Below are 284,150 nucleotides of genomic sequence, written 5' to 3'. Positions count from 1 at the left end.
GGCGATAAAACTCAACTGATCAACTACCGACCGATCTCTCTTCTCAGCCATATTAACAAGCTGTTCACCAAAGTGATTACCCTTATTACCCTTATTACCCTTATTACCCTTCGCCTTAATTCCCGATTTGATCTTGCCCAACCTGTAGAGCAAGCTGGATTCAGATGTGGATTCTCTACGTTAGATCACGTCCATACTATGAAGCAGATAGTAGAGAAAAGCATAGAATACAATCAGCCCCTCGTAGTCGCATTCATTGACTACGAGAAAGCATTTGACACCGTAGAACACTAGGCTGTTATGCACTGTCTATAAAGAAGCTTGGTTGATACAAGGTACGTCGAGATAATTAGAGACATCTACCGCAACGCTTCCCTACGTGTTAAGCTACACGATCTATCGAGACCTGTGCCTATAGAAAGAGGGGTGAGGCAAGGTGACACAATCTCGCCGAAATTATTTACATCATGCTTGGAGGATGTCTTTAAGCTCCTTGACTGGACTGACAAGGGCATAGACATCGACGGCAAACGCCTTTCCCACCTCCGTTTTGCGGACGACATAGTAGTATTCGCAGATAACATACAAGAGTTAGAGGTAATGGTCCAGGAATTATATACAGCCTCCCTTAATATCGGTCTAAAAATGAACACCAACAAGACGAAAATTATGTGCAAAGACGTCGACATAGATCATATTACGGTAGACGGGAATACAATAGAGAAAGTTACCAGCTATATTTACCTCGGTCAAATCATAACTCTCGACAGGTCTGGTCAGGCACAGGAAATCCAGCGGCGTATCCAGTTAGGATGGGGTGCTTTCAGCAACATGTCTGGAGTATTTAAGAGCAAACTACCTATGGCTCTCAAACGTCGTGCTTTTGACCAGTGCATCCTTCCTGTCATGACATATGGAGCGGAGACATGGACTCTCACTAGCCAGCACATTGCCAAACTCCAAGTTGCGCAGCGAAAAATGGAACGTGCTATGTTAGGCATTACGTTGCGAGACCGTATCCCTAATGCAGAAATCAGAAAAAGGACAGGAGTGTCTGACATAGCGCGAACCATAGCGCACCGCAAATGGCAATGGGCGGGGCATGTCTGCCGGAGGGATGATGGCAGATGGACCCGAAAAGTCCTAAAGTGGAGACCAAGACGAGGCAAAAGAAATGTTGGGAGGCAACCCGCACGATGGACCGACGACCTGGTCAAAATAGCAGGCCGCCATTGGATAAGAATGGCAAGCGATCGAGCAACATGGAAACACCATGAGAAGACCTATACCCAGCATTGGTTGAATAATGGTTGAAGAAGAAGAAGAAGAAGCTCTCCTAACTTATGTATTGCTTTAACGACGAAGAAAACTACAAATATGTTAAGTAATTAGGAGTTTATCATCACGATCATCTGGAACGTAATATAATTATTGATAGTTGAACAGTAAACAACTAAATTTGCGTTAATTACTTAGGAAAACTAGGTCCGATTAAGCGATTAGTAGTACGAGGTCACGGTATGACTCAATTTTGCACATATTTTCTTTATGAAATAGTTAAATTAAATATTACTTAATAAAATTGTGGGTAGTTCAAATATGCTGAAAGATGGTAGAACCGGTATAGTCCGAACGAGAGAGTACCACTACCTATTTCTATGAAGCAGTTCTTGCGTTTCGGTGGAAGGACGTTGATGCGGGCTACCCTACATACTGAGACGACCACCCTGATCCTCAGGATATTAGTAATCGGCTTGAGGTGAAATATTCGATATGGAGCTATTTACATAATTATATTAACGGATGGCAGTAGCTACTAAAATAAATATAGTTCAAAAAACTAAAAAACACGCTTTTATGATAAAATTAACTAAAAAGTAGAAAATCTAAATGAATCTAGGAATCAATTAAGGAACAGTAAATAGTATAATTGTGAAATAAATCTACAAAGTTTGAACGAAATCTGGCCGTTTAAAGTGGGTCAAAATCGCGCCCAAAGAAGTCGGTTACAAACATACAAACAAACATACAAACATACAGGTGAAGCTAATAAAAAGCGTGTAATAAAGAAGACTACATACTTGTTACTTTAATCTTATAAAAATACCTTCTTATTGCTCTGAGTATTTTCTTTTATTCCTTCCTACTTTTTTTCTTTCATCAATAGTAACTTTCCGTCTACATTTGTGGATATTTAACTATATCAAAAATTGAATATATCCTGTAGTTAATTTTTAAGAGTTATTTTGACGAATGAGTAAGGTAGGCGTGACGGTGATGCCACCGTGTTCCCGTCAACTGAATTAATTGTCCATTGTCTGAAATCACGTGACGATAATGCATGCGTCTTACATGCATTCTTTTCACACGCGCCTATCTGTACATCTTGAGTTGTTATAACTTAACCTGTATATTAAATTAAACATAAATAAATAATGTAATAATGTAATGATAGCTCAGTTCGGGGTTCGAATCCCAGGCACGCTTCTATTTTTAGAAAATATCTGTGAATTATTAATTTATTGGTTTGTTGACTTCATTTTAAACAAATATGGATGGCAATGAACTGATATGAAAATCAATAGCATTATATCAGGAGTTATCGTTAAATGAAATAATATACAAAATTTGTTACGAAGGAGTAAATTTTATTAGTTAATAATAATAATAATAATAATAATAATAAACGTTTATTGCCATAATACAGAAAGAATAAATGTACATTTTACAGTAATATTAATATGACAAAAGGAATTCGGCTCAGCATTGCTGTCTCAGAATCTGGGATTCGAGTAGCGCTGTTTTTCAGCCGCTCCTATAATCCCTGTGGTGTTAGGTGGGATAAGAAGATAGTCAGCCGTCAGTGGGGCATCTCCTGGGTTTTAAAATCCAAGCGTGTACGTGTGTGTGTGTGTGTGTGTGTGTGTGTGTGTGTGTGTGTGTGTGTGTGTGTGTGTGTAATTCACATCCTTTGTTATTTTAATTATAATAACAATGCGTAACTTGATTGAATTCAGTATAATTTCAATATAGCAGTATAATAAACGCCTGACAAAATATATCAGCAAATAGTATGTCATATACCTTGACACGAGCAATCATTGTATATATATTTATATCAACGATCTCGGAAACGGTTCCAACGATTTTCTTGAAAGCTTGTATTTGGGGGGTTTCGAGGGCGATAAATCGATCTAGCTAGGATTTATTTTCAGAAAATGTCGTTAAAAAAAGACATATACGGTCGAATTGAGAAATCTCCTCCTTTTTTTGAAGTCGGTTAAAAACATCGATCAAAGCTAAGTCATCCAGGTACTTATAGAAATATGTCATATTATACGGATGAACAATTTAAAAGTGTGTGGATGGCGAAAGCAGAAACAATACGATTACCGACAACCGCTGAATGGAGTTCCGAGATCGATACAGCATTTGATTTAAAAAAAATATAGTCGTACTCAACCCTAGTCGGGAAATAGATTGTTTAACGTAATTATGTTTATTTGATTGTACATAATTATAATTTTATTTCATTGATTTATTATATAGTCATTATTTCATTAATTGTTACGTGAACTCGACAATGGCTTAAAAAATAAAACAAAAATAATATAAAGATAATAATAAGAAATAATAAATAATTATAAAGACAAACAAATGAGATACAACGTTATTTACTCTTTTGACTGAGCCTATTTATATATGCCTAATATTGATAACATTCATATAAATTCATATGCTCGAGGTTTTATAGTCTAAAATTAGAACTTTATTACTAAGTTTGCCTTTAAATGAGGCAATATTTGACAGGCAATTATGACAGGTACTTTCACAGTTCAATATTAATATAATTTATTTATTATTATTTGTACATAGTCGATGTTACGTTAGAACTCTACATTGTAAAAGAAAATCTTTGTACAAAACCTTGAAGGGACACCCAAGATAATTATGTTCTGTACACACTGCATCTGTCAAACGGTCAGTTCACCTGATTGGAAATTCTAGTACTCTTTATGCCAAGTTGTCACTCGAGAATCTTTCTTCTTTATCGGTTGTCCAGATTTTTGCGTTATATGCTTTCAAATCGAATCAAAAATAATTAAAACAAAGTATGTAGAGACTTCAAAAATATTTAAAACAAAGTATGTAGAGAGAAAAGCAGTGATAGCCTAGTGGTTAAGAAACGCGGCCTCTCGATCGAGGAGTCCGTTCAAACCTCTGATTTTCAAATTTATGTGCGTATTAGAAATCAATTATCACTTGCTTAAACGGGGAAGGAAAACATCCTGAGGAAACCTGCATACCTGAGAGATTTATAAAAAATCTTAAAGGTATGTGAAGTCTACCAATACGCACTTGGCCAGCGCGGTGGACTATGGCTATAATCCTTCTCATTCTGAGAGGAGACCCGTGCCCAGCAGTGGGACAGTAATGGGTTGATGATGATGATGTAGAGACTTCGAGAATTATTCTTTAATGTCAATAACGACGTAATAATATAAATTAAACGATCTAGTCAATTTTTGGCTACCACAAAATAGATATTTGACAATTTTAACCTTTAAAGTGCCCACACGTATTGAATTTCTAGATTATTGATTGAAGAAACTAATATAATCTAAACATTTTATTGTAATACGAATAACCGTATGAATAAGTATTATCATGGGATCAGCGTGACTTCAAAAACAAAAACAATTGATAATATTTTATACTTCGGCATACCTACTAATTCACACGTAACATCAACGTGAGCTAAGTCGCGGGCAAAAGGTAGTTAATACGCACAAATTGTAAAATTTCGATCTTCTCTAGACAAAATATTGGATTGACTCAGTAATTATAAAGAGTGTAAGATGTCTGCTAAAAGGCAAAGTTTATTGAAATCACAGAGGAAAATCCCCATATTATGCCTATCACACTGTAAATAATTTATGAAATTAAAAGCACGCTAGTATGACGCAACTTCAACTCCGCAATAATACCCAAATATTAAGTAAGGTAAAGGTAAACAGTATATTTTTAAAACGTACACATAAATTGAATTTTGGCTGCTTCTTCTACACCGTGAATTATTTTCTAAAGCAGGCGTAGCCAATTGACATTTAAAATATGAATCCGCTTACCACTGGGAAGTCAGTTAAAATTGTTCCACATCTTGCCATTGCCTTAATATTTAAACATATTTTACCCTGTTTTTATTTAAAGATTATCCAAATTATTATACTTGTTAAAACAATCTTTTACCATCTTCACGTCACAAAAAAATAATCAATCATAATTATGTGGAGATGTTGGACATCATATGATTTTTCAATTTTTTTTCAATTATAAAATATATTGGTTGGTATGAATGAAAATCTGTTGGCAAGATCGAAATAGCATGTCGAGTGAGGTAGTATTTCTCACCCCAAATATTTTTTCTCCGGATAACTCTTGCGCGGTCTGTCCGTTTTTTCTGCCCTAACAAGTTCTTAGCAATTTAAAGAGATTCGCTGTCTTTTCCATTTTACATAATTATACAGAGCTCATTTCTATCACCAGTGATCAAACCATCAAAGACCCTTTCTGTCTTGTATTGAAGTAATAATTTACATACGTAGATCGATCAGCTTTGTTTCCCTATTGTAGATTATGCGACAACCAAATTACCTTGTTTACTTTATTGACACTTTTATACTTTATTATCCTGCTGTAAATGTTTATTAACGCTCGATCAAGTTTGATCAAAGATTCGTGAATTGTCTAACACACGTTTTCTTCATAACAAATATTGTATACGACTTAGACTTCCGATCCGCCTTTATAATAACAGAAAAATAATTCTTGTAAATAATGTATTTTTTTGTACATTACACAATTAATTTCATCATTACGTTGGTTGATTATGCTTAGTCTGGGGAAACAAATATATTTGATGTATAATTATAATCGATAGACGCCGAGGTTTATGTATGCAAACATGATAAAATTATTTGATTTAGATAGTAATGTGTCATAGAACAAAAGTAATTAACTGCAGAAAGGAATCTGTTCAGACTCTAAACTTAAACACACTTAAAAACAAAAATAATAATGCAATGTATATTTTACAACTCTATAAAATCATTTTTCCTAAACTGAATTGTAGTATCAGGGCAACAAAAATAATGGTCATAAGATTTGGCTGTATTCATTGGCTTGGTTGCTCTCAGTAATAAAACTCTTTACATGAAAATCTGCTTCTTTTCTTCTAGCCTCGATCTGTGAGCTAATTCTACGTCATGATGTTCAAAGAATGTTGCATTCTAGGTTAACACTCCATCGTAAGCTGCATGTCATGAACATAGGGAATACCTTTCTGCTAATAAAAGTTATACAATCTATGAGAATTAAATGCGTACACAAATGTATAAATTTTACTTTTACGTACACGGAACGTATATTAACAAATGTAGTTCGTACATGTGAACTACATTTGTTAAAATGTTGTCAACAAGTACACGATAATATTGTTTGAATTTTTTAAATTTAATTGTATTTAAATGTAATAATAATGATAGAGACGGAATATACAAAAGTTCCTGTAAAGGAAAATGAAGTAGGTAAGTAAACTCATACATTTATTTAAAACTTTGGCGTACACAGCCCCGCGACTTATATAGAACTCAATCAACCTCCAAAGTAAGTTGGGTGACTGCTAATTACTAAATTACCAGTAGTCATAATTACAAGGCAGTAGTTAATCTTGCTGGAAACTTTATGAATGGTTTCAAAACAGCCGACACAGGTTGGCTGCTAATCAATTTCCCTTCCATTAATTCCATTGACGCAGCGGAATTGAATGTGCCCCAGACCTCCAGTTGTGAAGAGTAATCCGTACCCAAAACCAAGACAAACAGAATTACAGTTGAAATTCCAAAACATGTACATAAAATTTCACTCAAAAAGCTTGATAATGTAAAGAGGGATTCTGAAAATCGCACTATAGTAATTATAATACATAATCAATGTAACAATAACTGTGCTAAATATTAAATACTAAATCCCAAACCAATAATGGTTTGGGATTTAGTATTTACTATATATATAGTTTTATTTATCTTTTTCTCATCTTTCCGTTTGTATACAAAAATACTACACTGCTCTTTTCCTTGCTGTTAGATAGTAAAACATTTGTTCATACATTTTTTATATAATTTTCTGTTTTGTAGAGAAAATTGAAGAAATAAACGAATACGGATATGGTGTTCGTCATGTGCAGTCATTTCTATTCTTCATGTGCTTATCTTTAGGGTACATTGCCCGAGCACATTTGGGCGTTACTATAGTAGCGATGACAAATATACCAGACAAAGAGAATAGCATTAATTTAGTTAACAATGAAAAAATAGAAAACCTTAATAACACATTAGTTATTATGAATAATGAAACGCAATTTAATGATGACGTAGGCGTTTTAGGGCAAATAAGTGTTAATAAAACTTTACAACTTAATGTACTTGAAAATGGAACAAAAGAACTTATTCCAAATAATATAGCTGGACTATATTTGAAGAAATTTGAGAACCAAACAAGCATATGGAATGTTCATAGAGTAAGTAAATTGAAATTTGTATTTAAATATCAACAATAAATCATATTCTCTCTAATGTCAAGTCAGTCAACATCCCCTTAGTCAAATCGCTTGTAATGATAGTATTCATAGAAGTGACCCTAAACATTTCCTTATATCAGGTTGAAAATGATGGTTTAAAAATGTAGCTGGATTCATAGTCGTATTATACTTTACCAAAATATATGTTATTTCAGATTTATGATTGGGCGAAGCCCACTCAAGAGATGGTGTTGGGCTCGTTCTTCTTTGGTTATTTCATCATGATGTTCCCAATGGGTTTGGTTTGCCAGCGCTGGGGCGGCAAAATCCCTCTGCAGATATGCCTGTTTCTTAATGGAATTATTTCTGTCGCTGTACCGTGGTTGTTGGCATGGGTGAGGCCATTAATTGATCATATGTTCTGTATAGTATATATATTTTTTTTATAATAGAGTAGCGGACGAACATGCAGTCCACCTGATGGTAAGTGGTTACTGCCGGCCATGGACGACTGCAATCAACCCCAGATAGGAAGATTAGATAGAAGATTAGATATTCAAATATTGAAAAAAGGACACAACAGCATTATTAGGTATTACAGTAACACTGCCGTTATTAGATAAAAATAGGTGTAGCTGTGGTGCCGCCGGAGTCGAACCACAAAAGGTTCTACCACCTTCAATTATTATAATGGCAAAATATTATAATGTCAAATGTTTTTCCAGGGAGGTTTTAAAGTTTTATGCGCTTGTCGTGTAATTCAAGGACTAGCTCAAGCTGGATTATATCCGTGCGTGCACACGCTATTAGCTAAATGGGTGCCAGTGAATGAGCGTGGAAGCCTCAGCAGTTACGTATATACAGGTAGAATGGAATTTAAATTATGATTGTCAGGTGATAGATGATTTTCTGTATGTTCACTGGTATTTTTAAGTAGTAAAGTGTCATAAATATATAAATCGATACTTTAATTAGAAAATCAGCTAACTCCACTTTTTTGCCAAAAATATTTGTCTATTTCACTTTTTTTGAAACATAAGTAAACCTAAAAATTGTTTATTACAATGAAATTATTTTTGACATAATACTGAGCATAACATATAAAAAATAATTTAAAATAAATATTTTCAGTCCTAAATTGTAAAATTTCATAAATTCCACAGGTTCCGGTTTTGGCACCATCGTGGCGTTTCAGCTGGGTGGTGTTTTGGCTGACAGCCGCTGGGGCTGGCCGTCCACCTTCTGGACTACTGGGATTATGTGTCTTATTGGGTTCACACTTCTTACTATATTTGGAGCCAACAGTCCTGAGGAACATAGTACCATATCTAAGAAAGAAAAACATTACATTTTGGGACATTCAGACGACGATAATAAGAAAGTGAGCAAACTTTTCTTATAGTTTCTATTAATTTAAATATAAATGCATTCTACGTATTTAATTTAATTACAGAAACCAGAATATGGAATGTCTTGATTTTCTTTATGAAACCAGTTATATTAGCGTTATCTTATACCTATTACCGAAATCTTCTTACACTACATTTAACAAATGAAATCATATTCTGCCTAGAAGTCCAAAACGCCCTGGAAGAAGATTCTGACGTCGCGCCACGTATGGGCGTGCTTCAGCGGCCACATCGGCAGCGGCGTCAGCTACGTGTTCTTCTTCACGCAGGTCCCCACCTACATGCACGCCATCCTCCACTTTGATATCAAGAATGTAAGTGTTCAGAATTTATACTACCATGATTTTTTTGCAACTGATATGTAGAAATAATCCTCGTTACTTCCGCTACAATATTTTTTCTATTGGTTACAAACGCTAAAGGACGAATTACGATTTAGTATCTTCAAATTCTATCTTTTAATTTTTAACTCTGATATACTTAATTCGGATTTACACAATTGACTAAAACCGCAAGCTACCAAATAATATGATGAGAAGAACACGTGTTTAAATAATTAGAGATTCCATACTTCACGAATTGCTTGAAGAATCTGGAAAAAGAATGAAGAAGGATACCTCCATGCGACAGTCAAAAATCTTTTGGTAATGCATTAAGCCGCAAGCTTAACAGTGCGGCAAGAATGAAAATTTATTTTTTAATATACTTAAGTAAATTTTTTTTATAACAGACTGAATAAACAATAATTTAAACGAAAATTTTGGGGCGTATTTATTGAAAAATAGTCAGAAATGAGTAGAAAAATACCAGATAATATCTTAATAGGTTTCCACATCAGTTCTTTATTTACAGTGTATTGGAATAATTTCTTGTAATCTAATGATATTTATAGATAAAGTATAATGCATTCATTGCCTGTCTTATGCGTCGCATATTCTTCGACTAAATTATTTTCCACTTATTATTCCGTTATAATAAAGTTATATATAAAATGTAAAGGAAGAGTCCTTGATTAATTATGTTTTATTCTAACCATTTATTTGAGGTATTTCTAAAAATATCATATAATCAACGTGAAATCTCACGTAATCAACGTGAGATTTCATCAGTTAAAATAAAGGTAAAGCTACTGTAAGACTCAAGTTAAACAATGATGACGCACATAATTTCATCATTCACATGTTGGTGTCCATTTATCAGCCCTTAGAAATCACACTAGAGAAAACTATGGAGGAAGAATTTTGCCGTAATAAAAATCTACAAAAGTGTTACAATTTTTTTGGCTACCAAAAATCTAAATTTGACAATTGTTTTCTGCTAGAAATTTTATTATTATTTTCACTGACTGAAATGCAAGTTTATTATTATTTTCATTGACGCACTGATGAAACATTGCCAATTAGTACGTCGTGAAGTATCATGTGGAACTAAGAAATTTTTAAAGATAGAGTAAGATGTAATCATTGATAAAGCTTTATTTACGTTTATAAATATTTAAATTGTAGCCGTTATCAAGAAAAGGAGCTACCGTATGTTTAAACTGCGTAGCTGGCACGTTTTAGCACAGCGGATGTTTATTGCCTTAGCCTGTAATATAACGATAACGATAATAATATAGATGTGATAATATATTTTTAGCATGTTACTGTTATTAACCTATACAATGAGCTTTAGTTGTATTGCTCGGAATAACTATGTAGGTACAGTCCGCGCCAAACTGCTAGTCCGCTCTGTTTATAGAAATAAATAGCGCCGCAATAGCAAATTGTGGCTATCAGCGGAACGAACACAGCTCGGGACTACCCGGCACCCGCCCGCTTTCCGCTCTCGCCCGCGGGTATATAGCTGCGTTACTGTGCCCTACTGTTGCTACGCAGTATATATGCTTGAAGATGTGTTCGACCGCATTGGTTGTCTGACTACACCTGCGCGCAACAACTACAAAGCGGACTAGCAGTTTGGCGCGGACCATGCTACAACAAAAAATGTCCAAAAACTGTATAGTTAGCCAGTGTCGCCACCTTTCGCAATTACTGGACTAATTGCAAACGTTTCGATGTTCCAGTGTGGTCTTCTGTCATCTCTGCCATACATCACGGCATTTTTCGCAACAATTACAATCGGATATCTTTCGGACTTTTTCTGCAACCGACATATCCTCTCCATCAAACAAGCAAGGATTATTTCGAATACTATAGGTACGGTAACACAATTAACTAATTTTCTAAGTTAATAAAACCTGTGAGATAAGATTTGTGTACGTCTGCACAAGATTTGAATCCAATCCTTATCGAGAGTTCTTCAGTCATAACTATCTCTATTCATCCGATCGCCATGAAGCTATAGAAAGTAATATATACTTACTTTCACACAGGTTTCTGCCATATCACTTGCAGCTTTTTACGACAGGTCACGCGTGTGTATATACAAAGTATAACCAAATTCAAACAAAAAACCTAGATTATGAGTATGTATTATTGGTTACTGCTTCAAAGATCGGATACTTTTCATTCAACCGGAATAAATTCAGATAAATAAAATTTAATAATGATAAAATACTCTTCAATAACAACACTACTTTAAAAATATATTTTCACTAAAATGCGAGGATACTATTAACTGGATCAAATTACAAACATTTATCTCTTTGTAATAATCAAATGGAAGCTTATTTTCTCATTACTAACTTGACCATAATATATACATATATGTTTACTTTTAGGTACCTTTTTAGCAGCATTATGTATATCAGGTGTTTCGTATACTAAAAATTCGACCCTGGCTGTCATTCTGTTCATTATGACTCTGTCTTGCCACACGGCGTGCCATAGTGGCTGGATGGTGAGTATCTTATACAGTTCTTAGTAGATAAGAGAAGTTAAGGAAATACAAATACGCCTGGTATTGTAAGTTGGTATTTCTACCAACTACCTACTACCGTACGCTTCGACCGGGGAATTACTACCGCTGCACTTATTTGTAAGGGTAAGGATGTGCATGTCGACTGACTGACATATGAGGCGACTGTCTTAAGAGCCATTTAGATGGAGAGAGTTTCTCGCACATTTCGGGTCCAGAAATCGTAAGCAACTAGAACAAGCAATAATCGCCACAACATAATCGTATCAAAATGTTTACACACATGTTATATATTGGCCTTAACTACCATAGTAAGGCATTCGCTTTAAACAAAATTATGAAAAAGTCATCCGCCTGCACCGCCGCCGTGCCGTGGGAACGCTGACTTTGCACCACCGCTCTGTTTCCATCGTATAGTCCCGAACGTGGGAATTCACTCTGGGCGCTAACATTGCCCCAGCAAGTCACTTAGGATAGTTAGTTATAATTTAGGTTAGTTTTAATCCACGCATCCCGACGCAAAACGTCACTCACAGGCAAGAATAAAAACACGCCTTCGATTATGTCATACGAGACTCACATAGGACATATCGCTAGGAGATAATTGTATGTGCTTGTTTACACGACGAAATTATAGTAAGGAGATTCTTGCTTATGAGAATCTCGACTAGTATAAACACGATCTCGTATGACATATTTTGGAGTTCGTACGAGTATCGTACAAATCAGTATGAATCGTTTTATGATACGTTTACGTTACGTTACGTATACGTTTTATGATATGATTTTATCGTTTAGTGATTATCCAATTGTAATTCAAGGTACAACATGTTATATGCTCCCAAATATTTTTTTCTCGCTGTCCATTTTTCTAACACAAATCCTTTTTTTCTTTTTCCTTTTAATTACAAGAATTAATTAAACGGAAAAATAAGACATAACTAAAAATTAAAACACCCTCGTCCACTGCACTCACAGCAACTGGCATAAAATCTCGAAGTAAATATAAATTAAAAAAAAATAATAAATAAAATACGATTATTGCTTTGAAATTCTTTTTACACGGATGCAATAAAATATTCCATGCGAGGTAATTATCGCATAAGGCAACGAGCTAGAAGAGGGAATGCTTAGACGAACAAAATATTTTATATTCCTTCGGTAATCGTATCTTCGAGACGAGAAACTCTCTCCATATAAATGGGGCATTAGCCTACAAAAGTAACGACGCATCTGTGATCAACATCAGGTAGAACCACTTTTCAGTGGCAGCGAGCACTTACAATCAGATGGACTGCAGGCTCGTTTGCTACTTTAATCTTAATAGCTTTTGCCCGCGGCTTCGCTCGCGTTACGAAGTAAAATTTTCACCCCCTATTTTATCCCCTTGGGGGTAGATTTGATCAAACTCCTTTCTTAGCGGATGCCTACGTCATAACATCTACCGGCATGCCAAATTTCAGCCCGATCCGTCCAGTGGTTTGGGCTGTGGGTTGATAGATCACTATGTCAGTCAGTCACCTTGGGGTTATATATATTTAGAAAACATTCCATTTTTTTTTAGTACTTGTGATCAAAGACACATCAGGTTTTATTGCACAATCTAAACTTTATACCACTCTGTTTTCTATATTCATTGCATTTATTTATATTATGATCAACTCCGTTGTGGCAGAATCCTTCCTATAAATGTCCATCTGATCTTTCAGGTCAACTACATAGACTTGGCGCCGAACTACAGCGGTGCTCAGATGGCTTTCGGTAACACTATTTGTAACAGCATCGTGATGGTCCTTCCGATTATTGTCTCCAGCATCGTTACTGATGTAGTAAGTTTAACAAATATCTGTGGTTTTTGCATTACTTATTATAGATTTTTTTAAAAGTTGGATGAGAACGTAAGTGTATTACATCAAGTATTATAGACTGGTTAATGAGTTTGATTAACCAAATCCCGCTAAACTCCCATACAATAGATTAAATAAATGAAAATTCAATCCTTTTTACACTTTTATGAATCCTTATGTTCAGGGATAAGGGCGACACACACGTAAAGACAAACCATAAAAGTAACGTTGTACTTGTTTTTCTTAAGCTAACTATCGTATTTTAAGTTCCATTACATTATTTTTTCACGATAATTATGTATATGTTATTATTTTAAGGCGAACCCCTTCCAATGGCGTATTACATTCCTACTGATCGCTGGTCTCTTGGTGACGGCGAATGTCTTCTACGTTCTCTTCATGTCCGCAGATGTCCAGAGCTGGAATGACGAAGAAGCTAAAGGTTTCAGTATCTTTTCTTATTTGTGTACATATTATCATACCCTTACGACAGTTGTTTGTCATCATTAACTCTTTTTTAATAGATTTACCAATGCTTAAGGCATTCAATTAAATGTTATCTATAATAACTACACTGAAATGCCTACTGATAGCCACTATCATACTTTACATCAAATCATTGAAAATTTATTTTGAATGTGTCTTCTCTGTGGTGCCATTTTGATTGTAGTAGAAATCATTTTTACAATATATCAATATTCAACTAAGTGTTAATTTCAGAATTTATGTTGAAGTGAGTTCTTGTGAGAAATAGTTTTCTGTCTACATTTTTATTATTTTTTACAGAACCGGAGGAAGTCAAACTAGAAGAAAATTCGGAGAAGTGATCAAAAGACTTGTATGTTGTAAATAAACAGTTATACAAATATTTATTTTGTTGTTACGTGTTTTATATCATGATGCAAAACTTTATACTGAAAAAATACTGAAAAAGTCATCAACGTAAAATTTTACATATACACACACATAGCGTAAACCAACTGTTAACACAACCGGTATTGTCTCCTTCAAACAATAGTTAGTGGACTAATCCGTGAGATATCTTCGTTATGTAACTCCCGAGAATAGACCGGTGGAAATCAATAGCACAAACCTCTTTGACAAATTCTGCGACAAACAGAAATGCAAAGGTCTAAGTTCAGTACCTAAAAGAAGTAGAGAATTATTATAAAAACCTATTACTTAAAAATAGGTATGTTCGGAAAAACCGTCTAAAATTAGGTAAATTTCATGTGAAATTGCTTTGGAATTTGCTTGCTGCTCCTTTAGTAAAATATGAGTTTTAGCTCATATTTTAACTTTTCGCGTAATTAGGTGGAGCAAAGTTTGCCTTCAGTATCTCTGGCGACTAGGATGTTGCTTAACGTGTAGTAAAACGATAATATCTCAAAGCGATGTAGGTACCATAGAATACGTTACGTAGAAGTGTTGGAATTCAAACTACTTACATAGGTAGTATTTTATATGGGGCTGATTACAGATGTTCATGGGCAGCCGTACTTCGATTTTATTAGAAGTTGGACATCGGACCCAGATGTGTTGCTATTCCTGGTGACTAAGTTGGAACACCTCGGATAAGTAGGTCTCTTACTAAACCGGAACACAGCAGTACTGAACACTGCTGTTGTTTAGCAGATAAGGGTATGGTGATGGTGCTTCCGGACTCAAAAGCTTCTACGACCTTCAAAGCGAGCTTAAAATTGCGCAGTACACCATCCAACTTTTCAGCAAGTCCAATATTGCTTAGTTTGCAGGTGGTAGATCCCTCTGGGGTTCGACTCCTACAGCACCACCGCCACACCTATTTCTGCCTCTTGACAGCAGTGTTAAGCGCTGCTATGTCCGACCTCAGGTAGTAATATTTAATCTTATCTGAGGTCGATGACAGATCTCTATGGGCGGCAGTAGCTACTTACCACCAGGTGGACTGCACGCTCGTCTGCAACACTTATAAAAATAATGTTTTGTAGCCAATCCACGTGCATGCATAGTCATTTCTACTTAATGTTCATACTATGGTTCAAGTGTAAACTTTCTTTGACTACATCTTATATAAGTTGTGAATCACAGTAAACTAACTTGCAAACCTGAAAGTAGATAAACCTAAGTATGTAGCTAAAGTTAATATTTAGGGAGGAGAATTAGAATTTTAAGATTTTTTTAAGTATAGAAAGTAAATTACCATCCTTTGTATGTATCTACGTCTTTATTATGAATTATGTATTGAATTTACGAATAACTATAATTTCCATCCGTCCATTTGTTTTTTTTTCTCGTGCTCTATCTCTTGAACGGCGATAGAACTTTTAATCTTTACAGATTATGTATAAGGGTGGTCAATATAATACTTCATAATTTTATGAAATGAAATGAAATATATTTATTTTGTATAGGCCTACGACGGCACTTACAAATTGTCAGGTACAATATTTTTCTTAAACTACTACCGGATCGGAACGCGACCTCTACTGAGAAGATCCGGTAAGAAACTCAGCGGGATTGTCTTTTTTTTTTAAATAAAATAGTTATAAAATATAAAAAATAGTTATAAAATATAAAAAAAAAACAATTATTGTAATTAAAACACCCTTAATTAATTTTAAAGTCTTATTAAGTTTCTAGTAGCTTTTTAAAAAAGGGTAATAGAAAAGTAATATTCTTTTTATGAAAATCTTTGTAAGGGCCATAAATAATCCCTTGGGCTTAATGAAATTCCGACGGTAGAGGAAATTAATCGTGCCTTATATTTGGTTGACCTTATAACCTAGCCGCCGTTTGTCTAAGGGCTCGGGCTTATCTATTTTTGGAGACGAAAACTAGTTACAGAGATCCGTTTAATCAAGAATTATAGATGACAACGTCTTCATAGTCGTTTTAAATCATAATCCATAATATCACGCTGGATAGTAGGATATATGAAATTTACACACCTTTGATGCATGCTAAGAGTATAAAGAGCTTTGAAAAGTAAAGCGCACGATGTTTTGGTACACAATTATAGTTTAAAAATCTCTGATATACGTTTAAATTTAATAAATGGCATGAATGTGGTTCAAACTTATTACTTTCAGGAAAATTTGGTTTTCATATGTATAACATTGTACTTGTATCTTTACATTTTACTGTCAAATATATCAAACATATATTTTTTATTAAAATAAGATATCTAGTGTTAATTTATTTATTTTCTGTAATGTTACAATTTCGCTATATTAAGTATACTAATACTATTATATCCATTTGAATATTTAACTTAATCTAACTTATTAAAAAGTTATTTCTACACCACAGGTTCCGCACTTATAATCATAGAGTATTAACTATATCTAAGTACTATTTGACTATTTTCATATTTTCATTTCTAGCAAACAAGCATGCAATCTACCTGTTTGCAAAATTTTACTTCACTGCCGCTCATGGACATGTGTAATAAACTCCAAATAGAATTGTATTTCAATTTGAAATCACAAATGTTTTTCTAAATACTCCGGGTCCTAAGAATTGTAATCCAGACCACTAAATTAGAACGTCCCATGTAAGTGTCGCTACTTCACCGTGTTTTAAATACCAGAAGTTATATTTAACAGCTTTTATATGCAAAAAATATTAGGCGGTGCCTCCGTATAGCGCGTCAGTCAAGTTCTTAAAAAGAAAAATTGGTATCGCAGCACCGTGAATTATTTTTTATTACAACTATTGTTTAAGCATAGGTTTCAACGCTTCGTTCTCTTGTTTTTCCTCGATATCATCTTCCGGATCATCCCATTCCGCCTTCGTCGATGTGCCTAGGATCACATACACCAGGTTTGTGAAGAGGTACAGCCCGGCCGCCACGAAAAACACCTTCCTCCAGAGAATTTCATCTGACTAGAAACAGATAAATGTTAGTGTTAATAGTATTTAGGTTGAAATTCCGGATTTCAATTCAAGATGATATAATGGATTTAAAACTTATACAACGTTGTCCTTATTATCAAAGATATGTTTTGTATGACATTGAACTGCCAAACGAGCCTGCAGTCAAGCTGATGGTAAGTAGTTACTGTCGCCCATGGACATCTGTAATCATTCCCAGATGAGATAATTATGTTTCGTGTTTGATGTTGGCTACAGATGCATTGCTACGTCTAAAGACTAAGTGTTACACACCCTTAAAGGTGGAACACATTAAAAAGTGTTTTTTTTTTTTTTCTGGAAATAAGTACATTAAAAATATTCAATATCATATATACCTACTTACCACATCAGTCAAGATGAAGCCAGCCACCAAAGGAGCCAGAGAAGCACACGAGTTGGATGCGAAATTGCTTATACTCATCAACGTTCCTGAGTAGTTAGGCGAAATATCAATGTGGTTTATCTGTAAATGTAGTAAATGTGTTCCTCTAGTCTCGGGAATAGAATAGGGCTACGGTATCCCCTGCCTGTTGTAAGAGGCGACTAAAAGGGGGCTTCCGGGGTTGCGGGCGGCAAGAGTGGGAGCTCGAACTGTCCAGCAAGCAACCCCGGGAAGGACGACGGTATGTGTGGTCGCATACCGTCGCAAACACCAGATGGTGTGGGAGGAGCCAAAAGTGCTCCCCCAGGGCAGAGCCCGATCGGGGCATCGCGCTTGGAGGACTCCGGTTGTGTTTCCTCGGACATCCCGGAGTTCTCCAACAAGCGTTGAGGACGGCCACCGGGGGGGTGTTAGTGTGATAAAAATCCCACATAACCCGGCGTTACTCCCACGTCGTCGGGTACCTTTTGAAGGTTTCCCCCTCGTAAACAAAAAAAAGGTTAAAGTATTGCAAGTTATTTTGTCTGTAGAAAGAGGATGACAATTATCATTTCAGAAACATGAATTCAAATCTCAACACTATAGAACTATTTTCATTTCACATTTTTTTATTTAATGGAAGTCTTATATTAAATGGAAATTGGGAAATAGTATTTCATGTACTTACTTGGAAGCCAACCTGCGTAGATATCTTAAAACAACAAATTATGATTAAAATTGTTTCCACAATGTAGATTTCCTTTGGAGCATATGCTAAAGCAATGAGACCGATCGCTGCAGGTACACTTCCTGCAATAAAGTTCAAAATCAAGATCAAAGATATCAAATACGAATAACTGATTGTAAATTTTACTTATAAGGGCCTAAGAATTTGCAGATTTTTCTAAGTGTAAGATAATTATATTTTACAATAGCTTTCTTAACTTAAAACTCTACAATTGAATTAAATCGACCTGTTTTAAATACAAAAGGAAGGCCAAATTGTAATTTATGGAAGATAGTAAAAATATTTATATGAAAATTAAATTTGCCATTTTAATTAAAGCTAAAACTATACGTTACTATAGTTAAACTGACCCAAAGTATTAGCGAACTTTCTGGTATTGGTTACGCTGAGAATGTTCTTCACGATGAACATGTCAACGAGCCAGCTGAAGAAGAAATTACTGAACCACATCACCAAAAACGGAAGAGCTGTCAGCAAACCATTCTGAAAAAGAAATTAATGGTATTGTAAATTAGAAGTAAGTGATAGCCTAGTGGTTAAGAAAGTCGGCCTCTCGATCGAGGGGTCCGAGGTTCAAATCCCAGGCACACACCTCTGATTTTTCAAAGTTATGTGCGTATTAGAAATTAATTATCACTTGCTTAAACGGTGAAGGAAAACATCATGAGGAAACCTGCATACCTGAGAGACTTATATAAAAAAATCTCGAAAGTATGTGAAGTCTACCAATACGCACTTGGCCAGCGCGGTGGACTATGGCCTGATCCTTCTCACTCTGAGAGGAGACCCGTGCCCAGCAGTGGGACAGTAATGGGTTGATGATGATAATGATGATGAAATGAGAATATTAAACGGAATATGAAAGGCGTATACTTTTTCCATATTTATTATATCAATAAAATTGCGCATCAAATAAATCCATTATTAGCTTTTTGAAGTATGTAGTTCTATTCTAACTGACAGTTTCATGGCACAAACGAGGATTGTACGGATAAAAGTTTATGTATTTAATCATAAAAGCTCATATATAATTAAGAACAATTCTATTTCTGAGAACTTTACAATATGCAGTTGTTAAATATATTTTTTATAAAAAATGACGTTGTCTTGATTATTTATTTATATCATGTCAAAGGCAAAAACTACAAAACATCTTTTGTGCTTAGTTAAAGAAAGACTGTTGGTATTTTTTGTGTCCAAGACTTCGCTTGGATAACATGTACGCCAATCTTCAGTGAGTATGTAATATACTTCAGTCATAAATTGCTTTACTTCTTTTATTAGCGTAATAAAACTTACCGTCCTTATATTAACGCCCATGACCTTGTCCATAAAAGCTGGGACTTCGGAATACAAAGTGAGCTGGCCCCACGTTGTCCCAATGTGCGCCACGACGATCGCGTACACTCCACGGCAGCGTAATATCTTACCCCATGGTACTGGCCTTTGTTTCTGAAAGACACAAAGGATTTGAAAAATTATTATAATACCTTATCAAGAGCATTTTATCCTCCATTTATCAATGTGCTACAATAGTACGTAGAAGTGTCAAAAGTCAAATGTTGCTAAAACGCAGTGTGTTTTAAATCTTAAATAAATCGCTTTTACGAAATAACATAAAATGGTTTTTTTCGTAGTAGAGTTTTATTCTTAAATGATTTCAAGTACCTTTTTCAAGAGAACTTATTTCTACTCGTATCGTCGTTGACCCTTTATTGCTGGTCATGGGTCTCAAAGTAAGGTTGTTGGTCCACAAGATTGCTAGACCAAATTGAATCACATACTTCACATAAATTATCAATTACAACAAGAATTATAAAATTCCTTACTTTACCAGGTCTCTGTCCCAACTTCTCTTCAATATAACGTCTTTCAGCCTCCGAAATACTTTTATGTTCAGATGGAGTATCAGCACATAGCCACCAGACGAAAGCTCCCGTGATCCCGGAGAGGACACCGTAGAATCGGAAAATGCCGGGCCAGCCCAGGGAAGATGAAGCGATAAAACCGGTGATTGGAATGCCCAGGACTGTGCCTATCGCTTGACCTGAACAAGAAAACATTTCAAAGATTCCTTTTCTGTCTTTTAACACCATTATCTGTTGTATTTTGTTTCACATGGTGTGATACACTTCATAAAGTGGACAACTACAACGCAGGAAATGCACTGCGACTGATCTCTCTAGTAGGTAGGTACGGAGATTAATTCTAGAGATCAGTTGAAAATAATTTTATAAAAGAAGAAGTAGACAACCTTCCAGTCTACTTGATTTTAAGTGGCTACTGACGCCCGTGATATCAACCCCTGATAAGATTAGTCCTATCTCAGGTCGGCCACAGATGCGTTGCTACCCCTAAAGACTAAGTTGGAACATCTCAGATAAGTGTGTGTCCATTACCATTCAATGAAGAACAACATCATTTAGCTCCAACAGCATCCTGAAGATGATAAGCAATAGAGTAGACTGTAGATTTATTTCACATTGCAGTTTTCTACATATAAAGTTGTAATGTAACTTAATATTTTAATTGTAATTCAAAAATAAGTCTTTGTTACTTGAAATAAATAATTAAAATATTATTATTATTTAACACTGCTGTTATCAGGCAGAAAAAGGGTGTGACAGCGGTACCGCCGGAGACAACCCGAAAAGGGTTCTTCCTTCAAAATTAATATCGTACGTACATTATAACGTACTGATAGTATTCATAATAAGTACTTTAAAATATTTATTAAAACTCAAAGCATTTAAACTCATTAGGTAACAATACGTGCTCGTTTTTACGAAAACAAATATTTTGTCGCAGCTACCATTTCAATATACGTGTTGAGAAACAGCAATTTATTTGCCAACTCCGCGTAATTGCAACAAACTCTTCGTTTCGTTTTAAATGAAAAATATGTGAGAAGTTTTTTTAATATTCAACAAAATATTCCGTTATTGATGTATTCAGTGTAAAATGGCCATTTATGCATGTATTTTTTCCAATGAAATGTGATTAAATTTGGCTTTTGATATTTCTGAGATGCCAATTAGCACTATTAGTAACTTTCGCTCCGACATTGATTTTCAATATGGTTAATTCTGTGTTATAACATATCATTTTAATGTTATTTTTTAATTTTGCTAGTATAGATCGTGAAATTTATTTATTTGCTTTTTTATATAATAAGGGAGTAGCAGACGAGCATGCAGTCCACCTGATGGTAAGTGGCTACTGCCGCCCATGGTCACCTGTAATCAACCCCAGATAGGATTGGATATTCCTACCTGAAGTCAGCCACACGTGCGTTGCTACCCCTGAGACTCTAAGGTGGTACGCCTCGGAAAAGTATGTCTCCCTTACCACAACCTTCAAACCGGAACAGAGCAGTACTTAACACTGCGGTTATGACGCAGAAATAGGTGTGGCGGTGTTGCTGCCGGAGTCGAACCACAAAGGGTTCTACCACCTTCTGAATACCACCTTCTACGCTTATAAGATGTATAAGAATATATTTCACCTCCGAATATAAGTGCTGACAATCTTCCTCGTTCCTCCACAGGTGACCATTTGCCAAGGAATGTGTGTATTCCAGGGAGAATACAGGCCTGGGATAAACCTTGCGCAACCCTGCAAACTGATATTAGCGCCCAGCCGCCCTGAAAACATACAATCACTGATATTAAGAGTACAATCATTAGCAACAATCAATACCTTACGTAAAAATAAACTTCAGTGATGCTACACTAATAATATCTACATATAGTACTTGTAATATTGAAGTAACGAAGAGTCCACCATATGGTAAATGTCTCCTGCCTCCAAGGGACATGTGTAAGTAATCCCAGATAAGATATGAGTACTACCCAAGGTCGGCCAGAGAAGAGCTAGCCCTGTGAAATAAATTATAACGCGAAACGCGGAAAAGTATGTCTTCTAACCAGAACAGAGCATAAGCTAAACTTTTATATTATATATCTAAAATATTTTCTCATTTCCTTTCACTTATGAAAAGATGATTCAGAGTTCGATTGGTTTTATCACTAACCTAAAATACATTATCCTTCCCTAAGTTCAAATTTATTAATACTCACATAATAGGCAGCCCAAGGTAACAATATGGACAGCACGCAGTTAAAAAGAAGAGCGCCGGATAGAAGATAGCGAGATCCGAAACGGTGGACCAATTGACCTGCGGGTATCTGCAGGGCCATGTAACCCCAGAAGAAAGATGATTGGATCGTGTCTTGGGTCTTCTTATCCCATTTAAACTTTGGAAACTGGAAATGTAGAGTAACATACGTAGCTTCAACAATGTTCTTAGGACAATCAAAAGCTTAAGATAAGTCCAATGCCAGTCTTTAAAATGTTCTACTTAATTGTTTATTTTATGAAAAATCGATTACAATCGTATTTATATTAATGGCTAAAAGTAATAAAAATAATTATCTTTGGTCTTTATAATAATAGAATATGGAAGGTTATTGAGAAATAATGCCTGAATGTAAATAAATAACCCGCAATGGAAGATTTATTTCACGGAAGGTGAATATTTGTGAAAAATTGTCCTTAATATTAGTTTTGATAACAGTATGTTCGCAAATATTATCAGACAATCCTTTTATTTGTTTTAAAGTAAATGATAACAGTATTTAAATTTTAATATCATGTTTGTTAATGAAATCAGTATCTATCAACGCAACGTTAATTTAAGTTAATATTTGTTGTGGTTGATTTTTTACTACATCACTGATACTTTATCTTGATTATATGATATTATAATAAAACAAAAAAGGTATTTCCGGAGTAAAGATCATTCTCTGTGTTAAAATGAACAAAAATGTACACGACGAACTTTCTCATGAGTTTGATGTCAGAACATATGAGCTTTCAAAATGACAGTTATTTGGACAATTATTCAAATGAAACGTTATTATGAAGCAATGTACTTACCGGAGGAGCTAAAAGCCATCCACCAGTGCCATCATCGTCATTAAAATCTGCATTAGTATCATTAACAGTGCCATTAAGAGTTTCATAATTCGATGCATTCACGCTACTAAAGTTTGATTTGATGTCAATTACTTTTCCATCGGTCGGGGTATCGTGACCGCTACCTGTCATGGCCACAAGCGACACGCCCATGTAGGCGCGCATACTGTACGCTGTTGTTAGACATAAGAATAGCAGAAAACATTGTTGGTGTCTATATCCCAATCCTGAAATAAATTATTACACCATACATTATACAAATAAATCAATTCAAATCAGTTTTTTGGAGTTTACTCCTTAAGAAACGATTTGAGTTATAAGGCCCGGTACGGAAATTTTATGAGGAGTAAAATCAAGTGTAACACGAAAAGTTGAGGCGTAACGTAGAAAGAGACAAACATATATATCTGTAGGATTGAACGTGTAAAAGAATGAGATGGAATACATTACACAGCGTATCTCATTCTCGGGGTCTCCTCTTTGCGCGATACTTCGTAGTCTCACTGTATAGTTCACTACCTCCAGTCTGAGAGTTAAATGTGTGCGTATGTTTGTACGTGTGTGTTGCGCGCCTGCGTATTATTTTCTATTCGATATATATCATAATTATCGTTCGTAAGGAGTAAACTCCAATCGTGCGTCGTAGCTGACACACACACACTTTTTTTTTAATCCAAAATAGGTTCATCTCACAGCACTTTTTGAATGTCAATACATCTACCGCCACTTCACAAGGTGTATTGTTATGGAGAAGAAGACATACCTATATTACTTTTAAACATATTATTAACAGCATTTTTTAAAGTATTGCTAATCATTATTATTTTGTGTAATGTAGTCAAGGTTAGAGAGCTTAACTCTTCCCTTTTTTCTGTTTAACCTTGGTCAGGTAACGCAATGCCAAAATTTAATGATAAATATTCAATAAAAATATCGTATATCAAAATAAATAAAACAAAATCATGTTGTAAGTTATTGAATAATAATGTGCATGATATTGTATTATGTTGCAATGCTAACACTGCTTATGCATATGGCTATTAATTGACCTTGACAAATTTTTGCGTACCAAAGTTCTAAATATAATAATTTGTCGAAATTTGACAATTTATTACTAACTTTTTATTATTGAGAATTAATTATTATGAATCTATCAAATGTTTACAAATTTCTTACTTTTATGGTTAAATTTAATAAATTGAATATTAAAAACGGGCGTTGGCTAAAATATGAAGTTAATATTTTAGTATTTTGTATCTGATGTCTAAACGCCCATAAACATCAGTAATCAATTTCATTTCAGAACACAAGTTCTACCAGAAATACCGATGACAGTTTTCACAGATTTTCTACCTCACAAGTAGCTTTATTACGTTATATAAGATTGCGAGATTTATTTCTTAATAAAATCGCTGCCTACTACTCTTATTTATTAAAATTGATATAATAGAATTTTACTACCGATATAACACGAAATTATTACGTAAGTATAGTGTATCCGACGGCAGATGCAGATTTTACTTATGAACCAATTGAAACAGTCAGTAAAATACATAATTATTAATCAATCTATCTAAAATGTTGCCTACCAAATCTCGAAATTTGACAATTTCTGCCTATTAGAAATGTTCAAATTCCGAAATTTGATAGTCAAATTAGATGGATAGATTATTAAGTTACCGAGAAATATCTTTGCATTTTACACAACATTACCTTTGTATTCGGTCTCTTCCGAAACATGAAGTGTTTCAACTTTAGGAGCTTTCTCATCATTTTCTGCTGTCATCTTGTCTGTCGCAATGAAATAATTCAGCTCTGCCTGTAATTATCTCAAACAAATATTTGGTGGTTACAACGCCATCCTTCAGAATGACATTTGTATAAATGTGACAATTTTATCTTATACAAATATTACTTTGCTGCTGTTAAGATTTGTCTATTGTCGCATTTAATTTACGAAGATGATATTTTATTCGTTACTTGGAAATCACTGCAATTTTAATCCGTAAACTTCTGGAAATGCTCTTTATTCTCGATCTTCAGTCTAAAACTTTCTGGAGGTGGAAATGCATGTAAGTTATTCTAGTAATTGAAGTTCATTAGTGTATTTGATTTCTCTAGTATTGTGAGTATGTTAACATCATACCAAGGTTTATTTTCTATTTGCCTATAAATGACTGTATAAAGATAATATAAAGACATAAATATTATAAATTATCTATACTAGCATACAAAACAAAATCCTAATTGCCCTAATTTGATTAGGATTACAGGCTCCAAGTTTACAACAAGTGCGTATACAATACTTGTCAGACTGGATCCCCAAACTCTCAATGTCTCCTCTTTGCACACTTTATAATATAGTGTAAGCAAATGCATAATTATCGACAACTAATTTATGGTTCATGTAAATTAATAAAGTTATAGCCGAGCATCACTCATCGCTAATATCTTACTATCAGATCATCAATGTTGGTATCAACATTGCAAATTCGTAGAACACATCTTTCCCACGTTACGTGACGTATCGTAGGACGTATTAGGAAGTAAATATTACACGTCAAACTTCGGAAAAACAATCTGCAATTTAGGCCGTTCTGACGCTTATTAAATTTGTTATTCGTTGCAAAACTTGGTGAAAGAAATATAAAAAAGATTATTATACGAGTATATAATATAGAGTTATAAACAGTATCTTACTTTAGCAAATTAATTTTCCTCTTTGAATTTCTACAGGAAATATTTTATCTATTCATTGTTATTGACTTAATTATTAGTTTCACAGGGACACCATTTCGTAAAAAATTTATGAATCAAGTGAATTGGACATATTAAATAATGCCCCTGCGTTATAAACAATTACTTATATGAAATAGAATAGCTACATCATATTAATAAATTTCGGGCCTTGTACATTATGTACCTATATCTATTGAGCAGAGTAATATACAATACGTTTAATTACAATTATTTCTATACGCTTATTTATATTCCAACAACTTAATTTACATACAAAACTAAGCGAGCAAGGCGGCGGCCTGCGAGTGGGTGTGTCGCTCATTATGGTCACGGTCAAGTAATGCTGAGCTGAGAGCTGTGCGCTGACTTCGGAAGTAAGTACAAAACTAACATTTATATAAATCATTTATTATTGTTTATTGATAGAAGTAGGTTATGTTTATTCTCATTTTTATTAATCAGTGTATTGAATTTTAGCAAATAGTAGGTACTTCATAAAATTGTTTTATTCAATTTTGGGTGCTATTACAGTAAGAGAACGAATGGATATTTCTGTTTAACGTAATTTTACGATGAAATAGAAACTACTTTTTTTTACTTTCTAGTCTTCTACCTTCCCATGACTAAAAAAATCCGTTCAGCCCTTTAGGAGAAACCTACGGTCTAGTACGGGTCGAGGAAAATATAGTCTGCTGCCATTTCGGAGTTCGGTGTTTCTTTAAGAAAAGAAGCGGCAGAAAAAATTATATAACACATATCTTTTAAAAATATTACGATATTACTGGTTGATTGATTGATTAGTCTAATAGATAATGCTGTTCTCCATGTAAGACTTAGCAACCTTACAATTTCTATTTACGCACAGCACTGTGTAGTGCTTTACTGAGGTTATTGTATTTCAGATTCAGGTAACGACAGATTCCTTGAGGCGACTGCGTTATGCGGTAACGTCACGCAGCGGCAAAGGACCTTCTATCTATATCAAAGAAATTAGAAGATTTTGATTCCGGTATCGCTAAAATATGGATGAACAAAAAAAAACAATTTGAAATGCTCTTAGAAATTTTATTGTTTTACACTTTTATAATTATTTCTTCTCGGAATGCTCTTCTAATTTGGCTTCCTCTGGTTCTGTAAGAAATAATGAAACAAAATAAAAATTGTCTTATTTCATTTTAAATTTTGGGATAACTTTGAGACACACGTTTAAATACAATGGACATTTTAAAATAATATATGATCTAGGCTCACAATTTAGAAAAACATAAGAAGATTTCGATGTACCACACATTAACCATGTAGGTTTTTTTGCAAAGGCAATACCTATCCACGTAATTTATATTTACTTTTCATTGAAGCCTCATTAGGACATTTTATTTTTTTAGCTTTATTTATTTCGGTGCTTTAGTACTGAGTGTGGTCTGTGGCTGTCAACTCAAAATGGTCTGATAACCGCCAACAACAGCTTGGTTTATTTTGTCTCCTTTTCATCAATACATGTCTCCTCTTCCAATTCCAAACATTATTTATACATAATTTTATCTCAAAACCTTCACTCCTCCGTTTATCTCATCCGTTCCTCCACTAATAAACATTACTACCATTAATTAGATAGCTACGCTAGCTATACGACACGTCTTTGCCGAAAGAGACTTTTCCAACAATAAAAAAAGTAAAAGGTTATAAAATCAAAATACCATTAGTTTCTCCGTAATTCCAGCTTTGTATATCAGCGGACATGAAGAGTACGAAGAATACATTTGACATAACTAATAAACCGGCGACCAGTAGGAATATAATACGCCATTGGAAGGGGTTTGTCTGAAAACAAAAGTGAAACTGTAACGACAATCTTTAATTCAATTCAAGTAAGGGATTGAATGCCAAATGGAAGGCACTTGGATGGAGATGGAATAAACATAAACAATCTCTTATTAAATTTTCGAAGAAACCCATTGGTGGTAGAACAAAATAACACGTATTTCTGCCTTATAACAGCAATGTTAATCGCTGCTGTGTTCTTGTTTGAAGGGTGTGGTAAGGGAGACATACTTTTCTGACGCGTTCCAGCATAGTCCTCAGGAGTAGCGGCGCATCTGTGGCCGACCCCGGGTAGGAATATCTAATTCTATCTTGGGTTGATCACAGATGTCCATGGGCGACAATAGCCATAATCAGGTGGACCGCATGCTCGTCTGCTACTGATATATTATATAAAAAAGTTGTATCCAAAGATTTTTTTGTAGCTCACCACATCAGTGACGATGCTGGAGACGACAAACGGCACGAATATGACCACGCTGTTGCCAATAGTGTTACCAAACGCCATCATCGCTCCACTGTAGTTCGGAGCCAGATCTATGTAGTTGACCTGAAAGGATAAAAAGTAAATTATTTGTAGACTAATTAAAAAATAACTACTAGTATAAATGGAGGGCTGACATACTTCTTATACTTTGAATAATTACAGAAGATATGGTGAGGAAACGTGTATCTTACAGTTTTCCATAAAATTCTCGTAATTTTGCCTAGTGAAACAATTGAGTGTGCATGAATGGACATTAGGTGGTAGCTTAAGCCCTCCATAGTCCAAAAAGGAAAACCTAGAGATTGTTACAATATCTGCATTAAGGCAAATATACCAATAAAATGTGGCTTTCTATGAAGATGGAACTAAATGCCGACTCTCGAACCGTTCACTGAGTGTTCGTGTCATATAATGTTAAAAAATACCAATTAATATTTGTAATTTAACTTGATTCATCGTTATTAATAACATAACCGTAACAAGAGTTGTTCCCGTCCATTTCTTGAAGTTGCTAGGGGTCCCCCGTGCAATTTAGTAACCATATGCACATATTTTTCGGATGTAACTTTTATTTTAAGTGTTAAAAGACTACGTGTAGTCCAGCTACATCTACTGGCCGTGACAGAGATCCCATCCCCAGAGTGGTAGAACTCATTGTGTTTCGACTCCGGCGGCATCACCGCCACACCTATTTCTGCCTCATATCAGCACTATTGAGCGCTGATGTGTTCTGTTTTGAAGGGTGTGGTAAGTAATATACTTATCCGAGACGCTCCAGCTTAGTTCTCAAGGGCAGCGGCGCATCTGTGGCCAACTTCAGATAGGAATATCTAATCCTATCTGGGATTGATTACAGATGTCATGGGCGGTAGTAGTCACTTACCATCGGGTGGACTGCATGCTCGATGCTACTCCTAAAGCGTGTTAAAAACGCTACTTACCAGCCATCCAGTATGGAATGCTGTATGGCAAGACATCGTCATTATGAACAGAATAACGCCTAACGTTGAATTTTGTGTGTACGAAATGCTTGATAAGCAAATTGCTGCGAAGACTGTACCTGTGTAACAAAATGTTTATATGATATGGACATATCCTGCTCATATAAATGTAGTATACATTTATAAATCAATTATAAATGTATTAAGTGTTGTTTTGCGCAGTGCGATTCAAAAATGCATGAAATCGAAATACTTATCTGAAATGTGTTACTGATTTATAGTATTTATTATTTCAATTTTTTTAAACAATGTTAAGTAGGAGAGATACTTACTTACTTACTTACTTAGATTACTTTAGAAATAGAAACATGTATTTCAGTGTGTTATAGCATTATACATGTAATATTGTATTTGCAAGCAAATGGGCACTAATTTATAATACAAACTTACAATAATTTCGCTAAATAGAATTCTTGAAAACATTTAAACTGAGTAAGCATAAATTTATTAACTCTTATGTAAAATACTTAAATATTTTACCCATTTAGTATGTCATGGAATAAGTACCTATAGTATTTGAAATAATTCTTGCGTTTTTAATAGAGAGGATTTTTCTGTTAGTGCAAAAGTCTGAAATGTTGCCAAACGTTATTGTTGCGAAGAACGCCATGATGTACGGAAGCGATGACAGAAGACCACTCTGAAAAAATCGTTGATTATAAAGTTAGTAAGGGTTTTTCGTAGATCTTAAAGTATTTTCTAGAAATATGAGAAATAAAAACATAAGTAAGAGGTGTTCCATCTTAGCCCTCAGGAGTAGGAATTAATTTGTGACCGATTTAGGGTAGGAATCTTATCTGGGGTTGATCACAGGTGTCCAACAGCGGTGGTGGCCGCTTAGCATTAAAGATTATCTTATATATACAATTCTCGCGTCACAATGTTAGTTACCGTACTCCTCCGAAACTGCTTTACCGATTTTCACCAAATTTTATATGCATATTCCGTAAGTCTGAGAATCGGCTACTATTATTTTTCATACCCCTAAGTGATAAGGGTTGTCCACCCTTAACATTTTTTTTATATAGCAACACAACGTTTGCCGAGTCAGCTAGTAATACTATACATATTATACATGCTCAATTGCTCATTTACCACTTCATTATTATAAAAAAAGTACCGTGGTTTATGAGCAACGGCACCACGACTAGGCTAATTTATATTTTAGCCGAATTCCAAAAAGGAGGATATGTGCAACTGTATGTATTTCTTGTGTGTGTAACGTGAAATAATATATTATGGTAGACAGTATGTATAAGACATTTTCAAGGTTCTCAGGGTTACCAACATGATTTTGGGATAAATAAACAACATTTTCCCTAATATCTGTTAATTTGATGACCACAAGGTGGTGGCTACTTAATAATAATTTGGCACGTAATTAATCAACAATTATAAAGTTTAAACAAATGTCTAGTTACTAGACATTCGTAGATATGTACCATGATAATGAATTTAGTTTAAATATACAGTAGCGACTGATAACGGGTATGTAAGGCCTTTAAAATATTTGTTCACGCGAAAAGTGTTTTATCCGTGATAAAATTTTATTGACTTTTTTTTGCTAAATTCGCACATCTTGGCCTTTATAGGACATAATTGTTTAGATAATCAGAATTAACATATTTTTTAAGGTTCGTTATAAGAATAAAGAGTGAAAATATGAATCTAATACTCGTACCGTCAAATATATAAGGAATAATGGCCGAAGAAATTCCTGGGCTATTTGAGGAACAAAATAATTAATAAGTTAATATCGTTCAAGTTTACAGGTAAAACGCCTAGAGCAAGGCATTTATTTATTACTTTGTAATAGTAAGTATCACATGTAACTTGTAACGTTTGCATAATAAATATTTAAATTAAAATACTCACATTTTTAATATCAAACCCGAGAATGGCGTGCATATATGTAGGGACCTGAGTCAAGAAGAACATGAGGCTGGCCCCAGTCCCAACATTGGCACTGAAGCACGCCCAAACATGACGTGATGTTAAAATTTTCTTCCAAGGAGTTTTAGACTTCTAACGAAAAAACGTAACGTAAAGTACTTGAATATGATTAATAAGGTCGGACGACATATTCTATTATATTATTATTATTACACCAGCAATATTACATATACATATATACAAAATTCGTTATAGCATTTGGACATAGTGTATCTAAACAGTCCTTGTATTTTAATTTTGAAAAAAACGGAGACCTAGTAAATTTGAATACAAAATAAATTCGGTACATTGACGAAGTGGTTACATCATGGCAAGACTTGTAAAATTAGAGGCTTAATATGTAAAATAAAATTTACATTCTACAGAAAAGTTACAGTTTCACTTACTTTATTATCATCTTCCTTGGAATATCTTAGTATGTAACGTTTTTCTTCCTCGGGTATAGTCCGATGTTCAGCAGGCTTATTAGCTCCGAAGACGGTTAGAAGTGCTAGCCCAATAAGGCACATAAGCCCACTAGTCCAGAAAGTGGAAGGCCAGCCCCAGCGGCTGTCAGACAAGACACCACCCAGCTGGAATGCTACAATCGTGCCAAAAACAGAACCTGATGGAAATATACAATTTTTATTATAAGGATAGAGTTTCGAAATTTTGAAAATATAATAGGAAAAAAAATATTGCAAAATATAAGAGTATATTTTTAATAATATAAGAGGAGCAGACGAGCATGAAGTCTACGTCCAAGTCCATGAAGTCCAGCCGCACATGGACATGTGTAATCAATCCCAGAGATTGGGATACCTGAGGCCTACCTGGGGTCGGCTTTAGATGTACCGCTACCCCTCAGGACTAAGCTGGAATGCCTCAGATAAGCATGTATCCCTTACTACACCTTTAAAATTGGAACACAGTAGCGCTTAACACTATTCATATCAGACCGAAATAGGTGTAGCAGTGGTGCCGCCGGAGTAGAATCACACTGGGCTCTACCACCTCCAATATTTCATTATTTATGATATTAAAAACAGGTAATATCCTAAATGGCGGCCTTTGAATAAAAATATTCTTGGTGTAGCTTATACTAAACATAAACTAAAAGAGTAAGCACAAGAGAACCATCCTCTGAAATTGATATCGTTTTTTAAGCTGTAATCTAGTCATGGTGCACCTGTGTATACGTAGCTGCTAAGGCGCCCACGTTCATTTATAGGAACCCAATTTGCTAATAGTGTGTGGAGGCTTGGATACAAGCCAGATTGCGCCAAACCTTGCACGACACGGCAACCACATAGAACCCTCCAACCACCCTGGAATAACACGTTACATTTGTTACATATTAACCACGTGACACTTAATTTAATTAAGTTAGAAGCATAGATTAGTAAAGATTATGTACTCACTTCAAACAAGAAAATTTAACCAGTTTTGACAATTGAAATTGTCACTGTCGTCTATTTTCGTGTTTGAAAATTTTAAAAAATGTACTTTTTAGAGCAATTACGAATGAAAAGATATTTCTCCGTAATTTTTCTTCGATTTCTTGTTGTTTTTGCACTACTTAAATGTACATGTCGGCATTGCTCCGCGTAAATTACACCATGACAGTCGGAGACGTAATGGGAAAGCAGTCAGCCATTTAAAATGTGTCAGCCATTTAATGGCTTCCTTCAATTACAAGGTGGTGAGATATCTATACTTATCTATGGCTAGAAGTAGAAATCTAAACAGAAAGGAGAGCAAACTATCAAAAAACAATTCTCTTACCCACGCTGTTAGCCATGGTGAGCCAATGGAGATGATACCATTAAGGAACAGACATATCTGCAAAGGGATCTTGCCTCCCCACCGCTGGCATACCAGCCCTATTGGGAACATCATGAGTAAGTAACCTATGAAGAACGCGCCCATCACCATCTCTTGAGTAGACTTTGGCCAGTCGTATGTCTGAAACCGTTAATGCATTTATTATAAATGAGAATTCTATCATGATTTTTAATTCAAATATTTCAGGAACACTTTAAAAACCATTCGACATAGGTGATCATCCTCATAACTATCAACCCACGTCTCAGAACACGAGTCATTTCTCAGAGTGAGAAGGATTAAGAGGCGATTACTATATCACAACTAATTTAGAGGTTGCAGCCATAGTCAATTAATATAAGTTAATGGCTATCCGAGACACGATTTAATATAGATAATGTTGATGTATTGCAAATGGAGGTAATAAATCTCCTTTATAGAATAAATATAACTAATTATACTATCAGATAAGGTATTTTTCCTTTCTCTTTATTTTTTTAAACAAAATGTTTATTTGTAATTTCACTTTAATTCCTTTTTTTTATAATATAAGGGGAGCAGACGAGCATGCAGTCCACCTGATGGTAAGTGGCTACTGCCGCCCATGGACATCTGTAATCAACCCCAGATAGGATTAGCTATTCCTACCTGAGGTCGGCCACAGATGCGCCGCTACACCTGAGGACTAAGCTGGAACGCCTCGGAAAAGTATGTCTCCCTTACCACACCCTTCAAACCGGAACACAGCAGCGCCTAACACTGCTGTTATTAGGTAGAAATAGGTGTGGCGGTGGTGCCGCCGGAGTCGATCCATAAAAGGTTCTACCACCTTCACTACTTACTCTATAAACGGTCCATACGCTAGTTTCGTTATCAATACGGTTTGTATTTTCTTCATTTATTGCCTCGTTGTTACTGAATATTACTGTTTCATTATTAACAAGTGTTAATATATTTATACTATTATCTTCTTCTAAAATGTTATTAGTAACGTTTAAATATGTTTCATTCGTCGGTGTACTTGTCATTGCTACGATGGTAACGCCTAGTTGTGCTCGGGATATGTACCCTAAAGCTAGACACATGAAGAACAATAGTGACTGTACATGACGAACTCCATATCCATATTCGGATGGCTCTTCAGTTGTCTCTAAAAATATATAAATTTTATTTATTAAGAATAGGACCAAAAATAATAAAACAGATATACCTACATACTGCATATTCAGTCAAACCTTAATGAATTTGTAAGTGACAAGAAATTAAAGAGAAAGTAGAGAAAAAAGACAAAAACAATAACAGATATTTATAATAAAATTATTAAAAGAAAACGCAAAAAAAATAAGAACAATTAGTGATTCAATGCACTATTTTAATTCATTCATACACAGTTTTACAGTTTAACAGTCATTTGGCTTACCTTTATTATTTTCCTTTATGGGGACTTCTGTATACTTTGTATCTTTCATTTTTATTACGATATCTTAACTCACATTTCAAATTCTAGACACTCACACAGTTATTTTCGTCGAGGACTATGATTTAAACTAAATTTATTTGCGGAGTTTTCTTTCCACGTGAAGGTAGTAAAAATACATTTGTTTAGGCATTTATAATAATACTAGCTTTTGCTCGCAACTTCATCTGTATGTTATTTTATTATATTTCCAAATTCCCCAAATTCCTATAAAATATTTATATAGTCTATGGTAAATGGATACTATGTCCATTCTATACCATTCCATGTTAGTCCATTTGTATGTAATTTAATTGACCTGTGGTAAACATCTAAACATTCACATTTATAATACTCGTAAGTATGTATGCTCATAGATTATGTGACAATCGTTTTCAGAAAAATACTAGAGTCAGCCTTAAGGGTTTCACACTTCGAATAGGCGAACAGAAAGGCGAAAGACAAAATATAATTAACGCAAAATACGCACGCAAAATATAATTTACGAACCTCATAGTTTACAATATAAAAGATCTTTGAGACGCGAAAATGCATACGTACCTAAGTTGGTTCAAGTCTTCTTTATAATTAAGATTAAATGTGTTAATTGCTAAGGTAATCTGTAACTGTATTGTCGGTCGATATATCGGTCAACATACTGGTCTGACATAGAGAACATTTTATGTTGATTAAACTGACTAATGAATAAAAATTTATTATGCCTAAATCATAAAAATCTCTAAAAGTGTCAAAAAATCTATACAGTTTAAGATCGCAATAAGGAACCATCTGCCCTTCTCATATCGCTATGACACATAATTATCTAATTTATAAAATTCTTTTATCATGTTTGCCGACTCACGGCTACATTTACATTTATGTTTGTTTCCTAAAACAAACAATATCTACACTACATTTTGAGAAACCGCCTATCTGCATGCGTCGTATCCACAAAACTTGATAGCCAATTAAATTTGGCACTGTTGTCGTCATTAAAAAAAAACTGGCATAAAATATTATTTTGTGATAAAACCTCCGAAGTAGAATCACAAAGTGATTCTACTTCGGAGGCACCACCACACCTAATTCGGCCTTATAAAAGCAGTGTTGAGTACTACTTATTTGGAGGTTATGTTAAGAAAGACATAAAAGCTTATTCGAAGCGTTTCAATTTAGTCCCCAGGTCCTAGGGGTAGCAACCCATCTGTGGTCTACCTTAGGTAGGTGTCTATGTTATCTGAGGTAAATTACCTATATCCAAGGATGGCAGTGGCCATTTAAATTTAACTGGTCTGCAAACTCGTTAGTAATTAATTAAAACAGAAATAAAATAAAGCACCCATTTATTTTTGTATATATTTTATGCTTCAAAACAAATACATCGTACCAATATTATAATAGTAACGTTCCATTTTAAAAAAATATTCTATTTTTAACCGACTTCCCAAAGGATATATTTTTTTTACGTATGTCCAGCGATTTTTTCGCGATGCCGCAACCGATCAACATGATTCAACCGCCATTGTATGCGGCTAGTTTCACAGGGGGTCCCATTTCGAGGAAATTTGAAAATTTACGCCAGTTTTCCCGGAAAAATGGAAACACCAGATTTCTTTTACACTTGAATAACTCGAGTATTTCTTAACCAATTTCAATTTTTTCAAATGAAAGGGTATTTCATTGCGGTACTTTTTTACCTTGACATGGGTATGGTCTGATGATTAGAACTTTGACTTATGGGGTGGAGCTCATCATCACTACCCCTGATTTCAGAAATATGTACTAAACCAACATTTATTTGAATTATTTTTTACTTTGTAGTGACATAGAAGTCGGTTTTATTTTTTTGTTAAACATTTTTTTTGGTTTTCATTTTTCTGGTTATGTTATTAGTAAATAATAAGTAAGTAAGTAGAAAATAATAAAAACAACATTTCCAACATTTATTAAGACTTATTCTATACTACTGACATAATTTTACAATTAAAATAGTCTTTTACATAAAAACTATGAAACTATTTTTTATTTCATAGATGTTTTATACAATGTTTATATATTGCATAAAAATATTTTCTTAAAACTAATAGGTAACTTAAGGTAACACTTACTAAATATGTAATTAAAATTTATACATAATTACACAATTCCTTATAACCTTTAAACAAAGTAGATTCAGCTTAAAGCCAATAAATGGAAGCACAAACTACATCGTAACACAATAAGCTATTAAGCCTAATGCTTGAAATTCGGCCTCTCCATTAGGAAGTCCGAAGTTTTTTTTATATAATCTAGGAGTAGCAGACGAGCATGCAGTCCACCTGATGGTAAGTTGTTACCGCCGCCCATGGACATATGCAATCAAGCCCAGATAGAATTAGATATTCCTACCTGAGGTCGACCACAGATGCGCCGCTACCCCTGAGGACTAAGCTGGAACGCCTCGGAAAAGTATGTCTCCCTTACCACACCCCTCAAACCAGAACACAACAGCGCTTGACACTACAACAGGCAGAAATAGATGTGGCGGTGGTGCCGACGGAGTTGAACTACAAAGGGTTCTACCACCTTCAAAAAGTTCGAATCCCAAACCTTTAATTGTTTGAAATTATGGTCGTATTAGAAATTTATTATAACTTGCTATAATGGTTAAGGAAATCACGAGGAAACCTACTCCAGAGAGAGTTTTTAAAAAAGTTATCTATGTGAAGTTCACAAATTCCCTCTACCAAACTATGGCATCAATCCCTCTTATTTGGAGACGAGGTCCCTGCCCAGCAGTGAGATAGTAATGAATTGATGACAATGTGAATAAAAGTATTAGCTCAGGTGACATCATCACAGGCAGCCAAACACCAATTTTCTTTAGCAAACAAGCCGTTATATTCATTATGCACGTAGAACAGAGTACAAAGGACTCATTATCCTTTTCATTACCTTTATGAAGGCTGTTATGTGTTGGTCCTCCACTATTTTCAGTTTACTTTGAATTTCGGGTCACCACTATTTAATTATAAAAAATTAACGTTTAATTAATTAACATTAACATAATTATTTTGTGAAAGTAATATTTTAAAATATTAATATATCAGTTCACCATTAATATATATAGATAGTCTATGGCCATATTTTTTAAAACATATGTGTTATGGAATTTCTTTCGACGCTTCTTCTTCATAACGAAACACCTTCCGAGTGACGGTAGATTACTCAAAAAAAAAATATTCTTTTGGGTTTTGCTTTTTGATCAAGATATTTTTTTCATAAAGAATTGTTTTATGATGATTTAAATTTCTTGAAATCATATCTTCTCTAATTTCAATTCTTCAGATTTCATAATAACCACGGTGTCTCCTTTAATAACACAAACTTCTTCTTTTTGGCCATCTGCAACAAAAAGACTTTGTAATATACTTAACATTAAAATGTTTCAAACTAGGATAATTTTAAAAAGACGTCATTGGAAGAGTACCTTTAGTTACTTTTATCAATACATCTATTAATGCTAAATTTATTTTTTTTCGATTCGGAATATATTACATCAGTGATAGATCAAATATTAAATAAATATTTTTCCATCAACTAACCTTTCTCTTCTTCTCCATAGAAGTTCCAGTCCCGTACTGTGCCCTTGGCGAAGATAACAAATACTGTGTTTGTGATAATTTGTATCACAGCTATTACGAGGAACACGATTTGCCACCTGCTTTGGTTTCCCTGTAATGTAAAAAAATATATATTTGATTTTTTCTTTAAATAGGGAAATTAACACAAATTATACAGGCAAAACTCTAAATAGGTTGTGTCAAAATTGATTTAGGCTCATTTTAAAAACATAAATTATATAATCTTCCTTCGAAAGTTGATAAAACGTAAAAAAAAACGCTAAAATAAGAAAACAAAACAAAAATTACTAGAAAAAGCAGGATATTAAAGTAGAACATTATAAAATGACCTATCAGAGGTGCCTATGGTCAAAAGGGGTATTAGCGGCCTTTCGGCACCCGTATGTTCACACGATATGCCGCCGAGGGACTATTCTGGAGAGGCCCTATTTTGTAGTGCGTTACAATGTGCAATATTTGTCACAAAATACATAGATACCTACCACATCATTTCTAACAATGCTGGTGACGAGGAACGGCACAGACAGGCCGGACATGTTGCCCAACATGTTGCCCATCGCCATAATCGGACCCGCGAAGTTCGGTGCTAAGTCTATTTGGTTGATCTGGAACGAATTTTGTCTTTGTTTAATTTATTGATGACTAGCAGTACCCCCGCGGCTTCGCCCGCTTTTTGTTCAATCATAAAAAAACGCCTATAGCAGTATTGAATAGTGTAGTAGTATTTCCGAAGATTAGCCCTCACAAACAAACAAAGTTACAAACTTTATCTCTTTATAACATTAGTATAGAAGTATAGATTGATCGCATTTTCAATCGAACTATATTAGTCCGACTAATTTTTCTAATCTTTGCTATTAACAGAAGTGTAGAATAAGTTCGTAATAGTTTAAGGTCGTAATGGTGTAAGGTGCGTGCGGTGCGATGTTATTTAATGAGATGCGTTATTCGCCGTGGCGGGGAAGTCTACAGCACCGTAAACTGTACCGTACAAACGAATCACGGTGCGTCGTGGCATCGTAACGTTGTTATTTTTGTCATAAGGTAGTAAGTACAGATCATCGTAATCGACACCGATTGACTGCATGATAGTGTATTACTACTAAAATAAAATCTAAATCACCTTGCACCAACTTGAGAAAGAAAATATATATTTACGTAACTTACATGAAATCCAACATGTACACCAGAATGTGTCCCCAGAGATGCTATCAGCGTGATCACAGCGAGAGTCGTATCGGTTATATAACTGAACGCCAAGAAGATCAGCCCTGATACAACTAGACCTGGAATGGAAAACGCGACAAAATATTAAGAAACATACGAAATAAAAATCTTACGTACACATAACAATAATTATAATGAAATTCAACTTTAGTTCCTCTTTTGTGTTATAATGTACAATAGAATTTTTTACGTAAGAACCCAAATTTGATTGGTTTAAAAGTAGATTGCCTATGTCACGCCTGGTGACGCCTTTTATCATTTTGTGAGCGCCTTGTCAAAAGCAATTTACCGATTTTCAAAATAATTTCCATAACTTAAACTTTCAAAATAATTCAAATAACCATAGATAGCATTCTGAAAATACTTACTTATATTTCAACATATCGGTCACCACATCGGTCTCGCGCGCACATGGTCCCGGCGTCCATCCCCGGCCAGACAGATATCTAAATGATGAATTTAGATTTCTGTTTCTGGGTTTGGGTGTTTGTGTATTTGTCTCTGTGTGTGTCCATGGCACCCATGAGACAGGGAATCCTAGTGTGGCGCTGTGAGTGTAGAAAGCGTTTTTCTTTAAACTACTTACCAATAGTATTAGCAGTTCTCCTGATATTAACCACGGACATAAGGTTTTTGTTCGCCGCAAGGTCAGACAAGAAACCAAAGAGCAGGGCAGTTAAATACATTGCTATGTACGGTAGTGATGAGTACAGGCCGTTCTGAAAGAAATAGATGTATGTGATAAGCCTGCAGTGTTATATCTAGCTCTGCATAATTTGTGTATAAGATCATAAGCGTCATTTTAAGTATTACTCGAAGTAATCTTAGCAACAACTTAAACATTTCTAGAAATGATCGATGTCAAGTAGTTTACTTTTAATGGTGCTTGGAGATTTTTTGAAACACAAGCTTACCCTTTTAATATCCAGACCCAATACTTTATTCATATATAAAGGTATTTGGGTCAAAACCAGCAAGTAACCAATGTTGCTGCCGATCTGAGCCGTCACCAGCCCCCAAACTGCATGAGATGTCAGAATGTGTTTCCAGGGTGTCTTGCGTTTCTGTTGATCATTACAATAAGAAAATATAGAAATGAAGTTGTAAACCCTAATTACATTAAAATAAACAATTAAAGGTTAGCAATTGGAAGAAATATTTTTAATAATTCAAATAAATTGAAATGAACTAGCTATCAAAAAGTCCAAATAGAAATCAACAATGAAAAAGTAGATAAAACAAATGAAGAGAATGAGTTTCTCAATTTCACATATATACTTCGATCACTAATAAGAACCATAGATATTAGGTCCGAAACCAACAAGTAAATAATGTACAACGCACTTTGGGAACCAAATCAACGCTGCCATCTTTGGTGATAAAGGCAAATTCCTCGGCGCTGATGCTCGGATGCTCGTGAGGAGACGCTGCACCTAGCCAGCTCAGGAGACAGAAGCAGACCAGGCTCGCGATGCCCAAAGACCAGAAGGTAGCTGGCCATCTGAAGACAGGACTGCCCGCGAAGAGGCCAGCAAGTTGAAATGCTAATATAGTGCCAAACTGAGAACCTGTGAAAAAGACGTACATGGATGTGATGATGTAAGTGTGGTAAGTAAAGTGTAGATAAATATATATTATATATATTGGCGTGCTTTTAACACGTGTTTGGTATCCTATGAAGGAATATTTATGTACCTAAACCAATAAATAAAGTTGACTTAGACTTGTTAAGTCTAAGTCAACTTTATATTAGCAGCATTTTATTTACTTTAAGTATAATAATGCTTTAATTTACTTCTGTGTCTGTGTAAAAAAATCGCATACTGATCGTCTGAACCAATAAAAGTCCCATTAAAATAAGCAGATTGAATGATTACGTTATTCACGTTAAATATATTGAATTTATAAAACTTGAAAACAAAGACAAATATCACAAATGCTATTAAAGCACTATCTTCACTTTAAACATTTAGTATTAAAATACATTTTAGTTATCTATTTCTGAGTAGGAAGCCAATGGAATACGAAAGCCTGGTAGAACGCGAAAGTTTTGTTCAGCTTAAAGCTCAGTACAAGTTGCTCTGTGCTTTTGAGTTTAAGCTTCCTGGATGTAAGTATTGTCATAGAACAGAGTTAAGTTCAATTTAATTTACTAATTTAATGTTCTTACATAACAACCCCAATGTTCTTGAATATTCAACGAAACAAACCGATATTGCTATCAGATGCTAAACCGTATCGGATTGGAAACCAAATCCGGATCCGATGAAACAGAAGTGTAAGAACCAAACATGAGTTTTAAACTTATATTTTCATATTATATTTCTGAGATAAGAATTAATCAGTAAGCCTGTGGCGCGATATCTTGCAAATATGAATTCTTTGTAATTGTACCGCGGCGATGCTGCGATCCCTCACCTGTTTCGCCATTTTATAAAAAAATAGTAACAATATCTAACAATTTTGTATTGAACGTTTTATTAAACGCTCATCATCAAAAATGAAATTTAATTGGTAATTTGTTTAAATTGTCGAATATTGAGTAGTAGCCATGTTCTAGTTCACATGGCTGATTACTATGTGTAATATTTTTTATAGATGTATAAAATATGTGGCTAAAAGCATAGTTCAATAATATCGATTATCAAGTATCCGATATTAGAACTAAACCGGATAACGTGTAGAACTTCAAAAGTTACAAGGAGCACGTAACAATCGTAAGATTCGAAACTAACTATTGCTTAACTAATAAGGAACTATTCCAATGCCGTATTTAGTGATATTACCTATAGTGCTAGGTTAATTCTTCAAATAACAATTAGTGGCTTGGGAAAATCTTAATGTTTACTAGGTAATTACTAGAATTTGTCTGTGATTTCATAATAAAAAACAGACTAAAATACGATATTATTTTATCATAACATTGAAATTGTATTACCAGGTAGCGAGTATAATAAATAAAAACAAAAATGTGGATATTTTATACATATTTCAAGAAATTGAAAGGAAGCTACGGAAGGGAAGCTGACAATCCTCTGGGAGATGAAGATCGAAAGTCTGGGAAAGGCGATATTCTTTATTCTACTTATAAACAATGTAACGTCAATTTACACAACGATCTATTCCTTTTTCAATACTTTACATAACTTTTTGCAATTTTGTCTTCCTGGGGAATCCAAAAATTTAACACAAAGAAAAAAATATTGTATGATCTAAATAATTCAGATTTCATTGAAATTGATTCATTGGTAATAATTCAGTCAATATATTTATTTGTTTTTTTTATAGAACGCTAAGTATATTATGTAACGTATAATACGTATGCAACAGAATTTCTAAAGTTCTCTCTCTTTACACAAACAAACGTAAGTGTATCTAGGAAATCTTGGAGAAGCTACGAGCATCTACGGTATTTCTTTAAGATAGCCTTTTATGCTTTTATGCTACAAAGTTAAAAGTTTATAGAATAGCATGTACTTGCAAGTAGAGATTACTAGTTTCTTTGCTTTGTGTAAAAGCAAACATTGCCCTTTCACTGCACTTGTGAAGTCAGTTCTTTAAAATAATACAACTCAAACGTTAGCCTGAAGTCTGAGCAGTCTAAGGTAATAAAGATTTATGGCTACACTCAAGGATTAAGTTGTAAACTCTCAGATTTGGCTTTGCAACATCCTTTAAACCGCAGCAAGTCACAAGTCGCTGCTCGATTTCATATAAATTAAGATAACATTTGCATGAACTATGAAAGTTTGTCTAATTAAAAATTAATATTTTGCTATTCTCAACAGAATATGGTCAGTGTATTTCGTGTTTTTGTACTTTGTTTTTGTAAAAAGAGCGAATCATGCTATTGGTTGATTTTTAATTGATATTGGATTTCAACAATATCGATGAATAATTTTATATTGTTGATCTAAAATTTAACACAAGCCGCTACCCAGAGGACTGACGGTTCATATTATCACTTAATGCGACAGACAACGTTACCACTATAACATTTCATAGAATTTGCTTACCCGTATAAATATAACTGCTAAGTCTTCCTCGCTCGCAGAGTGGCGACCACCTGGCCAGCATGGTGTGGATGCTGGGGTAGAAAGCAGCTTGTGTCATGCCTTGGAGCAGTCTGCAGACACAGAAAGCTTGCCAGCCCCACTATGACAAAAGAAGAGATTAATGGGGAAAAAGGATGTCTCAAGTTAGAGATGCGCAAACTTAAATTTGGGATGAGTAGACTTAATAAAAATTGTCTGCTATTATGCCATGTCTAAGTATCCCTCTTAGAGTTAGTGAAATTATGAAGTGCACTATTCAGATGGCTCCTCAAATCAGAACAGTAATTTGAATCAGGAATAAATTAACATACCAGGTTAGTTTAGTTCAGCCCTAGGAGGTAACGTTGCATTTATTATTGACAATAAGGTCCTATTCTACGGTTTTATCGCTGGTTACAGATGTTCACAGGTTGATGTCAACTGTTTATGGGTTCTAAACACCGTGTATCTATAGTTCCACCGTGTATCAATAATTATATATCCTCATGACACATCAGTTACGTACCCATATTGGTAGCCAGGGTGATACAATCGAGAGCACTCCATTAGCGGCCAATGCGATCATGACCGGCACCTTCCCGCCCAGCCTCTGCGCCAGCAACCCCATCGGCATCATCATGCTGGTGTACCCCACGAAGAACGAGAACAAAATCATTTCTTGCGTCGACTTCTTCCATTCGTATGTCTGTTGAATTGATGTTATAAAAAGTAAGTAAATCGGTATTTCTATCTAAAACGTTTCTCCAGTAAAAGGAATCTACGAGTAATTTGAATTTTTATCATTATTGACTTAATTTATGATATTTAATCTTATTTACCATTTCTACGCAATATCGGTGACCGGCTCACTACGCAACTAGCACCTATTTTTCATTTTGTGACAGTTAAATATATACACAAGCGGTTGCGTATTTAAACCGAAACAACAGATAACTGTGTAGTTAGCCGCCCCCGCGGTTAACGGTCAGGTAAACGGATTATGTTACATGTCAATATTTAAATTAAATTTATATCATATTTTGTAATTGATAATATATTTAAGAAAAATACACCAACACGTTTTGTTTTCTCATACTCACGCGATATACATTCCATTTGCTTAAGTTGGCTGCAACTTCTTGACATTCCAGTTTAGTATGATTTAAGTTATTAGAAGAGAAGTCTTCGTTGAACAGTCTTACTGATTCGCTGGTGCTGTAGTTTTTCAGTGTGTGACATTGAATACTATGGTGACGTGGCATGTCGTCACCTGTCATGGACACCAAGGTGACGCTGAGCTGAGCGCGCATGGAGTATCCTATAGATAAGCTAACGAATAGCAGAAAAGCTTGTATGTGGCGAACTCCAATGCCCTTTGGGGATTCAACTTTTGGTCCGCCTGGTAAAAAAATGAGTCAATTAACAATGTACCATTAAATATACATACTCGTAATACACAAACACCTGGGTGTTTGGTCGGGAACGTCGAGCGCGAAATCAAACCTTTTATTCTGTTTGTCCACCGCCACCGTCACCGAGCCGATACCGATAATTAAGGACGGCGCCAAAGTAGCGTACATATATTTATTATAGTCGCTTCTCCACCGCACGTCCGTCACCTGAGCACCGTCATCCCGGCCGCCGATATTTCGAGTAGATCGGCGTGACCGCTAGATCGGCACCGAGATTTTGACGGACCGATGTGCCGGCAATATAAAACACATTAGAACTTGTCCATACACTGCCGTCACACGCGTGATAGCTGGAACAAAATAAACCGCCAATATCGGTCGTGGTGGACAAACTATCGCCATCAAGACATATTAAAATCGGCCCCAAAATTTTCTCGTTCTCGGTATCGGCTCGGTGACGGTACGGTGGACAAACGACCTTATTATATTTGTTCGGCTCGGTCCGTGTGTAACAAATTCGTATGGAATTTTTCGTCACACGCGAGTAAAAATGCATAAACAATTAAATTAATGAAAACTGCACAGATAACTAGTTGTTTGAAGCGCATATTTTAGATAATAATACCTATTTTTATTTAAAAACATACGAAAAACATTTTTGATACTTCATCGCTATATAACATATAACACTATAATAAATATTTAAGGTGGTAGAACCCTTTGTGGTTCGACTCCGGCGGCGCCACCGCCACACCTATTTCTACCTAATAACAGCAGTGTTAGGCGCTGCTGTGTTCCAGTTTGAAGGGTGTGGTAAGGGAACAGACTTTTCCGAGGCGTTCCAGCTTAGTCCTCAGGGGTAGCGGCGCAACTGTGGCCGTCCTCAGGTAGGAATATCTAATGTCGTGATCCCCCCGAGGTGGAGTTATTTTCCTTTGGACCATATTGTGAAACTCGTCATGATAGTTAATGATCACAGATTCCCTAGTTTCCTATTGAGTTTATAATGTAAATAAAAAATACACGTAATACGTATTTTATGCGTAGAGAATGAAATATGCCAAATATGTATATGCCAAAAATATAGTGTGTACCTAATAGCGTATATTTGCATAATGTGTAGATCTACAGTGAGAAATAATCAAATATTGTAGTTTATCGCAATTCCTTGACATACAATTTATTCACATGCGATGGCAGTTCTGACGCAAGTAATAAATTAATGATAAGATACCTCACAAAATAATAGCGAGTGCATTGTTTCAGACAAAGGTGAGGCACCAAACGAAAGATCTTTTTTAGGTATTGTTGCGTAAGGTGTACAGTATGCTGTAGATAGACACACGAGCTTAACATAAAGAATGACTAATTTGTGATAATACTCATGTAAGTAACATTTGGCACAATATATTTCAAAATACTACGAGTATGTCATAATTGTGGCCAAACAGGCTGGCCAAAACAAAACAAAATTATTTGGATTTTTGTATTGGGTCCGAATGCTTATCTTTGTTGAGCAAAAGCTAAAAATAAAAAGTAAAACCGTACTATCGTGTTTCTAAACTTTTAAGTTTACTTTCGAAGTTTGATGAAATGCCTTACCAATTCATCACTTAATACTTATATTGGAACTCAATAACTAATATAAAGAAGAAATACAATTAGGTGATCATTTACATAAAAAGCTACAATTGAAAATAATGAAATTCTCACAAAATAAATTGTATCGGCACTAGTTTGTTAATGACATGGCTGTGGTTATTACTGCCATGAGATAGGTATCTACGTTGGGTTTTTTGTTTGAGAAGTGTTATTGAAAACAGACTGACGAAAGCTTAGATGAATATCTATACCCGAAGTTACAACTTGAACGTTACTACATCTTCTGGTCTCTTCTTCTTTTTCTTAAAATTATCTTTTCTCTCTGTCTATTCTAGTACTTCTTTGAATTCTAAATAGTAGTTTTCTTTAGTATTAACGATATTAGATAACGGATGAAAGTAAACTCACCCCCATTTAATTCAGTTTTCGGTACACTCTCATATACAACCTTCTCTGTTGCCATGATTGCTACAATTAACTAAACTAACTGTACAAATTACGACTACTTTGATAGATATGGTAGCGCACCGCATTATTGACTTAGTATTATGCTGTATCACCTTAGGCTCTAGTCCTATTTTGTAGTTCTCACTCCATGTTTGTCTGTATGATTTTAATTTTACTATCTTAGTTATCATTGGTTTATAAATATTTGTTATTATTGATTGATTTTCCTGTTATTTATTTTTATGCAATATTATTATGATTTCCTTCCTTTTTCCTGTTTCTATCTATAAACAAATTTATACGATATACGAGATGGTTATAGATCTATATTATGTTCGAGCAATCAAAGATTAAGTGTGACTCTTATTATTTTGTGGTAATACAATATTTTTTTTCGTTTTTGTATGCTTACAGTATACAAAAACGAAAAAACAACAACAAAAGACATTTCCATCTGTCGGCACTTTTTTTTCTTTATTTGTCTTTTTCCAATGCGTTTTTTTCTTCAAAAACTTCTTTTCTGCTTTTCTCTTTCATAAAACTTTAAAATCAGACGAAATAGTATATCTGCTCGCAAGTACTTGTTATCACATAATAAATGTTTACCAACGGAATGTTATTCTAATGGAAAGGTACTGGACGTTTTATATCTTTTAGTAACCGAAATATAACTTTCAGATTCAATAAAATCTCATTTATAGTGTAACTTAGTAAGATTTGGAATGTTATGTCTTAATCTGTGGCTTAGTTTTTTGGCCATGAAATATTAATACGCTTTTAAATAAAAAATATTGTTTGAGAGAAATCTGAAATTGTTTTATTTTTTTGGTTTTGTGCTTTTTTAATCTATAACCGTCAAATATTGCACAATAAAATGTAATCACTAACATGAATCGTAACCTAATAAATATTGTAATATATCCTCAGTTGCTACGGACTTAAACCGAAACTCATAAAAACTGAATAGCTCTCAAAACAATACTTTCAAGCATCAACATACATCCATGTAATAATAATTTCCAGATTCTGGTGGAAAAGAAATACACGTAATGAGTTTTGTCAGCGTACGTTGATTTCTTGTAAAGCAAAGCGCACATTGCGCTGAAAGCTCTACATATCATACCATTAAAGTATCTGTTTGTGAAGCCGTTGTAGGGTTTGCCTTTTATCATGCTTTGTTACAAATACGCTGACAAAAGTTCAACTGTCAAGTACATGAGCGGCGATATCCCGCAATTCGTCAAAAGATGGAGCCACATGTTTCTGAATTACGTTACCATGGAACAGAAAAAACAAGTCTCTTCTATGTACATTACATATACATAACATACACAAGCTCCGAACGGAGACTGATCACCTAGCCAACAGGTCTCTCCACACAAACATATGTATTTATTTCCCCCCGTGATTAAGGAAACTGAAAAACATGTTAAAGAACCACTGTCGATTCAAAAAGCGCTTAGTGTACGCGTTCCCTATATGTTTTATTGCGCCTACTCCGAGGATACACGATCCTGTAATAACACATTCCTCCATCATCTGCTGAAAGTATGATGAGTGTTCCAAAATTTCATACCCGGCTCGTATTTACTTGTTTAATTTAAAGCAAAGGATTTTCTCGGAATTTTTCCCCTTAACTTTTCAGGCGAAGATATTAGATTTAGCTTCAATAAAATATACATCATATACGTGTAAGACGTATTCATATTGCGGGATTTACTTGCAAGTAAAAAAAGATTAGTCTGTGATTCTCCGAGGTGCATGCTTATGCATGCTTCAAGTGACACTTATATAAGGAAAAGCAAGGTTTAAGGGGCCATTGTATTTGTTATAGTAAATACATTTGAAATTTAAGCATGTTATTTATAATAAATCATTTATTATAAATTTGATATCTAAATCGCAGTCTCCCTGTCTATCTTTGTCGTCATTAATTTCGTTTCGCCGTCGTAATCAAATCGGTCTTCTAACTCCATTTGAATGAAGTCTGTAACAAATTGTAAAAAAATATTTAAAATTCATTGTTAATTAAAAAATAAAAGGACATTTTAACCCATCTATTTATTGACCGTTGAACGTAAGCGTTTCTTACGCCCGTTATTCATAATCAATCTATCCAACGTTTTGCTTACCAAAGATCGACATTTGAAATATTTCTTCACATCTCACATCTTCTTTACTAGACGTTATTAAATTTCGATCTTTGGTAGGAAAAGTAGGATACATTAATTATGAGAGGGGTAAGATGGGGAAAAGTTATTGATAATATAATTCCTACCGTTATTATATCCAAATTTGTTTCTCGGTGTACCGTCCCACGCCTGCCTGTCGCTGTTTCCAAAAATAATGTAGATAATGTTGCAAAGGAGGTAAAATCCACCCAAAATGTAAAAGATAATTTTCCAGCGACTGGGATCAGCCTGAAATTAAATCATAAAATTCCATTTAAAGGCTGTTAGGCCTTCATACCAATGTTATGCGCTACTGTCTAAAACTTCCAACTAAAGTATTCCCGGAGCGCTATGACATGGGGTTCTTTAAGGTACTAAATCCTTCTCATTCTGAGAGGAGACCTGTGCCCAGCAGTGGGACAATAATGGGTTGATGACGACGATGACGAATTGATGACGAAGGTACTTAAATAGCTCTCCTCCAAAAATGGCGATGAACAGGCCAAAACAAAACAAAATTATTTGGATTTTTGTAGTAGCTGTAGCTTCTCTGATCTTGCAAATATACATGGATGACGGTAGCTTTCTATTAGGTAGTCCGTGTAGGTAAGCTTGATTATTTTTAAAAAGTTTGAAGTTTAATTTCGGGCACATATTAATTACATAAGGCGTTCCCATTTAGTTCTTAGTTCTTAGTACATTTGTGGATGACCTCGTCAATATAACTTCCATCTATGTGCATCTTCTAACCATTAAAAGTCAATTCAAAAATATTATATTTACCGCATCTCCGATTATGATACCACAAATAATGGGGACTGTTGCTCCAACAAAACTTGCAACGCAACTAGTCATCATCAACAGCGACCCTGAGTAGTTTTGTGTCATCTCTCGAATATTCTCCTAAATATAAAAAATACGATTTATCAACATTTTACGATTACAATTAATAAAAAAAAACTTTGGGGAATCTTGTCAACCTTTGTCTAAATTTTACGATTTAAGTTGATGTAAAAAAAATTTGGAGAACGACGACTGATTAGTAGGAAATGTGATTTCTGTTCTAAGTGTTTTTGCGTTTGTTGTGTGCATCAATGGCATACCCAAACAGTGATTTTTTTAGGGGTTATGAATATATAAAGCGACAGCGGCGAAATTATACAAAAGTGAAATCAACTGATTATCTTAAACTGTGTATGAAAATTTATAAGGTATACACGTATTCATACTTACAAGAAATCCCGAAAATTGTATTCCCAGCACCCCAAGTGAGCCTATCAGTACGAGAACGGTCAAGTGATTCCAATTCCACACTAAATTGGGTAGAACCGTTAATCCTATTGCCGCTGTTAAAGCACCTGGAATTAATTAATTATCCGTGTTGTTTTATTAGGCACCTACACATTCAAATTAATTACCCAAAGCTCAAGAATTGTCTAGAATCTAGATTCAAGGAAAACGAATTATTCGTCCTATGACAGGCAATTATTAATGTGTATTAATATGGGTGGGTGGCACCATGTAACTTTAAAGTTAACAAAAGCTTAATCAGCTGTCAAATTACCGTAGGTAAAGTAATTCAAGAGGTTCACGATTGAAGTGCATCATAACTAACATTAACTGCTCAATTTCGGTCCACTAAAGTTATTGTTTCTGTAAAGTTCCATAACGACCATGCTTCGACTGAAAGTATTAGTAACAGTAATAAAGTAACATTTGAATAATAATATTGCCACCACAAAAAAAAAAATAACCCTATGAAAATTTTGGCAAGAATACCGTCTTACATGGGCTATTCTGTTAACTTTAAAGTTGACTGTAAATAACATTGGTGCAACACAACAATTACAGTTACATTCTATCGTTATCGTCAAAGTTACTGTTAAATTTAAACAATTTTAACTGGGTCTGCGATGCAACCAACCCTTAGTGTTATCGTATTTAATTATATAAAGTTGTTACCTAATGTATTGATAACTTTTCTATAATATCTCAAATCAAAAATGAATTCCACGAAGCCAATTTTACAAATCCAGTCAATAGCAGGTGCGGTCGCAAAGTACACCAGCCACATCGCTATGAACGGGAACATACATTGCCACGTGCTCTGAAACATACGTTATTTTGAAGGTGATCAGTACGGTTCTATTGGGGAGGAACCACTACCACACCAATTGCAGTTCTTATGTTTTGGTGACAAGTTATAGATGACGACTGACTAACTAAATGAGGCAAACATCTTAGTTTTTAGGAGTAGTAACCCACCTGAAATCAGGTACAGTGCCTGTTTCATATGGAGTCTGCTACAAATATCTATGAGCAGCAGTGACTCCTTCCCATCAGGTGAAGATCATGCTTGATTGCTATTTCAATCTTAAATATATATCAATTCGCTGTCGGTAATATTCACTTACGATAGCATTAACATCACCCGATACTTCTATGATTTTGTTTTGAATGTTGTGGTACGGCAAATTCAATATTCCCAGGTGATTCATTTTATTACTAGGTAAACATAATTGTAATCAATGTTTACACTAACCTTAAATTAATATGTTATTATCAGTTAATCGAGCTTACCTCTTTTAAAGTAAGTCCTTTCGTGATTAAATACTCAGGTGCTTCTACCAAATAGAACACAAATAACGCGTTGCTCGCTGCGTGTGCGCACGCTACTCCCCAAAACTGTGGAGATTTGATGATCCGTCGCCACGGTTTTCGTAAACATTTCTAAAATCATTAGAAATAATAATAACAATAAATATTATATGTAACAATTTTCTTTCATTGCTTTAAGAATTATGATTCTTTCAACGAAATAAAACTTATTAATTTAATATATTCCATTTTTTTATGTATATGAAATGTATTAAATTAAATTTAAATTAATTTCATAATGACAAACATAACTTTTTTTTGTGTGTATTTTTTTAGAATTGCCTAAAAAGTAATTCCTGTATATTTTATTCTTACAATTTATAGTCCGACAAACTTTTCTGGGCGTGTGGCGGTTTTTGAAAATGAATATGTTATATTTTCTATTGATACTTAAGACTTGTTAACTCCATGGGAGATTTTTCAGTTTCCCCACTTAAAGATTTTTTAATGTTTTCGTTACAATATGCTAAAAAAAATCATATACCTTCCGACAGCTAGACAAAGCTTCGTTGATAAACTCTTTCTCCTTATCTCCAACAGCATGATGCTGATCAGGAGAGCTTGCTGTGAGGAGCGCCCACACTATCGCAAATGATAGCGTCATCATTGCTTGGGAGTAGAAGATCAGCTCCCAACCGAGTTTCGCCTCTGAGATCATGCCCGATATCGGCAAAGCGATTATCGTGCCTAGAAACATGCCTGAAAAATTTATAAAACTGTTGAAGTACTTTTTTAAATATACCCTCAAAATATTTTTGCTAAAATATAATCTTTGATATTTAAGTGACCACTGAATTAAATTATAAGTTAACAGAAATCACTTCCGAGTTTAAATGAAATAATTGAAATGTGCGTATAATAATTTCATAATAAGTGGCTACGTTTATCATGCTTATTTGCACAGATCGTTACTCAACAACTTTTTCACATAATATAGCCGCTTTAAATCTGGAATCGTCGACTTCCACTAAGAACAAATCAAATCTATCAATATACAAAAATGTAAAGTAAGTAGAGATGTTATATGTTCATTGTTCTATGTTTATACCTCCATGAACAAAATAGCTAAGAATGTTCCTCTCGATAGGCGGTAACCATTTCGCTAGGAGCATCTGGTTGACGGGAGTCACGCACGCTTGAGTCATCCCCATCAGGAACTGGGCATTAAAAACAGCAAACCAACCACCCTGGAAGTTTGAAAACATGTAGCTTACTTATATTGTAGAAATATTGTTCCTCGTACATTTTAATTTGAGCCGTTATAAACTATTTTCAATAATTACTATAGGTTTAAATTGAAAGACCATTTTGCAACTTACAAAGAAAGACAAATATTTTTTTCTAATTCATTTTTTTACGTTGGGTTTAAGCAAGATTACCTTGTAATGTTTACAATAGCAATTCGATACATATGAATAGGAGATTCTTTCATGAAACTTGAGTATAAAAAACGTTTTAATTTATGGTAAGAATTGAGATCGGCTCACTCGCTAGAGCACAATATTCAAGCAACAATAAACTTTTCGTATGATACGCCAACATTTAAATTCTACTCTGCACCACCACCACACTTATTTCTACAAAATAACAGCAGAGTTAAACGCTGCTGTATTAGGTTAAATCTGTGGGGCGTGCTTGAAGCGAAATATTTTACGACGTGTCTTAACTTAGTACGTACGTGGGCAGTTCTATAAAAGAATTGAAAATATATATTCTATAAACAAAATGCTTACTTTGTTAACCAGAGTAGGCATGGTAGCACATAGTCCTCCATTGATCAAAAGCACTGCAGTCAGTATCGACTTGTCTCCTAGCTTCTTCAAATACACCTCTGCTGGGACCAAAACTAGAGCATATCCAAAAAGAAATGCCGATAGAATTGAACCACGAACCTTGCCATTCCAGTCGTGAATCTAGAAGAAAGATTATATAAAGAGTAAATTTATAAGCCAAATATTTTTTTTAGTAAACTACATTAATACTCTAAGGATAATGTATGAATGTATATAATTTGTGAACGGCCTAACAGTCTTACTGATTATATCTTACTTGTTCTTGTTGAAATTTTGTGTTGCAAGTACATTTAAAACATATTTGATAGGGCTTACTTACTGGGGAAAATCTTAAGTCATTGCAGAATAAAATTTTAGAATCTTACGGTTTAGCCGCAACATATGAATTACAAATGTGTAATAAAATACACAAAAGCATAGAAGCTTGCAAACAAATGATGAAAAATATTAAGAAATATTGTTTCAAATATACTTTAGATTGTTTTAATTCTCTACGTACCTCGAATATTTTATTACATGTTCGAATAAAAACTTATTTTTTCGATTAAACTGAAACGAGTTATACATGAAATCAACTAAGTATTTCTATTGTATTCATTTCAAGACTCGCCAAGGTCAGCGAGATGCTATCATCTTGTTTGTAAGTAAATAAATTTAAGTAAATAATTTACTCAATACCAATCAATCTGAAGTGTTTGTTCGTTTAAGTATATTTTCTACTTTTTTTGCCGAAGAATAAATTGATAGCTTCTCAATTTATGTGTTTGTAAAGCTGTATTTAATGAAAATTAATGTTAATAAAATCAAATAGTATTCGAAACATTTTAAATGTTTCATTAATATTAAATAAAAAATATATTAATATTTTATATTATGAAAATAACGAATTTAACAATGTGTACAACAGAACAATTGAAGTAGATGGAATCAAAAAACATACTGAAATCTTTGTTCATATGATACTGATATTTTATCCTCATATCAATTATCTGATACTCATTGAAGATTTACCTGTATATAAGTATCGTTTTGACGTGAAGTGTCGGCCATGGCGAGAATTGCGACAGCACTGCTGCCCCTCATTGCCCCCATCACGGCTGTGCACACCAACATGTACACGATTTGCAGATGGCGTACGCCAATTTTGAATTCTGTAAATATGTTAAATAATATAATTAAATAGCACAGTTAAATATCTCTTGCTTGACTGAAACTTGATCTCCATCCTAAAAGGTATGTTTTTTTTTATTATTTATTTTCTCTCATAAGGTACATTCACACATACATTATTAGTCTGCCAAACTGTGTAACAGTTTGTCGGCAGTGTTCCCGTGGATCGGGATAGTTGTACACCGTAAAAGATACAATATACATATATATATACCACAAACCACTACTTGTTAACGCATTAAAAATGATATAATACATGAAACATGCACAATTGCACATGCATATCATAGACCAGAAAAGATACTTCGCCGCCTTGAAATTGAATGAAGCCATGTGAAGTCTCATAAACTATAATGATGCGAAGAACTATTTCTTAAATCTTTAAAGTTATACAATGATGCCAGTTTATGAGATATTTTAATGTTTTATTACTTTTGTAAATGAAATTACTATAAAAACGAATATCGGATATCTATAATGTAATGGTACTAAATATAGGTGATGATGGTAATGTTATTAAAGTAAGTAGGCGCACTAAAGATATTAATGTATTTTAAAACATTTAACTAGTTTAATAAGCCCATTGAGAATTAACATCGAATTAAATATAAACTTGAGCTTTTGACAAAACTTTTCTCAAAGGTGTTCGCCGGAAACACTAATGTAACAAAGTTTATAGCATTTCAAATTGAATTTAAATCTTCAGATCTTACTTGAGTTGGTGATGACCCCATCGTGTCCGTCTTCAAATTTGTGCTTCAGAAATTCAACGTCCATTGTTCCAATTCCGTTGACAACATTTTCTTCAAGACCAATTTGTTCCGTATTCAGTAACTTTTGTTACACGTATTCGTCTTTCTCTTACAAATGTACGAAAACAATATCCAGACCAAACATCTCAGCAATATTATCATTGTTATCAACTAGACGTGTAACATTTTACAAATACGAAACTTTATCCTTGTTTAAATAATATGATACTAATGTCTTGTGAGTAAACTTTGCGCTTCGCCGTTGAATCACTTGTCAAAATGCTTTATCATACATATTTAAAATTAAATCTTATACCGTTGTGTTAGAGTTTGTGAATTCCACATTCCTACATTTCAATGTTATTTCTAATTACTTTCTAATCTCGATTTACGCATGTAATATTTACGTCAGTGATTTCAGAGACGTTATTATAGTTCCCTACAATGAGGAATTCATCTAGAAATATATTATCTAGGGAGATAGAACGTTTATAGTAATTTTGGCTGTTATAAATTGAAGTGGTATTTCATCGCCTACGAAAGCAATGAATAAATAGAGTTCTCGCGGGTGCAAAATTATTCATAAATATTTATAAAATATTTTTAATTAAACGAAAATGAATTCTTTATGGAAATATTTTATATCTCTGCTCAGTATTAAGGTGCTTGCTCCTAGCCGATAGGGTCACACATTGTTTCTACACTTTACTACTACAATTGACTATTATTAAGTTGAGACAGTGATAGCCTAGTGGTTGCAACTCGGCTTCACAATGGGAGACCGGGGTTCGAATCCCAGATGTTGACCTTGAATGTTTAAAAGTTACGTGCATATAATGATTAACTAATTTATCTTCACTTGCTATAATGGTGAAGGAAACAACCGTGAAAACAACCATATAGGCCATAGGATTCTTAAAGTATAATATCAAAAGATTTTTTTTATAACCTTGTATAAGAGTGTGAAGTCTACCAATTCGTACTTGGCCCTCGTACTCTGAGCCGTCTCGTCCTCAGCAATAGCTTAGTAATGGGTTAGTAACGACTATTATTAGGTAACTACACGGTGTATGAACTGCTGAGAACATTCTTAAAATATATTCTCTTATTAAGTTAATAGTTTTACTGTTTTTTAACCTGACTTTCTACACGTACAAGATAAGGATTTTTATGTATGAGTTCAGATAAACATAAAGATGTGACATCAATGCTTCTTTGCCAAGCTTCAGCTTTCAGTTTTTGTTAAGATTATTAAACATTTTTATCAACAAATGTTTATGATTCTAATAACATAATTAGCAATATTGTGGTGCTATCATAAAGGTGACTCACATACCTTCACTCACCACGGTCTTACGTCCAATAATAAGTAAATAGTAAATACTAGTTTGGCGCAAAATATGTTTTACATCTTAGAAACTTTACTTTATTATTATTTGAGGTAAGATTTTACGTCTGATATTTTACTATTTTATAGTAGCTAATTATATCGGCAGTAGTATTATTTCTAAAAAGGTATGAGGTGGTAAAATTATTTATAATTCGACTCTGGCGTACCACGGCCACTCCTATTTTTGCTTTTTTAAGGTTCTGTACGCAAAAGGTATAAAAGGAACCCTATTACTAAGCCTCGCCTATTTATCCACCGGTCGCTTCGTTTGCGAGTTTGACTCGCACTTAACCAATTATTTTATTTGTAACTAGTTTTTGCCCGCGGCTTCGCCCGCGTTTTAAAGAAAATAATATGACATAGTAACATACATAAAAGTGAAAATTCGTACCTTCATTGGAATGACAGTGTCGCGAAAATTGGTCGAATTGGGCGAAAATTGGTCGTATCAACTCTGAAACCTTCGTGGGCTCATGGACAACAACTTTGCTAAAGATCATCACTTACTCATATCGATTAAAATAATCGACTTTTTTGGTCCAAAAGATAGATTCTCCGATTAATCGATCTTAGATTGCCATCCCAAGGTCCCGTGGGATTTCCGGGATAAAAACTATCCTATGTCCTTTCTCGGGTTTTAGACTATCTTTGTACAAAATTTCATTAAAATCGGTTCAGTGGTTTAGGCGTGAAGAAAAGACAACCAGACAGACAGACAGACAGACAGAGTTACTTTCGGATTTATAATATTAGTAGGGATATAGAAGAAGCTGACGAATATGCAGTCCACCTGATAGTATGCGGTTTCTGCGACCCATGGACATCTGTAATCAACCCCAGATATAATTAGATACCTATTCCAGATTAGTCCTCAGAGGTAGCGTATCATTGACCGACCTGAGAAAGGAATTTAATCATAATTATCTTGGGTTAACAAATGTTCAATCCTTGTCAAATTTAGGAGGGTAGATGTAAGTATTCCATTGGAATTGTCTTGTCAATATCGTTTCGTGCGACCAGTCGTCTTGCGCTCGGCGAGAACATGCAGACGTTCTGTATGTGCCCTCTTGCTCCTGTTTCCCACTTGAACTAGCCGAGCTACCGCGTGCGCATTGTGAAGTGCAAAGGGAGTACTTCTCACTGCACTCCTCAAGGAGTGCAGTCGTGCTTACTTCCTTGAGCCCCGTGACAGCGCCGTGCGCATCACGCTTGAAGCGACTAGAGTCTGCAAATCGACTTGAAAGGCGAGGTTGGTGGTTTTATCTACTCATCTGCTGGAACGAGGATTAAGTACAGTCCACTATATATTGTTAGTAAACCGTGGCCATACCCGCAAATGTACATTTATTTCTAGTTCTTCAAGCCGGACCCTACAACAGATGTCCATGGGTGGCAGTAACCACTCATCATCAGGGGGACTGTATATTCGTCTGTTATAATAATAAGATCACATCAGAGAAACATTGATTTTAAAATTATAAGTATTGCATTGGAGCTGTCGTAAACCAAGCCACGTCTGCCACTTTCATAATACAAAACCTTTACAGTATTTATACCCTTACATAATCTAGTCTGCCCTACTTTAATATGTCGAAGCTAGGTATTTATTTCCACAAAACGTTTTACCCCCAATAAATTTCAAATATATTGCTGTCATAAATTTCGTACTATAAACCAGTGTAACACTAGCGAATGATTTATGTGCCAGAAACATTTATTTAAAAAGTACTATAGTACCGTTGCCGATAAATCACAGTATGAATGGTTTAGGACGAAGCTTACCTGAATACTAAGCAACAGTATGACAGATCAAATTAGATAAAAGATTAACCTGTTTGTCCTTTACTTGAACATATTTTCATTCAATTCAAACGAATTTATTTACCAAAATCTTATTTGTAAGATATCAAACGAATGAATATCTAAACATTGAAGTAATACACGTTTGTGCATATCTAATGCTAGATATAGTTTTCAGTCTGTAGGTCTGCTACGTATTTAGATATGGATTTTCAAACTTTGTACAAACAGACTCGTAAGTGAAAAATTTCATGTCTATTTTTTGTTCATGTATATTCTGATGGTAATAGTTTTAATTTTCCGTTTTAGCAGGAGCGTTTAAATACGGGAATACATAAACATTTCATTCAAATCGTTATCTACCTCCACTTTGAATGGTACAATAGGTATGTGTCGATGGATGAGGTACATAGTCCTCCAAAGTAGTAACAAATCTATCGACTTCAAATAGACTCGTGTAGATTGCATGCTCGATTGCTTTTTCAATCTTATTAAATAACTGTTATGATTTATATCTTCGCACTAGTATAATGATTTTATAAGTCACCTCCTAGGTGATCCAGAGAAAGGAGTTCTGCTGGTTTCATCCTTCGTAGTAAAATGTTACCGATCAACTTATAGTACTTTCCACAGAGATTTTTTTAATCTTAAAAAGCATATACGAGTATGTTAAAATAATTTTATATTTTTTAAATAATTACAAAATAATGTCTTTTAATCTAAAAGTCTTGTGGGTCCTATTAAAGTTGTTTTCAGAGGGCTGCCGTCAGTTTTTCAAGTCTTCCTTTTCGTTAGAAGGTTTTAAAGCGGGCTTTATTTCCTCTGTAAAAAAAGTTTTCCTTTAGTTGAGTAATATCACCGATCGTATAAAACATTCCATAATATGTAATCTTTATACTACAACTGAACCGGCCCCGCTCCATTATTAATGTTCACTTTAAATAATGTATCAACATATCCTTCAGCAATAGCAATGCATCTGCAGTGATCACATTCTCGTTCGAGTAACTTTCAAATGATTGGAACGGGTAGTGAACTATCGTAAACATGTTAATCGAAATCGAAATATCTAAAAGGTCTTTATAAGGAATAAGATTATACTTTAAAATATATGACTAACCATAAGGCAGTTTGAAAACAAAGTTATGTACCTGGGTCAGCTTTTCGGCGATCGACGAAGTCGGGGTCGTCCCACGGCTGGCGCTCAGCAGATCCAAATATTAAGAAAACGATGTTGGTGACTACACTTAGAGCTGCTATGATGAGAAACACTATCCTCCAACGACTTAGATCGGTCTGTGGAAAAAAAGTTACGAAATACTTTATGACACAAAAATAAAGTGTCTATCTATTTTCAAAATATTTCTCTCACGAAACTTGAGGCGCAAATATAAGTGCAAAAGTAAAGCATATAAACTATAATTTCAATTATTGTATGTCTGTAGGGCCAAACATTCAGCATGGTTTACTTTTGGTAAGTAGCAGCGTCCTTATTTAATTTGCACTAACCAACTAAACTGTAATTGACATAAACCAGGTCAGAAGAGAGTTTTACAATGTCTGGATATGTCCAGTAACTACCTATCATCATGGAAGCGAAAATAATTTACCGTTTCCCCTACATCACCAAATATTGCAATAAATAGTAAGGAACTTACCGGGTCGTTCCTGAGAATAACGCTAGTCATGATAGGAGTCAGGACACTCCCGGTGTTAGCGACGAAGTTCGTGATGGAGAGCATCACGCCAGCGTAATTTGGTGACAAGTCCAGGTGACTCATCTGTGAATTAAAGATTAATATAATATTACATATACAATGTAGAAAATAAACTTTTGAGAAGCATTTTATCAAGATCGTTTTAAATCGAATTGAATTGCTTGAATTTTGGAAATCAAACAGCAAGTTGATATTGGAATAATATAGTAGTTCCTATTTAGAAAAAAATATTTCAAGACCTATTGAAGCATTAAAACGTATTTAATTATTCATTTTGAATCATGCAACTCCAGATCATTTTTCAGACGTATTTCCTAAAATCCGCTAAGATAAGATCTTTGTAACGTATTGTAGATATCAATTTATCAAAATTGGCCCCGTAACTACTTTCAAAATATTTCGCTAATCGTTATAGATTTAGATTTGGCCCTGAAGGCCCATTTGAAAATTTCACCCTATATATATTTAAGCACTGACAATTTAATAGAACTCTCTCGGAGTTGATAATTACACTTACCATAAAACCGGCGGCATAGAAGCCACTTAGAGTAAGAGCTGATATAAGTGTGACGATCGCCATTGCTTTATTCTCTGGTCCCATGAACGAAAGAGCAATCAGACCTATTGCCATGCCGAAGAATGCTAGAAAAAATAAAATATATTAATTTAATTTGAGTAACGAACAGTACCGTTAGTATGAGTATTTACGTTTTTACAAAAATGACTGTTTTTGTATTTGTTTACGTATTTGTCCAAATATTTCCAATCAGCGCCCCTAGCGGACTGTATCAGAACTGATAAACTAAATAATTGAAGTGCCTTAGAAAGTCAATAAATTTAACTAAAAATAAAGTAATTGGTGCCTGTAAAAAGCGTGTAGCAATAAAATTATTCGACCACTAAAACAAATAAACAAAAGTACTAAATGAAGTTAAACACAACTGTGTATTCTATCCAATTTATTTAAACGTAAATAATATAGTAAGTTGGAGCTAAACATGAGATAGATGTAGCTATGGAACTAAATTAGGTTCTAACTGAAATGAACAAACTCCTAACTCACTTAGCGCTGACTAATACTGACTTTCCAGTTGACTTGAGTCACTGAATTAAATAATTGCAGTTTTACTTTATTGTTTACGTAAACCATTTCATAAATGTTTATCGCTTCTGATCTTATTTAACTGTAGAAATTACATCAAATCCAAAATCATTTAATTAAAATTGATTCTCAAAATTCATAAGCTTCATAAAGTTTTTTGTAGCAGTCTTTAATTCTGTTGTTCTTCTAAATGTTAATTGTGTATTTAATGCTATATACGCGCTACTGTTTCAATTGTATTTTCTATAAATAAGTAGTAGTTTTTATTGCAGGCTTGATTTTTAGTCTACATTTATAAAAGGAGAAGTATTCACTGCGACTCAGTTAAGAGCAATACTTCTCGATGACATATAACTGTTTTCTAGCACATGCCTTGGCGCTTGGGTTTAAGTAGCTGTTTTATTTCAAAACTCACGAAACCGCAGTTTTGAGCTCCTGCGTCCATGTATTCATTATAAAAATGCTTAGTGAGAGCTAAACCTTACCTGCAAGGCCACAATGTATCTGTGAACAACGTCAAGTAAAACTTGCATTTGAGAATTTAGATGTTGATGGCGCATAGGAATACTAAACTCTTGATTCCAATTATACAGCTCTTTGAATATTTAGAAAGAAAAAGTACAAGATAATTTATTGAATATAGGGCAATGCAGAAGTCCAGATGAGCATTTATTTTATCGTTGTCGTTAACGCGCTGCATTCGAACTTCGGACCCCTCAACCGAATTTCTACGACTGTGCTGTCACTGTTTAGTATTTAAATATTTCATTTAACTAATACATTTATCAGCAGCGCAACTAGTTTGAATGTCATAATATGGGTCAAAAGTTCACTAACAAATTTACTTCTGAGGTAGTTAGTTAAACCCAAAATTGGATATCTTTTACAAAAAAACCATATATATTATATCAATAACTAAGCACCACATGAATGAAACTTACTAAACCAAATAAAAGATAAAAATGCAAATAGCTTTACTAATGTTTCCACTAAATTGTTTTGTGTTCAGTGGACCTGTTTCGAACTAACTATATTCTAACTCAATTGCCAGCTAATTTTGCAACGGAACTTGTTGTGCCTGAATGGAATTGTTCTGTATCTACTTTGTCCTTTTTAATTTACATATACTCGTAAGTGTTTGTAATAACTAAGTTTTACTTAAGGCCAATTTTAATCGAATGCAAGGACGTTAATCATGTTATTTCACCATGTATTTTTTATTACTGCTGCTGCTGACTGCTGAGAGTAAATTTTATTTAATTCCTTGGCATGGCCTGCAGTTCAAACACTTCACGGATATTAATATCATTGTGAAGTGTCGTTGGATTCATCTCAATTTTAGGAGTGACATAAGTAGGCTATATTTAAACTGCCGGATTGATTGTTTTATAATAATTATGTAGTTTATATTTTGCTTTACATAAAAAACTATAACTTACATATCGAGTTGAAGAGTTTCCTGCATGCAGCAATGGACAGCAATCCTCTGTTGTAAACCTTCTCGCACACGGACGCAGATGCAATGTTTCCTATCCACATGCCAACATACGGGAGTGCTGACAATGATGCACTCTAGAAATTGAAACACCAAATATGGATTGGAAATGTACCTACTATAGGTAGATGGCGCTGTGTCCTTAGGCACAAAACGGCCTTAGGGCCTATGCTGTATATTTTCATGATGTTATATTATCGCATTCTAATCATCATCAATTCTAATCAAACGCATAAAAATCTTGTGTCGTACCATCTTGGCTGTCAGCGTAAGCCTTTAATTGTCTTTTCATATTTTAGATAAACACAGCATATATTTTTAAATCAATATTTTCTTAGACTTAACGTCGCATAAAATGATATGTTTTTTTCTTTAGTAAACAATATGCGGACAAAATGTGAAAAATGCAGTCAACAGTGAAGGCAGCAACTACCAGGGGAAATACACTGCACAGAAAGGAGCTATGATTTTATATTTCGTAAGCAAAATGGAGAGCGTTGCAATTGAATTGTTTATGGAATTTATTATACTTTAAAATTGTGTCTGCGTTCTCCAAAACATTATTAACGTTAACGTATTTTATTAACGACGACGTCTTACCCTCTATATCGGAACATATTAACTCATTTTAATCATATTTTCTCTAAATTAGGTAAAACCAGGAAACAGCTTTTCGCGGAAAGTTAAGTTGGTTAGGTTATATTTTAAACCTTACACTTTTTAGTGAAATCTGCAATCCTCTCTCAAGGTAGGTCGGCATGTCGACGAAGAACATGACGAAGCCGACGGAGCAGCCGATGTGGGCGATCATGATGGCCCAGAGAGACTTGGTGCATAAGATGTATCTCCACGGTGTTCTCGGTATCTGAAATTACATTTAAATAATAAGCAATATGATTTAACGGTGCGATGGACACATTAAGACCACAATTTCGCACGACTTCACAAGTCCGGTATTGTACTATTTACAATTCCAGATGGGTAATATTTACAATTCTGATGTATTGTTACTTGTTTAAAAGTTTTTCTTTCCTCTGACCTTAAAATAAGTAACAACAGTGTATTCTAACTGCGCACGATGCCAAAACAACATTTTTAAAAGAATAATTAAGTAAGAATCGAGTTTTGTTGTGACAAAAATAACAAAAAATATAACTGATGAGAATTCCACTACGTTATGGAGAATCTCAAAAAATATTTGAAGGTGGTCGAACTCTTTGTAGTTCGACTCCGGCGGCACCACCGCTACACCAATTTCTGGCTAATAACAGCAGCGTTAAAGGCTGCTGTGTTCTGGTTTGAAGGGTGTGAGAAGGGAGAGATACTCTTACGAGGTGTTCCAGCTTAGTCCTCAGGAGTAGCGGTGCATCTGTGGCTGACGTCAGGTAGGAATATCTAATCCTATCTGGAATTGATTACAGATGTACATGGGCGGCAGTAGCCACTTACCATCAGGTGGACAGCATGCTCGTCTGCTACTCCTATATTGTAAAAAGAAATATATATTTACTTATATTTAAAAACATTGATAAATAAATTTGTGCTAAGTCTCTTGTGCCTTTCGAAGCAGGAACATAAACCTCAATGTAAAATTTCTCTGTCTCATTAGCTTTGTCGGCTGGAACAACAGTGAGTCTTCCAAATTAGTCGCCGCGATTAAAACGTCCGATTGTCTTTGTTTTTACGATTCATTTAATCGCTATCTAATTGTACTTTTTGCTATTGGGCTCGTGAATTTGATTATATTTCTGCATTGTATTGCATTATGACTGTCGTTAATTTTGATGGGCGTTAATATTAACTTTGAAAATTTTCAATTTACACGTTCATAAATGCAGTGATTAGAACGAATTTAGTGATAAGGTTTTTATTATTTTAACTCAGTAAGACACTAAAGAAGTCTGTAATTCACGCTATCTAAGTTTTATTATCGTCTTGCAAATAATATAACCACCAAACCGAAATAACCTAATCTCTGCCACTTCCCAAGTATGAGAATCTACCTTTACTTGATCGTTTTGTATATAAATATATTTTTATTACCTATTGGCATTTGATAAATATGTATTATACTCTGAAAATTTGCAATCAGCAAGCAGTAATCTCAAAATCAGCCTCAAGAAGATCCTGGGGTTATACTTATTATGACGACCCGCGTGGCGGAGCTGTCACCATGCCGGTCTGACGCGCAGAGGGTCCTGGGTTCGATCTCCGGCCAGACAGATTCTAAATGATGAATTTAGATTTCTGTTTCTGGGTGTTTGTGTATTTGTCTCTGTGTGTGTTCATACCACCCACGATACAGGGAATCCTAGTGTGGGGCTGTGAGTGTAGAAAGCGAAACCGTTTTATTACCACGTAACATAAAATTAATATTTACTTTGCCCTGAGAAGTATTCAGTCCACTTTCAATGTACTCTCTCTCCTCTTCCGACATTAGCTTATGTTCCTTCGGCGAGCTGGCCGAAAACAAATACCAGATGGAGGCGGTGAGGAACATGAGGCCCGATATTGTGTAGAAGATCACCTTCCAGCCTAAGGCCGTTTCGGCTAGTAGACCGGACACAGGCATCGCGATAATTGTGCCAATTTGGGAGCCTGGAAAATAAATAATGACATAGCACTTACATAGTTAAATCCCACTCTAGAAGGTTAATCTTTATCCATTGAGCACTTCGTCAACGCCGACGATGCTTTGGCGACTCCTCTGGTTTTGTAAAATGTTATTAGGCGACATTGACTGCCTTCTCAGGTATATATAATAGATGTGCTATTCTATATCTAGGTATAATTATAGGACAATGGAATAAAGTAATAGAAAATCTAATTTTAAAATATTTCAAATCATTTCGCACTTACCACCATAGACAATTCCAGTGTACGACGTTCGTTCGTGGCCAGGTAACCATCTTCCCAGGAGAGTATGACTAGCCGGGAACAGGCACGCTTGGGTTAGACCCATCACCACTCGACAAACGCACACTATTTGCCAACCACCCTGGAATAACGTTAAGTTGTACAAAAGTCATCAAAAAGAGTTACTAATCTAGTTATTACAATACGAGTTTAGTGCATCAATGGGCATCATACATCCTCAGTATCATGTTCTTCTTTTTGTTTCATCATCAATGTTTTCAACGTTCTACTGCATTATGTTTTATATTGTACATTTCCTCACACTTTTACTGCTAAAGAAATGATCGCCTCAGCAGAAATATTTCTTGTAGTGATTACTTACCACTTGGGCCAAAGTTGGTAGAAGCCCGCAAAGAAGTCCATTAGCGAGCAATGATACCAACAGAACGGGTTTTCCACCGAACCTTTTTGACAACAATCCAGCTGGGATCTGCATCAACATATAGCCCCAGAAGAAAGAGGACAGAATTAGACCTTGGGTCTTTTTATCCCATTCATATATCTGCAACAAAAAATATAAATAAATTTCAGTGAAATTTGAATTGCCACAGTGAGGGAAGAAGTCGATTATTGGTGTCATGAGGACTATGTTACAACACTTGAAGTAATCTTCCCTATTAACACTCTTTAAATCAGAACAAAATAGATCATAGCGAATGTTATAGTGTGAAAATATACCAAAACGACAGTCAATCCCGTAACTGTAGGACTTATCTGTTTCTACAGTTATGGTATCAGGTACTTCGTTTACTCACCGTAACACTAGCATCGTTCTTGCGGTTTATATCAGTCATAGCGAGCACCGCGACGGCCATGCTCCCGCGCGCAATGAACAAAGCTATCATGTTTAAGCACATGCATATCATCTGAATGTGACGAACACCGTAGCCATACTCTGCAAAAATTATTTAATATTTATTTAAGATCAACATCTAGTAGAATTAAGCTATTATTTTTATAGTGTCTATCAGCCTATCTATCGAATGCTTTGCCTATCGAAGATCGTTTTTTTTACGATTTCTGCATAATAGACATTGTCAAATTTCCATCTTTGGTTTAATTAGAAAGATAGCAATAACGACCAATAATAATTAGCTATCTGTATAAAGTTTCAAGAGGGTTCTAATAAATAATAGTGGTTGGTATCTGTAAGCATGAATAAAATACACAAAGTATCTTCTGTAGTAAAATGAAAAAATTTGACAGCCTAAATAAAGTATGAGTATTTTTCCTTGAAACAGTAGAAAAACATTACAAATAGACGTTAAATTTAAACCTGAAATCACAAAGGATGATTTCATGTATAATGTTCACGACATACCACAAATTGGCTCGGTACTGGCAATGAGCTAATGGGCTTTGATGAGCTGATATTTGGACAGGTTCTAATTGGACGTCCTAATTGCTTAATTCCCGGATACCAGGTGGATCATTCAAATGAAAATCGAATGAAAATAATGTCAATTAAACCGAAATTAACATCAATAGACAAGAAATTATGTTACTTTTCTGTAAATTCAAGTATTTTTATTAGAACGATCTTTGTGTCGCGACATCACGGAAGGTAAAGTTAAAAGCATTAAGAGGTAATGACGAGCTGTTCAGTGAATACGGAACGCTCTAATATTGAGCTTCATAGTTGATTAAAAGAAAAATCACATTCATTCTGATCGCTTATAATATTGTATTCAATTGTTAAATATACCAGAGTGTAGTATCACTTAGTAGTTACTGAGATAATTTTCCGTTTACAAGATGGCGGTCTGAGCAGGTAGCTTTCGTAAGAAATACAAAATGGCGGACGATGGATTGAACACCGCACTATATACCAAATCGAAATTAAAATTTTCATTATATATTAATTATGAAAATAACAATGGAAATACACGATGCATGAAAACGATACTGATGTTTTCAGATCAGTGAGGCCTAGAATATCATTCTCATAACACCGGTCTCTACTCACAAGAAGAGGACTATACCATACTTATCGCTACTCTAATACAAATTAAAACATGTAGAAGTAAAAGACATGCCTTATAGACATTTTTGGTCGCAAATTATAAAGTCGTACCAAGTGGCAGTAGTTTCGTTGCCGAATCGTCACTTTGGGAATTGGGACTGAGCGTTCTGCACTCTTGTGTTGTAACAGTTTAGCAACAGTATGACAGTAACGAGATTATTTAACTTCGTTCAGTCGGTATTTTGATGTGTCACAAAATTAAAATATGGTAACAATGTATTGTGTCAACTGATCTCCATTTTAGAAGTATTAAAAAAACTGGACTGGATAAAAACGAAACGTTGTCAAATGTTATTTTAGTGTAGGGAATAGATGTCGAAACAGATACATAGGGTTCCCAAAAACGGCTTTATGTGGTAACAGTAAGATACATGAAAGGAATGTGAATTTCCTTCATTTTGACTTAAATTGAAATTCATGGATACCTTTCGCAATAGATCCCTATTTATAGGCTATGGTGAAAACTGAAAGCTTCGCTACGGCTTCCGTTTCCTCAATTAGTATGCTTCGGAGCTTCAAGTCCGCTCCAAAGTTTTGTTTTAAAAATACAATTCAAATGAAATGGTGGCGAAATGGACTAAAGAAATTTTGAGAATTTCAGAAAATTTATTTATAATTTTTAACAAAGAAACATGGTTTTTCTTCTAACTGTAGAATATATTGTCTTATGTAACTAAAATATATCTACTATTCTCAAATATAAAATGATAGCTCGAACCTTACAAATGTTTACTTATTTCGATAGAAAATTATAATGTTTTATAATTTTCTATTTTACATGTATAATTAAAAGGATTAGGCAGCATTTTTAATTAGAAAATATGAAAGCATATTCATTTATGAAATTTTTTAAACTTCCAGCTTCCTCGGAATATCATATTCAAGTTAAGGTTATTCCAGTAGATTAATAAAATAACTACTTATACGAGTAAATGATAACTTTGTATGGAGAATAGCAATATAGAAACTTAGATAGTAACAAAAACAGAAACAGAATAGGTATACAATATTATTTTTTTGGAACTTATTACATCTACCAGACAAAAAAATGAAAAATTACTTACGTTTTTCTGAAAGCCCTTCTGCTATCTTCATTTCGAAGAATTTTTTGCTAGAAGGTTTTTCAGTAACCATTTTGCTGTTCTAATGTCTTTTGCTTTACACCATCGCCTCCATCAAGCGAATGGAAGGAATCGAGATGGCTCTTAATAAAAACTTGCCCTTCTATATAAATAATTATAACTATACAGTTACATCTCATTATGTAACGAATATGATCTTTAATCGCAATGTTATAAGGTTGCATTTACTGAAGATTTATATAATGAAGCATTGACGTAAGCTCAGAATGACATGACACCTGATAATTTTCATCCCCAAGCAAACACAGTGGCAAATACAGTGTTTGTTTATTGTATATTTAGATATTATCGTAAAGATTTAATTATAGAATAGACGCAAATAATAAAGCTCATCGTTCATCTGACTGTTTGTTGAAAACACGAGCAAAAATGTCATAATTAGCTAGATAAAGTTATGACAAATTCGTGGAGCAAAGATAATACTCTGATTCATATTTTTACTTGAAATGGTAACAAACTAGCATTCAGATCAATTGATGGTTAGCGATTACAGCCGCGTATAGAGCGCTCTCCTAAGGTCTGAATGAAATTTCTCTCGTTTTTTACTTTATGAAACCTTTCAGCAGAAACCTAACCTAACCTAACTATTAATTACTACTCTCATTTTCATGTTTCTCTACTGTTTAAGGATTCCTATCGAATATATATTTTTATTATCTATTCCAATGTTCAAAGCCTTCGATACAGACCGTTAAATTATTTTACAAACTTGTAGGTTATCCGCATGCAATAATTGTATTAAATCATACTTTATCTTTGTTTGTTTGGTCAATTATATTAACGAACTTCCCGTCGTACTAACGATTGTTTGCAATAAGGATTTCCTCCGTGTTCCTATCTTATTCTTCTCTAATGAAAATCTTATCTAGTTTAACTATTTTGCTTCCGTATTTACAAAAGAGTCGTTATGATTTTCTAGATAGTACTAGAAATAATTGGCTAAGTGTAATCGAACTTGCAAACATAGGGTAGGAGAGGAGGGTTTGAAGGTGGTAGAACTCTTTGTAGTTCGACTCCGGCGGCACCACCGCCACACCAATTTCTGGCTAATAACAGCAGCGTTAAGGGCTGCTGTGTTCTGGTTTGAAGGGTGTGGGAAGGGAGAGATACTCTTACGAGGTGTTCCAGCTTAGTCCTCAGGGGTAGCAGCGCATGTGTGGCCGACCTCACGTAGAAATATCTAATCCTATCTGGGGTTAATTACAGGTGTCCATGGGCGGCAGTACCCACTTACCATCAGGTGGACTGCATGCTCGTCTGCTAAGGAGTAGGTAGGAGTAGTATAGGAATATTATTGCACTCATTTTTCAAGTCTTCTAATTTTTTTAAGTTATCATAGCAGCCATACAGTAAATGCAGTGTAGAAATTTGAATTTTCTACTTATAACTGTTTAATAGACTAATTGAAAGTGCTGAAAAAATGCATATATTTTCAATTTTTTTATTTCTTTTTTTGTTATAACGCCCATAGTAATACACACTTTGTACAATTTCAAGTATTTATCTACTACGCCCCAAGATACGGATCATGTGCACTGTGCACAAATGAACAGCTGGAAAGAAAAAGTAGGCTTAGTAATAATAGGATTGCCATCTTATACTTTTGGTACGAAACCCTAAAAATAGTAGCAACTTTTTAACATCATAATTCAATAGAAAACTATAGTATGGTATAGCAATACCTTATTATTAGCAATAATCCTAAATAAATTTATCTTTTCCATTAAAGGAGCCTTAAACTGCATTGTAAAAGATGATTTTGGGATTCTTTATGTGACTTTCCAGTGCGCCAGAGACATCGTCGTCATATTGTACTAAATAGGTATCAAGACGTGTAACAACATACAATACAACGTATAACTTTTATTAAAAATTCCAGCTTTCAATGTCATCTTGAATGCAATGTCCGCTCTAACATAAAATTCCAAGGATTTTACTCTTTATATCCTAAAAATAGTTTGGTGAAATTCAATTATTGGGATCTGAGAAGAGTCTGTATTGGAAATCTCTAGGGAAGTTTTCCTAAATTTTATCTTGAATAACGTTAAATAAATAAGCAAAGACAAAACGGTTCAGTACCTTTTTCTCTTTTATATGTTTCTCAACAGATTTTTTGTCGTAGCTAGTGATACGCTTTAAAAAAACGTCTTCAAATTTTCAACAATGATTTTTATTCACTATCGAGATATTTATTCACTGATCGAACTATATTTAAATGAAATAGTCAAATCGGAAATTTTAGTAACGGCTGTATTTTTTTTTGTACTCAAATAGAAAATATATTGGAGTGAACCATACTGACATTTAAATAGTTGTTTGATCAGTTTTAGAGCGTTATATCAACACTTCTTTATTCTAATGTTACTTATGAAATAATACAAATAACATATCGAATATATATTTAAATTTTATTAAAAGTACGAGAAAAGGAGAGGAGCACCCAGGAGAGTTGATTAAAAATATAAGTCAGTTAAAATTATTGAATCCTAGTGCAGCACTGTAGTCGAAGTAGAAAAATCAATTGAAAATTTCCCGTGGGAACTTCGTATCGACGAGACGAATACTAGTTATCAATTCAACTTTTTTACTTTTTAAGGATGAAGTTTCAAGTTTTGTTCCTTTACAGTTCTAAAATATTCTTTACTACTGAATATGACTTTTGTTAACTTTTACTTCTGTTTACTTTCACTCGACGTTAAGTTTCCATTTAACTTACGACTGCACTAATTTTAAATTATAAGTGCTTCAGTATTTAAAATTAAGATTTTAAGCTCTGTTTGGAATTGTAAATACAATTCCAGCAAATGCTGTGTATATCGTTTATTATGAGTCTCTATATCGGCAACTATTAAGTTTTAAAATTGATGTCATTAGATGTGAATATGAACAAACAATTTAGAGTTCATTACCGACATAAATCTTTCAATAAGTGATTTTTATCATATCTTCGCGGCCGTCAGCAATCAGTGTGCCCGAAGATGAAAAACTCTAACATCCGTTATTGATATTAAATCTATCCAGTGCTTTGCCTACCAAAGATCAACACTAAATAATTTATTCATACTAGACAAGGCCAAATTTCGATCTGTGGTGGTTAAGAAATGGATAGCTTGAATATAAACAGGTGTTAGTAGAGTGATCTTAACACTGGGATACAGCAAGGTACCTTCTTGCGGTTTTGAATTGTAAACAACTACTTTGTTTATTATATCGTTTTTTCATCAGTTCACTTAATTGACCCTAAAATCAAAAGTTGAAAGTGTTTTAAAAACGAACAATAGGCATTTAATTTTGTGTTTGAGTAATTATTAATACATACATCATTACGCACATATTTAAATTATCGAAAAATAGATTAAATGTTACGTCTGCATCGTCATTACTTAAATAAATATGTAGGCGTGTTTGTCACGAACAAACACTTAGTGATATTGTCTTTTAGATTTAGGTTATGTAAAAGTACGGCAAACAGTCATGTGAATGTACTCGTTTACATTTTTATACAATTGATTATTTTAGTGCGACATTGTGCTGATATAAATAAACCAACGCTTAGACCATGACTTTTGCAGTATTTATTATTATTTATATTCAGCCATGTACTTCTAGAGGTAGAACATGTGACTATAACAATATTGTGTAGGAAGCTAATATATGAGTGTTCATAAGAACACAATAATGCAATTATTATGTTTATAATCTTAAATTAACTATATACATACATAAAGAGAAAATAAAACAAACCTCAAATTTTAACCATTTCATTTTATTCAACTTACGAACACAGCACACTAGCAGTTTTTTATAACAGTAGACATTTCCGACTTAGGAAAAATTTTACTTCTAATTATATTTCCATGTGATGGTTTTAATTACATGCACTAAATGTACTGATAACAATATTTAACTTGACATACTTATTTTACTTTTTTTAATATGCAGTATATTAATATTGATGTAAGAGCTAAGTTTTTAGTTCAATAAAATATATTAAATATTTTTTTCTATAGCTGCTAAATAAACATAATTTATCAAATAATGCATTAGAAATTAAATGCACACAACTTATTATTATACTTTCATTTAAATTATACCTTATTTTACCTTTCCATTATATATTATACTATAATAATATGATTCAAAATTCAAAGTTTTATTGATATAAAGGATAATATTTTTTATCATGTACTCAACTAAATTAGAAATTATTAGTAATTGGAAATATGCTACAATATAGTATTACTACCATACCTCAACGAAAAGTATGATGAAATAACATAATTGAATATTTTACATTGCTTGCCTATGTCTTTTATAAAATTATTTATTATATTAAGATGCTATTCTGTAACATTGTTTACAGTCTTAAAAGCTGAATCCGCCCCATACGAGAAAGGATGGTGAAATGAACGAACGTTTCGAATTAATTCTAGTTCTATCGTTGTTAAAACGCAAATTTTCTTTTCTTACTTTTAGTTGCCTTAGAACAATCGAGATTGTAATAACTATGTCGAGATTCGATTTCAATTGATATTTTACAGAGCAGGACTACTATATTCAGTCTCTTATTATTTACGTCATCAATAACATTTCAAGTTACGCCCGTGGTTAATAATTAATCTTTCCAATGTGTTGACTAGCAAAGATCAATATTTGTCAATTTCTCCATATGTAGACTTGTAAAGTTTCGATCTATGGTAGGCAAAAACTGAATAGATTGAATTGAATGAACTTAGTAAAATATCTATCTACAATTCATATTTTCTTCAAAGATCTTGATATTTCTTCTATGATATGTTTGTTCACAGCGCAGTCCTTATTAGTTTATTGTCACCGACAATGCTCGTCCGGGATTCTGTTTGTGGTTTCCTTGCTTGTTTCTTGCCTGAAATACATAATAAAACAGTGTTAGTAAGAAAACGTTTCTCAACTAATAAATATTATAAAAACTAAGAATCCGTCTGATTTAAACTAATAAACTGAAAAGAAAAGTAATGTTGTAGGTATGTCAGTCTCCAATTTAAGTGAATCTATGTCTGACCGCTTATATGATGTTAAAGTCTGTCAAACCATTAGGAATGCAGGGTGTGGCAAAGAATAACACACACACACATACACACAAGAACAACAGCCCTCCGCAGTCAAAAAAATGTTTTACTTATCACGTTGTACAAAAACTTTTCCTATCAACATAATCTTTACGTGTGAAAATTTCCATATTTGGAGTCTTATAATTATTTAACTTGACTTTCTTATCATTATGATATTACTTAGTAATTTATGACATGATAGCTCCTATCACGGTGCAAATATCTCCTTATATCTAGACATTTATGTTTACAAAATAAACACAGATAGTTAACAAACATCATTTGTTTGAAATATTGCAAATATTTATAAAAATAATTATTATTTGCAGTTCTATAACCTTAAAGCGACTTTCAAAGAAACTTTTGTACACTCATATCATTTCTAGGTTCTGAAATCTTTTCTTCCAACAACTCCATGGTTGTCTGGAAGAGATCTATATTTTCGTGATAAGGCTGCCTGTTGTATCTTATATGTATTATGTGTGTTATTGTTTGTTATCTATTAGTTTATGTACAATAAAGACTATTTATATTCAACTTTTGCACGTCTCATTGCAATATTTTATTGTGAGTGAAAAATCATACCTCCTCCAAAAAGTAATTTTTGCAAAGTCGAGAAAGGTGCGTCAATGGCGATGCAAAGGATAAAGGCAGCTATAAATGAATATCCAATTTCAGACATATACCGGAACATCTAAAACAATAAATACGATATTATTTTCCAAATTCTCCTTTGTAATTATATATTTTTAGTTATGTTTTACTTCATTATTAGTATTATTAACTTCACACTTATACAAATAAAGTATTGCCACAATTTTAATTGCTCAGGAATATTACCCAATATCAGTATTTTAAGTATTTTTATGTAATAGAAGAATTCAATAATTACTGAAGATTTAATAAAATACTCCGTCTACTTAAATCGCAGATCACAGAATTACTTTATTCATCACAGAATTAATTACAGAACCATTATTATTAGTTTAGTTTAATTAAGTAACATAGAACGTACCGCATCTCCGTTACTGAAGTAGTGTGTTTTCACCCAGGTACCATTCGCGAGGATTATAATAGGCAAGTGAATGAGATACACCGCGTAAGAAAGACGCGATGGAAGCTTCCACACTTGGAGAGACAGAAACCAGTTGATGGGACCTGAAAGAAAGTACATTCCAAAAATCATCACCCGTTATTAATACCTAATCGATATGTTTAATTTCAGGCTACCAAAAATCAAAATTTGTCAATTTCGAGTAGATAAAAATTGTAAAAATATCGGATTTTGGAAGACAAAACATTGAATAGAATGTTATTAAAAAAGATATTCTCATTTTTCGGTCTTTGGTAGGAAATATTTGGACAAACTGATTAATTGACGTTATAGTAGTGACTGTAGTTATATCACCTATATAGGCAGTCTGCCTATAAGTAAGGTTATTTTTTAAATATTGAATTATCAAAAGTTCGCTTCCAAGGTTCACATATATATAGGTTCGCATATAAGTGGCAACTGCCGCACGTGGATAGACTCAAGTCACATCTGGGGCCGGCCATAGGTGCATTTCTATCCATGAGCACTAACTTGGAGAGCGAGAAATTCTATAAAACGAGATAGAATTCTTAGTACGCTTGTATATCTCACTTGAACAAATTCAGGCACTTGGTTTGGTTCCCAGCGTTTCTGTACTTATTGTGTATTTATTTTTTCTTTCTTTCTTTTCGTTCTTAATTACGATTAAGGTGACAGAAATATTTGTGGTCCGGTGGCATCATTGGTCCACCTCAGGTGGGACTTTAGTCTTATCTGGGGTCGATTACTTACCATCAGGTAGATTGCATACTCGGTTGCTACATTTATATTAGTAAACTTACCTCCATAACCATGTACGCAAGCGAATATCAGCCAGCCAACAGCGCTGGCCCAGATAGCGCGCATGTACGCGTTGAGGAAGTTATCGAAGGTCTGCCCCGTGTGGTCCGTCTGACTCACAGGGTAGATTGAGATCACACAGAATGCCATCATTATAAATGCCATCGCCCAGAGGATGGCTACGTAGATCTGAAGAAGATAAAAGTACTTATGATTCCAGAAAATTCTTAAAAGGAATGAAATGTGATGGAATGAGAAGTGAAATGAATGTTGAAAGTTGATATTTGCAGCACATTTTAAAAGTTAAGCAATAATTAAGGTGCGTTACAGTATGAACACAAAATAAAAGCTCCTGAATTTTGTTGGTAAATATTTTATTCCGCCTCTGTTACATTGGCTAAGACTGTGACGGCATTTCTTACTCCAAATATCAAAACCTTCGTCAATGTCAAAATCATAAATTTAGACTCCAAACAGAAATCTAGTTCAGCACAATATAAGCTGACGTCAAAAGCTAACAAATCAAATTCATACCTTTAACAGAATACAAAATTAGACCACATGATTATATTTTCTGTAGATCGATAAATATTGGGTTGTTCGGAAAGTCATTTCGTCTATTTTTGTGAAAATGAAAGATAATTTTCTTATAATGAATAAATATTTTATAAAATTATATATTGGCCATTTTGGCCCAACACCTTAAGCCATCTTTCTGGTAGGAGCATGATTCCACGTTCTTCATTTGTTTGGTCGATTCTTGCAAAAAACTGTTGCAGGTGATTTTTGACCTCTTTATTTCAAGTAAAGATTTTACTGTCCAAAAAATATTGCAGTGATCGGAAAAAAATAATAATCGGAAGGCGCCAGATCTGGAGAATATGGTAGGTGTGGTAGAGTAACTTATTCGCTTCAAAAATGGATCATTTTCGTGACGTTTCGGGAGCAGATCATAGACGTCGACGCGACGACGCAAATTTTTCATCGTGAGAAATCGGGGGACTCATATATCGAACTTCAACCTTAAATCCAGGCCTTAGCAGGTCATAGACGTCAACGCGACGACGCAATTTTTTCATCGTGAGAAATCGGGGAACCATATATCGAACTTCAAGCTTATATCCAGGCCTTTCAAGTGGTCACAAACTGTTTATTTCCATAAATTTAAACTCTAACCGATCTTACGTATTGTTATTGGCCGGTTTGCATTAACTAATGCCTTTATCAGCCTTAATCGGCCTACCAGAACGTGGTGCATCTTCGACTTCAAAATTACTGGATCTAAATTTTGTACACCAGTTCTGCCACTGGCGTACTGACAGCACATCTTCTCCATACCCCTTAGTTATTTTTTTCTGACTTGAACAGTATTTTTACCTTTTCTATAGTAAAAAAGTAAAATATGACGAAAGTGCAGCTTATTGCTCTCCATATTTAAAAGGGCACCCACCAAAAACTATTGCATAAAAAAATTTTAACAAAAAAATAAAACCGACTTCTATGTCACTACAAAGTAAAAAATAATTGAAATAAATGTTGGTTTAGTACATATTTCTGAAGTCGGCGCTCAATATATTTCGTTTGATAACAGCGTGTCCAATATGTGCGCCGACTTCAGAAATTTGTACTAAACCAACATTTATTTCAATTATTTTTTACTTTGTAGTGACATAGAAGTCGGTTTTATTTTTTTGTTAAAATTTTTTTTTTCACCCTTTTTAGTGATGATATGCTAACGTTTGTATTAATATTATGTAAAATTGTACAAATGTAATCATGAATAAAGGTAAGGTCTGAATAGATACGGATTGGACCCACCCGCTCGCAGGGCGCTGCCGCGCCCTTCTCGCTTAGTTTTATATTGTCTTATATGTTCCAACCTAACCTAACCAATTCAATACGAAACACTATAGGCGAAGCTTTATGAGATACTAATTATTGGCTAGGTTAGGTAGGAACAGATAAGTAAATAAATCAAACTAGGTGGTAAAACTCTGCGAGTGAACCGGTCCAATTTACCTTAATTCAATAGTTAAGAAAAGAAAAAGGAGTTGATGGTCAAATTTTTCATCATATATCTCTGTCTAGCTACTTCATTACAACAAATGTCTAATCTATATACTTTACATGGGAAGAACCTCTGCATCATCAGGATTGAAGAATTGAAGGTCATATCTTCCATCATATGTCTCTACTCAAAGACCTTATCATATATTCGTAAGCTCCAAATGCCTAAGTTGTATGGTTGTGGCAGGAGGCACTTCTGCATTATCAGAGTTGAAGAGTAGAAGGTCAAATTTTCCATCATATATCTCTACCTATCAACCTTATTGAATATTCATAAGCATCAAATGCCTAACTTGTATGGCTGAGGCAGGATGCACCTCTGCATTATCAGAGTTGAAGAGTGGAAGGTCAAATTTTCCATCATATATCTCAACTTATCGACTTTATTAAATATCCATAAGTTCCAAATGCCTAACTTGTATGGTTGAGGCAGGAGGCACTTCTGCATTACCAGGGTTGAAGAGTTGAAGGTAAAATTTTCCATCATATCATGATAACCTAGACACTCAATGTTCATTTTAAGTTTCATGAGAATTGAGTGGGCAGAAGGTAAGTTGTCATAAAATATGTAAAAAGCAGGGGTAGTGATGATGAGTTCCACCCCATAACTTAAATTCTAATCATCAGAGCGTACTAATGTTAAGGTAGGAAAGTACCGCAACGAAACACCCTTTCATATGAAAAAAAGAAAATTAAAATTGGTTAAGAAATACTCGACTTATTCAAGTTTATATGAAATCGGGTTTTTCCAATTTTCTGGGATAACTGGCGGAAATTTTCAAATTTCTTCGAAATGGGACCCCCTGTGAAACTAGCCGCATACAATGGTGTATGAATCATGTCGATCGGTCGCGGCATCGCGAAAAAATCGCCGAACAAACATAAAAAAAAAAAAAAAAAAAAAAAAAAAAAATATATACGGTCGAATTGAGTAACCTCCTCCTTTTTCGAAGTCGGTTAAAAATCAATTGAACTTATTCTCACACAAGCCTTGCTATATCAGCTGTAAAACATATAATGACAATGCGACTTAAGTGTGAAGTTAGCTGTGAAAAAATACAATTAAATCCTCTATCGGGAAAAAACGAAATGACTTTCCGAACGACCCAATATATTTTCTAGAGAACCAAAAGGTTTCCTTTTTTTACCGAAAATATCAATTTGTTTTAAATGTAAATTGTTCTCTATGAATAACATTTTTTTTCAAATTCTTCTTTATGTGACGTATCACATAAAGAAGAATTCATTCAAGAAAGTAGCATTCATTATTCGTAAATAATGAAGGATTATTAGAATTATTTATGCATCTTAAAAAGTGAACCTACTTGGGTACTAACACATAGGTATGTGATTTTAGGTGCACCTATTCAACTTAGAATAACGCAGAGGAGTATACTGCAATTATAGGATCAGTTATCCAGAATAGGGAACGAGGGGTTGCAGGCTGCACTAACCTTAGGAATCCTTATCTTGCTTCCTCTATAACGATTCAGTAAGTACCCGTAGATCATGCCAATACAGAAAGGCGCGGCTCGTGTCAGCGTGTTCACGTAGTAAGTCTTCAGGTAGTCGTTAAATTCAAGAAGACGACTGGAAATAACAAAGAATATTTATGGTAAATGTTTTCGTTTTGAAGAGTCAGTAAGTCCACAATTAATTGATGATACTGATGAGGATTTCCCCCCTCCTGTGCGCGCTTTAGGTGTTGCACTTAACCAAAAACAGTAACTACTTATAACATTGCTTAAACTAATAGATAGATCTTGTGACTTCAAACGGTTTTTTAGAATATAGAAGATATTTATTGGTTACATGCACTCCGGTCTAGAAATATTGGCACCGTCCTAGATCCAGTAACCGTAAGAATCTCAATTAAAAAAGAATATATAGATGTGGGAATTTTAATAGAACGGGCAATTTAGTACATTAGTTTAGTATGTCCTATAATATTAATCAAAAAGTTTGTATCTACGCTCATTACACTGTACTCGTATCGAAATAGTTGTGATGTTTGACAGATGTATATATTAAGATAAGAACAGACATAATTCTTTGTCAGCAACGGAAAAGTTTAATTTTAATTTGATGTTTACCTCAAAGAACAATTATTTGTATTACAAACTAAAAATAATCACCTGGGATTATTTAAAGAAGCGGAGAAATTGAAAATGAAGCTGTAGGTGGTAGTGGCCACGAGAGAGAGGACGGTGATGGTGGCGAGAGCGCACCACGCGAAGAGGCTGCGACCGAACAACCAGAAGAGGACGATAGGGCAGATTATGTACATCTGTATGTCCACCGAGAGGTACCATGTTTGATATAGACACTGTAACAAAAAATATATAATATGAGCATCTCTTCACAACGTGCACTTTCATTAATATTTCAAAGAGTGTGATTTATTTTATAATCCAGTTAAGTGTCTAACTGCAATTCTAATTTATTAAGTTAGTTGACTGAAATATAAACAACTGTAGTTAACTCTTTGATATCAGTATCCCTTAGATTAGTTTGATCGACAATGATCAGCCCGCATATTTTCTATTAAACATTTTATTAGACGAAAATTGTATCATTATAAAAAAATAATTCGAATGATTACTTTATTACAAGCGTATTATAATAAAAAGATGTATAAGGACTTACGCCAAAATTGATGATATTATTTATAATATGCATTCATTTATGTGTGAATCATCCAATAATAACAAAGTCAAAAACAAGAACGTAACGGTGACTTCAATTGTTTCATGACAATAATACAAATCACATTTAAAAAGATAAGTATTTGGAGTAGTAGTAAAAGAAAGATAAACGGCTCAACGTAATCCACGCATAATTTTACGTATTTTTGGTATCTTAGTAGGTTGATTTTTAATACACGTCCAGTGGCAAAATATTAATGGAGTTTCTTTGACTACTGACTTATTTTTAAAATCTTACCAGCTCCAAGGGGTTGACATAGTTCTGAACGTGAAGTAGAGCGGACCACCAGTAGTACCTGCAGGACATCGTGGCTTGTGCCACATTCTGCCAGAATGGCCCATCAGATAAATGCAGAAACACTGACGCTTGAAGGAGTATCACCGCTGCCAGTAAAGGGAACATCCGAAGCAGACGGTTCAGGTAAAATAGATGAAGCGACCGGAAGAAGCGATCTGGAATAAGAGATTAGCTTAATTTGATATTTTTTGTATAGTAAAGACGAGCACAATGATTTTAAATAAATTTAAAGAGAACGAAAACGTATTTCTACGGTATTACAGCAGTGTTCAACGATGTATTCTGGTTTCAAGGATGTCGATTACTACATTCCATTTGGAAACATACATTTCCGAGACTTCCCAGCTTAGTCCCAAGCATAAGTGCCTGTTGCTAACTTCGGGTAGGAATCCTAACTTATCGGGGGTTGAATACAGATACCCATAGATACCCATAGTAGTAACCACGCTTACCATCGGGTGGATAGCATGCTCATTTGCTACTTCTATATTATTGAAATACGGAACCCTAAAAAGAAAAAAAAAAATACAAGCCCTTTTTTTCTACGCTTTTAATTGATTCATAAATATTGTTATTTTAATGACCGATATATAGCAGCCGTCAAGCGATAAATTTTGCTTGCCAACATATTGTATGACGAATTAACGAATGTTTATCATTTGTGATTCATATGATATTTGCCGGTTATCATAATTATAAGTATATCATCGCTGATACTAAAAGACGAAATCACATTATTTTTATGTTATTTGAAATTAAAAGATAACAACAATACAAAAAATACGTGATTGGGAAAGAAGACGCTTTAAAAAGATACAGATGATCATTCAAGATCTGAAGAGTTCAAAAGAATATTGATTGATGGTCAATCTTCTAAATCTAATCTGATTTTGGTGAAATATTTGACATCAGTTTATTTTAACAATAAAAAATAATTAGAATCGTGTCAATCAATGAACAAGAATAAATTCAATAAATAACAATAACATAAAAATGCAAATGCAGTATTATGTTAAAAAAACACCGTTACAATTCATTATATTTTAATTTAATCTGCTGTCGATATAACACAAACAACTTAAATTTATTTTCACAGTGCGAATAACAATTTAAATCGAAAATTCATTTATCCAAATATCCTGATGAACGTTTTCGACACGAAATATATCGAATAATGACTTCATTGCGCGAATAATTTTATGGATTAAGTTGGAATTTTGTTGTGTAAAATTACACAAATTTCAATCCCTATATTTATAACTTACAGAGAAATAATTTTCTTTATTATGATCGGTATTGTTTGCAGTAATTTTTATAATGATACAAATATCGTAGCAACAATATTTAACACAATTTATATTTTGATATTAAACGTGATGACGTGAAAGAAATGTATTATAAAATGTTTGTGGAAGCTACTTACTTCTACCGATTTTTCCGATTGTGCTGTAAACACAGAGAATCCCACTTAACATGAAGAAAGTGTCTACTGTGATTGGCGCAGAATTTACCCATGCAGATGAAAATGCACTGATCCACTGTAAAATAAATAACAATTAATACTTGTATAGATTGCAACATAGAAATATCCAAAAATATCGCTAACCATCTAAATCTGAAAGTCACGATGAAGAATGATACAATGAAACACAAATAAAGTAAAACAATTGAAATGTATTAAAGATTGCAAAATAATGATTCATAAAAGAGAATTTAATACCGCAAGAGTATCTCTCAAGTTGTGAAGAAAAGCCAATAATGTCATCCCGTAGGTATGTCCCACGATGACCCACAACATTGAGATGGCTCTGATGCCGTCCACGCATTCCAGGGTTCCGGGTCCAGAGTTGAAAGTGAGGAATCGGCGGGTGTTAGTGTAGACCGAGAAGGAACGGTAAAGAGTATTGACTTCCGATGAATCTGAAACAGAAGCATGAATTATAAACTCTCAGAATCACACTTTATACTTTTACTTTACATTTCACACTTATTACTTTACTTTTTATAAAATATAAGAATCAATAGACTGTACTTATCATCAGATCTTTATCAACCTTCGCTAGCATTAGAGCCCTATCTGAGGTCGGCCACAGATCTATCACAACTTATGACCCTAAGACCCAAGCCTCTAGATCACAACATAACAGAGCTTAACACTGCTGCCTCAAAAATCAAACCACGAAGGGTTCTATCGCCTTAAGATATCTTTCATAAAATAAATCTTACTTTTGTTTTGGATAGTTTGGGTTGAATGAACTTATTTGTTTTAGATTTAAGTAGTACGTGCAAAACACTTACCTCGTTTGAGTACAAGCAATTGGCACATGTCGTAAGAAGTGCTGATAATTATTATCAACGCCAATAACGAAAATACTACCCTGAAAATAAAATAAAACATGATAATTTTTAGGTAGTTTCAATATACACAAAAAGTTTTGCCAAATATTTTAAGTTAAGTTTTTAAAAGTTAATGTGCAAATTTAAAAGAATTCCAGGTATCTATGACTTCCTTGGCTTTAGTAACTAACGATCATTCCATATCACAGATTATCCTGATACTACAATAAATTTTGCGAATTTAAACAAAACTACCAATTTGAGATACTTACATAGCAACGTAGTCAGCAGGTGAAAAGGGCTTATCATTCGGCAGTCTACAATAATACTCGGTGAAGGTGAAATTGAGGAACCGAACTCTATCCTGGAAGAAGTTGACTGCCTGCGTTGGGGTGCACACTCTGGGTACGCACACCCCGAGTGTAAACCCCGAGGCTATGGAGAATACGGGAAAGATCCTACGGAAAGAGGAAAATAATTGAACTTTAAAAACGTGCGTATTAGACATTTTTGTTTGACATACTGTAGCTGATTACTCGAAACTATTGGCAATAAACTATTAAAATCACATACTTGTAAGTGATATCGAGTACTTGTGGAGTAATAACTTAAGTGTAAATATTTATCTTAAGTAAACAATGAAAAATAATTTAAGATACGAAGAAAACTCAATAGTTAAATATATCGATAATTAATAGTACCTACATTTTAAAACTAGCAATTGCAAAAATCTAACTAGTAAAATTTAAGTCTAGTATAGATTTTGAAATAATTCAACAACTGATTTTTAATATTACGCCAGCTCATTCTGACAGTACTAAAATATTTAATACAACACGATTAATTTTACTTAGAGGCCAGTGTTAGTATCTACCTTGCATCCACTGGTTCTCCAGCTCCTACAATCATATGTGCCCATCGCCTAATACCCATGTATTGTTTTAATTCTTCCACGGTTTGGTTAGGTGGTCGAGGCCATGGTAGCTCTGGTAATTCTGGTAAGCCAGGAATTTCGGGCAACTCTGGTCTTATAATTATATCTTGGTCTAGAGGGATCCTGATCGTGCAATACTTCCCTCGTATGTCCAATTCCTGTATAAGCTCGTTTATCCCGAGACATTGGTAATAGTCTCCTAAATCTGCTAAATGAAGACCCGAAATACCACTTGGTAGTTTGCCGCTGGCGTCAATAACTGTAAAAGAAAATATTGTAAGCAAATGATTGTATAGGCAGCTAACATAACTATTCTATTATTATATAGATAATGCCTAAGGTCTACAACCGCATATTTAACGTACTACCGCCAAGCCTAACCTATTTTTCTCTTACCGACTAAAACTCTGCGGCGTTCCTCTGAACGCTCGGTGCCGGGTCACGAGCTGGGCGCTGGTGTTAACGCCGGCGACGTCCCGAGAGGGAGGTCCCCACTCATTGATGTCCCTCATAAGATGATTGTGCAGAACGCACACATGACATCTCGAGCCCTTGACGCTGGAGTTGGATTCCCTCGAATCCACCTCCGTAGGCTCATGGGACGGGGAAAGGGTGACGCAAGCATCACAGCTTCACAGAAGGAGTGCACCACCTGCCACGACATGTCACTTACGGCCATGGCGCGAACTACGGTCGGTAGGGAGAGGTTGGCCCCCAATACAAAGCTGAGCGCGCTGCGCTCCACACTCCACGCAGGACACACCTCAAGCGTATGCTGTGCTGTCTCGTCAAGGCAATCGTCGCAAAGCTGGCACCTGGCCTTCGGCTCCCGCCCGATCCGAGGTAACTCCCGAAACAACCTCTATGCTAAGCTTAACCTAACCTTACCTAGCCTTGCCACTATATCAACTCTGTTGTACTGTGTTTTAGTTTGAAGGATGTGGTAAAGAAAGAAAATTACACAAGAAGGCATGTTAAACAAATTGTCGCTGATAATAATGCAGCTGTGGCTGATATCAGATAGGACCGCAATCGTTTTATGTTAATTTCAGATAAATTAATTCATGAAAAATACTTACATTCTAATCCTAAAGAATTATTCCAAAGAAACCGCATCTGCTGATCACACTGTGCTTCATCCAACACACTTTCATATAATTCTTGATCGAACGCTCTTCTATTGTCCACAACAAAATTGTGTGCTTGTGATGTTACACTTGTAAACTTATTGACTAAAAGAGATATAATAAATAAATATAAAGGAGCCATTTTCCTGCGTCCTGTTCACAACAAATCTGGTGCTCAAATCAGTGATTCGCAAACGGATATTAACTTTTAAATTATCTTTATCAATACAATAATCAGTTAATCTATTCGAGACCTGGCTTTGCTTGCGACATGCTTTTATTTCATAAATAAAATTAATTTAATTGGATACTAAAAGTTTAGAAATCCAATTAATGGCTTCATTAATTTTATCATACGAAGTATTGAAATATAATTCTGTTCTTATAAAATAGAGTACATTTTATTGATGTGTTTTTTGGATTTCAGTACTATGTGAAGAATAACAACGAATAATTTCATAACATATAAATAAAAGTAATAAAACTATTAAACACGTAAGTCAAAAAGATCTATATGCAGACAGTTATAAGAATTAATATTTATTGATTGTTTTATTAGAGATAACACAAGCATTAACGATTGTGCAATCAGTCAAGAATCAACAAATTGTAGAAACGAACCGGATAATACTATGTATATTAATTGACGTAAATATATTATAATAACCATACTTATTCAGGCAAGTTATATTATTATTACTATTTACTATTACTCTTAATTATGGGCGATATTATATGTTTCTGAATTATTCGCCACGAGTAGTAAGTTCACACTTTTTCCCGCCACTAACGAATACGAGGAGAACAAAAATGATTATCTATGAGATTAAGTCTATCCGATAGTTAATGGCCAGTATCGTCTTTGGAAACCCAAATCATCAAATCAAATTAATATCAACATACCCTTCCACCACACTAATTGCAACAAACTAGAAATAAGTATGACGGTAGTATCTTTAAGGTCGGCTGATACTGATTCGACGACCCTTTTTCATTCCAACATTTTTTTTTTAATTGGATCAATCTGCGTTGAGTAATTTACAAAAGGACGCTATATTTGTAACGCTGATTAACGTTTTTATTTTCATTCTTAAAATAATGTATTGTATAGATATCAAATCTGTTATCTATTTGACTGAAGCTGCCTTACGCATACTTTTTCGAATGGGAATGTGTAATACATCATATTATATACATATGACTCATTTTCGTACGAGGATCTCCTCGCGTGTGTATGAGAGATACTATTATATAAGTGTTGCTATGTAGTTATACATGTAAACATACTATTGCACATATAAATTGCTTCCATAAGTTCAACCATTTGATTTTCAATTTTAAAGTAGAACCCGCTTAATACGATCACGTTTAATACGATTTCTCACATAAGACGCCATTTTGCGCCAGTCCCTGCATTTTGATATATGTTTTCATACATTTCTTTAGGCTTAATACTCTTCGTCATCCCGTTTAATACGCCTAATTCGTAACTGTCCGAACGAACTGGCCTATGTTTTCAAGGGAGAAACTTGCCATAGTAGAGCAAATAAAGAGATACTGACTGCCCTGGCCTGTGCCAATTCTGATGGGTCAGAAAAGTTACGTTTGCTAATTATTGGTAAGGTAACCAAAATAAATGATTACTTTAAATAACATAAATATAATTACACTATGTATATAAGGTAATTTATAAATGCCTAATTTAATCATTTATTACAGTATATTAAATTACAACATAATGCATAATACTATTAGGTACGTCTTATTTTCCTTGTCCCGCTTAATACACTTTTATTTATTTTTTATTTTTATTTTATTTATAGAACACCAACATAATATACATTTATATATTTAAGGTAAAACAAAACACATAAGGGGCTAGCTTAATGCCACTATAATTAAAGGTGTAGACTACATGCAGGTTAAGTAACACTTTCTCGCTTAAGACGCGTTTTTGGTTGGGTCCCTATGAAATCGTTTTAACCGGGTTTTACTGTATTATTGTCAATTGAAGGAGTTTCAATTTGTTCATTGTTTATTTGCGATGTGTTCAGAACTTGGCTAAACCACTTTGACACAGTTATTACACTTAATTCAATTTCGGAACAATAACGCATTAAAGTATTATTTCTGATTTGATAACTAAAGCGATAGATGAAACAAAACGTAATAATGGGATCATTAAGATAACATTATATTTTTACCTATTTTAAATTCCTAGTTTGATAAACTTTATATCTTTTGTTTTTTTCGCACATGCATATAAGAAGACAATACTAATTGTTGGAAATAATAACGTGGCTTGTACTCTATTTTAATTATATATTTTTTATAATTAATGATTCGTCATTTTTCCGTCATTCTTCGCTAATCTTTCTATGAAATGGGAAATAAAATATTTTTTAATTTAAAGAATAACAGTTTTTTCTGTTTGTATTTTTTATGACACGAATATAACCATATGAAAATGTCAAATACATTTCGATACAAGACCCACTGATAACATAGAAATACTTCTAATGCCAAATTATATTATAACATAACATGTAACGAGTAGATAAGATCTTAGATTATTTCTCAATTACCAAAAGAGCTGATTCGTCCATGTCCAATTAACGATAACAATAAATTAGCTGACTGATAAAATAATGAATGATGCTTTGAAAAAATATTTTCCTTGAACAGTTTCCATTTTCCCCTTTGCAAAATAAGACTTTTTTTCTCATTAAATCCCTGTCCGAAATGAGTATGACGTAAACTCCACCCATCATAAAGCCATAAAAAATAAAATGGAAGTAACAAATATTTTCAAAATTCAAGTTTAGGTGTGCAGAAATGGCAATTTTCTACTCACTTCTCGATGTTTTATTTTATTTTCCTAAGCCAAAAACTGTAGAATAACGTGATGACAACACTGAAACATTTAATAACCGTACAGCTTAGATATACGTGTGTTCCTGATTCGTAATAATTAAGTTTTTATTAAAAAAAGCAGTGATAGCCTAGTGGTAAAAAAGCAGCGATAGCCTAGTGGTTAAGAATCTTGGCCTCTCGATCGAGGGGTCCGAGGTTCAAATCCCAGGCACGCACCTCTGATTTAAAATTTATGTGCGTATTATAAATTAATTATCATTTTTTAAAACGGTGAAGGAAAACATCGTGTGGAAACCTGCATACTTGATTTATAAAAAAAAATCTCGAAGGTATGTGAAGTCTACCAATACGCCCTTGGCCAGCGCGGTGGACTATGGCTTAATCCTTCTCATTCTGAGAGGAGACCCGTGCCCAGCAGTGGGACAATAATAGAAGTTTTTATTACTTCTATATTTTGTTCGAAGGGTTTGTCATCTTTTTCTTAGTCAAAACCCACCATTAAAATTATTAAATTTCATCAGCTTCTCTGCCGAAATGTGAGATAATTTTCGGTAATTAGTGTAATAATAACCGGAAAGCTGTTGGGATATTAAGAGAAGGTAGTTGATAAAAGCTAAAAGCTTAAATTTTAATCTTATGCTCGTAGATATAAAGGCGTAAACCCTGCGTCCCCGTGAAACCATTTTAGTCTTAGTAGCTTGCAGCAATATGAGGGAATATTCTAAATTCCCACGCCTCGTAGATTCCTTGTTTTACTTTTAGTTCAAAAGCTGCGTACTGAAAAATTCCTTTTATTAGATTTAATGAGATAAGTGTAACGAAAAGTGTCACATTGACAGGCGGCAGCGTTTTCAGATATGCAAATTTTCTACATTCTACCTTTATTATTAATAAGAATATGTTGGAATAATTGGTCGATACAAAATGTGGTAACTCTTTATTCCATCCCGGGCGCACTACTACATAGTAGCTGCAGTGAAGCACTAGTGTAATTCAAGGATAACGTAAAGCAGAAATACTTAAATACGAAGCATTACAACTTGGCCTATTGGATTACATAGCCTACAAGCCTATTTGGATTTTTAAATTTGTTTTTTTAATTTTGAAGTACACCTTTTTTTTGTTTATGAGGGGGAAACCTTTAAAAGCTACCCGGTGCCGTGGGAGCGACAAAGGGTTATGTGGGATTCTTACCGCACTAAGAACGGCCACCCCGGTGGCCGTTCTCAGCGTTGCCAGGAGGACTTCGGGATCTCCTACGGAACGCAACCGGAGTCTTCTGAACGTGTTGCCCCTTCGGGCTTCGCCTAAGTGAGCTTCAGGACTCACTACACCGTCTGGTGTTTACAAAGGTATGCGACATACACACACCGCCGTCCTTCCCAGAGTTGCTTGCTGGACGGCTCGACCTCCCAATCTTGCCGCCTGCAACCCCGGAAGCTCTCTTTTAGTCGCCTTTTACGACAGGTAGGGGATACTGTAGCCGTATTGTAGTCCCGGGTCTACAGGGACAAAGATTGAAGTACACCTAACGTTGCCATCCTGAGAACTTAGATCGCATCGCATCTAAGATAGTCGCGTACGTTACCAAAGTGTATATTTCCTGACTGATTCAAAAACTTCTCAAATGATCGTGATTACAATTAATTTTCCATGTACGGCAATGAATAGGTACTGTCTAATTATTTGCAATAGTTTACTACAGTTTCGAAAAATATAACAGATTGTTTACAGATGTAACCTGTACGTTTACCATGAGTTTTTACGTTTTGACAAATATGTCTGTTTTGGTATTTGTTTACGTATTTGCCCATACAATTTCCAATCAGCGCTCCTAGCGGATTGTATCAGAACTATAGTGTCAGTAACGTAACATTAAATGTCTAAATTGACAAAATGCTTTATGTTTTGCGAACATGTGAGGTAGACAAAAAGTTCATCGTCACTTGAGCACTTACTTATTGTTACGTTTACTTAGTCTACTAAGGAAAACGGATCAGAATAATGAATAAAGTAAACGTAACGTAAATTGTGGGATGTTTTGAAAACTCATGGTAAGGGTTCTGTATAGTTCTACGGTATTTATTACGGTTTCTACGGTATATATTATATGTAGCATTTATTTTAAGAAGATACAATTCTCGAAAAGTTAGAAAAATCACTGCGTCTACCAATCAAGTCTTAGCTCGAAACCTTTCAAAGACATTCCTTACTCGACAAGGGGTTAGGTGACAGGTCAGCGATCCGTTCACCTTGTTATACGGGTACTGGCACGTAAATTCATCCCTTTATTGTTCTAAGGTATTTTAATATAATGAAAATACAGGATTAAAGGTGGTGGAACCTTTCGTGTTGCGGAATACATTTATTTCTGCTTTGTAATGGCGGTGTTAAACTCATGTATAAATTTAAGATGACCAGCAGGCGTTATAATTTAGTCTTGAGAAAAAGCGGCGCATTATGACATAATTTCGTTTTAATTTCTTATTGACATAGATTAATTAATTATTGTTATTTCTTATAAATTCTTAAATGTTACAATTTTACTTTCAGCTGTTTTATAAATGTTTTAATCTATTTAATAATTAAGTCCTCTGTATTATGTATACATAGTATACATTGAGTTTGACATGTTAATTAGTGTAAGTCATTCATGTATCGTTCTAATTAACAATAAATAAATAAATAAATAATAAATAACATAGTTTAAGTTAATTGTTAGTTAATCCTATGCTCATTGCAAAAACCATTAATCCTAAGATAGGGCTCATTTTATTTGAATTTTCAGATGACAGTGATCCCATTCCATCAGATAGTATACATGCTCCTTTGCTGCCTCAAACTTATTAAAATTATAAGGATAATGAATGATAAGTAAAGTTTTATAAATCTCATAGACCGAATTTGGCGATAGAGTTCAGAAGATCCATAACTCTTTTTTATAATTATTATAATTTCTATAAATTATAAACATGTTCTTATTGTATATAATATAATAAATAACGCCGTTTCATCTTAATACTAACAACAGCCCTATTAGTTACGGATGCCAAGACTTCTTTGTAAATCAAAGTGGAAATTGAAAAGTTTTGGAATACCGGGTTTCAATCGCTAGGAAATGTCGGAAACTGGATATTTAAGGATTTTAAGGGTTATTTCCAAACAAAAAAATTTCGTGCAGAAATCATGAATTTCGGCGGTGAAACTGAGTGGAAATAATTGCTATAGTGTACAATTTGTAAGTAGACCTGGAAGAAATAATCTCATATTACTCGTTATCTCGACGATAATATTATACAAATAAATTCACACATGTATATTTGAGTAAAATTCAAAATAAGTATAACTGATCTATATACACAGCAGGTGTAGTACAACAATACATACTATAAGGGATCTCCTAATAAGAAGTACATATACAGGGTGTCCCGTAAGTACCACGACAAACTTGGGGAGAACATAGGTGAGGGTCTGACCTCTCTGAGAAAAAAAATAACCTCAGTAAAAGTCTCACCGTTTTTGCACTATCGATTGTTTTACATTTTTTGAAAAATTCTACCCTCTTCATCTTCTTTCGTTAACTGCGTGTACAAATTTCATGATGCAGTGTTTATTTCTTCTGCTAAATACTATCAGATAGTTGGTCTACCATATTGAAATGTAAAGTGGTTAAAAGATTTAAAGGAACCATGAAAAAAGTGGAAGTATTTTTAGATTTTGAATTTTTTACTATTTTTTCCTCAAGTTGGCCTCCAATATCTTCAGGATTGATAAACGCCCTGTAGAGGATCACCCACCTAAAATGCCACTTGATAAATATGGTTGACTATATAGCCCAAGTCCATGAGTCATGACAATGAGTCAAGCAATTAATTGTTTACCGAAATAACATGAGTGGCCGTTGACGTGACGCGCTGGTACTTATTTAGGCGTATCTTATGCATTAGATTACTTCCGATAATATTATGTCTACGGTCCAAAGTCTAAATAGACTGATAAAATAATGTATTTTATCAATATTTTTGTGCTTGTCACCCATATACTACACTACACATATTTGTATAAAATAATTATAAAAGTTACTTTAATTAAGTCGATGATGTAATGACAATACCAGGAACAGATTTAGTGTGTAAAGTTCGTATTAATTCAGAAATTTTAAAATTACCTAATTCTTATTATCTTTTTCCCTATTTCAACATAAGAACATTAATATACTCATAACGTTGAAGGTTTGAAGGTCGTAGAAGCCTGTGTGGTGGGTCTCCGGCGGCACCACCGCCACACCTATTTCTACCTAATAACAGCAGTATTAGGCTGCGTTCCGTTTTGAAAGGTGTGGTAAGGGAGACATACATTTCCGAGGCGTTCCAGCTTAGTCCTCAGGGGTAGCGACGCACCTGTGGCCGACTTCAGGTAGGAATATTTAATCCTATCTGGGGTTGATTACAGATGTCCATGGGCGGCAGTAGCCACTTACCATCAGGTGGACTGCATGCTCGTCTGCTACTCCTATATTATAAAAAAAAACGAAGCACCACTGACCTCTCAATAAAGATAGCTTAAACCAGAGTCCAGCGCACTGACCAAGTCCAGATTTTTAAAACATGCATTAACTAGGAACTACCATAAAAGTAATAAAAAGCTGGCTGCTTAAAAATAGCGGAAACAAAAGTAATGTTTATGTTACTCCCACAATTTATACGAATTCAACAATGCAACACAAAGTTAAAATTCAACGAGGCGTTTTGGCTGAATTATGTCTCAAAGAATGAAACATCTATACATTCATATGCCCGAAAAGGACACTCTGCAAATGGTTCAAAAGTCAAAGGCACTTAACTCATGATCATTGAGCGTGGTAGACTAAATTCTCACCACTAGGCTTTCATTACTACCTTACTGTTGCATACTATAATTTCTGCGGTAGTAATGTTAATGTACTACACGAAATCCTTAAGTAAGGTAACGTAATGAAAGCCTCAAGTTTTAGCTTCACCCACGGCTTTGAGGAAATAAAAGCTCAGGGTTTACGATATTAAGATACGCAGATCTGTGTCTCGTCAGGCAGCTGGAGACATGCAATCTCCATTATCTTTTACACCTTACTTTACTTCAATGGTTCCTTACTTTACAGAATTTGTTCATACTCGTATGTATATATTACGTTATTAAGAAATACCAGCTTTTTTGTTGGTTGAAATATTGGAATATTTTTCTAGGTTGTACTCTTTAGTCTTTCAACATTTTCATAAGCTATAGTTTTAATGAACACCATCATCGCTACTCTTATTTACACCGTAAAGCAGTTCGTGCGTTCCCGTGGAAGGATGGGAATATCAGCTAACTCATTAAGGGGGAACCATCTTAGTTCTCAGAAGTTCCCATGTTCCCACATGTTTATGACCAGGTTCAGGTAGAACTCCTGTTCTATATGGACATTGGACATGGTAATAAATGTCCGTGGGTTGTCGTAGCTTACCATCTGATGGTAATAGATCAGTTCATCTGGACTGCATGTTCATTTGGTATTCCATCTTATACAAAAACTTAATACTTACACAAATGTAAACTTCAAAATATCCATAATCCGAACTTCATTACTCATTCAAAATGCTCATTTAATCCCTATTCAAACTATCCTCCGGAAACAAAATCCCAACATGATTAAAAATTCGAGGTTCATCGGTAAAATAGTTTCCTTCATTAATATTCATGTGGCCCGCGATGGCTTTGTTATCATCTATTCATCCGTTCACTCCATTTTTAGTTCCGTTTACACTGAGTGAAATTTGTACGACTGTTCAAGGAAATTTTGAAGAATAGTTAAATAGACGTAAATTGCAATACAATAATGTTGTTTGACGCTCACAAATTTCATACAACCGTTATTTAAATACATGCTTGAAATTTATTGTAGCACTTCACTTGAAACGTTACAAATCAATAAAAAAAAAAGTGTGTGTGTGTCAGCTACGACGCACGATTGGAGTTTACTCCTTACGAATGATAATTATGATATATATCGAATAGAAAAAAGGGTAGGTAAATGAACGCATCTGCTAAAATGATAAGAGAAACAAACATATATCTGTAATTATTCGGATTATTTATATTACTTCAATAATGCGTATTACATAAAGTATGTTACAAAATAATGTAAAATAGCGCCATCTAGTGGCAAGTTTTATAAATTGTAAGTTTGCAAGTTTATCAATCTATGTATTTTGGTTCCAAATATTGTAATGGTAACTTAATATAATTGTTTATATTAAAGTAAATTTTAATAGATAGATAGATAGATAGATAGATTATTTATTTCAAGAGCTTAAGCAACAACAACAAATTATAACACACAATAAACAATGAAATCCAAAAATACACATATGGAAACACAAACTTAATTATGAATTTATTGACTAAATTTTCTAAGAAATAAAATTACACAAAATATAAAAAAAAAAAACTGAAAATAATAAAGTAAATTAAAAAATAAAAACAAACAAAATACATAATCGAGTGTTGCAGCTAAAGTCTGTGAAAAAGGTTCCGGAGCTCAGAAAAAAACCGAGATTGGATCTCGGCAACTGATTTTCAGCCCGGACCGTATGCGAACGTTGCTCGGAAGGCTGTGCAGATACATCGTGCCAAGTGTTGTAAACGGGAGAAAAAAAGAAAAAATTCTTCTACCCTTTTTTTTATTAATTTTATATTAACCTGCTATAAACATTGTGATGCTCAATAAGTGCCGTTTTGTGTTACAAAAGTGAACTAATATTAAGAAAATTACGATTACGTGTAAGAACGAGTATGTTAAACGAAAAGTTAGTATATCTGTTATCTACGTTCTATTAGAGTATTTAATTTAACCTTGTATTATATGTAGTTGAATTTTTAAGGTGCCGAGCGTAAGTAAGGATGCTGGAACATGCTATGCGCGAATAATAAATATAATATAATTATTTATATTTAAAACAATGTTAAACGTTTTATAACTTAAAACTTAATAATTATAATTTCTTTGCCATCTATAAAATATCCTTGTTGCAATTTACGGATGAAATTTATATGAGACTCAATAAACATGTTATTATATGTAATTTGGATTGTTTCTGAATGTTTTATAATTCTAGAATTCATTTAAAACGTATTGCTAATTTTATATAACTTATTTTGAACATAATTCATTAGCAATAATTCTGTAATAAATATTAAATAATACTGTTTTGATTTTACCCGTTTATCGTTGATAGATGGTGCTGATCAATAATGCATCCATTTTTATAAGTTAAATTAATATATCAGTAACTTACAAAAGCCTCTTTATGTTAAAAACTTATTTTGCTAATATTATATCTTATTCAATTGCTTACTGATTTTATATGTTACTCTTCTTTAAAAACGTTCTTAAAAGATTGTTAATCATATTATGGCGCCAATGTTCATATTTTTCACAGTGTTTATAAATGATCAAACCTATAACTTAATTTATGCAAAAATGTAAACAAATTAGTTAATGACGTTTTAATGTTTTATATATTGCTAATTATTTTTATTGTAATAATTACTTTCATATGGGATTTGAACTTACTGTATTTTAAATTAATAAAAGCACTCTTGATTCATATTTTGGTTTCCGTTACGCCTCAACTTTTCGTGTTACACTTGATTTTACTCCTCATAAAATTTCCGTACCGGGCCTTATAACTCAAATCGTTTCTTAAGGAGTAAACTCCAATGATCATATTTTTATTGGATTGTAGAGTAAATATAGTCTTCTATATCATCAGCGAACTCTAATAAATTATTATTGTAAAAATTAAATCTTAAATCTCTTCAATTTCTCTAATCTCTGGAAAATGTATCTTCACTACATCTTTACTACTATTATTTTCCCTGCGGCCGCAGTACTGCCAGAATTATTTGCCTCAAATAAACGTAACATTCATGTTGATAGGCAGACTTTCATCAAAATTGTTACCACGTTTATGATTACAGTTATTTTATCGTTTTATTCACAAACGAAGATTACTGCAAACAGTTCTACGCCTAATTCTAAAGCAGATTCAAATGTTAATTCTCTATTATTACTAAGCACGTCTAATTCTGTCGAGTGCGGGTTCTCCAAATTATGCAAATACTCGTAACTAAGTACTTAGCCACATTCGAGAATAGTGAAAGCAAATAGAGGTTGAAATTCGTAGAAAATAAACTAATAGAATTCGGTGAAGAGTAATTTTATTGTTTTATTTTTTTCTAATATTATTTTATTTTGGCAGTGTATTAAAACAAATGTAGCAGACGTACATTTTTTTGGAAATAATCGGAGACCCAAAACATAAATTTAGATTTTTAATATTAGTAAGAGCCATGAAACGTGCAATGCAATGGAGCACTGCACGTTTCATGGCTCTTTGAGAAAGTCGCATCTTTTCCACTATCTCTTTCGTTAGGGTCCATATTTCCGATGCATAAGTCATGGTGGGCAAAACACATTGGTTGTAAAGCCGAGTCTTAAGGCATTGCGGTATTTCTTTGGACTTAAAAATGTCCGCAAGCTTACCAAAAGCTGCCCACCCTAGCTGGATTCTCCTGTCCGCCTCCCAAGTCTGATGAGATTTGCCAATAGAAAAAATGTGTCCAAGATATGTGTATTCTAGTTTGACTGATGGAATGAAATCCATTTGAATACCATAATATAAATCACGTGACGGGTGACGTGAGTTAGAGGTAACATATTGTTTTCAGCAAAGGACCTAAAACATTTCTGGATGGAATTTTTTGAGGGCCAATTTTATAGAAAATATTTTCGTAGTCATAAATAAAATAATATTTTCATAGATATACGTACATATATTGATCCTTGTATTTCATTAATTGTGTGTATGTAAAGATACAGGAATGATATATGCAATAATATGCATACCCTTTAACACATATACTCACACGGATATAAAATTGTTCTTCCGAAAATGAAAATTTGAACTATTGCCATAACGTATTTCATTAAAGAATTGTAACGTAATATTTGTTTATCATAATTCAATCTCCTTTAATATTGTTCAGTCTTACATATTTAAGAATAAAAGTCCATTACTAATATTTAAGACAATGCCCTTTGTACCTTTGAGATGCTAATCGTATTTTCATGATAAAATCAGAAAACTGTTAAAGTAATTTCAACAGCTTTCACTCAAGTTTTATCCGTATTGTCCTAGATATAAAGCTTTACGTGATTTGAATATGAATTGTTATAATTTTGAATTTATTAATTCGTACTTATATTTTTAGCCAATTCACATTGGTAACTTTTCTAAATATTCGTTTTTAAAACTTTGACTTCTCTTTGATAGTACATTGTGTGTCATTTAGAGTGAATTCTTGTTGGCCGTGGTAGGCAAACCACTGTAATCGCAAGATTCGCGCTTACTTCTATTAAATACGTACAGTATGCTTACAGTGATATTAGTATCATAAAGTTTTTTACCAAAATAATTTGTATTAAAAATTTTTAAACGACAAAAATATGTACAAACAAACGATATACATATAATACCTATTTCAAATCATCCAGAGATGCATTGCTGCTACTCAAGAGTAAGGAGAGCTCGAGGTTCCTCGTTGATGCCTGGTATCTTACATATGCTTCACAGAATTCTATAAACTAGAACTATTCAAACACCTTTATTACGAGGGGTAAACCTTCAAAATGTATCCGGTGCCATGGGAGCGATGCAGGGTTATGTGGGATTCGTACCACACTAAAAATTCCCCGGTAGCTGTCCTCGGGGCTGAGTAGAGAGGGCTCCGGGATCTCCAAAGGAACGCAAACGAAGATATAATCTTCTTCTTCTAACACTTATGGTATTATAAATCAAGTGATATAACTTATATATCGTTCAAAATGTCACCTGTCAAACGCCCACGTAACTATCAAACGTAAATATGTATTGGCTATATTCAAAACAATTAGTACACCCACAGGTCAATAGATCGTAACCGCAAATCCCACTCGACCCCCGCAAAGGTCAGCACATCCATTACATCGTTACAATGACCGATCGGCTCGGAGATTGATTCCTCCGCTAATAGCCAATATTAACTGTATTGAGCTATTATTACGTGTCACTGAGGCATTTATATTGGATCTTATAAGATTCACGTTTAATTTATTAAATTTAATTAATCTGAATTTAAGATATTGACAGAACTTCATTAATACTTAATACATTCCAAAAGTATCAGTCTTCATGTGCACTGATTTGTAATAGAAATCCGCTAGAATGTATTTTTCAGAATGCTAGAATCTTTGAACTCAGCAACACGAACAGCCGGACAGCTGGAATACAGAAAATAATTGTTAACTCCAAAAGAACAAGAAAGGTCTGAAATAATATGTTATAGCATCTGTAGTATATAATTTTGGTACGTTCTGTTTCCGCTTCTCAATAAAATATATTGTGATTTTGAAGATATAGTAGTGATTAAGAACACTGATTGATTTAAACTTCATGCTCCCGATCACAAGTTTAGGATAGTGGAGTGAGGTAGAAACATTGACTTCGAAAAAGGAACGTTTGTCTAGCACGGAAACTTAAAGACAATATTTGATGAATAACACCTTTAAATTACTACTACTAACCATAACCTACTGGTTTGAGTTTCGTCAACCACAAAGGTAATGAACAACTATGCAGTTAATAAGCGACTCTGAGATTGATGTCCGTACTAATAGCCCGCATTAGAATATATTGAATTCGGCTTCACGTACGTACAGTGTACGTAATATTAATTATCCCCAGATGTTTACGATGAACATACATTAGACAACAATATGGAAAGTTATATTTGTAATGCAACCCGATAAATTTAAAATAGCGCGTAATCAGGTGCTTTACTCGTATAACTGCAAATTATATCAATCAATCACTAAATCAATCAATCAATCAATCACTATGATTAAATATACGTAAAAGTATATTATTCAAATCCAATTCAGGATATCCTAGTACCTTTCTTATCAATCATAAAATGTTTGCAACAATTGTTTATATGTATGTGTACTGAATTTAATTTTATCTTGAAATACAACTCATACGCAAGTGCTCCCGCAGGCAACACTAGCATATCAAATTAACTACAAGACGTAGATAGTATGCGATCTCCTAGAAGTAATCCAGTTGCTGTCATTCCCAGTTGTCGCCCTCAGTAATATTGTTTTCCCGAACTTAAGGGTGTCTTTCCACCAGAGCTAGCATAGCTAAGCTATGGATGTTTGTCAAATTCACCAATGTGCTTTATTTTCATTTGTAAGTAAAGGTATGTTTTTTGCATAGTGGTAGAGATGCGAGCTAAGGATCGCCTCAGGCGTAGCTACATACTTAGGTATTTTCACGGCACTTCTTACTCACTTAGCTGAGCTACTAAAGGAAAGCTAAGGAAATGAGGAAGCTTTGGTAGCTACGTTTTGTTTTTATATGGAGTGATACGAACTAAGCATTGGAGCTAAAGATGTAGGCTAATGATCGCGGTCGGTGTAGCTAAGTGTTTTCATAGCACATCTTACTCGTTTAGCTTATCTTCGACCTCACACACAGGTATCCTACTTCATACGTCCTCGGTGGAAACGTACCCTAAGGCTAGATAGCGTCTCTAAATACTTATGGCACAATTTTGTTCCGTATATAGAACAATATCTCAAAGGGGAATAAAAATAACATTATGGATTTTTATGAATATTCCATATTAAAACATAGAGACAACGGGTCGCGCGAATTTTACTGTCGTTTTAAACATGTATATTAGAAAATCGAATCAAGCTTAGTTCATCTACGGATTTCATCATTGCGAATCATGTCTCGTAATGAAAAACCAAGCATAGCAAGAGAGCTATAATGACCAATCAGTCATTGTAGGTATGGAGAGCCAGACTCAGAGCTTTAGAATGAGGCCTGAGGATTACAATTATTTACTGATGTATAATTAATCCTGATGCCACCTTATATTAAAATAAGTTTCATTATACCGCCTTAGATTGTTTCAGAATTCCAGGAATCTTATAAGCTAGTTATAAATTGAAGGAAGTTTTAAACTCTTGTTGAAAGATTTTCCCTGAATTTGAATTGGAAAGGTTTAAAATTAGCTATGAAATTTACAAACTACTTAAGTAACCTTTCTTTAACGTGGGGTAATCCTAAATTGGATCCCTCAACGCGGGGGTGATATAGATTACCTATCGATTAAAATCCCACGGACGCCCTTTACAGGATCACAAATAAACTTTCACATTATTTTAAGATCCAGATGGCGTTGATACTTTTGCATAATTTCTTCTTTTTTGCGCCTACACTTTACCTGATGCTAGCTAGGTACTACCGCCCAGGGATATTTGTAATCAACTCCAGATATCCTCCTACCTGAGGTGCGACACAAATGCTTTGTTACTCCTGAGGACAAAGTTGGAACGCACAGTTATCCAAGTACCAAAAATCGGTATGACAGAGATGCCACCGCTACTAAACCACGAAGGTGTGATACCTTCAAAACGATTGATAGACTCTGGCAGTTTGTGATATAAAAAAACATTAATGCAGTTATTTAAAAAAAATCGTAATAACGCAACATTGTGCAACCAAAACAGATCCGCTACATCAATATCCAATAACACAAAGTTATTATCAACACGGATAATCGACGAACTCTATCACAAAGTTGAAGAACAGGATAATCCACAAAGTTTCCCGTCGACAAGTCTAATGGACTCTGTCAGAACCAAACGAAATGCAATTAAAAGTTTATAAGAAAGTGTGAGAATGTTTTTCCTATTGTAAGTAGATAAAATCCTTCCTTATTTTTATGTTTATAGGCGGAACAAACGAGCAGTAACGTGTGGTATGCTACTACCGGTAGACATCGGTGACGAGTGTTTTCCTCTTAGGTAGATACGCGTGTATGGTCGCCATTACTTCGAAAACTATTTACTTAATAAAATAACTTAATTAGAAACACAACAATACGTTATGAACATTTGTTAAAATAACGCCATCTGTGTTTATAAGATGAATTGCGTAGCTGTAAGAAAATATTGTACAGGGTTCCATATCACAATACGTAAGCTTGTTTTGTGTTTGCAATTCAGATGGCGTTAAAGAAAACAGCTAATTAAGACCATTTTTGTTTTGAATTAAAGATTATAATTACTTCTTTTTTAATCAGCTGTAGCAAAAAAATAAAATAACAAAGTATTATCCGCTCTTTAAAAATAATATTAGAGCCATCTAGCTTCAAGTGAGCGAATTACTTCGTCAGCTGACATACTATATTCCCTCAGTTCTCTTAGTTACGTCAGTAACTGAAGATGGCGCTTTTCAGCGTTATGTGTAGAAATAAAATTGACGTTGTTTTAATTTTTTGAGAACCTATGATGTTTTATTATCAGATTTACTCCAAATAATAAATAAAGCTTTCCGCATTCATCACTTTCCCTTATTGTTTCTGTCTTAAGTACTCATAGTACTTACATACAACAAAAACAAGGACAAAAATTACTTAATCCTTGATTTCTGTAACTCTTAGCATGTTGCACAATAACTGCAACAGATGGGGCGTCAAGAAATCACAACGTGGTCAAATAACTTGATTATTTGATTGTAATTAGAATCAACTATTCATCACTATCACGCCAGAGGGCTCTTCTTAAGATGAGGAGGGTTTTACACACCAACCTGTATTTATTTTGTACCCAATATAGGTCTGTGGTTTTATATGTTTTCTCTTAGAGTGAGAAGGCCTAGGGCCTTACGTTCTTGACCGTGAGTTCAATACGCTGGTTAAAAACTGGTCAGTATACTTTTCATACCTTTGAGAAAGTTCTGGAAACACTTGTCATATACGTTTCACGATTTTATTACCATGAAGTAAGTGCCGTATGAGGAATCAATAGGAACAGTCTTTGCTTTGTCTTGGAGTTGTGATAGGCAATCGATGAACCCATATAATAAGCAACAGCGTATTTTTAAAAAAATGTCTATGGTGCAGTAACTAAGCCAAAATATTTTTCTGGAATATTTATGTAGGCCCAGCAATAGCAAACTATAAAGTAGTAGTAGTAGTAGCAGTATCAGACTAGAAAGTACGAGTAGATCAAAGAAAGTAATAATAAATTTCTAAGGCAGATAGTAATTTATAAAGTTCCTAAGTTGTTTCAAAGAACATTGAAAGTGTTTTACCGGATTGTTTGCTTAATTTCTTTCTGTTTGTAAAAAAATCTCTCAAGTGTTTTATTTCGTTTCAACAAATTCGAACAAAACAGGCAATTTTGCAAAGTGCCTTCGACGCTCGCCGGAGACCTCTTAAAGCCTCTTGCTAAATTGTTAACAAGTTTGTTTTTTTACGCCCTAATGGATTATTCTAATATATGGGCCTTATTAGAATCTACAAGAGATAAGTTATTATATAGGTTCAATAAAGTTTTATGTAAAATTAAAGTTATATACATAGGTGTAGGCATGATGTTGCTCTATCAAAGAGTTTATACTTTATGGCCTTGTTTCCCTTGCGATAATTAAATGTATTATGAAACATAAATTGATTACATTACATAATTACATAAATAAGTCGGTTAAAAATAACATTTTATATCTTTTTCATATTGCAATAATGTCATTTGCTCGATTTGCAATGCCTTTTGATTTACATAAAGAAATCCGAAAGACTTCTTGTTATGATTGGTTGATTTTCATAATGTTACATTTTATTATTGTTTTATACCCCTTTACTAGAATCTTCTACGTCGATGTCGATACCCAAATCGTAGTACGCGATAATCCAAATCCAAAATATAAATATTAAGTGTTAATTTAACTGTCTCTCAAATGTAGATTTTAAACTTAAGACTCGACCGGCCAACTGTGAACAAATAGTTAATAAAAACGTTTATCAAATTTAAGTTCAAGGATTTTTTCTTAAATAACTTTCCTAATTGTACAGTGTATAAACATTTCCCAGGAATGTTAGCCAATAAGATCTAATTAATTACACTCGAGTAATCGGCAAAACTTTTAACGTGGAATAATGTTAATTTACTAATTAATTCACTTTAATTAAATTTGAAAAGGTCAGTGAACAGCGATCGGCGTGATTAACGAACATTCCGATTCAAATATCTTCAGAGTACTCAATGTTCATTTCCCCAGATATTAATAGCAAAATATTTCAATAATAGATACTATTATAATACCTATAAAAGTAGGTATAGTCCGCGAGGTTTCCTATCATTAAAAAATGATAGGAAAAATATTACTTTGCCCTTTAGGAAATTAAAATCCTTTCATTGTACCCATCTATCATCCAGCAGTTAAACATTTTCGTTTGCCTATCAATCGGTGTTAAAATATTTTTGAGAACTGGGAATATAAAAGATTTTTCCTAAAGTAAGGCAATTAGTAAGGCATAAGTAAAGAAATTTTGGAAAATCATTAACTACGCCGTATTCGGATGGTGCAGAGTTAAAAAAGGTTTTCGTTTATTTCGATATGAATTATAGAGTATATAAATTATAGAAAACAGCCATAGAGTATTACTTAAACTGTTATTGTTATGACATATTTGTACATGAACGTGTCATACTTATCAAAATCAATAATATAAAATAAATTTTACAGGTTTACAAGAAAATATTTATAATCACAAATTCAGGCTACTTTAATATTGTAGCTTATAATTACTTATTCGGGGTAATGGCTGAAAATTTACCTCTTATACCGGAGAAACAGTAAGTACACATATTATATCTCCAAAATATGTAGGCTTGTGGGTCTAAAAGTGAGATTTCTGCACGAAATCCTACAGTTGGGGAGCCCAAGAGGGGACTTCGGAAGTGTCTCGAGCGCGTCAGACTAAGATATGTGAGATACATTACACCCTGTAGAGTATCCTAAACCATAAATGAGCTTTCTATGTCGGGGGGTTTGCAGAATCAAAAAATCGATAACTGGATATGCTCGAGCGTGGTCATTGTTAATATAAAAGAAATAAAGCTAGAAAACGGGAAACATCATAATCTGCCAATTAAAAAAACATCCTGTATTATTATGCTATCTAATAGTGTCACTTATTAGCATTAATTCATACATTTCATACATTTTTCAAGTCGTCAGAATAAGAAAACCCCCCGCTGAATCGAAAAATATAATATAACCTTTTCTTCATTCTAATGCCTAATCTACACAATCGTATAGGTCCCAATGACGCTCGAGTTTCTACACATGTAGCATCCTGGGCTCCCCTACTACTATATTGTGTTAACTATGCCGAGATCTATTAGAGACATACGCTTGCTCGTAATAAATCACTAACTTATCTTAACCAATTTTTGGCGTTCAAAGTTCGTAATTTGTCAATTATTTAAAAAAATGTTTAATAGCAATAGTAGGCAACAATTTATAAATGTGAGCGTATACGTGCAATTACTGAGTACGATATTGAATCAGTACAAATATAACGAGTGTTTTTGTCCACGGCGTATTTCATCCTCATTTAATATTTATGTAACCATTTGTTCGGAGAGTATTTTCCAACTACATACCCTTTATTTGTGTGGCGATATAAGAAGATTTCAATATTTATTTTTCGATTGATACACGCTTTCTGTTTATACGCAAGCGTATTGTTATTCCTATTCGCTGTAATAAAGGCAACTATTCACTGAACGACTATTTTTAGTATTAGTCGATAAATAATAGAGAATGTCGCGAAAGTTGAGTGAAATTTGAACATGGTAAAATTAATCGTTCGTTGTTCACCACCGTGATCCCTATTTCTGGATTTAGAAATGTGAGTAACTACTGGGTATTGGACTATGTCCCTGTAGTCTCGGGAATAGAATAGGGCTACGGTATCCCCTGCTGACGTAAGAGGCGACTAAAAGGCGGCTTCCGGGTTTGTGGGCGGCAAGAGTGGGAGCTCGAACCGTCCAGCAAGCAACCCCGGAAAGGACGACGTTTGTGTGGTCGCATACCGTCGTAAACACCAGATGGTGTGGGAGGAGCCAAAAGTGCTCACCCAGGGCAGAGCCCGATCGGGGCATCACGCTTGGAGGACTCCGGTTGTGTTCCCTCGGAGATTCCGGAGTTCTCCAACAAGCGTTGAGGACGGCCACCGGGGGGATTTTCGTGCGGTAAAAATCCCACATAACCCGGCGTTGCTCCCACGTCGTCGGGTACCTTTTGAAGATTTCCCTCTCGTAAACAAAAAAAGGGTAATGGACTATATTAGACTACGTCCTTTTAATTATGTCTTACTTAGTCGTCAGAGATATTAACGAAACACTACATAATACAATGTACCTATGTGTAGTTCACCTTCTAAGTTGCAAGTTCTAAGTTTACATCAAAAAATCTGTAATCAACTATAAAACTGAAAATAAAATATAAAAATATTTTATACAATGAAATAAGTGGCCCCGTGAATTTGTATCTTTATAGTGCGATTGAAATATGAGAATTTGTACTACGTCAAGTCAAATACAATATATTGCTGAACAAACTTTATTTGTGTATTTTGGGCTTGATTTTTTCATACTATAGAAAGGGAGTCAAGATTTATGTTTGAGAAAAAATAATGCATGACTTCTATTGAGACTTGTGTAGGTATACGAGATTTCTCTGTAATAAAGTCTAAATAAAATGTCTAAATAAAGAAAAAACTATATAAATAAAAAACTGTCGTGTACAACAGTTTTTCTTTATTTCAGTATCCACTTAGCGTTAAGTGGTCACTGACATCTACAGACATTTACCATTTGAATACCAAAGAGAAAAACCGTTGAATTCTTAACCAAAATAAGTTAGTAAATGACGCAGTGTTTAGGTACACTTCTGTTGTAACCGTAAGGCAAATTAGGAGGTAATGAAGCCACCGATATCCAACCACATAATGTTCCATCAATTTCTGTTAAAATCAATGATATCATTTTCAGAGATGCTTTATGCGGAGATGTACAGCTAGTACTGCGGAATGTTTTCCGTGAACTCGACTTTCTGCCACCTTTAGTTAGTGAACCATTGATGCGCGACGATCAGAAGAATGAAGATGGGCTTCAAAGTCAACAATGGGTACTTTGCTAAATTTATTATAATTTTGCATTTGGCCTCTATATAAAACGAGTAGTTGAAAAAATGGAGTAGGTCAACAAATCTACATTAATAGAAAAACGTTCTACGTAATAACGGAATACTTAGTTAATTTTATTGTAATAGGAAAATAAATTATCATCAGAATACAGAGCACTGTACAATCAAGAAGAGGAACTTAAACAAGAGTTTGCAAAGCGATTGGCCAGAGAACCTCTGCCAAATATATATAAGTTACACTATCCCGTGTATAAAATAAAAGAAGACTGGAGGCAAGAGCGAGGAGTAATTGGACGAGAAGACCTGAGGCCATCCATAGAACAGGACGCTGGAAGTATGTAAATCTTTGATAAATATAAATAAAATATAGGTATAATTAATGTCATCATAATCGTTATGATCATGGTCCAAAAGGTATCACTTAAGTAGGTGGTAGTGGTAAATTACGTGCCAATTAACTCGTAATCCTACGTACAATTTCTTCAGATACCTAAATAATTCTCCACTAAGCCTAACTAATTAGCACTGGAGTAGCATAGTTAGTTTTTTACAATTTTTTACTAAAACTGAAATCCGGTGTTCATTTAATTATGGATATTATGGATGTAGTAAGTGCTTAAAATTAAGTGTTAATATCACAATTTATTACTAGGAGATACGAGCCTATGGATTAAAAGCATACTTAACAGAAGTTCTGGAAATTTGAGTGAGAAGAAATCTGAATTATTAAGGCAGTTTAGTGCTCAGCCGAAAGCTAATGGTGATGGCAGTTTACAATCTCTGAGGTAGGTTAATGTATCCAATTTTGTAATTATTTATCTTATAAATGAGATTTTTTTTATAATCAAACAATGCTAATCTATTGTATATCCTCTGTCAATATATCTGCAAATAGAATATGATTTGCCTCAAGGTTAAGCAAGAACATGTCATATTAGTGTGCTACTCCACAGTCAAAGTCGAACCTTTTGCACTTCTATCACTTTTATTCATACAACATTCGCTGTCAAGTCCATTTATTAGATTACATATTCTTAACTGGGTTACCTCTTCACACAGCTTAGGTGAGCTGTTGCCCCGGCCACCTCCCCCTCCATCGCTGCCAGTATTGCCTCCACCGGAACCAGAGTACGTCCTTTGTGTTCCTCCACAGCTCGACTTCGTGAATTTTACCGTGGGTCAGTTGCATACGGTGAGATATCTTATCAAACAATATTAGAACCTACGGCTAGAACTTAACAGTTTTCTGTGATGGTACCAAATATTAAATTAAAAAATCTATCAGGAAAATCAGTAACAGTGACAATTCACAAAGTTTATTTTTCACCTCAGCTGCGGATGTGGACTGGTTAAACTCTTATAAATATGAAAATATATGAAAAATGTTACAACTATTCTGACAAAACTCAGCCTTATTGCATTACTAACTTGCTATCCCGTATTCTTATCTTGGCGATTTGTCCCGGAATCAAAACTGCTGAGACGTATTTTCCAGGATGAAATAAATTACCGTTATCTACCATCGATTCATTCGGAGGTTTCGAACGTACTATAAATCGATGTAACCCAAACGATTTCCTTAAATAGGGTAATAAGAATTCAACAGCTCTGCTAATAGTCCAATTTACGTAAATTATGACCCCAATGCTTGAAGATTAAATTTTATCAAATGTAATAATGAAGTATTGTATCATCTGACTTATGAAATGGATGTCTACAACCAGTCTACAATGGCAGGAATTATGCTATATATCGGTTTTATACAATTTAAATAAGAAAACGATAAACTGTAATAAATAAAGTATTTTTAAGCCAACGTCCTTAGAACTTGTCCTGAAATAAAATAACAAGCCAATCTGAGGTCAACTCAAGATAGATTACTACCCCTAAGGTTTAATTTAGAATGTCACCTTATTACGAGTATGTACATTGACCGAGGTGAACAGAAAATAGCAGCGCCTGATACTACTATAATAACGTAAACATGTAAACACCAAAGTGATCTCCGGAGTCAAAGTACCTATAAATTCCAGCACAAACTTCGCATAGTAAACATAACAAAATGCGAATTGCGGTTGTCCATCCGTCCACCCGAGCGCCGTGAGTTCGATGTGGAGCTATGCTCGCGGCTGGTGGTAACGTCAGGCGCGGCGGCGGAGCTGCGCATCCACTACCGACCCAGGGATGTCAGAGAGACCTGGGATGAAATAAATGTCAGAGTATCTGTGGGGAAGCCTCTGAAAGTGCCCATTCATTGTTACATGGAACCACCTTTACTGGATGGTAAGTAGAATGTTCTTGTACCAGATAAGATACCTTTTTTTTTTGTTTACGAGGGGAAACCTTCAAAAGGTACCCGGTCCCGCGGAGCGACGCAGGGTTATGTGGGATTTTTACCGCACTATAACACCCCGGTGGCCGTCCTCGGCGCTGCGTAGAAGGCTCCGGGATCTCCAAAGGAACGCAACCGGAGTCCTCTTAGCGCGTTGCCCCGTCGGGCTCTGCCCAGGTGAGCTTGACGCTCGCCATACCGTCTGGTGCGTACGACGGTATGCCCTTCCCGGGGTCGCTTACCGGGCGGTTCGAGCTCCCACTCTTGCCGCCCACAATCCCGGAAGCCCCCTTTTAGTCGCCTCTTACGACAGGCAGGGAATACCGTAACCCTATTCTGGTCCCGAAACTACAGGTACAAACAGATAACATACCTAAGATAACCAGTTGGATTAGATTAGTAAGTATATTGTATTTATTACTTCATGTATTAATCATGTTTAACTGACCTCCAAAGATTGAATTGAAAACAGAAATCATTACAATATAATTTGTGTATGCTTATTTTATATTAATAGTAATGCGGTTGTATATTGTTTTATATTACAAAAAATCATCATCCAACATACAATACTTTGTGTCTTATGTTCCAGTACTGCTGCCAAATCTATTCTCTAGACAACGTTCAGTTGAAGATTGTTATGATATAACCGATGTACTTGATCTCGGAGCTAAACTACTAGGAGACGTCCACCGTACTCCTCTGATCCTCCATTGTGACGCCGGCCGTGCTATATTTTTTCTACTACCCGAAGATGCATGGATTAACTTCTCTGTTGACGTGAGATTTATCATCATTTATCATTTAGCGTTCTTAGCGGATTAGTTTTCGAAAAACCTTTTAAATGCTTCGCCACTTGCTTGTTTAGAGTCTTGTAAGATTTAATATTTCTAAATTCTCTGTTGCTGATGTATGTCGTCAGTTAAAAGTGTAAAAGTTGTGTAAGTTCTTCTACAATCGTTAAAATTATTTTGTAAATTTGACGTATTTTATTTCACATTGCGTACGATACTTGACTACATATGTTATCTTACTTAAAGTTTCCACTATCTTTGTTTCCTTTTTCGGCATTGGATTTGAATCTAGATGATTATTACTCTTATTTCAATACTGTGTTACTGTACTGTATTCTAAAAGCATTATCAATTTTATATCGATATTTATTTTATTTGATCAGGTTGCACGAAATAAAGATGCGAACATAGAAAATATTTATGGTGCGGCATCCGATTCTTTCTGGATATCACCTTCTCACTGGGCTGGTGGCGGCAACATTACAGGCATGGCCGTATGCTATGCATCTTCCCATGGCGTACAGACAACTATGTATAGAATACTCTGCTCCACTGCCATCGTGCGATCTTTACATCTGGTGGCTGATTCTTTGTTGTTTAGACTGGATCATATAACTATACAGGTACTTTTACTTTCTTCATCAGCTAGAAGTAACTAACATTATCAACATTTATGGACAACTGTAAACAACTAAGAAAAGTAATTATACAGTAAAACTTACAACTGTAACCGAAAACTAATTTGGAACGTCTCAATACAAAACATAACGTATTTTTAAAACCTGAATAAAGCACTATTTATATATAAAAATACTATAGAATCGAATCCATATGCGTAGACTATTGTTAGTATTTTAAGTTTCACAAATACTATACTATTTAGCTCATATACCATCGACATCAATCCAATCAAACTAATTGCGAGCATACTTTCATATATCGCTGAAAGGTTTCAATCAAATACGAAAGGAAAAACAGAAAATGTTCAATGTTGATCAGTGTTTCAATTATAATTCAAAAGCAGTAATTATTCATATCAAACGAGTATTATTACGATAGCGTTTGATAGAAAAGTTTTTTAGAATAGAAACAATGCAAAATATTAACCTGAATACGTACGTGTAATAATACTAAAACTTACACAATAACAATACTTGAAATATATTTGAGCTTTTGTGTTATGTCCAATTTAATGAAAATGAGACTGAAAATTACGCTACTGTGGGTACGACAAATACAAATAACAAACAGGCTGTCAAATTTCAGCTCTTTTGTTCTCTTATGTTATACAGTAACAGGCATCCCGACTCTGACCGAAAATTTAAATTCGTCATTTAGATGCCTCCCTAAATGGACGATCTATTTCTGCCTAATAACAAAAGATTTAGAAGGTGATAAAATCCACTGTGGTTCGACTCTGGCGGCATCACTGCCACATCTATTTCTGCCTAATAAAAGTAAGCTCTTCCATTGCTTTATTGTATTCAGGCACACGAAAAGGACTACGACATAACCAGTGAGGATGATCGAGGCTGCGATTGCTACGTCAACTTGGGCATTGCTTTCCCTAACCGATCCTTAGCTGCAAGCATTCAAATTATAAATCACAGGTGAGTGTCCGATTTTTTATTTCGTTACGTTTTACGAATTTTCATCAAACATTAACATTGTAGACTCTTTGATTCAATAACACGGAAGTATTATTACCATCATATTTGTCTCATAACGGTAGCATTAAGTTCCAGTGCTAATTCAATTTCAGTAGGTACTTAGATATTTAGATATCTATTAATATCGCTTGGCATATTTTTTATTATTTTATTTTCCAGTCCCATCACCTATGAATATTACTGGAGCATGCGACGTTGGGGCATCTGCTCATGCTGGGACGCAACCAATTCTGATGATGTCGGTGGTGAGGAGGAACTGTGCCCTGGTGCCCCAAAACCAGGTGGATATGATGAGGTAACTATAATGGTTATGAGGTATTAAAAGAATTGCCCTGGATCATAACATTCAAGTATGACTTATATAATTATGTGGAAATACTTGTTGAAAACATTAGACTTCTACCTAATATAGTTGTTTAACGTATATTATAAATAATAATAAACGCTTTCTACACTCACAGCCCCACACTTGGATTCCCTGTGTGTGTGTGGGTGCCATGGACACACACATAGACAAATACACAAACACCCAGACCCAGAAACAGAAATCTAAATTCATCCTTTTAGATATCTGTTTGGCCGGGGATCGAACCCGGGACCCTTTGCGCGTCAGACCGGTATGGTGGCCGCTCCGCCACGCGGGTCGTCAACATCATCGGAACATTCGAGACAAAATTGTCTATGAATGTGACATTAACAAATAAAATAATGTTTCTTCTTTCATATTTGGAATGTAATAAATAGGAAAATGAGCTTACAAGTTACGACAATGTTCGGGCCGTGCACCCGGAACCAGCTCAAGGACGGCTTGCGCCACGCTGCACCAGCGTCGTTGAAGTTCGAGTACCAGATGTCGGGAAGAAACTTGGTGTTCAACGCGCCGTGATGATGTAAGATTTTTTTTTACGAAATAGTATAAAAGTTTTTACCAGTTACTCTTAGTCTTCTAGTAATTATAATATTTTTCAGGTTGGTGCTAAAGAACATTCCCAAAGAAAGTTTCTTCCCAGACCTGGACCTTATGGTTATTGAAACGGACGTCATTGAAGAAGATTCCATACCAGGAGTATCTCCGGTAATTTTAATATTAGGAACTTTAGTTAGGACATCTTATATTTAGTTCATCTTATGCTGGTCTCTGTAGACTTTGGACTCTGGACAGTAGACAATATACTACAATGCTATCAGTAGGTACTGGGCTAATGATTATAATTTGAGAATTAATTTAATATATTATTTCAGGCTTGGTCTCGTGAGGTGTGTGACATTGTTTGCTCTCAAATGGAAGTGTGGTGGGAAGTAACACCGGTTTGCTTCGTAGTAAATCAACCTTTGCTTATTTTTCCGCATTCACGAAGGTAACTGTCATGGAATAAATTTTAAGCATTTTGACATGTAATATAAAATAATAAACAAGCTTTATAATGTCTAATTATTATAGAAGTTAAGTTAATAAGTTTTGACGAGCCCTTTCTGAACACAGGACTCCGTCAATGACATCACACCGACCTTACATTCGTTTGCCTTACATTCGGAATATCTTTAGTTCCTGTATTTTTCTGAAAACTTTTTATTAATGATAGCCAGTAAATGCTAGCAGCAAACGTCTATTTTTTACTTGAATACTATTACTAATATATACATTTTTTTTAAGGGTAAAATCCATAACGATACCTCTTGAAGCTACACAGATCACCGGAGTCGAATGTGTGACTGCTTCTTGGAAGATACCCGATTCTGATCTGCCGGGAATACAGCTGATTCCAGGACAGTCTATTTTGACAAATATCCAGGTGCCACTACGGAATCTACCTGATGAATACCCTGAGAGAAAAATTATACAGTAAGTATGAAGTTATATAAATAAAATAAAATACGCCATTCGATTTTTTTTTCATTTTTGCTATAAATTGTTTCGGTTCAGCTTATGTCGTGTACCTGGAAACATAGACACTTGCAAATAATGTAACTGTGTCTTCTTTCTCTTTAGTTCTCTCAGGCTTAAGTTTATCTAAATTAGTCGTAAAATCATCTTACTACCTTCAGATTGGTAGCACATAACGATGAATGGTCAGCAACAACGCGTATAAAGACCGGCTGCAGTACTCGGCACCCCGCACTCAGACCGACCTCCGTGTGGCTCGGTCTGGTGCCTCCTGCCGCTCGGGTACAAGCTCAGATCACGCTGAGCAATGAGACCCATCAGCATGTGAGCAAACTTTTACTATTGTGATGTTGGTAGTGATGGAAACTTTCTTAAACAATTCTAAAATTATTATTGATTGATTGATATAATAGAGTATGTTGAGATTTTGAAATATTTAATGCATACAGAATATCCAAGACATAGCCGAACTGATAAAGTTGTAGTTGGAATTTTCTTTTTTCTGTTTCGAACTAAACTAAACTACTAACCGTAGGTGTTTGTTGATAATTATAAAAATCTAAATATAACACCTTATTGATTTCATGTTCTACTTACATATATTATTTGAAATAATGTGAAGCCTATTTGACACTACGTACATACATAATATAAAGAAAGAGTCTCTCGCCGAATAGGGAAACATAATAATTGGTGCATATGCTTCCCTACGTCCTTGGTATAAATTATAAATTGACTTTTAGTTCAACTGCAATCGTTTCAAATTCTTCATTGTGTCTCCAGATTTACTGGTGGGGCTCAAGCTGGCGCTGGTGGCACGAGAACCCGGTCGGCGCGGCGTGTGCGGGGCGCGCGGCGTGCGAGCGCTGCAGCCAGCGCACTTGCACGTGCGCGCTGCTGAAGCCGTCCAGGGGCGCGTTGGAGCATGGAGGACACATCGAGCTTAACTATGATGTTACTGCTCCTGAGGTGATTTGCTATTTTACAAGTATATTGTACATAATTATTATACTTTTAGGGAATTAATAGACTGTATGTCTAGCTAGGATATCTGTCAATTTAACAGCATAATCTATATGTTTCCAAGGAACATTTTTTTCATATAAAATAAAAGCATTAAATTCCTTTTTCTAAAGTAATTTTACTACAGTAGAACAGAATGATGACGTATGATCCCATAAATCAATACATAGTTTACCTTTGAAAAGAAATACATTGGAATCCGTGTTTATAGCTTTATATTCAAACATGCAAGATGGCCCTTTTTTTACGAGGGGGAAACCTTCAAAAGGTACCCGACGCCATGGGAGTGAAGCCGGGTTATGTGGGACTTTTACCGCACCAAAACCTCCTCGGTCGCCGTCCTCGGCGCTGCGTAGAAGACTCCGGGATCTCCAAAGGAACACAACCGGAGTCCTCTTAGCACATTGCCCCGTCGGGCTTTGCCCGGGTGAGCTTATCAATTGCCACACCATCTGGTGTGTATAACGATATGCGACCACACATGCAGCCGTCCTTCCCGGTGTCGCTGACGGGCGGTTCGAGCTCCCACTCTTGCCACCCGCAACCCCGGAAACCCCCTTTTAATCGCCTCTTACGACAGGCAGGTGATACCGTAGTCCTATTCTACTCCCAGAACTACAGGGACGCCGCGCCGATGGGCGTTATATACGCCCGCGGCGACTCCTCCTCCGAGCGGGTTCAGCGCGCTCCCTAGCTCGCTCGGCGTCTTCCTTTGCGGACATTACTATGTCGCAGGAGGTGATCATGCCCTCCCAGGCTTCGCTACGCTGAACCATCGCTCCAACAATGGCCGCTGAAGAGAGGTTCGGTCCCACTTTTGACACGAGGATCCGCCGCTGAGACTCCCACACTGGGCAGTACTGCAGCGTGATGCAAGATGGGTCATCTTACGAAAACCGCAATATCATACGAAAACCGCAATACGACTGCGCTGCGTCACATGTGACTTAATATATTATAAACGTTAGCGTTGTAATTGGTAGCATTAGCCGCTTAACTATACCATCCTCATACTCTATTCTACAGTAATTAGTAAATTTGCAGTCAGATGGATGTGTAGCGACGCTGATACAAGTGCGCCGCACTGCAGCGGACCTGGCGCAGCTGCCGGCGCGAGTGGGCAGCGAGGGTCGAGCCACTCTCATTTCATACAGAGTGCTCGCACCGAAGTTGATGCTCCAGGTGTTTCCTTGCTTGGGAGATAAGCACGGTGCTTGTAAGGATTGTGTTACTATTTAGTAAATAAAATCTTAACAATTATTAAGATTTTTTTTTCTTGTCGTATTTAACTTGTGCTATAAATTTAAGCTATCAAAAGTGTCGTCAGGTATTTTGTCTAGTGGATAGCGCTAACACGCTGCCACTAATTTACATTTTAATGACTTCTTACTCAAAGACAATCAAAAAACAATATTCTTAATTAAACAATACCTAAAGTTACTTGTTATCGCGTTTCTTAGTCAATATTAGTACATTGGCAGAATAAATAAATAAACAAATAATTATAAAATGATCCATATTGAGTGTTTATATAAGCCAAAGTAAACTTTTAATCTAGTGTTCGATCATTATTGCTACCTACTTAAACCTAATAATTAAACGGATAGTATGAAAAGGATTGATTTTCCATTTAACAAAATATATAATGAAATAAGATTATTTTATTTTATCTTTAGGTGAGATGTGTGCCCTAGACGAAGGCTCAAAGCACGGACAGCGCGGAACATCCGTGCTGCGACCGAGCGGAGCACTCACACTTGGTCGGTGCGCCTGTTACAGATTAACATGTACCAACCTCACTCCTCTGCCTACCACTTTACGATGGCAAGCTCCTATTGGTAAGTTTAATTTCGTTTATTGTAAAAGTTTACATTTTTCTGCTCTTTTACCTCGCGGTATATATACATATGTATGTATCATTCTTCGGCACGTAGGCACGGTGTGTAGGTATATGTATACCTACACAAATACTCTTGAAAAACATTCCGCGAGGTAAAAGAGCAGAAAAATGTAAACTTTTACAATAAACGAAATTAAAGAATGTTACATGCCGAAGAATGATACATACATATGTATCATTCTTCGGCACGTACAAATAAAAAAACAACTCCTAACATACGTTTTTCACATAAATTGAAGTACACGAAATTTTGATCTGCACATAATGTTAGTGCTGTGTGCAATATGTACCTGTTGTATATGTATGCCAGGAAAAACTTTCTGTAGCTCGCCTGGTGTTGCAGAATATTTAGCATTTTCATAACAAAAGTCATAAATTGAACGTATTCAAAGGATCCACGCTCGAACTCGGTCGCTTTCAAAAAATGAATAACACGTGTGCCTCTGAAGCATATAAAACTCTTCCCAGACCTGAATTTCAAATTACGAATTACGAAATACATACTTTCATATTGTTGTAGTAACATTCGCTTTTGTTTTATAGAGGGAGAAGACACTTTGAAAGTTACTTTCATTCCGAATGATATTGAAGTTGGAGCGCATGCAGTAGTACAATTAAAGGTGAGAACGTATTCCGTCGAATACGATATAAGATTGACATCTTATACATGAAAAAATATTAAACAAGACGTCGTTAAAACTCCTACGGGCTCTGGAACTTTCTATCTAGTAGAAGCAACAACAGAACATGAACGCTAACTTAATATATGGTGATCACTGGCCATTCATATCTGTAAATAAAATTATAGAACAGTTCTTAAATAATTTCGATAAAAGATTCGTTTCTTTTTCTGAAGGTTAGATTTTATATGAATAATTTTAGTCCAAAAAACTAAAAAACACGCTTTTATGATAAAATCGACTAAAAAGTAGAAAATAATTGTTAATCTAAGAATCAAAAGTGCTCCATTTATCAGGTTCGAAAAGCGCTTCACACTTTTTCCACAATTATACTATTTACTGTTCCTTAAGTGAGTCTTAGATTGAAAATTATTTTCTACTTTTTAGTTGATTTTATCGTAAAAGCGTGTTTTTTAGTTTTTTGAACTATAATTATTTATAATTTTTTAGTATTTGTTGTTATAGCGACCACCATTATGCATCGTTTGTAAAAAATCAAGTGTCTATCTATTACGATTTAAGAGATAAAGCCCAGTGACACACGAACAGACCGCAGAGGGTTTCGTTTTAACCTCTGAGTACGGAATCCTAAAAATCATTCTACAAGAGGGCATTATAGATATGTTTCAGAACATTTGAGTTATAAGGAAATAACATTATTATTTTCTAAACTAAAAATCACGCTAGAACAGTTACACCTATTGAAACTAAAAAGCAATAATTATTTGCAATCTAACCCCTTACACCCGAGATGATATGAGCGTGAGTTTCACTTTAAAAAAATTCCCACGTGATAGTTTCTTATTTTTCGAAACGCAACCGATGCCGATCGATCGTGAGGAGAGTATTGCACGTGCTACCGGCTAAGTGAGCGGGGTGCAGGCGGTCAGTTGTGCTAGGGACTCGTCCAAAGATGGCAGATTTTTTCGACCCGCTGTCACAGGTATATAATTGTTTTTGGTATTAAATGTTTAGTATCTATTATTAATTATTGCTAATTTAAAAGCTAAAAGAACACTAAATACGTGGACTTTAGTAGTTTATTCGATTAACTTGCAATTAAGATACAATTAGGTTAAAATTTCAACTGTTACGATCGTGTGCCTACGGTTGTTGGTGCAGAATAACGTTTGATGAAAATGCTTTTATTGCTATTACCAGTTATGTGTAAGTTTCGTTAATATCAATTTTGATTGTTTCAATTTTAGGGGTACATTTAAATGACGATCAGATTTTGCCAGTGCGGGGTGAGGAGAAATATATCGGACATTGAAGATCTTCATTAAAGTGAAGAGCTTCAACCAAATAGATTAGAAGAGTTTCAATTTGAAGAATTGTGCCCTGAAACAGATCGAGAAGCACATGCAGACCCTCAAATAGAAACTGACCTAGAATTGGATCTGGAACTTGAGCCTGAATCTCAACCATCTACTTAAAAATCATCCCTAGAAATTACTCGCCGCCGAGCATCTTCACGTCCAACACATCGAAAAATAGCTTGGAAAAGAATACGTTTTCTGTCTTGAAAAGGTCTATACATCCCTACCAACATCTCCAGTAAAGTTTCCAAAGATATATTTTTCTTAATATTTTAATTGTGAGGCTCTTGAGATGTAACCAGATGCACACATTTATATTATCTAAGAAGAACCGGTCGAAAACTGAATTTAATTGCAATAGATATGGCTAAAGTTTTCTCCATCTGCATTATCATTGGATGTATTCCCTAGCCAAGAATACCTACGCCTTGGAGACCTGGATTGAAGACGGAGGCAATAACGGATGAAAGAAAATGTTGATTTTCATAGAATTACGTAGTTTAGGTTTCATTGCCAAGACAGATTTTTTATAAAGACTAATGAAAATAAAGACAGTGATGTTAAATATCTCTAAATTGTTTTAATTTTCTAATATTTTTTGATATCACACCTTGCACCTTAGACTTGCGATGAACTTTGTCTAAGGTGCTTGAACAATCTCGCCTCGAAAATCGTTACTCCTGAGGACGTTGATAAGGGCAATGGTACAAAATTATTACAACCGTGTATTGTCATCGGTTTTTGATAATTCTTCAAAATTTTGAATTAAACTGCACGTTCAAAGTGGATAGAAATCGGGTTCAAAGATTCCGTTACTGCTACGTACATACATACATACAACCCAAGCTAATAAAAGCGTGTTAATAAAAAATTCTTACCATATCCTCTAAACCAGAATTAGCAGCGCTTAAAACTGTTGTAATAAGATCGAAATATTTGAGGCTGTAATCGCGGAGCCGCGCGTCAATAAGTTCTGCCACTTTTGAAATTACCATATTCTCTAAGATAATTTATTTATGTCAAAGTTCTTAACAAGTAATTATCTCATTATGTTTCATCTTGGCTTATCACAGAACTTGTTGTGAGTCAAAGCCATAGTCTAGGCCTAATTGCCAACTTTGTGTATAATAAGGACGAAAACTTTCTCCAATTTCTTCAAAATTTGACGCGTTTTTGTCTGTACTGATTATTTTACTTCAGTAAACTTTTGCAAATTAAATTGTTTGCTATTTTCAAGACCATATTTTGGTACGATGAATATTAAAAAAATGTTACCTATAATTTGGTGACTTACATGTTTTATAGCTTGGAAAAAATCTGAAGAATGTCAAATGGTGGAATATAATTACTGCATAATTAAAAATTAACGGTAGATTAAATTTCAGTTTTCTTTATAGGAAGTAATGCGTTCACAACTTGAGTAACATCGTACCAAAATTTGGCTACTTCCGTGGCTTCTGTTATCTTTTTCCAACTGTTTGACTTTTATCTTCCGTAGCTTTATAAGTTTTAAATTCCAAACTACATTGAACGATTAATTAGTATTACAAAATTACAAAAATAACAAACTCACTAAGTTACACTGAGACAGCTATGAATAGAAAAATACGACAAATCTGCCATTCATAAAAGAATGAAAGCGTGGGAATCTAAAAAGATTGTAAATCCCTTAAGATTGAACTCGTCGAGATCGCATCCGAGAATTCTCCTAAATAAAATGTTTTTCCAGGTCGTGGTGAAGCCTTTGAAAGTGTGCGGACGTCGTATCTTTGTGCAGCGAGCGACTGTGGAGTATGCTCAGAAACCTTTATATCTGCTGATAGATGCCGCTGTGAAGGTAATTGACTGTCCTTATATTTTTATTACTATCTTTATTGCGTTTGAAGCAAAATTAATTTCAAAATAACCTAAATATGAGCAAAACTTTATAGTAAAGTCAATGTATATGACCAAATTTCGTTTTCTTTTATTGGAGTACTAGCTGACCCGGCAAACTTTGTACCGCCTCAAAATCTATTTATCAAATGTATTTCATATAAAATATAGTCTATGTTACTCGTAGATAATGTAGCTTCCAAATGGTGAAAAATTTTTAAAATCGGTCCAGTAGCCTATTCATTACAACCAAACAATCAAACAAAGGTTTCCTCTTTATAATATTGATATATTTAATATTGTAGATTAATATTAAGAATACTTGGGCATAAGAAAACAGAGTATTGCACAGAAATACAGGTCAGTAGTGTATGGTTTACCTCCTACGGTAGCATAAGATGATAATAAAATAAGATTTCACCATCTGATATGAAAATAACTAGAATTAATAATCAAGCTGTTATCAACTTGTAACGTGAACTTCATTACTTCTTCTATAATCTATTTATCTGACTAATGTATGTAATTGGAACATATAAGCTTTGAAGATAACAACACTGATAAAGAAAGGTTAAAATTACCTAGAGTAAAATGACCATTTATCTTGCGGTGATACATCTCTGAAATAAACGAGATCCTTTGAGATTGCGTCACATTACGGTTACGCTGCCTTACCTTCACTAAAATCTTTATTGATGTTAGGATATTTTTAAAGCTTAACTTTTGTCATCGAGTCCAGGGCAATTAAATCTGTCCAAAAAGTATTCGCTTTTGAAATACCACCAATTTCTTATGACATTTAAATGTTATTTACCCTTTCTGCAATTGACTGCAGTGGTATCGTAAACTGAAACGTAACATGGACTCAGTGTTGCCAACTCTCAAAAATATTTATCCCTAAACTGAAGTCGAAACCCCCTATAATTGCATTAATTATTTGAAAATTCCCCTAAAAATATATTACACTTTTTTTTTGGGATGCCGTGCCACCTTATGACCCGTTTCCCGTTTTTTTTTTTTTTTAGCCCCGCCGTGCCGGCTCAGAACATGTTTGTTTTGGACGCCGTGCAAGCTTATGACACGTTTCCCGTTTTTTTTTTTTTTTTTGCTCGCCGCGCCTTTACAAAACCCTTAAAAATACCCCTAGACATATAAAACCCCTAGAAAAATCCCATACCACTCATTTACCCCCTAAATCTGGGGGGAAAACCCCTAAGTTGGCAACCGTGCATGGACTTAATATGTTACTTCCCTTCTCAGTTGATTATTTTCAAGCAGTTGTTTTTTTTTTCTCGTTTTATAGTAGATATTAGTTTATTTATAAAATTAAGTAATTTATTAGTAAGTGCTGAAGTTCTTGTTTAACCTGTTTTCTGTTATTAGTTTATATCTGCTTGTGGCTACAACAAGACCAGTATTTATCGGGAAAGTGGTCTGGCCTGTAAGGAAAGCCATTCAGGCGTAATTCAATAACAAAGGTCGATAGGATCATAGAGTATCTGTCCCTGTAGTCCCGGGACTAGAATAGGGCTACGGTATCCCCTGCCTGTCGTAAGAGGCGACTAAAAGGGGGCTTCCGGGGTTGCGGGCGGCAAGATTGGGAGGTCGAGCCGTCCAGCAAGCAACTCCGGGAAGGACGGCGGTATGAGTGGGCGCATACCGTCGTAAACACCAGATGGTGTGGTGAGACCTGACGCTCACCTAGGAGGAGCCCGAAGGGGCAACGCGTTCAGAGGACTCCGGTTGCGTTCCGTAGGAGATCCCGGAGTCCTCTTGGCAACGCTGAGGACGGCCACCGGGGGGGTTTTAGTGCGGTAAGAATCCCACATAACCCCGTGTCGCTCCTACGACACTGGGTACCTTTTGAAGGTTTCCCCCTCGTAAACAAAAAAAAAAAAAAAAAAAAAAAAGGATCATAGAGTATATAAAGGGTAGAAATACTTACCACTAAATTGTTTTCGTTATCCTGGTAAATTCGGCTTTTGAACAAAGGATTGCTGGAATATGTTTTGGCTTTATTGTTTCACTAAAAATAACTTTTTATCAGCTACAGAAAGCAAAGAAAAAGGTTCCCAGTTTTATTCAACCTGTTTAATTGATACGTTTTGTAAAATATTTTATCATTGGAAGGCTCTAAGCTTTTCCGTTTTATTCAATTTAATTGATCAAGTTCCCGGTTGGATAACTTCTTTAATTTTAAAAGTAAGTAAGTATCTGCAAAAGTATCGGTCATAAGGGTAGTCAAGTTTTATACATTTCATATTAAATTTAGTTTACTGGGCATAAATCAGGATTAAAGGATCACTTTTAACTTGTCAAGTTATTTCTTAACACAAGTTAAGCCGATTAAAATTCAAATATCATTAAAGATACTATGAAAGTCACGAAACTTTTAGTGGTAAAATATATTTTATGTCTTTTCGTTCTTTAATAGCTGCTGGGTATGGGTCTTCTCTAATAAGTTTAGATTCTGCACATTAAACAATATCCAAACTTTAGAGTACAGTCGTTATCGAGAAAATTCTAAGACATGTGGATTTCCCACGATACCTTTTTCAGTAAAGAATGTTTCCATATGGTTAAGTAGAGGTATTGCACGAGGTGCTACAACTCCTCGAGAGTAACTATGCATTAGTGTCCGCCCTTCCGTAGAAGGGTTCCAATCCTGGTCGAGGTTGATTACAGATGTCCATGGCGGCGGTAACCACTTACCATCAGGTGAACTACATGCTGTTCTGTACGTATCAGTCCTGTCGTTTTTTGTCTTAAAGCCTGCACGCACATTTCACTCGTCTTTTCCTATAATACTTCTAAAGGAACGTGCCTAACATTTCTAAACATTTCATGTCTATTGTAACCAATGGTGTTTGTCAGTAAGTATGCTAGTCACAAAAATTAAGGGATATAAAAAAAATCCAAATTTTTGGGTGATTTTCAACAAGCTGTAACTCCGAGGAAAATGGTCGTACAGAAAAAATAAAAAAAGAAAATTGTAGCTCCAAGTGCCTAGTTTTCAGGTATGACCATGAAAAATTTTTGTCATGGCCAGGTCTGGAGAAATCCTACGAAAACTACCAAAAAAAAATTTTTCCAAATTTTTTCCCGTCTAAAAAAAGGTCCACGGGCTTCAAAAAAATTTTTTTGATTGTTTCGTTCAAAAGCTCTTTTAGAGAATTTAATCCTCTTTAATTTGCCGTATTCAAAAAGCCTGTACGACGATTTGCCGCGGAGTTATCGTCAATCAAAGCAAAAAAGTTCTTTTTGACTTTGATAATTAATAACTCCGGAAATAATGATCGTACAGGAAATCAAAGGAGGGTTTTGAAAACTGCACGATATTCTCTATAAGAAAATGTAAACATTTTTAAGAAAAAAAATTGTTTTTGAATTGAAAACTCGGACTGAAAAAAAGACAAAAATTCGCAAAATTAAGGATATTTGGATAACTTGGTATAGCTTTGGATAAAATGGATGAACGAAGGATATCGTCGGTAATTTTTCAACCTCAAAGTGTCCCCTAAAATCCCTCAAAAATTCAAAGCGCTGCGATTTTTTTTTTCATTGTGCCCCGAAGCTTCAAATTCTTTGTTTTTGCAAAAATCACCATTATGACCAATTTTGTGATTTTTATTCATTTTTTCAATGAAAAAAATTTTTTTCTCTCTAAAATCTTTATTTTTTCGATTAAAAAGATTGATTTTTTAAACAATTTGAAAAAAAAAAAAAAAAAATTCAATTTTTTTCGAAAATTTTTTTCGAAATTTTTTTTCGAAAAATTTTTTCAAAACCCTCCTTTGATTTCCTGTACGATCATTATTTCCGGAGTTATTGAATATCAAAGTCAAAAAGAACTTTTTTGCTTTGATTGACGATAACTCCGCGGCAAATCGTCGTACAGGCTTTTTGAATACGGCAAATTAAAGAGGATTAAATTCTCTAAAAGAGCTTTTGAACGAAACAATCAAAAAAATTTTTTTGAAGCCCGTGGACCTTTTTTTAGACGGGAAAAAATTTGGAAAAATTTTTTTTTGGTAGTTTTCGTAGGATTTCTCCAGACCTGGCCATGACAAAAAAAATTCATGGTCATACCTGAAAACTAGGCACTTGGAGCTACAATTTGCTTTTTTTATTTTTTCTGTACGACCATTTTCCTCGGAGTTACAGCTTGTTGAAAATCACCCAAAAATTTGGATTTTTTTTTATATCCCTTAATTTTTGTGACTAGTATTGTCTAGAAATTGTATCGTCGCTGGTAGAAATTTCATTGTCGCTGTAATTGGCCCCTATTGTTCGGAGTAACTAATTAGTCTTTGTTTCTAGGCAAGTTGTAGGAAATGGAAAGTTATATTCAATTATAACTTTCCATTTTAGTCGATATTGTAATAGAACTATGTAGTTTGTTCGAAAAGGAGAAGCGGAAAGTGAAACTTTAATATGATTTAATAAGTCCCATTAGACTAGGTACCTAATTTTATTTGAGCAATATAATTTAACTTTTATAAAATGCTGTAGAACTATTGATATGGAAGGATTTATAACATAAACATTGAAATTCTTTATAGTAATAACTTACTGGTAATGGGATTTTTTATTTCGTAAATTTAACTTTTATAAAATGCTGAGGAACTATAAATTTTGATAGAATTTATAATATGAACATAGAAATTCTTAATAACTTACTGATAATGGGATTTTTATATGTCGTAGTCACTTAATAATTGTCTGATAAAATTCGACAAAAATTAATAAAGTGGTCAAGTTATTCTATATCTATATAAACGTTGCGACAATCTTCAGTACTCGGCAACAGATGGCGCTTTATGATCTTAAAAAATGCTATATAAATCTGTTAGTCTTTCAGTAGTGTATTGATGTGGTAATTACCCAACTGCGGAGAATTACGACATAAATATGACTTCGAGAATATGTATATACTATATTAAGTATGTCCCAATCTCTGTCATATTGGGCGTACGAGGTATCATTGGGTTCGATTTATCGGTAGGAGTGACTTAGGCATGGAATTATTTTAAGCAGTCGGGTTCTTCTCTATTTTAATTATTGTTATTCTGTCAATTTCCTGTTACAAAAATAAAGTGTCAAATGCGATTTCCATATTTTTTGTCATATTTCAGAAATTAACGGAGAAGACATACATGTCATCTCAGAATAGTTTTAACATAACCTTAATAAATCAATTTAATTTACCCGGAATTATTAGACTCCTCAATGTTACTTCACTCTGAAGTACCTATATGTGTAATTAAAATAATAAACTAGCAAAATCGTTTCTTGAAATGTCCCAAAAGATACAACGGAGTAATAGAGGTATCAAACTTAGATTAGGAAAGTATGGGAGTAAGCAATGAAATACGAGTATATCCGAAAGTGTCCAACAACAGTATAACGTACGTGAGGGAAATAACAAACTTTATATTAATCTATCGTTAAACTTTTGTTTATTGGCGTTTCTTTATATCTGTACAACTACTGTGTTTCTGATAAACCTCTTCAAATTGTCTATTATTGCACGTGAAATTATATGAGAAGTATTTTTATAACTGGAGAAGCAAACGAGCAAGGAGTCCATCTGATGGTAAGTGGCTTCTGTCACCTATCCATTATCTGTAATCAACCTAGATAAGCAGCAACGATAGGTTATTGGTTAAGAAACTCGGCCTCTTGATCGAGGTCCGAGGTTCAAATCCCAGGTACCTCTGATTTATCAAAAAGTTATAATATGCGTATTATAAATTAATTATTACTTGCTTAAACGGTGAAGGAAATCCTGGGAAATCTTTAAAAAATAAAAAGTTTTCAAAGGTATGTGAAGTCTACCAATACGCACTAGATCAGTGCGGTGGACTATGGCCTATTCCTTCTCATTCTGAAAGAAGACCCGTACCACTGGTGGGCGGTACAGTAATGGGTTGATGTTGAACCTAGATAAGATTAGCTTCCTAACTGAGGTTAACAACAGATTCGTTGCTACTCCTGAGGACTAAGTTTAAACGCCTCGGATAAGTGTCATACACTTCAGAGCGGAGCACATCAGCGCTTAACACTGCTGGTATTATTACATGCAAAAGTAGGCAGTGTGGCAGTTTTGCCTTTAGTATCGAAACAAAGTGAGTTCTGCCAACAACTATAAAGCATATAATCGTATAACAATAAATGTATTTCTTTCATGTGCGTTAGTGAGGGTTTTTCATGAGTGGAAGTGAACACTCATCTCGAGGAGTACCAAAATATTAATTTCTACTTAAGTTTCATAAAAATAGCAGTTGTTAATAAACCAATACTAGTTATTTCTGGTACCTAAATGGCGAAAGAGAAGTAACAAATTTCGATCAGCTTTATTATGCGATTGTAATATCAACGGACAAGTTTCGCAATATAACTTTAGCTTCAAGAACGTATTGAATTAATATTTACTTTTGTAAGATCCGCAATGTTCCATATACAAATTTTACTAACCGAATCTTCGTGTAATTACTTCAAGATGATGTTATTACTACACAAATAACTCAAATTTCAAAATTACTTAAATATCTGCTTACCTTACCGTAACGTACCTTATAACACTAAGAAAATGAGCGTTTATTTTTTTAAGATTTTTTTTTATTTCAACTTGAATTCCAACGTTATTTACGAGTTGTGAAGCAAAACCGTTTGATATCTTGATATCCTCCTTATTTAGTATCTTAAGTGCCCTACGACTATAATCCTGACTGATCTAGTGCTGGACCCGAAATTCCCTTAATCTCATATTCATTGAAATCGTTGGAGCAACGTGACAAATTACTTCCATTTGGTACTGAAATAATAAATAACATTACGTATTAATTTATTGGAAATGAAAGCCCGACCGTGCAACCAAATCAGAGGAGATGTATTCGTGGAACACATATTGAAAATTTTGTAACGTCTTTTGCGCCATGGACTAAGTAACTAGATAGAGTTTTAATGACACAGTTAGATTATATTGTGTGAATGTGATTATATAGATTATATTATGTGATTGTTTGACACGCTAAAAGGATTGTATTATTATCTATTGACTTAATAAACTTTGCCAATAAGCCACGATATCATAAAGAACTCGCCGGTTCCCTTCGCTCTCTCACGATGTTTTCCTTCTAAGTATTCAGTCCTAACCACATAGGCGCTACTGACATTAGAAATCTGGAACCATAGAAATTCATACCACCGATGCTTTAAGTAGGTACTTTTATTAGATTAAGGTAGATTATTTTAGCATTCTCCTGAGTCTTTGAGCTTAAGGTAAAACGATGATGTTTTAATTAAGCAGAAATGTGTTAAAAATCTTATTAATAATGATAATGATAATTAACTCTATGTTAATGAATATTGAGAAAACCTGTAAAATTCAATTTAATGTTGTTTCGTTTTACGTTTGAAGTCTATTTAATTACTTTGTCTAAGTTCCGCATATATTATGAAAAATTTCTTGCGAATTGTATGGCTGCATTTAATATGTCGGGATAAAATCCACCAACGCTGATAAAAGTGTTAAAGATAGATATTAGATATGACAAGCATTATGTATTTTAATTAATCAATTATTAGTACGGGAAACTTACAAATGTACGTTACTGTGACCATTGTTGATAACTTGCTCCTCTAGGGGAGTTCGTTAACAATCAACACAAATTCAACTACAAACTTAATTACAGTTTCTGGTGGCTAGGGATTTCTACAAGATAATAAAAGGAATCAAGAAATACAGTCCTAACTTAAGATCATTTTATAGAGTATCTGCTTTTTACCTTGGCAGATAGATCTACAAACGTAATGAGATGTCATTTGTCTGCCTGCAGCAGGGATCAGAGCCGAGGTGGGGAATTTATCACCAGTCTCATATAAAAGCATCGATTTATTTTCCAAAACATGTTTGCTGAAAATGACACGTTTAACTTTAACGAAATATATTTAGTGACTCAGATTAGGACGATTAAAACCGACTGTAGACGGTAATGTCTCATGTACTCGTACTCGTATGTCATGTATCATTCTTAGGCACGCTCTGCAGTACAAACTGCTTCACAATTTTACAATATGACATATAATATTATAGTCGTCTAAATTTTAAAAGTAACAAACGCTATATTTTGAAGCAGTTGGGATTTTGTTTTTACAGCAATTATTTTTATGAATATAACCGATATCACAATACATTTTTTCTAATTTATTATTATATAATCCATCAAAATTAATTTGATTTCTTCAAATAACGTAGGTTCTACGTAAGACGATTCAATTTCATAAGAAATACAAAAACAAATACATTACATTTGGAGTCATTTGGGAGAGAGGCCATTTTTTGCTTGCACAGAATCGACGAGATAAAAGTGATGTAATTTATCTGCCGCCCACGAGTGGTAATATTTATAGGTAGTCCACGATACTGGGTCGTTTTCGTCGTGATTCATACGGTCTAAATCCTTGATAACTCGTGGAACACGAACCCTTGAAATTCAAACGAGATTATGATAGTAAACGGTCACTTAATCTTGCCGTGAGATAAGTTGCCACTTTCTAACCTACTTGGGAGAATCATGCGATTTCATTTAAAAAAACTGCTTCAGAAAATAACTCCTATAATAAAACAATACTTTATCTATGTTTTTAAAATATAGTTTTATCAAATATCCAGATATGCTGCAACTTTCATTAATACATTCAAGCTGTTTTTTTTCTGTCAATCCGACTTAGAGTATTATTAAGTAGATTAACACAAGTATACAAGCACGTGATATGATGAATGAGTATAAATATATCCAATAATTGACTGTTACAACACCACTTAGAGTTTGTCATATTACCAAGTTTAGATAGTAGCAAATGACCATGCAGATATTGCTCATGGGCTTCTATATCTTTGTAGAACACAAGTTCTACTGAAGTCGACCGTAGACTAAAATGGTCGGCTTTAACGTTGGTCAGTCTCTTGCCTCTAATGGCATAAACGGATAGTAAAGCTAGATACCGTACATCATTAAAATTAATATGCATTTTCAATTATTTCATTGCCTTTTTTCCAGGGTTTAGAAGTTAGTGTGGAGGTGCCGGTAGGAGGTGGTGAACGAACTGACTCGTCTGTCATCATGCGAAGGACGCAGGTAAACTGTACTGTTACTGAACCACTCAATTTAATATAAGGACTTTAATACCATACAAAGCAGAGCTACTTGCCATAGAATAGGAGTTTACAGAAGTAGGCGTTGTGGTGTTACAATTGCATTCAAACCACAAAGAGTCACTTTTAAAGTTACAGACATTCACATAACTTACTTACATGCTTATCTTCTTATATTTAAAGAACATCGTAAATTGTGTACAGGCAATTGCGCATATGAGAACTAATTTTCAAAAACGATGCAATAAATTATTGAAACTAGTGAATTATAATTAAATTCGAACTTCAGTATTTTTTACAGAATTGATGAGGTATCAGGTGGTCTGTTCGCTCATTTGCTATTTCAGTTTAATGAAATATGTGATTAATGTATGCAATTATGTTTTGTCCCAGTAATTCCGGGATTAGAATAGGGCTAAGGTATCCCATGCCTGTCGTAACAGGCGACTAAAAGGGGACTTCCGGGGTAGCCGGCGGCAAGAGTGGGACTCGGACCGTCCGGCAAGCAACCCCGGGAAGGACGGCGGTATGTGTGGTCGCATACCGTCGTAAACACCAGGTGTGCGGGAGGAGCGTAAACTGCTCCCCCCGACAGCGTCCGACTGGGGCATTGCGATCGGAGGACTCCGGTTGTGTTCCGTCGGAGATCCCGGAGTTCTCCACCAAGCGCGTTTAGTGCGGGGGGTTTTAATGCGGTAAAAATCCCACATAACCCGGCGTCACTCCTACGTCTTCGGGTACCTTTTAAAGATTTCCTCTCGAAAACGAAAAAAAAGGGATTTATGTTTATTATGTTTGAGGTTAGAAATGGCAGACTATATTATTTATTATTCATAAGAATTATACTATATTATTTATTATCCATGTCACGTCACGTATACAGTACTTCATAACATTATATTAGGATTTTACATGTATTTGCATTGCAATGTACTCGTTGTAGTATATACGCTAAGTGTAAAACAGAGTGTGTAAACATGTTCCTTGTTTTACGAGCCATGATAGTAAATTTGTGGCAAAAGCGGCCTTGGTGATGTTACTTTTTGACACGTAAGGGTCCGTGCATACTATCCTACTGAATTTTCATGCCGGAATAAAGTAAATAACTAAGCCCTATGAATTAAGTACCCACAGATGATATAATAACACTCGCTACAATGAAATATTTACTAAAATGTAAAATAAACAACATGTTTAGAGGGCGGCTAAGTAATTAGGTGCACTAGAAGAACGAAAGAAGTTAGTCACCTAACTAGATCTATTGCCGTTACCGACTTGCTTAGCTGTCAGCTGTGATAACAGCTATTGCACATTTTAAGCCTATTCCCCAATTTTAGAAATAAATTATATAAAATAGGACGTATCCAATAATCCGTTGTATAAGGCAATCAGGTTCAACTAATAACTCAACAATATTGTGGAGACGAACCCTAAAGCATTTAGAATGAATTGTGGCCATCCACTAGTACCCTTTTTATAGCGTGTGTGGGTCAGATTTGCGTACGTCCATAAAATTAGTCTTTTATGGTTACATACCGCATAACGAGAAAATGGAACCGTAACTGGATAACTTTGTGGTCTGTTTCCGAATAATATTAACATAGATATGAACTACAATTGTCGTACGAATTTTGTGGTGAATAAAATAAGGCTTCCAAATAAACTTAATTTATATCAAAGTGCTTTCAAATTGGAACGTGTTTTAACGGATTATTGCATATGTTATTATCTTGTGGTAACGCATACAAAACACTTATCCTGTTTCTAAAAGCATCACAACAAGTATGACTGTAAAATTTAAACACGCCCACATAGATTAGTAAAGATTACTCACCCCTAACAAGAAAATGTAACCCGTTTTGGCAATTGAAATTGTCACTATTTTCGTGTTTGAAAAATATTTAAAAAATGTAGTTTTTGATCATTCACGAAAAACGATATTTCTCCACACTTTTTCTTCGATTTCGTGTTTTTGCACCACTTAACTGCGCATATCGGCATTGTTCCGCGGAAATTACACCATGACAGCCATTAAATGGCTGAAAAAATTGTCAGCCGTTTAAGCCATTTAATGGCCTCTTTCAATTACAAGGCGGTGAGATATCTATACTTATCTATGCATGCCCACAAAAACAAATGAAATAAAATTTAATTTATTTGCAAACAAGCTTTTCTTCAAAGCAATAAAACGTTAACAGGCAATTTGTCTCAATTATAACGCAATGAACGGCGGCCTGTCAGCGTCGCTGCCAAAAGTCCACGAGCCGAACAAAACAATTCAACTTTTATTATTCTTAATCATGATTAATTTTTATTTCAGTATAATAAAGTGGGTTTTAACTGGCCGAGTGTATGGTATTTCATTTATAACCAACTGTGCCCCACGGTTCCACTAAAAATATAGACTTGGGAGAGTCTTTGTTTTTTTGCGCGAACCCACTTTTTTATTGTTCTAAAATTAAAGTATTATACTCGTAGTAACTCTTTATAAAATCATCTGTCTGCAGTGACAGTCCCGTCAAGATTTATTTTATATGTATAGAATATGAAAACCGTGCTTTGTGATTATTAAGGAAGATCTCTGGAAAATTACACGAAATTACACGCCCGCACGCTCAATGAACGAACATGAAATGACAAAACAATCGGTCGGAACACCGCGAGCATGACCGCGAGAGACATTATGAACCTGTTTAAACATGTTCAGATCAACGTTTGACCGAGTTTTGCAGTCGCGTCTAGGATTGACTAGGCCAAAACCGAAACAGAATAATTTACTTTCGTCGTTTGACTGAAAAGTTAGGAGCTCCTGGGTTTGACTAAAAATACTTCAGGCAAAGGGCGAAATTGAAATGTATTTCGGGGATTGCCTGATGGCTTTGGCCAAACCTAGGATAAACCAGTCCTTCCGCGAAGAGACTGTGTATCGGACTTTGACTATAACATATATACAGCCATTTCACCTGTTACTAATCCGCTCATGCAGAAATTATTAAATTTAAAACGATTAGTTTATATTTTTACAACATGCTATATTATTTTGAAATAATTAAGTAAATATATCGTAAATTACTAACCTGTGTTATTGCGTAGTTATGTGTAAATTTGAATGCAAAAATCAATTGAAATGTAAATAGTTCTAGTTGGAATTACAAGTTTCCGGAACGCTGAACTATTCTCATTAATGCATGCAAATTTCATAGCGCCTGTATTAGGATGTTTAATATTCCGCAGATAATATTTCACCGGTAATAGCCATCACGGTATTCAAATGGCGTTCGTATCTGCGAAACGCAAACCGCTCGTAAAATTTTACATGCCGTTTATTTTCTGAGCTGTATCGGTTAATATTTTCAACTTGATTCTTAATGTTTGAAAATCGCATTAGATTCCTTGTATACATTTTGGTCAGCTATCGTTATCGACAGTAGAAAACATTTCTTTCCATAACAGCAGTGATGTGTTAAGCAATGTTATTGTAGTTGTTGTTGTTTGTGTTGTTATTGCCATGTTTGTTAAGTGGATGCTTCCAAGCGGCCTGCCAATATAGTCCTTAAGGGTAGCAAATAGCAATGTACCTGTAAATATCTGTAAGATTATAATTGAAAATTAGACGAGCTTACCTGTAAGCGAAGTCTGATTATAATTTTATGAATGGTGATCTGAAATATAATTGAGAATTACAATGTAGTATCCTTCTTCCCACTCGTCGGCATCGCGATTGTTTAGCCTTTTAAAAACAAAAAAGTTTTAAGACCTCTGACACTGCGTATGACAGTGACACTATATTGACAGCTACCTCACTTAATTTAGAGTCTATCATTTCCAACTTAGTCTCCTTGATAATATGCATGCTGTCTATATCTAGGAGACTCTTTTGTTCTTATTGTTGCAGTATGGGTTTTGATTTTGGGAGGGTGGGTAATTATATTTCAGATCACCATTCATAAAATTATAATCAGACTTCGCTTACAGGTAAGCTCGTCTAATTTTCAATTTTATTTCATGGTGATCTGAAATATAATTGAGAATTACAATGTAGATGTTTAGAGACAACTGCAACAATGGAACATGTAATTAAATTAAAGATTTATTACCATACATATATATTATTATATGGATTTAATTACATTGCTGAATATTTATTCGTTCTGCATCATATGGATGAGATGTTGTGAAATCCATAGTGCTTAGTGAGATTTATTCTCAATAATAAAATATATATATAAAAATACAACATGAAAATATCATATTAATAAGAAATTTTTCTCTTAATTAGGTATAATTATAAAATATACATAATTATTAGGATTGCTAACTGAATATTTACTCTTACTGTATAATATGGATGAAATGTTCTGAAACACATAGTACTAAGTGAGATTCCCTCTGAATTAGATGAAATAATATTCAGTGCAATAATAATGCAATATTTTTCTCTAAATATATTATTACTAAAATTGGCCAACAATAATAATAATAGTAATATTGCAATTTAGTCAGTATTAATGATTATTCAATTCAAGCTTTTGCACCTTGCAAAAAATAAATACATACAAGGTCGAAAATATGTTTTCTACCCTCCATAGTATGTCATAATTATGTGTAGAATTAATTACTTGGTCAATTTTATTGACACAAATAATACTATTTCCTTTGCTATGTAGCAATATATGTATAAATATGTTTCATATGTGATGTGCATTATATAATAATGTACTTTTATATAATACTATACTTATATGAACCAGTAGGTACAATGTATGTATTCCAATATTATTAAAATAGGAAGCCATCCCATGTTGAATATTTAGGAATTAATACCATTATATATTGACAAATTATTATTGGGTATTTGATTTGATCTTGGGATGATGTATGCCCCATGTGAGATAAATTTATATTTTATGTTGTAGGTATACCCGGTATAATATTGGGTGTTATACCTACTTTGTTTCTTTATATTAGTGTGCATGTTCAAGAGGGACATGATCATTCTTAGATCAATGAAACATTTTAGTTTTATATGACTTCCTGTTTTTGTAGGTATGTATCGGCTTTGCAAAAGTTACTTATACTTTTTGCTGTACCATGCTTATGCATGCCCTCTGTAAAGTTACATATCTATATGGTTGGTTGGAAAGCTTATGATGCGTTTCCTTTTGAAATCCAATCTGACTTTCGATCTAACATCTTTTCCTAAAAATGTGTGTAACTATCAGTTATGTGTATGTATAAGTTGATATCAGTTTTCATAACAGTATCTATGTATATGATTATTTCAAACCCCATTCATGACTAGACCAGAAAAGCTTATCTTTACTCAAAAGTATTTGTGCTGAGCATTTCCAGGATTAATTCAGTTTTAATAAGTCAAATATTTTATAATTTCCATGGGGTTCTGGCTTACTTAGCCTGTAATGATTACTAACACAACAGGTTCTAGTTACAGCTCTGCCAGTGATAAATTATAAAGTTATTACCCACATTTTTCTCCATCTTAATTCTTTAAGAAAAGGAAATTAGATAAATCTTCTATATATAATAATTATTTATATATATAATATAGTTTTCTTTGTTCCAGGTAAGATGTCTGCCATGTGTGTCCTATATAGTAATGTTAGAGTCCTATATAGTAACGTTCATCACACATACCCCTAAGGAATTCCTATTAATTCTAGGGATGCTAGATTTACATTTGAGAATTGATTGGACATGCAGCTTACTTTCTTTGTTTTATGTTTTATAAGAGCATCTAGGTATACACACTAGGCGTAATAGACCCAAAGAAGATATCATATTAATGGCTGGCCATTCGCATGATATAATAATATTGTTATTACTTTTATATCATTAATGTGTCACATATTACCATGGTGGACATTATTAAATTTCATTATGAAATGATAACAATTTCAGTTTTAGTGTAACTAACATAGACGTTATAAAGACTTAAGTGCAATAGCAATTCTCATATTATGCTTGTCTTTATTCCAGGGTTAATGGGCTGCTGTGTTATTTGTTGACCTGATGACTGGTGTATAAATGTATGATGCATGTTTCTATATAAACCCGGTGTTGCTAAAGGAAATGTTTAAGCAATAATATAAATAATGTATTATTATTTGATTGCATTTTGTAATGTTGGGAGTACCAGGCTTCTGTTGTAAAACATTACATAGGTACTACCAATCTTTAGTCAATTTTTTCATGATGATTAACCTCATATTTTAAGCAGTTATGTACAGTAAAAGTGAAAAATATGTGCAGATATTTAATAATTAACCATATGTTTGTGGACTGAACTTCCAAACCTTTAATTATTACTGTATTTATTCCTATTGAGACACTGAAAGATAAGTGTAACGAAATCCAAAATATTAATTTTGTATAAATTCTCACATTTGTACATAAAGTTCACTCTTGACATTCACATATTTGCATTTATGTCACATATGCCACATAAATAAGTAATACTAAACAAGGTTTTTGAATTATTTACAAGTATGGACATTTATTATTTAGCACATTTGTATTGTTATAGTATTGCAGGTATTGTTATAGTACCTGGCCTTAGAATAAATCATAAAGGTATTTGTGTCAAAAGACAACTCCAGACTTCTGGATTGATTTTATCACTGTAAGCCAGTGTATTAAATAGATAATTTAAAAACTTCAATTCAAGTTACATCTATATATAATAGAGTTATATATATTATGTAAGCTCAATGACTTTAAGTAGGTACTCTGTACCAGTAGTTAAGTGGTGCATTATAGTTCCTTGATACAAATCTCCTTAGAGTTATACCTTGATACATTGTACTCCTTGATACAAGTCTCCTTAGAGTTATACCTTAATAATACGAGTATTTCCTGAAATCCACAATATCTTGAAATACACCTAATCTGGATGTTAGGATATTCATATATACCTAGCCCAAAATATATCAAATCAAACAGCTTTATATAGCTGGTAACTGATTAACTTTTATTATACATAATTTGTATATATGTGAGTAAGAGGTACTACAATATAACCCATGTAATATTGTTTACTTTGAGCCATGTATAGGTACCTGTTATTTGCTTATAAAACAGCTGAAATTGAGTAGAAACTATAGAGTATCCATAACAAATCAACTCTGAACAACTCTGAACTCTGCTCGATTGTGTTGAGGTATTAACACAGAATGCTACTATCAAAGCTAGGACTTCAGACGCTGGATCCAATATATGGGATACTTATAGTATTCTTTCTTCATGTGACTAAAAATATATTGGACAGATATGTGTCAGTATCAATAAGCCGGAGTCTTGTTTGCTTAATCATTGTCCTCCTGAGGTGGTTCTTTTGAGAGAACATGCCTTCTGTTCTATATCAGGTTAACATGAAACAGTTGTCATGTATATACACCAGTGTGTATGTGATAATGTGAAGAGCACATCTATTACCATTTGAGATCGAGCATTGGATTAACTAGTATACAAAAATAATTTTGTCATCAATGTTGTAAGATTTTTATCTTGACGCCATATATTAAATTTTAATATCATATAACACAATTGATTTGTGTGGAACGACCAATCTCAACCAATTTAAAATTGGCAACGGGGTGCTGCATAAAACATTTATGTCACAAATGTCTATTTTAGACATTGTTTTCTGATAAGATATCTAGTCTTCTATCATTTGTAATGCAGCTAAGTGAGTTTCAATGTCTTCAGTATGATTCCGTTACATGAGCTCATGAGCATCATGCTGTGCAGTGAATCCTGATAAGATTCTTATATGCACGGGGTTATATTTGTTTTGGGTTAGCGCACCAGCAATGTGATGATTCCTATTTTCTGTTCTCCACCATGTATTACATATATTTTTATCGTGTGTATTGTGGTGGAGCATAAATGACCTATTATGACCTTTATAGGTAGCACTAGTTAAAGTGTTATTCTGAAAAGAGCATCAAAATGTACCAGGTTGATTCCTCAGTTCTCATTGGAATATGTCATTCATCCAGTTGCTTCACACATACCTCCCAATTTTAGAGAACTCTGATGATATTATTGTATTCACTCGTTGTCGACATAATATTTTTAATTTCTGTTAGGACACTGTTTTATCATATAGTTACAAATATGTTTTGCTATTTGCAATAACTCCATGAATGATTCCTGAAATTATAGCTGGTTCTGAAAATTATTTTGTCAGAGTTGGTATAACAGGGTTGGCATAACCTTGTGTTGTAGCAGCTCTAGCTTGGTGCTTATAAATCATTCATGCTTTATACTGTGTATTGTTAGTGCAATAGCTAGTGATGGAAGCATTCAAGCCATTTGTCACATATAAATGTTAGCGCAGGTATCTCGTACTCAATGGCGAATGAGTCAACGTTTAGTGTCAACAAAGTAACACTTGGAGTATCTCGTACTCGACGGTTCTGATGCTTTGTATATTCGACCACTTGCCACATAGAAATGTTAGCGCTAGTATCTCGTACTCAATGGCGAATGAGTGAAACGTTTAGTGTCAACAAAGTAACACTTGGAGTATCTCGTACTCGACGGTTCTGATGCTTTGTATATTCGACCACTTGCCACATAGAAATGTTAGCGCGAGTATCTCGTACTCAATGGCGAATGAGTGAACCGTTTAGTGTCAACAAAGTAAAACTAGGAGTATCTCGTACTCGACGGTTGTGACTCTTTGAATATTCGAACATTTGTCACATATAAATGTTAGGGCCAGCATCTCGTGCTTAATGGTGAACATGGGAACCATTTAGTGTCGACAAAGCGACGCCACGAGTATCTCGTACTCGGGTGGGTGGTACTCGTGGCTCGGGTGCATTTTATATTTGGACCATTAATTGCTAAATTATATGCATAAAAATGCAAGCATCTTACGGTTAATGGCGAATATGAGCACCGTTTGGTGTCTGTAACGTGCAAGAGCGAGATTGGCGTGCGTCAATAGTTTTGAAGTTGTAGATACGAGAAAGTTTTTCAAACAATATAATTTCTTTCTAAGCATATGTTAGTTATTTGGGCATTTTTATAGTTGTGCACACATAACTGTAAAAAATGAATACATTATTTTCTTACATACCTGGTAAGTGATTTGTACATAACCTATGAACCGGTGATCCAATCCGAGGAATTGCTTCGTAAATTCTTGCTACTGCGACCACAACTACGCAGACGTGATTCTTCATTCCTAGTTTCCATTTTTTCACTAGTTTTGCTTCACTATACACGTATAACAAAACTTTGAAAAAATAATATCACGATGCCTTCGAAGCGCGAAAAAGAAGTAAGGTAGCTGTCAATATAGTGTCACTGTCATACGCAGTGTCAGAGGTCTTAAAACTTTTTTGTTTTTAAAAGGCTAAACAATCGCGATGCCGACGAGTGGGAAGAAGGATACTACATTGTAATTCTCAATTATATTTCAGATCACCATGAAATAAAATCCTGATTATTTCAAACTATTTCAATTTCATAAAAAATTCTTCAACTTAGTATCCTGAACTGAATTTAGACCATGGCCCACCACGCTGACTAAGTGCAGGTTATTATTACGACTAAACACCTCAGGCATTTCGGCTTTATTTATATCGACTGCTCAAGCAGTTAATAATTAATTTCATTCAATTCACGGTCTTGTAATGTATGTGACCCGCAGACCTCTAGTAGTTCGTTTGCTTGGGGATTTGTGTATACGACGTTTCGATAGAATATTAATTGCCTTCGCCGGCAGGCATCTTGGGGATTGGAATCAAGTTATGAGAGGCGAGTCAACATCTATATAGTTGAAATAATAGTCATGTTGTATGAATCCTACCGCAATTACCTATAGTTACCTGCTTATTAAACTTGAAACTCGCTATCTCCAGCCAGGCAGATAACTAAATTATAAATTTAGAATTCTCCTTTGGTTCAGAATGTACGCTCACTCGCCGTGTATAGCATCTATGATATACGAGATCATAATAGATTTATTTTGAATTGAAACGTGGATCAATTTAACAAAAATGTTTTTCACAGCAAGAAGAATTTCTGCATGGAGCTGACTCAAAGAAATCATTAACTATTGCGGAATGTTTTGCAGAGCACGATAAGAAACGAGAGCTTCAAAATGGTATGAACATTTATATGAGCTAGAAAGACGGGGGGTTAACTGGTTGTACAACTATGATGTAATAGCTACAAATTATATGTTAATATGGCACACACCCATTCTTTACTGCAGCTTTTTTGTCATATAGCTACAGTATAATTAGCTTTTGAGTGTAGCTGTTGAGTTTTAGTTTGAAGTTTGGTTATAACTGCGCAAACGGAAATCTGACCGCAGCAGATAATTATTTCCGCACCGCCGCCCCTACATTTATTGGGAAAGATTGAATCCATCGACTTTACCCTTAGTCTTTTATTACTTCCTATCTTAAGGTTCCTTCATACAAGCTACACGTTTGTCGACTATAATAACAAACAAACCGCACGAATGAAGACCATAGAATCTCACTTCATGTAGAGGTATGAGGAAGTTTTCAAGCCCAATGCAAAAGATGAGATGGGGCGATCATTTTTTCTTCTTGCAAGCTGGCATCCTTATTGAAGACAAAAATTAAATCTTTCAATGTAGATAAATAAATTATTGTTCAATTTTTATACGGAAGATTGTTGCCGTCTTCGTGCAGTTCAAGTCGCAACTTTGCGCAGATGAGGTCGCGATCGCATATAGTTAACATCTTAACTGCAATCATGCAGTCCGTCTGAAGCAGTCCTTAGTCCTACGAACGCAAAGAACAGATAGCAAGTGGACTGGCAAAATGCGGTCACGCGGACTTGAAATCTGACCGCAACAGACAATTATTTCCGCGCGCCCGCCTTCATATTTATTTAACGAGATTTTTGGATTTTAGATCTTTTTTCTGTACTGTAAGTGTTTTATTAGTTTGTACGTTATCAAAACAGAGAAACTCAAGGTAAATAATGTTTGTGAATGTGGTCACGTGACGCGGAATCTGACCTTAACAAGCAATTATTTCCACACGCCCACCCTCATGTTCGTTAAACATAATTGGGGCTGTTAGCCGCTCCGATCGCGTTTCGTTAGTGTGAAGGGCCACATTTACATAATACCATTTTCTTGTACTTAGAAGAGAAGAAAATTGATGCAATAATTTAATTTCAATTATTCATATTTAACAATTGTATGTAACTATTAACACGCGGGTGTAAATAAAAAATCAAATACAATTATTGAATGCAAACCTTGACGAGAAAAATTGCAAGTCTCTTTTGCTGACATAATACTATCATGTTTAGGAGATTTTTGTTCTCAATGTCACTCAGTGCACATGGTTGTAAACATATAGAGTGATTGAATACAACAATTCAAGGAAATTATTTTATTGGCTGTTTACAGCCAAGATCATTTTAATGAAGAAATTTCTCAGTAGAGCAAGAATGTGACATGGTGTTCACACAGTGCAGGTCAATTTTTGCTTCAAACGAAATCCCGCTATAATTGACAAATAAACACAATACACAACTATTTAAGGTGGTAGAACCCTTTGTGGTTCGACTCCGGCGGCACCACCGCCACACCTATTTCTGCCTAACAACAGCAGTGTTAGGCGCTGCTGTGTTCCGTTTTTAAGGGTGTGGTAAGGGAGACGGACTTTTCCGAGGCGTTCCAACTTAGTCCTCAGGGGTAGCGGCGCATCTGTGGCCGACCTCAGGTAGGAATACCGAATCCTATCTGGGGTTGATTACAAATGTCCATGGGCGGCAGTAGCCACTTACCATCAGGTGGACTGCGAGCTCGTCTGCTACTCCTATATTATATAAAAAAAATACATATTCAAGTCTACATTCCATAAGAATTTCTAAGAACCTTATAAAATGGATATTCTTAATATATGTATGTGCCTTCTTTCATCGGCCACAGGCCATTGAACAAGCAGAACTCATTAGTTTCCTCGCCGCCGATTCAGCGCTCCAGCGCCATTATAAAAGCTGAATTAGCTACCCATACAACCGGCCGCTTTCTTCACCTAATAATTAGACTCTTTCACATTATATACTTATGTTTTAAAGTATTATTACAAGCTTTTATTTAACTTTTCTTATTAGTTACTTGGTTAACTGAGTTTAGTACGGGCGGGTCAAAACGTGCAGCTGAAGTATACAGTTAACTACAACCGATTGAGCTGAAACTTTGCATGTACACGTTTAGTTTGGATAATAATGCATAATTGCATATTTAGCTTAGTGAAGAAAGGCGGAAGTCACAATTATTGTTATGCACTCCCACAATATTGAAAAAACTTTGTTGAGAAGAATACAAAACTTGTTTTAGATATTTATTTTTATTTGCTTATTGAATATGGAATTGCTGATTTTTTGTAGCCGTTGAGCCATCGTGCAGCTTTCGTTATTAATAATCAATTTACCCAATGTTTTGCCTACCAAAGATCGACATTTAACAATTCCTTCATGATAGACCTTGTCTATCTAATATAAATTTTACTCGTAGTAGCTAAAATTAGATAAATTGATTTTTATTAAAAACGTGTATTTATGTTTTATTTCCCAAAAATAAAACATAAATACACGTTAACCACACTACAATATTAAATATTTACTTATTAATTGTTGACATAAAAAACTAAGTTTTTGCTTTAATTATTAGAGAACATTTGCCACTGCCGGTTCAAGATGGTGTACATACCACCGAAAAAAACACTCATACAGCCAAAGGGGTCCGATGACCATCACTATGTGGAAGTTGGTAAGCTTGCTAAATACAATAAGTTATATTTTAAATGTATATTGCATTTCATTTAGGTTAAATATTTAACGCATTATAGACAGAGTCAGTGAAATAGAATTCTTTTTTATTTTTATTTTATTTTATTTATTTAGAGGTGCGTGAGATTTGACCCCTCGATCGAGTGGCCGAATATCTTAATCACTAGGCTATCACTGCTGCAACATAATGGCTTAACACAATATGACAAGTAATAGTATTATCTAGAGCTTAGGTCACAGTACTTTTGTCTTCTCAAAGTTGAGGACTGTTTCGAAATCAGACAAAATAACTTGTAGAGGAGTCAATTAGAAGGAGACACTGACTTTGATTTTCAACCTTCAAATAAAATAAAAGTTTTAACTAACTCGTGTGTGTACTCGTAAGGTGGAAAATTGATTGGTTGGTAAATAACATCATTCTTAAAGGATATGTTTGTTTCTAAAAATCGAGACGAAACTATAAATCTCTATTTACCTTCTTAACTTATCCCGTACGTGTTTGTATTGAACTTGATTGTACGAAAATACATGAGTTATGAATAATTGAATGAGAGAGTGGAACATTTATTCACAATAAACTATACTGAACTCAATATTGGTACGAAAACAAAAATGCATGCAAATACAGATATCTGCATGATTGATTACACTCTGAAAACTGAATATCGAAATTTTCACGCAAACAATTCATCTTTTGTTTTATATTCATTGCATATGGAATTGTAGTATACCTTGAAGTTCAATTTTAAATAACGAATTCGGGGCCTGGCTTTCTGTATAAATACTGATTTTTAAGAAACATTCTTAGGGAAAAGAATGGAACTCTTATGTTATATAATATGTCACAGCAAATTTTCTTCTTGACCAAACTTTTCTAAACTTCTTCACCAGATTGAAACTTGAAGAGTTTTTTTTAATTGCTTTGGTACTCGTATGCTTTTCTGTAGAATAATTTTGATTTTAAATAAATTTGCCAACTTTATCGTGTGGCACATCATAAATATTAATACTACTTTAAATATAGTGAATTAATCTTAGCAAATGTTATTTGACAGTCGTTTGAATCGAGATTTTTTTTATAATATAGGAGTAGCAGACGAGCATGCAGTCCACCTGATGGTAAGTGGCTCCTGCCGCCCATAGACATCCGTAACCAACCCCAGATATAATTAGATATTCCTGCCTGAGGTCGGTCACAGATGCGCAACTACCCCTAAGGACTAACCTGGAACGCCTCGGAAAAGTATGTTTCCTTATCTTCAAACCAGAACAAAGCAGCGCTTAACACTGCTGTTATGAGGTAGAAATAGGTGTGACGGTGGTGCCGCCGGAGTCGTACCACAAAGATTTCTATCACCTTCAAAATTTAATTTATAGAATACTTAATTAATTCTACTTAGTGACGGAACCTCCTTCCCTGACGCGAGTCTGCCCGTGTACTTCCTGCACCAAGCCCGTCATTCCTCAGCATCAAGAACCACTGTGCTTGCAATTCCGGGATCTACCTATACGAACAGGTGACCTTTTATATGCATTTTTAGGGTTCCGTACCCAAAGGGTAAAAACGGAATCCTATTACTAAGACTCCGCTGCCTGTCCATCTGTCTGCCTGTCACAGGGCTCTATCTCTGCATCCGTAAAAGATAGACGCTTTGAAATTTTAATTTTGAGAATGTATAACGGTGGCCGTTATAACAACAAATATTTAACTTTAAATAAAAAAAAAGTGGAATATAAAAAGGGGTCCCCATTCAACAAACTGGTATTTTTCAAACTGTTACACCGTTATAGGTAGCCAGTTCAAATTTTCTCAACGTATGTACTTAAATGGCTGCTGTAATAACAAATACTAGAAAATAAATAAAATTAAAAAGAAATGAAAATTTTGGTCGCACGGAACCCTCAAGGTGCACTTGCACTTGGCCAATTATTTATGATACTGAAGTAGCAAACAAACATGAACATGACATGTTCAGTTGATGTTGACCACTACCAATCATGGCAATCTGTACCCTTACCATGAGTTTTTACGTTTTTGACAAATATGACTGATTTAACAATGATTGCTTTCTCGGCAGTGCGATCGCGAACTATAAAAATCCAAAATCTATCGACCATTACCGCTAGATGGAAAACAGCTGTCAGAAGGTGGCCTCGAAACCGACTCAGAACACTCGCTGTGGGTTAGTCAAAATACTTATTATTAAAGTAATATATTTAATTAGAGAAGGACTAATTGTTTATATTAATATTTCTATGGTAAAACTCTAAATTTGATCTACATGCCCGACAATTTTTTATAAAGTTAAGTTCGTTATATACAATTTTCATAAATCAATCAATCAATCAATCAATCAAAGCAATCACATTCTAACCCGCTGAAATTCTTCAGCTCAAAAATAAGCGCTAACGTTGCAAAAATAGAACTGCTTGGCACCGTGAGGCATTTGGCGAGACGACATATTTATGTACCCGATAAAGTCTCAAAATAAAACTGTCTTTTACGATCACCTATTGAGGACTCTTTTGTTCGTTCCAAATTGACACAATGACGCGATTCCTTCGTATGATCAAGAAATAAAGCATCCAAATTTGAAGGTGGTAGAACCCTATGTGGTTCGACTCCGGCGGCACCACCGCCACACCTATTTCTACCTAATAACAGCAGTGTTAGGCGCTGCTGTGTTCCGGTTTGAAGGGTCTGGTAAGGGAGACAGACTTTTCCGAGGCGTTCCCGCTTAGTCCTCAGGGGTAGCGGCGCATCTGTGACCGACCTCTGGTAGGAATATCTAATCCTATCTAGGGTTGATTACAGATGTCCATGGACGGCAGTAGCTACTTACCATCAGGTGGACTGCATGCTCGTCTGCTACTCTTATATTATAAAAAAAAAATTGAAATAGCGTCTCAATCAATTAAAATAACTTATTCAAAAGCAAGCCATAAGCTCGAGATCGGGGTGAGAGAAGAATCGAATTCGCAAGTAAAACGATAAGCCGAAGTAAAGTTGAGCAAAAGTGAGTTGCCGCGAATAATTTACGATTGTCGTTTACCGACTCAGTCGGAGTTCAACAAAGTCGGACCATTTTATGATTGCGACTCAACACAATACTAATTAACTATTTGATAGCGATTTAATTGTGTTGTTAATTTCTTGGCGAATGTGAGAAAACGGCATCATAAAATAAAGTTTACGTAAACAATGAATTTTACCACAATTTGTACCATCTTCTTTATTTGAAAAGTAAAGTCTGAATAATATCAAACTTTTGAAGGCAATTTTTTAGCTGACCCATATTGGGTGTTTTTAAACAACATTTAAACTTACCTTTAATTTATGGCTTAGTGATATGAATTTTAGAGCACTCGTCGTCGTATCGTAATCGTCACGTGTCTCCTAAATCAGATAGCCTAAAGGTTGAAAGGAAGCGAGGATAGGAAGTTATATCAATTATTATGCGAATAAATTGTCAATTCGTTAGTAACTCCGAAGTCTCGGCGCCAACTTGCTAATGGATTAACTTGACTTCGGAAATTGTCGGTTCGGATTATAATTTAATTGTGAAAGATTATTTTAGCAATCGTGTACTGATAGATAATATTACATAAGTAATAGAACGGCTATGGTAATTAATAAAAATACTTCTTACCAGCTTTTCCCTTCTATTCTAAAAAAACGTTAGCATGAGCTATGTTTAAAATTATAATAAAGTTTGGCCTTAAGATTTAAGCAATAAGTGAGGGGATTTTCAGAAAAATATAATAGAAATCTTAACCACTAATAGTACGGTTTTGTTTAATAACATGACCTACATATGTATACTGTGTATCTACATGTGTAATATGTATGTATCTGGGTATGTAATATGTATGTATCTCTATCTGTCTGTCTGTCTGTCTGGTTGTCTCTTCTTCACGCCTAAACCACTAAACCGATTTTAATGAAATTTTGTACAAAGATAGTCTGAGACTTGAGAAAGACATAGGATAGTTTTTACCCCGGAAATCCTACGGGAACTAGGGATGGCGATCTAAGATCGATTAATCGGAGAATCAATCTTTTGGACCAAAAAAATCTATTATTTTAATCGATATTAGTAAGGATTGAATCGTAAACTATGCATTTGATCAAGTGATGATCTTTAGCAAAGTTGATGTCCATGAGCCCACGAAGGTTCCAGAGTTGGTACTACCAATTGTCGCCAGATGGCGCCACTGTCATTCCAATGAAGGTACGAATTTTTCAGTTTTATGTATGTTAGTATGTCATATTATTTTCTTTTAAACGCGGGCGAAGCCGCGGACAAAAACTAGTAGATTATAGTTTAAAAAACTAAACACCACTCTCTTATGGTTAATCAAACAAAGTAAACATACTTTTAAAACAGTAACATTAATCACTTTATTGTTATATTAAGAATTATTGTACAAGTATAGTTAAACTGTAATTTATTTTTATTTTAAAACAAAATCCCTTTTTTTTTTGTACAAAATCCCCAAAGTGTAAAAAAACGGAATTTTAATAACATAATTTCGTTGTACCTTTTCTATAGAGAACTTACAAAAACAAAATTTATTCGAAACACATTTTTAAAATGTTAAACCATAATGACTGTAAACATTTAATAATGTAATAAAAAAGTACTTTGATCCTTAAATACATTACTAACTGGTATCATTTGTACTCAAAGGACGACCTCAGCGAGAATTTCACGAATTATAATAATCGAACACAAAAACAAATTGAATTATATTATTCAAATATTGTGAAACGCAATGTATTTTGTCATAATGATACAAATTTAAAATAATATTATCAAAATGGCCTCTGCCCATTGAGGGGGAATTACATCATTACAAGTAATTTATTTGTAAAAATGTAAGTTTCTTATAATTATCTTACTCAGTTCTCTATCTCTCTTTCATCATAAGTATACTCGTATTAACGTTGTAAACTTTATTAGCATTACTTTCTTGAAAAAAATATTTGTAATAATAAGTGGATAACGAATTCTAATTATACAAGTTGAGTTTCATCGCAAGATCAAAGATATACTTTGCAATAAATGAAAGCTGAAAAGTTAATTAAAAAAATCCAACTATAATAACTATGTTTAGTACTGCTTTGTTCAGGTTTGCAGAGTGTGATAACGGAGGCGTTCAAACTTAGACCTCAGGGTAGCAACGCATCCATGCGCGACCTCAGGTTCGCATTAGGTTGAGGTTGAGGTTGATTACAGATGTCCATGGGCAGCAATAACCACTTACGTGGACTGCATGTTCCTTAGCTAGTTTTATATTTTAAAAAATCCGTACATAACCTTTTTCTGTATCCGAAATGCCAAAAAACGTTCATAGTTTTAAAATGTACAAAGAATTCCAAGAGTAAAGAGACATTCTACGAGCAGTACACATGGGTTTAATTCACACATTTTATTCAGACATTTCACCCAAGTTTCGTTTTAAGCGTAGTTTCTCCTTGCCTCTCACTTGTTTCACCTACGACTAACAGGAGTAGCGAGCGAGGAAATAATTTATTATACGATAGCTACACCGGTAACTTCGGTTTAAAATCATAACTGAATTTGTAAATTCAGGTTTAGAATAGTTTGTAAATTCGGTGCAATATGGAAGCCTAGAATAACATATGGCTAGAATGGTTCTAAATACTATATAAGTGTACGTTTTAACGCTCATACATAACTTATTTATTAGAAGTATTGAAACCTTTTTTTTTATACAACTACACACATACAAGTACAACAATTGTGCTTTTGTAAGTGAAAAATTTGTTTTAAGGGAAATACATATTCTTAAAATCAGATGACAATATAAGCTATATACAAAGCGATATAAGCGATAGAATAATATAGGTTATCGCTTGCTGTTTGGAGTGTGCATGTCGCGTGAAAGATGTTAAACAGATTATTTTAGGTACTTTTATTTGCTTTGGAGTTCTGAAGTCAGTTGTGCATTTCAATGAAGCTCCGTTCTACTTTATACATAACTAGATCTGCTACCCGGTTGCAAAGTTTTTTTTTTTATACTTGGTTAAATTTAAATTTGAATAAAACTTAAATACGTTACCTTAATATTTATTCGTTAAAATGGTGGATTTCCAACTAGAGACGCTTTTAAAAAAAACCTAGAAATTAAATTTCTTTAGCACAGTTTACATCAATACGATGATTTTACGTACATTTTAGAAAAACTCATAAGAGGCTGAAGTTTTTTTCGCATATAAATAAACGAAAAGTTATTTAGTTACAATAGCGGAGATAGTCTCAATATATTGACAATCAAATTTTAATATTTACTTACTTATTTAAAAGTTTTCTTTAGACATGTTTGCATAAGCTAAGCACTAGACCCGGCTTCCATTTGTTACTAAATCAAGGTTTTCAAATTACAAAAATAACATTCAATTTTTGGCCGAAAATAAAGTGAAATTCGTTTCAGTTCCGGCCGTCGTATTGTTTGCGACCTCCTTAACAATATTGCCTGTAATTGCTTTTTATTTACTTTCTCAAGCTTTGCACAGACGTGGATTGACTGTTTTCATCCGAGATTTATTTGAAACTTGATATAACTTAATTTGGTCTTATACTATTAATATTAGCAGAACTTTATTTTTGGTTTATAATTAAATAGTAGTGTCAATTAATATGGCTTGGTTTATTAATATGTCAAATAGTATAATAGAAATATATTTTTTTGATTGGACACTGTTATATTAATAGATGTGACGGTAGTTGACCAGTCGAAAGACCTACAAGGTTTCAGTCCCTTTTCATAGAATCTACAATATCTGATATCTGTAACTGGTAAACTGTACCCTTACCAAGGATTTTTAAAACATCCTACAATTATACGTTACCTTTACTCAATCCATAATTCTGTTCCGTTTGCTTCAGTAGACTAAGTAAACGTAACAATAAGTAAGTGCTCAAGTCTTTTTGTCTGCCTCACATGTTCGCAAAAAAGAGAGACAAAACATAAAGCGTTATTTTGTCAATTTAGACATTTAATGTTCCGTTACTGACACTATAGTTCTGATACAATCCGCTAGGAGCACTGATTGGAATTTGTATGGGCAAATACGTAAACAAATACCAAAACAGTCATATTTGTCTAAACGTAAAAACTCATGGTAAGGGTACTGATCATATTTACATTGCTGCATCTGAAGTCATAACACTTCAGGTTATAATAATATATCTATCCTATCACTCATTCTAAACAATGACGTAAGAGAGCTACACATTTCAATTATAATAATATCGAGTGTTTGCAGAACCTTTGTCAATATTGCGTGTTGATGGGACCTTATTAAAATATCATGTTTAAATAGGATTCCAGATGAGTTCTTCAATGTGTTTAATAATTGTATCTGAGTTGATTGCATATGACGGATATTAACTTCCCATTACTTCGTTTGAGATTAAATTCTTAGGAAGAATAATATATATGTATATATATAATATATGTAATAGCATTTTATAAGCTGAATGAATTATCAAATATAAACACTTATACCATTTAAAAAGCAACGTGTTTGTGTATGTGTTCCTCAAGATAATTACTTGATATGAAAAATACATTACCTACTTATCAAAAATTCCCAGACGAAACTTTATAATACGGAATAAGGAATTAATGCATTACATACGTTCATATTTGTGAAAGACTCCTAAAAATCATTGTTATTATCAGCGCTGAATACAGCCTGAATTACTCTTTAAATTCGCGTTAATCTGAAAAAAGGGTATTATTTATGCGGATCGTACAATTTAACGAGTTCCTATAAAAAGTATTTCGGGGTGAAAAAAATGTATTATTTTGTTAAAACGAGGAAAAACTTTTATGGCTATATTAACAATGGATCGATGTATTATAATGGCAGACCATTTACAGGCTGCTAACTCGTTAATAGAGAAAAATAGTGAATTAAAAAGTAATACGTATATATTTGTATGTTTGAATGTATGTCTAATTCTTTGGCATGATACGAGTTAAACATATTAATATAATGCATAGTTGGATTCATCTAAACTGTGGAAATGGCATAGCACTCTATTTACTTCGTTTCGTTAAATATTATAACCTGCGCTTTCTACATATTTATATTCTGTTGTTCAACGTAGTAAGTTTGCTATTTCAATTTTTTTAATAAAAAAATAATTTTTCATTTCCATTGAGACGACTCCAATGATAACTCATAATATCTATGTTAAAAGACGGTAACCTATTTGAACTGCAGAGCGTGCCAAAGCATGAGACATGCACCTGCACACATCTACACACATACGCTCGAAAAATATTATCCTCCGCAATTGCGAAAAATAACACATCTTTGTGACGTGAATAGTACACAATTTCAATGAAACAAGTACTTACGATGTTGCTTTAATTAAGAACTGTACGTAGTGATCAAAACCGGTCGCGTTTCACCGCACTAGTGGGTACAGTAATTGGCTATTACATCTACCATACACGTATTGTAATACTCCCAATTTCCTTATTACGTTCCTCTGATAACGGCCCCAAATGTTTTTCAGAGCCCAATTGTATCATCGAACTTGGTTTATTCTTTTGTTATGGTACGAGCGATATCAAAATATATATGCGCCGTAATATACACGTGCCAGACATAATTATACTTTCAGACGACGTATCCAAAACAAAAAAGTCGAATAAAAATACATCAGAATTGTATGTCATTACAAAAAAATATTATAAGAAAATGTTGGCTTAGTACCTATTTCTGAAATGAGCTCTTGCAATTCGCTAATTCGTAAACATATTATATTATTACATAAGGCCTCATTTATGATCACAGAAATTCTACTTACGGTGCGTCGAATCTCTGTAAAGAAATAGATTTTTCTTTACAATATTTTGACAGGCATGAGTCGGCATGACCCATGTTTACGCAATCGCATTATGGAATATAAATACGGTCGTATTTTATATTGTATTGTGACGACAGACCATGTCTGATATACTATGTGCATACATTTTGCTGCTGACAAGCATGCTGTCCACCTGATGGTAAGTGGCTAATGCCTCCATTGGACATCTGTAATCAACCCCAGATAGGATTAAATATTCGTACCTGAGGTCGACCACAGATGCGCCGCTACCCCTGAGGACTAAACTGAAACGCCTAGGGAAAGTATATCTACCTTACAACACCCTTCAAACCAGAACACAGCAGCGCTTAACGCTACTGTTAATAGTCAAAAGTAGTTGTGGCGGTGGTGCCGTTGGAGTCAAACCACAAAGGGTTCTACCACCTTCACGTATAAATCTACCGTATTTCACTGCATCACAACGAAACTTGCGTTCCACATAAGTGACTTACAAAATAAGAGACATAAATCCTTTGCCTTTACAATGAAATCTACTGCAGAAGAAGTAAAATCGTAGTTTAAACTTGACTTACATCAAAGAATCAAGAAGAGCCGTCAGCGTTTCCGGTGTAATTCCCAGTAGTATGTTAACTCCGCACAAAGCGATTGGCGCGGACAAAGTTGCTCGTGCTTCGGTTTCCAATTCCCTCAGAATTATTGCTGCTGTTCGAAGCTACGGTCGTATATAAACTGTTTCTTTAACAGAACAAAGATTCGTGTAGGTAAATTTATAAGTGATGACAGAAATAACTTTGAATAAGAAATAATTTTTCAGAGAAAACTTAAATTTATATTAAAAAAAACTGTTTTAAATGGAACGAGGTGCGCGAAACCATAATTAAATTTTCTAAAATAAAAATAGCCAAAGGTATTCCTTATATTATAGACTACCGGTGAAAATCCCGTCACAATAACATTACAGTAGCAATGTTATTAAGTTTTCATAAAAGACGATGTGGTCAGCAATAAAATTAAATTTATTGAAGCAACGAACTGTAGGTACTTCGTTATTCATATGAATTATTGCATTAATCGTTTTTACAACATTTCGTATGACAAAGAACATCTATCTGCTATATAGTCGTTGGTCGCCAATTTCGCTGAACTCACATCAACTGAGGAAGTTATTGTCATTTTAAAACAGTGACGCCCTTTTCAGTCGTCGGGAAACTTTCTCGGATGTTTCCATTTGGAAGCGTTTCTTTGTTTTCTTTACGATCTTGCTTGTTGTTACTTCGAGTTAGCTTTTCTTATTGTTTTTAGGATTTCTGTTTACTTAGGACGCGATCAATGTTGTACCTAGTCGTTATGAATTCGGTCGAGATATATGTTTGTAAAATAAATAAACTAAATTTAGGTGTATTCAGTACAGTGGAACATACTACAGTATAATAAAGAGACCTACAGATTCATTATAATTTGTATTTTTAATAATACAAGAGAAACAAACTAGGACGCAGTCCACCTGATGGTAAGTGGCTACTGTCACCCATGGTCATCTGTAGTCATCCTCCGATAAGAGTCTTACTTAAGGTCCGCAACAGATGCGATTTAGTTGCATTTTAACTCCCCTTACCACACTCTTCGAACTGGAACACTGTAGCACTTAACACTACCGCTATTAGGCAGAAATATGTATGTATAGCTGTGGTACCTCTGGAGTGGAAATACAAAGGGATCTAAATTAAATCAATAAATTTATCACAATAAACACAATTTATAACAGTATAATAAATGGGCAGAAAGTACACTAATAGAATAGTAATGAAGGAATTGGAAGCATTTTACATTTAATATTTTAAAATTAATTATTAATTTGTTTAGGAGATGTTCGGGCCGAGTACAACCCGAGTGAATAATTTATGAACTTGATTCATCTGTCGGTCTTTAGGTTGGGAACACCTATATACATAAAATAGTAAATTATTTGTAAGGGAATTTTCTCAAAATACTCCATTGATATTCAAGAATATTGTTTCTTGTCCAAGGTAATATTGTGAAACAATGGTAACGTTGGCACGCCGAATAAATAAAAAATGTAACCTTGTCATTTTTGTGACCCGTGTTCAGTAGCAACACATTAGTTCAAAACCTTTATATTATTAACACTTGCAGTTATTGTTACTTTTATGTTAATTTATATCGCAAAATTTTAATATTACACGTAAACATTTTACTCCAGTTCAAGGTCGGTACCACGAAAAGTTCTATCAGGTGCGTTGCTACTCTTAAGGACTACATGAGAAGTATTTTGTGTATCTTGCTTACCCACCTTTCAAATCAAAATAGCAGAGCTTAACACTGCTGTTATAAGACAACAATAGTTTTGGCGGCCACAAGATAGAATCACATTGTATACAAAATAACAAAAGCGCTGACAAATACGCGTTTTCGACTTTAAATCGTATTTAAACATTAAATATGTTATAGCTCTGCAGCTAACGATACTTAACGTTTGGCCTACATTCGGTGTTCACGGCCATTCAACTAGTAATGCACACTAAAGACTTCAGAAACTTCTACGTGTTCATATACTTTTATTCCGGGCAAATATTTTCAGTAAAACAGTGTAATAATGTTAAAATGAGGGTTGTGGTATGGAATACAAGGCGTTCCAACCCTTGGGCAGTACCGCCAACCTTATCTTGATGGTTTAAAGACTTGCCACTTACCATCAGGTAGACTGCAAACACGTTTGTTATTTCATTATTATACGAAAATGTGAGAGTATCTGTCTGCCATCTTCCAAATTATTTTAAAACTAAGCTGTGTGTTGTCAGCAAATCGATTTAAGCTTCAGACAGAAATGTATCGAAAAGCACTGAGTTCTAAAACATTGCGTCAGCTTACCTTAAAATATTCAGGTAAACAACAAGGGTGTTTTAAAAAGAAAACAATTTTATTTTCCAATTTAAAACAATATCCAAGATAATGTCACTTCGACCAGTAAATATTGTATTTCCTAAAATTACTCGCGATTCAAAGTGACTTAAAGATAACTACATGTGTGTACATCTTTACACCCTTTTATAATAACACATGAGAGCGGCTACAGAATTTTAAATCTTATGCCATCAAAATAATGTATACATTTGTACGAGCATTAAAAATGACCAAACAACACTGCATAATGAGAGACAATAATTATAAGCTTTGCTGCGCTCTGGAAATGAAAGAGTTAATTGAAATGATACTTTCCGTTTTGTTTGTCAGCTGTAGTATTAATTTATTGTGAAGTATTTTCTGCTTTATTTTTTTTAATAACGGTACTATAATCATCTATTACTTGTTACAGTGGAACGTTGATTAATTAACAGGACAGGTAGTGTGGCGACTTCTCACTACTCGTCTACAGATGGCGCTGCATGTTTCTGAATCTCGCTATCGAAGTTTTCTAAAAATCTTGTATCCCCGGGCATAGATGTCAAAGTAATAATAGCAAAAGTTATTATTTTTCACATTCCACACAAAAATATATCGGACAAACTAGTGACCTGGATTTGACTAGGAAAGTAGGAGCGAATGTCTTTAAGCCTATGTTGATATTATAGGTAAGTATGTACCTATATCTTTATCTTTGGCACGCTCTACAGCCCACAACGCTTGTCGGATTTGTCTCAATCAGATGGAGATGTCGTTAAATTTGTTTCAATCGTGGAAGTGACATAGGCTATATATATAATTTAAATGTGGCGCCTGTGGACCTTTCCTGCTGTGTTCTGGTTTTGCTAAAAGAGACTAAACAATACACAGTGCGACAATATGTATGTATCCTTAGTTCTCAATGGAAGTTACGGACTTAAAATATCCTTCAGATCTCAGATGAAAATTAAATCTCAGCTATATGTAGTTGAATATAAATTAAAAATATCTATAAGTAGCACTATTCATTAATTATGAAGTCACCTACAGCCTCATTAACTCGTGAATTTAATTAAAAAAATAATGAATATCAAAATGCGTCATTAAATTTCGTTGATTATAATATTTCTAGCGACGTAGACCTTTGGCGAAGTGACACTTAACTTGTAAGCGGCACTGCGTCAAGTGCAGGCTCGACTTGCTGCTGGATAATGCGCAACACTATTTTTGGATTGCCATCGACTGAAATTTCTATTATAAATAGGTTTGCTTGAAAAGTTTATAAATCTTATCATTTTTGTGGATATAAGTAATATAATTAAACAATTTTTATATAATATTTTAATTGATTTCATTTTTTGTTCGTAATTTGTGACATCACATAAACCACCAATAAAAACACATGTAACAATAACAAATTTGTCGAATTAATATATCATATATTTAAGAAGGTATGAGACAATAGATGTATATACTTTCCCACGTACATTGCTTGCCCTAATTAGGTAAAAAAAAAAAGTTTTGTTTTTCGCCCAACGTGGGGCTCGAGCCCACGACCCTGAGATTAAGAGTCTCATGCTCTACCGACTGAGCTAGCCGGGCTTGTATCCATTCGCGTAAATAACTGCTCTAGTTAAAGTCTGTTAGGGTGTAATAATTATAGTTTAAAAACTAAAAACCACGCTAAAATCGCAAAAGGAAAATCGTTAATTCCTGACGATCCTGATGAGGTAAATGGGATAGTTATTAAATAAGATAAGATCGTGTAACGTCATCGGTTCTTGATTGTTCAAAATTTTAAATTAATCGGATCTTCCAAAGTGGGTAAAAATCGAGTTCAAAGATTCCGTTACATGCATACGTACATACTAATCAAGCTAATAAAACCGTGGTAAAAAGATGTAGGTATAAAACCTAACTATTATTTTATATACGTGTACAGATAAGGCACGTAGTGCCAAAATGAATGCATTGAAAATATTAAATTGTACAATATTCACCACGAATAAATCTAATCAAATCCTATACTGCGGCTTGACAAAAAAACATTTAATGTTGAAAAAAGTTAACATGTGTTTTATATCTTCCCAAATCGGAAAGCGAATTGGGAATTGAATCTAGAAATCGGATATACATGGTCACCCTCGCGGATAAATTGGAGACGGATCGTTTTGTGCCCTCCGACCCTCTTGTCAACGTGTTTCTTCCGATAATAGGTCAAAATTTGTTTACCTCACCTACGGAATCTGCGAGCGACGTCTCCCAATATGTCTTAAATAAATAAACACATTTAATATACAAGGAAATTCAAAATTGTCTGTCCGTAATTTCATTCTTCTGTCAGTGTTCGAGAAGCGTGATACCTTCAAGCCTTCAATTATAGTGAAGTGAATTGTAAATGCCGTGTTCACCTATAATTGTGGGTACACGACTTATTTATCTTACTTTTGCAATGTAACTTATATAAGTGTATACTACGTTGGTGAACCTTTAATAAATAAATAAATAAATAAATAGAGACCAGTCCCAAGGATGGGAAAACAAAAACGATGGCAGCGAATTTCAGAAGACTTGTGTTTTCTGTGCAATTATTTTTTAGGTTTCCAGGTGTTCTAACAGACTCTTCAGGGGTAGCAACGCATCTTCGGCCGCCATCATTTAAAACTCTTATCCTATCTGGAGTTCATTACAGGCTCCCGAGGACTAACTTTAAATACCATATATTAAGATCTCTACCACATTCTTTAAATATTATAAGAAGAAAACGGGTATTACAGCGATGTCACTGCAGTCGCACTATTAAGTTTCTTTATGTATCCGTAATTAGAAATTGTGAAAATTAAAAATCCATGGTCCATCGAAAATACAAGTCGAGCCGGGCGCGTAGACTTGTTGTTAAATAAATAAACACTTGTACACTTGGGAGGATAGGAGAGGGCGCATTGCAAAATAAAACGCTGAATGAGAAAACGTCCCGATGTTTCCAAGTAAGTCCTTGAAATGCCATTCGTAATATTGATTTGGGAAAAACAGATTGAATAATTTAAAGTAGAAAGTTTAGGATTTTCTTGGTCTTTTAAGTTGTGGAAGGTAATATTTCTGCAGCGTTTGTACGTACGTACATAGACAGGTACATAAGTATATCTCATTTTTGTCATGCTCTACAGCCAAAACGGTTTGACAGACTTAAACACATGAGGTTCCGTTGATTTGGTTAAATTGTAGAATTATTTTAATTAGTAAAAGAAAAAAACATTTTGTAAATAAGTGATCATTGTAACGTAAGTAGTTTTATTTATAACGAGATCCGTTACAGCTGGCGTCATAAAGATGAGATGTTACGAGGGTCTGAACGCATAATATCCCATCTCAAAATGCCTATTAACATAATGTTCTTTATATCCTTTCTCCTGTCCTGTTCATATAATGGTCTTTTCAGTAAATTTTCAACGAGCTTCATATAGACAGTCTTTTTTGCTTAGATTATATTACTTTCACATTGATTGCTCCATGTATAACAACAGAAATATAATCAAAATAAATAAAGACAGAGATTAATCGTTGTCTTTCTGTCCTACTGCTGGGCACGGATCTCCTTTCTCTCCATAGCTCTCTCGCTATGTGCGTATTTGTAGACTTCACAATATATTATCTTTGAGAAGTTTTTTTTTTATAATCTCTCAGGTAATAAATGTTTGAAACATGTTTGAAACAAATTGCAATTAATTTCTAATGACGACTAAAAGTTGTGAGCCTGAGTTTTCCCTGATCAAGAAGGTGAGTTTTAGCCGCCAGGGCAGTACTTGGCAATATCACTAAGGGCTATAAAAAAAACATAAACAAAAGTTTTACTCAAACAATGAAAAGTGTTTTCTAGTAAAACACCTCTTTTATTTTCTATTCCGTTATGTTGAGATAGAACTTGTTATTAATATTTCCGATAAAGCTGGCGCGTACAGCGAGGAACATTTTTCAATATTCCGCTATCTAACTGTACCCAACTAACGCAACTAACTGCCTCGCTAGCTTTCCTGCAAACTGGCGGAATGGAAATTGGAAATGGTTTTGGTAGTTCATTGTGTTGCGAACTTTAATAAAGAAAGTTCAAAATTCGACAGAATTTTTATCCCAAGCGTCGTACCTCATACCTCAGAAATAACTTGCTGAATTTTGATACAACTTAGAGGTACTAATTAAAACATGAGCTAAAAGGTTTGATGCTTAAAATAGTGGTAAACTTACAATTTACATTTCTTTATACAGTCTGTTGTATATGTGTATGTTCATTGTATCCACGACACAAGGAATATATGGAGAAAGCGTCAACATTAGGTAAGCATATTAAGAAAATGTTTACTTAAACATGTAAAGAGGTTGGTTACTTGTTTAAGTAAACATGTTCTTAATTACAAAACAAACTCAATACTGCTCGTAGTTAGAACCACGCCTTTTAGTTATAGACCAGAAATTTGCATATTCCACGAAACTATTCTCATTAAACTTGTTTTGGCTCCGAACTTAGGTTCATGGCTTTGCAGATTAAGTGTAATATCTAGCAAGTTTGGTCGTACGAATAAATTACTCTTTAAAATATTACCTTGCACGGATTTTATTTTATAAAGTTAAATAAACTTTTAATTAAACTGCTACCTGATAACAATTTGTCTCCTTTGTCTATGGAAGTTTGCAACATCGCCGGCTTTGAAGGATACTACTTTTTACATCTTCTTAAAATCCCTATGCCGTAGCGCTCCGGAGCTACTTCAGGAGACTCTATCTAACAGGAGGATCTAATTGGACATCTTGGACATACGTCATAAACAAGAATGTGAAACTCAGAGAAGCTGGAGAATACCATCTATAAAATGTTATGAATATGTGAACTCTGTGTCTACAAATGTAGATTAAGAACGCCTCGTATGCATACTGATATCTATATGTTTTTATAAAGGTTTTCTCTTGTGACCGTACAATTCTGTCCCGAGCCGATTTTGTATCGATATTTTTATGTAGTGACGCCCTAAGGAGCAGATAAAATACGTGAGCGTCATTACATATTTACAGTTTTCCCCGCGGTGTCTGCTCTAATATAGATGGTGTTATATAACAGAATTTCCTCCACGTCTGAGATGGGGTTTTGGTACGGAAAACTATCATTTAATACTTACTTTAACAGAACCAAAAAAAGAAATATCAACTTATTTGGTAATTTGACTGCTGTACGATTTCGTGTCACGAATTTTATGGTAACATTTCTTAGAACTTAATCAGTATTAATAGTTCTTGGATATTGTAGCTCAAGCAACTGTATCTCGATGTTTAACGAAATTATAACGCTTCTTCTTTATCTATATTCTTCATTCTTTATTATCTTTCCAACAGATCAATGGGCACCCAATGTACAAGATCCGGGCTTAGCTGTACAGTGCTCGCCTCCTGAGGGAGTGATGACGTCACAAGGCCAAGTGAAGATTGTAGTCAGCGTGTATGCAGACTGCTGGGGGCTGTACCAAGACCAGATTCTTATACAGGTAACTTTATTTGTGAATCCATACAGAAATTTAATATTCTTTAGAAATGACTACTAGTATAACCGAGTGTGGACTGATAGTCTTTACACACATTTGAACAGGTACAAATGGTTCTGGTTTTAGAACTTGGACTCCAGCGTAGCGAACATTAACGAGTTACACGTAATCCATGCCGAATATCGGATTACCTAAACGAAGAAATAAGTTATAAAAACAGTAAATTAACAAAAATCTGATATTACAAATTTTAATATTCGAATATTTCAGTAGTTTAAATTAATAATATGCAAATGGCAAATTACACGAACGACACGAGCCGGGGCGTAGCTCGCCCAGGGATCGCGCGGGATAAATAAATAGCTAAGAAGTGGAAGTATGTGCGTCACCGTCCCGCGGGTTTAAACGGAACATGTTGCTACAAAGATACACTATGTTGTAGCCCTCATGGTGCAGTAAATCTGTATTCGATGCGCCAAACTATTCTTAATATCTTACACCTAACCGTGAAACATTGTTTTTTATTTAAGCACATGCTGATTTCTTGATGGTGAAAGTTAACTAGAAAATTAACATAAAAACACAAAAACGCGAATACGCGAAAACGATTACCCTCTGCAGTCGGGAAAAAATATAGATTTATTATCTTATTTTGTTTCTTTGTTTGCAAAAGCAATTTTGGAAGCGGCTGAACCAATTAACGTGGGTAATATGAAACATGTTAGCATGTCGTAATGTATGGCGTTAAACGAAATTTGCCCTAAGATTTTATGAAGCAACAAACAGTCGACATCAAATGCTACATTTGCACAGTTTGAACCAATTTAAATCTTTGATTAAGCGCTTTATTATTCAGTAGTTGCAATTAATAAAGTGGGACTGGCAATTGCACACGATCGAGTTGATCGTCGCTCCGGAACTGTGCTGAATAATTGTGAACAACAGCGGGGAAGTGGGACCGAGTCAGCTTGTCGCACGAAATTAATCGGAGCTTGGATAAGATATTGCTGAGATATATTTTAACTTGGAACAGTTTTTTTGTTTGAGTTAATTTTATAATATTAAGCTGGGAAAGCTGACAAACGTTTAGAGAATGCAGTAACAAGTATGGACTTAACATTGCTGTTATTAGGCAGATATATTTGTGACGGTGCCACCAATAATAGATAGCATGAATACAATAATGTTATTAATTCATAACGCCAGTTTGCCAATACGACTATATTATTATTCTACCTTGTTATTAGTATGTTCCTATTATTATTTTATTCCATTCATTAGCGTACAACATTTTCAATAATCTTACCTCCACACCAAGGGGCTTTGTGGATATCATGGACATGTGCATATCATATTTTATTTATATTTTTTTTTCTAGTACATTAAGGCATTATTCTTCTGTGCTTGTTTCTATGCATTTTTTTTCTTTCTTGTGTTTTGATTTATCATTGTGTACTATATTAACTATGTTACCTTTCATATTCCTTCACCAACTTCATACATACTTCCCACTTTCCTCAATATCTTCCTTACTTTTCCATGCCTAGGTTGTCTGGAAGAGATCGCTGCTTAGCGATAAGGCCGCCTATTGCATACGATTAACTATATACTTGTATGTTATTGTTATGTTCTGTTGAAGTGTGCAATAAAGAATATCTATCTATCTATCTATCTAAGGCAAATATTTGGAAACTGAACTAATTGTTTCGTTAGCATTAAAAATTAAACAAATTAGAATGGAATATCAAATGAATCTAACTTTATTTAATTTGTTTAGATTGCAATAGCAATTTATCCAACAGATCTTAAATGTTTACAGCCCTAAGTGTTTGTTATTGACATAATTAAAAAACAAAAAATAATATCTAAGTGATTATTCTAAGTAAAGAAAAAATAATTTCAAGGGCGTCCCTCATTATCATCAAACTTAGCATCTCTTTGACTCTGCAAAAGTTAATATAAGTTATTGACGTTCTTGTTGACTGGTAAATAATTAAGAAAATGTACAGTGCCACAGACTGTTAAATTTATTAGGGTATATTTACGAAGAATTTCAATTAATTTAGTTGCTGAAATTGAATATTGTCTACGTCGTCGTCGTTTTAGTACCTGTAACTCTTTATTCCGATGTTATTATTATGCAATGTTCGGCTATCTTACCTTAAATTAAATTTTGTAATTAAGGATTTCTTATGAAACCATTTATTCTTAATCTGAAATGATGTGAGTAGCGAAAAGACAGAAAATGGTGGTATTGCTGGAATGTTATGATTATTTATTTTTTGCAGATATTTGCCAAAAAAATCTATAACTAATGTCGGTTTCAAGACACTGGTGTTTTATTCCACCCTTATTCTTGAAGTAATATATGAATGCATCAACCTGTTTTCTTACATTATTGTCCAAAAACATTAAGTATTTACCCACAAGTTGTTACTCTCCGTGACATGAAAATCAACTTTCTAAGATGATTATCTAAATTTAAATCCAACGCATACTTATACTCTGATTCATAATTAGGTGTCCAAAATGTAAACAAAGGTGTTGACCTATCAAGAAAATACGTTAGAAATGGTAGTTTTTATTTTTGTCGATATTAAAGTAATACAACAATAATAAAATAATAATCTAAATAAATTAAGTTTAATTCATATTTTCTAATATTTATATCACCTCAATTTCGTTCCGTACAGTAATAATAATAAAAAACAAAGTTTATGGTAGAAAATTAAAATGTCATAATGGTAACACAATCGGAATCGAAGGCATTTCTTGTGTTGTCATTTTTAAGTTTCGTAACTGATATTATTAATTTTCGTGATTGTGATCAAACTCTAATGTTTTCTCGTTTACATAACGCGTTTGTTATGTTGTGTATATTTGTTAGATTTTCGTTTTTTGTTGAGTTTGTTAAAGTTTTTGTTTGTTGTTAATTTTGACAGTGACATTTCTTTGTTTACATTTTGGACACCTAATTATGAATCAGACTATAGTTCAACAACTACTAAGTGATTAAGTCAAAAACACGTATAATCTGATACAAAATTTATTATTTCATATAATACCTCTTACATCATTATAATTCCGAATTTCACTAAATAGTATTGTTTATGTTTCACAATCCACACCTGTTCAACCACATTCGCGGTGTTTAAACAAGCCCGTGTAACTTTCGCATTTCCGTACACTCTATTTCCCCGGGAATTCAAATCTACAACCCCTGAATACAAAGTGGGTGCGAAAACTGAATTTAGGCACATACATTGTAACTACTTAATCCTGTGTCGGAACGCTTCTATTAAAATATTTATGCGTGGAATCTCATGCGTAAATTAAATAGGGTAAGGTAAAATTAAATAAAACTACAAACGTTGTATAGTAAAGTACATGTCACCTCCAAATGTAATTCGGTCGCATAACAGGAATACTTACTTACATTTTTAAAGACATTAAAATTTCAGTTTTCTTTTATATATTTTACTTTATTTTCTTTAATTGTTGTCTAAGGATGGTTGAATAAACTGTATGCTTCTGTTCTGTTTCTCTTCCATAAAATAATGTTAATTGTGTGCCGTATCGACTTCTTTTTTTTGTTGACGAGGGGGAAACCTTCAAAAGGTACCCGACGCCATGGGAGTGACGCCGGGTCATGTGGGATTTTTACCGCACTAAAACCCCCCCGGTGACCGTCCTCAGCGTGTGGTGGAGAACTCCGGGATCTCCAACGGAACACAACCGGAGTCCTCCTAACGCGATGCCCTTCTATCGGGCTCTGCCCTGGGGGGAGCAATTTACGCTCCTCTCACATCCCCTGGTTATCACAGCGATATGCGATCACACAAACCGCTGTTCTTCCCGGGGTCGCTTGCTGGACGGTTTGAGCTCCCACTCTTGCCGCCCGCAACCCCGGAAGCCCTTTTTAGTCGCCTCTTACGACAGGCAGGGGATACCGTAGTCCTATTCTGGTCCCGGTGCTACAGGGACAATCGACTTATACCCAATGGTGTATTCCTACGGGGTAATGATTGGAATCGAATATAAATATATTTATTTGAAACATTTTGTACCACAAATCGTAGGTAGTTACGTTAAGTTATCACGAATTTAATTCTATCGCACCGACTGTTTTTCCGACCCCATTCCCTCGCAACGGTCACCGATTGGCTACTCATGCCCTAATGAGTTTCTGATAGCCAGTTCGACGTGTTTCGGACGAGGCGAGGACCGTTTTGACGTATTGCCTCGTCGCTGACGGTAAATTTGGTTCCGTTAAATGCTCGTTACGAATTCGTTGGTAAATAGTGGTTTTAATTTCACATAAGAGAAACATTTTGATATTTACAACGTAATTAGTTGTCTAATTTGTTGCTTTTGTCTTTGTCTGTCTCTAAGGGCTAATTATGGAAACTCAATAAATTATGAAACCTCAACCATACATAACAGAGCGTTAGACGGAGTGACTTAGTTATGTTCGGGTCGAAAATACCGAGAGGCTTTTCTAAAAATATAAAAAATGTAGGCAGGCCGGGCGCAAAATCTCGTTAGCGATGTCAATTATAAATTTCCCCCGGAATAAACAGCTTGCGGTCGTGCAGTCCCACTTGCGGTGACCGATCACTTTTAACCGATTTTGAAAAAGGACGAGGTACAGAATATTTCTGCAGTATGTATTTGAATACATATACCTACTTGCCTTAACCTCATATCACATCGTATGAGAGATAATTCAGAATAGATGATTCTCTTACAAATGTATTTTAATTTGTTATAATAATTAATAATTATTTTTTTCATAACCTAAATGGCTTTGAAATTACTCATTAAAATTAGTATGGCTTACTCAGTAAAAATCGATCTACACATGAATGAATATCTACCCCGGCTTCATCTATTTGCTCTACTGTGTCTATTAATTGTTCATTTGCCGGTTTCTGTGAAATAATAATAACCTACGAGATTGTCAATTACAGCGGTTTCAATTATTCTCATATATTCGTAATTATTTGTATCGTTGCGCTATTAAATATATTCTTTACTTAAATTACCGTTAGTTTTTGATGACTATTTTTTCTTAAATCAATAATTTCTAATTGTGAATTTTTTTTACTGAAATCGCTGCGGTTAATAACTGAAATATTTGTGGTTAATAACTAATTATGTTACATATTTTGGGAATCTGGCAGAATTTCTGAACAAATTCCTTTAACATAACATTTTATTTACAAAAGCAAGCCGGGCTCGGGCCGTTTCAATTTATTTTGGAATATAATAAAGAAGAGAGGCCCGAGGGGTCCAAATTTACATAATTCGCGTAAGTGTCTCATACCCAATTCGGTTAGACATAGTAGGCGCGTGTGTTGCGGGAATACTGTTACACCTGATTTATTATAAACCTGAAAGATTTAAATGTAAATATATTAGTAGAACAAAATTATGAATAATATAGCCTCTAGCCTAGCCACATCTGGCATTCCATTGTAGTCTACTACCTACGAGATTGTAGTCTACTATGCAGATGTGATCGGAGTAGATCCTTGGCTAGACAAACGTATAAATTATGAATAGTATTATTTATTCTGAGTCTAGGTGTTTTTGTAAAGGTTTATTTTTCGAGCACGGATCCGAAAAGCCGAAAGAAAATACGTTGATTCTCTTAAAAATAAGATTGTTCGACCAATATTATACAAAAATTATATACCAATTATATACAAAGTAGGCATCAATGCTAGACACTTTAAAGCTGAAAGGCGTAACGTAAAATAATATGATCCAATCCATTTCTTCGATAAAACTAATCACTCTATGGTCCTCAATAAGCAGTCATTTCAAATCTATTTTTTTGCAATTGAATTGCAATAGTATATATTCCTTAAATTCTATTAATATTTTGAAAGTAAGTTACTAAGGCGTTACGTTTTTTTCTGAATTAGAAATTTCGACATGTGACTAATGTTGTTCTCCCTGCAACATACACGTGTTAGAGACGGACGGTCCAACCCCGTGCATAAGGGCCTTATTCACATAATACGCCATAAAACTTTTGGGTTCCCGTTATTAGCCTTTTTGATCCGTTTGATTAGGACCAAGAAGTTTTTCGGCGTGTTTTTTTTACAAATCTTATAGAACTTAAATCTATTTTCAGTCTTGTAAATAGATTTTGACTTCTTAAAATAATTTAGAAGAACCACCTTTAGAAAACATTTAGAAAATGTGGACATTGCTATATAAATCGATTTCTTTTATGTATTATTTCTATATAATTTAATAATATAATAGCCCTACCCACTATAATTATCAATAAATTGCTATCGTGTTGCTGGTCTTAAATCACCTCGTAGAATGACATAGATTTAGCTCAGTGACTCTCCACACGCGCCAAACAGTTAAGTCAGCCGCATACAAGCACAGTGAAGAATTATTAAGATATATATGTAAGTTTCTTTAAGGTGGTTTCTTCCACGCAACTGATAAATATTTTTTAAAAAAATACCTACCTAATAAAATCAAACATCCCTGGAATTCTAAACCGGCACCTCGTGCGTCGAAATTTAGAACTTACATCACTACTTTTATGTTATCTGATTTAAATGGTCACTGCTGGTGATGCACATTTGTCGCCTACATTAATATTCGTACCGAAAGATAATCCTACATGTGTTCTGCCTCTGAATAAGTTGGAACGTTAGGCAGAAACTTCGGCTGATAGATATGCAAAGATTTGAAGACTTGAACATAGATTTGAACACGTCGCAGCCAGCGTACTTTTCAAACGTGATTTGCTTACATTTGAGCTCATACATATCAAAATGATGGTAAACGGCGATTTCGTTGATGCAGTGTGCGATTCGATTCAAATCTGTAACGTACGTACATGCAATATAACTTTGTGTAAAAGTTATTTCATACACAAATAAACGTAATTAAAACTTTCATATTTACTAAATTTGATACCTAATGCAAAAGCGTAAGAGTGCAAACCTAGCTCGATTGCTTAAATATTGACGGGTGAAGAACTCAAAGGTTCCGAGGTTCCACTCAGACGTCACCACCGCTACATCTACTTCATGATGACTCATGACTCATAACAAAAGTGATAAGCGCTGCTGTATTTTGATTTTAACGTAAAGGAGACATAGTTATACAAGGCGTTGCAACTAAGTCCTGATGGTAGCAACGCATCCGTGGCTACTCTATCTTATTTGGAATTGTAATATGTCTACGGGTGGCAGTGGGCACTTACCATCACATGGACTGCACGATTGTTTGCTACTTCTATATTACAAAAACACTTGTATTTATGGAATATGTATGGGAGACTTGTTATATGTCATGAAAATTTAACTACGCAAACATATTCACCAAATTCCTATCAAAACGTATTAGCTGAAAACAAATAGAAACACAAATAAATTGGCACCGGCCCGCTTGCGCCGCGATCTCGCTAACAACTTTAACAAGTTGGCGAACTTGCGACACATCTCGAATTAATTACTTCACTCGCGAGAGAAAAGTATCTGCAGGGTTGTCTCTGTTACAAATACTTAATCGTATCTCATCAAGAGAAGTCATTATGAAGGTGATTGATTATATGAGATTTACATATTGTTGTTATTACTATTTCCTGAATTTTTTTTCGAGATTTGGTCTCTTTATCCGGTTGTAATTTTGACAGAAATTCTTTAATCTTTGTTGGTCTATACACACAGTGTCAGCGGTGTTTTCAATGATTTAGAATATGGGGTCACTGTCAAACACTACTGACTAGACACCCTATGTATTTCACCCTATATTCTCTTTCCATTAATCCTAAAATTATTTCCACGCGACACATATAATTATTGACGATTATCAATACTTAGTCATTGTAACATTCGTACTAAGTGAAATATCTTGACTTTTAAGTTACCTACTTGTGTATTACATGTGTGTAAAATATATTCAGCCAATATTCGACAGGGGTGGTGGATTTCACCTGAACTCCTTTCCTTTCTGAGCGAATAAGCCTTCCCAGCTAATAAAGAGTAATGGATCCAAGATTATGCCATTTGCAAAACATATTTATTATCAATCTCTGTAAATAATTTCAAATGTTATGTAAGATTACCTGTGCCCCGCGGTTTCACCCGCTTTAAAAAGAAAACCGCGGGGCACAGCTAGTTCTAAAATATAAGTAGCCCAAGTTACTCCTTATCACATCAGCTACCTGCCAATAAAACTCCCGTCAAAATAGGTTCAGCCATTTCAGAGATTAGCCAGAACAAACAGACAGACAGACAAAAATTATAAAAAATGTTATTTTGGTGTATGTACCGTATGTACGAGTATATTCATATGCATGTAGTAAAAAGCGGTTATTTCAATATTAAAAACAGACACTCCAATTTTATTTATATGTATAGATACGTAATAGTTTGAAAAAGAAATGATTTTTTTTCACAGATAGACAAGTTGGAACCAATAATTCTGGACTTATGGGTGGAAGCTGTGGGACCTCCGCTATTGTTCGCAATAAACCCTACGTTTGAACATAACTCACCAGTGCTATGGTAAGACTTACGATAGGCTAGGATTTTTCGAAAGTTTTGGATCAACAAACACTTGAACAAATTAAATCCTGCGTCACTCTCACAATTTAGATTAATCCTCATAATTATGTCATAATTACCTCATAATTCGCTAAGCTATTTTAAGTGTAGAGTGCCAAAGAATGAGATATAAATATATTTTCAAAAAACATTACCTTCCAAATTCTGATAAAATTGTAACTTATAGATGGTTGTTTTTTTCTGTAGTTCCGGGACTAGCATACGACAGGCCGGGTATCCCCTGCCTGTCGTAAGAGGCGACATAAAAGGGGCTTCCGGGGTTGCGGGCGGCAAGAGTAGGTGAAGGTGGTAGAACCCTTTGTGGTTCGACTCCGGCGGCACCACCGCCACACCTATTTCTACCTAATAACAGCAGTGTTAGGCGCTGCTGTGTTCCGGTTTGAAGGGTGTGGTAAGGGAGACAGACTTTTCCGAGGCGTTCCAGCTTAGTCCTCAGGGGTAGCGGCGCATCTGTGGCCGACCTCAGGTAGGAATATCTAATCCTATCAGGGGTTGATTGCAGATGTCCATGGGCGGCAGTAGCCACTTACCATCAGGTGGACTGCATGCGCGTCTGCTACCCTTATATTATAAAAAAAAGTAGGAGCTCGAAACGTCCAGTAAGCGACCCCGGGAAGAACGGCGTTATGTGTGGTCGCATACTGTCGTAATCACCAGATGTTGTGGGAGAAGCGAACAATCCCCCAGGGCTGAGCCCGATCGGGGCATCGCGCTTGGAGGACTCCAGTTGTGTTCCCCCGGATATCCCGGAGTTTTCCAACAAGCCCTGAGGACGGCCACCGGGGGACTTTTAGTGCCGACGTCGCTCCCACGTCGTCGGGTACATTTTGAAGATTTCCCCCTCGAAAAAAAGATGGTTGTTTTATTCACTCGCTTAGGTGATTTTATTCAAAGTTTTAAAAATACATATTTCCAATCTGACAAGCTCTTAAGCACAGCCATAATCTTTTATAAACATAATAACATTATTATTTCCTATAGTTTTTAGTATTTCTCAGGATGTCGCCAACAGACCCGGATCGCATTCTAAGCGTCACCAACACATCTCGAGCCGACCTTTCAGTCCAAGCTTTTGTCATTCAAGAACATGGTTAGCATTTTAAATATACTTTTTTCGTTCATAACTGGGTTACATTTTAACATAAGACTATTATAACTAATTGTTTAATTATTAATGCTTTAAAAAGTATTTTATATCGATATGAATACCGACATGAATTATTTTTATTATAGACATTTTCATGTGTGACGGTTTTCATACCATTAGACCGACCATTACCTGTTTCATATGTGACAGTATTAGCATTTCACCTATGACCATTAATGGGACATTATAGGGTGGTTTGAACTTCTACGTTCTCCTTAAGGACAGAGACGCGTACGTGAACTATAACCCCAGCCAAATTGGAAGAAGAATGCTTACCAACAATCGTTGCTTAGCAACCGATAAGGAGCATATAACAAAAATTGTTTTCTATCAATATTGCTTGTTCTATTCGGCACATTTTCTGCTTTGAATTCAATATTGTGAATAAATATTTGACCTTGACTTTACTTTTAGTTTTCGAGATTAATGTCGTATATTTTATTATTTTTAATTCGTATTCTAATGTGTATTAAGTAAATTCATACTTCTTGTACTTATAATGAATTGTGAAATTCTATTTTGATGATATAAATGCATATCTCATATTAATGCTTATAATGTACTAAAACTAACCAATTTTTCATTATCATACAAATTCTTAACTTAAGTGTTGGGAAAAAGTATCAAGTTTTCGGCTAAATCTAATAAAAAAGTTATTTGTGTATCAAAACGTAAAAGTTAGTTCTCTGAACACAATTTCTGACTGCTTTTGACATGGATATTATTACAGTAGAGGAAATATCCCGCATCACTTAGTTTCATTCAACAAAATTTTCGTGAAAGTTTTGCGAAAGTTCCGCTCCGAAAATATTATATTACCTGGAACTTTTGCTTAGCCAAGTTATATTACCTACTACTTTTAAAAGACATTAGAACTTATCGTAGTTTAACTTTTAATGTGCAATTGAGTTACTTTGTGATTTTGAACAAATATTTAGATGAACTCAATTTCAGTACTTAATATTGTATTCTTAGCCAAAACTGTGTATTAGTGTGCCATAATAGATTGCTTTCGAGGTTTTTCCCTAGTCATTGTCAAAGACCCAGCACTGGGACAAAAAAGGTTCACAGCTGATCATTGAAAAATTACAAACTGTTAACTTTATTCCCAGGCCATCCACAGGATGAACTTCCCTTTAGACTGTACATGCGGTTCTACGATGTGCCGCCGCGGACGTGCCCGTGTTGTGAATCTCTTAAATGTAAGTACAGTAATTGTTCCAACATCTCTTAAAATACTACAACTGAAAATACGTGTGTAAAGAAAATATTCCTTCACGTGTTGATGATCTCACCAGTTGAACAACTTCGCAGAAAGATGGTTCATCTTCTAAATTCAATCCCTCATTTACTTCCTCATTACTACTACATCTACACAAAGAGGAATGGTTCTGTTTTAAGCTACGTACCCCACGATAATATAATAATACATTATTGTGAATAGTGTGTATGTAACGTAATAAAAGTCTATTGTTAAGTAATAAGTATAAGTATTGCATATATTTTAATTCATTTAACAGTATTCGCTACGTAAGCGTACCACAGTAATAAGCTTGAAGCCCACTTACTCACTGTAACAGTATGTGCGCTTATAAAAGAGCAACAAATATCTAATGTCCTTGAAATGCGCGCATTTTTTTCTTTTAAATGGAAATACTAAAATTAATATTTTTCCAAATCAGCTGAAAGTGTTTCTGAAGAGTGCACGAGATCGTCAGAAGTCAGGGAAATGGACACGGCCGTTGAACTATTTCTTACAGCCGACTATGGACCACAGAACTATGACGTCTATCAGGTAATATTATGTACTTATACATCATCATTAAACCGAGGGTGTTCCACTATCGGGCTAGGGTCTACTCCCAGAATGAGAAAGTTTAGACTATAATCATTAGCCCGTCCCATACTGACTTTAAAGTACAGATTAGTAAACCTCATTTACAGTATGAGACCATAATGTTTTAAGTACATGAATTTTGGTTTCCATGACATTTATGAAATGAAGTTATGGAATATGTATCTAACTTATGAAGCCTACTACGTATTAGTATTCTAAATATCTGGCGTGAGACAAAATTTACACCAAGATCGTAAAGTGGGATCTAAAGTTTAAATCTATTGTTTACCTTTTTGTATCGCAAATCTAAAAACAATGTTCATGTGTTTTTTTAATATGAAACGATCCTTAATAATAATCATGTTACATACGCTTTTTCCGTAGGTATCTTATATATATACTTTTTTAGAGTTTATTTTTGTTGGAGTTTAAATGAAAACTTTGATGGTCCTCAGTTATAAAAATGTTTCAATATTAAAACATAATAGTATAAGTAATAATCACGGTGACTAGGTACGAGTAGGTCAAATTGAATGGTTTCACTAAGTTCGTTCCGTTTCATTCTGCTCTATTTCTCGCTAATAGTATTTTAATCCTATTTTCCTGCAGCAGCGTAAATTTAATTAAAAGTTTAAATTTTATACTATGTTCATCAGTTCCTGCTTATGTAAATTAAATTAAAATTAATTGTTATTTTTAATTAAACGGTACTTATAAGTTGTCAATCTTCACAAATAATATAATATATGTTTATATATTCATACTTTTATTCAGTACATTTGTGGAATAATATAGTTTTATAGTTTAGTGAAGTAATTGCGAATTACTATTATTTTTACTTTCATAATCATTACGTTGTAAGTAAAATATTTTATTTAATCCTCAGGTGGAACCAGAGTCCACGATAGTTCCTAAATTATCAAACGTTGTCTGGAAAATTCGTTTATTACCCACTTGGGATCCGGTGCCTTCCTGCGTGCTGCTGCTGCGCACGGCGCCAGTTCAAAAGTCGGGGTTGGTACTCTTTTATTATTTTCGTAGCAAACGAGCGTGCAGTATGTTTACGAACACTGTAATCAGATAATATTTAATTCCAACGTAATGTTGGCCACAGATTTATTGTAAATTTGAGGTCTAATCTTGTGAAAGTGTAATATTTATTTATTGTATAGTATAGCAGTAGCAGACGAGCATGCAGTCCACCTGATGGTAAGTAGCTACTACCGCCCATGGACATCTGTAATCAACCCCAGATGGGATTAGATATTCCTAGCTGAGTTCGGCCACAGATGCGCCGCTACCCCTGAGGACTAAGCTGGAACGCCTCTGAAAAGTATGTCTCCTTTACCACACTTTATATATGAATACATTTTTATATACATGTGATTTTTTAAAGGTAGTATGTATAAAGTCCTTAATATGTTTTCTACTTTAATACTTTGAATAGATTTCACACTGCTTCCATTTCTCACACGTTCATCTTGAAAATCTTTTGAATTTGTATGTTTTATCTGTACAGTGTTCGTGACAGATTCAAAAAGTTTTCAGATTTATTATAAGTTTGTACAGTGTCGCTGTTCTAGTTGTTATTTGCTCGGTAAAAATATGTTTTCGCATTGAAAATAGAATCAGTAACCATAGTTTCGTTATACTCATTTTAAAGTAGGTATAGATATTCAGAACTTTCATTTTCTTATCGACGCCATTTTTGTTATTGATGTGTTTTTACAAAATCGAGTTGCGTAGGTTAGGTAAAAAAGTACAATAAGTCTAAAAAGCGTTAATAAACCGTTAAGCTTAGTGTTATGAATCGTACTCTTCCATCTGAATGATTGATATCAAGTTCGCTTCAGCTTTTAATTTTAAATTAATTCTTGCTCACTTCATCAGAAAAAGAGTTTTTCATAATATTCTTAAAGAAAGTACGAGATCTATTAATCCATATTTGACCATCCATCCATCCATCCATCACCAACAACGGCGTACTATGAAACCTTACGTATTATGAAAGATAACTTGTGCCAGACATTAATTGGAACTTTAGTTTCAACCCTTGTCACAGTCGACCGAAGAGTTTAACTTTCAACATTGACACTTAGTGTCGTTTGTTTGCAGTAACAATTGGTACCGAGTGACTACAGCGCCGCAACACGTGTGGCTGCGCGCGGTGGACCGCTGCCCCGCGCTGCAGCTGTCGTGCCCCGAGCTGAGAGTGTCGCTGTGCGCGCTGGACTTGCCGCTAGATGGCGTCATGCGGTATGAAACATTAACGAACTAATTTTAAATTTAGCGTTGACCATCACTTGGTACTCTTCAGCATAGTTGGACAGCAAAGAGGCAATATGCGTATCTACATCACGCACCTCTGTGAAACAGGGTACGTCCTCTAAGAGCCAATATGCCAAGAAATCGAACTCAGTTTTTCCGGAAAAGTCAGTGATCCGGAAGCCTAACTAGTCACTTCACAGGATGCATTATCTTTCCATATCCATCCGTTATCTGAGCAGATGTTAATCTATCTTTATTCAAATGTATATACATATATTATTCTGTTTCTGTTCATGTTATTACTCGTTTAGCAACTCGCGTATCTAATAGATTTGCATACATAATAACACTGTTGCAGTAGCATAACATGAGCTTAACAATATATTTCATAACATACCATACTACGTCATTACATAATCTGCTTACAATCTACTAGGCACTTTGACCTACTTATATGATTGAATTTCATGTATGATTTAGTTTATCCTATAATATAGGATAAAGTATATACATAAATAAATATAATTGAAATGTTAGTCCGTTATTTTAAATAAAAGATCCTTTCTTAGATCATACTGTTATTAGGATGGTCCTATGGGAGTTATTATCCCTTTATTCATTAGATCTTTTTGCCACTTAGACTGATCTTGTGCTTCATGCATGCAGGTGGTCAGCCAAACTGGTCAGGCGCAAACTGAACTAAACCTTGAAAAATTTCGACCGACTATGAGATTGTACTATAGGGCTACTACACAAAAATAAAAAAAATAACCCATAATCTCAGATTTATATTCATCTATTTTACTGCGTATTCAGGTATTTTATTGCTGAATTATTAATTTATTAAAGAAGATTAAAAAAAACATTTCACCGACCTCATTTACTAAAGGACGCCATCTTAAAAACTTTGATAGAGATTTTCCGATATTAAAAACCTATTAAACAACTTATTATCGAAAAGAAAATTAATTTTCAAGTTGGTGCAAACTTTGGCGGCGCTTTCGAGTTAAATTTTAATTTATTATTCCTAAAGCTGATAACGAATGTAAGGATCAAGGGCTTTGATCAGTTATAAATAAAGATATCGTTTCGTGATTTGCCCATCACTCTCTTTAAGGCGGTAAAACCTTTTATGGTTCGACTTCGGAAGCACCGCACCATTATACAAAGATATATTTGCCTAATAACAGCAGTGGTTAGCGCTGTTGTGTTCCGGTTTGAAGGATATGGGTAAGGGAGGCATACTTATTCGAGGCGTTCTAACTAAGAATTAGGAGTAGCAATATATCTGTGGCCAAATTTTGTTAGGAATCTTTATCTGTCTTGATTACAAATCTTCATAATCACATACCATCGTATGAAATGCATGCCCGTTTTTTTTTTTTTTTTTTATAATATGAGAGTAGCAGACGAGCATGCAGTCCACCTGATGGTAAGTGGCTACTGCCGCCCATGGACATCTGTAATCAACCCCAGATAGGATTAGATATTCCTACCTGAGGTCGGCCACAGATGCGCCGCTACCCCTGAGGACTAAGCTGGAACGCCTCGGAAAAGTCTATCTCCCTTACCACACCCTTCAAACCGGAACACAGCAGCGCCTAACACTGCTGTTATTAGGTAGAAATAGGTGTGATGGTGGTGCCGCCGGAGTCGAACCACAAAGGGTTCTACCACCTTTAAAATACTTTAATTGTTACTTGTTTAAAAATGTAATTTTGTTGCAGGGTTCGCAAATCGTTCAAAGTGCAGAACGTGGGCACTGGCCACCTGACGACGTCCCCGGCGACGGAGCCGCCGTGGCGCGTGGTGGCGCGCGGCGGCTGCAGCGCCGGCTGCGGCTTCGGGCCCCGCCACCGAGATGACGTCACCACACTCCACCTGCCCCCGAGGACCTCTGTTGAGGTAAGTGTTATATATTATCGACATACTTAATAAAACAACTCCAATTTGTTCTGGCATATCTCTACTACCATCCCGACGAAACCCACGGCCAACAACCGATGCGCTGGCATCTCATCTTAAATACAAGTGAAATAAAATAACGTTATATATATATTTTTATTCAAATTCAACGTTTCAAATTTGGAACGTTTGTTATTTAAAAAAAATGTTTTACCCTTCGGTGACTCGTTACTTTAGTAGGGTTCACTTAAAACGATACAATGAAAAAATGCGTAACGATATATTTTTTAATCAGATTACGATAACTTAAAGACACGGGACTTAAAATTCGAATGATAAACGAAAATAGATATCCTTTCATGCTTTATCTTAAGTAAGTATTTAATTACACAAAAGTACCGCAAACCTTTGTCTGGAGTTGTTAAAGGTTCAAGAATTAAACCGTCGTCTCAGAAACAAAGCAACGGCTAAAGGCAACAATGTTATAGAATTTCAATAAATCAAAGCTTAACCATTGTTCGCAAATTTTATATCGTTAAGTTATGCTTTAAGTTTATCGATGTCATTCTCATTGTTTGTTATAATAATAGGGCTAGCGACGCACAAAAATGCAACACCAATCTAATGAAACAGATTAAATATATTAAAAACAAAATATCTTATTAATAAAAGGTTATTTGGATTTAAAATTTATTTATCACCCTGTTACTGTGTCTTACTAAAATTATTGAAGCTTTTGGGCATCGTCATAAACCTATTACAGTAATGTTTGTAGACTACCACACTACGTGCTTTAACTGCCGTGACTAATTACAATATTTCACAAATGTTTCCAAACAACCGTAAATACCGAAGAAAACAAGCTGGTAACTTCTGCACCTAAAACTTAATTAACACAATCCGTTTCAGCTTTGTATAGAATTGTCTCTACGGACGAGCGAGCTGTGGCCCGCGAGCAATGAAACATACCCGCCGCAGCGAACCACTACGACCCCTCTTTGGTTCTTCGATGAAAACAATGTGATGTTATTGGTATGGCTAAAAGATGCATAGACATTTATCCTATTTTAAATTAAATAAGTAATTAATAAAACAGATTTTAAATTAAATAATTCGGAAGTAATCTTACCACCTCCGGTAACAAAAATGCCTACGCTCTGTAGAAAGAAATAGTTCAAAGCGAAGATGAGCGAAGCAGAAAGATCGGTCTTTATTTACCTTTAGCGAATACACGATATTTGTTATACATAAAATTATTCTCTTTGTCCATCTCCGATTTGGCTTTCCGGGTGTGTTGGAAGTCCCGGGGTCCTCCACGTACCGGCTACGGGAAAGAGTTTTAGTGGATAAAAACCCCACATAAACCGGTTTCGTTTCCACGTTACCATCTATTGAATGTTTCCGCCTCGCCAAAAAAGGTCTTAATAAAATGTCGCAACCTAGTTTTTTAATGAATGTTTTAGTCCATACCTCTTATCCTGGAGATGGATCAGCCCATACTTCAAGCCAACCCTTCCAGCATCGACTTTGGCTATGTCACTGACGGTGTTACCAGAAAGATGTACATCACCGTCACACATTCAAGTCGTAAGTTTTTTTCTGTTATTGTAGCAGCCAACTGATATATTGCCTACCCGATGTAAAATGATCACATATGATTTCACCGGTCGCCAATAGATTTATGTAACTGTGTTCAAATGAATGTTCCAGGTTTTACCCCTCAAAGTTGTAGTATGTAGGTATTCATGAGGATTTATGATAATGACTTCTATGATGGCAATAAATTTAATTGATAGGAGTCTTGATTTTTTTATCTTCAATAAATAAATCATAACCATTACATTTATGATAACCTGCCTTTAGAGCAACTGCGTTTGGCATTTCCAGCTAGATTTCTTAACTGGAGTACGTAAGCCAAAAGTAGTTTTCAAGTTAGAACATAAAATCTTAAATCAATTTATATATCAAAGAATCATTCCCCTTCGCGAAACGACTTCTTCGGATCCAAGAAAAATAAAGTTCGGAACATCGAACTTTAAATTCTCCGATAAAACGGATCGTAAAATTTATTACACTTCTTTTCCACTTAATACCTAGAACTTTCTATCAACATTTGATTCTCGGATGAGGAAGTTTGTAGGTGGGGGTAATATAGTATTGCTATTGCTAATGCAGAAATGGTTCCAAGTTATTTTTCCATGCAACAAGTATGCCAAGAGTTTTGATGAAAAAATGAGATGGAGGTTTCCAGGGAATATAAGTTGAAAATCAGAAAGATCAGTGCATAAATACCAAGATCAAGAGAGAGCGGAGATTTTTTCATTTATGCATAATTATGTTCTTAGCTACAGCAACTGTAGAGCTGGTAACGATATTGGAAGGGAGCCAAGATTTCCAAGTATGGCCTCCAATCTTCACTCTCGAACCTGGCTCCAGCGCTAGAGTCTACGTGCAATACACTGCCAGGTTACACTTTCATACATGAAATTTATGTTAAAGAAGGTAGAATTTTTCCGTTATCTTCTGTGCGGACTTTACATCTTTTTGTAAAATTGAATTAGCAATTAATTATGTTTTCCACTTAGTGGATGCTGATGGTTGATAACAGCTGCCCGTGGACATCTGACAAAACGAATACTGTTATGTGTTGCTTTATTTAACAAACTACGTACCGTATTGCAAATGAAGTAGATAGTCAATTGTTTTATTGGTAACACTCATGGTATTTCGACGTTGCTTGGGACACATTTTTGTTTTGTAATATGTAAATAGGAAAAGAATATGCAATCCACCTGATGATAAGTAGCTACCGCCACCCATGAACATCTGTTATCAACCCCAGATAAATTTAGAATCCCACCTATATCGGTATAGGTTGCGTTGCCAGTCATGAGGACTGAGACTGGAACGTCGCGGATAAATTTATCTCCTTTACCACACCTTTCAAATTGGGATACAGCAGCGATTAACACTGCTTATCAAAGAAAAAAAGTGTAACGGCAGTTCCTCTGGAGTTACACCGCAAATTCTACCCCACGTTCTGTTCTACAGTTGATGGATTTTCTAAATTCTGCAGATGGAAATCATCCCCTGCAGACGGTAAGCTGCGTGTGTATTCGGCGGGGGGTGCGGGGCACGCGGGGGGTCCGGGTGTCGCGGGGGGCGCGGGGGGCGCGGGGGGCGGCTGGTGCAGTGCGCTGGTGGCCGTCGGCGCGCGCGTCACGCTCGATCACTTCTGCTGCCCGCTACCTCACGACCATACCGATGATGTGCATCTACTCCCGAATGATTTGACTTATTAAAATATATTCCGTTATTAATGAAAGATCTTTTTTTATTACCCCTAAAACAATAAATAAAACTTTTCGCATTCTACTCGGGTACAACAACAATACGTATTTCCGTTTTATATGTATTAGTTGCTGTGTCCTGTTTGGAAAGATGAGGCAAGGGAAACATAACATGGAACGCCGGGATTCTCTTAACTCCTCATCGGTAGACGACCTCGGACAGGACCTCTTAACGTATTTGGAATAAATTAATTGCAAATTAACAATAAGCACCAACCAACATTAGGTATACAATATATTGTCCCTGTAGTCCCGGGACTAGAATAGGGCTACGGTATCCCCTGCCTGTCGTAAGAGGCGACTAAAAGGGGGATTCCGGGGTTGCGGGTGGCAAGATTGGGAGGTCGAGCCGCCCGGTAAGCAACTCCGGGAAGGACGGCGGTGTGTGTGGTCCCATACCGTCGTAAACACCAGACTGTGTGGCGAGTCCTGGAGCTTACCTGGGTGGAGCCCGAAGGGGCGACGCGTTCAGAGGACTCCGGTTGCGTTCCGTAGGAGATCCCGGAGTCCTCTTGGCAACGTAGAGGAAGGCCACCGGGGGGGTTTTAGTGCGGTAAAAATCCCACATAACCCTGTGTCGCTCCCACGGCACCGGGTACCTTTTGAAGGTTTCCCCCTCGTAAACAAAAAAAAAAAAAAAGGTATACAATATATATTACTGAGTTATAAGTAACTGAGATCCCATGTTCCAGTTTAGAGCTGCAAGCTCCCATTAAAATAAAGAAAAACGCCTACATGTTTTCTAATAATATGATAATAGTCACGTTAAACACACTTCATCATTTAGCACCCTGACATTGAATTAATATTGTTTTACGAATTTCAAAATCGACTTATAAATTTGTAGGAACTCACTTAGATTTATTTCGTCCTAAACTCCGGTCCATCATTTCTCTTGATGTCCTTTTTACAAAGCTGTCATAAAGTAAATGATTGAACGGCACCCAATAACACTAATCGAATTTTGTCATAGAACTGAACTGGCATAAATATTATATTTGGCTTTATTATGTTCGAATATTTTTAAGACATAAGAATAAATGTAGACCGTTATTCGCAACAAAGTAAGTGAGTTTATTCGTTATTTTAGTGTGAGAAGTTTGTATCCCAGTCACAGCTCGGATTTTCCGATGTTATGTGCATATTAGAAATCAAATATAACTTACTGTAATGGTGAAGTTATTATAGGTTGAAGATATCGTGAGGGCACGTGCGCGTTCTCCAAAAAAACACTTCTCAAAGGTATACCTTTCTTAACAACTATTCCAATTCGCACTTAGAAAGCGCGGTAGACTATGCCCTGACACTTTCACATTCTAAGAGAACTGTGCCCAGCAGCGGGACTGTAACGGATTGAAGAACATATTTTCGATCCCTCCAACTAGGAGAGGGCACAGGCCACCACACTGTTTAATTATTTGGAAATGTGCCATTATCACACTATTGTTTCCGAACCGTGCTCACTGACGCGTTGGCTGCACTAACGAGCCTACTTCGAAAATTGGACCCCTCTAATTGGGGATTTCCTATCAACGTCAACTCCAACAAAAAGTGCCAATGTTTGTGAATTACTGTGAAAAAGGTAGTTTTAAATGAGGAAATTTACATTTAGTATTGAAATATATCGCTCGGCAATAGTCTAAATATCGATACTTCTATTTATATATTTTCATGAGGAATTCTAAGATACTCGTCAATACAGTTGGCAAGACAACTTTCATCAGTCCTGAAATACTCGAATTACGAAAATTGTCGTTTTTTTACAATTTCCACAAAAAATATTATCTTGTGAGATTAACTGCATACATAATGGGATTTAAATCATATTAATCAGTCACCCCATCGCGATAAAATTGCCGAACCGCCGATCAGGCAATGCGTTAAAAATGTGCACTTATATTACCAGCCAATCACATTGACTATGTCGTTGTCGCGTGACGATTTGCGTTACACCACTCTCATCTTTGTCTTTAACGCCCTTAAAGAAGTGTAAGTTCTAAAAGTACTACAATAACTCTCCATAATCGCAATTGCACCTTAACTTCGTATTGAAGCGTCCTCGATATTTTATGTTACGAAACGCAATAACACAAGATTTTATGTTGCAAGAGACGCAATAAACGGAGACATGTTTATGTACGAGTGTCAACAATTTCATTTTATATGGACGTTGGTCTTATAGCTTTATATTGAGGAACACTCCACATCATTTTACGACTCAGAAGGTAAATTCGTTTGTTTTATCATAACTGCGTTTGAGGTATTTGTCGATAAATTGTTATAATTTTTTATCACTAAAACACTTAATATTCCCACGAAAAATTGCTATGTCTTTCACTAAGTTTCTTTAAGTTTTATATTATAAGTGCTGAATATAATAACAATATTTCACAGAAGAGAGCTGAATTTACAAGATCCACTTTGGATTAATGGATTCTGCACACTTTACTAGACATAAATAATATCGTTACAATTAACAAATGATCTAGTACAAGCACTTTCTTTACTAAAAACAAAGATAAATAGAAAAATATCTGTTGTGAGGAGTTTCTCAAATAAATGGGCTGCTTATTATTTTGGAGGATTGTAAGCGTCTGTTCGCAAATACTTGAGCAGAGCCGAAATGAAATATAGGACAAAGGTTGTATTGTGATGAAGATTCATAATATTTGTGTTACTCTACAAATCTACGCATAAAGTGTACAAATTAAAGTCTTGAGATCTATCCTGGCCTTTAATATCTACTTTAGTCACTGGTTAAGTCAAAATTGAAAATTAAAAATCAGTACTCTCTAAGTTGTTCTGTGATATACATTTTTTGAACATAGACAACTACGGTTCGCATACTCCCAGATCTAGACTAACTACGAAATGGTTCGTCAAATTAAATCTAACAGTGATTTTATTAACTAATTAAAACTTTTCACTGAGTATTTAAAAGTTGATTAATTTTCACTTACAACGATATAAACGAGCAAGGAAAAGGAATTTCCGTAGTAATACTTCAATGATGTGCAACTCAGTGTAGTGTGGAAGTGTGTTTCCTTATGGCAAATTCCGTTGCATTGAAAATTAAACGTCAGCAGCTTGTAACGGGATATATCTCATTATATTTCTGCCTTATACCCTTAGACCCTTTTTAGTGCCAATATGTTCTAATTTCAAGGGTATGGTAAGTAGAAACGCTTACATGAGAAATTCCTAGTGAATCTTCGCATATTATATCACATTATAAAATGGTTATTTAACGAAACAATTGTTTATTGTTGTACTAAATATTAGGCCACTTTGGTAGAACTTATATACTCACGTGACCCTTCAAGTCGTTTCACTATCCATTTGACTCCAAAAATAGACTTCAGAACCAGCATTATTAGTGGCAATTTAATTTAATTAACATGTTGAATGGGGGTAAGAGTTGATGACCACAAATGGCAGTTTCAATGAGTCCACGGTATAATATGGCTATTAGTTTACAAGTTTGGTCTATATCAAGTGACTATAACTTTAATTACTTTGCATGGAATACCTATTTTACATATAAAATTTAAAAATCGTAGAACCTTTTGTGGTTCCGTCACCGGCGACACTACGTTTGTGTTTGTTACTGCTACTTCTATACATAAAACATATAATAAGAAATAAATAATCATTATTATATTTATGTATGAGCCAGATTTATTTATGTATGTATTAAAGATTTGCCAGACGTCTGTATATATAATTATTGTGATCAACTTGCAAGCGTTCTAAATAGAGTATAAATCTTATGTTTATGTAATTTTCATGTGTATTTTTCTGGCCTTACACTGTATAATTAGGTAATATAGAAGTAGAAACACACAAGTAATTCACTAGATTTTAAGTGACAATTGTCGAGTGTGGACGCTTATAATTAGCCCCAGATAGGATTAACAGCTGAGGTCGGCCACAGTTGCTTGCCACGAAAAATAAATTGGGAAGCCTCATATAAGTATTCTTTTACCACACCTGTCAAACCTATATACAACAATTATCACTACTATTTATCATCAACCCATTAATGTACCACTGCTGGGCTCGGGTCTTGTCTCTGAACGAGAAGGATTAGGTCATAGTCCAACGCGCTGGCCAAGTACGAATTGGTAGACTTCATATACCTTTGAAAACTTTTTTTTAAGAATTCTTAGGTACTCTTATGTAGGTTTGCTCACGACTTTTCCTTCATCGTTTCAGCAAGTGATAATACATACATAACTTTGAAAAATCAGAAGTTCGCGCTTAGGATTTGAAGCTTGGACTCCTCGATACCGCGTTCCGTAAACTCTAGGCTGTCATTACTGTTATCAGCTGTGTGTGTCAGTGCTATTATTAAATAGGAGTATTATGTTAGGTACTTAATCAAAATATAACTTATTTAGGAAGTGATATGTAAAAGTTCACATGTAAACAGTAGTGATCGTTCGGGTTGTGTGGATTTACAGTGCGAAATAGTGTGGTGTGGTGTGTGGTGATAATATTGAAGCTACTTTCGGGAGTCACTTGTGACCACCCAAGCGACAATCTACCATCGCTTGCCCAGTGTAAACCAGCAAAGGGTAAGTGTTACATATATAGTCACAATAGATCATTACTGATTGTAAACATACCTCGTCACGTCATTCTCTCAACGAATATTCAAATTACGGAAATAATACAGTCCATATAATATACTTTAAGTTTTTATGTTGAATTTGATGTTTATTTCATTTCATTAATGTAAAAATGCTTTATAATTAATTAAACCATTTAGGATTATCCTTTAACTTCATTGAAATATTTCATCTTAGGTTAGTTGCTTATGTTCTGTAAGTATTATTAATTTAGTACACTTATTTACAACACTCTAGGATATTTACTGCGTTTACGGCCCATTACTATTATTATATTACCCATTATAGGCAATTTATATGCTTGTAGCGTCCTTTCTCTAAAATAGTGTTTACAGTTTTTTTATCCGACGGCATTAGTATGGAAATTTGTTGCTACCAGCCTACTAGGCCAATAAGTGAAATATTTTTTTATTCTTTAATAATTATATTCCATTCTACCGCAATAATTAATCATGAAGCCGCACGGTCCGGCAAAATTGTAGCCTTTCAGCAGTTCCAACCGTAAATTTTATATGTTGTAATTAAAAGTATAAAACCAGCATGTCCATACTAAATGCTAATAATGCCGCAGCCGTAGATATCGCAAAGCAGCTTTATTAGATGACGAGTTTTAACCAAAATCCTTCTTGCTATACCTGAGGACTAATTTGAAACATCTCATATTCCTCACCACGTTCTTCGAACCGAAAGGTTGCAGCGTTATACCACTATAAAACAAAAATAAGTGGGTCGTTAGTATCGCACCACACGAGCAGAAACTTCGGAGTAATATAATTACCATTAATAAATTATTTGGAACGCTCGTTTCAAGTACCATTCATTACAAAGTTATGGAACAGAAAATAACAGATTTTTGCTTATAATATCATTACTGAAATCATTACACGTATCAAAAGTTTCTATTCCCTACCAAAACAAGCTCGTACGTTATTATAAGGAAAGAAAATATTTTGGTGAAATAATAGACCGCATACAATCAGCGCTGTCCAATCTGCGGCCCGCGTGGAAATAAGAAAAGTTTCTCAAATATATATTATTCATTTAGTAGAATATTTTCATTTGATTTATTGATTTTTTAAACTTAAATAACATTCAGTGGTAATAAATTAATTTGGACGCCTTTATTTTTCATATTTAAACATCACTACATGTAACTGTTGCAACGCCTGCTTTGTAATTCGTATTTAAAATAATAATTAACAAGTTATTAACGGTTTACAAGCATAAGTAAGTAACCAGAAATAAACTTAACAATTTTTACTAAAATGTATTGCATTATGCGTATAAATTCAAATAATAGTAAAGTTCAATGTAAGAAAGTATTATGCAATTGCAACTGAAAATATATTTATGTGTAAAAACATGTAAAAGTAAAATTTGCCAGCCATTTACTGTAATATTTTCCGTAATATCTGAACATCCCTAGCTTGGAGCACCCTGAATTAAACGGATTCTCAGCCTTTTAATAGTACAAAAAATAGAGATGTTCTCAGCAATTTCCCGTGTATCCGCGCCCACAGTCAGGGAATCGGAAATAAACTGCCGCCCGCCTTATCGGCCGGAACCCAGCGGTGGCGGGGACATGCGTTCTACTCGGACCTTCCTTAATTAAATAGAGAAATACGATTTCACAAATGTTTTTTGTACCCGCAAAATCACATTTTCATATGTCATTTTTCGCCACGATTGAAAAATATTCAAGCTTTGCTTAGTGACGGTACTGACAATGTTTTTGGAAAGTGATAAGGAGGTTGCGTACGTAGATCAAATTCGAGCAGTTATGACGAATTTTCTACTTTAACTAAAATAATGCAACTCATATCTTTACTGGATTTAGCGGTTTATTAAGTACTTGTTTCTGTGCTTGTTTCTGTGCTTTTTGTAAACGTTAAATTTACATGGTGCAAGCCACCCTTCATATTACGTTTGTTATCGACTAAAGTAAGTAAAGAGTGGCTGTGGTAGAATGTAGAACGTTTTCCGAAGATTTTCATTTTGATTTTAAACCGTAATGGTATTGGATAGCTAAGTAACGATTGTTTTATTCAATGTTATTATTTGAACTACCTTCTAAGATTGATATAAGTGTTTGTTGCCGTTTTATCAAAAGGTCCATGATCGTCGAAATGATATTATCTAAATATATATAACTCAAAGGTGACTGACTGACGTAGTGATCTATCAACGCACAGCCCAAACCACTGGACGGATCGGGCTAAAATTTGGCATGCAGGTAGATGTTATGACGTAGGCATCCGCTAAGAAAGGATTTTGATCAATTCTACCCCCAAGGGGATAAAATAGGGAATGAAAATATTATTTCGTAACGCGAGCGAAGCCGCGGGCAAAAGCTCGTACTCTATAATATTGATAACTATATTGTACTGTAATAAATTTAAATAGCGGTCGGAAACAATGGTATCTTTAACAATTGATCTAAATACATGTAATGTCGTCACATTCTTCAACTAAAATTTCGTTAACTTCAAAGGACCGTACACTCTTTGAAATCGGAATTCATTCGTTGCATCCAATAAGACGAGCCTTCTCCTTTGGGAAATCGTCAAGGGAATACCGTCGAGGTACGAACCCGGAAGGGACTTGCCAAGGAAGCAAAGTTTTGTGTTAAGACGGGGAATACGCAGGACAAGGCCCCTAACAACTACGCACAATACAAGACAGACATTTCCATGTGAATAGTTCATTTAATTATACAGTTAGTATATTTTATGTAGCAAACGAGCATGTAGAAAATCGAATATTAATGTACCTGTGAATATTTGTAGGTCCTAATTAATTAAAATTAGGTAAAATACCTCATATTCATGTTTTTATTACCAATCTTTTAAATCAGAACATAGTAATAAGCACCCCTTTGATAAGGTACAAATAGGTATGGCAGTAGTGTGGTGCTAGCAGAACTTTATTTTTGATGTCGTCCAAAATCATGTTACCAAAGTAAATTTGTGACCCAAGTACCCTTTATCCGCAATAAGTTGCTTGAGGTGTTTCTGCTAAAGGGCAATATGCTAATCCTAGGGTCCTTAGTTCCCAAGCGTAAATATATGCAAATGTCGTAGTTCGAAGTGTTCGGAATCTAAGGTGAGAACAATGGACCTCGATGAGACAATTTGAATAAATTATTTGCAGAATTAAATCGGTCATAGTGATACCGGCAAGTATATAATTAATTAATGTAAAAGTCATCAGAAGTATCTAAATAGATAATCGCAATAATTGTGGCATATTAATTATGAAATCGTTGGAGATTTACTAATTAAAAAAGTATGAACAATTATAGGTTTCACGAAAAGGGCTTAAATCTGGTAAATATTGTCATTTAATAATATCTTTAAATTATCGGCGAGATATGGACAAACCCAGATATATAAATAAGGTTTATTTTATATTAATTAAAATACATATAAAACAAGCTTTCGAGTAACGTTATTTTGTTTTTGTGTTCTTCTCATAAAACCCTTTTTCTTTTGAAACCCTTATCATGGATTAACCTAACCTAAAAAATAATCGGTCCGCCATCTTTCGGCGTCCGTCATGTTACGTTTAGTATGGTGTCACTACTCTAATCATGTATTGTCATTCAAATTTAACGTGAGTACAAAATTGCAGCTGAATCCGTTGAGGTAATCTAGTTTGAAATTCCGCTGCGAGATTTGACCCTCACATACAAACAATATAAGTTAAATAAAAGCTTATAATAAATTAAACAATGTCACCAAAATAATATAGGTATTATTATCGAAATAATTAAAATCCTTTCTACATAGAGAATCCTCTTGTCATATCAAACAGGCATAAACCAATACAGAAGTAACATTTCTTGAAGACGTATGCGGCAGTTACTCGCTCGAAATTAATTTCCACAAAAGTAATGGAGCGCGCTTATTACATTTAGTGATGTACGGTGGTTTCGTGAGGGCGTTAATTTTGAACAGCTGGTGCTGCGATTTTATCTCTTTGCTCTAAAATATATATTTGAGCTGCAATCCTTTTTATGTCCTTCCGAGCTCATGCGTCTCACTGCTACTGGTCTCACTTATGGTAAACCCTGCTGTGTTCCGCTTTGAAAGGTGTGGTAAGCGAGACACTAGATGCGTTCCAACTTAGTCCATAGAGATAGCAATACATCAGTAACCAGAGTAGGAATGGAATCTTATCAGGTCTGTCAAGATCATTATCCTTCCTGATCATCACCAAGTCAAATGTCTTAAAGTGTCTTGGAAGTAATGCAATATTATCAGGAATAATTTCATAAATGCGTAATTTGCAAATACATTAATCCAACTTGACATGTACATATATATTGAAGTAGGTCATAGCCGAAGTTTAACTTAAAATAAGATAAAGGCAGATTAAATTTGAAATTATTTAAATCTTGTAATAAAATCGTCCTTCATTTTGTTCAGTTAAGGAACATTGGGCTTATATTTTTTGTCAAAATTTTCTCTGGGATTACGTGATCTCATTGTAATTGCAAATTCCATTAAAACAAATTGCAAAGCAGTTTTCTTTAACAATCAAGTTGCTTTAGACTCCAACGAAATACTGATAGTAAATAGGCGTAACTTCTTTTTTAGGGATCCGTACTCAAAGGGTAAAAATGAAAACCTATGAATCCCCCCATATCTAGTCTGGCACAGGTCCGTCTTTAGAACCACCTAATAAATATACACTTAACATTTTCACAGAGTTATATTAATATGGCCTCTATAAAACATACTAAAAATAAAAATGATTAAAATAAAACGGAAGTACCCATAAAAGAAACCGGCGTTTTTAGTACTAACTATTAAACCATAATGGGAAGAGAGTTTAAATTTTCACAATAAGTGATATTTTTCTGCTATTGTCTGCATTGTATGTCTGCTAAAAATGATAATTTGTCGGTATGGAATCCTACATACGCAAGTTTGTTTCGTACTTGGCCAATTGTTTAATTTTTACTAGACAAAGAAATGTGAGTCCTTGACAAAACCCAGAAGCTGCTACAGCATCCTAATGTGTATTGCTTTACATTTCATTTGAAAAAAATCTTGACAACGAATTACTAATTATATCAAGTGCAGTAAATTATTCATTTTTTAATTGTTTTTAATAAACAACTTAATTAGAAATAACTTGTAAAATTCAGAATATTCAAACTCACGTAATTTAAATTCCTGCCGCCTGTCCCTCACAGTTCATTTCCCATTCATGTCACAACCCTCATCATTATTCCGGAGAACATTTATCATAGATCAAATTTTTCAATTAATACTTCGCAGCCCTCTCTTTAGAACGAGAGACGGAAGCTGTGAACCGTGATCTTACACCATTGAGGAAAATTCACAATATAAGGAAAACCTAGAACGAAAACATAGAAGGATTTTATTGTAATATAAAAGTTGATTACCAGTTGTGAAGAGTGAAGAATGTTTTCCAGCACTTTTAGAGCAAGTGAAGTGATGGTGGTACAACCCTTTGTAGTTCAACTCCGGAAGCACTACTACCACTCCTATTTATGCTTAATAACAGCAAACGTTAGGTCATGCTGTATTCTGGTTCTAAAGATGTAGTAAGTGAGACACACTTATCTGAGACGTTCCAACTTAGTCCTCAGAGGCAGCAGCGCTTCTGTAGCTGAGCTCAGATAGGACTCTGATCTTATCTGGGATTACCATCAGATGAACTGCATGTTCATTTCATACTTTTATGTTACAAAAAAACAAAGTGATTTTTAATCCAAAACAAATAGCAATGATGTTACTATACCATAAGATAATTAAGTGCAGTAGTGTTGCCCCATACAAAGCTATTACCTCTATAATCTCGCTGCTCTCCGTGACGTGTCACGTGTCCCGGCCATTTGTTACGGCGACGCGTGCGTTCCAGTGCGATAACACCGAAGTTATAGGACGCCTAGATCTATTGTTATTGTCCTAAACGCTACGATAATACCACGTTTTACACTTATAAATGCTCCGCTAAAATAGATCCCAGTAACCAAGATTGAGTTATTTCACTCATATACATTAATAGTTATCAGAATAACTATCAAAGGTTTTTATGACAAAAGTTGCGGTATTATGACAAAATTGTCGATTGGCGAGAGTTAGTAGATACTACGTACTTACCTAATACGCACTAATGTGTGCATTAGGAAGTAATTAACCCTTGCTTAAGAAATGTTTAATACAAAATTTTCCAAGGTATGTGAAGTCTACCAATTCCTAAATTATGACCTAATCCTTGTCATTCTGAGTGGAGACCCGTGCCCGGTAATGGCAGTGCAGTGGGACAGTAATGGGTTGATGATGATGATGAGAGTACTAGTAGTTTAAAATCTATGATCGGGCGTTCTATTACTTATAACGTCAATATCAAGCACTGGTTTTCAGGGTATGTAAGGGAGAGAGGCGCATGGTCCCGATTAAGTCCTCAACTTCAGTTCTATCTAATCTAAAAAAAAATCATGGGTGGCAATGGACTTTACAACCTGGTGGTTTTCAATTTCGTCTTCTACTTTAAAACAAAAAATATATAATTTAGTCACGCTACTTTGGTAACCTTAATTGCAAATTAACTTAATTATAATTCACTTAAAACTTACTCTCTAACTTCGTTACCTTAATCTACAGCCCGCATATAAACAAGGTTCACTAGAATCTGCGACTTTACTGAGGGGTCATGCAAATTCAGGGCTAGTTTTAAGGCATATGTCACGTATTCGGGCCATTTATTACAGTACACATGGTTTTCTCCCAGTGAGATAGTACTACGATTGTCGTAGAGAGATATCGTTATAGTTGTACATGCGTTTTTCCGACGACACGACACGATTTGTCTCGACACACACCACATCACATGGCATACGTCTTGCTTGTCATGACCTTTACTTCTGTTTTTTTTTCCGAGAAATTATTCTCGTATTCTCGTATCATGTATTTTGTAGTATTCTGCCTCATATCAGCAGTGTTAAACGCTGCTGGGTCAAAACTCAAACCAGGGTTTGAAGAGTGTGGTAAAGGGAACATACTTTTCCGAGGCGTTCCAGCTTAGTCCTCAGGAGCAGCAAAGCACCTGTGGCTGACCTCCGGTAGGAATATCTAGTCTTATCTGAGGTTGATTACCTGTGTTCTTGGGCAGCAGTAGCGACTTACGATCAGGTGGACTGCATACTCGTCTGTTACTTCTCTAGTATAAAATATAGTATAGATAATCTACAAAAATCATGCGAGACTCCTTGGCAACACCAAGTAGCAGCACTTTTTCTTTATAAGATTCGAGTAGCACACAAAGATTGCAGTCTATCTGATAGTAAATGGAGAACCGCTCGCTCATGAAAATGTATTAACGACTCCATAATAATGTAGAATTGTATCGTTGGATCCTACGCTACCGTCGAAGCAACTATACCCTATGAATAATTTCGGTTATACTTTTAGAATGCGTTACTATAACATGATCACTACCACAGGCTAACTCCCTTACTCGAGACGACACTGGATTATGTCGTGTCGTATCGTGCGTAGCGGCAACACGGTGGTGTCAGTGACGCTCTGTTGTGTAAGACTACAAAGTTGATAGATGTTGCTCGGCTCATGTTTATAAATTGTAGCTGTGAATTGTACAAATGATTGTACGAGTATACACTTGTACATGTTATGTAAAATTTCAGCTTTACTTATATACATCTCTACTTATGTGTAAATTATTTAGCTCAGTGGTATAAATAAATTTTCTTTAGTAATTTCACAATAGACAATAAACATCTGGATAGATTCTATTTAGAAATATTAGGATTACATGATAATACGTTTTATTAATAACTATATTATTGAGATGACTGTCATGTATTATTTATAAGATTCGAACCCATTTCTACGATACTTAAAACGAAATGTTTCTGTTTATGTATTTCTGCGCTTATAACGTGAAAACTATACACGGATTTACATAATTATTATTTTGGGACTATTGTTTTAGCATTTATATTGCTTACTATAGAGTATAGGTAACATGCTAACAGTTTAATTTTGTATAAAAGATAAAAGTGACACGCGTCACGGAGTATGTACAATTGTACATAGAGCATCCAGAGGTAGTTCTACGATAAAATAAGTTAAAATTGAAATTAAGTGAAACACTATGCATTTTTAAAGTAAAGTGAGCAGTTAGTATGCATTCCACGGGAACGAAACCGCGGGCACGGCTAGTGATAAATAAATTAATATATGGAAATGGCTTCCCCTCTATGCTTACTAATTTTCTCCTCAAAGCTCACTTCCCTTTGTTTACAGAGCAACGCCCTTGTGATAGAACCAACAACATAAAGATAACCCCGAGCGCACTCCGATCTGATTCCTAATACCAATTTTCTCATTTTCTGCCCCATAAAAATATGTTCAGTATAGCAGTCAATGGGTAGCAAGATGAGTAACGTTGAACCTTATTTTTGTATAACAAGAGTACTGTTTCGATTGTAGGCGTCGTAAAATATTATTTATTACAAGATAAAATAAAATGAAACAAATATATTACGCGAATGTAAATTTAACTTTATTATTGTTATGAATATTCATTGTAAAACTTTATACAGATTACATCTGATTGGATAAATGAATTACAAGGTTTGTTCAGATGGAAGCACGTTCCGTAGATAATGGATTTATGATGGATTTTGATTTGATTGCATCGTTTGATTAAAATCTGTCGATACCGACACGTACTTGATGCAGTTTGTTAATTAAATTCCGTGACCACGTTGCTTTTATTAATTGTTTTACGTAACTGGTTAGGGGATTTTTGAATAATATTCTAAACAACCAAAACGTTTATTACTATCATACATTGATTTGATTTGCTATTAACTAATGCTATAATTCTTATAGCGTAATATATTAATTTAAAAATATATTTGCTTTAAATATTTTCATGTATTAACTCAAGGAGTGGATTTGTAATGTACCATACAGCAGTTCTTATTTTTTATTTATAGGATATGAAATAGTCTTCAGAAGTAGCATTGCATCGTCTTGGCTTACATGGAGTTGATTACATATGCCATGAACGGACTAATAATCTGGTTCTCTAAACTTCTAAAAGAGAATTTTATTACATTTATATTTTTATACTCATTATAAAGATTAATTTATCAATTCTAAGCTATTACTTCAATACTGTGCTATATAAATTTAACCCGCGAACTACTCCACGGCGCATCCGTTTAACGCCATTCATGCTACACTGGTCCATATAACGCCACCATTCATCGCCGCTACGGTCCTGAGTGGTCGCCACTCACTCTGATTGCATTTGCGCAATCATTTATAGTCTGCCAGAGCTCGCTGATTTATGTGGAACAAACTTAAGTTTTTGATGTGAAACATCTATAGCCAAACGTAAAACCGATTTCTGGCGTGGCGACGCATGCCGTGGCATATATATACAGTCTATATGCAGTAGTGTGTACGGTGTGGCGACGCGTCACCATGCGCAATCGAATTAGATATCTTGATAATGTTATGTCCAATACTTTTGTAACATACTTCAGTTACCATCGACCAATTGTCACAGTAATACCGTCCTCAGAGGCAACATCGAATATAACTATTACCGAAGTCACTGATTAAACGAATTAAGTAGTCACGATTTGAAATAAATTCGTAAATTTTTGTATTTAATGAAAATAAATGTTTATTCAATAAATAGTCATCGTTATCTGGAAAAAATCGTAATATTTTATTTTATCATTATGACCATGTATTTAGTTCCTATCACAATATGTTATTTTCTGCATATTACTTTTACAAAATAATGTCGATGTTTCACATCTGCCAGGCGTCCCGTGACGGCTCACATTTTTTTTTTGCCTTTATTTTTACTACATACATTTATTACATTTACATACATACATATATTTAGTATTATATAATTATGTAGCGCCCAATTGATATTCTGCTTTGTATCGAACGCAATCAGCATAATTAGAATTGTACGTGGTTGCACTCAAACTTGTACCAAAATTAGCACAATATTCCTTATTTTATATATAGGTTTAGTCCATATATTTATCTGGGTTCAAGACAGCATCCCAAGACGCTCAATTACATCCAGAAAATAAAAATATACCGTAAACATTACATCTCGTCCGTACACATCATATATCACAACATGTCCAGAACAGAGGACGAGTATATCATAAAATACCAAGTGTTATTCGTTTACGGCGAGAGGCTGCCCTCAGGATAAATATAGCAAAACTTGCGAGATAACATCTTGACGACGTTATTGGAAACTTCTTGAGCTACATAGGTACGTATATCCACAGGTATGTTTCATTTCGCCTTTTTTCGGCCAGTGGTTGCTCAGTCCAGAGTTTTGGTGTCCTATTGCATATATTTGCAATATATTATCAAAGTGCATTGAACCTACCAATTGACTACGGGCTGAGTCTTACGAACTAAATCCGAGACTAGTGATAAAGAAATAAATGGATTTTTCAACGCTCATTGTTAATTTATTAATATTTAAGTATTTATTGTGTGATCGTCACAATTGATATCATGTCAAGAGATATTAAGCTCCTCTATCCCAAAACCAGCATGGTTCAGTAAATCCTCTTAACGATTATTAAATCTGCAATAATAGTAAATGTCTACGAACGTACTACGGCGTAGCGGCTTAGCGGCGTGGCAATGTAAATACTTTGATATTATGTCGTTTTTTCTGTCTATGGATGGTGGGTGTGGATGGTATGGTGGAGGTTAGGTATGCATGCGTCTTTTTGGCATGCCCTACAACCCAAACGGCTTGACGGAATTTAATATACTATATGAGGTGTCCTTGGATTTCTCTAAAGCAGGAGTGACCATAGGCTATATTTTAACGCATACTGATTTTGCTACTGGTTTTTTTATATAATAATTGCTAGTTTAATAAAGATAAATCACATTAATTTGAACTCTAACGAGCTTTAGTCGTTATTTAACACTTTTGTCGGCGTTTTTACTAAATATATAGATCTTATAATAGCATATAACAAAAAGTACGAAATAAAATGTCACCAAATGGAACTGACCCTCCGGTATAACTGATCTATTAAAGATGTACTTAGGCGTTGGGCGTCACGAATAACAATACATGAGCCGTAAATTACAGGCGGGATGTGTGTCGTGTGTCACGTTCCACATGCCACTTGTCACGCGTCACGCTTGTGCTGATATCTAATGGGATGTTAGAATATTGTTATGTAAATATCACAAAATATGATAAGTAAAGGGTGTAGTGTAGAGATAGGCCGTATAGTATATAAATTATGTTAAGCTTATTATTTAGTTAGTTACAATAAAGACATCAAACAATCAACGCGCCTCTTACTCGAACCTGACTGCTAGTACACTACATTACTTCTCTAGCCATACCCATACATACCCAAGGCATACCCTTGCCCAAATTAGTCTAAACTTTCAATAATCTTGACACATTTACTTATTTCATAGTATGGAAACGTCGAAACAGAGCGTGAACATTGTGTTTTTTAGCATTACGTTGTTAAAGCTTACTATGAAAATGTATAAAAAAATTGTGTTGAAAGATGTTTGTCATTTATCATTGCTTCAGAGAATTTGATCTTTGTAAGCGTCAAATTTAAAAAAAACGATAATTCAGGAATTGTTTTTTTTTTCAAAACATTTGCTTATAGACTATGTTTACTACGCCTTCTATGATATCACAACGCCTATAATATCATTGTTTCAGTGTTAATAAAAAATATGTAAGCAAAAAAATATATTGTTCCTGAATAAAATAAAACTCAAACACAGTTGTGTCATGTATAGTTTATATTTCTGCTTCCAATGTTCTGACCTGCTCACGCTGTGAGAAGTGTTGTTGCTAAAGTTTGAATATAAATTTTAAATTTGCATACAAATATTTCGTTTATTTTTAGTTCGTTTAAGAGCGGTTTTTGTCGTATTATTTGCTTTGTTTTAAAATAAATAAGTTGGCATTTAAATGTTTTACTTATGTAAATGATTCGCTAAACTGAATTTATGCGAGACTTTGTAAAATACCAAGCCAAAAATTGTCAGTACAAAAATATTTACATAATTGTTTACTCGAGTTGCCATTTCAAATATAGCTCACTTTTTATTTTTAACTTAACTGGACCCGTTTATTTTATTTCTGAGAGAAATGGTAAAATCCTTTTGAAATAAGACATTCTTTTTTTGTTATCCACAAGCAGAATCGCAAGATTAGACCGCAATGAAATTTGATTTCAACTGATATTTATTTAAAAAAATGCTTTGTTAAAAATATCTACATTTAAAAAAATTCTTTTAATTAGCAATCAGCAATCCCAATTCTACATAAATCAATAAGAGTTGAGCAGAAAGCGGTAAGACGTAGTAAGCTTCTAATTTACATACTACGTTAGGTACGTGTACGGTAACCTAATTTATGCTCCTCGTTTTACAAAGAAAAGACTTGGCACACTTGGCGCGCAACTCTAAGTGGTTGAGAGGCTTTGAAGCCATTGTTTCGCAAGTTCTCAAACGTTAAAAGGATGAAGGAAGAATACTGATTTTTTGTATTGAGTAGCGTTGTCCTTTGTTACGTTACTTTGAAGGTTTTGCAATGCGATAAAAAATCATTTCGTATAACGTTCGTTATTATTAAATCATGGTCCTAATAACAGTTGAATGTTGTAGTGTGACACCATTGACTGGCATGCGAATATATAGCTGGCATAGCACTTAAAATGTGACTGGCACATCATAACGAAATAATTCATTTCATCACCAATTAAAATAAAATAAATTAAAAATATAAAAGAACTCTATCCAATCGAATCTTTTGGCAAAATTACTTGCCCTTCCCCCTAGGACGAAATCAACAGAGGGTATATTAAATTCTCTTTAAAGGCTACCCTGTCCTTTGTGAGAAATCATTTGTAAACTCAAAACAATTCCATCCATCAAAATGCTTTGAAGTGCTTTTCTCCGGCGCACTGAAGACAAACAATATTTTTGGCGGCGACACAAGGAAATTAAACGTCAGTTTCTTTTCGTTTATTTATGGGCCAAGTATTCCCATAATTTCTGGAACGCTAACTAGGTAGCCTTCGGTTTTTAATTATTTATGATAAGGTACTACTCCATAAGTCTATACGACTGAAACTGCTAAGCTATCATTGCTTTGAGCACTTTGAATTAAAACATCCGAAACACAAATCTTTCTGAACTTAAAATTATAAAATGAAATCTAATATTAATTTCTCGAAACTGTTGAAACAAGAGTGAACAAAGGAATACATTCGAGTGTTCCAGACGCCTCCGGAGCCACCAGACGCCTCGCTCCAATTAGCGTCATTGCGCTAAATGCAATTGTTCCAGCAATTGCAGCTCACATTGTAGCGCGCGAGGTACGATACTGCACTTCGTTGCCTGTCCAACTCCCTCGAGAGCAACATTCTCTTTGTTTTTGTTAATATATCGTGTAGATAATACGTATGTCTTGCGTATATCGCTATGCTATATGTATACACATAATTATGCAATTTAAATAATTATCTATTATTTTATTTTTCTATGTCAATAACGTAGAATTAAGTAACTATTATATAGCATATGTTATATTTCTTTGTTTAAAAATGTCCATCGAATTTATTGCTATTTTTCATTTTAAGGAAAAAGTTTAAAATAACATTAGTAATTACCTACCAATGTTTTATGTACATTAGGTATGTCGGCGATATCCCACTACCGCACTTTATTAAAAAACTGAACGAAAAGACTTTAATATGAGAATCACTTTTATTCACTTTTATTTACAATTCGGGCAGAGTAACGGCTTACACGACTGATTAAATGCGAATGAACCACGCTCTACCAGCGCGTGGATTTAAATACTACTCGAGTGACAAACAGCGTAAGAACTACCCTCTCACATCACTTGTTTTGTTATAACAAGTGACGTGATTCACAATAAATTTAACTATTAATAAAATAACATTATATTTAAAATATTGTTTTAAAAATACGAGAATAAATATTTTAATATTATTCATATAATTTATTTGGTATGACTAACAAAGTGTGTTGAAGTACTAACGGAAGTCGTCCATATTTTAATCTAAATATTAATTCCACATTGACAATCAAAATTAACATGATAAACATTAATATTATATATTATAAAATGCCTCACCGCCCATAGGTACGTACATTACGAACACATTACGAATTTATTGAAATAATTTTAAAGCGAGCTCAATGTCTCAAAATATATTACGGAAGGTGAATAAACAATAAAACATATATAAGTAATTGTATAAATCAGCATATCCTACAAAGTTATAAAATATTTAAGCAAATAGGTAGGTATAGTGAGTAACTCTTTATAAATTCTCAAAATTCAAAAATAAACATGCCACACACAAAGCATTTCGGAATCAGTTACGCCGTATACAGTTACTTGTGTCTGTGTACTGACTACTGACGCTAAGGGTGGAGTTTGTCTGTGCGCCCCCACTCACCGCCCCAACACTAGAGGTCACTTAGACTGCTCACTGGGGTAAAAGCATTCCCTGGGAGCATGTCACGAAATCCCTGAAATGTAATTTAATCTTCTTTTGTTCAGAAATATACCAAAATGTTTTATCGTGTTTATGGTTGATGAAGCAAACAAGTTGTACTAAACTTAAATAGGCATGAGTTGAGGTTGACAGGTGCAGGGCAGTACGGGGCCAACCACAAGTCAAAGACTAAGTTGCAACGTTTTGTATAACTAACTAACGTACGTTTCGAGTAAATTTCTACATTACTACATCCATCAAACTTAAACACAACAGATCGTCGCCATAAAACATCAATAGCTATGGTAATAACATAGTAATAGTGCCACTGCAGACAAACCACAAAGAATTCTAACACATTACGATTTCTAAGTACTTAATATCCATATTATTATTGTCTATCATTACGCATAGGTTTAAGTAAAGATATCGGGAGTAATGTAAAATAATAAAGAGACAATTGTGGAAACTAAAAATATTTTAAACTCGGGTCTGTAAAATCTTTATAATATAATAACAACAGATGTGACTCTCTCGAATAATTCATTCGATGCCTGGAACACTTCTGACTCCACAAGAGGGAAAGGGACAGGTATATATCAGTTTTAATTGTGATTTACGTAGCGTTGCCTCGGCGCGTACCTCATTTTAGGGGAGGTTAAATACTTCAAGCACGTTATTCTTTTTAAAGTCCATTAAAAACTCTCTTGTAAAGCTCTTTATAATTTTCGTGAATTATTTAGTTAAAACAACATATAATAAGCTAAAATAATATTTTTATGTTCTTCTATGTCCACATTCAATTACGATTATATAGTTACATTTGAAAGATAATTCAGTGTAGAAGACATTCTAAATATGGGATTAAATGGCACACGTGCATATATGCAGATGTACTGAAATCAATTATAATTTAAAACATGAATATCGGAAAACCAGATCTCATCAACAACGTAAATATAATTATTCCATAGCGCCCTATTAATGAAATTTCAGCTGAAAAAGGCTTCGTCAATCCATGCGCTCGTTGAAATTTTAATTAGTAGCGTTGTTTTCATAACAGTACTCGTGACGACAAAGCTTCGATCTGTAAAAACGATCCGTGCTGTAAATTAAGTATAAGTCCATTATTATTACAATACGTGTAATCTAGAAATGAAATAAATTAGAACAATAACTACAGTGCTATGAAAATGTGTGAATTTTGCTGACAGGCCAAAATATTTACAATTGACTCGATACTAATTAAAGACATCAAAATACTTACTAATCAATAACCAATAATGTTATTTAGGTAGGTAGGCTACTGCACTGCTGTCTTATGTTCCTTTACTACTTTTATTTATATATTTAACATTTAAGACTGTACATCACTTGTATTATTAATTTTAGTTACTAAGCAAACTAAAATTAACTATGCTGTGTTGTGTTAACTCAGATAGATCTTTCGGCTCTAAGCCCCCTGACCTCTATGGTCGAAGAGCTCGGTATACAAACCACGCAAGGATTGCGGTGACAGCCGGCCTTGTTTGGGATTTGGTAAGTTGAGAAGGAAGTTAATCAGGCTTAGATACTTGTCCAATCGTGCTTCCTAACTCCTGGCTTAACTATGTACTGTACTTACTACAACACTCTATACCTCATATTATGTAAATATTAGATATTATTTTAAAAGACTCAAATGTATCCCTATGAACCAGCTGTTACGCGTGACTTTGCCTGTATAGTTTACACATAAGCAACAAATTACAACAAATACTCCTATTTTATATTATTATGTTAATCGCAGATGAAAAATATAAGCAGAAAAGTTCACATGTTTTAAAAGCAAGAATAAAGTATTGCCACAATTGAGGCAAGGATCTAGTTTATGATTGTATTATTATAATATTTTAAATACTTGAACTGTAATACAGTACCCTTAGTATGGGTTTATACGTTTTTACAAAAATACTTTTTTGTATTTGTTCACGTATTTCCCATACATTTTCAATCAGTTCTGATACAGTCAGCTAGGGATGCTGATTGGAATTGTATAGGCAAATACGTAAACAAATACAAAAACACTATTTTTTGTAAAAAAAAAACGTAAAAACTCATACTAAGGGTACAGAACAAACTGGAAACCTCACAAAACTAAAATGATACAAATGAGCCTGGGTATTTAATTAGCCTTTTGTTATGAAACAAGCCGAAAGGGTCCACGTGAGGCTTCTCTCTGAAAGCAACACGGAAACATATGTTACGCCGGGGCAATATCTTTATAATTTGCGGTTCGGTCCAAGAAATAAGATATAATCGAAATATAAACTGAATATATATTGTATAGAGTAAATCTTTATGTGGCCTGATGTCTTGCTAAAATTATTATTATCAAATAGCAAACATTTTTTTAAGCAAATTATAAATTTCATATTACAACAAATACAAATACAAATCAATCCCTTACAATCCATTTTTCAAAAAAATAATTAAGAAACGATGTGTCTTTTCGCCCGTAACTTGGTACCCGTTTTTGTCAGGTTTAATATTCTACGAGCTGCGCTACGCCAAAGAAAATACAGACACCCTCCTAAATCTCGCTGCCAACCTAACATTTAATGTCATTGTCTCACCGTTTTGACACATTCTACGCTTTTTTCTCATATTAAATTTACCTTTTTTCTTAAGAAATTCGTTTTGAAACAAACGATATCTGTAATTATTGTTATTAATACGCAATATTATAACGTTACTTTATTTATAGGACTGCTTAAGCTGAAAGAATGACACATCAAATCCAGATTTATGGGTTCGTACACAAAACTGCGATGCGACGTCGTAAAAATCAGCGAGCTCCCTCGACGCATCGCAAAAACTTGCGAATTAATTCGCATCGCACATTCCTGCGATGTTTCGTCACACTTGTTGACGCCATTTTTAGTTCGTTCTGAGACAGCGTATGGGGAAGACGTACAAACCTGTATATGTTGGGTGGGAAGACGTATACTTTAATGTAAAAAAATTACAAAGTACGTCGTTGACTTTTTTATATTACTGATTGAGGAGCGCCCTGTTCTTTGGGAAACTAAATATAAAATAAATGATATATGATAAATGGATGAACCCTAAATTTTCTGTTACTCTTTCCTGTATCTCTTAAGCAATAACAAAAGTGCACACTTCTTTTTACGATCCATGTCACGACCTAATTTTCAAAATACGTTTCGTACGGTTGACGGTTGGCGAAAGAATAGTCACCCTGGGGGACACTATGCCGCACGATATTGCATCGCAGCAATTCGTGTCGCAATTTTCTGCGTTGCGAATTCGCATCGCGTCGCATCGCAGTTTTGTGTACGAGCCCTATATTGTTTGATTGAATATTCTTTTGGTTGATATTTCTACGAATAGTCCCCATTCACAGAACTTTGTGGAAATTTGGTATAAATTTGCGCTCCATGCTCCGTCCAGCCGTAGCACGAGGGTGGAAAGTGCGCCACTTGAGCCAAGTGCTGAGTGTCCTAAGACATCAAAATGCTATTAGACCTCTTAATGGATGTAAAGTTATACGTTATTCCTTCATAAATTGTTATCACTTCTGCTTTTGCGTAAAATCTGATTCTGCGTCTACCGCTTTGCATTCGCATAACATATTTTAATTTAGACTGTTGAGAGATATCATTTATTCACAGGAGAACACAAACAAAATTAGACCGCCACCTAAAATATTGTCATTAAAAGAATCATGCGTTGACGTCAAAACTAAACGTGTATTCATTTCAGCTCAATCCATTGACATCATCTGACTTACACTTCTGTTACAAGATTTGATCCTCACGTACATACTCTAACTAAAAGTACATGTTGGAATCATTAACGGCTGTGTTTGTTGTATTTTCAAATAAGTTAAATTTCCGTCTTTACTTACTGTGGTGGGTATTACGAAAAGAAATATCTTAGTCATTCCCCGTCAAAAAGGTTGAATGCCAGTGATTTATAGAATAGGAAACATAAATACCTACTCCTGTAGATGTTATTTCAATCGGATCGGTTTCAACCTCCAATAGTCTTCAGGGTATTATAGTCGATTGCGGGGAAACCCACTCGAGGCGAGTGCATAGTCTAATGGAAATGCTTAAGTACTATTGAAACAAAAGGGGTTCGGTACAGAATGCATTAAATTAAATAGTTCAATACGAGATTACTATAAATGAAAAGCGTCTGCTTTTAGGGTCTCAAAGATTTCAAAATACTGATCAATAGTCTTAAATTACTACTTTCTTAAAAATAAAGAGCCCGTAAAAATATCATCCTATATATAAGAAATGTACGACCTCAATTAAATGACATGAAAGTAAGCAAAACGAAACTAATTTAAACATAACAACATAAGTTAAACGATATGACAAAAAATTGAAAACTTTAACCAATCTAAGTCTTAATATAAGAGAAATATTTAGTCAAAAATCTATGGCTAAGATTGTATCTAATGGAACTGGAACGCAGAAACAAGCTACCGTCTAACAAAGAAGCACCCACTAATTACCAAGTTGCAATCGTTAGTCACAAAAAGAAAAGTTTCGTCGCAGCCGCTTTAGTCGTTTGTTTAAGGACCGAAGCTTTCGATAAATAATTCAGCTACTCTTGGAATACTCGTGAAAATCGAAATTTACAGCTTTCAAGGTACTTTACAGATTTATCGAGTAGTAAGCAAACACGATAGATCACGATGGCTACTACAATAGAATAAAACAAAGTCGATTACCCAGTTTTACCAAGGACTCCTAATACACCAAAATAATCGAGTTGAATGCAGAAGGCACCTTCCATTCAATCAAACATTCCATATTAATTATATTTTTAGGTACATAAAATATAATTAATAATGCATTTAACATTAAATCGGTAACAACAAATATTGGTATAAATCTTGCTTATCCTGTGTATGTCTGTTTAAATAACGTCAGTATTACCGCGTTTAACTGTACAAGAGTAAATACCAGCGCGGTTTATTTTAGACGGAAACACTTGCAAAGGAAACCAAAGAAGATTATTAAGAGCCTCTTTGAACGGGTATGCTATCAAAATATTTATGGGCACACATTCTCACGGAATCTTTATATCACAAAGCTGGAAAATCCGCTCACACGTTTATATTTCGTCCAAAACCATTGAACATCGCGACAACCACGATTTCAAACTCGTCCATCTAATTGTTCCCCATGATTTTGACTTTTGAAAAATTATATCACTTCGTGGACAATGCACTAAAACCTTAATATATAGAAAACAGTTTTATAACAACCTCAAAACTTGATCGCAAGTAAGTTTTTAGTCCATCTTCTGGATCTGAGCTGTCACCATATTTAGGGAAGGTCTAGAGATAAATTACCCCTAACATTATCTTTGAATGTCCGAACAGTTACTGCCTCACTACACTTCCACTCTCATTTACTCGCCAGTTGTACTTCCATAATGTCAGTCAAAAGACATATTTATTTCTTTAAACATGTTATAAGCGAACTTTCGTGGTAGAAATCTTAATTCAAATAGATTAATTTCTTACCTTCTCATGATATGTTTGTGAATGGAAGACCCTTAGGCGCCGCACTCATTTTGGAATCGAACGATTAATGGCACATATCCCAAGCCCGGAACACTCAGTGGATTATTCGGGGATGTATAAATCATGAGTGTTGCTCCGTGCATTACTCAAGCTTGTGGGGAACACTATCACTTATGACTGAACAGTAAATACACTTACCGACACTTTTTTTTCCTAAGTAACTAAGTTGATGGGGGCAAAATTATGATAATAATGTAGGCACCGCTGCCATGCCTTTTTTAGGCTTATAACAAAAATAATCCGGTTCACACCGTTCACAGGCGTTGTAACTTGGTTGTCAGGTGTAAGAAGGCATTTGCGGCTGACCTCTGTAGTACTTTTATCTTATCAAGGATTAATAACAGATGTCCATGGGCGGCTACAGTGATTTACCATCAGTTAGACCGTATGTTTTTTCTTTCAACTATATTAAAAAGTAATGTCGCCTTTTATATGTAGTGTATGTTGTCTTATGAAGTGTATGTTTGAATCTCACAGAAAAAAGTTCAAACATGTCGTTAAACAAACTCTATAAACTAAGTGATTATTTGACTGACAAAACGGTGAGGTCTGAAGTAGCTCCAGCTCCTAATGTACCATTAGGTTCAGTTTGACACTGTAAAAACATTTTTTTTTAAATGTGTGTTATGGAGTTTCTTTCGGCGCTTCTCCATTGCGAAATACCTTGTGAAGTGGTGGTAGTTGTATTGACATTGAAAAAGTGCTCTGTAAAGAACCTATTTTGAATATAAATATCGATTTGATTTAATGATTTATTATTGATTCTGGCAGTACCTACTTATGATCTCGTTTACTACCCAATTTCATATAAAAAAAAAACATTATAAATTATAGTTAATGGGCAAGTTTGTATTCGTAGCTTAACTTCGGCACGTACAGCATATAGTCACGCGCCTGTTTGTGTAGTGTGTAAGCCGACTGATTGGAACTTTCCGCGGCTTGTTTGATTAATTACAAACAGGATTAGTTGGTAATCTCCTTAGTAAAGTGAATTGGAAACTTTATAGTTTATTCGAAGACTGTTGAAAACTTATACTCAACTGGAGACTTATAAAAATAAAATACCCGACTGCTTCAAATGATGTCACTCTCACAATTAAAACGAATTCAAGGACATCTCATATGTAAGTCGTCAAACAGTTTGAACTACAGGGCGTGCCAAGGAAGAAATACATACATACAGACTTATGTAGATACATAAAAGCTCATCTTGGCTCAAAATTTGGCGAGTATCATCACCACACCTATAGAGATATGACTGATGAGGTATCACACCTGGTAGATAAAATGGAAGTAAAAGTTCAATGGATTGCATGGTCATATTTTAGTACAAATATAGAGAACATAAATATTCTTATCGTATTACGACCAAATCCGAGGCATGCACTTTTATTTCTGTCCACTATTTCGTTCCGCCCTTAGTTGAAGTAACTCGATTGTTGTCAGTACGTGCCTCAGCGAGCTCGCTGAGTATTTGTGAGGAGATTGGCTCGAAATACACACAAGTAACCGTTAATTGTCCCGAACACAAACATATAGTTTGTAGAGATACGTAGGACGCAGCGGAAGTACTTGATAACTCTTAGATTGATTTAACTATTTGAATATATTTATGAGTATACAGTAGGTATACAGGGTGACAGGTTTTAAGATACATTCCTCTTTATACGTCAATGGCCAAGAAACAATATCAACTTAATTGGAATGCGGAGGAATTTGACAAAACCTGGTGAACACTGAGTTCAAAGTGAGCTGGACAACAGCTGAGGAACAGTTACATAAGGATATGTTGTCTGGCTACAGCTAGTAGCAATTATTCTAATCTTTTAATTTTGAATAACTCAGAAAGAATCACGGACATGGCACGATATATTATGACTAAATTATATTGCAAACGTTCTACTTTAAACTCTTGCTAGGAAAGTATCCTATTACCGGTCACCCTGTATAAACCTTCATAAACAATAACTACGGCTAATAAAAATAACTAATATTGTTTCTCCTTTATTTTATTTTACCTTCACTTAATAAAATATACACACAAAGAAACAAAAAGAGTCAGTTAATAAATGATTTGCAATTTCCTCTAAATTGCTTCATTAAGTTTTTCCTCTAGCAGATACCACATTCGCAGAATTAAAACGGCATCTATTCGTTTATTTGTGCTTTCCGTATGAATTTATAGGTGTTTTAAAATTCGCGTAAAACATTTTCGTAACAATCGGATTATAATAGAACTTTGATTCATTTTACAATTCGGAAAAACGACAAGCACATTCCAACAAGTTATAACTTCGCTTTTCGCTTAAATTTTTGTGAAACGTATAATTACAGAACAGTCAGTGTATGAAGTTCGGATTACATTTACGTTCAACAGAAAGTCCAATTCATTTTCTATTATTTGTACTTTATGTTCAATTTAATTTTCTATTATTTATTATTAATGTATTTGAAATTATTAGTGTATTCTAAAGAGAGGCCTCTGTTGGGTATTTTGTAACACGATATAATTCGTTACGATAAAATTCTACATACCATGAACTTCCCACAAAATTGACCTATTGCTATCGAAAAGAACAGCATGCACTGAATGCATTCACTGAAGCATAGATAATAATATATCTATTGTGAGATATTTTCTCACTCTCATTTTCAGACTCGATACTTCAGATATGCAGCGTAAAATATAGATACATTAGGGAATATTCTACAACATTGAACCTTCGTGATGACGCTTATGCGCTTCTATGCGGGTCATAGTGGCACGTGAAGGTAAAATGGTGATATTATGGAACAGACGTATTGAAAGAATAAAAAAGTACTTTTATCTTTGAATCAATAGTAAAAGCAAAGTTTGTGTGCTCTCCGATAGTGCTGCAGTGACGCAACAGTAAAAAAAATCCCTCATCTATCCATCATCGTCATCTAATATTATCAACTCATTAGTGCTATATTCTGAAACGTAGATTACAGCTGTGTATTATATTGTATTGGATGCCACAATAATATTAGTTACGTGTGCTTGTTTGATTTCTGGGAAGAAAAATAATTTTAACGTCTAATCAAACAGACTTGTTTTGAATTAAAATTGGACTTGTAATTTTTTCAGTAACTTTCGCTATTCCTTATATTTTGCACTTAACTATACACACTTAAAAAGCAACCTGTATCACATAAAAATGAACGTGCCCACAACGTTTTTAACAGAGCAATAAATTGGTGTAGACATTTCAAATTTTCCTAAAACAAAGAGTTACCATTCGAACACAAAGCGATGTTTGGTATCGATGGGTCCTTTGTGAATATGAATTGGGAGCGGACTCGCAACGTGCCGATATCCGCCACCAGTGTGCTTTGTGTACAACATGTTATCTGTATTAACAGCTTTTGTTGTTAATTCCGTGTAAAATAAATTATTGACGGTGACGTGAATGAAATTTAATTTTAAAACATTATTATATAATTTCAAAATATATTCATTTAGTTTTAATTAAGTATTATATTTCAAAGTTTTGTACGTGAAATTTGTTATGAATAAAGTTATTATTATTATATATTTTAGTAAAAAATTTCGGGGCTCCAAAATTGATGTAAAATAAGAATCATAAAAATTCAATTTTCTTCAAGCCCAAAATTTCGCAATTAAAATGTATGTAGTTTGCTGTCATTTTGCATATTTACATCAAAGTATTTACATTCTATTTTACAAAACTGCCAATATTATGAATCTTAAGTACTCGTATGTATCTATTATGATTGAACTCCACTTAGGTAAGTTCATTTAAATTCTAATTATAACAAACATAAAATATTACCACCAAGGATATGGATATACCAGCACGCATGTTGAATTTAAAATTAGATAGGGGTAAATTTTTAAAACAAATTATGAATGCCCATTAATTTGACGACTTTTTCTCTCGTTTGGTATTTTTTATTGTGTCCTATAATCATTATATTTTAATTTTAAAGTAAAAGCCTTTGCAAAGACCCAAGATTGAAATAAACCCTCCCACTAAGAGTTTTTCCTTCTAATTTCAATTACGTGGATAATTTATCTCAATGCGCCGCCTTTGATCCCGGCCTGACGAAGCAGAAGCTGTGCTGATGCTTGTCATCTCATCTGTGAGCTTAACATGTAAACCTGCGATGAGTAATTTCATTGTGGCATCAAACGAAAGTGATGTATTTAACAAAGGCTTTACTTGACTAATTACGCCGCAATTTATATTAAAATACATATAATATTAGTTACAACTTAATTTTGGCTAGGAAGCAATTAAGAAGGTGGTAGAACCCTTTGTGGTTCGACTCCGGCGGCACCACCGCCACACCTATTTCTAACTAATAACAGCAGTGTGCGCTGTTGTGTTCTATTTTGAAGGATGTGGTAAGGGAGACAGGCTTTTCCGAGGCGTTCCAGCTCAGTCCTCAGGGGTAGCGGCGCATCGCGCGACCTTAGGTTATAATACTATCTGGGGTTGATTACAGATGTCCATCGGCGGCAGTAGCCACTTACCATCAGATGAACTGCATGTTCGTCTGCTATTCCTACATTATACACAGTCTCAGCTTTGCTAACTACAGCCTACAGATCACTTGGGTTTGTATTGAGGCAGTCGAAAGATCTTGAAAGTGTTTCTGTGATGAAAATTCTGTATAACAGTTTTGTAAGAAGCGCGTTAGAAAGTAATGCAGTTATCTGGAGTCCGCATGAAGGTAAATACAAACTCATGTTGGAGAAACTCCAAAAGAAATTCTTAAGGTGGCTTTACCATAAACAGTATGGTTATTTCGTGGGATATCCGCATATATATCCGAGTTTATTTCTAATTGGAATGCTAGGATATGAATCCCTCGAAGTTAGACGTAATCTGTCACTTATTGAATATTTTTATAAATTGATCAGAGGTAATATTCATAACCCTTTAGTGTTAGCTCTTATATGATTTAATGTTCCTAGTAAGACCGTTAGGGTCTGTAGGTATAAATTATTTCATATTCCTGTCTGTAGATTGGTGTTGGTAAGGGAATCACCTTTAGTTCGTGCATTGACCTTACTCAATGGTATTTTGATTTCAAATCCCAGCCTAGACATGTTTTTCTCAGCACCTGCCGTATTTCGTAGTACGGCCGGCAAATTTGTTCAAACTCTTTCTGGCTAAATAAACGCATTGGACATGTATCTGTAATGTTTGTTAAGCATATAAATGTAATATAAATAAATAAATAAATTATAAAAAAAATAGGCATAAAAGAAAATGGACTGTGGCCGTACTACTCCACGTATATGTATCTGTTTTAAAGCAGCTATATTTGTGCTAATATATTCTAATATAGTTCGAAGAATAGATATTCACTCTACGGGGTACTGTACTATCTTGTGTGTTGACTGACTTCTTGTCCCTTTATTTTCTGATTATTAAACCAAATAAAATAAACTTAACATCAAGCGGATCTCACAATCATTTGCTACCTGCATTGCATAACGAAAAATATAAAAGTGATTCTTACCTTCCCTATCTAATTAGTAAGTAATATACTTAACATAGCGTAAAATACTTAACAGAATGAATACTTAACGGAACGTAACAGTGCATATAAAGTATACGGCAATACTTGGACGCATCCTTATTTTAATCTTGTTACATAATTTTAACGATATGCGCGGCTTCCCGGAAGACTTCTTAATGAGTTCCTTTGAGAATCCCACATGCATCAACTTTTATAATTAAAAAGTAAAAAAACATAGGAAAGTACTTCTTTTAAAGATTATATATTTAAAATTGAATACATTTTTGTTTATTTTCGATCATTAAGCATCAATAAATCAACAGATTGAACAAATTAGCCTTTTGAATACGTCTTCCTCCAAATTTACTAACTCGTCCCTTTGTGTGATTATCTTAATCCTTAATTGTAATATTTCTCAATATATTAATGCTCCATATATAAATACATATATGACTCCATTGCATCATACGATTCAGTAAATTATTAAATGGTATTCATGATTAATTAGTAATGCCTCATGTACCTCAAACTAGTCAAAACAGTAGCGCTAGTAATGCCGCTATAGACAAAAATTGAAGTCGTAGTGCCGCTCTAGATCTCGAAATTATGACTATGTTACATCGACTATTATCCTATCCTTCCTATTGTAAGCTTATTTTTATTGCGCTAAAAATTTCTAAATCACCGTTTTCATAGTATATTAAAAACTGAAATGAAATTACATATTCACGTTTTCGCTTTAAAATTCATAGACACGTCGTGTCTGCGACAGCGGACGCTTATTTAGCTGTTAAAATGAATAAGGAAAATCTTGAGCTCATTTGACACGCGCTGTCACGTGGTTTCAGGTGCACCCACATGCTCAGTTTTTACGATTCGGTTTGAAAAATTCTCTTATCATTTTTCTATAGAGATCCTTAGTTCCCTGAAAATGTATCAAATACTGTCCAAGTTTAGACAGACAATAATTATAGTTCAAAAAACTAAAAAACACGCTTTTATGATAAAATCAACTAAAAAGTAGAAAATAATTTTCAATCTAAGAATCAATTAAGGAACAGTAAATAGTATAATTGTGGAAAAAGTGTGAAGCGCTTTTCGAACCTGATAAATGGAGCACTTTTGATTCTTAGATTGACAATTATTTTATACTTTTTAGTTGATTTTATCATAAAAGCGTGTTTTTTAGTTTTTTGAACTATAATTATTTATTATGTTTAGGATTTGTTGTTATAGCGACCACGATTATGCATCGTTTGTAAAAAAATCGAGTGTCTATCTATTACGATTTAAGAGATAAAGCCCAGTGACACAAGAACAGACCGCGGAGGGTTTCGTTTTAACCTTTGAGTACGGAAATCTAAAAATCATTCTACAAGAGGGCATTATAGATTCCTGGGACCAAACCAGCACAGGCACCGGCAGCTCGAGCAACCGAGCCATCGCGGGCCGGTAAAAAGAAGGCAGCTAAGAGGCTTCCGCGAGTACCGAAGTCGGCGGCCGTGGCAGTCACGGTGCCTGAGGGGTCGGAGATTACCTATGCGGAGGTAATGAAGACCGCAAAGGCCCAAATCCAACTTGCCGATCTAGGCATTCCTTCTTTGCGGCAGAAGAAGGCCATAAACGGCGGTCTTCTCCTGGAGATTTTCGGCGAGGATTGTGCTGGGAAAGCCGACGCCCTGGCACGAAAGTTACAGGAGACTGTCGCGGAGATGGGCGTCAGGGTGGCCAGGCCCACGAAGCAAGGGGAGGCCTGGGTGATGGATCTGGACGACTCCGTCACCCAGCAAAACGTCGCCAACGCAATCGCCGGGGCCTGCGGATGCATTGCCAGTGACGTTAGGGTCAGAGAGATCCGGAGAAGACCTTCGGCTTTGGGGACGGCCTGGGTGCGCTGTTCCCTTATAGCTATCCACAAGCTGGCTGCGGCAAAGCGACTCCTCGTCGGCTGGGTGTCCGCGAGAGTAGAGGTGCTGCCTGCTAGGTCGCTCCAATGTTTCCGGTGCCTTGAGATGGGTCATGCACGGCAAAAATGCACGAGCACCAAAGACAGGAGTGCATTGTGTTACGTATGTGGTGAGCCCGGACATAAGGCGAGCCAATGCGGGGCACAATGGGTAAAATTCGCCCTGTGTGCTGACCTTGGTCGCCCAGCTGACCATCGGCTCGGTGGGAGGAGGTGTTCGCCTCCGAAGCGAAAGCGCCGGGGCATTGGAGTGAGCGAGACAGCGGTCATGGCTGCCGACTCAACACGGGTAGATGGGCCTGCGCGTCCAAGCGCTTCGTCCCATTGTCCAACAGCGAAAGCGATGGACTCTTGATGGATAGGTCTCCGTCACTTAAGATCCTCCAGGGGAACCTGAACCACTGCCGCGGGGCGCAGGACTTGCTCCAGCAACGCCTCGTGGACTGCTCGGTTGCCTTGGCAGTGGTGGCGGAGCCCTATTCAGTTCCGGAGCATCCGCGATGGGTCGGAGACGACGTGCAGTCCGTCGCTGTGTACTGGACAAGTGGCTGAGGAGATCCTCCGTGCTCCAAACTTCACTCCGAGTGGGGCATAGTCGCAGTGGAGTGGGGTCCCCTCGCGGTTTTGGGGTGTTATGTTTCCCCCAATTGTAGTCTGGCGATATACGAGGAATTCCTCGACCGTTTGGCAAGGTGTGTACGCTCCTGTCTTCCCCGCCCAGTGATCGTACTTGGCGATTCTAACGCGCATTCGAGGGCCTGGGGAAACAGGCGCGACAGCGTCAGGGGTCGAGCAACACTCGAGTGGGCGTCCGTGCTGGACCTGCGTCTGCTTAATCGTGGCTCGGTCAGCGTCGTGGGGCGGTTTCCGCCCCTGGACATTCTGGCGGATATGGATGCACGGGTCTTTAATAAGATCCGCGTCCTCCGTCAGAGGACTGAACCCTTCACTGAAGAAACGGTCGAAGTGCTTCGGAGGAAAGCCAGGTGGCGCGCTCTGAGGTGCTGGCGAGATCGGCTATTGGAACCACGTAACATACGCCAACGGGTTGTCGATGCTATCGTACCGAACTTTCGGGCTTGGCTCATTGCCAAAGGTTGTGTCACCTTCCGGTTGACCCAGATACTCACCGGACATGGCTGTACATGGACATGAGTATCTGAATAGGATACAGAGGGAAGAGACGGCCCAGTACCATCATTGCGGGCACCACAAGGATTCCGCACAGCACACGCTGCAGTACTGCTCAGCGTGGGAGTCTCAGCGTCGGATCCTCGTGTCAAAAGTGGGACCGGACCTGTCTCCAGCAGCCATTGTTGGGGCGATGGTTCAGCGCAGCGAAGCCTGGGAGGGCATGATCACCTTTTGCGACATAGTTATGTCCGCGAAGGAAGACACCGAACGAGCTAGGGAACCCGCTCGGCGGAGGAGTCGCCGAGGGCGTACATAACGCCCACCGGCGCGGGGTCCCTGTAGTTCCGGCACCAGAATAGGGCTACGGTATCTCCTGCCTGTCGTAAGAGGCGACTAAAAGGGGCTTCCGGGGTTGCGGGTGGTGAGAGTGGGAGCTCGACCCGCCCGGACAGCGACCCCGGGAAGGACGGCGGTATGTGTGGTCGCATACCATTGTGCACACCAGACGGTGTGGCGAGCGTCACGCTCACCTGGGCGGAGCCCGATGGGGCAACGCGCTAAGAGGACTCCGGTTGCGTTCCTCTGGAGATCCCGGAGTCCTCTACGCAGCGCCGAGGACGGCCACCGGGGGGGCTTAGTGTGGTAAGAATCCCACATAACCCTGTGCCGCTCCCACAGCACAGGCTACCTTTTGAAGGTTTCCCCCTCGTAAACAAAAAAATAAAAAAGGAGAGCATTATAGATATGTTTCAGTACATTTGAGTTATAGGGAAATAACATTATTATTTTCTAAACTAAAACGCTGTAACAGTTACGCCTTATTGAAACTAAAAAGCAATAATTATTTGCAATCTAGTAACTTGCGATGAACTTTGTCTAAGGCGCTTGAACAATCTCGCCTCGAAAATCGTTAATTCTGAGGATGTTGATAAGGACAATGGTACAAAATTATTAAAATCGTGTATTGTCATCGGTTTTTGATAATTCTTCAAAATTTTGTATTAAACTGAACGTTCAAAGTGGATAGAAATCGGGTTCAAAGATTCCGTTACTGTTACGTACATACATACATACATACATACATACATACATACATACATACATACATACATACATACATACATACATACATACATACATACATACATACATACAACCCAAGCTAATAAAAGCGTGTTAAAAAAAAAAATTACAATCATTATATTTTAGAGAAGGTGTAAATATGCATATAATATTAGCATACAATACTGCAGTTTTACGGCACTGTTTCAAAATAATAGATATATCAATTTAATTATATGTAAAGATAAGGAAAAAAATATTTAATAATTTTCCTGCTTCTGGCGTAGGCGGGTATTAGGGAGCGAAATAAGAAAATGGACGCTTACACGCGTTTCGAAATATTTCCGCTAATATAATTTTGAATAACCCCCGTCCCTAATCATTCTTAATTTATTTTGATCCCTGATGTAAAATTACTGTGCCCAAATGATATTGGTTTTGATTCTCACTCGAAGTATAGGGCTTGGCTGTTTATACACTTATATCTTTGTATCCGTAGCAAATCAATTGTGTAAAGTACTATTTTACAAATAAACGTAATCTCCTAAGATCGTTTTATAAGTAAATATTCATAACTGCTAAAATAGCAACTGGCGTTTGAAGTCAAATTTAAATTAGTGCGGTACACATTGTACTTTACAAGTAATCAACGAGTTGCAATTTTATTGTACACTATTATTTCCCGAAACAGTACTTAGTGACCACACTGGCCGCACCCCACACAAATAAAACCGGATCCAAGTCGCGAACAATACCCACTATACAACAAAGGGCTCTGGGCTTACGACACGCATTTTTATTCTATTATTCAGCTCACTATTTTCCTTTTGGTAAGATCCTAGCGTATTATATTAAAAGATTTTTTGTGTTAAGCCAAAAGGATCATTATCATAATTTTGATGATAAAAGTAAAACTTTTGTTGCAAAATTCGAGTAAAAAATATAGCTGCTACACAAGGTCTACCAACTTCGTTCATAGAATTAGCCGCGCATCTGTAGCAAACCAAAGGAAGGACTCTGATCTTATCAGTGATTGTACAGATATCTATGGGCCCATCAGGTAGACTACATGCTCGTCTGCTACGTATTTATGTCAGATAAGTGCAACAACCAAAAATGCAGTTATATTCTCGTAGAACATTGTTGTTAAATTCCTAAATGTTGTTAATAAGCCAGATGTTGGGAAAGTGTTTTATTTAAAGATATAATTATAATTGCACCAAATGTCATTGCAGTCGCGCCGCAAATGGCTTTGCTGCAATTAAGTTAAAGTTTATTCAAACTTCGCAAAAACACATGCTATCATCACGAAACTAAGTTAGGAGCATCAGCGAACTTAACGAATACGTGGCGTAACACACAACAACTCCACTTTACTTCAGCGAGATAATTCACTGTTTTACCGTACAGATTGAGTTACTCGAGTTAGGAAAAGTTGTTGGGTGCTTATTTTGTTGAATTTAAGCTTATAACATTAGATATTAGGTTACCGATGTCGGTGGAAAGGGTACTCAGTGCTAATTAGAAAGATGATCTTCATAGTATAAAATTAATTAAATTGCCCTGCCGTCATTTGGACCCGATCGTGTAGTAAATTACAAAAATATATAATTATTAAAAAATAATGTACAAAGTTACTATACTGTTTTAATTTTTATTTACGTGTTTTGCAATTGCCTATTCTGTAAACCTAGCAATGCATCACTTATAAAATTTAGGTAGCATTCTTGTTTCCGTAAAACATTTTGTGGATCAACTAGAGCGGCGGCACCGTCACACATATTTCTGCCTTATAATAACATCGTGAAGGTTATGGGAGCACCAAGTTAATTATCAAGGATAACAAAACATCCGTAGCGACCTTATGTAAGACTCCAGCCCTACTTATTATAGGGTAATGACAAATAATCATAAGTGGCACTATATTACAAGCAAGCTACATTTTAGTTCATAACTTCAGTTTCATAACGAAAAAATACTTCTAATTTTTTTCTATTTTACCTACTTATTCACGTTCTGAAATACTAGAAGAAAAACAAATATTTAAATATATATTTCGAAGGTAAAATCTCTACAGTTAGTTGACAATTTCAAAGTTGTACCTCACGTCACCCCAATCCACGTCGTTAGCGTTCCTCACACGAGACGCTGTTCGGAAAACGAGCCAACTCATTGAATATCAAAGAAATTCGCAAAGAGATTGTCTCAGGAATAACGACCTACGAGTAAATAGAGATGCCAGTGTATAGTTTCAGACCTTTATTTCCTGAAATCAATGAATAAATACGATCATTCTTACTACAAATATACCTTCACTCTTCAGTAGTATGAACTAAGTTGTCCGAAAAAATAAACACTACATTTACGATCAAAGCAATATCTGCATTACATTCATTAAAAAAAAATTAACAAAAAATACAACCGACTTCTATGTCACTACAAAGTAAAAAATAATCGAAATAAATGTTGGTTTAGTACATATTTCTGAAGTCGGCTCTCTATATATTTCGTTGGATAACGATGTAAACAGCGTGTCTAATATGAGCGCCGACATCAGAAATAATTATTATGTATTAAACCAACATTTATTTCAATTATTTTTTACTTTGTAGTGACATAGAAATCGGTTGTATTTTTGGAGTTTACTCCTTAAGAAACGATTTGAGTTATAAGGCCCGGTACGGAAATTTTATGAGGAGTAAAATCAAATGTAACACGAAAAGTTGAGGCGTAACGGTAACCAAAATATGAATCAAGAGTGCTTTTATTAATTTAAAATACAGTAAGTTCAAATCCCATATGAAAGTAATTATAACAATAAAAATAATTAGCAATATATAAAACATTAAAACGTCATTAACTAATTTGTTTACATTTTTGCATAAATTAAGTTATAGGTTTGATCATTTATAAACACTGTGAAAAATATGAACATTGGCGCCATAATATGATTAACAATCTTTTATGAACGTTTTTAAAGAAGAGTAACATATAAAATCAGTAAGTAATTGAATAAGATATAATATTAGCAAAATAAGTTTTTAACATAAAGAGGCTTTTGTAAGTTACTGATATATTAATTTAACTTATAAACATGGATGCATTATTGATCAGCACCATCTATCAACGATAAACGGGCAAAATCAAAACAGTATTATTTAATATTTATTACAGAATTATTGCTAATGAATTATGTTCAAAATAAGTTATATAAAATTAGCAATACGTTTTAAATGAATTCTAGAATTATAAAACATTCAGAAACAATCCAAATTACATATAATAACATGTTTATTGAGTCTCATATAAATTGCATCCGTAAATTGCAACAAGGATATTTTATAGATGGCAAAGAAATTATAATTATTAAGTTTTAAGTTATAAAACGTTTAACATTGTTTTAAATATAAATAATTATATTATATTAAAATTTACTTTAATATAAACAATTATATTAAGATACCATTATAATATTTGGAACCAAAATACATAGATTGATAAACTTGCAAACTTACAATTTATAAAACTTGCCACTAGATGGCGCTATTATACCCATGCGCCCATATATACATCTATATACAACGTACATAAACAGCAACCTAACCATCAAGTTTTAATGTTTTCATTTTAAAGTTTTCTTGTACTTCTATGCATTGATACGTGTATTTTTATGTACTATTAAACAAATCATCAAGTGATTAAAGTTGAAAAAATATTTGAAAATATGCAAGAAATTGATTTAGATGATAATGAAGAAGAATCCAAAAAACACACGGATGCGGTTAATTGGTAAGCTTATCGTTTACATTTATAAATAATATACATTTTAAATACGAACAGCTAGATCTTTTATTTAGTGTTTTTATTATTATTATTTTTAATCAATTGATTAAATATATTTTATATTTATATAATATTTTGTAATACTTATATTAAATTATTACGACCCATTTCTATTTTTGAAGTAATATAAATAATCCGAATAATTACAGATATATGTTTGTTTCTCTTATCATTTTAGCAGATGCGTTCATTTACCCTTTTTTTCTATTCAATATATATCATAATTATCGTTCGTAAGGAGTAAACTCCAATCGTGCGTCTGCGTCGTAGCTGACACACACACACTTTTTTTGTTAAACATTTTTTTTCACCCTTTTTAGTGATGACATAATAACATTTATATTAATACATTATAAAATTGTATAAACGTGATCATGAATTAAGGAAGGTCTGAATTTACATTGATTGGAACCGCCCGCTTGCAGGGCGCTCCCGCGCCCTGCTCGCTTAGTTTTATATTGTCTTATATGTTCCAACCTAACCTAACTAAGTAGTCAATGATGAACTGGCTTTGCAATTTCATTAGAACCTACACCAAATATCTTCAAACACAACTCAATTATTCCCATCGGTTGAGGAGTTACATATTTTGTCTCCAAGACACATTATCAGACCCTTAAATAGTCAATGATGAACTGGCTTTGTAATTTCATTAGAACCTACACCAAATGTCTTCAAACACAAATCAATTATTCCCATCGGTTGAGGAGTTACATATTTTGACTCCGAGCCACATTATCATACCCTTAAATAGTCAATGATAAACTGGTTTTGCAACTTGTAGCAATTGTCCACACACAAAATTAAAGGCATTAAAATAGGTTCATAAACGGCGAAGTTATGGCTGTTATATTTACATGGGTGGAAGAGTTCCCCTCATTTTCTCCAGAACCCATCGATGGATCCTAACCATATTTAAATGGGACCAACTTCCAGCTCGTCTCTACACAATAAAAAAAGAATTATTAAAATCGGTTCACTAACGGCGGTGTAATTCGTGTACATTCATAAAAAAAAAAGATACCGGCCGAATTGATAACCACCTCCTTTTTGAAGTCGGTTAAAAATAATACAGATTTACGTAATGTTAGCTAATTAGCTACCACCGCTTCGGGAGCTGTTTTGGGAGAAATCAATTTTAAGTAATTCCTATTTTAATTTATTGAAACCTGAATTTGGATATCCAAAATTCGACTAAAGTTTATTCGACTATTTTAACAGCATCATTAGCGAATTTTACATCCGTTTTGATATTTGCTGCCATAATTAAATATACGAGCAAATATTATTTCGAAACCTATTTAGTTTACAACATTCAAATACACTTGAGTATTAATAAAAATCCGTAGGTACATTTAAAATATTAATTATATCCGAAAATTTTCATTTCAATATATACTTACATTTCGTAAATAAGTTTAGAAATTCCGCTGCAGTCTTTATGAACAACATAGACGTCTACTGTACCGTTTTATTGATTTTTTTTTGTTTAATTTGCGATTAATTTAATATTTAATTATAAACCGTATTGCCATTTCTATTTATTCTCCCTTTACGAGAAATCTCGTTGTTTCTAACGACTGTCATTTCTGTTGATGGACGAGTCTGTGCCGAATTTTTATGTTGAAGGTCAAGTGTGTTACACTGAATAGACTTCATCTGGTAATGAATAAATCAACGCAGCGAGACACATTTCAAACAGAGAATGTATCTTTTAGGAGGTAATGCGGTGGAAAATTACCTTCGACATTACACGGTTAGTCGTACCTGTGGGGAAGATTTCATATTTACGAAAGATCTAGAAACGTAAGATAACTTACCTTCTGTTGATATAAATGCTACACTTAACGTAATATTATGTATCTCTATAAGTTTTAAAATTATTATTACAGTTCTTTTAGTAGTGTTTCAGTTATTTTATTGTATTTTTCATAAATTATAATTACCTATGTCCTATATAGATATACAAGAGTGTTCTTTAAAGGTATTCGTATCCTGCCTTAAATTATAAACATATGTAAATACGTATAAGATAAATATGTTCAAAATCATTTTTCATAATATCATTTAAAACAGTCATATTCCGACTTCACCAGAAATATTTCTGACATTTGACATTTTGAAATTATCATAAAAAAAGGCGTATTCTTTCGTACTCCGTTAAATAAACGCACGAGTAATTCAATTTCTCTCAGTGAATATTATTTTTGCAGACTATTCATGTAGGCGTCAGGTCAATAGAGCATCGTTCTCATATAAATTCTGCGTTGTTGTTATGCCGGTGTCAACACCAAACTCATACAAATCACTATTTGCTTTGGACGAATACGTGACGCTTGCTTTTAATGTTAACTATTTTTTCGGAGTCTGTGATTCTAAGATTTTCGTGTAACCTTTAAAAGATTTTCTCACAATTTCTGCTATGTTTTATTAAATTATCTTATTAACAATGCCTTTCGCTTACAATTTACATTCATACAATAAGATGTCGAAACTGACAATTAAAACAATTTTATTCTTCAATTTTAAGAGGACACGAAAGAAATATGACCTCTTGTCTACCAATTTTGCCACGCTTGTAATTCACGTACTTGCCTTAAGTCACGACATTAATGAAAAAGTTCTTAACTTCCAAAAAATGTGGGAAGGGACCTACTATATACTTAGGTATATGCTATATACTTATGCTCTACGTAAGATATAAAAACTGTATGCTATATAAATTTGTATGTCACAAAATGGAGGATTAAATAAGCGTATTGCGAAAAATCCTGAATTGATATCTAAAGATAATCTAGCGAAGTTTTTAATACGATCTCAAAAACCTGAAAGATATTTCGTAAAATTCCTTTACCTCGTAAAGTTTCTAGAAGAGTTTTCCTTTATAACGCCAAGCGACGTGATATAACCTCATAAAGGCTTTAATCTCGTCACAGATGGCCAGTTTCTAGATAACGCCTTTAACTTAATGGACACTTTTTATTTACGCCGATACAAAGTCAAAATAAGATGAACAGAAGGTCAACTTAATAATATTAGATTTGGGACAGATTCAATTGATCACGATGAAGGTTCGACGTGTAACTGATGGGTGACTTAAAGATATAACTGAGACAAACAATAAACTATTTTAGATCTTTAATGTTACGTTTGTTCAAAGTGTCGCGTAAATATTTGTATTCATTGTAATTATATAACTTTATAACGAGAATAGAAGAACTGTCCGTACCAGAGCACAGAGGAATACTTCTTTTCCTTACCAATGGAACGATGATCAATTAGTTAGGATTCCTGATAATACGAGTACTTCTTAATAACAAGTCACTTTGAGCACAGACTTAACTAGAAAATTATATTAAAAATTAAAAGTCAACTGCTTAAAATTACAGAATATGCAACTTCTACCTACGCACGTAAAATACTCGAAATAATTTCCCTTCGCAGTCTGATTAAAAATTATAAATAGATTAATAATATTATTTACATTTTGTATGTACTTATACATCTGTGAATGTGGCCTAGTCCCAGTGGCCGGAGCCCTCGTTTTTCCAGAGATGACAGCTTATCAGCGGACCACGCATATTTATTGGCCGCTCGTTCCCAGATAAAAGAGCAATCTCTACGTACACTAATGTTAACATGGTTTGACTGGCTGTCTGTTGCAAGCAATATCATATATTTTGGTTTATGACATACCAATACCAAGTAGGTACTAAACATATCTAAGTAAAGGAAGATCAAAGATGTCAGCTTCTAAGACGTTATTTCGACTTTAGTAGTTAAAACCTTAACGAACAGTAGTCCGTGGGTGGTAGAAACCAATCAACACCAGGTTGAACAAGGTCTATTCATATTACCTGAAATGTTTCTATCTTATAGTTAATAGTTTAATCAAGGTTTAGCAAGCAAGCAACATAATGATTTATTTATAGGTAATTTTGTAGCACATTCAACAAATGTAACAAAATACAACTAAACAAAGCCATTATGTAATTATAATTATGAGCGCTATTGTATTGTGAAGCACCAATAAACCATTTATAGAAGCAATAAGTAATATTATTAGTAATTGTATTAATTATTTAATTGTAAGATATTGTAGAGGAGAAATTGTTTAAACAATATTAGAAGTAAACGCGACCGCCAAGTGCAGAGTACTAGTATAGAAAAGAATAAGGCATGTCAATAAAAGACGATGACACAAGCTCCGCCGTAGGGTAAACCGTCGGTACAGGCTTTTTATTGGCAACAACACGCCCTTTTCAGACTTCTCATTTATTTTGATGGCCCTGAAGGCGCTATCAAAAATAACTTTCCATAAATGGTGGGACATAGATCCAAATCAGCTCTAAAATACATGGGCTGTTTCTAGTAATACGGAAAAGAGAGAATACTTTCAGAGGCGTTCCAGCTTAGTCTATAGTATATATCTAATCCTATCTGGGGTTGATTACAGCTGTCCATGGGCATTTTGAGCCACTTACCATCAGGTGGACTGCATCCCCTTCTGCTACCTCTGTATTATAAAAAAAAAATTAAGGCCGTCGTTGCAACTTCCTTGAGATCCATCTCGAAGCTTAAGGCGTCTTGCTGACTGATATTCTTAAAGAGGTACAGCATACGGGAGGCTTACCATGTAAGTGGATCTTACAAATTTATTGTCACTTAAGTGAAAGAGCGGGGCTGATAATTAGTTTAAGACGACTTAAAAAAGGTAAGAGTTTACATTTTTATCATGATTTTTGTACCGTAATTTAATTTCGGTTGAGGTGGCGTGGTTGCTTTTTGTTTAAAAGATTGTACTTATCTTATGGTCATGCATATTATTACAAAGGAACCAATAAAACTTGAAGGACAATATGGCCAGAAGCGTTGACTCATCCTACACAGTATAAAAATGTAGCAATTCTACATTTTTTTGGAGAAACTACAATGCAGTTTCACCAAAAAATCGCTTATAAGCAAGTATGATATAAAAAGAAGTACAGCATTTGTACGGTAATTCGTCGGTATAGCCTTTTTTATTGGCAACAACCTGATCCTTTCCCGGCTTCTCATTTGTTGTGCCATAAAGGAGCGATGAAACGTAATGCCTCTCTACAATGGTACTCTTGATTCGTTACGCTCGTTTAATTTGATTCCCAGAAGGCGAGCCTCAATTTTGATATTGTAGCAATTCGAGATCAAATATCATAACGTTATGAAAGATTTGTACAAATTAATATTCTATACTCATACAATAACTTTCTATACACCCTGAATGTGGTATTTGCTACGGACACACATAAATAAGGTTCTTATGTACACAAACACCGAGGACCAAGAATAGAAATCTATGGGTATTATGATTTAGATCGAGGGCGTAATATTTCCGCGTTACATATTATAATGATTGTATAATTATGTAATATTATGAAAAAATATACTATAAGAAGGATTCTTGCTATCAAAAAGTTACAGGTTTTCAGTAAATATTTAATTTGTTTGATGTAAATTTTGCCTTCATAATTATAATTTATATTCAGCTTTATGACTTATAGAAGGTACTCTAACAACTAACAATAAGTTGTAAACGGCCTAATAGCGATGTAGAAACCACGATATACTGGGCCACTTTACAGTTTACCTGATAATATACCGGTGAGATCACTTCAAAAGGAGTTAGGCAAACAGCTAAATTGGTCGCTTAAGAGCACTTACACTGCTTAGAGACTAGCTAAATTTCACGTACATACTCATATATGTATTAGAAGATACATTTTGCTATCACCTTTAGTGTTATAAACGTCACATACTTTACAGAAGCAAACATAATCCTACTAATAGAATAAAACTGCTCGTATATCTTTGACCAATTTACAACTTTTATTATTCCCGCGCAAAATACAACTCAAACGTCAAGAGCTTGTTGGCGTGCCAGTGATTATATAAATGGGCACCTTTTACAAAAATAACACATCATGAAAATGACACGACACAATTAATTAAAATAATACTACAAGTAAATAATTTAAATATATTTTAACTCTATATTATGGTAAGTAGTCATTACCACCTATATAAATCTGTCTGATCGAACAACAAAATTTACAGCAGTAAAGCAAAAACCACTACTTCAATACAAGCAAGCAAAAATTAAAACAATCAATAAAATCAAACGCCAATTAGAATTGTTTTTAAACGAGGCACATACTTCACAATAACAAACAGCTTTACACTGCGTTAAAATGGCACAAAAACAACCCACATAAGAAAATCAAAGGCTTCAGCTATCAAGCACATACATAAAACATACATTTCTATACTCCCGACACCCGCTGCCAACAAACATTTGTCCTCGTATTGACACACCCGTCACTCACCAACATTTCGAAAAAACGCTTCAGAGAGGTTTATGTCATCGTTCCATTATTGATGACGATGGAACTGTCAGCAAACAATAGCGGACCGCATCGCTCAGTGTTTTAATGATCGCTTTCATAGTGAGGGAACTGAATTCGTGAATTTTAGTACAGGGCCGCAATGTGAAACAATGCACCTAGAGCGCGATCTTCACACCAATCTGTCATACAGAAATTTGAGCCTTAACCGAGGTCTTGCAGGCGGTTTTTGAATTATACATGTTATACGAATTGAATGAAAAGTTTTATATCCTTTTCATATGTTTATTGTATTTCTCTGTTATTGTGTTGTTTTCGGAATCGGGTAATTATAGCATCGGAATACACTCGATAATTCTATGTAATTTCACGTGTCGCGTAATATCCACGAATTCGTAATGATACAAACGGTGAAGTATGGTGAACCAGGTTATGGGGATAAGTCTTGTATTCAGCAATACACAGCTACTACAGAAGATACTAGAAGCTACTAGAGAAGACTACAGCCAATTCTGTTTGGTTATGTATGGTACTATGTGTTTTATTTTTATTAATATTGCCTTTTTAATATATTTTAATTTTCGAGTGGATTTATTATATTATTAGTGCAAAATATTCACTCGCTCAGTATTCCTCACCTCTGTTTAAAACCATGACACGTAAAACTTCTAACCGTATTTGAATCATGAAAATAAAGTTATGAAATGTTAAAGTTACTTCCGGAACAAAGTTTGTTTTATTCAGTTCTGTGGGAAGGTCGAATAACGAACAGTATTTCGTAACACAGCGCTACAGGTAAAATTGCTTTAAAAGTTAACATAATGGTTTTAATATTGTTAAAAGTTTAGCTATTTACTTGTTGATAGTGAGTAATAAACGAAAGTTATTAATAAACGGATAGATCGTTTATTGTTTTCTTACCAAAATCAAGATTTAAAGACTTGTCAAAATGCATTTGTTTCAAATTTCGATCTTTAGTCAGTAAAATTTTGGATAAAGTGAATATTAATAACGGACGTAAGACATAACACACTCTACATATAAAGCAACATATCTATCTCAATTTATAAACAAGGTCGTCTGTCGTATCGCTGTTAACAATAGATTAAAGGCTCACCAGCTTTGTATGCTTTGTCTGAATCCTCCGTGACAGTCGAAATTATTATTAGAGAAATGTGCAAATCTTAGGCTTTGTAGGGCGCTATATTTAAGAGTTTATGGAAGGGATAGTAATTATGAAAATTATTTTCTTAACGTAACTGCGACTACAATCAATACGTTACACTGTTGTTTTAGTCAGAAATAGGTGTGGCGGCGTTACTTCAGTGTCGAACCGTACTCGTTAGTCATCCTTTTAATTAATAAATTCACTTTTTTAAGATTGATTTTTATTTTTTATTAAAAATTTTTTTTTACCCTTTTTAGTGATTACATAATAACATTTATATTAATACAATATAAAATTGTATAAACGTGATCATGAATTAAGGTAAGGTCTGAATTTACATTAGCCCGCTCGCTTAGTTTCATATTGTCTTATATGTTCCAACCTAACCTAACTAAATAGTCAATGATGAACTGGCTTTGCAATTTCATTAGAACCTACACCAAATATCTTCAAACACAACTCAATTATTCCCATCGGTTGAGGAGGTATATATTTTGTCTCCGAGCCACATTATCAGACTCTTAAATAGTCAATGATGAACTGGCTTTGCAATTTCATTAGAACCTACACCAAATATCATCGAACACAACTCAATTATTCCCATCGGTTGGGGAGTTACATATTTTGTCTCCGAGCCACATTATCAGACCCTTAAATAGTCAATGATGAACTGGCTTTGCAATTTCATTAGAACCTACACCAAATATCTTCAAACACAACTCAATTATTCCCATCGGTTGAGGAGTTACATATTTTGTCTCCGAGCCACATTATCAGACCCTTAAATAGTCAATGATGAACTGGCTTCGCAATTTCATTAGAACCTATACCAAATATCTTCAAACACAACTCAATTATTCCCATCGGTTGAGGAGTTACATATTTTGTCTCCGAGCCACATTATCAGACCCTTAAATAGTCAATGATGAACTGGCTTTGTAATTTCATTAGAACCTACACCAAATATCTTCAAACACAACTCAATTATTCCCATCGGTTGAGGAGTTACATATTTTGTCTCCGATCCACATTTTCAGACCCTTAAATAGTCAATGATAAACTGGTTTTGCAATTTCATTAGAACCTACACCAAATATCTTCAAACAAAACTCAATTATACCCATCGGTTGAGGAGTTACATATTTTGTCTGCAGAACCCACTCTGATCCTCATCATAATTAAATGGGACCAACTTGTAACAATTGTCCACACACGAAATTAAAGGCATTAAAATAGGTTCATAAACGGCGAAGTTATGGCTGTTATATTTACATGGGTGGAGGAGTTCCCCTCATTTTCTCCAGAACCCATCGATAGATCCTAACCATATTTAAATGGGACCAACTTCCAGCTCGTCTCTACACAATAAAAAAAGAATTATTTAAATCGGTTCACTAACGGCGGAGTAATTCGTGTACATACATAAAAAAAAGATACCGGCCGAATTGATAACCACCTCCTTTTTGAAGTCGGTTAATAAAATAGGAATACTAATAAAACTATTTAAATGATGTACGAAGACCTCATATTTATTATAATGGATACACCTGGTCATTAGAATAATGGCAGGGTATGTAAACAATCCCCTGAGGTAAGAGAAAATGAGGGTAATTTTTTCGAAGAGCGATAAATAAAGTTAATATTGCTCCCAAGGTAAAACGAACTTCAAATGACTTCAATAAGTCAATGATCGCATATCTCTCGGGTCTCTGCCATTTAGGTAGGTAGGTACTTCAATAGATTCGTATGACCCCTATAAACGACTTGTTTACTCAAACCATACAATAAGACATGGGATAAGTAAATCTTGGCATTCCGATGTGACTCGGAATCCATTTTCCCCGTAAAGAATGTATTCCCCATCGACGAGCGCCGCACTGGCGCCGACTATTGTATGTGTACGGCGCATCTGGTGACATTCCTGTATGGATAACGAGCTGATATGGTCGCGTGTATGATACTCGAGATATTTTATTAAATATTTATGGACAAGGAGTGTTCCCAAATATTCTATTGAGAGTTTGCCGATATTCTATTTAAATTCAATTATAAATCTATGGTATAAGGGCCCTAAAATATGAGCGACACACACTAAGAAAAGGCGTCGCCGGCGGTCACTAACGACAAGATGCTGCTAATGGAATGGTACGGGAGATATAAGGCGTTCTAACTAAGCCAATCTGTAGCCGACGTTAGGACTTTAATCGTATGTTAGAGTTATTATTACATGTCAGGATAGCATTTTCTACCTAATATCCTGCTCATTTGCTTGTGTAATACACAAAATACACTTCAAATTTATTTATTTGAAAAGAAACATCGAATGGGACGGAGTGACCATTTGCGCACAAACAACTCACATCAGTATAGAGCAACTACCGAATGAACCAGCCTACTCTCGAAACATAAACTCCATTTCCCCGTACATTTATCTTTCCCCGGTGACCACTCGCGGACGTAAAATCTGTGTGTGTGTGTGTTAAATAAAAGGTTTACTCAAGTTCCGATGTGGCCCGAAAGCCCGAGTGCCCGAGTACGCGAGTGCCCGAGTGCAGGTACCGGTAAAGTTAAATGGACGCGAACGATTGAAAAGTGCCGTAAAGAAACTTGCACGATTAACCTGCTCCTTACGGAACATAATGTACCGTATTACACATATAAATTGTATCCTACAGGCGTAGCACTACATACATTCAAGTTATTTTTCCTCACGACTAATAATATCCCTACATTTAGGCGTCTTAGGGCAATTCCTAGCACTATATTTCACTATCTTTTTGTACTCTTTTCTAAAATATTTTAGCCGCAGTTATTTTCGACGACATTTACACATTTATGGTAGAAAACGTTTTTGTCTCATAACGGGCCAACAAATTATAAATTTAAATAAGCACGAAATCATACCAAACATGTTCGTTCCACAAACAAACACTCCAATTTTCTTTGTATATATTTCCGTGTTAAGAGGTAAATGGAGCGGAGCTGGCAATAAGTTGCGTCTCTTTATGTCTCGCTGCTTTCAGATATTTTCTGAGAACAATGCTTTTGTCACCTTTGAAAGACAAAACATTTCAAGAATTAAGAATACCCAGCTATGTTTCATCCCAGTACCTACATTTAAGCTTGCATTACAAATAAATCGATATTTATTTCTGTATTTTGAACGCTCCGTAGTGCCTATAGAGCGACATGTGCTCTCTAGTATAATAATAGTAATTAATTTCAAAAAGTATTTCAACTTAGTGCTTAGAAATCGTCTTCAGGATAGTTAGCACTAGTTATCCTTTATCTTTATTTATCTCTTCACAAAGCTTAGGTTCTAGGTTACAATACAAAACCTTAAGTTCTACATTACATTAATGCTTTGTGAGAGTCTGGAGTCCGTACTAGGATAACCTGTATGACAGTTATGAGGTAGTATTATGAAATAAAAGCTAAAAATAATTCCGTAAATAATTTTCTTCGTTAAATGTATCTTAATTTGATTATTTTCATCTCGTTATTAAATCTTAAATGTTCCATCAGATAAATTAATCGCGATAAACTTCTGTTAGATTTGTTCTAGGCCTTAATCATATGAATATACTTCTCTTTACGTATGGCCCTGATACCTACCACATAGTTTATCTTATCCGGAAGGTTTGAGGGAAGCGAGCGACATTTCCTCGTATTTAAGGACCCGTAAGCTCGCTAATGTAGCAACATAAGTTCAATTTACTTCGACAAATCACCAAGTTAATTTGTACATCAGCTATTTATATCATCGACTTTTATCAGCCCGGTTTTCGCCCTCGAGATTACGCGTAGTGCATACGACGCTATAAGAAAACATTGTAAGCAATATTGTGTGGAATTTATGAACGCTAAGCTTAGTGCTTCTTGTTGTATTTCTTAAGATTTCTCTACTTCTTTAGTTCTTTGAAGAGTACTCAATAAATGGGGGCTAAATATAACTTAATATTTGTTGTTTTCTTTCATTGGTAAAACATTAGGGCAATGTGTTCAACATGTTCAAAACGTATATTTGATATCGAGAGATTTGTTTCTCAATCTATATACGGTCCGTCGACCCAAGAGACTCGCAAAGAGTAAACTAAAGGAAAAGCGAAAACTTAACCGACATAGAAGTCGTGAAAAGTGCCACAATAGTTCGCAGTAGTCTTTCCGCACTTTTTTTGCCTCTTTTTGGAAAATCTTTTCAATGCTGCGCTAAACTTCGCTAGGACAATTTTAAATAAGTTTTACATAAATATCTCAATAAAGACTTTATTTAAATACCCTGCAAGGATTAAGACATCACAGATAATTATGACTCTTTTTCCAGGATGATAAGTCCTTATCGTCTTAAACTCCTCATTTTGACCTCATTATGACACAGTCATGGAATTAAGATGAAATTTTGTGCCCGCTATGAATCACATATTTTTATAAAACGTGGTAAAATAAAATGACCTTTAAATAAATAAAAATGCACCAAAGAATTTCACTTTAGCGCCGCATTCAATTGTGAACCAAAACGAGTGAGGCGATAAAAATTTATGGGTAGCAGATAAACACAAGTGGTCTGAGCAAGTGGAACCAGTGGCGTGTGTTATCTGCCTGATACAGGCGAGCGTGCGCACCGCCTACCCTTGCTGCCAGCCTAGTACTCAAAATGTATGGAAAATTTAATGGTCTGAAATTACGGCCAAGATTACTTAGTACTTAGCCATCATCATATTGATACGAGAGATCTAATTTCCAACATCGTCAGGCAACTCTCTGAAAGAATAATTTAGGTATCTATTTTGGGTCTGTTGATGTAGTATTTGATTTTTAACCGACTTCCCAAAGGAAGAGAGGTTATCTATTCGTCGCGTATATATATTATATATATATATATAATATATATATATATATATATATATATATATATATATATATATATATATATATATATATATATATATATATATATATATTATATCTCTATCTATATATATATATAATGTATGTCCAGCGATTTTTTCGCGATGCCGCGACCGATCGACATGATTCAACCGCCATTGTGTGCGGCTAGTTTCACAGGGGGTCCCATTTCCAGGAAATTTGAAAATTTCCGCCAGTTTTCCCGGAAAATTGGAAATACCTGATTTCTTTTAAATTTGATGAACTCGAGTATTTCTTAACCATTTTGAATTTTCTTTTTTTCATATGAAAGGGTGTTTCATTACGGTACTTTTCTACCTTGACATGGGTATGGTCTGATGATCACAACTTTGAGTTATGGGGTGGAACTCATTATCACTACCCCTGTTTTTTTACATATTTTATGATATCTTACCTCCTGGCCATTTAATCCTCACGAAACTTAAAATGAACATTGAATATCTAGATTAACATGATATGATGGAAAATGTGACCTTCAACTCTTCAACCCTGATAATGCAGAGGTGCCTCTTGCCTCAACCATACAAGTTAGGCATTTGGAGCTTACGAATATTTAATAAGGTTGATAAGCAGAGATATATGATGGAAGAATCGACCTTCAACTCCTCAACCCTGATAATACAGAGGTGCCTCCTGCCTCAACGATACAAGATAGGTATTTGGAGCTTACGAATATGTAATAAGGTTGATAGACAGAGATGTATGATGGAATATTCGACTTTCAACTTCTCAACCCTGATAATGCAGAGGTGCCTCCTGCCTCAACGATACAAGATAGGCATTTGGAGCTTACGAATATTTAATAAGGTTGATAGACAGAGATATATGATGGAATATTCGACCTTCAACTCTCGAACCCTGATAATGCAGAGGTGCCTCCTGCCTCAACCACAGAAGTAAGGCATTTGGAGCTTACGAATATTTGATAAGATCCTTGAGTAGATACATATGATGGAAAATGTGACCTTGAATCTTCAACCCTGATGATGCAGAGGTGCCTCCCATGTAAAGTATATAGAATATATATTTGTTGTAATGAAGTTGTTAGACAGAGACATATGATGAAAAATTTGACTTTCAACTCCTTAGAACTGATGATGCAGAGGTACCACCAGCCTAAATTACATGAATAAGCCATTTAGTGCTTTCACACATCCTAAGCATAGTTCCTAAGCAGATAAATGTAATGTAAAAAAATGACCTTCAACTTTTCATTGATGATGCTGGCGTGCTTCCAACCTAAACCATAGGAGTTAGCGTTAGGGTTTCATATATGTATTAACGTCAGTAAGCAGACACATAGGATGAAAATTTTGACCTTCAAGATCTTAACCCTGATAAAGCAAGGTTGCTTCTCGCCCAAAACCGTATGAGTTATACATTCAATGCTTACGGATATTTATAAACAGTATCAAAGCTAGACTTTGTAGTCGCATACATTATAAAATGTGACCTTCAAGTTTTCAATCCTAATGATGCAGGGACACTGCTGGCCTAGGTCATAGTAACTTAACAATTACTTCTTACAAATATAAAATATGGTTAACTTTTACGTTGTAGTTTTTTTTGGTGAATTGGCCTGACTCACTCGCAGAGCTTACCACTTAGTTTGATTTATTTACTTTTCTGTCTCAACCTAACCTTTTTTTTTTGTTTACGAGGGGGAAACCTTCAAAAGGTACCCGACGACGTGGGAGCGACGCCGGGTTATGTGGGATTTTTACCGCACTAAAACCCCCCCGGTTGGCCGTCCTCGGCGCTTGGTGGAGAACTCCGGGATCTCCGATGGAACACAACCGGAGTCCTCCAAGCGCGATGCCCCAATCGGGCTCTTCCCTGGGGGAGCAGTTTACGCTCCTCCCACACACCTAGTGTTTACAACGGTATGCGGCCACACACACCGTCGTCCTTCCCGGGGTTATTTGCTAGACGGTTCGAGCTCCCACTCTTGCCGCCCGCAACCCCAGAAGCCCCCTTTTAGTCGCCTCATACGACAGGCAGGGGATACCGTAGCCCTATTCTAGTCCCGAGACTACAGGGACAATCCCAACTTAACCTAACCAATAATATAGTATTTCATATAGCCTCGCCTATAGTGTTTTGTATTGAATTGGTTAGGTCAAGTTGGAACATATAAGATAATACAAAACTAAGCGAGCAGGGCGCTACCGCGCCCTGCGAGCGGGTGGGTTCAATCCAGACCTTACCTTTATTCATGATCATGTTTATACAATTTTATATTATAGACTTTAGTATGTCATCACTAAAAAGAGCGAAAAAAAATTTTTAACAAAAAAAATAAAACCGACTTCTATGTCACTACAAAGTAAAAAATAATTCTGAATAATAGTTCTGAAATCTGCGCTCAATATATTTTGTTGGATAACGGCGTAAACAGCGTGTCCAGTAAGAGCGCCGACTTCAGGAATATGTACTAAACCAACATTTATTTGAATGATTTTTTACTTTGTAGTGACATAGAAGTCGGTTTTATTTTTTTGTTAATTTTTTTTTCACTTTTCAAGTTATTATTTTTAAGCAGTCGCGTTTTTTGTTTTAAAATTATTTATTTAATAAGCGCTTTATCACAGACATATTGCAGAGAAAAGTCAACTGTAATAATGCTCTTTATAAAGGTATATAACGACATATTATCCAAGATATCTTTCTTTTAATGATAAATTACGGTCCTCGCCACTTGTGCAAAAGGAAATTTCATAGACGTTCTCTAGAGAGATACCTCGAAAAGCATCGCTGATGTTGAAGACACTTTATAAATGAACAACTCTTAGCGATTCCGCGCGGGGGCGCGTAGTCTCTAACACTAATGGTACACTAAGCTTTCCTTACAAAATAACCAGTCGACACTGAGTACTACTAGTATAAAATGAAAGCACTAGTACTAAAGCTTTACTTTGCCGTTGCTTCCAACGAGCTATTGTGGCTTTCAGAGTAACCTATGAAAGGTACGAGTATTTTATTTTGGAACATTAGATAACTTTGGATTAAAAGTAACTTGACATATGACTCTTTTGTAAATGCGTGTATCCTAATACCTCACAGGGTCATTAGGGAGAAATAAAGCGCTGTAGTAGTTCAAGTGTAGTTTAACCGCAAAGAGTTTTACATTTCCACGTAATACTGAACGAAACGTACAGAGTTACTTTAATAAAACTCTCCCGGGAGTAAAAACTTCCATAAAACACATTTAACTATGTTGCCGGGCGATTACTTTACTAGTACGGTATGCTAGTTTACTAGTACGGTAAACGTTATAGTATTATACTTTGTATACAATTAAAGAAATTATGGTTTATAAGCATAATTTTGCAGATAACAACAAATGCATAATTGTACGACCATTATAAAATCTATTCATAAATAAAAATACCACTCTTTGTCACTTATTTATAGTAATTTCTATACCAAGCCAATGTTAGGTACGTTACAAAATATGATAATAACTTTAGACACCTAAAACATTTAACGTTTAAAAATTTGCAAATATCGATCCCCAAAATTAAATGACGGACACAGTTCATCTACGAATACATTAAAACAAAAAACTTTTAAACACTGAAATAGTCAGTAGAAATGTAGTTAGCCTGCAACTGTGGCCGCAACAAAGCATATTACCATATTTAACTGCTTTCGCGCTGAACGAGTTCCAGAATGGTTAAATGTTTTCAAAGAGACCTTAATGAGAAACACAGTTACCTAAACTTAGAATCTTTTTAACATAATAGAAGTAACAAACGCATTTACTAAGTTTGCCTTATAGTTCCCATTGTTGTATCCCCGTTAAAAGGTTGCAAGGGACTCTTAGAAAGAGACTCTTATAAAGCAATCCAACTATTTTGTCCATATTAGAGATGTCTATATATTACATCGTTTGCTACGTTTTCATAAAAAATAATAGTTAAAAAAAACTAAAAAATACGCTTTTATAAAAAATTCGACCAAAAAATGAAAAATAAATAATAGTTTAAAAAAACTAAGAAAATACACTTTTTATAGAAAATCCAACTAAATAAATAATAGTTAAAAAAAAACTAAAAAATACGCTTTTATAAAAAATTCGATCAAAAAAAATGAAAAATAAATAATAGTTTAAAAAAACTAAAAAAATACACTTTTTATAGAAAATCCAACTAAAAAATAGAAAATATTTTTTTTAAAATTTGAATTAAGAATAGTGTAAATAAGATAAAAATATTTTTTATTGTAAAAAAAGCGTGGGGTGCTTTTTAAGATATTATCAAAATGATAATCCTTCTACTCAATATCTATCAATAAAATATTTATAACTATTGACACCATGCACCCCACGCTTTTTTACAATTTAAAATATTGAATTGTCATCGGTCCTTAATAAGTATGCCAAATTTCAAGTTAATCCGACGTTTTGAAGGGGGTTAAAATCATGTTCAAAGATTCCGTTACATACTAACATACATACGTCTGAAGCTAATAAAAGCGTATTAAAAAAGTGAAAATCGCCCAGTGACTACACCAATTGTATTACGAAATCGATACCCATACTCAAAATAAGCGATTATTCGGCCCAGTTACAATGATCGTGATTATAGTGAAACTCACTATCATGAAAACTACTTGCAGTGAGTAGTACAAAATAAAGTCTTATATTAATGTTTATCACTTAGACACAAGACTCGCTTACAGAATCCGTTTATAAATGTCACGAAAAGTGCTAGTGTAAAGAGCATACTGAGTACGCACTCAGTCGTAATATACAAGGTGAATGTGTAATATACATTATACAGTAATGTACAAGTTAGACGTGTATAATTACTCGAGGAATGCGCTTGAACCTCGGCTCGGCTCCTAATGCTCTACTTACTGCTTATGGATGTACTTAGGAAATGTATTTAGAATTCCTTTCTATTCAATTTAGATATATTAAAAATTCATCCTAATGTAATCGACGATATATACATTCAATAAACTTTTACTCGCAAAATATATAAGCTTTAGATCCTGAGCTTTTCCGTGTCCAACAGAGGGACAACAAGGGATTGATGACATGAATGTTGGGAACTCAAACTTCAAACTTAATATACTTACAACAAACTTCATCAGGGAGGTCACGTATTTACCCAATTCTTTGTGAACTTTGATTGCAAATTAAATCCTAAAGTAACCTTTCTAGCCAACTAAGTTCTTATTGCGTCCAGTCTCCGAACTAACGAAAACCACCAAGCGGCTTAATATTGGCGAGTCGGCAACTTTTGCTAACAAATGGAATGGCTTTATTCGGAAATGAATAAGCGGATTCCAGGACGCTTAGCTCAACTGTTACTTGAGATAAATGTCCTGACCTTCAATTGTATAACCCATGCCCATAAAGATAATGTACGACATGCTTGTGCAGGCAAGTTTAACGAAAATGTTTGAGTAAAATTTGTGCACTTAATCAAAAACTAGAAACCAACCAATATTACACCAAACAAATAAAAAATACGTCAAGCAATAAATAAGCAAATCAAGTAGAACTAAAGAAGAGAACAGATAATTAATCAATATAAATTTAGTTGTGGATCAGAGTGGATCTCCAAAAAATAATGGCGAACGAAATATTTAAGTATCGTTAAAAATATAGCAGTTCAATGATTTCCAATTCTAATGCAGTACCACGTAAATTACAAGAATATTAAACCACAAAATACAATATCCATATTATCTTGTTTTGCGTTGTAAAAATAAACAGTAAAGCTCCAAAATCCCACTCATAAATTTTCCGTAGCAGGAGAGATCAAGTTTGAACAGCCGCCGAGCCCGGATAAACCTATTAGCGTAACACTCTGCTCTGTACTGCCAAAATATTAAGTAGGCTTTATTGTAATCTAAATGATTTTAAGTCATCGTGTAAGCCCTGCAGAATTAAACAGTCACATATATTGCTGCGACTAGAGCTCGTTAGTAAAAATCTATTAGTCCAATGTTTTCCTACCAAATATCGTCATTCTACATAATGCTTATAGAGATAAAGTCCTATGGTAGAATTTATTTTAGTAGACTATACTTTTAGTCTATCGAGTAGACTACACTCCTAGTCGAAAAATTTACGAATAAATAGAACAACGTGTTATCTATACTGTGTCATTAGACTTTGTTATTTTAAGTAAACACAATGTACTAAAACTATACTTAATATTTTAATATAGTAGAAGTACCTATCATTGTGCTCGGTCCGAAGAATTTGCTCATTTTCATGTAACAAAAGAAAAATGACTAGAACCCGTGAACAAAATCCAGCAGATAACCCTATTTGCTCGACACTCGCCTTGTTTACGCCTCGCTGTTATGACAGACTCTAAAATTAAGCGTGAATCAGGAAAGTTTGTTTTTGATAACCTAAAAAAATCTAAGTCTGATATGGAATCACATATAAAACATGTTGATGCCTATAAATAATATGAATTTTGTGGTACAATGAAAAAAAAACGATCAAACCAAGGTAAAATTTGGTTTTGTTTTTACTTTTCTATATTACAAAATTAAGCATATTATTGTTGTATCTTCATGGATTCCAGGGATAAGAACGAGACATATAGCTCTCACTTAGTCTTCAAGATAAGTTTTGGATCTATAACCGATTTCTGCATTACATACAATCAATACTATCCTTTAAATTATTAAATAGAAAATTAATGAAAGATGATTAATGAAAAGAACCAAAATGAATAATGCTTAACATTTTATCTGTCCATTTACATTTTCAACGCGGTTGATTTACTGTGAATTTCTCTTATCTATGGTTCTTATGCCTTTGGGATACTTTCCAAGATAATCTTTTGCCTCCAAATAAATTTCAGATAGAAAAAGTTTTCATACAATTTTTGGCAATCAACAAGAAAATGATTAGATAGAAGCTAGAAAGATCTATCTTTTAGGCTTTTGGTAACGACCTTTTCATCTGGGTACGATATTTTAACGTTTTATTCGAAATAGACAACCGTAACATTATATTATCTACCTCTTATTCAATCCAACATTGTCAGAATGGCCTCTCGACAGACTAGTAAAACTGTTTAAAGTCGAATTGGTGATTAGCTGTGGTAGACACACCTTTCATCCCCATATCGATATTTCATTAATAATGTCTCATCACATAATTCTATTTTTTATAATAAATTGTTGAAAATAAGTAATATTATTCATCAAAGTTTCCCGTCAATGGAATCTCTCCTCTAGCGTATCGTTGGGTCTAATGCCTCTAATCCTATTATTGTTCTAGTTCGTTAGAGGCACTGCATCTATCTGCATGATCCGTTAGAATTGTAAATTCTAATACTGTACTCCAAGAGAACGTTATAATACGTTTAATAATTTTGAATCTAAAGAAAATTCTCTTTCTTCGACATAATGTCATCTGTTCCGTAGATGTGAACGAAATTAAATTGATTCTCGGTGATTTCAAAATAACTTTGTACTTCCCCTTTGATCTATCTATCTGAATGTTTGTATAGTCTATTCTTAGAACCGAATGGTTCGATTTTGACAGACTTTCATATAAATGTCAAGGAAATAAGAGTGATTAGATATGACGGACGAAATACTAAGACGAAGATATTTATAGTTACTTTTCAAAATAGCTTCGCATGTTTGTACATTGACTGTTTGCAAGAAAAGTTAAGTGAATTGAGAATTAATAACAGACATTTCTATCATTTTTAGAATTTTATGGGTTTGTTTGTGTGTTTTAAAAAGCATAAAACCTAAACTACGAAATCGAATTTAATGCATTAACAATATATTCATAGTACCTATTAGTTTACCGGTGAGAATTTTAGTTTACCGGTGTAAATCCACGCGAACGGAGTCGCAGGCGCGGTTCGTTAGTAAATAAAACTAAATGTTTACTCTAGCCACATAGGCCTAATCGCTACATAATCTTTTGGCAAATAGTGTTATGTAAAGCAACCCTTTGTAAATGTGTACCCTTCGATGTGTGCAGGGATTCTGAATACAAATTACTTCCGGACTGGTACATTGAGCGCAATAATGAAGATAAACGACAAATCCCGGACAAGCCGGACTCCGAAGCGAGAAATGGCAATTCACACCGCCGGAACCTTCACTATCGTGTTACACTAAATACTACATCCCACTCAGATAATGAATTCGTGTTAAATATTGTGTATCTATATTACTGTAAGCTATATCTGCCCTATAACAACATTAAACGTTCCTGTAATTTGTGTACGCTCGTTTATTACATAACAAAGATAAAAAACTTTGAAATTTTCCAACTTTTCTAATAACTATTGATGTTTGTAAAACAAAATGACTTAAAAATAATAATAAACTGAAAAAAGACAAGAGTAGTACTGAAGTCTATCACTCACTATTTAGACAAATTTAACCACTAGTCATAATATTTATGTTTAAATCCGTTAAGCCCATTGTGTTGTAGGGCGTGCCAAAGAATTAGATATAATCACTCAAAAACATAACCATCTGCAGTCGAGTAGAAATAATAGGTGTCAATATTAAAGAGTTTATTAAAACATAAACACCGACTATATTGTGGACTAACATTAATATGCTCAGGTGAGGTTAGGAGGAACTCCGCCACGCGCTCGCGGCACTCGGTAACAATGTTATAAACGCCCGTTTGTCGACGCGCTGAATTAACAATTCACACGCCAGAATAAATTTAACCTTATCTTGTTAGGATTTCATATCCACATCACATCATGTACACTTATATTTAAAAAAAATGTGTAGAATTGTGGGCCTCGAATACATTACCCAGTTGCTACTATCTTATAGCATTAATATGAATCCATTTACAAAGAGTAAGTGCCATTCACCTAAAAAAACGTATTTCTTAATTGTCTAATATTCATTTTAATATGTTCTTCCTAAATATAAATACATTTTGACCTTTATAAAAACTGATGTTAAAAGGGTTCATTCGCATTTCCCTACACAAACCTTTTGCAAATCTTTTCTCATATCTTCAGCAGCATCGAAACGTCACTTCGACTGGAAGCAATTCCGTTCGGAATGCGTCGGAATAAAGCTAAGCGACTGGAGACCCGGGATCTAAGATTGACACTAATTCCTCTGCACTCTGGGAGGAGTATTCTCCTGAAACCAGCTCAGACATTGGGCGCTTCTTTATTGGGACGAGAACGGCACGGAATAGTACCGATATTGTTAGAATTTCTATCAGTGTCAAAAACATCAACTTGAATAAATAGTCCGTATACCACTATGAAACCAAGGGTGCTTGTTTTCTTCACCTACTACGACCTCACAAGGGAGATAAATAATCGAAATAAGATTTTAAGATCTTATAAACGATAGATAGATAAATCATTAACGTTAATTAAATCACGCGATGAGTGAAACTAGCGAACTGAAATTTGGTGCTGTTCGATTCATAAATTAAAAAAAACTACGTAGCGAACTGTACAATTTGTTATCTATAAAAGCTTTGCTCTCACTTTTGATAAGCAAAATACTTTTAGGCACGCAAAGTACATAGTCTTGTGTCTTTTATTTAGATGTTACATCAATAGTGCCGTTACCGTGCCGTGCCGTCGTCGTAACAATGAAGGAGCGCCGAAAGTGACGAGCGAGACGATGCAATCACGAATGTGGTTCGAGCCGGAACGCTGCAATGATAACCCAGTTTTTCTGTGTGCTGTATGATTAAATTTCGGTAATCACATCTACACAGCCATACATTTCTGACAACAATATAATCTAACTAGCTTTTGCCAGCAACTTCATATGCGTCGTCATAAAATATTATACAAAATTTAAACCACTTTCTAAACTTTTGGGGGTTGGTTTACCAAAACAGTACAATAGGTATTTCATTATTTCTAGCCAGAAAGTCAAGCACTAAGTTTCATAGAGCTTATTGCAAAATTGGTAGAGTTTATCAAACTTTTAACCCTTAAAAAATCTTAGTGGTGGATTATCAAAAAATCGTCATTAAAGATACCTATCGTCCAATTTTCATGCATCTATCTGCAGCAGTTTAGGCTCTGCAAAGAAGAATCAGCCAATCGATGAGGACAAATCTTTTACAAGTAAAAATAAACCGCCTCTGTGTAACATAATCATAAAAATAGTTTGAAAAGTTCCAGTAAGCAATCCCTTCCGCTGACTGCATCCCACAGTGCCAGTGCAATTCAACTTTAAAGCTTAAATAAGTTTCAAAAGATTGGATAAGTTTTGCAATAAGATGAGACACCGGCAGATATCTTGAAGCTGCATTCATCGAAAGGAATCGTTACGGCATAATCTTCGTTGTTTAATGAGATATTATTGCTTCGAGACTTTAGACATTGAATTTCTGTCGTTTCGCTCTACAGTGAATGTGATGAATATCCACTGTCCAGAAATAAGACGGACTTATTATGTTTACTTTCTATATCGATCTATAAATTTATAGTTTCTGTTTACGTAATTGGGATAGATTTTTCCGAAGCGTTCCAGCTCAGCTAGTGGAGCATCTGTGGGCGACCTCACGTAGTTATCTAACTTTATCTGAGTTTGATTACAGACGTCCATGGGCAGCAGTAGCCACTTACTATCAGGTGGACTGCATGCTCGTCTACTACTTCTAAGTTATACAAAAAGTATATACGAGTACAAAAAAGGGGAAAAAACGGAATTCTTATGATTTGATCCTATTTATTTGTGTGCATGAACAGCTTTTTTTATAATACCGAAGTAAATCATTTACTCTTAAATCTCAGAAATATTGTAAAGAACTTTATTAAACACTGAATTCAACAGAGAGCGGAGAGATTACATACAATATCGTGAGATACCCGGAGCCGTGCACGAGAGATCACGGCCACACGGCGCTCGCCGGGCGGACAATCCCGGTAAACTCACGTTATAATACTGAAAAATGATGTATAATGAGTGAGTTTTGAAAACTTTCAGTGACTTTTCAATCAGGTTTAACCTGCAGTGTCTTAATCCGCGTGGTTCAGCGGTCACCATAACTATCTAGCAAGCCGAAGGTTCTGAATTCCTTCTGATAGACATTTTCATGATGAGTTATGAAATTTCGGTTTTATAAGTTTATCTTTTTGTACGGCCATGGCACACTCTAGCAGCATAATGTGTTCATTATTTATTTATACCAATTTGTTATTCACACGTATCTGAAAAATACATGAGAATTCGCCCATAAACCGATAATCCCATATTATTTCGGTTTTTTTTCTCTGTATTAATGTATTTCCGCAATTCTGATAAGCGAAAAGGGTAAACGCATGAATTATTTATTACACTTCTACGTGAAAATCAGCATATAAATACTAAAACCATACCTTCTGTAAAACAACGTTTCAGATACGTAACAATATGTAGGTTTGCATAATTCAACCGTACACTCCGCTTTGGCGGGACGGTCACGCTCCTGGCCGCCTGTGCCGCTGTCCCCAACGAAGGCAAAAATATCCCTCCGTCATTCAAAGATCCATCAAATTAGGTAACTCCCTACTTGATACATTATTACTACAAACTGCCTAGATTTTTTCTAAAAAAATATCAGATGGTGATGATGGGTAAAATGGTCACAGCTCACAGATAAGTAAGCAGTATGTACGTATGAATTAATGTTTGTAGCAGGAGGGATCGTTAGCTGCGTGCAGCGGTGGTCCGCGGTGGCGGCCGGTGATTGCGACAGTGGTCGGCGCGCACACCGCACACCGCACACCGCATGTCTGCCCGCTTTCTGAATTATTTAAACTTAATGCTAATAATTCCATATTCCGGTAGATATTACCCGTAATGACGCATTTTAAACCTGATGTATGAAAATACGGCATTTAAATACATATTATATTAATACGGGATTTTGTAATTATTTCCCATTCCATAATTTTTACCTCATAACCTTTGCGTCATTCTAAATATTGTTAATACTCGTACATTTTAAAGATTTTAGTAAGGCATTTTTATGATTACAACACATTTTATACGCTTGACATCATTTTTCTAGAACATCTTTAACCAAATAAGAGATAGCCGAGTTACGCAAGATTTAAAATGTTAGAATTAATGCGTGTGATGATCGGAGAGACTGAAGATAAGTCCCCATCAGCATTTATCACTGTCAGCGCGGATCCATTAAGAATTGACTGACATCGCTTCATAGCCACGATTAATATTTTAATCTACACTCGAACGTAATGACTGTGCTCCACTATCTTCCATATACGTATACGATAAGAGTAAAGGACGATATTTGACATTCGTCAACACATTATTATTTAGTGTCACATGGGAAGTAAATAATTAACTGTAATACGCAAAAGATTGAAAATATTTTTAATTCCAAGCGTGTAATCTCGCTTGATTCGGTACGAGGCCAGCGAAGTGTGAGCTCCGCGTCCAATGTGCGAGAAATTACGTGAAATAGCGCTTCTCGGAACAGTCAGGCAAATACGATCAAGTACCTGAATATACGAGTATGCCTAATATCCGAGTAATGCAGTTCATCGGATGTTAAGTGAACACAGGTCATAATTGAAAGCCCTTAACATAAGCTTAATTTTCAATTAGATAGCAATAGCAAACGAGCATGCAGTCCACTTAATTAAACGTTGTCAATTCCCAGTAATTACGACAACACTTCAACGTTAGTAATCAACTCCGTGTAGGTCTTAGCTGTGATCAGCCGCAGCTGTGTTGCTATCCCTGCGGCGTATATTAGAACGCCTCTTGTGTGTTATACTCGGATAAGTGAACAGAGCAGCGCCTAAACTGCTATTACTCGATGTCACTTTCATATTGCTTTAATTTGTACCTACATCATTACTTCGCTGTTACGTATATGTAGCTTTATAACTTCCCATAATATCGACTGGTATTACGAATTTCAACTCCCTCGGGAATTCCACGTAGAATCAGTAAGGGTTTACTCGCTGACAGTTTAGTATCGAAGGAAGGGAGGATGGCGCGGAGAAATCGGCAAATATTGACTGTTCAAACAAAACACAATTTCCTTTGTAAAGATTAAATACGACGTTTCGTGATACAAAAAGTGTTGGTTCTAAGCGCGCGAGAAATTCTAAGTAAGCCCAGACCCATAAAGCTAGACATAGCATCTCGAGCAAGTATTAAAGCATACCAAATTTCGCGCACTTCTGTAAGATTAATTCAGTACGTAGTGGAATTTCAGATGAAGTAATTATGTTATGTTTTTGTTAGTAATTAAATACTTGATAACAAAGCACATTACATAATTTCACACTACGTTGTTGTTGTTGGCTAAGAAATAAATGTATTATTCGACATTACATAGAATTTTGTTTCATAGAACAGCGCACGTTGCATTTTTATGTAATATTCCGCGAGTCGATGTCTTCATTTTTTGGTCTGAATAAGCAATCATTCGCTTGCGAAGTATCATCTTGAAAGACAAGGTCTTCGGGCTCGATTCTTGCGCTCACTGATTTTAAATGCTTTTACATAATAACTTGGAGTTTCTCATATTTAAGAGCATTTTACTACAGATGACTATGTAGAAGCACTTCCATTGTTTCATATATACCATTATTTAGTACTGTAAAAAGATATAGTTAATATTATTACAGTATAATTAATATTAATAAACAGTAAGTAAGTAAAGTAATATTAATAAACAGTATTATTACTTTCAGGTGTTCTTTATTTAATACCGATGATATTTTACATGACTAAACAGCACGAATAATTAGTAAAATTTCGTTATTAAATCATTCAACTATTGTTGTCAATTAGGGTATGATTCTATTGAAATCTCTTTGAGTGTATTTTAGCGTAACGCAATTGAACTCATTAATCATTTGTATGATATATGCCGAAATATATATCAGGTTTATAAAAGGAAAATCGTATCCAGCTGTTGTAGTTTATTTATGTTTTCCGTAATTTTAGCTTGTTTACCATTGGAAACGTAACAGAACCAGCGTGCAATCAGCTTGAAACAAATAAGAGAAATTCCGCGGTTGATTGTGCAGGGTACGTTCGCACTCTAGCACAGGTCGTAATAATATCCCCAATCTCACTCATGTCAAATTGAAGGAATAATAAACAATTACACCCTTGTTTAGTGATTCAGTAACAACTCTTAAAATCTGCTTGTTGTGATATGAAGTTGATAATTCCTTTTGCCTCCAGTTGAAAATAAAACAATAAATTCAGATTCTAACTGAAATTAATAACAGAAGCATTGCTACTTATATCGCCTAATGTCCCTTAGTTATAATCTTAACATTTTTTTATCCACCAAAATTCAGAATATCAATTGATGGTTACGTAAATTGTCAAATTTCGAATTGTGGTACACAAAAAATGATTAAGATTGATTATATTATCACTAACGGGCGTAAGTGCCAACGTGTCGTCTTTTCTTCAGTCGGTACTACTTCAGTGAGACCTACTGACACGAGGGTATGAACGGACCCTAACTCGCCTTTCGACTTATGTAGATTGCCCCTTAGATCCGATTCATTTGCTTTTGAGCAGTTTCATTTGATTTTGTACTTCCATTTCCCTTTGTTTGTTTTTCCTCTTCATAATAAGCAAACTTCGCCTTATTGCCTTAACTAAGATAATCCAATGCAACCCCAAGAAATGAGGTAAATAAAAAGGGTGCACTGATAAAAGCTGATCTAGTGTGAGTTGGATTCGCATGCGAAGGGTTCTGTACTTAAAGTTCACAAATTAACAAAAAAACAAATATGATTACAGTTTTTACCATTCAAACCAATTAAGTGAGAGATTATAATTTTGTTATTCAATTCAATATTGATTATACGCGACCCGTTTTGATATAATTCATCACAATATAGGTGACATGGACACATATAAAGTCAACATACAAACGCTTCAATTTAGAACACGTATCAAAATGTAGGTATCCGACTACATCTGTATGACGGCCACTGGGCAGTCTGGGCATACGATTCCCTTCTCAATCAATTACAAGTTTCTACTATTACGAGTATATATCTGCCTATGCTAACTCGCGAGGCGTACGGATCACCATACCTATTTGCTGAGTAGAGAATTCCTATTTATATTTTATCCCCGGGCGACCTACGAAGATGTCCATCTTTAATTAAATGATGTATTTATTTCTGTTTTAAATTCGTTTTTCGTCCATGTCTATGATTATGACATCTGAAATATAATCCTAGCATAGAATTATGGACCTAGAACGCGTTATCTATTTCATATGTTGACACTATGTATGTAAATTACCTTTTATATTTACAATATAAATTTATGTTTCCAGGATTTTTCACAGAGATGAATTATCTTCTCACGTTGTACGAAAGCTTCGCGGTAATCCGGTCTTTAGATACACATCGTCTCCGGAATTGCGAAGTGAATTCAAAGAAATTTAATAAGTCATGTACACAAATCTTTCTTTAATATAAATTACATTTACATCCAAAGTTGACTTTTAGATTCGATTAACTCTGTATGTAGAGTGTTCACACTTTTTCAAATAGGCATCTAAATGAATGTTCCCCTTAAATTATATTACTTATCGTCATGTCTTTCCTTTTTATTAATTTCTTTGAATTTGTCAATAAAAAGTTCCCTGAAAGTAATTTTCAGGATTACTGGTACACTGAACAATTTTCATTACGAATGAAACGGGTCTGAATACAAACAACTCATTAGAAGGCTCGCGAACCAAGTGGTCATTAAGCAAATTTAATATGAAATTCTCGTTTGCTCATAAACCGAAGACAATGGTACCGCGGCCGACCGTAATTTGTAAATTTAAAAAGACTTAACTAAATTCGAGCGTTCCTTGTAAATAACGAAGCCTGAAAATATTACGATGTTTATGAGAAGTCTCCGGTGGGTAAAAAAGCCTTCTAATTTTTGCTTCCAACAAATCCCTTTGTTTAATTTTGTATTCACTTAATAAAGGAGCTACATTGCTGGGCTCTCGGGACGATATGAAAATATATTCAGCGGAACTGAATCTGTTGCCAACTACTACCGAGTTTTTTATAAGTTTGAAGTAACAAATTAGTCCATAACAAGCTTATAACAGGTGAGCATGTAGTCCACCTGATAGTAAGTGGCCACTGCCGACCCTGGTCATTTAGTACAGAGGTCTACCCGAAGCCGATCACAGATGTGATGCCACTTCTGTGACTACGATAGTCGCCTCATATTAGTCAGCCGGCATCCATACCCTGCCACCGAAACGCATAATTGCTTTACAGCTGAACAGCTTTATTCATCGATCTGCTACAGTTATATTTTTTTCTACTAAATAATTGAAATCAAAGTCATCTTGAAGGTATTGAAGTCATGTAATAATATAGTCACATAAACGGTACAGAGTCACGATATAACAAATATACGTAAGTAAGTTCACACTAGTGATTAGAAGTATTCCGTCTTATACTACACAAGTATCTCCGTTATTCGACTGTTCTTGCTCAAGTCTCCGACCAGAATGTCGCTCTCTGTTAACTCGAGCGCCGCCATGGTGTCGTCCCCACTTCACATACCCGCATCTGTGTTTAAAATGTAATATCAAATGAGTCACTTATTACTTTAATGTAATGTTGTAAAAATGCGATATCGTTAACATCAAAGCTTCTTATTAACGACGATAACATAATTATATGTTACGACATCGTTTTTATAAACCATATTAATATACTTTAAACCCTTCAAAACGTGTCTTAAAAGAAAAAAATCCAAGTTAGTACCTACTTTATTTAAGGTTGTGTTAACGCACTATATTTACGTAACCTGTTTTACCTAACCAAGCCTAGCCAGTTAATTTGGCGCCCAAACTCTATATAACACTAGCAACAATGATAGGCACAACAATAGCTAGCCCGATGATATACAGCTCGCCCGTAAAACATCACATGACAGGAGCACACGGGGTCCATCCTCACTATAGTGTTCTCTACAGTCCACCGAGCGGCAAATAACTGAAGAGAATAAACAATTACCTTAACCTCTAGTATTATTACACAATTACGTAGAAAATCATTAGATTAGTTACGTTCGTTTAGATGAATCACGAACAATATATTATAAAAGATTCTCTGGGAAGATTTTCTAGAACTCTATAACATGTGCTACTAAAATTCTATACAAGCTCTTCTGCAAAACCAACTACAGTTTCCTGCCAAGACATATTACACTTTATCAAAAGCAGGTTAGTGTGTGTCGACCTTTTGAAGTATGGTCTTCTTAATTAGTTTAGTCGGACCCGTGCCTGGGATAAGATATCTAATAAGGTAAAAAAAATAGTTACTATACACGAATATACATCATACCTTGATTAGAAGGACGAAATGAATACCGCTGGTAGGCCGTAACCGATGCATTATTTATTAGGTTTGCTGACTTTGCTAGGAATAACGGGAAAACGTCAGGAGTTCAGAGATATCATATTATTAATATATTAGTTATTTATTAAAGAAATCTTATATGTAATCCAAAAATATTTTTATAATACTTTAATATTTTTGCCCCTGTTAGAAAATGATTTAAATTATTTTGTCGAATAAAATTTTCTTTAATAAATATATTTTGCCTGCAAAATATATTTTGATTACTTTTCGGTCCTCCTAGTATATTTTTGAAGCACTGTCTCTATAAACTGTTCTTAAAGAAGGGAAATGTTCATGGAATATTAACTGCATGTTTCGTCCCAAATCTATCACAATTTATGTATTCCGAAAGACGTCAGACTTCATTATCATAAAGTACTTACACATCAATTCACCGTAGTAATGGCTTGATTAGAATTGACATCCTCAATACCTGACGAGGAGGGAAATTGAATACCGATCGAGTAAAACACGGCTTCATCGGGGACATTCTGATTCAAATAAAGTTTAGTAGAATAATGGCCATGACACGGGATCACTTGTCTTCGCTCAATATATTAAATCCGTGAGCTAGGTCCACGATAACGGTAGGAAGGCAGTAACAAATAATAAAAAATATAATATATATGACTACTCAAGTGATATGAAACTACAAATTACCTAGGTATTTTTGATAACATTTTTAAAACCCTTATAATAAGTACTTTTATGCGATATAAGTTGTTATGCAAAATATCATCTGCCTTGAAGTAAGAACGTAGCCTCTAAAGTAGGTGTAAGTCTGCTATTGTGTAAATTAATACTACTTATCAAGGTTTGTCAGTGAAGCCCTCCTCTCAAAGCTCTCCTATTGTGAGTCCCACCGTCTTATTAATAAACGCTTGAACGTCGACCTTAATTGAGTTATGATACTGATTGTTTGATCCACTTGATTATTCATGGTCTCCTTGATAAATACTTTATATATTCAACAACATCCCGTTTTTTGTGCCATTTTCGTGAACTTTGGTAATGGTGAAAAGGCAATCAATTGTGTGTTTGCACGTAAATACGCACGTAAAAAATTAACGTGAGGCTCAGGAGAATTACCGTGTTTAATTGAAATTGTTATGCCAATAGCAGTTCTTTTTAATGCGCTTTTTATATTATCATCCAGTATTACCATCAGTATGTGACCAAGCAGAATAGATGTCTTGTTGTAGGCTTAAATTTATCGAATTCAGAATTGAAATGACCTATTTTTGTAATGGAAGCTGCAAACACCAATACAACCCATATAATGTTTGTGGTAGAACCCTTTGTGATTCGACTCCGGCGGCACCACCGCCACATCTATTTCTGCCTCATAACAGCAGTTTTAAGCACTGCTGTGTTCCGGTTTGAAGGGTGTGATAAGGGAGACATTCTTTTCCGAGGCGTACCACCTTAGTCAAGGATAGCAGCGCACTGTGGCTGACTTCAGGTAGGAATATCAAATCCTATCTGGGGTTGATTACAGATGTCCTTGGGCGGCAGTAGCCACTTACCATCAGGTAGATTGCATGATTGTCTGCTACTCCCATATTATAAAAAAAACACATTTGCATCCAACTCGTAGGAAAGGTATTTCATGCGACTGTCACCCTTAAACCAAAACATAAATAGGTGTGACAGAGGTGCCTCCGGAGACGAATCACAAAGTTTTGCTTTCCATGAAAACTAAGTTTGAGCACCTCCTGTTTAAACTGTCGCGTACCATTCCCTTTAAGCAAATATCCACTTTATACCGCAAATGTCATTTTTTTATTTTTTTTGTCTTTCCGTTATATTTAATTTGTGTTGCAATTTATCCGAATAAAAATGTTTCTTTCTTTCTTTTTTTCTCAAATGGAACAGAAATAGGTAAATAGGTAGAGATGATGTCACCGCAGCTAAACCAATATTCTAGAGAACGTCTTCGTACTTCCTTCCGAGAATTCATATACAGATACCATAAGGTTATTGTAATAATATTGCCTCACTGAGCACAGGTCTCTTCATACGTAATAGTACGCCAGATAGGGCTGCAAGATATATTGCAGAACTGAGGATGTACCAAATTGTTTTTGTACATATGATGAAACCAGTTGACTTTTCATAACGTACGATCTAAAGAGATATCGAAGTTCGTTGACAGACTTACTCCAAACGCGTGCTGATTTTATAAACTTACCTAAATTAGAGAGATTGATTATAAAATTTATAAATAACAAGTACCAATAATTTCAAGTAACGAATATAACTCTGTGAGCGCTTTAATATCAAAACGACACCGACACTGCGCTTTATGTACAATGTGCTTCAGATTTATTTACAAATAATTAAACATAATTATTTGTAATAAATTATTGTAATAAATAAATAATTATTACAAATAATTGTAAGAGATAGTGTTGAGTATCATTTAGACGTTTATGTCCTTTATGTTATCTCCAGTCCGTTGTCGGTTAACACAATACAACTGTGCACAGTGACGAAGGACTCTCCCTATTTAGTTGCAATGTGATATCGTTGATGCTCTTTGTTATTCAAAAGGGCTTTGTCCATCGGTTTTATTCTATTTTGATGTTTGCTTCATTCCAAATATTTAAAGTTTTAATGAATGAATAATATTATTTATTTGTGAAAACATGGGTTTATAGTTTATATTCTACCGGTTGATCGAGTGTAGCAATCTTTCGTGAGCTCATTATATTGTATAGGTATTTTTATATAAAGAGATTATAAAAAAATACATCAGAATTTATTACCTAAATTCCGAATTTGTCAGCATAGTTAATACATAGATTAAAAATATGTTTTGAAATAAGCGATAGGAAAGCAATGATATCCTAGATATACGAACTTAGACTTTGGATCTCGATAGTCTAGGAGTTGAATCTCAAGCACATCTTTTCAAAGGCTTTGTAGTAAACACGTATAGTAAACATTTGTCTTTTAATAATGTTTAAAGTAAAACATCGTTTGCTACAAAATAATAAAAAAATATATTTAATAAAATTTTACGGCCCAGTTGTTGAAAATGAAAATAAAAGATTTTTCTATAAGAGGATATTGCAGCACTGCGCTGAGAGGTAGCTTTGTCTCCGATATTATGACATATTCTGCGATATTCCCGCGAATTATTTGCAGCTGCAGCGCCGAGACGCGAGATATTGGAAATCTGAACCCTCCCCGGGGTCAGAGCACACGTCATATTGGGTTCTACGTGACGGGTTTAAATAAGGAAAAATGTGTAAAAATATTATAATTGGATTTTATCTTTAACCCGGAGCTTCTCGAAACAGTTGACAATTTAAACAGCCAATTATAGAACATAAATTACCTACATAATGTTTTTATGAGTGTCAGTCGCGATTATGATAGAAATATTTATTACAGGCATTAGAGTTTATTCGTCAGGGAACAACTGGTTAACAAAATGTCGGTTAGGATTCTTCCTTTATTTGAATTTGAATACAAGTAGGAGCCAACAGATGAGCAATTGTCTCTTGCTGAAAAATAATTCGAAATCAATACGTCTGCTACCACCCTAAATCCTCACGTATGTCTTTTGACTAAAATCTCAATGCGCAATAAGGAAGGTATGAAATGCGCTAAATATGTGTATTTATCGTGTATTAAAACGTGTTTTTATCTTTGTGTTCTATATCTGAAATCTCTATATATGAAATCTATAAGAAAAATGATTGTAAACAGAACAATTATTATTCAAACAACACAAAATAAAATTGCCTTTTACATTAACATTTTTTTTTTTTGTTTTTTTATATTTGAACCTGACGATAAAGCAGACGTGCTACTCGTTCCTGATGGAAAGTAGTTAACGTCGCCTATGGACATTTGCAACACCAGAGGAGTCGCCAATGCATCGCCGGCTTTGAAAGAGAGCTCTTTTTGCACCTTTTTTGAAGAGCCCCATGTCATAGCGCTCCGGGAATACCTCGAGAGGAAGCTCATTCCACATCTTACACGTCCGTGGCAAGAACGTCCGTGCAAACCGAACCGTGGAGGACCGCCACGAGTCCAGTTGGTGTGGATGGAACTTCATCCTTCGGCGAGTGGTGCGATGGAGGAATGGTGACGTAGGCATCAGGTCAAATAGGTCCTCGGAACACTCACCATTATAAAGCCGGTAGAACACGCAGAAGGAACCTATGTCCCTCCGTAAACTTAAAGGTTCTAGCCGATCGGAGATCCTCGGATCGTTGACGATTCGTATTGCGCGTTTCTGCACGCAGTCAAGTGGGTTAAGTTGGTATTGGGGCGCCCCTGCCCAGAGATGTGAGCAGTACTCCATGTGGGGTCTTACTTGCGCCTTATAAAGCAGAAGCAGTTGCCCCGCAGTGAAGTACTGCTTCGCTCTGTTCAAGACGCCCAGCTTTCTTGACGCCAACTTCGCCTTAACGTCCAAATGACCCCGGTACTGCACATCACACGATATGTCAACTCCTAGGATCCCTATACTTTTATTAATGGTGAGTGGAATTCCTTGGAACCGTGGCGCTATGACGAATGGGGTTTTTTTAGCGGTAAACGCGCAGACTTGTGTCTTCGTAGGATTGAACCCAACAAGGTTAAGTCGACCCCATGTCAAGACTTGCTCCAGAGAGTCCTCGATTTCAGACACAAGTCGGTTTCTACTTTCCTCCACGAGAGTCCGAGAGGTATTTGCACGGCCTGTGTACACAGCATCTCCCGTACTATCATCCGCATAGCAATGAATGCTGCCAGTTTTTTGCAACATGTCATTGATATGCAGAATGAATAGTGTGGGAGAGAGGACAGAGCCCTGACAGACGCCGGCGTTAACAAGCTTTGTGTCTGAGCAGCACCCGTCAACTACGACTTTGATTTGCCGCTCAGACAGAAAACTGGCTGTCCATGCGCACAACCTCTCGGGAAGACCGTAAGATGGAAGCTTCGCGAGAAGGGCCCTATGCCAGACCCGGTCAAAGGCCTTTGCGATATCCAGGCTAACCGCCAACGCCTCACCATTACTCTCAACGGCTTGCGCTCACCGATGTGTGAGGTACACCAGAAGATCACCAGCTGAACGGCCCTTGCGGAAACCATATTGGTGATCGCTGATCAGCTGGCGATCCTCGAGGTACCTCAGAAGCTGGGTATTAACCACACGCTCCATTACCTTTGAAAGCAGGGAGGTTATCGCAATAGGCCTGTAATTGGCCGGGTCACTGCGGTCACCCTTTTTGGGAATCGGGTGAACGAGGGCTACCTTCCACGAAGACGGTACTTGACCTGTGGTATAGGAAAGTGAGAATAAGCGCGTTAAGACGGGAGTCAACTCGGGAGCACACGTCCTCAGCACCACTGCGGGGATTTCATCCAGCCCACTCGACTTCTTGACATCAAGGGACAATAGAGCTCGCCTGACAGCTTTCTGCGTAAAGCGTATATTAGGCAAAGAGCCCTCACACCGCGGGATGGTCGGCGGTGTGGCCCCCTTGTCATCGAGAGTCGAGTTTGAGGCAAAGAGGGTGCCCAGAAGATCGGCTTTCCCCTTTGCCGTGTGGGCCAGAGAGTCGTCTCATTTCCGCAGGGGCGGTAGTGAGGAGCGACAGAAATTACCCTGGACAGCTTTGGCCAGCGACCAGAAGGCTCGACTCCCGGAGGGGTAACCAAGTAGTCGCTCGCCAATTCTGCCAATGTGCCTAGACTTCGCCTTGGCCATATACTTCTTCGCTGAACGGGAGGCAGCGTTAAGTGCGGTTCGTAGCTCGGAGGTCTTCGGATCCCTGCACGCGTGCGCTGATGCCCAAGCTTGGTAGACCTCTTGCTTATGACGTGATGATAACATAAATTAGATTCTGTTATAGGTTTTCTGTAGAAAACCGTCTACTAAAGAATACGACCCTAAAGAATATTACGTACTATAAATTCAAAATAAGTTGCGGGATATGAATAGAGAAAAAATATAGCAAAAGATGGTATAATATTACATGGAAAAGTTCTTCGAAGCTTAGCAAGCTTAACACAAGCATTAGGTTACTATACTAAACAAGATGACAAAACTAAATGTCAAAGTTAAATCAATCTCATTTTACGCAACAAAAAACGCGAATTATGAAAACATCGCGCGGGCGGGCGCTGGCGCGGGCGTCCGGGCGGGCGTCCGGGCGGGCGTTCGGGGCGGGCGGCTGGGCGGACGGCCGGGCGGGCGGCTGGGGCGACGGGTTGTACGTCTTCCGTCATTCTTCACGCCGCCGGATTTCCGTGTCAACACACACTAAAGCCAAACATTTTTCTTTACAACAACGAAGCCCGCACAAACGCACAAAAGGCGTCAGTTCTTGATATGGGTATAATAAATAACTGCAAAAATAACATGTGTACCAGTACAATCACATTGTGATATTATATACTTATAAATATCTACATAAAGTAAATTTCTTTATACAAAATAAGGATCAAATACTTGAAAAACTTAAGTGTTTACAAAATTCAAATAAATAAATAGGTTAATATTACTGTTTTTATCATTAAAGGAACTAACAACTTAAAACTTAGCAACCTGAGCAACTTACATATTTTTTTCAATTCGCATAAACGTTTCGTTAAAATATTCATATCGAACAGAAAATTTCATAATCGTTAGTGCACAAGATTCAAAAAACTTACATTGTTATGTTCGACTCGCTACGATCCTCGTCCCGACATCAACCTGAGAGATGCTTCAATAAAAATACGTCTGAAAATACAAATGGTTGGCAACGAGCCATCCGACACACATTTCCGGGTGAAGTGTGGGGGTTACGATTGAAAGACGAGCGTTCCGAGTGATTGATAGTTTATTACTGTCTTAAATCTATTACCTTAACTTAGCCTAAATGTTACGCATACACACACTGACAACATACGTTACCTACACTACTACACCTCCAGGGGTGAAAAGAAAAAAAAAACAAATGTAATGTTTGTTTTTTTTGTTAAACGTAATACATATTATATATAAACTAATTATATAATAACTATTTTATTCCATCAGTTATGGAACAACTTTGTTCTATCCTTATGTACTATCTCCTGCTTATTTTTAATTAGAATTTTGACATTTGGGCCCATATCCTCTAATACAACGAATGGACCTTCAAAAATATTATCTAATTTCTTACGTACACCTTCATTTTTAAGTAAAACTAAATCATTTTTCTTATAACTAACAGGATTAATTTTCTTATCATAAACTTCTTTTCTTTTTTCCTTACTACTAATTAAATTACTTCTAGCATCTTTTAATGCTATCTGTAGCCTATATCTTAAATCTAATGCATAATTATCTACATTATACAGTGGATCCACATTATTATTATCTAAATTATTAGGAATATTGCACGCTCTACCAAATACAAGTTCGAACGGCGAATATTTTGTTTCAGTATGGACTGTGTTATTATAACTGAAACACCAGAATGGTAACCAATGAGTCCATTCATAAACATTTTTGTCACAATAATTTCTTAAAAATGCAGCTAGATGTTTGTGCGAATTTTCAAGCGAACCGATTGATTGATGATGGTATGCAGTAGATGTTAATTTTTCTATTTCAAGAAGTCTACACACTTCAATCATTGTTGCAGAAACAAATTCCGAACCTCTATCGGTTGCTATAATGTTAGGTATTCCGTATCGTAAAATAAAGTTTTCTACAAACGATTGCGCCACAGTTACTGCTTCTTTATTTCTAATAGGATAAGCCTCAATGAACTTAGTCAGTTCACATTGAATGGTGAGGATATAACAATTTCCATTCTCATCCCTATCCATAGGACCCACAAGATCTAAAAATATTTTTTGAAAAGCAGCTGTCGCTGTTGTAGTTATGGTCATAGGTTGTTTTGTATACCTACTATATTTCGTCTTTTGGCACTTAGGGCAATTTTTAACAAAGTCAAGTACGTCTTGTTCGAGACTAGACCAATAAAACCTTCTTTTAATGTTATTGGTCATTCGACGTGCTCCAGCATGTCCGCTAGTAGGTAAAAGATGAAAATCACGCAAAATAAACTTTTTAACTTGTTCATCGTCAACTCTTTCAACTCCTCTTAGTATGCATACTTTTGGACCTGTCCACGTGGTTAAAGATTGCAGTTCTTTACATAAACCTTTTATAAATTCTTTATTTCGATTATCTTTTATAATGCAAATCTCCTTTATTTGCATTTTATTACAAAAATTCTCTAACTTTATCACAAATTCGGCTCGCGAGAATTGTGCCCTAAAGTTAAGATTTATACATAACATCATTCTACTAGGAATAAATGCAAAACAATCTTCTTCTTCTATAATTAATTTCTTCTTCCTATACTCATGTATTTTAACATTTTCTAATAAAACCATTTCAACCAAATTACGCGGTTTTCTTAATAACTCTACGATTCTTGGCTGGCCACACCTATCATCAGTAGATTTATTAAAACTACGCGGATCAATCATTCTATTCTCTTCCATTTTCCTCGATCGAGCTCTAGTCATAACATTCACTTCCGAAATTTTCTCGTTCATCCTTCTAAGTTCATCTGAAGTGCAACAAATTCTAGATAATGCATCCGCTACTACGTTATCTTTTCCTCGCACATATACAATTTTAAAGTCATATTCCTCAAGGCATAAACGAAACTTTAACAATCTACTTGAGGGATCTTTCATTCCGAATAAATACACCAATGGTCTGTGATCCGTCATTATTGTGAAATGTCTGCCATACAGATATGGTCTGTAATATTTTACAGCCCAAACTATAGCAGCAAGTTCTTTTTGAATTGTAGGGTAGTTTAATTCATTCTTATTGAGTGGTCTACTAGCATAAGCTACAGGTCTTAGGTCTTTATTGCATAGCGTTGCGCCAATAGCTGTACCCGATGCATCAGTCTGTACAATAAATTCGTTTTCGTCAGAAAAATCGGGGTATTGAAGAATCGGTGGAGTAATTAAAGATTTTTTAAGGAATTCAAAGGATTTTTGGCATTCATTTGTCCAATTAAAAATAGAATTTTTACGACACAGTTTATTTAAAGGCATAGTTATTTCGGCAAAATTTGGTACAAATTTACGATAGTAGTTACAAAATGCAACAAATCTTTTGATTTCATCAACGTTTTTAGGAACGGGATAATTTTGCAAAATTCTTGTTTTCTCTGGATCAGGCAATACACCTTCAGCAGAAACAAGATGTCCAAGGTACAAAATTTCCTTTTTTAAAAATTGACACTTTTGTGGATTCAACTTTAAGTTAACTTTTCTGAGTCGTTCAAATACATCAATCAAATTTCTGTTATGAATTTCTAAATTTCTTCCAAAAATAATTAAATCGTCTAAATAGATAAAGCATTTTTCATACGATAGACCAGACATAGCTATTGACATAACTCTACTAAAATTACTACACGAAGTTTTAAGTCCCATAGGAAGACGTTTTAACTGATATTGGCCTGTGCTAGTAGTAAATGCAGTATATTTACGACTATCAGGTGATAAACTGACTTGGAAATAACCCTGACTTAAATCTAAATGAGTGTAATAGATTGATCCCGAAAGTGAATCTAAGATGTCGGTAATGTTTGGTAGTGGAAACTTATCATCGACTATAACATCATTAAGTTTTCTATAGTCTACTACCAAACGCCACTTCTTACAACCGTCAGATTTTTTAGGTACCAATAGTACTGGACTAGACCATTCACTTGCAGTTTCCTCTATAATGTCATCTTGTAGCATTTGCTTTATTTTTTTATCAATTTCTGGTTTCATTGATTGAGGTAACCTGTAAGGTTTGACATAAATTGGACTAACATTTGGTTTAAGTGTTATAGATTGCTCATAAATATTCGTTGTAGAGAGTTTATCTCCCGGTAAGAAAAATATATCTGAATATTTTGAACAAATTGCTTCAATAGAACTCTTTTCTTCAGTATTTAAATGGTTTAATTTTAATAATGATAGTAAATTGTCGGCTCTAGTAACAGTTGATTTAGATTTAGGAAAAGAAAAGGTGTCATATTCATTTAAACAATTAATTTCAGGCATAAAATTATTTAACCTAACTTCCTCTTCCTTTACATTTAGTATTCTAACTGGTATTCTACCATTTTTTGGTCTCACTATTGTTCCCGCTACAAAAACATCTTTCTCTATTTCTTTAGCACAAATAATGTAATCGCTACTCAAATCACCATCAATATTTAAGTATATATAATGAACTGATTCACTCCTAGCTGGTAAAACTAAACTATTACTAATATCAGGAGTATCGGTAATAGGTAGATAAGTTTTATAACCGTTATTATTTATAGTTAAAATATTAGAAGCCAAATCAATGTTACATAGAAAAGTAGATAAAAAATCAAGTCCTAAAATTCCACAGGTTTTTAAAGGTAATTTTGTGAAAACGTGAAATTTATGTAGAAAAGTCTCATGGTTCTCTGATTCGAGTCTAAGAGTTACATATCCCGAAGAACGAATTTGACCCCCTATACCATTTATAATAGTATCGTCCCGGTATACTTTGATAAAATTAGGTAATTCATCACTTTTAATAACTGACACGGATGCGCCGGTATCCAATAAAAATAAATATTTTCTGTTATTTATGTAGAATGACACGTATTTACACTGACCATTTAAAGTTAAAATATAATTTTTAATCCCGAAAAAACTGTAATCCTTCGCTCTCATTAGTATTAGTGTTGTTAGTGTTACTGTCATTTGATTGGACTGCAAAAACACTTCTATTATTTTGACCACGCCTAGATGTCTGACGAGAGACATGTTTCCTAAAATTATAATTATATCTACCACGATCTGATCTTAACGCAGTAGGCTTTAATTGCTGGTTTGAAGGTACGCGGGAGTACCCCCTCGTAAACCCCCGAGGACGCGAGTAGCCGGAATAAGAGCAAAAAGTGCGTCCCCGAAATGAGGAAGATCGAGGCTTACCTCTACCTCCTCGCGAGTATTGCAGAATATCCGGTCGAGAGGATGTGGAAGGCGATGCTACTTCCTCATCCTTAGCAGCTTGGATAGCGTCTTTAAGGCTATCATAGTTTCTGGCAGCTACAATCATACTCGTCCTGGAACTTTTTAAACCGTTAGAAAAAGTTTTTATAGCCATTTTCTCATTTATTGGCTTTAGAATTGCATATTTTGCTGAGTCACCCTCGGCCTGCGAAATAGTTAAATCCGTAAAAAGTTTTTCGATTTCGGTACCATATTCTTCAACGGACCTCCAACCCTGGTTTGTATTTTGAAGACGTGATTGTATAGCTGTAAAAGATTTCGTAGTCAATAGATGTTTTCTTAAATCGGTTAATAAATTACTTACTTTAGGATAACTACCAGACACACGTAACTTTGCATTCTCGGACAATCGACCTTTTAAAACAAATTTTATCAAAAGAGTTTGACCTTCACTATTTAACATTTCAGCATACATTTCTACAGCATCAATCAATCGTTTTGCGGTTTCCTCTTTATCATCTAACAAAGGAATTAAATTACACGCGGTACGAATATCGAACTCCATTTTTAAGTCTAACTTTTGCTCACTTTCAATATTACACAACTGGGAAATTTCTAAAAACAAACTACAAATCTTATCATATGTTACTGTAAATGATGTCACTAAATCAGGATCTCCGTCATCCTTCACCTTTGACAACAACAATTGTGCCCTATTATATAAATTCTTAGCTTCATCAAATTTATTTAAAGTTACTGAGCACTTATATCTACTTTGTCCTTTTTTAATTAAATATTTACGTATTAGCAACAATTCATCATATATATTGATTACAACATCTCCCATAATCTATAATTAGAAAAAAGTAACAAATAAGTAGCATATAAAATACTCATTGTACGTAAGAAAGTATAATCATTCCTATATCTTGTATTCAAAACGTAAGTAACTTATCTTAAAGAGTGCACAAAGACTCGCCGAACATGATATCCACGGACGTATATGGAATGCTTTCGCATACCTCGCCTAATTAGGATGGGATCTTATGCGTTACCTGAGATGTGCGCTGATTGTTTGAAACCTATTAACTACGTAATTATAATAGATGTAAAGATAAAACACATTTTATAGAACACAATTCTACTATCACTGAGTCAGTTTCATATTATTAAAGTCAATAAATTCACTTTTCATACTATGGGTAAAAAGAAAGAAAAAAAAAGTCACGAACGAATATAGCGTAATAGTTTCTGGCTTGTCGCATCACTACACCTGCTCACACTGGGGAACCTGACGCCTGTCGAGGACTCCTAAAGCCTGGCTTCGACGCAAGGACCTTTGGTTCATCTGCCGCTCCATCCAACCCTCATGTGTCTTCTTATAAAATCGGCAAGCCACATATAGTGCTGCAGCGAGCATCACCACGACGATCACCGTAAGCAGCATATTGGTGGTGCTGGTACTGGAGTAACTGGTATCAGAGGTTGCCACATTTTTTCCATCTCCCGCTGCCGCTTGTGGTATTATAGTTTCTTCCTTCGTCTGTGTGGTGCCCATTGTGATTTCACCAGACCGTTATATTTTAATTAATTTATTAATTCGTTATTCGACATTATTCCCGATTAAAAACGCGCGGTACGCGGTACGCGTTTGGCAGGGTCGCCATGAAGTGTGGGGGTTACGATTGAAAGACGAGCGTTCCGAGTGATTGATAGTTTATTACTGTCTTAAATCTATTACCTTAACTTAGCCTAAATGTTACGCATACACACACTGACAACATACGTTACCTACACTACTACACCGGGGCTCAGTTTTTGTTGCCTACACTGAAAAAGTAATTTGAATGCAAAGGAACTTTCTTTCACAGCAATGGCCAGAAGTACTCTGGATACCTAGAAAAACTCTATAGAAATGAGTTAGCTTATCTCGCACAAATTGGTAAACAAAGTAAAGTCGTGAACAGCGGAACTAGGGACATTTCATGGAACATTAAGCCTGGAAGTTGTGAGTGGCACATTTATAGTTATAGTAATAAATATGAGTAGAAGTAAATAGAATTTTTGTATGATTAAATATCTGGATAGTACACAAGTCTGTTATTTGTGAACCTACACTAAAAAGATGTCATCGGACATATGTCCGATGAACACGAATGCAGTTAATAAATAAATTATACAAGCCACCTTAGCAGCAAGCCAGAAAGCCAGCATGCGACCAAGCAGGCAAGCAAGCACGCAAGCCATCCAGCAAGCAAGCAAACAAGCAGGCAAATAAATTGTTTTGATTTGATTGGACATATATATATATATATATTACTTGGTAGTATTCATATCTTATCAGAGATTGAATACAGATGTCCATGGGCGACAGAACCCACTAGCCACCAAACGAACTGCTTGCTCCTTTGCTACTACTATATCATATATAATGATAATTATTTAATCAAAAATTCGGATTCTTAATTGTACAAAACGAAATTAAGCTAATCTGATAAAAAATCGGGCATTCGGTAAAACTTCATTAGCGAAACCTCTGAACAGGAAGCGACAGGTGACCGGCGCCGCCAGATCTCGGCCGCTGGGAACCCCATCTGTCTCTTATCACGCCGGATAATCCGGTTCCGGTTATCATGCTCAGTTCTCAAATAAGGCACATTCATTTTGTACTTGGGCCTTAGGCCGACGCATCCTTAATAAATTTTGTTAACGATATCTTTAAGTTTTATTGAAATTTTTGTCTTGCCATGCCAGTTTACTACTTTTATCGCCTTCTTTTCGTTATTTAATACGATTTTCGCCCTTAAAGTTATTTAATACGATATACGCCCTTAAAGTTATTTAAAAAAAGACAATCTCAAAGGTGTGTGAAGTAGAAATTGGCCGGTGTGGTGTGAAAATATTTTGAGGCCTACACGCCCTTAAAGTTCTTAAATAAAAAAGAGAACCTCAAAGGTGTGTAAAGTAGAAATTGGCCAGTGTGGTGAAATATGGCCGAAGCGTTCCTCACTTTGAGAGTAGTTGTGTCCCCAGTTGTTATGGGTTGTCGACTACGAATTATAGGTAAATTCAATACTTCAAAGAAAAGCTTAAGTATTGGATCACTTACTCGTACTTTACTCGTGTATAAATTTTCTTTTGATCTATTCGTTTCCGTGTGACGATATGCGCACATGTTAGTATTTCCCTTTCATATTTTTCCGCTAGCACAAAACCGGTCAAGCGTAAAAATGTTTTACAATAAAATATTATAGGCAACGCACCATTCTCAACGATAATTATTTATAAGTATCTCGAATAAAAATGCAATATCGAGAATATTATAAGTAGTCCTGTATCTGTATCAACCCATTTGTAGTGGTATTTATTATAACAATACTATTTTTTACATGTGTACATAACATTACTATTTTTTTTTACTTTAGGTATCACAATATTACTTTAAGCTTTGCAGTCTCTAATTGTCCTCTCCTGAACGTGGTGTCCATTCTAATCTAATAACTGATTCACGGAACAAGATGTTAAATAAAACAGATAATAAGGACGTAAGCCCAGTTTACTTTCCGATTTCAATAAATTATCAAGTGACTTGGGGTCATTCCCAGAGTAACAAATTTAATGCAAATGACAGTTAGATTGTCGGCATCAATACCGCTTTCACATTTATTTGTACCTCATAACAGAAATTATAAGTTCTTATGTAATATGAATTAAAAAAGATACCAAGCCCATACTAACTTGGTGATCAAATCAATAACCAATTTAAGTGTCAAAAGAAGATGAGTGGAGCACACCGGCTAACTAAAGCGAAACTTTTTCTGAAGCCACGAGGTAATAATTAATCACATTTTCCTTCTGAGGAGAAACTCTTGTGAGAGTTACACTCAACGAACACAAACAATAGTGTTTACTTTAATTTGTCTTGTTATGACAATGATAAATAGATATGCAAACAGCGAGTATGGCGCAGCGCACGGCCGTCTATAATCATTGCCCAAGTACGAGTCGAAATCCCATATGGAGTGTTCCACATCACCATATTTTTTATTATTTCTTATATAGGACCTCCTTTTATTTTAGTAAAACGACCAAAGCTATACAATTTAATACTTTGGGAAAATTTTAAGTCTCTAACTATTACGGTTCAAGAGAATAGAGCCCTGTAACAGACGGACATACAGCAGATGCATAGTATAAGTACTAAGCATCTGCTGATTGGTTTTTTAGTGTTTGAATGCGGAACCCTAAATAATTGTGATGAAATTTAAACGATTATCGATTGTACTCCTCACTAATAATTTAAACCTAAAGCGTTTACTTTTTAGTCGCTTTTTTAATTTATCATCAATATGACTTAATGTACACGTAGAATAAAAATACCCACAACAATATAGAAGCTCTAACGTCAAAATGTCTAATTAAGATCAAAGCTACCACTTGTCACGTGTTCATCACCAAATTGCGTTGTCCTCTACGACGAGCTTCAAAGTGATTTGTTCCGCAAATCGCTTACAGGTAATGAACAGGGTGGCAACCCTCCCCCTCCCCGCCGCGCCGCGCCAACCCCGCTCACCACACAAGCTGGACCTCGCTCGCATTCTAATGAACTGACTACACCTGACACCCGCGTGGAAGTGGCACCGGTGAAATTCACATCTAAAGTGCAATTTGCACCAGTTTGCAATATTGGGTACAAGTCTATACATGATGTGGTGTATGTAGTTAAACATTAAAAAATAAGGACAACAACGTTTTTTTTATTGCTTAACTTAACGATTAAGAAAACGTGCTACCTGACGTACAACAACGTATGTAAATTAATGTATTTATTGTAATTTATGTAGTAATTTTAATTTATGGTCGGAGTGGCGCAGATAAAGGGCCTACGTCCAACAGAGGTTTTAAAGATTAATGTATGCATGATATGGTTATTGTATGTAATTTTTATATCATATGGAAAAGTACAGACTACAACGGAATCAAATTGAACTTTAAAGATAACAAAAGTTTTTTTATTGTGGCAGACAGCAGTAGGACTTCAGCTACATTACGCCCCTTATATAATAATATCCAATTTTTTTTTTCTGTTAGAAGTTGTACTGAATTCTTTGATATATAAAATCACTCTTGATAATAATTTTATCCCTTTTTCATCAGTCGTTAAAAACTTAGGTCTTTTTATAGATTCAACTTTAAACTGGAACGCTAATGTTAGTGAAATTAGTCGGAAGGTCTACGCAACGCTGCGCTCACTTAACCGTTTCAGCAACTTTTTACCCGTTTCGACCAAGACGTATCTTGTGCAATCTCTAGTCCTTCCCATCATTGATTATGCTGATGTGTGTTACTCTGACATTAACGAAGATCTTCTTAACAAACTTGAACGTCTTGTTAACCATTTCATACGTTTCATTTTTTGTCTATGCATTCGACCATGTCTCCTCTTTTCGTCGCCAGCTCCGTTGGCTCCCTATTCGTGAACGTAGACAATTTCATTTACTTAATTCTCTTTTCACAGTTGTTTTTGACCCTGTCTTTTCACTGTTTTTTTCTCTCTCTTTCTCCCCTCATTTTATTTAATCATTTTATTATCATTTTATTTTATTTCCTATTTATTATTATTATTTTTTTGACTATAGTTGTACCGCCTTTAATTTTTCTGCACATCCCTAAGGTTGACTGGGAGAAAATGCTTTTTAGCATTAAGTCCGCCTTTTACACCACATTGTTTTAACATGATCAATAAAGAGTAAATAAATAAAAAATAAGTAAAATATTTAATTAATGGAGTATTAAAAAAGCGTATTAGGAGTTAATTGCAGATGTTTATAGGCATCCATCAGGCGTCAGGTAGATATGTATTATGTGTTTTACTGTTTTTATTCCCATAAAATCTTCATTTACTTTTTCTCTGGTAAACAAAACAAAACAACACCAGACAAAAGCAGTCTTATCGCTTAATTTCCCATTTCTTTGATGCCCTTTGATACGAGTAGAAGGATTTTTAAAAACAAAATAAATTAAAAAATAAAGAAATAAAGGAGAACTTTTTAGACGAATATGAACAAATACGTTTGCGACCATATAGACAAATTGATATTGAAATTCATTCAACGTCCTTCAGAATTACTGAATGAAGTAACAAATATTGTAGCTTCATATTCAGCGAACTCCGTACCTATTCATTACCCCATTAATTAGTGCCTATCAAGCTTGAAAATTAATAAGTTGACTCCCAAGTGCCTGTAAGGACAGTGAATTATTTGATTACTTTGTAATTTTAAGTTGGCAAACATTTTAATATATCTTCAGACTGTCTATAAATATAAATTAAGTTAATTATAGAAGTTTATTTACCTTTAATGTTTATTGTTTCTTTAATATACACAATAAGCCCTAATAAGTGGCATATGTAATGGCCTTAGTAGCATTAGCACGCATTTATGTAATTTTTATAAACTAAAATTATATTTCTTTCAAATAAATAAAATAAAATTTATTTAATAATGATGACCAAACCACAATTTATAGTAAATTGTCTAAGACATCTGTAGGAACCACTTAGTAAGCATAAATAAATTTATATTGTGACAAGCAGACAAACTCTTCCATTACACATACGTTCTTTTAATAAACAATCTAGAGATCTAAATTAACAGTACAATATAAAATTATTGTATATGCTTCAAAGAAATGCAAAGTCGAAGAAAAGGCTAGTAAATCACAAGCCGGCGCGCTGGCGCCCGGCGCCGGAACACATTAACATTATTCAATTGGATTACCGAATAAACATAAATTGCATCCATTATTCATTGCACGGATTATGTAATAAAATTATTACAGTGCTGTAATGCAAGTAATGTGTACTAACAATATGTGATGTTTCAAATGTTAGTTTAAACATAGCGCCGCAGCATAACACAAATCGTCGTAACTGTGACGTTCCTAACCCAAACTCTCTCCCGGAACCTGCATAAAGTATTGAAACCGTAATCCATTTCAAACTTGTAGTGCCTACTAGCTTGTTTGCTGACCAACTCGGCAAGTCTATCGCTATACTGGATTTGTAGAGCAAATTGCCTTAAATAATTCCATCAGCACCGTATTGAAAACGTGAAGTTCTGCAAATTCATTTTGTACTTGCAGGTATTTTGTCAATGCCTCGGAGAGTTAAATAGATGCTCTCGTTGTTGTATTATATTGATGAGCAAACAGCAAAGTGGGTACTTACAAACACCTAATTCAAGCTTGTTGTTATAATAAATCTATCCAATTTATTGCCAACCAATCCACATTTAAAAAATCTCCATACTAGAAATTTTCAACCATTTTTGGTAAATAAAAAATAGAACCATTGATTATTAACAACGGACGTTAGTTGTAACTGCACACCACAGACTTTGTTAGTAACCCCAAATATAATTTTAGTCTCATACCAAGGCCAGCGACAAAATGAATATTACGTTGAAACGCTATAATATTCCAACTGGAAAACAATCATGAACGCTACGATAAGATAGAATCGATGTTGTAGCACGATTGAAATACAAAGCTGTACCTGTGAAAGCAGTCCATGACCGTCATTGAACGCCTCCGGGCATCTTACCGGGCATCGCTCCGCGGTCCATTAGCGCCGGGAGACGTTAGGACATGTTTGTACACAAACACACTGTAGTGCAAGTTCATTTACATAATGTCCTCGGATCGCACCTACATTGTGTTGCCGGTAAACTGCTAAGATAGAATTTGGCTTTAATGAAATCAGATCAAATCATTTTTTTATTCAAAAAAGGTTCTTTACGGAGAACTTTTTGAATGTCAGTACAACTACCACTTAACAAGGTGTTTCGTTATGGAGAAGAAAATTAAATTTATTCTTTAATAATAATAATAAAAATATCTTTTTTTTATATATTTGAACCTGACGATAACTTTGAACCAAACGCGCTACCCGATGAAAAGTAGTTAACGTCGCCTATGGACATTTGCAACACCAGAGGAGTCGCCAATGCATCGCCGACTTTGAAAGAGAGCTCTCTTTGCACCTTTTTTTAAAGAGTCCCTTGTCATAGCGCTCTGGGAATACGTCGGGAGGAAGTTCAGTACAGGTGTTTTTTATAATATAGGAGTAGCAGACGAGTCGAGCATGCAGTCCACCTGATGGTAAATGGCTACCGCCGCCCATGGACATCTGTAATCAACCCCAGATAGAATTAGATATTCCTACCTGCAGCCGGCCACGATGCGCCGCTATGCCTGATAACTAAGCCGAAACGCCTCGGAAAAGTACGTCTCCCTTACCACACCCTTCAAACCAGAACACAGCAGCGCTTAACTCCGCTATTATGAGACAGAAATAGATGTGGCAGTAGTGCCACCGGAGTCGAACCACAGAGGGTTCTACCACCTTCAAAAATCTATCCATGGACTCCAGACTCTCACTTAAGGTTATTTTATTGTAACTTAGGACGTAAGGTTTGTGAATAGATAAACAAAAATATATTTATTATTAATAATATACAAAGATCGATAAATGTATTCACAAAAGTTAAAAACTTTAAATCACGTACGACACAGGTTAATATAACCGCCACGGTCTGTCTATAGATTAACTTATCAATACATAATAACATTTTTAACATTTGTCAAAGTAATACCCACGTACTTTTATTTGGCTTCGGGGAGCACTATACTTGTCTTCAACCTTCAAGATTCTCTCGAACTCAGGAGAAACGTCATAAATTACTCGTATATACACTGTTTTATTCATTATTCATGATCCCCTTAGTATTGCCATGAAACAGTAATACTCAATACATACACACATACTAAGTTTATAACCTTTAGTGTCGCAAGTTGTTACTGTAATATATTTGTGACTAATCTATATTTAATGTGGAAACCATTATTTTAAAATTAATAGGCTTAGATTATTATTAATTTAATACTGGTATATACCACTGGTATGAAAGGTAATAGAACATAGTTCAACCCGTAGAGCCCGCTATTCCTATCGTACCCCATAACAAAGGTATTAAACGCTACTGTTCTTATTTGAATGATGTGGTAACAATGAGACAGTTATTTTAAGGCGATTCAACTCAATCATGTCAAGACGAAAAGGTTCCTATTTGTTAATACTTATATTCACAGACCGTATTGTATATTAGGTATATATAATTAAGGACGTAAAAACCTTTTCCTATATGCAACGCCTACAGAAGGTTCCTACAGGGTTAATTGCTCTACGACCTCTGCCGCTAACGAACAGAATAATGTTCTTTGAATACAAAGAAAGGCCCCTTAAATATTTACGCAGGGCTCGGCGCAAATTATTCATTCCGGCCAGTTGCACCACAAAAACTTAACTGAGAGCGGCTATCCTAAATATATGATAAACCCCAAAAATAAGTCCATCAAGGATTGTATTTCTACTCCTGACAACTTAATTAACAGCTCAAAAAAGTTAATCGTCCTTTACAATTTTTGAAACCAAAATACAACAGAACTACACAGCTAGTACAATCATTAATAAGTTCCTCTTTTCGGTTGCTGTTGTTTCACAGGTTCATCTGCGGTGCCGCCTAACAAACTTCCAATCACACTCAAAGTGAAGCCGCAAACAACTCAGGCAAATATACTAAATCACGATTCGTTACATGCTGAACCTCAAAATATATAATCGCGGCGAAGTCTGCAGAATTTAACGAGCAGACATCTGCAATTTAATGTTACACAAACATCCATACCTCCTGGCAATATTGAGAATATACTTTGTAACACCGGGACATTTATTTAAAAGCATCGGCAGTCCGAGCGAGCGCCGCACGCCGCAGGTGCCAGCATTATTTATACCACACGGCGCCGGGCTACGGGGCCACGAGGTCACAATTTCGAACCTATTCCCGTTACATTACACTAAATACCTGATAGGTACATTTCTGATTGAAACACAAAGATTCCTTTACTATACTCTAACTCTAAGCATGTATTACAAAGTAGTTAGGAATACTAGTAATTAAATGTGTTAATTAATGTGTTATTATTTGACTTTCACTGGGTAGTATCAAACTGAATATTATATCTTTGTCCGAATAAATAGAAATTTACTAGACTAATAAATGAAGTCCCAATTACTCTATAATATAGCATATGTATCATACATATGTATCATACGGAACACATGGATATGTTCCGTATGATACAAAATAAATAAAAAAGCAAATAAAATTATAGTGGACTATGATTTTATTTGCTTTTTTATTTATTTTGCTTTCAATATAATTTTGCGGGCCGTCCTTTCTCTGTTATTGCGAACTACGCACATATTGTATTCATATGTTGGGAGCGTATTGTGCAGTAAATCGTAGGGCAGCGCCGAGCGGGCGCCGCCCTCGCCGCCCTCGCCGCTTTACATGCTAAATACGCTTACAACTAAAGTGTCACATATCCGCGGCGTTACTTCATTTATTTTACCATTTACCTCATTAAACGGCGTAACAAAAGATTAGGTTACCTCTTTGGTATCTAAATAGGTAGTAGGTACGTTAGCAGGGCTGGCTCGGTGAGAAACGTTTCGCGTATCAGCGGCGTCTCTTTGTCCACGACTCGTGATCTTATAAAAATATATTACGTTTGCTCGGGTCACTGCCGAAACTTCATGATGGTAGCTATTTAATTATAATATAACATATTTAGTGTGTATTGTGAATAATTTTCCAAAGGTAATTTCAAAAGTAATTACAAAAAATAATATAATAAAAACAACTTGACCTACGACTTTGTTAAGTTTCCTATATTTTATGTGGAGGTCGACATGAAATTAAATTAAAGCCCTTAAATAAAACTTTAATCATCAGCATCATCATTTAATCATCATACATCATCGTGTAATATTTTTATTTCTAATAAGCAGTATAAGAAAATCTTTAAAAAAAATATAATTTAAAGTATCTACTATTTATAACTCGGAAGTACGGTTATGTATAATTATTTGCATTAGATTCAATTTTCCAAAGTGTGTTGCGGTTACTTTATCAGTGGAACGTAGCATCAAGTTGGCACAAGCAGCATTTGGCAGTAGATTTATGTACAAGCCTAGCTTGCTTTAAGACGAATTTATCTTGCGTACACAGTATCAATATTATCGTTGTTCATCTTATATTTAAATAAACATTATTTCAACTACTCCGTGAAGTCGGGCTGCGAAGGCCATATGATCTAAGATATATTTTACGAAGATTTCTGTCCAAATAAACGTAATTTACAGACAGTAGAAACCTTTTATTTCCTGCACTTACATCACATTAAAAGATAACTATACACTTGATATTGCTGTAGTAAAAATGGTTTTTTTTTTCAGATTTCAAATTCCCACACACTTAATTCATTGGGTTTAAAAATAAAAAAAATAGTGAATTTTAATCACGTGAAATCCTAGAAAAATACTTAAGTCAATTTACCTTATGAATTTACTCGTATATTATACTTAAACAGTGTCGCAAAATTCCAAATACGCTGTTATTTTCGGTTTAGCTCCTCATTCTTCATGCACACGTGCCAGACGTCACTTTTGAATGCGAACAATCATCTTTCTGAACTGGACTGTTTTCGGTTAGAATACTGGGAATAACGTTTATGCAAACTTGTTTTGAGGAATAGGCGAACTAGATTTGAACGTCGAAGAAGATCAAATCTGTGCAGCGGTGAATTATTGAACGATACATAAAATATGTATACACTATAGACTGACGTAAAAACACTAAAGTATCACGATAAAGACACTGAAAAACGAAGTTGTCTACGACTTATTACTTGTTTCCATCATTGAATGAAAGAAACACCTCTTACTTTTATTGAAGCCGTCTGCCCTTTTGAATGACATCGTCCTCGTTAATAATACAACTTGGCGAAAATTCTGATACTTAAAATCATTGTACGACTTTACCATTATTTGAAGCTCTATTATTTGAAGCTTAATTTCTAGATTTAATTGTAAGAATAATTAAAAGGAATGAGATAAAATATTATTAACTATCATTTAAGAGATACTCTTAAAACACTTGTTCAACTTTAACTATAGATAAAATATACATAAAATAGTTTTCACTTGTGTCTCTCAACAATAAATGACGATATGGTTACAAAACATCAGCCTTAAATCCTCTGACATTAATCTGAAGACATGTTCTATCAAACAATCGACTACAAAACTAGTAAGAGTGTGGTGAGAACAACAAACGAGAGCGAATGGGGGTAATTGGTTCGTGCGAGCGGGCGACGGGAACTGGCCGAAGAAATAAAAGAATAATTCCGATACAACCGGCTTTGCAGGAAATCTCTCGTACAGGAAACTAGAATTTTTAACAGAATAACAACTTTCTACTGAAGAAATCTTAAAGTACTTACTAATTTTAGTAACGACTGATTAATCTTCAAAACATGTATTATAATAAAGAAGAGGCATAAATTATACGCTTTCTCTATCATATAACTGCGGATATCTGCGCTCGCTCACTCGTAAAGAATGGGTGTTCCTGCAGGATTAATATCTCCCGATGGTAACATGTTCTCTACTATATATTTCACAACAATTGTCACATCTTGTTTATTGTTGCCGATAACTATTGTCATACTGATTAGCAGTTAAATCTTAAAAACTTATTTAAAACATCTTCAATTTTGTTTCAATCCGTATGAATTTTGACTTCAAAATGTTTTAAATAATGAAACAAATTAAATCGTAATAAATTAAATATTGTGTATTTATAATATGTAATACTTATTTATGTCAGATATATCAACGAAGTTTAAATGAATATTATGTATTTATAACTTGAGGTAAGTCTCGGAACAAAGTTCTCAGCCCGTAGAACTCACTGAACGTTGCCGTGTTGATTAAGCCTGTAATAACCGGCTTCAATCCACTCATTGAGCTGTAAAACTTTTCCATCAGAATTCCTTTAAATAATAATTAAAACGATTCATAAAATAATTTCTTCTTTTTCTGGTATCTTTGGTTTGTGGAACGATTTGGACCGTGAGTAACTCGTAGTATCTTTGAGTTACGATCATTCAGATTCCTCATGAATTAATTTCCCCTTTATAACAACCTACTACTATACTTAAAATAATTTGATGAAATAAAACTTTTAACATTTTATTGCAGTAAATCAGAGTTGCAAGTTACAAAGCATATGAAGTTCCCATGCCGCTACATTTATAATGTGCTAACAGAGGCTGAAGACTTTGCAAGATGTCACTTTAACGAGCAAAACACTTAACCTTTGTATGTAAGTCAGTAAGTGAAATATGAAAATATATATTCAAAGAATACTATGCAGAATATAACATATTTTATTATTTTATTGTTAAAACGAATATTTTAAACGGAAGATTCCATGGCTTGATAGAAGTTTTAGTTTAACGTCTTTACTTAAATATATTTAAATTTAATTCAATAAGTATGCTAACATATTAAACTATACCATAAAATACGTTTCTTACCAGCGGTGTATCAATATCAAATATGGTTGTTTAAAGCTTTTCTGTAAAGCATAGCACCGCTACGAATCGTAGCACATGTCACGTAGAACGCAACTGCTACAGTTACTGCGTAGCTGACTTGAAATTCTAAAGCGCGTTCTCTGGGTGCATGTTTTGTAGACATCCAACGCAGTCGGACTGACTCGACTGGCCCGGTTGGTCCGCTGACTTGACTGACTTTGACTTGACTTGCCTTTACTCTCAAGCGTTGGCTATAAAAGTCAGCGTAATTATTCCTAAGACTTTTTATATAATATTGTTAGAAACGTCAACAGAAGATAGAGAATTTAATTGTCAAATGAGGGAATTAACTAAAAAGGGGCGTATAAAAAGGCACTGTAGATAGCCTTCTGGGCGACATTACTCTGCCACTTTTGTTGTCGAATCTATAATTTACTATACTATCTATACTTGTTATTTTGTGAACTTAGGGCCGATTTTTCAATTCTCAAATTACTCTCCAGATAGTTAACTGACGTGTAAAATTAACTGGCTGTTTAACAAAGGAGTAAAAATTTTTTATCCGAGCAGTAGCTATCTATCTGTTATCTATGCATTTCTGTTGCTAATTTCACTTTAAATGTGTATGTTTTACATTGACATACACGTCTTTCTTATTATCTGTCAAATTAATTTTATTCGATAGATAAAGTCCACTAACTGAGGATTGAAAAATCGGCCCTTAGTAAAGTAAAATTGTGAAGTTAAATGTTCTCGGTTTATAAACGTTGTTTTTAAATAATTTCCTGGCGAGATTTTCCTGACAATATTATTACTTTATAATTTAACTAATAAGAGTAATTTACAATAAGCTCCAAGTTTATTTTGTGTGACAATTATAAAATTAATTGCTACAATCCCGATTTTGGATATTAAATGCTTTTCACAAACAGACCCGTTTGTTATAAAGGTTTGTAGTAAATAATAATATTTATGTACATTATCTTTAAACAGATATTGTATTACTTGAAGTTAAACAGTAATTAACTTCAAGTAATACAACAATCGAGTAGTATACATCGTACGAAAGTGAACTACCGCTTAGCGAAACGACTTACACAATATGATACTGCTATTGGAAAAGAAAATGTTCACTGGAAACATCTTTCCCGTTTCTTAAACAAACTTTCCAACTGTGCCGACCCAATTAGTTTTAATTAATAAATTACGCCGCTGCTACACGGATTGGTCCTAAAACTTAGACACTTTAATAACTTGTTACGTCTAAAAACTCGAAGGCTATAATTATAAGTTTATATTACAAGTACAAATTATAGGGGCTTTTTACGTTGTTACACCTAAAGAAGTCAGATTTTTGCGCGCCCGGACACCTGCCGCGTAACTCCAATATATTAACTTTCTTGTTGTTTTAATTAGACAATTTAATAAAACCTTCCCGAGCCGTAATAATATAACGAGCAAGTTAATTATATTTTCAATTTTTCCACCCAGCGATATTTACATTGTATCATGTTTTTTTAGTCCTCACTACAAAAATTGAACTAATAATATTAGAACTGGTCTTTGTTTATTAGCTCATTTACCAAAAAAAAAATGAAAAAACAAAAAGTCGAGGCAGAATACATCCCATGTACATATATGTATACAATCACAATAAATCACGCGTCGACTTGTTTAGTTGCTCACTGAACGAGTTCACATTAGCCTGTTATTATGTAATAGTTAAATAATATTCTATAATATATATATGTAACTTAAACTAACGCATTAGGTTACCCTGTAAGGTTAGTTGTAAGTGAGATTGTATAAGATAAATAAATAAATAAAAATAAAAAAAACATAATTTTTCAGAGTAAGTGAATTATGTTAATTGAAATGCTGCATAAACAATAATTTTATAAACTATTCAGGGAAATGTTGCCGACGCACGCATCAACTAACGTATGCACATTATATTATCATAGAGCAAGATTACATTTTATGAATATACAGAATGTATAAAGCCACATTCAAGCCATAGTTCCATGGTACAGCATAGTACCATCATATCTGCTTTCATAATACTAAATCAACAAAGTATGTGTGAATGTAACTCCAGATAAAAAGACAGTGAAGTCATTCGTATACAGATGTCAAGTCAAATACAATAAACATTTGCAAAAATGCTGGATTCATCTTTTTAATCACGACTATACCCCAAAATAGAGATACATACTCATGCACTCTACGTAGAGACATTGAAAACGCACGCCAACGACTACCTAATGAAATGGGAGAGTTGCTGTTCACATTTGTTATTCTTGCTCGATCCCCAGGCACCAGTAAAGGTTAAACGACATTTACACATGTCACGTAAGAAATTAGGCGACGATGTCGACACGCTCGCTTGCATAAACATTCCCCTAAATAAACTTTTAAAATATTCTACATGTAATTACGCTAACTTTAGAACTGCCGCAATTAGTAAGTAGAACATGGCTGCTTATAAACATATTAGCGCGCTTAACGTCGCGGCTAATCAATCTTGATGAAGGCTGAATCGCGCGACGATCCGTCTCCGCCGTAATTACAGGCGACAGGCAGCGCGCGTCGCTACTACATATTACTTGTTTCTGTTACATGTAACACAATTACACACGTTACATAAGTACAACATATATAGCACAGTTTAACTCATATTGCTATCTACATATACCTAATATAAGACTGTTAAGCTCCAACATTTCGCGACCAATCACCATGACAGTACTGCCGCATCTTATGCCCGTTATTAAATCAATCTACTCAATGTCTCTAGTAAATGTTGACATTTGACAATATCGTACATTATTAAGTTTCGAGTTTGCTACGTAAAATTGAACAGATTGATTATTAATAAAGGAGACATTTCAAAGGACGACCTCTACAGAAAATGTTAAGTGAGAATTGAGAAGGAAATGTGTGAAAATTGAGTGTTCTGAAATTGTGTGTTATGATATATAATGAAAATACTTTGATAATCGATCAAAGATAAATATATATTACGTTATAATGTATAAACATTATAACATAACATCATTTATGTCATAGATATAACATTTTTCGACATTAAAACTCTTTGTGATGGAAATAATAAGTTAGCCTCTCATAACAGTTGCGCAAATGAAATTATTATAATAAAAACCATACTTATTTAACAATATCTCTGCTCATCTCATTTCAATACTTTTTATAGTAGTTTAAGGTGTAATATGTAGTTATTACACGTTTTTGGGAAGAAATATGTAGAAGCTTTTTAAATATGTAGTTTGCAGAACAACTATAATGAAACTTTTTTGATTTAAATATCTTGAAGTTTGAATCACTTAGTGGGAAAACGTAACTTCAAACAGTTATTGAGTTTACACTGTTACTCGAAAACCTCCTGTTAACCTCCTGAAGTATATAAGTCGTCATTTCTTGTAGCCACATACATAGGTTGGAATTATTTTATCCTTGAATTACCTGGCCGATAGAATTAAAGCATCCAAATAATAAGGAACGGAATCTTATACACAAAACATTCCCGAATTCAAAATATGAATGTTGTAAAAAATATTATGTGAAGAAATTAAAATTGCAAAACATAAGTACTCGTAATATAGCTAATATGATACATACGAGTATTTAATTTGTCTTTCTTTGTTTTTTGAAGTACGAGTATAAAGCTTATTTCCAATGTCTTTGGCATTCATATTATACCTTTCGATAATCTATTTACAAAGCATTCATTGCTCAGTTCCCGCAATTTCAAAATGCAGAATTGCAGTTTTATGCGCTCGGAAATACAATTTGTTGCCAAAGAATGAGCTTCCGGGAATTAGGTTTTGCGAATTAATGTGCCTGTATCCAAGCGGGATTTCAATAACCTTCTAAAATTCTGAAAAAAAGTAAAAATTAAAGCATACACATTTGAATTTGTCGTTGTTTGAGATGTGACGGACTGCAAACATTTTTTCAACTTCATCCTCAACTTATCAGTGGCCGACCTCAGATAAGAATCTAATCTTATCTAGGGTTGATTAAAGATGTCTAGGAGCAGCAGTAGGTGCTTACCATCAGGTGGAATGCAAGCATTAGAAAAAAGATAGCATATACGAGTAATTATGACAGTGTGTTCGTTAAATGTAATATGTGACAAGTGTAACGAGTGCCACGTCGGATATTTACGTGGAAGCTGAGTTTTATCCGCTCTATTTTATCTTGATCGTACGCGTCAGCAGTCAAAGCTCGGAGCGGGGGTTAGCACACGATGTTTCGCCGAACGTTTATATTTGATTGTTTATGTTTTTTTACCAATATAGAAAGCTCGATTCGAATACACTCAGCTTTTCATGTATTTTATTTAACTTGCAATGTAAACTTGTAAAAGAACATTTGAAAATGTTTATTGACTTTAGGTGTTTTTGTAAGCCTGTCATCTAATTTTAATGAAAATTCTTTATGGATAATAATAATTAGCAATAAAAGAATATGGTTAACGCGATTTGCTTATAAAATATGGTCATAGGTATATATTTTTAATATGACACTATATATCTTAAAAACAAATGTAAAGATAAATTGTAATTAATCCTGGTTACAACTGTTCATTTGTATAAACGTTACAGATCAATACGAAAATGTAATAACACAAATAGAATTATACGCTGAAAATAGATACACACTAAACACACTAAAACACATTTCTAATCTAATAACTTCATATATTTTGGCAATGCTTTGTGGCAAGTATCAGTTTACTGCGATGAAGTATTATTCGCCAACATTTATCATAACAACTGCTCTCACGACAGTTGTTGCGCCTCGCAGCCACGCTAGCGTTCTACTTTACATCCTATTCCCTGGTGTATAACGTGCTGAAATGCAAACTGAAATATGACTTATGAAATACTATGTGAAATACTCGCGAGAATTGAAACAGTTTATATTAGTTGGTGCCGTGTCAGAGCGTCGACAGATGTTCTAAATTAAAAAAAATGCGATATCAAAATGGATGTATTCCCGTAGCTAGAGGACGCCAGGATCTAAACCTCATCTTGTTAAGTATGACAAACATTGGTAACACATCCAAGGACATTGTGACTAAACAAATGCTATTTAGTTTTTGCAAGCAGTTGAAATTTTTAATAGTTGAATTAAATATAAATATGTACTTATACTGATAAGTATATACTCGTATCATCCGTAGATGATATAACATGTCCAACCAACATAGCGAAGCAATAGCGAAGACCATTTTAGTAAATAGATTATATCTATGATTTGTAGTTATAACCAAGATTTTGCAAATAAATACAATAAATGAAAACATATAATTTGTCAGGCGCAGGCAAAACGTATATAGCGAAAAATCGGTAAAAGCGAAAGTAACAATTTCTACTCAAACATAACTTTGAAATAAATTGGTAACAACGTACTAACTTGTTGCCAATTTCTTTAAAAGTTTATTACTAACTGCTTATTTAAGTAGAGTTGTGTGCACGTGCAAGCCGCAAGAGGCAGTTTTGAACATAGTTTACTCTGTACTTGTTAGTGTTAAAAGCCTCATGAAAAAAAATTTCGTACGATGTTCTTTACAAAGCGGTTCTCAAGCGGCAGAACCGATCTCAAGTTATATCGTAAACAGTGGGTTTTAGACTGTGGGAGCTTTGCCATTCCCACTGCATGATAACGCATGCCATCGATCAAGTTTAAGGTTCCATTGTTTTGAATGGAGAGTAAAATATACTCTTGTTTTGATGGAACAAGCACTACTGCCAAGCGTACCCCTTAATTTACCTTCTTTTCGCCTACTCTGGCTTAATGTTTAAGTTTATGAAATGTGATCTTTATAATAAATTGAAATAAAACCTAGTTATACTCGGACCAGCAAAGACGGGCAGTTGACCCGTAGTAGGCTCGTAGCACGTACTGAAACGTTTTAATTTACCGCCAGTCAGCCGACTTGTCGCGGCAGAACTCGTCACGCGCCGTCACGGACTGTCACGCGCCGTCACGGACCGTCACGCGCCGTCACGGACCGTCACGCGCCGTCACGCGTCGTCCCACGCTTCTCTGCGCATAGTAGCAGAGATGGGTTTACGAATTTCATTTCAAAACCAAAACAATATAAATCTACCCCTATATTGAGAATTATAAAATTTAATATAAAATATATTAAATTTACACAAACTTCATGTCCATTTTTTTATTCTGAAAAACCATACTCTAATCTCAATTTTGTAAAAACAGAATTAAATATCCTAACCAACAGGTGAGCTTTGTGACAGATTCGATATATTATCGAATCAAATTATATTCAAAAAATTTCCTACCCGTTTAGTGTATAAATAAACTTGCAATCCTGATTTAATGTAATGCACTTATCGTAATTTCATTATTATCTTCAACCCACTACTTCCCTTGAGCGTGCCGACTGCCACACGAGACTAAATATAAATCAACTAGATAAGCGGATCCTTGTCTTTATGTGGTGGAGCATAAAATATTTTTTATTTACGTTACGGATCTTGCACAAAACAGAGATAAAATAAATCACAATAGTTGTGTGGTGGCGCCGAAGATACGACGATAAGATGCGGCTCAAAACTGAGCATAATATTATGTTACATATACCTAAAATGTACAATCACAACACTAGGAACAATGTATCTTCTAAATATTGGAACTAGTTTAAAAAATACACAAATCAAATATACAAACAAACAGTGTAACATTTCATTACCACAATATACACAATACAACACCTATCCAAAATTATTGCTCCTGAACAAGTACTGACTAGGATTTACATAATTTTAATTACGAGTAGAATTAGTAGAAAAGTAACACGAAGAAAGAGCTTGTAAATAATTATTATAAAACAATTTAGGGGTAATGACGCCTCTAGATTATCTACATTTATCGTACTATGATGAAATAGCAATAAAAAAATTCTACTGATTTCAGGATCACCTCTCACAGTTACTGTTTCAAGAAATAATGTTTCAGCTTCGTAAAATTGTGCTAACATTAGAGTATAGAGATAGTAGCGTTTTCCACACAAAGTATAAAAATAATTTGCTTTAGCTTTAACAAAAGGAATCACTCGGGTCGCAGTCGAATGCATTGTTTGTTTGTGCAATGTTTAACAAAGGGTGATCTTTGTAAGCAAAACCTTTGTTACGACCGCCGGATATGTGCACAATGACATTTTAAAGTGCCACTTATGGAAGTATCTTTATACATGTCGAAAACGTAAATAGACATAACTACAACCTATACACATTTTTTTGATATTTCGTTCTGAAACGTTTCAATCGCTACGCACATATATTTTACGCAGTTTACGATAAATGTTCTTGACAGAATTTAGAAGAATATGTTACGTACATAATAATACAATTCAAAAGGACTACTAACCCTTTTTGGGTTACAAAACAACTCTTATTTATTAAAGTTAGATGCAAGCCACGCGCAAACCGACATTAAATCGCAGACCGCAATGCACATAGGACTAATATGAATGTTATATATTATGGTGCATGAATAGTACAAATTTCACCCCCGTAAGAGTCTAAATATGAGCTGAAATTTTGTTATTTACAAAACTCCTGATGATAAGTACATTAATGCTCTACTTTAACGTCTTAGGTACCATTCTAGTTATTATAAATTCAATCATATTATGTCAAATTGGAAAGATAGATTGTGAACCTCCTCCTTTTTAGATGTCGGTTAAAAATAAAATCAAAACGGGGATGATGTACATAAGAAAGCGCGTACAAGTATGTTAATGTTGACATTTACAGTCCTTTATCAAATAAGCGTTTCCCGGTACAGGTGGCCTAATGTAATCCCGCAGCGCCGCCGCCTCCATTTGCATCTCATAGCCTGTAAATTGTGCCACGACGAAGGAAATTATATTTTCCTCTAATGAGGTCCTTCTCATGTAATTTGTTGAGATGCTAGTACAAAAGATTGCTTAGATATTAGATTTAGATGAGAGATTGCTTACAATTGTTTTAAACAAAGTTTATGAGATATTTTTTAGCTAACTGGCGAAAAATGGCATACTTATAATTCTGCATCTGACTTATATTCATATACCTACATACGTAGTTTTAATACTACAGCTATCTTACTCTGAAACTATAAGGTGAAGATGACAGACACGTATGGTTTGTAAACTGTATGCTATAGGTATAATAAAGGAATAAAATTAAGTAGTGTCAACTTATACTCAACTAATTGTTAGATAAAAAGTATTTTTAATTACATCAACAGAAACACGCGTTTGAACAAGTAGAAACTGCATCGACATATTGTGGAAAAATATGTGTAGCGCGTACAAAAGTTGTGCTGTTTAGAACTCTGAGAGCATGCGGGAAACTGTGTGTAATGCAAAAGTTTGTGTCTCACGACGGCCGAGCGCTCAGCACCGCGCCGCGCTACGCCGCCCCACGCCGCCCCACGCCGCGCCACCGCTCTGCAGGAATAAAGGAGGAAACATACACGTCAATATTCTTACTTTTATTACTCACTATATGTGATTAATATATTATAATTGTGTTGTATTTACGCATACTATTATTATTGTCGCGTTTGAAGAAGTATGTACCTTCTACGTAGCTACGGTTTCCAATTCTATATAAAAATATAGAAATTAGATCGATATAGTTCACATGAATCTACTTTCGCCTACTAATTACTCAAAAAAGTGCCTAATAACTACAGTATTAAGCTTCGTCTAGTTTAAAGGGTTTAGTAAGGGAGACATTCTTTTCCGAAGCGTTCCAGCTGTGACGGACCGCGATCAGATAGGAATCTAATCTCGTCTGGGTTTGATTACGGATGTCCATTGGCGGCATTATCCACTTAACATCAGGTCAGGTCAAATGCATGGTCGTCTGCTACTTCTATGTTATAATTACGTTTATATATACATTTTACAGCTTGAACCATAATACCCTTTCATCGACAACACAAAACGTAGGCATTCATCAACTTTAATTCAATGAAAATTTCTTTAACGTGCATTAAGAGAGTCGGGATTCGAAGTGAACCATGTTTTAAAGATTCAATGTTACTCTGTTACCACATAAATATGATAATAATACACGACATCAAACAGATGTAAAAGGCGTAAAAACATATCATACACAGACAGGTACGATTCAAAAGTTGTATTGGCAAATGTTTGCATAAAATGCATAATATCTGCCACATCATAATATCATATTATTATTATTTAATATCTATTTTCCAACTTCAAACATTTAATTAACGGTTTTTATAGAACTTCGTTAAGGACGCACTCTTCAATTAATGTAGGTTCCCTAATGCATTGACAGCTAAGAAGAAAAGTTCTTTTAATGCGACCCATATCATAGCGCGTCTGTAATGCCCTAACTAGAAGGAAGTTCTCCGAGATGTCGTGCGGCGGGCGGCGGAGCGGCCCCGCGCGGCGGCAGTCGCGCGCCCGCCGCCCGCCGCGTCGCACGCCACACGCGCCGCGTCGGCAACACCACGCAACTTTACACGATATAAAAACATTCGCGCTAACTCATTAACAACTCACTTTGGTAGTTACTTCTTATTAAAATTATTCCTAAGTCAAGGCGTTTGTCAAGTAATAAAAAATATATAAAATATAATATTGTATGCACGTATTTGAAAGTAAATTAATTAATACCTAAGAGTAAATTTTGAACTTATAGCTATAATTATTTAAATCTACGAATATGACTATTGACTATTCCATTACCATCAGAACGTAAAAATGCATACTACAGTTTTTATTTGACGTGCGCAACATGAGTGGTATGTTATGGAAATGGACATTAGAGAAGTACAAATTCAGTGAACTAAATACAAGTAGACCGTTCTGCTTGCAACACGCTTTGTCACTAGTAGCAGCGAGTGCTTAGAAGTCTGCAGTATTAATAATAGGATGGCTTTAGTGATGTCCGCAAAGGGCTAGATCGTGCGATGCGCTCGCTCGCGTGAGTATGGGGCGCGCCGCGGGCCCCGCGCTGCTGCTGGCGTTGGCCGCCGCGCTCCACGCTCCGCCGCTCGCCCTGCCACGCGAACTGCACCACGCCACTCAAACCGCGCGTAACGAATCTATGTCATTCCAGGACATTAAATCTGTCCATTCCTTTGACTACGCCCTTGTGCCTGATGTTCTAAACCCGCATGACATCCAGCGTACCCGGCGCGAGTCACTTCCTCTCATTGGACCCTTCGATATATCGAAGATGTTCAAAAAGAAGTTTAAAAGTAAAACAGAGAATGACGCCAAGCCGAGCGCCTCGTCACTGCGAGCGGCGGATCGCCTCGTTGTCGATTTGTCAAAGTCTACGACCGAAGACTCGACAGAAGTTGTCCAAATGCCAACAACAGAGGCTATTACTGAACGTATGAAAGTCAAACCTAGTGAGGAAGTTCCGGAGAACGTTAAGGAAGGCAATGAGAAATTAAAGAGTTTACCTCCAACCACAACGCCTTCTACTCCTACAACAATGAAAATGAATATGAGCAAAGTTACAAAAGCGCCACTTCAAGGAAGCAACCCAAAGGTGAAATCAAAGTCCAAGGAGACGTCGTCCCGCAAGGGCAAGGCGTGGAGCGGCAAGCCGCGCGAGCCGCGCGTGGCCGCCAAGAAAAAGGCCGACAACGAGAGCGTATGGCCGCCTAAGCACGCCGCCGTCGTCGAGGGCGACATTGTTCTCGGCGGCCTCATGATGGTGAGTTATGCCACTCACCGTCCACAAATAAAACATCGTCATAAATAATAATAAAACATAGTTTATTCAAAGTATAGTCCTTTCTTTCTTTCCAAAATAATGATTAACTTGCGTTTGTTTGGTACAAATTAAAGCAATATCCTACCAAACGAATGGATTAAGATTCTTTATATGGTTGCTTCTTTCGTAAGTAGGATTTTTTCTAAATCAATATCAGTAATATTATATTCAAAGTGATCTACTTTTTACAGAATATTTTTTGTAACTCAATAATTAGCCACCTCTTTGCAAAATTTTTCGCTAAAGTGAAAAAAACGGCGAAAGAAACTCCGTAACATATAACACGTCTTTTAAAAGAATAATAATATTCCTCTATAATGACAAGCATAATCTAATAGAACATATGAACTAGAGCTTATTACCTACTACTAACTGTGATTTAGATCTCACAAACTGATCTCCTAAATGACCAGGGAACACACCGCGTATTGTTGCAATACAACATCATCATTACACCGCAACGCACGAATCATAAGCATTTTACCTTACCATTTTATATACATTTAGCATTTATCGTGAGCATTTTTATGTTATTTTTATAATTGAACTTCTAAAGTTTTAACTGGGTTAAATTAGTGTTACTTGTTCATTAAATTAATTGTTATACAATCACTCAAATGAATATAATTTACATAACCGCACCAAACACTAGAACGCCTTATATTTTGGTCCTTCGAGGCGGAACCGAGTCAATTATTCAGTATTTTACCGAACGTCTTGAACGATGCCAGTTTTTAAAAATAGTATACATAGAAATTTTATTAATTAATTTGTAGCTTGTCAGGATAAAATAAAATTTTCCACTACTTATGTACAAGGTAGGTAAAAATAATTGTTAAAATCTCTGTGGTAAATTTAAACGATCCATTTAAACGTCCACACTATGATCTTCACTTTTGTACCTAACTCTCGCATATCTCTTATTGACAAATCTTTGATGCAGGAGTGTAAATACCTATTTATAACACCCTTTTATTAGCTTCGGTTGTATGTATGTATGTAGGTATGTATGTATGTAACGGAATCTTTAAACATAATTTTCACCAACTTACACAACTTTAATTAATTTGAAACTTTGCACACTTATCACAGACCGATGACAATACAATAATTTGATAACAGTTTGCCATTATCCTTATTAGATTAATCCTTACTAATATTATAAATCCGAAAGTAACTCTATCTGTCTGTCTGTCTGTTTGTCCCTTTCACGCCTAAACCACAGTACCGATTTTAATGAAATTTTGTACAAAGATAGTCTGAGACCCGAGAAAGGACATAGGATAGTTTTTATCCCGGAAATCCCAAGGGAACTAGGGATCTAAGATCGATTAATCGGAGAATTGATCCACCAAAACCAACCAAAAACTCGATTATTTTAATCGATATTAGTAAGGATTGAATCGTAAGCAATGCATTTGATCAAATGATCATTTGATGTTTAGCAAAGTTGTTGTCCATGAACCCACGAAGGTTTCAGAGTTGGTACAACCAATTTTCGCCAGATGGCGCCACTTTCTTTTCAACGAAGGTACGAATTTTCAGTTTCGTATGTTAGTATGTCATATTATTTCCTTTTAAACGCGGGCGAAGCCGCGGGCAAAAACTAATTAAAAATAAATAATAGTTTAAATATATCATTTTCATTTCATATCTTTGTCATTAAAATATATTTTCTAGTTTTTAGTTCGATTAGCAATAAAAGCGTGTTTTTTTTAGTTTTTTTAAACTATTATTTATTTTACCTATCACACCCATTTCGCACCTTGTTTAAATACCAATGTGTGCATGATATTACATGTTTATGTTACAGATGACACAGTTAGTTACCTTTCATTAAATAGAAACAGTGAACCATAGCCAAATAGTTTTTCATGATACATTAATATGTTTTCCGTACGGTGCAGCATTTCGACGATGTGTAGAGTATAGTAGATGTAGT

At 34.8% G+C, this 284,150-nt stretch overlaps 9 protein-coding genes and 1 non-coding gene across 12 annotated transcripts in view; 3 read left to right on the top strand and 7 right to left on the bottom strand.

Annotated features, from left to right (window-relative positions):
• Positions 1-6,422: 6,422 nt before the first annotated feature.
• On the top strand, positions 6,423-14,561 carry LOC140757212 (putative inorganic phosphate cotransporter). 2 transcript variants are annotated; one of them, XM_073092746.1, is made up of 11 exons: positions 6,423-6,587; positions 7,197-7,579; positions 7,795-7,974; positions 8,305-8,443; positions 8,743-8,960; positions 9,153-9,302; positions 11,054-11,186; positions 11,711-11,829; positions 13,557-13,676; positions 14,013-14,136; positions 14,481-14,561. In XM_073092746.1, exons 1-11 carry the CDS (start codon positions 6,539-6,541, stop codon positions 14,519-14,521), a joined length of 1,656 nt encoding a protein of 551 aa, XP_072948847.1. In that variant the 5' UTR covers positions 6,423-6,538; the 3' UTR covers positions 14,522-14,561. The 2 variants fall into 2 exon arrangements, with proteins under 2 accessions (XP_072948847.1, XP_072948848.1); XM_073092747.1 differs by lacking the exon at positions 7,197-7,579 and having other exon boundaries at positions 6,431-6,587.
• Positions 14,562-17,284: 2,723 nt separating this feature from the next.
• Positions 17,285-25,463, bottom strand: LOC140757081 (putative inorganic phosphate cotransporter). Its single transcript, XM_073092620.1, has 10 exons — positions 25,391-25,463; positions 23,639-23,904; positions 22,780-22,965; positions 22,206-22,344; positions 20,530-20,747; positions 20,000-20,152; positions 19,051-19,183; positions 18,641-18,762; positions 17,935-18,054; positions 17,285-17,561 (listed from the first exon to the last, which is right to left on the bottom strand). The coding sequence occupies exons 1-10, from the start codon at positions 25,461-25,463 to the stop codon at positions 17,388-17,390; spliced, it is 1,584 nt and encodes a 527-aa protein (XP_072948721.1). The 3' UTR covers positions 17,285-17,387.
• Positions 25,464-27,467: 2,004 nt separating this feature from the next.
• On the bottom strand, positions 27,468-34,950 carry LOC140757074 (putative inorganic phosphate cotransporter). Its single transcript, XM_073092615.1, has 11 exons — positions 34,902-34,950; positions 34,380-34,631; positions 33,443-33,630; positions 32,847-32,985; positions 32,053-32,282; positions 31,601-31,750; positions 30,233-30,365; positions 29,666-29,784; positions 28,668-28,787; positions 28,114-28,237; positions 27,468-27,547 (listed from the first exon to the last, which is right to left on the bottom strand). Exons 1-11 carry the CDS (start codon positions 34,948-34,950, stop codon positions 27,504-27,506), a joined length of 1,548 nt encoding a protein of 515 aa, XP_072948716.1. The 3' UTR covers positions 27,468-27,503.
• Positions 34,951-38,196: 3,246 nt separating this feature from the next.
• On the bottom strand, positions 38,197-47,291 carry Pi-t1 (inorganic phosphate transporter 1). The gene is made up of 11 exons (XM_073092749.1): positions 47,244-47,291; positions 44,922-45,220; positions 44,348-44,527; positions 43,804-43,942; positions 41,132-41,355; positions 40,702-40,851; positions 40,374-40,506; positions 39,728-39,846; positions 39,043-39,165; positions 38,522-38,651; positions 38,197-38,321 (listed from the first exon to the last, which is right to left on the bottom strand). The coding sequence occupies exons 2-11, from the start codon at positions 45,129-45,131 to the stop codon at positions 38,236-38,238; spliced, it is 1,494 nt and encodes a 497-aa protein (XP_072948850.1). The 5' UTR covers positions 45,132-45,220; positions 47,244-47,291; the 3' UTR covers positions 38,197-38,235.
• Positions 47,292-49,141: 1,850 nt separating this feature from the next.
• Positions 49,142-55,987, bottom strand: LOC140757213 (putative inorganic phosphate cotransporter). The gene is made up of 11 exons (XM_073092748.1): positions 55,788-55,987; positions 54,916-55,055; positions 53,845-54,024; positions 53,160-53,298; positions 52,596-52,810; positions 52,034-52,183; positions 51,416-51,560; positions 50,687-50,811; positions 50,237-50,356; positions 49,561-49,702; positions 49,142-49,269 (listed from the first exon to the last, which is right to left on the bottom strand). The coding sequence occupies exons 1-11, from the start codon at positions 55,849-55,851 to the stop codon at positions 49,178-49,180; spliced, it is 1,512 nt and encodes a 503-aa protein (XP_072948849.1). The 5' UTR covers positions 55,852-55,987; the 3' UTR covers positions 49,142-49,177.
• A 3,702-nt stretch (positions 55,988-59,689) lies between these two features.
• On the bottom strand, positions 59,690-69,468 carry LOC140757216 (putative inorganic phosphate cotransporter). Of its 2 annotated transcripts, none has more exons than XM_073092750.1 (11): positions 69,335-69,468; positions 67,003-67,142; positions 66,570-66,749; positions 66,191-66,329; positions 65,712-65,929; positions 64,047-64,196; positions 63,276-63,408; positions 61,252-61,376; positions 60,675-60,797; positions 60,168-60,312; positions 59,690-59,838 (listed from the first exon to the last, which is right to left on the bottom strand). In XM_073092750.1, the coding sequence occupies exons 1-11, from the start codon at positions 69,402-69,404 to the stop codon at positions 59,783-59,785; spliced, it is 1,479 nt and encodes a 492-aa protein (XP_072948851.1). In that variant the 5' UTR covers positions 69,405-69,468; the 3' UTR covers positions 59,690-59,782. The 2 variants fall into 2 exon arrangements, with proteins under 2 accessions (XP_072948851.1, XP_072948852.1); XM_073092751.1 differs by lacking the exon at positions 69,335-69,468 and adding an exon at positions 67,240-67,290.
• A 4,107-nt stretch (positions 69,469-73,575) lies between these two features.
• On the bottom strand, positions 73,576-86,264 carry LOC140757210 (nose resistant to fluoxetine protein 6). Its single transcript, XM_073092743.1, has 13 exons — positions 85,796-86,264; positions 84,657-84,975; positions 84,055-84,240; positions 83,744-83,823; positions 83,166-83,365; positions 82,869-82,983; positions 81,386-81,600; positions 80,578-80,768; positions 79,897-80,032; positions 76,378-76,564; positions 75,518-75,660; positions 75,088-75,196; positions 73,576-74,297 (listed from the first exon to the last, which is right to left on the bottom strand). The coding sequence occupies exons 1-13, from the start codon at positions 85,983-85,985 to the stop codon at positions 74,215-74,217; spliced, it is 2,154 nt and encodes a 717-aa protein (XP_072948844.1). The 5' UTR covers positions 85,986-86,264; the 3' UTR covers positions 73,576-74,214.
• An 18,082-nt stretch (positions 86,265-104,346) lies between these two features.
• On the top strand, positions 104,347-262,627 carry LOC140757069 (uncharacterized). The gene is made up of 39 exons (XM_073092609.1): positions 104,347-104,489; positions 106,695-106,830; positions 106,975-107,182; positions 107,501-107,633; positions 107,908-108,040; positions 108,882-109,131; positions 109,773-109,960; positions 110,358-110,597; positions 111,463-111,584; positions 111,804-111,939; positions 112,389-112,534; positions 112,614-112,719; positions 112,887-113,002; positions 113,299-113,487; positions 113,691-113,853; positions 114,313-114,498; positions 115,597-115,768; positions 116,229-116,390; positions 116,996-117,072; positions 120,181-120,288; positions 129,392-129,469; positions 139,531-139,624; positions 159,459-159,607; positions 168,044-168,150; positions 169,209-169,300; positions 170,470-170,559; positions 171,040-171,152; positions 172,081-172,208; positions 173,310-173,450; positions 175,190-175,367; positions 176,277-176,399; positions 176,831-176,954; positions 177,713-177,833; positions 178,444-178,636; positions 210,440-211,165; positions 211,228-211,547; positions 211,668-211,860; positions 261,662-261,725; positions 262,410-262,627. The coding sequence occupies exons 1-39, from the start codon at positions 104,455-104,457 to the stop codon at positions 262,625-262,627; spliced, it is 6,258 nt and encodes a 2,085-aa protein (XP_072948710.1). The 5' UTR covers positions 104,347-104,454.
• TRNAK-CUU (transfer RNA lysine (anticodon CUU)) lies at positions 155,606-155,678 on the bottom strand. Its single transcript has one exon. It is a non-coding gene; the product is annotated as a tRNA-Lys (tRNA).
• Positions 262,628-280,893: 18,266 nt separating the features above from the next.
• LOC140757209 (metabotropic glutamate receptor 2-like) overlaps positions 280,894-284,150 on the top strand; it is an 8,580-nt gene continuing 5,323 nt past the window's right edge. Inside the window, exon 1 of the mRNA XM_073092742.1 lies at positions 280,894-282,148. Within this exon, the coding sequence (XP_072948843.1) occupies positions 281,411-282,148 (738 nt within the window). The 5' untranslated portion in view covers positions 280,894-281,410. The remainder of the gene's footprint in view (positions 282,149-284,150) is intronic.

Source organism: Epargyreus clarus, unplaced genomic scaffold, assembly GCF_041222505.1.
Source record: "Epargyreus clarus isolate Ecla_fem2 unplaced genomic scaffold, WU_Ecla_fem_2.2 ptg000004l, whole genome shotgun sequence".
Classification (NCBI taxonomy): Eukaryota; Metazoa; Arthropoda; class Insecta; order Lepidoptera; family Hesperiidae; genus Epargyreus; species Epargyreus clarus.
This window is presented reverse-complemented; position numbering and strand designations above follow the sequence as displayed.

What these genes read in the sequence shown, in the direction of transcription:
- LOC140757212 (XM_073092746.1), top strand. Translation starts at nt 6,539, where the DNA reads ATGATAGAGACGGAATATACAAAAGTTCCTGTAAAGGAAAATGAAGTA. An exon ending in TACCGTGGTTGTTGGCATGG is followed by an intron (nt 7,975 to 8,304) that starts GTGAGGCCATTA and finishes ATGTTTTTCCAG; the next exon opens with GGAGGTTTTAAAGTTTTATG. An exon ending in GAATGACGAAGAAGCTAAAG is followed by an intron (nt 14,137 to 14,480) that starts GTTTCAGTATCT and finishes TATTTTTTACAG; the next exon opens with AACCGGAGGAAGTCAAACTA.
- LOC140757081 (XM_073092620.1), bottom strand. Translation starts at nt 25,463, where the DNA reads ATGACAGCAGAAAATGATGAGAAAGCTCCTAAAGTTGAAACACTTCAT. An exon ending in GATGGCTTTTAGCTCCTCCG is followed by an intron (nt 22,966 to 23,638) that starts GTAAGTACATTG and finishes CTACATTTCCAG; the next exon opens with TTTCCAAAGTTTAAATGGGA. An exon ending in TACCTTGGGCTGCCTATTAT is followed by an intron (nt 22,345 to 22,779) that starts GTGAGTATTAAT and finishes GTATGTTTTCAG; the next exon opens with GGCGGCTGGGCGCTAATATC.
- LOC140757074 (XM_073092615.1), bottom strand. Translation starts at nt 34,950, where the DNA reads ATGAAAGATACAAAGTATACAGAAGTCCCCATAAAGGAAAATAATAAA. An exon ending in CATTCCATACTGGATGGCTG is followed by an intron (nt 28,788 to 29,665) that starts GTAAGTAGCGTT and finishes TTATCCTTTCAG; the next exon opens with GTCAACTACATAGATCTGGC. An exon ending in GAATTACGGAGAAACTAATG is followed by an intron (nt 27,548 to 28,113) that starts GTATTTTGATTT and finishes TATTTCTTACAG; the next exon opens with AACCAGAGGAAGCCAAATTA.
- Pi-t1 (XM_073092749.1), bottom strand. Translation starts at nt 45,131, where the DNA reads ATGCGCGCTCAGCTCAGCGTCACCTTGGTGTCCATGACAGGTGACGAC. An exon ending in GCGTTGATTTGGTTCCCAAA is followed by an intron (nt 40,852 to 41,131) that starts GTGCGTTGTACA and finishes AATGATCAACAG; the next exon opens with AAACGCAAGACACCCTGGAA. An exon ending in GAGAACTGCTAATACTATTG is followed by an intron (nt 39,847 to 40,373) that starts GTAAGTAGTTTA and finishes TTTCCATTCCAG; the next exon opens with GTCTAGTTGTATCAGGGCTG.
- LOC140757213 (XM_073092748.1), bottom strand. Translation starts at nt 55,851, where the DNA reads ATGGACGTTGAATTTCTGAAGCACAAATTTGAAGACGGACACGATGGG. An exon ending in TAGCTATTTTGTTCATGGAG is followed by an intron (nt 52,811 to 53,159) that starts GTATAAACATAG and finishes TAAATTTTTCAG; the next exon opens with GCATGTTTCTAGGCACGATA. An exon ending in AAAAGTTATCAATACATTAG is followed by an intron (nt 50,812 to 51,415) that starts GTAACAACTTTA and finishes AATTAATTCCAG; the next exon opens with GTGCTTTAACAGCGGCAATA.
- LOC140757216 (XM_073092750.1), bottom strand. Translation starts at nt 69,404, where the DNA reads ATGGTTACTGAAAAACCTTCTAGCAAAAAATTCTTCGAAATGAAGATA. An exon ending in AGAAGGGCTTTCAGAAAAAC is followed by an intron (nt 67,143 to 69,334) that starts GTAAGTAATTTT and finishes TAATTTTTGCAG; the next exon opens with AGTATGGCTACGGTGTTCGT. An exon ending in TGCAGATTTCACTAAAAAGT is followed by an intron (nt 63,409 to 64,046) that starts GTAAGGTTTAAA and finishes TTCAATTTCTAG; the next exon opens with AGTGCATCATTGTCAGCACT.
- LOC140757210 (XM_073092743.1), bottom strand. Translation starts at nt 85,985, where the DNA reads ATGGCTCCTTTATATTTATTTATTATATCTCTTTTAGTCAATAAGTTT. An exon ending in GCTTCTTTAAATAATCCCAG is followed by an intron (nt 80,033 to 80,577) that starts GTGATTATTTTT and finishes TGTTATTTCCAG; the next exon opens with TCGTCTTCTTGAATTTAACG. An exon ending in TTGCGTACATGGTTATGGAG is followed by an intron (nt 75,661 to 76,377) that starts GTAAGTTTACTA and finishes ACTTTCTTTCAG; the next exon opens with GTCCCATCAACTGGTTTCTG.
- LOC140757069 (XM_073092609.1), top strand. Translation starts at nt 104,455, where the DNA reads ATGGCTGAAAATTTACCTCTTATACCGGAGAAACA. An exon ending in AAGACCAGATTCTTATACAG is followed by an intron (nt 159,608 to 168,043) that starts GTAACTTTATTT and finishes TTTTTTTCACAG; the next exon opens with ATAGACAAGTTGGAACCAAT. An exon ending in CACCGTCACACATTCAAGTC is followed by an intron (nt 176,955 to 177,712) that starts GTAAGTTTTTTT and finishes TTATGTTCTTAG; the next exon opens with CTACAGCAACTGTAGAGCTG.